Source organism: Hyla sarda, chromosome 8 (assembly GCF_029499605.1).
Source record: "Hyla sarda isolate aHylSar1 chromosome 8, aHylSar1.hap1, whole genome shotgun sequence".
Classification (NCBI taxonomy): Eukaryota; Metazoa; Chordata; class Amphibia; order Anura; family Hylidae; genus Hyla; species Hyla sarda.
This window is the reverse complement of record NC_079196.1, coordinates 59928264-60216621: the sequence shown is the minus strand read 5'-3', so window position 1 is coordinate 60216621 and position 288358 is coordinate 59928264. Positions and strand designations below refer to the sequence as shown.

Below are 288358 nucleotides of genomic sequence, written 5' to 3'. Positions count from 1 at the left end.
ACAAGGACCGGGAGAAAAAGGGGTAAGGAGATGCTCGGAACTCGTATGCGGGCGCATCCCGCACAGCGAGTCCCGGAGCCACCGCTGGTAGGGAAAGGGGTGCTCTCACGGCCGGACTGAACGGATGCAGGAGCGTTCCGCACCGCGAGTCCCGGGGTTGCACATGCTTGGGAAGAGGGAGTTCTCATGGACAGAATGAATGGCTGGAGAGCTGCCTTTAACACTTATTAAAGTTCAACATGGAACCAGAAGCAGTGGCGCAGAGGGTAGGTGCACTTTGTGCTTTGATTAGCTGATCCCATAAGGTTCTGGGTTCAATCCCCAGAAAGGACAGGTGATCATAGAATTACTCACTGTGCCTGAACAGGTGGAACTTTTAGGAGAATTGTGAGGAAAATTTTCTGTAATGTTCACGAGCACCAAATTCATCAAGAGGTTTCATCAAGACTTTTCATGAATTTGGCATAGGGAGTTAAAAAACAAGATGGCTTTTCATGACTAAAATAGTAAAAAAAAGTAGACAAGTATTGATGAAGTATTGATTTCAGGGCATGTTTTTGTCCCTGCACACACAACAACATGTGAGAAAATCAGCTCTTCAAAAATTAAAGCGCCTCAAAGGATATCCTTGGTGACAAGCAGACTAGTAAACAGAATGAGCAAGTCTTTGAGCTTTGGGGTATTCCTGTAAGTGTTTCCTTACATGTTTTTAATGTTTCTGTGTGACTTTTATACATTTAAATATAGTAAAGTGTTCTTATGACATTTTTTAATCCTTACTCAGGGAATTGCGTGCGGATACACATTAAATTGAGACAGTGATGATTGCCTAATGTCATCCATCACTCAAAAACATATATAGGATCTGTTTAAGGAATACACTGGGAGGGTTTTCATGACAGTTCAACTTATGTTAACCTGTTAATCTCAGGTTTATTAGATCCACTACCCATGGGCTATACTAACACCCTTAAAACATGTCAGATACTTGTATAATGGATACTTGTGTATAGATATGTCAGATACTTGTATATAGCACCACATTTTGAACGTTCTTTATTACAGCCTATGATCTGTGCAGCATCCCAAAGGACTCGACCTGTCTTTACAAATTTTTTTGTGGTACATTCTGGCTTTAACTTTTCATAGGGTCATTACATTTGACAACTATGGGTGATACTGTATATCCTTGTAACTGCTATTAATAACCCACCCCATTTATTGACATCAGAGCTGGAATTACATTATATTGTTGTATTGTGTTTTCTGGCACTGTGTACTGTTTGTTTAAATATTTATATAGACAAACTCATATTTGTCATGCAGCAACTAATCACAGCTCAGCTTTCAGTGACGTATTTGAACTGTGATTGTTATCTATGGGAGATAATAGTCAGATTTTTTTATGTGTTATGCACTTCAATGATTGAATGACTTTTTTCAAATTTTTCTGTGATTTCTAAATTTAGAAAAAACCTTGACTTATTATAATTGTCCTATTTTATCATTAACTGTTTGTGGTATATTGTGCAACATTTTGTAAGACTGCGGTGTTGGTAACTACTTTTACCAACAATATAATTAAAGGGGTTATCCTTAGGATAATACATCAATTTAAGAACCTATTTATTAGCTGATTTAAGCTGATAAGTCAAATTTATGACCACTGGGGCCCCTCCACGATCTCCTGTACAGGGCCCATGCTTTGGCCCCCACCTTCCTGGATGTGGTTAACTGATGGCCTGCTCAGCCAGTCACCGGCAGCAGCTAAGTCCTGTCAGTAATTGGCTGAGTGGGCCATCACTTTCCCCCAGAAAGGTGGGGCCCAGAGTGCGCTAAGGGCCTAAACGGTTTAATCCCCTGCGATTAGACACTTATCCCCTCTCCACAGGTGTCTAATAAGTACAGTTCCATGGAGTACCCCTTTAACAAATAATGCTGTACCACAACTTATATAAATCAGCATTTATAACTAGCATTGTTACACATGATAGCTATATCTTTACAGCCTTGACTTCATGGTGACTTTCAGACTTTCAGTTGCTTGACCGTTCTGGTAAAATTTGTACTGTCACAGAACCTCAGTATTACTATATAGATAAGAAAAGTTCAGTCACAATCACAACTATTGACCAATTCTAAAATTGTTCAGCAAGAACACCATGACAGAACCCCGATGGACACCATTAAAATAAAAGGGGTACTCCGCCCCTAGACATCTTATCCCCTATCCAAAGGGGATAAGATGTCTGATTGCGGGGGTCCCGCTGCTAGGAACCTGCGCGATCTCTCCTGCAGCACCCTGTATCATCTGCTGCAAGGAGCAAACTTTGCTCCGTGCCTGATGATGGGCGATACAGGGGCTGGAGTATCGTGACATCATGGCCCCGTCCCCTCGTGACGCCACTCCTATAGACTTGTATTGAGGGGTGTGAAGTCATGGTGGGCGGGGCCGTGACATCATGATACCCTGGCCCCTGTATCACCCATAATCAGGCACGGAGCGAAGTTTGCTCAATGCACCAGATGACACAGGGTGCTGCAGGAGAGATCGCGAGGGTTCCTAGCAGCGGGACCCCCACAATCAGACATCTTATCCCTTATCCCTTGGATAGGGTATAAGATGTCTAGGGGCTGAGTACCCCTTTAATGGGGTTTATCAGTTGCACTTTGGGATCAGGCACTACTTCCATTTTGTTTTTTATATTCCTATGATAGAGCAGAAAAAATGGAAATGCTTACACTGAACATATGTGAACAGTGCCTGAAGAGGAATAAAACCACATGAACTGTATACCATGATGTGAGGGGATCACGTCTGTAAATTAAAGATTAAAAAGTGTTAGATGCATTGACATTTTAGTCCTCCTCAATGCATGATCTAGCAGATTACAAACTGCATTGTATGTAGAGAACTATAAATGAGTTTCTTCTTAAGACTACTGCTTCACTGTTCCTTTCACACCCCCTGCCAGCTAAAAGCTGGGAACCAGATGCTTTAAGAAGGTCAACATACTCCACAACTCTATAAAAAGAAAATGTCCTACTGTGAATGTTACATGCTATTTTTCACTGATAGTTTCCTCCAGTGTCAACAGTATCCAGGTTGTTTCAAGATGAAGCTAAGGGACTGGAGGAAATCAGACTAATGATGATCATGTGCATGTCCTCCCATAGATAGTAATTGTGTCATTTTTAATGTATGCAAGTTACCAGCTTTTAGCTGGCCTATGCTTGTCTTTTTTCACTTTTTATTTGCACTTATCATCAATATATATATATATATATATATATATATATATATATATACAATTTTTAATCAACAATATTTAGGATGGTAAAAAAAAAGATTTTACGACTGTATAGCAACTGTGAAATACCAAATGGAAAAAATAAAATACTATGATATATACATTAACTGGTATGAAGGAACAACTAGAAGATTCAAATTTACCTTTCCCCTTCATCTCTTGTACACCAGTTGTTTTATAGGACTCGCGAAGAAAGAAGAGACACAACTTCTTCAGGAGCACTTTATCTAGAAATACTATTGCCCTTGTTTTATGACAGCTAACAGCCTTTTCTGGATAATTCTGTGAGAGTTTTCACCCTTCCTCTGCTCTAATACTTGATTCTCAGTAAGACAGCAAGACTTCAGCTGATACTAAAAAGAAGATCCTTGTTTCCCTAAATAATCAGCCAGCCCCTTCCCTGCTGGGACCTGGCTATTTAAACTGCAACAGTTCAGTCATTCCCTGCCCTTGCATGTTTTCTGATCTCCAAGCGCATTTCTGTGTTCCTGTTTGTTATTCCATGTTTAGCCCTGGCCTGGCTGATATCCACTTTGGTTCCTTATCCTGGTTCTGACTACGTTGCTTTCTGTTATCCTGCTCCGGCTCCTGACCCCGGGCTGTGTGTAACCAAGTCCCTAGACATGGCTATTGTTTGTAATTTTTGTATATTTAATAGTTTAATAAAGGTGGGATTTAGTTTTGTGGTTCCAGACAAATTCTTAAACAAACAGTCTTGAAGAAATCTAGCAAGGACCACAGTTGTTTGATATTTGTTTGATATTTATAAATGATACTTTTTTTCCCCTTGTTTCCCATCAGTTGTTTAGTAGGGACTTTAGTAAGGACTTACAGCCAGATGTACAAATGCAATTAGATCAAGATAGATAGTAAGACAAATCAACACATTAAAAAAAACCTGCAGCACTCCAGAAGTTGTGAGAAGTTTGCAGTGATTAGATTTATTCCTTCAAGTGCCAAAAACAACAGCAACATTTCTGCTCCCTCTTAGAGCCTTTTTCAATAAATATGTAGTTAATTGACACATAAATCTCCATTGGAGTAATATCTCTTGATAAAGCCTATTAATGTACCGGTAAATCAGTTTTCACTATAGTTGGTTAAGGCATCATCTAATATATACCCACGAAGTGCGCAGTGAGGTGGATTGTACAAGACAAATACATTGATTGTAAAAGAAAAATACATAGATAGAATGTGGTGTATACTAATGATGCCATACTTACATGAACAGTTTAGGATGCTACATTGTGTATTTCTGTATCCGATCTTTGTCCGAATTCACAGATTGCCCAGTAAATCCTGCAGGACATTACTTCTGATGATTTAGTCATTAGCCACAGGCCAGTCCACACTGACTCAGACCCAGGAAGAAATGACTGTCTGAGTACAGCCATAAAGTTTGTTGCAGTAGGCTGGGAGGCAGAACCACAAGACAAGGGCAGTTGAACTTTAATTTATTTCCTTAATGTGATTCCTGTGAACTAGCAAGTGTTCCCAGGCTACAATAAAACCGACTCCTTGGTGCAATATTTGAATTCATTCTTTTCCTTGTAACCCTGACCTTGCTACAGGCCCAGGGTACAAATATCGTCCTGATAGGTAGTAAAGTGATCTTAAGTTGGAGAATAATGACATAAGCTCTAGACATAGGACCGTTCTTGATAGCCGCTGAAGGAAGGTTATATCCGAGTCATTGGAAGTGCTCTCACTGACCTAATTCTATGAAATAACTTCAGTTTGTGAATTGCACAAATTAATGTCTCTATATTTTAAGATAAATCAAAGTAATAGATACGAGTATAGATTCTGCAAGTATGAACAGTACAAACTGTATTTGTGAGAAAGTAAAGTTGTCTTCTAACAGCGCTTTGTACTACACTGTTTGGGAAGGATGTATCACTATAACAAAAATAAGATTTTGTTTATCTATATGATATACAAAAGATATTAAATATGTACAGCCATAGGCAAATGTAAGGGTCTATTCACATGGCAGAATTTCCACTTGCGGAATTCCACCTCAAACTAAAGCCCACTCCGCTAGCAGAATTCTGCAAGCGGAAATTCAGAAGTGTGAATGGGAGTGCAGAATCCCATAGAAGTCTATGGGCTTTAGTTTGAGGCAGAATTCCGCAAGTGGATATTCTGCCGTGGGAATAGTCCCTAAGGCTAGGTTTACACTACGGAGTTTCCGCCCGCAATTCCGCTTTGAAATTACAGGCAGAAATTCCACTTGGGTTTCCGTTCACAAATTCACACTTTGGAATTTGTGAAGCGGAATTTGTGAACGGAAAATCCGCTTTAAAATTTTCCCCTGAAGAATGGCGTTGCTCATTCTTCAGGCGGAAATACTCGCGGAACACATTGCAGTCTATTGGAGACTGCAGTGTCTGCACGGTCTTAGCACTGACTGATTCACTCGGAATCTCCAGCGGAAATTTTCTGCCCAGAGATTCCACAGTGTGAACCTAGCCTAAGTGTTGCTAATGGAAAGAGCTGTTGAGCGCTCATCCAATATGCTGTATATAAAAATACATAAAGGGAACCCCATTGTAACGCATACCCTTTTGTAAGTGTGCAAAAAAAGTATTTGTACGTTTGCTTTTGTAAGTGTATAAGGAGAGCAAATACTGTATAAAAATTGGACCCAATACCCACCCAATCCTGGGGCAAATGTGCTTTGTGCACTTATGTTCCTTCTCCTATCATTGAAAGCAGTGGTGTCCAAACTGTAGCCCTCCAGATGTTGCAAAACTACAACTTTCAGCATGCCTGGAAAATCGACTGTCATGGCCAGCTGGGAGTTGTAGTTTTGCAACATTTGGAGGGCCACGGTTTGGAGACCACTCATTTAAAGGAACAAAAGGCAGTAGTGGCAGAAGGGTAGTTTCCCATTCCTCATGATGATAAAGGGGAACACTTCAGGTTCACAATACCAAAAAAAGATAATGTTACTTAACCCCTTATGGACCAAGCGTTTTTCTGTTTTTGCACTTTCGTTCTTTCTTCTTACCTTTTAAAAATCATAACCCTTTCAATTTTGCACCTAAAAAAACATATAAGGGCATTTTTTTTGCACCGATAATTCTACTTTGTAATGACATTAGTCATTTTACCCAAAAATCTACAGAGAAACGGAAAAAAAATCATTCTATGACAAAATTGAAGAAAAAACACCATTTTGTAAATTTTGGGGGCTTCCTTTTCTATGCAGTAAATTTTTCGGTGAAAATTACACTTTATGTTTATTCTGTAGGTCCACACGATTAAAATGATACCCTACCTATATAGGTTTGATTTTGTCGTACTTCTGGAAAAAATCATAACTACATGCACAAAAATTAATACATTTAAAATTGTCCTATTCTGACCCCTATAATTTTTTTATTTTTTCATGTACGGAGCTGTATGAGGGCTCATATTTTGTGCCATGATCTGAAGGTACCATTTTTGTTTTGATCTGACTTTTTGATCGCTTTTTATACATTTTTCTATGGTATAAAAAGTGGAATTTGGTATTTTTGCGTCTACACCATTGTCTGTGCAGTTAAATTAACGATACATTTTTATAGTTTGGACATTTACACACGCGGCGACACCACATATGTTTATTTTAATTATGTTAATATATTTTTATATGGAATTTGGGAAAAGGGGGACACTTTTAGTCCCCTTGGGGGACTTTTAGGAGGAATAATTTGATTCCTCATTCAAATCAATATATTTTCATAGAACCACATTCATATGTGTGCTCTGCTCAAGCACAAATCCTGCCTAGAAGCACTGATAGGGAAGGTAGTGAGATTCAGAAAGTGCAATTTTGGCTGTAGTACACAGCGACTGTGTGCTGCAGCACTGGTGTCTACTGCTTGTGTTGTGTACAAAAACTTTTTTAATGCCCTCATAAGTGCATACCACACACGTTCATCTAAGTGTTGTACCATTATGTTCCTGATAAAGTCTTAAGGGCCTAGATACTGTAAAAGGACAGCCAAAAGTACTCACCGGCTGGTTTTGTAGACATGCATTTTTAAGCGTACTGTAGCGCATTATTCTTCCCTCATCAGTGCATACCACATACGTACATTTAAGTGTTGTACCATTTTGTTCCTGATAAAGACTTAAGGGCCTAGATACTGTGAAAGGACATCCAAAAGTACTCACCGGCTGGTGTTGTACACAAAAACTTTTTTAAGCGTACTGTAGCTCATTTTTCTTCCCTCATAAGTGCATACCACATATGCACATTGAAGTGTTAACCCCATTTTGCTCCTGATAAAGTCTTAAGGGCCTATATACTGTGAAAGGACAGCCAAAAGTACTAACCGTCAGGTGTTGTACACAAAAACTTTTTTAAGCGTACTGTAGCGCATATTTCTGCCCTCATAAGTGCATACCACATACGTACATCTAAGTGTTGTACCATTTTTCTCCTGATAAAATCTTAAGGGCCTAGATACTGTAAAAGGGCATCCAAAAGTACTCACCGGCAGTTCTTGTACATGTACTTTTTTAAGCGTACTGTGCCGCATTTTTCTTCCCTCATAAGTGCATACCACATATGTACATCGAAGTGTTAACCCCATTTTGCTCCTGATAAAGTCTTAAGGGCCTAGATTCTGTGAAAGGACAGCCAAAAGTACTAACCGGTTGGTGTTGTACACAAAAACTTTTTTAAGCGTACAGTAGCGCATATTTCTGCCCTCATAAGTGCATACCACATACATGCATCCAAGTGTTGTACCATTTTGTTCCTGATAAAGTCTTAAGGGCCGAGATACTGTAAAAGGGCATCCAAAAGTACTCACCGGCAGTTCTTGTACATGTACTTTTTTAAGCGTACTATACCGCATTTTTCTTCCCTCATAAGTGTCTACCACATACGGACATCTAAGTATTGTACCATTTTGTTACTGATAAAGTCTTAAGGGCTTAGATACTGTGAAAGGACAGCCAAAAGTTTTCAACAGCTGGTGTTTTACACAAAAACATTTTTAAGCGTACTGTAGCACATTTTTCTGCCCTCATAAGTGCATATGACATATGTACATCTAAGTATTGTACCATTTTGTTCCTGATAAAGTCTTAAGTGCCTAGTTACTGTAAAAGACCAGCTAAAAGTACACAACTGCTGCTGTTTTAGACAAAAAACGTTTTAAGCGTAGTGAAGCGTATTGTACTCCCTTTATATACGCACTAAGTATGTCAGGCAGAGGAGTGTCAGGACGTGCACAGAGAAGTGGCCTAAATTCATTCAGAGGCCTAAATTCATCAGGCGCAGGCAGAAATCACAGCAGACTAGGGGCGAGTGGCAGGAGGAGTCGAGGCGAAAGGCCTGATCTCCCGGTATCAGCTAGCGGTCATGTCTCGACCAGCAACCCATCCGCCGTCATCAATTGGTTAACATGCTCATCCACTTCAACACAAGTGACATCTGATACTCCCAGTCAACAGTCGGTGGGTTCCTCAGACACAACCCTTAGTTAGCATGGCCTGGGAGCAGTCCCTGTCCTCCCATTGCCTATGTCCAATGCTGTTCCCTCCCCTACATAAGTATCTTATGCTGTGGGCTCAGCTCCACAATTCACTGAGGATGATCTAAAAGAGGACAGTCAGCAGCTACTGCCCAGCCAAGAAGTGGAAGAGACATCGGCCACTTCCTCCACTAGGCGGGCAAATAGTGATGAGGAGAGTGACGTGGGAGGTAGTGTTGCCAGCGCCTCTGCACCTTTCAGAGAATTGATAGCTTGTGCCGAGCCAAGGTGGAGAGTCCCAAGCCGTCATTTCTTCAAAGAAGACAGTACCAGCATTGCACAATTTTGTGGAAGAAAAGGTGGGCCAGTCCTTGAGCCTGTCGGTGTGTACCAAAGTGCATGGCAGCACCGATATCTGGAGCTGTAACTATGGTCAAGGACAATACATGTTCTTTACAGCCCACTGGGTGAATGTGGTTCCTGCACAGCCACAACACCAACTTGGACAGGTCACGCCGCTTCTTCCCCCATGCTCTCAGGCCATTCGTCCTGTGAAAGTGTGCGATTCCGCCACCTCATCCTCCACCGTGTCCTCAGCCTCCACTGCACGGACAAGTCTCAGTGGCCCTTCAGCATGCCATGTGTGCAGGGCACGGCGGTGTCACGCTGTTCTTCACATGGTTTGCCTTGGCGAACGGAGTCACACAGGGAAGAACTGCTAAAAGTAATTCATAAAGAAAGCGGAAAATGGCTTACTCCACGAAACTGGAAATGGGAACCATGGTGACCGACAATGGGAAGAACATCTTGTCTGCGCTGCGAAAAGGAAGGGTGAGCAATGTGCCCTGCATGGCACACATGTTCAATCTGGTTGTCAAGTGGTTCATGAAGTGTTCCCCCGATTTGCAAGACATCCTAACAATGAGAAGGAAACTTTGCATGCACTTCAGCCACTCGTACACCGCAAAGCACACCCTCCTTGAGCTGCAGCGTCAGAACGGCATCCCCAAACATAGTATGATTTGGGATGTTGTCACGCGCTGGAATTCCCCCTTCCATATGTTGGACCGACTATACGAACAGAGAAAAGCCATCATCGATTTCTTGATGATCCAAGCGCATAGGGGTATTCCCCTGTGTAACTTCAATGTCAACCAGTGGCAGCTCATACGTGACACCTACTGTTTGCTCAGGCCCTTTGAGGAAGCCACATTATTAGTAAGTGGCAAGGATTACGGGATGAACTCCGTCATTCCACTGCTTCATTTCCTACAACATGTGTTGGAAAAGATGGCTGGTCAGGGCACTGGAGACGTGGAGCCTACATCTCATGGCCACATGAGCCCTGTGGGGGCTGAACTGGAGGAGGAGGAGGAGGAGGAGGGGGAGGGGCACAGCGGAGTACAGTTTAGGTTTCGTGAAATGGGTGTTTTTTATAGTCAGACAGATCTGACAGGAGATGAGGAACAGGAGCAGCCAGGGGAGCTAGAGGGTTATGAGGAAGGCGAGACAGAGGACCCAGATACACCGTGGCAGTATACAGTGCCGATGGAGGCAGGGAGTCCCTCCGAGTCACTTGCACAAATGGCACAATGCATGCTCAGTTGCTTGCGTAGTGACTGCCAAATTTTCACTATTCGGCAAGTGGGATGACTTCTGGCTCTCCACCTAATTGGACCCTCGCTTCCGGCACAAAAGGGGGGCCTTTTTTACACCCACTGAGAGGGAGGACAAACTGACCTACTACAGAGACATCCTATGTAGTCAGTTGTCCGATGCCTGTAGCGCCATCGTCTATCCTCTTGCAGGTCTGACTCGGGGGGCCCTCTGCACTCACTTTCATCTGCCATGGCTGCTGGGGAGGGGTGGGGTGGCAAGAGCAGAACCAGCTCCATCAGCAGCAGCCTGATTCTACAGTCGCTGATGGGTACCTTTCTTCACCTGCATAGTGAAGCAACTCACCAGCAGCAGGTAGACCTGGAGCAGGACCTGAACCAGCAGGTTGTGGCATACTTTGACATGCCCATGCCAGCACACCTTGAAGATCCGCTGGACTTCCCTGGAAAAGCCCTGGAAAAGCTGTCCTGCCCGGCCAGTGGTGTGCCATCAGAGTGGATGTTTAGTGCGGCGGGGGCCATAGTCACCCCATGGAGAACTCGTCTGTCCACGAAAAATGTGGGGAGACTGACCTTTGTGAAGATGAATCAGGCATTGATCAGCCAGGATTTCCACCCACCAATCCTTATTCAGCAGAGTAAATTGACCATGGTGCCACACCAACACGTAAAAAATTTGGATAGTGCCAAACCGATTTAAGGTGCTGCTCCCCAGTTACAAACATTCCTCCGCATGAGAACTTTTTTCACCCACGTTCGTTACCGGGTACTGGCATTGCCATCCACTGCACCACTCTGTCACCGGGTCACTTTCAGGACTCCTGATGCTGCTGCCACCTCCAGGCTGTCTCATTCTGCCACCATATGTTCTCCTCATGCTGCCTCCACCTCCAGGCTGTGCCATTCAGCCACTATATGGTCTCCTTATGCTGCCACCACCTCCAGGCTGTGTCATTCAGCCTCTATATGGTCTCCTCATGCTGCTGTAAACTCCAGGTTGTGTCATTCAGCCAATATATGATCTCCTCATGTTTCCACCACCTCCAGGCTGTGTCATTCAGCCACTATATGGTCTGCTCTTGCTGCCACAAATTCGAGGCTGTGTCATTAAGCCACTATATGTTCTCCTCATGCTGCTGCCAACTCCACGCTGTGTCATTCAGCCACTATATGGTCTCCTCATGCTTCCGCAACCTCCTGGCTGTGTTATTCAGCCACTATATGGTCTCCTCTTGCTGTGGCAAACTCCAGGCTGTGTCAGTCACTATATGTTCTCATCATGTTGCTGCCAACTACAGGCTGTGCCATTCAGCCACTATATGGTCTCCTCATGCTTCCGCCACCTCCAGGCTGTGTCATTCAGCCACTATATGGTTTACTCATGCTGCTGGGCCTAGGACATTACTTAAAAAAATTTATGGCAGCACTAGCTACCATAAATCTTCAATTTAAATTTGAAAATTCATCTTTTAATCTTAGGCAACTCAGCAAATTTTCCTTATGGACAGGTTTTGATAAATCTCCCGTCTTGTCTTTTTAGGGTCCTACTGAGAGAATGCTTGTGAGGTATTATAAGTTAATGCATATCCCAAGCTATCTATAAGTTTACAAGCAGAGAGCTTCAAAGTTAGAAAAATGCTACATTTTCAAATTTTTCATGAAATTTGGGAATTTTTTTTACCAAGAAATGATGCAAGTATCAATGAAAATTTACTACTATGTTAAAGTAGAATATGTCATGAAAAATAATTTTCGGAATCAAATTCATAAGTAAAAGCATCCCAGAATTATTAATGCTTAAAGTGACAGTGGTCAGATGTGCAAAAAATGCTCTTGTCCTTAAGGTGAAAATGGGCTTGGTCCTTAAAGGGGTACTCCGCCCCTAGACATCTTATCCCCTATCCAAAGGATAGGGGATAAGATGTCAGATCGCCGCGGTCCTCGCTCTGCACGTAATGATGGGCAGTACAGGGGCCGGAGCATCGTTATGCCACGGCTCTGCCCCTCGTGACGTCACGGCCCGCCCTTTTCTATACGTCATCACGCCCCCTCCCATAGACTTGCATTAAGGGGACGGGCCGTGATGTCACGAGGGGCAGAGCCATGACGTCACGCTGCTCCGTCCCCCGTATCGCCCGTCATTACGCACAGAGCGAACTCGCTCTGTGCAGTAATGATGGCGGGGTGCCGCAGCGGGGATCCCAGGGGTACACGGCATGCGGGACCGTGGCGATCTGACAACTTATCCCCTATCCTTTGGATAGGGGATAAGATGTCTAGGGGCGGAGTACCCCTTTAAGGGGTTAAAAAAATTATATGTAAACAAAAATAAACATATGTGGTATCACTGCATGCGTAAATGTCCAAACTATAAAAATATTATGTTACTTCAACTGCACGGTCAATGGCGTACACGTAGAAAAATTCCAAAGTCTACAATTGTGTATTTTTGGCCACCTTGTATACCCTAACATTTTTTTTTTTTTTAAAGCAATCAAGAAGTCCCATCAAAACAATTATGGTACCGATAAAAACTTGAGCCTTCATATCGCCCTGATACGGAAAAATTAAATAGTTATAAGGGTCAGAAAATGACAATTTTAAACATATTAATTTTGTTGCATGTACCGTATATACTCGAGTATTCGTGCTGAAAACACCCCCCTCGGCTTATACTCGAGTGAACTCTCCACCCGCAGTGGTCTTCAACTTGCGGACCTCCAGAGGTTTTAAAACTACAACTCCCAGCAAGCCCGGGCAGCCATCGGCTGTCCGGGCTTGCTGGGAGTTGTAGTTTTGAAACCTCCGGAGGTCCGCAGGTTGAAGACCCCTGCGGCCTTCGACATCATCCAGCCCCCTCTCACCCCCCTTTAGTTCTGTACAGTACTCAACTCCGCTCGGCGCTGGTCCGATGCTGCAGGACTGTACGGAGAGGAGGTGGTCCGGTGGGATAGTGGTTCCGGGCTGCTATCTTCACCGGGGAGGCCTCTTCTAAGCGCTTCGGGCCCGGCCCCAGAATAGTCATGTTGCCTTGACAACGACGCAGAGGTACGTTCATTGCCAACGTACTTCTGCGTCATTGTCAAGGCAACGCCTCTATTCCGGGCCGGAAGTGCGGAGAAGAGGCGCCCCCGGTGAAGATAGCAGCCCGGAACCACTATCCCACCGGACCACCTCCTCTCCGGACAGCCCTGCAGCACCGGACCAGCGCCGAGCAGAGTTGAGTACTGTACAGAACTAAAGGGGGTGAGAGGGGGCTGGATGATGTCGAAGGCCGCAGTGGTCTTCAACCTGCGGACCTCCGGAGGTTTCAAAACTACAACTCCCAGCAAGCCCGGACAGCCGATCGCTGCCCGGGCTTGCTGGGAGTTATAGTTTTGAAACCTCTGGAGGTCCGCAGGTTGAAGACCACTGAGGGCGGATGATGAGAAGAGGATGATGAAGGGGGGGTGTGGGATGATGACAAGAGGATGATGAAGGGGGGTGTGGGATGATGAAGGGGGGTGGGGATGATGACAAGGGGATGATGAAGGGGGGGTGTGGGATGATGACAAGTGGATGATGAAGGGGGGTGGGGATGATGACAAGGGGATGATGAAGGGGGTGGGGATGATGACAAGGGGATGATGAAGGGGGGATGTGTGGGATGATGACAAGGGGATGATGACAGGTGATGATGATGAGGTTCTGGATGATGACAGGCGGTGATGATGATGAGGATGTTAATGACGGGTCTGGATGATGACAGGGGGGGGATGATGTATTTCCCACCCTAGGCTTATACTCGAGTCAATAACTTTTCCTGGGATTTTGGGTTGAAATTAGGGGTCTCGGCTTATACTCGGGTCGGCTTATACTCGAGTATATACGGTAGTTATAATTTTTTAAAGTGTTAAAATAAAATAAAAAACAATATAAATTGTGTATCATTGTAACCATATGGACCTACAGAATAAATACATGGTGTCAGTCTTACCAAAAAGTTCACTGCGTAGAATTGTATGCTCCCTAAAGTTACAAAATAGCGTTTTTTCCCCACAAATAATTTTTTTCTGGTTTTGCCATTAAATTTTGGGGTGCATTGATTGATGTCATTACAAAGTACAATTGGTGGCTCAACAAAGAAGCCCTCATATGGGATTGTTGGTGCAAAATTGAAAGCGTTCTGACTTTTAGAAGGTGAGGTGGAAAATATGAATGCAAAAACAAAAAATGAAAAAACCTGTGTCCTTAAGGGGTTAAAGCACAATTTTTGTCAGAGCATATTATACAGTAAATTATCATTTGTAGGAAGGTCAATCATTGTGAATATACTTGTTTTACCAATGAAATTCTATGCAATATTGTTCACGACTAATTAAATATCACAACAGCATAATTTTGATAAACATTCTGTGCCAATTGTCTGACAAATTCTTTTATATCTGTTTTATTTTTTTTTTTAAATTAAATTCCATTTTTTTTGTAATTCCATAGTCTTGTGAATACCACAAAAACCTCGTCAAAGCGGTAAAACAAGACTATTATCTTATGTTTTTTATGCTCTTAGACTCAACAATGGCAAAAAAATAAATAAAAAAATAATAAAGATTCTATAACATATGGTTGTGTAGTGAGACTGTGATATTTTGTGTTTTCATTCTGCCTAGTTATATTTTTCAAATAAATGGGAATGAATATGTTGTTGTTACTCGGCCTCTGTGATGGATTGTAGCATTCAAACAGTGTGAAATGAACTTAGGTGACATTTAAGTTTCTCCTGTGGTAGGCTGCACTTTAAAGAAAGTAATAAAAAAAAACATAAGAGCAAAAATATAAATATAATTGAATGGGAATAAAAGTTTCACTTCCTTTTCCTGTTAATGTATGCTGTGCTTTGCTGTACAGTTCTATAAAACTCCACATGTTAGGGGGATGTCTCAAAGGCCTAGTTCTCTCTATAATGAGCCCTATTTCCAAAACCTTTGAAGTGTGACATTTTATAAGGAATTATATTTTTTCTATATTAGCAAACAAAATAAAGTGGTTTTATGCCCCAATATGTGTACAAATTTCATGAGCAATTAACGTAACCTAGTAGTGACTGGAGGACTAAACCAAGGATTTGTGAAATCTGCTATGAAATGACTTTTTGTAATTATTTAGTCCTGTGCTTTAGTCCAAAGCTTTATAGCAACATACTTTATAACCAAATATCTAAGATAAAGCTTTAAAATGAATAAATATAGATTATGAATTATTCAGATGTAGAAAATTATTTTTAGTTTTTTTAATCTTTTTTCTATTTCCATTTTTTTCAATATTTTTTTTATCTTTATATATATGAAACTCTATGTATGTGTGTGGATGTATGTGTGTATGTATGTATGTGTGTATGTGTGTGTATGCGTGTGTGTGTATGTTCCAGCACATGTTACTTATATGTTAACAACAAACATAGGATAGGTAATTTAACCCTTACTCACCCCCATTTGCCAGGGTCTGGGTTTTTGTTTAAAGTGTACCCGTCAGATCTAACAATTTTTTTTTTTTTAATATATCACTTAGTACCTAATCCTGACCATGAACATCTAATGTTTATGTGTTTAGCACCTTTATTTATTTTTTTATTACACTTTTAATTTAGCTCACTAGTCTGAATTCCTTTAAAAGGGAGTGGGCGTGGCCTCACTGTGCAGGTCTCCGCCCCCTCCATCAGTATGCTCTCTCCCCTAGCATTAGCAAAACTACAACTCAAAGCTTGTCCTCACTTACAGTAGCGGGACACAAGCTGACAGTGGGAGGATTTTTCCTCCAGTTGTGAGCCCTGTGCTTACAGCTGTCAATCAAGGAAGTATGTCAATGATGACGCATGGACACAGCAGGACTGGTATGTGTCCAAGCAGGTGGGGGGGGGGGGGCAGTTGTTTGACTGTCTTTTTCAGTATGAAATACTGAAAATGTTCTAATGAAAGCAATTGCAAAACCTATTGGTTATACATGCTTTACAACATATCAAAAGTTTTTGTATCTGACATTTAAAGTCCCATACAAGTCTACGGGAAATATATGTCACTGCATAACTTCCAAACGGCTGGAGATATTTCGATAATACTTGGTCACATGTTACGTATATGTCCACTTAAAATATAGGATAGTTATTTTAACCCTTAACTACCTCCATTTGTGAGGGTCAGGTTTTTTTTTTTTTTTAAGTCCCATGCAAATCAATGGGAAATGTATGTTCCCACATAACTTCCGTACGGCTGGAGATATTTCAATACCTGGTACACATATTACAGGTTGGGATATGAGGACGGGATATGAGGTTGGGATAGGAGGTCGGGATAGGAGGTCGAGATAGGAGGTCGGGATAGGAGGTCAAGATAGGAGGACGGGATATGAGTATGGGATATGAGTATGGGATAGGCGGTCAGGATAGGAGGTCAGGATAGGAGGTCGAGATAGGAGGTCAAGATAGGAGGTCAAGATAGGAGGTCATGATAGGAGGTCATGATATGAGGATGGGAAAGGAGGACGGGATAAGAGGTCGAGATAGGAGGTCGATATAGGAAGACAGGATATGAGGACGGGATATGAGGATGGGATATGAGGACGGGATAGGAGGTCGAGATAGGAGGTCGGGATAGGAGGTCGGGATAGGAGGTCAGGATAGGAGGTCGAGATAGGAGGTTGAGATAGGAGGACGGGATATGAGGACGGGATAGGAGGTCGAGGTAGGAGGACAGGATAGGAGGACGGGATAGGAGGACGGGATAGGAGGTCGAGATAGGAGGTCAAGATAGGAGGACGGGATAGGAGGACAGGATAGGAGGATGGGATAGGAGGTCAGGATAGGAGGTCGGGATAGGAGGTCGGGATATGAGGTCGGGATATGAGGAAGGGATATGGGGTTGGGATATGACAACAATATATGAGGACGGGATATGAAGTCAAAAGCTTCCTCTGTTGATTTTCCTCCACAACAAGGATTAGGAAGGAAAAACCTGGCAACACCGGGTACTCAGCTAGTAAAAAAAAGTAAAAACTTGCTTCAGTGCTGAAAGTCCAGTTATCCTCCTCTGTCAGAATTTATATACACCGAATGACCACTAAATTAGGAACAGATGGCATCAGATGTGTTTGCTGCATCATTATTGGCTCTCAGATAATGTGTTGAGCTCTCCTCTGCACAAGACAATATTTGTGGGTAATTATGGTGACTTCAGGCAGATTTTTGGGACCTGAAGGTTTCTGAAAGTGCAGTGCTTGTTGACTGTTCCAAAACCACTGTATCAAGGGTGTACCAAGACAGATATCCAAAATGTCCAACGCGTTTCTACTGCGTAAAGTAGTTTCCTCAGGAGGATAGCATTGGCACAATCAATTATCACCTGTGTATTAGGTTAGATAACCAGATAATAAAATACATTTATGGGGTCTTGAACCACTGTTTGAAAATCACCTACCTACAAAGAATGATGAATATAGACCAAAGTGTTAGTCTAACATAGTGCAGTGAAGATGATGTGAATAGTATAGAAACAGTACAAGATTCCGGACTGGCTTGTTTCTTGATGGCAACCTAAAAGAAACAAATAGAAAAGAAGGCCGCATTTACATACGGCACAGTCAGTGTTTAAAATGGCATAATGTTCATAGTGTGTATGCTCAATACCTTCCGTCACCTAGGAAACCTAAACTGCAAAAGAAAAAATCCCCATTAGGGGTGTATCCTTGGTAGCACAGTACCTGAAAGAGAAAGGCTTTGCCAGAGACTGGCTACTTACAGTTTAGAAGTCTGGGACTTGAATATGGGCATGAGCGCAACCTACAGTGGTAACCTCATAGCCAGAACACCGCTGTCAGGTGATGCGCGTCATTTGACACGCATCCTAGTGCCGTAGATCGCTGTGCCGCGATCTTGCGATAGTTCCCACGTAATCAGGTCTGATCACATGGTACTGCATCCGCTCTGCAATGCTTGATGCCGTGGGTATAGTCCCACCCTTCGGCACATACCAATCAAGCAGATTGTTTGATAATGTATGTAGCACAGACGTGTATAAACGTGATTTTGGCTGGTAAATGTTAAACTTTATCAATGTACAGAAGATGTAAGTGCTTCTCATATACATTACAATGCATGTGCAAGTTGATTCAAACAGATAGCTGCCATCTCGGATTGAAAAGGGGCGGGTCAACTGTCACAACAGTGCTATTGATGGATTGGTGAATTCAACATTCTAACATGCTTAATTCATAAATTAGAAAGGATTATAACGTACCACAAAGGGGTAAGAAACGGGAACCACAACCCAGTAATTTAATGGCTCCTCCCACCTCAACAAGGGGGTTCCCTAGGTACAAGAGGGAAGGGGTATTCAAACAGGGACCTAAGGATCCTGACTAAGTCCCCAATGTACCCTAAGATGGAACCCTAACACATAGGTAGGGTGCTGGCCTAAAAAGGGCGGTCCCGCTCCGGAACCTCCTATCCACCCCTTCTCTATTCTGCCTAAGTAATGACACTAGTCTCAGAGCACCTACTAAGGGTTACACTAGCTGCCTAGCATGTCATTACTGGGGTTGGAGGGAGCCATCGACACTCCTTCGGCAATAATATCCGATAAATGTCACCGGCACGGGGGGAGGGTTTAATCTATGCCATGGCTATAAAGAAAAGTCCCTCTAAGCGACCTCCATGTATCTCATAATAATAATAATTTATTTATATAGCGCCTACAGATTTCGCAGAGCTTACAATTATGGGGTACACACAAAGACAAGTATCAGACATAATATTACACAATAACTATTCAAACAAGAGGTGTGGGGATATGTTGAGGATATGTTGAGGCCAATTAAAGAATGTTATAGGCCTGTCTGAAGAGATGTGTTTTCAGGCCACGTTTGAAACTATGGATGTTGTTGTTGAATCTGAGGGATAGCATTCCAGAGAATCGGTGCAGCACGAGTGAAGTCTTGGAGACGGGAGTGAGAAGTTCGGATTATAGAAGATGTTGGTGTGAGATCATTAGCAGATCGTAGAGAACATGTAGGATGGTAGACAGAGATGAGAGAGGAGATATAGGGAGGTGCAGCATTGTGGAGGGCTTTGTGTACCGACAGGGAAGCATGTGTACCGACAGGGAAGTTTCCCTGTTGTTCCAGATGTCGCCTAGATGCTCCAGGACCCTTCGCTTTAAAGCTTTTTTGGTTTTACCCACATAGTTCATGTTGCACGGGCAGGTGGCTACATAGATAATCCCACTGGACACACAGTTAGACACGTGTTAGATTTGTTGTCAATAAACATCAGAGTTTTCTTGATGAAGGGACAGGCTTTACACTTGCCACATTTGAAGCAGCCTTTAAGTTTAGTGACATTAACCAACCATGTATCTCTTGATCGTGTATCAGGGGCCAAATGGCTCTGAGTAAGGATGTCTCCCAAACTTTTACCTCTTCTATAGGTGATCTGTGGCCGTTCACCTATAACGTCACCTAGATCCTGGTCCATTTGCAAGATCCCCCAATGCTTTTCAAGTATCATTCTTATCGGATCAGATGCTTCATTAAATGTGCCAATCACTCTCACTGGACTATTCGATTCCTCTTTTCTGCACGGGATAAGTAATTCGTCTCTAGGGGTCCATCGGGCATATTAGAAGGCCTCCCTAAGAATATGGTCTTTAGCCTGTGCTATAAAATCCTCAGTCTGGGAGCAGTTCCTCCTGAAGGTGAGGTACTGGCCCCTCGGTGTCCCTCTTTTTAGGCTGGCCAGGTGCCAGCTCTCCCACCTCCAGAGGCTATTAGTTGCTGTCTTTTAATGATGCACGGTTGTACGCAGCATTCCCCCCTCATCCTTTTTCAATGTTCAAATCGAGAAAAGCTAATTTGGTACTGCTAATCTCAAAGGTAAAGAATAAACCAATAGAGTTAGTTTTGAGAGATTTTATAAATGTCTTGAATTCATCCTCTGAGCCCTGCCATAATATAAAAATATCGTCAATAAATCTTGCCCATAATAGGGTGAGATCCCTTAACTTAAGTTCCTCTTCTAATTCTCTCCATATACGCTCTCTACCCTTCTCGAGATTACAAATGTAGTTGTTAGCGTGGGGGTCAGGTGGTATTTATCATTGGCCCCCTCCCTTGGGAATGGGCTGGAGTCCTCCATGAATTCTGACCAACCAGCTATATCATCTACCCACGGATTCACTAAGTTCCATCCTGTAAGGCTAACTCAGGCCACATAATCCTTACATGCTTCCCCAGGAAGGGGAGGAGGATATGACTTAGATGATTTGGAACCCATGTTCTTTAACCCCTTAAGGACCAATGACGTACCGGTACGTCATTGGTCCTGCTCTTCTGATATAACGCGGGGTTACACAGTAACCCCGCGTCATATCATGGCGGGCCCGGCGTCATAGTGAAGCCGGGACCCGCCTCTAATAGCGCGCAGCGCCGATCGCGGCGCCGCGCGCTATTAACCCTTTAGCCGCGCGCTCAAAGCTGAGCCGCGCGGCTAAAAGTGAAAGTGAAAGTTTCCGGCTAGCTCAGTCGGGCTGTTCGGGATAGCCGCGGCTAATCGCGGCATCCCGAACAGCTGACAGGACAGCGGGAGGGCCCCTACCTGCCTCCTCGCTGTCCGATCGCCGAATGACTGCTCAGTGCCTGAGATCCAGGCATGAGCAGTCATGCGGCAGAATCGTTGATCACTGGTTTCTTATGAGAAACCAGTGATCAACATAGAAGATCAGTGTGTGCAGTGTTATAGGTCCCTATGGGACCTATAACACTGCAAAAAAAAAGTGAAAAAAAAAGTGAATAAAGATCATTTAACTCCTCCCCTATTAAAAGTTTGAATCACCCCCCTTTTCCAATAAAAAAAAAAACACAGTGTAAATAAAAATAAAAATAAACATATGTGGTATCACCGCGTGCGGAAATGTCCGAATTATAAAAATATATCATTAATTAAACCGCTCGGTCAATGGCGTGCGCGCAAAAAAATTCCAAAGTCCAAAATAGTGCATTTTTGGTCACTTTTTATATCATTTAAAAATGAATAAAAAGTGATCAATAAGTCCTATCAATGCAAAAATGGTACCGTTAAAAACTTCAGATCACGGCGCAAAAAATGAGCCCTCATACCGCCCCATACACGGAAAAATAAAAAAGTTATAGGGGTCAGAAGATGACAATTTTAAACGTATTAATTTTCCTGCATGTAGTTATGATTTTTTCCAGAAGTACGACAAAATCAAACCTATATAAGTAGGGTATCATTTTAATCGTATGGACCTACAGAATACATATCAGGTGTCATTTTTACCGAAAAATGTACTACGTAGAAACGGAAGCCCCCAAAAGTTACAAAACAGCGTTTTTTTTTTTCAATTTTGTCGCACAATGATTTTTTTTCCCGCTTCACCATAGATTTTTGGGCAAAATGACTGATGTCATTACAAAGTAGAATTGGTGGCGCAAAAAATAAGCCATCATATGGATTTTTAGGTGTAAATTTGAAAGAGTTATGATTTTTTAAAGGCAAGGAGCAAAAAACGAAAATGCAAAAACGAAAAAACCTCCGGTCCTTAAGGGGTTAATTGGTGCAAAACCACAGTCTCGGGATTGGCTGTACTGAACCGTGAAGGCTCCGACAATTCCTCTCAACAGAGTAGGGATTCTCTGATTTAATTGCACCAATCATTGAGCATGCACGGTATCTCTGAACAAACTGTCACTTGCTTTCACCACATCCCGGGTCAACAAGTTACCTCTAGCCAGGAGGGTGGGGCATCTTACAGATGTTCTGAGAACCAGCAGATTATTATTATTATTATAACAGTTATCTGCATACTTAATGTATATGTATACTCTATACATTAAGGCAATGGCTAGTATACTCACGTTTCCTCTTAAGTTTATGGGAAAGAAAGGAAGTTACAAGAGAATTTCTTACAACACTAAACAGAAATGCAAGAAGTTCCTTAAGCGTTAAGCCAAATTAGGACATAACAATCTCCCTGGATTTTCAGATTAGTCTTAGTTCCTCATTTCCTTTGTTCCCTGAACAGAAGTCAATACTGTGTCTCAGACACGATATGAAAGTAAGTAATTGTTATACTTACTGGGATCGAGACATGACCAGTGCCCCCTGGGTCGACAATACCACACAAGGATATGGTTCTTACAGGTCCGGAGGATGACCCTCTCGATCCCGGACGAGCCCCCAGCTGAAAGGTTCTGTCTACTCAGTACCCCTGGCTTAAGTCTTGTACTGGCGCCAGGAGAGCGTCTTGTCGGGTGTGGAAAGAATACAAGCACACAGGATACCGTATAAGATCGCTCTGTTTTACTATTACCAATATTCCTGTATATATATCTTGCAAACATCATAGTTGTACAATAGTTACACGTCAGCATTTAAGCAAAAGCAGAATAACAGGACGTACGTGACTTAAGGTCTGTACCCTTATATGGATTGGTGTAACTTATGCCTTGCGGTTACTAGAAAGCAGAACTATGATATGTCATACAAGAATAACAATCTGTATATAAAATAATACTAATTTATCAGGATCCTTGCATCCTTCACTATCCCATCCTCATATCTCGACCTCATATCCCAACCTCCTATCTCGACCTAAAATCCCATCCTCATATCCTGACCTCCTATCCCATCCTCCTATCTTGACCACATATCTTGTCCTCATATCCCGACCTCCTATCCCGACCTCCCATACCGACCTCCTATCCCGTCCTCATATCCCTACCTCATCTCCCATTATCATATCCCGTCCTCATATCCTGACCTCCTATCCCATCCTCCTATCTTGACCTCATATCTTGTCCTCATATCCCGACCTCCTATCCCGACCTCCCATACTGACCTCCTATCCCGACCTCCTATCCCGTCCTCATATCCTGACCTCATATCCCATCCTCATATCCCGTCCTCATATCCTGACCTCCTATCCTGTCCTCCTATCTCGACCTCATATCTTTTCCTCATATCCCGACCTCCTATCCCGACCTCCCATACTGACCTCCCATTCCGACCTACTATCCCACCCTCATATCCCGACCTCATATCCCATCCTCATATCTCGACCTCCTATCCTGACCTCCTATCCCATCCTCATATTCTGTCCTCATATCTCGACCTCATATCCTATTATAATATCTCGTCCTCATATCCCGACCTCCTATCTCAACCTCATTTCCAGTCCTCCTATCTCAACCTCATATCCCGTCCTAATATCCCGACCTCATATCCCGTCCTCATATCCCGTCCTCATATACCGACCTCATATCCCGTCCTCATATCCTGACCTCATATCCCGTCCTCATATCCCGACCTCATATCCCATCCTTATGTCTCTTCCTCATATCCTGTCCTCATATCCCATCCTCCTATTCTGTCCTCATATCCCAATCTCATATCCCGTCCTCATATCCTGACCTCCTATCCCGTCCTCATATCCCAACCTCATATCCCATCCTTGTGTCTCATCTTCATATCCTGTCCTCATATCTCGACCTCTTATCCCGTCTTCATATGCCGATCTCATATCCCATCCTCATATCCCGTCTTTTTGTCCCACACACATATCCTGTCCTCAGGTGGGACTGATTTGTAATGAAGATATTGTAAGCTGAAAATAGAAGGGGACGTGGCATTGTGGGACTGGGCGTGATTTGCAAGCCAGACCGATGCACAAAAAAGGGTAGATAATAAAAGGGGTGGGGCTTAAAATATGGTCGTATCTTTGTGAGATGGGGTGTGGCTTGCAAGCCGAATTGACACATTCACCAGGAGATGCAGAGCGGAGCTTGTGGAGTAAGGTACTGGAAGTCCCATATACTCGCATGGGACTTGAAACAAAAACCCATCTTTTATGTAAGGGTGTAGGTAATGGTTAATTTAACTATCATATTTTTATTTGACATATAAGTAATATGTGTACCAGGTATTATTGAAATATCTCCAGCCGTACGGAAGTTATGTGGGAACATACATTTCCCATTGATTTGCCTGGGACTTTAAACAAAACCCCCATCCCTCACAAATGGGGGTAGTTAAGGGTTCAATTAACTATCCTATATTTTAAGCTGACATATAAGTAACGTATGACCAAGTATTATCGAAATATCCCCAGCCATTTGGAAGTTATGCAGTAACATATATTTCCCATAGACTTTTATAGGACTTTAAACAAAAACCCTGACCCTGGCAAATGGGGGTGAGTAAGGGTTACATTTCCTATGCTATTTTTGTTGTTGACATATCTCTACAACATGTGGGATTATCTCTACAACAAGTGGTCGAGGAACCAACCCGGACTGAAGCCATTTTTGATTTGGTATTCACAAATTGGGATGTGGTATATGATGTTATTGTAGGCGAAAGCTTGGGATCTAGTGATCACCAGTCAGTGGGGTTTAATATAAGAACAGTGAAGGAGTCACATCACACAAAAACGAAAGTTTTAGATTTTAGAAAAACAGACTTTTCAAAAATGAGATTAGTCATAAATTAATCCCTATCAGACTCGGACGGATTACATGGGGTCCAGGAGAAATGGGACGACTTAAAAGACGCATTATTGAAGGCAACAGAAAACTGCATTAGACTTGTCAGTAAAAGCAGAAAAAAGAAGAGACCACTGTGGTACTCAGTAGAAGTGGCCACAATCATAAAAAACTAAAAGCTAGCATTTAGTAATTATAAAACAACCCAGAGCAATGAAGATTAAGCAGAAAGAGGCCAAGCAAGTCATAAGAACTTCTAAAGCGAAGGCAGAAGAAAAACTAGCTCAGTCTGAAAAAAGGTGATAAGACATTCTTCACATATATAAATGAAAAAAGGAAATTAAAACAAGGAATAACTAAATTAAAAACAAAGGAAGAAAGGTATGTAGAAGAGAATAAAGGGCTAGCCAACTGCCTTAATGAATACTTCTGTTCAGTTTTTACAGAAGACAAAGAAGGAAAAGGACCTCAATTAGGGAGAAAGACTAATGAATCGTTTGGTGCATGTGTCTTTACAGAGGAAGAGGTTCTACGCTTGCTGTCTAAAGTGAAGGCAAATAAGTCACAGGGGCCTGATGGGATACAACCAAAATTATTAAAAGAGCTTAGCGGTGAGCTAGCAAAACCTGTAACAGATTTATTTAACCAATCACTGGTAACAGGAGTCGTCATGGAATATTGGAAATTAGCAAATGTTGTGCCCATTCACAAGAAAGGTAGTATGGAGAAATCAAGCAACTATAGGCCAGTAAGTCTGACATCAATAGTGGGGAAATTTATGGAAACCCTACTAAAGGATAGGATTGTAGAACATCTAAAACCCCATGGATTGCAAGAGGAAAAACTACATGGGTTTACTTCAGGGAGATCATGTCAAACAAATCTTATTGATTTTTTTGACTGGGTGACAAAAATAATAGATGGCGGAGGGGCAGTAGACATTGCATATCTGAATTTTAGTGAGGCTTTTGACACTGTCCCACATAGAAGACTTATCAATAAACTACAGTCATAGAGCTTGGACTCCCATATTGTTGAGTGGATTAGGCAGTGGCTGAGTAACAGACAACAGAGGGTTGTAGTCAATGGAGAATATTCAGAGCAAGGTCTTGTTACCAGTGGCGTACCTCAGGGATCTGTACTGGGACCAATTTTGTTTAATATCTTCATTAGTGATATTGCAAAAGGTCTTGATGGTAAGGTCTGTCTTTTTGCTGATGACACAGATATGTAACAGGATTGATGTTCCAAATGAATGAATGGATATGCCAAATGGAAAAGGATTTAGGCAAACTAGAAGAATGGTCAGAACAAGGTAGGAAGACAATGTAATAGAGCAGCAGGCAATGCTAGCAGAATGCTTGGATGTATAGGTAGAGGTATAAGCAGTAGAATAAGAGAAGTGCTCATGCCGCTGTACAGAACACTGGTGAGACCTCACTTGGATTATTGTATTACAGTACTGGAGGCCGTATCTCCAGAAGGATATACATACTCTAGAGAGAGTTCAGAGGTAGTGTTGAGCGGCATAGGCCATATTCGAATTTGCAATATTTTGTGAATATATGGATGAATATTCATCATATATTCGCTAAATTCGCATATTCTTAATATTCGCATTTTATTTTCGCATATGCAAAAATTCGCATATGCGAACATTACCATATACAAAAATTTGCATATGCGAAAATGTGCATATACAAAAATTTGCATATGCAAAAATTCGAATATGTGAAAATTTGCACGCCAGTCTCACACAGTAGTATTAGAGCCTTCTTTACACCACACAAGCTGGAAGCAGAGAGGAATGATCACTGTGATGTGTACTGTGAAAAAAAAAAACGAATATTTGTAATTGCGAATATATATTGCTATATTCGCGAATATTCGTGAATTTGCAAATATGCGATATTCGCAGATAAAATTCGCATTGCGAATATTTGCAAGCAACACTATTCAGAAGTACATGGATTGCAGGATAAAACTTACCAGAAAAGGTTAAAGGACCTTAACATGTATAGAAGAAAGAAGAGACAGAGGGGATATGATAGAGACTTTTAAATACATAAAGGGAATCAACACGGTAAAGGAGGAGAGTATATATAAAAGAAGAAAAACTACCACAAGAGGATATAGTTTTAAATTAGAGGGGCAAAGGTTTATGCAGTAATATCAGAAAGTATTACTTTACTGAGAGAGTAGTGGATGCATGGAATAGCCTTCCTGCAGAAGTGGTCGCTGCAAATACAGTGAAGGAGTTAAAACATGCATGGGATAAGCATAAGACTATTCTTCATATAAGATAGGGCCAGAGACTATTGATAGGATTCAGATTATTGGGCAGACTAGATGGGCTAAATGGTTCTTATCTGCCGACACAGTCTATGTTTCTATGTGTGCCAAGTTTCATGTTAATATCTTTAGCTGTTTTGGATGTGATGCTGGAACATACACACACACACACACACACACACAATGGCCCCGATTTACTAAGAGTGTTGTGTAGGTTTCTTTGTGGGTTTTAATTCCCTACAATTTATTTTCCATGGTATTTACTAAGGTTTCCCTTTATTTTCCACTTTCCCTACACGCTTTTTTTTTTTACACATGCTCTGATCTGTCGGTTTTCCTCAGCTCAAATCCACCACATTTTATGTGGAAACCTTAGTAAATATGTTGTCGGGAACACGCCCCTTTTTGGAGACCACGCCCATTTCCCAGGCAGCCACGCCCCCTTTTCGGTGTTTTCTAAGCAAAAAAGGAGAGTTAGTCAGGGTTTTTTCAATTCTGCCGCACAATCTGGCTCAGACAGAATTTCTGGCTCAATTTCTGGCGCACAACCCAACAAAACATGTGACGGCCATTGAATTTTATATATAAAGATTACCAGGTTTCCATAGAGTTATGGTCTCATCATACAATGGTCATCCTGGACCCAATTAATATTGTAACTTGAGGGACCACTGTATTGTGGAAAACCCCTACAGTCCTGTTCCACAACTGATGTACTAGAGGATCTTAAACTGTTGCATATTTGCTTTATGCACAATCTTGAGTGGTTTTATGTACCAAAAAAATGGGGAAATAATCAATATATATATGTAGTCTAAGGCCGGGGCGACGCAACACCCCATGCCAGCAAGGGCAACAAATTTGGTGGATTTTTAATGAAACCCCTTCTTAAAAAGCCTTGCCCCTTTCTTTATAATCAGGCCCTTATCATATCAATACCATATCAATACCAAACTTTATTTCTGAATAAGTCCCTTGTTGGGAAAACATTTTTCAGACTATTGGAAGTTAAAAAAAGGTAATCACAATGCAAGGGCATGGGACTTTTTTTTTTTAGACCTCCACAGGGTACCTCCACGTTCTCCATTATAGACAATTCCAGATCATTGGGCAATTCCAGATTCAAAGAAAGAGTTATGAACATTTACTGTTGTAACATCTTCTTTGGCCATTTCTTGCATATCTCCTGAGTTAACTTCTAATAGTCCACTTTGCTTAACTTTTCTTGAGTAATCCTATCACAATACAGACACTTTATCCTTTATTGTGACCCCTAGTTGTACATCTATATATGTATTGTTTTCTTTTGCTGAATTGCTTGGCTGCTAGCCAAAGAAAATATCGAGAGATAGATGAAGTCAACAATCACAGTATGTGATGAGTAAACACTCCTTTATGATATGACCTGTTTTACATTAGACATTAAATAATTCCAGGAATATTATTGTATTTAAACCAAAGCTGAGCTGAGTGTAATACGCCACATCAAGGCAGAAGAGGAGCAATGATGAGGACAGCACCGGCTTTTCATCATGTCTCCCACCAACCTTTAGTTGATAAATTCCATATGATCCTCTTTATCTGCTTCAATAATTTGTTTTATTGGCTGGCATCCCTTCAAACATATATCGGAATAGAAAGACATTGACACACACATCAAGAATATTGCAATACACAGAGGTCATTTATTTTTATGGCTTAGTAAAGTTTCAGTGTCTTGTTCAGTAATGCAATACCTCAATGAAATAGCTTGATGCCGGTGTTTAGGTTTTAGTTGCATGAAGCTTAGAAAACCCAGAGAGAAAGAAGCAACAAGAGCAGATTATTCACCTGCTTGAAGACTTCAGTCTTGACAAATAATTTTTATTTTATGCTGCCAAAATATAAACATTACGGCATAGCAGTGATCAGTGTATGCAATCAGAAGACTATATGGTATATATGGGGCTAAAAAAAATATAAAAAAGTAAAAAGTGTTAGAAAAAAAGAGAATACATGTGAATATGCCCCCCCCCCAATAAAAGTTTGAATCATCAACCTTTTACTATTTTATAAATAAAATAATGTAATAAAAAAAATCATATGTGGAACCGCCTCGTGCGTAAATGTCCGAACTATAAAATATAAGGTTAGCTAAACTGCGTGGTCGATGGCGTACACGTAAAAAAATACCAAAGTCCAAATTGCACATTTTTGGTCACTTTATATACCATAAACATATTAATAAAAAGCTATCAAAAAGTCCCATCAAACAATTATACCAATAAAAACTTGAGCCCCCATAATGCCACGATACGGAAAAATAAAATAGTTATAGGGGTCAGAAGATGACAATTTTAAACATACTAATTTTGGTGCATGTAGTTATAATTTTTTTAAAGTAGTAAAATAAAAATAAATCCTATATAAATTGGGTATCATTGTAACTTTATGGACCTACAGAATAAATATATGGTGTCATTTTTACCGAAAAGTTCACTGTGTAGAATCGTTAGCTCCCTAAAGTTACAAAATAGCGTTTTTTCTCCCAATTTTTCACCACAAATTTTTTTTTTCTGGTTTTGCCATTACATTTTTGGGTGAAATGATTGATGTTATTACAAAGTAAAATTGGTTGCGCAACAAACAAGATTTTTAGAAGGTGAGGTGGAAAATACGAAACTGATAAAAACTACAGACAATGGCACAACAAAATGAGCCCCATATAGCCCCGTACGTGGAAAAATAAAAAAGTTATAGGGGTCAGAAGATGACAATTTTAAACATACTAACTTTGGTGCATGTAGTTTATTAACCCCTTAAGCACCCGGGGTTTTTCCCTTTTTGCATTTTTGTCCTTACCTTTAAAAAAATCATAACTCTTTTAATTTTGCACCTAAAAATCCATATGATGGCTTATTTTTTGCGTCACAAATTCTACTTCGTAATGACGTCAGTCATTTTACCCAAAAATCTATGGCGAAATGAAAAAAAAAATCCTTGTGAGACAAAATAAAAAAAAAGCCATTTTGTATCTTTTGGGGGCTTCCGTTTCTACACAGTACATTTTTTGGTAAGAATGACACCTTCTCTTTATTCTCTAGGTCCATACAATTAAAATGATACCCTATTTTGTCGGACTTCTGGAAAAAATCAAAACTACATGCAGGAAAATTTATACGTTTTTAACTGTCATCTTCTGACCCCTATAACTTTTACATTTTTCCGCTTATGGGGCGGTATGAGGGAAATTTTTTTGTGCCGTGATCTGAAGTTTAAAGCGGAACCTTGTATTGATTGGACATTTTCTTCGCTTTTTCTTCATTTTTTCATGATATAAAAAGTGACCAAAAATACACTATTTTGTACTTTGGAATTTTTTTTGCGCGTACGCCATTAACCGTGCAGTTTAATGAATGACATATTTTTATTATTCGGACATTTCCGCACGCGGCGATACCACATATGTTTATTTTTATTTACACAGTTTTTTTTTATGGGAAAAAGGGGGGTGATTCAAACTTTTATTAGCGAAGGGGTTAAAGCGCAACTGTCATGGAAATTATACCCCCCAGACTAATAACATGATAGTATAGATGATGATACGTGTAATGCAGCTGTACTTTTGGCTGCTGTTTATCACTCTTTATCAGCAGGAAAATAGTTTTATCGTGCGGTCAGCAACAGTCATTTGGCGTGGCTGGGGATCGTAATGCCCCGCCTCCGCCACGCCTATCCCCTGTAAGTGAACGCTGGGACCACTGTGTGATTGACACACAGGTCCCCACCCCCCCAATGTCCATGATGTGCGGGCCGGCGTGACTCCACTGAGCCTATACATATAGTGTGCACCTTTATATATACACTGCCCGTACTCCTCTTCTTTCTTCTCATGGTGCCGGAGAAGCGCTGCTTCTGCTTTCACTATAGGCAGTGAGCTCGCTCCCTGCCTCTAGCACTGCGCAGGCGCACTGAGCTGGCGGCAGACAACGGGAGCGAGCTCACTGCCTGTAGTGAAAGCAGAAGCAGTGCGTTTCCGGCACAATGAGAAGAAAGAAGAGGAGTACGGGCACTGTATTTCAGATAACATAAAGGTGCACATTATATGTAAATGCTCAATGGAGTCACGCCGCCCCGCACATCATGGACATCAGGGGGTGGGGACCTGTGTGTCAATCACACAGTGGTCCAGCGTTCACTTACAGGGGATAGGTGGGGCGGAGGCGGGGCATTACGATCCCCAGCCACGCCTATCCGACTGTTGCTGACCGCACGATAAAACTATTTTCCTGCTGATAAAGAGTGATAAACAGCAACCAAAAGTACAGCTGCATTACACGTATCATCATCTATACTATCATGGTATTAGTCTGGGGGGTATAATTTCCATGACAGTTGCGCTTTAAATGCTCTTTATTCACTTTTTTTTTTAGCACTTTTTTTTGCAGTGTTATAGCTGCCATAGGGAGCTATAAGGCTAGGTTCAGACTACGGAATTTCCGTCTGTATGCCTGCAAAATTTTCCTCTACTATTTTCCGCCTCCAAAGGCGTTTTTCAGTTTCATGTGTAATTTTGTCATCTATTCCAAACGGAAATGACGCCACCAAATCCGCCTTAAATTTCCGCTTAAATTCGATGCCGAAAACAGTGGGAGTGCACTGAGAGCCAAGTTCAGCCCCTTTTGGACCATGTGATCACATGACCCGACCTATGTGTAAGGAAGAATGTGGGATAGTCCAAGAACCAGTGGGCTGATCATATTTAAATTTCTGACTCAAATCCGTACGGATTTTCCGCATGGAATTCTCTTGCAATCTGCCTACGTTCCGCATTCAGAAAAAAATCTGCCAGGCAATGAGAGTCCCATTGAAGTCAATGGGATTCTGCAGCAGAAATCCGTCTGAAGAAAGAGCACCTCCTTTCTTCGTGCTGAAATTTTCTAGCGGAAATTAGGCACGCAAATTCCGAGAGAAAAAATCCGAAGTATGAACAGGTGCACGGAAATCCCATTGACTCGCATGTACTTTTTAGCAAGCGGAATTTCAAACGGAAATTTAAAAACGGAATTTCTGTCGGAAATTCCATAGTCTGAACCTAGCCTAACACTGCACACACTGATCTTTTACATCTTTCAATGGTTTCTCATAGGAAACCATTGATCGATGATTCTGCCGCTTGACTGCTCATGCCTGGATCTCAAGCAGTCATTCGGCGATCGGACAGCAAGGAGGCAGGTCGGGACCCTCCGGCTGTCCTGTAAGCTGTTCGGGATGCTGCGATTTCGCCGCGGCGATCCCGAACAGCTCCCTGAGCTAGCCGGCAATGTTTTAGTTTCACTTTAGACGCGGCGATCAACTTTGAACGCGTGTCTAAAGGGTTAATAGCGCTATTAGCCATGGGTCCCGGCCTCTAACAACCCGACCCGCCGTGGCCCCGCGTTATAGAACAGGAGCGGACTCATGACGTACCAATACGTCATGGGTCCTTAACAGGTTAAATACATTTTTTTTAAGTAGTAAAAAAAATAAAACCTACATAAATTGGGTATCCCTGTAACCATATGGACCTACAGAATAAAGATAAGGTGTCATTTTTACCAAAAAATTTACTGCGTTGAAACGAGAGCACTAAAAATTAGCAAAATGGAGTTTTTTTTTTTCATTTATCCCCACAAATAATTTTTTTTGGTTTTGCTGCAGATTATGTTTTAAAATAAGTAATGTCATTACATAGTACAATTGGTGATGCAAAAAACAAGCCCTTATATGGGTCTGTAGGTGCAAAATTGAACGCATTATGATTTTTAGAAGGTGAGGAGGAAAAAACGAAAGTGAAAAAACAAAGATTGTTTTGAGCCCTTAAAGGGGTACTCCAGTGAAAACCTTTTTTCTTTTAAATCAACTGGTGGCAGAAAGTTAAACATATTTGTAAATTACTTCTATTAAAAAATCTTAATCCTTCCAGTACTTATTAGCTGCTGAATGCTGCAGAGGAAATTCCTTTCTTTTGGAACACTGATGACATCATGAACACAGTACTCTCGGCTGACATCTCTGTCCATTTTAGCAACCATGCATAGCAGGTGTCTGCTGAGGGTAGCATGGTGGCTCAGTGGTTAGCACTAAGCACAACAATAAATAAAGCGTTATTATTATTATAATGACATCAGCAGAGAGAACTGTGGTCGTGGTGTCATCAGAGAGCATTCCAAAAAGAAAAGAATTTCCTCTGTAGTATTCAGCAGCTAATAAGTACAGGAAGGATTAAGATTTTTTTAATAGAAGTAATTTACAAATATGTTTAACTTTCTGCCACCAGTTGATTTAAAAGAAAAAAGATTTTCTCCGGAGTACCCCTTTAAGGTGAAAATGGGCTGAGTCCTTAACCTCTTCAGGACACAGGGCGTATGGATACACCCTGCATTCCGAGTCCTTAAGGACACAGGGCGTATCCATACGCCCGTGGGAAATCCGGTCCCCACCGCTAGCCGGTTGGGGACCGGAGCCGGATGCCTGCTGAAATCGTTCAGCAGGCATCGCGGCATATCGCCCAGGGGGGTCATGATGACCCCCCATGTCGCCGATGGCCGCAGATCGCTGGACAATTCAGCTCAGCGATCTGCGGCGGATTGCGGGTCAGTCGGGTCTCCAGTGACCTGGAATTACAGGCTGTTCGGGGCTGTCTCTGACGGCCCCGAACAGCCATAGCCAGCAGCGGTGAGGTGGCACTGGTGCCACCTCACGATCGCCCTGATTCGTCGGCCGGTTTACCGGCCGACCAATCAAGGCACCTGCTGCGGGTGTCACTCCCGCAACCCGCTCCGCCCCTCTTCCGGAGGATGTGATCGGGTGCGGGAAGAGGACCCCGGCAGCTGGGGACCCCGATCCCCAGCGTCCCTGTTGGGATCGGGGCCCCAGGAGTTGCGGCGGCGGCGAGGGACTGACCTGCAGCGGCGGCGTGGATCAGCAGTTGGTGCTGAGTGACAGCCTCCTGCTGTTGCTTAGGGCATGCTGGGAGCTGTAGTTTTGCAACAGCTGGAGGCAAAAAGGGCATGCTGGGAGCTGTAGTTTTGCAACAGCTGGAGGCACATTTTTTCTATGTAAAATTGTACCTTCAGCTGTTGTATAACTACAACTCCCAGCTTGCACAAACAGCTAAAGTGCATGCTGGGAGTTGTAGTGGTGCATCTGCTGGTTGCATAACTACAACTCCCAGCATGCCCGTTGGCTGTCGGTGACTGCTGAGAGTTGTAGTTTTGCAACAGCTGAAGGCACACTGGTTGTGAAACTCAGAGTTTTTTTTTACCTAACTCAGTGTTTCACGACCGGTGTGCCTCCAGCTGTTGCAAACTACAACTCTCAGCAGTCACCGTACACCATGCACCGTACATGCTGGGAGTTGTAGTTTTGCAACAGCTGGAGGCACACTGGTTGTGAAACACTGAGTTAGGTCACAAACTCAGTGATACATAACCAGTGGGCCTACAGCTGTTGCAAAACTAAAACTCTCAGCATGTACAGTCTGTCACCGCATGCTGGGAGTTGTAGTTTTGCAACAGCTGGATGTCCCCCCCCCCCCCCACCACCACGCCAATGTGAATGTACAGGGTACACTCACATGGGCGGAATTTTTCTGCCGCAGCTCAAACTGCCAGCGAGAAACTACTGTGAACCCCTGCCCGTGTGACTGTACCCTAAAAACACTACACTACACTAACACAAAATCACTACATATACACATACCCCTACACAGCCCCCCTCCCCTCCCCAATAAAAATGAAAAACGTCTGGTACGCCACGGTTTCCAAAACGGAGCCTCCAGCTGTTGCAAAATAACTACTCCCAGTATTACCAGACAGCCACTGACTGTCCAGGAATGCTGGGAGTTTTACAACAGCTGGAGGCCCCCTGTTTGGGAATCACTGGCGTAAAATACCCCTATGTCCAACCCTATGCAAGTCCCTAATTTAGGCCTCAAATGGGCATGGCGCTCTCACTTTGGATCCCTGTCGTATTTCAAGGCAACAGTTTAGGGTCACATATGGGGTATCGCCGTACTCGGTGTCGCCGAAATTGTGTTACAAATTTCGCCGTACTCGGTATCGCCGAAATTGTGTTACAAATTGTGTTACATTTTTGCATTTTTGTCCTTACCTTTAAAAAAATCATAACTCTTTTAATTTTGCACCTAAAAATCCATATGATGGCTTATTTTTTGCGTCACAAATTCTACTTCGTAATGACGTCAGTCATTTTACCCAAAAATCTATGGCGAAATGAAAAAAAAAATCCTTGTGAGACAAAATAAAAAAAAAGCCATTTTGTATCTTTTGGGGGCTTCCGTTTCTACACAGTACATTTTTTGGTAAGAATGACACCTTCTCTTTATTCTCTAGGTCCATACAATTAAAATGATACCCTATTTTGTCGGACTTCTGGAAAAAATCAAAACTACATGCAGGAAAATTTATACGTTTTTAACTGTCATCTTCTGACCCCTATAACTTTTACATTTTTCCGCTTATGGGGCGGTATGAGGGAAATTTTTTTGTGCCGTGATCTGAAGTTTAAAGCGGAACCTTGTATTGATTGGACATTTTCTTCGCTTTTTCTTCATTTTTTCATGATATAAAAAGTGACCAAAAATACACTATTTTGTACTTTGGAATTTTTTTTGCGCGTACGCCATTAACCGTGCAGTTTAATGAATGACATATTTTTATTATTCGGACATTTCCGCACGCGGCGATACCACATATGTTTATTTTTATTTACACAGTTTTTTTTTATGGGAAAAAGGGGGGTGATTCAAACTTTTATTAGCGAAGGGGTTAAAGCGCAACTGTCATGGAAATTATACCCCCCAGACTAATAACATGATAGTATAGATGATGATACGTGTAATGCAGCTGTACTTTTGGCTGCTGTTTATCACTCTTTATCAGCAGGAAAATAGTTTTATCGTGCGGTCAGCAACAGTCATTTGGCGTGGCTGGGGATCGTAATGCCCCGCCTCCGCCACGCCTATCCCCTGTAAGTGAACGCTGGGACCACTGTGTGATTGACACACAGGTCCCCACCCCCCCAATGTCCATGATGTGCGGGCCGGCGTGACTCCACTGAGCCTATACATATAATGTGCACCTTTATATATACACTGCCCGTACTCCTCTTCTTTCTTCTCATGGTGCCGGAGAAGCGCTGCTTCTGCTTTCACTATAGGCAGTGAGCTCGCTCCCTGCCTCTAGCACTGCGCAGGCGCACTGAGCTGGCGGCAGACAACGGGAGCGAGCTCACTGCCTGTAGTGAAAGCAGAAGCAGTGCGTTTCCGGCACAATGAGAAGAAAGAAGAGGAGTACGGGCACTGTATTTCAGATAACATAAAGGTGCACATTATATGTAAATGCTCAATGGAGTCACGCCGCCCCGCACATCATGGACATCAGGGGGTGGGGACCTGTGTGTCAATCACACAGTGGTCCAGCGTTCACTTACAGGGGATAGGTGGGGCGGAGGCGGGGCATTACGATCCCCAGCCACGCCTATCCGACTGTTGCTGACCGCACGATAAAACTATTTTCCTGCTGATAAAGAGTGATAAACAGCAACCAAAAGTACAGCTGCATTACACGTATCATCATCTATACTATCATGGTATTAGTCTGGGGGGTATAATTTCCATGACAGTTGCGCTTTAAATGCTCTTTATTCACTTTTTTTTTTAGCACTTTTTTTTGCAGTGTTATAGCTGCCATAGGGAGCTATAAGGCTAGGTTCAGACTACGGAATTTCCGTCTGTATGCCTGCAAAATTTTCCTCTACTATTTTCCGCCTCCAAAGGCGTTTTTCAGTTTCATGTGTAATTTTGTCATCTATTCCAAACGGAAATGACGCCACCAAATCCGCCTTAAATTTCCGCTTAAATTCGATGCCGAAAACAGTGGGAGTGCACTGAGAGCCAAGTTCAGCCCCTTTTGGACCATGTGATCACATGACCCGACCTATGTGTAAGGAAGAATGTGGGATAGTCCAAGAACCAGTGGGCTGATCATATTTAAATTTCTGACTCAAATCCGTACGGATTTTCCGCATGGAATTCTCTTGCAATCTGCCTACGTTCCGCATTCAGAAAAAAATCTGCCAGGCAATGAGAGTCCCATTGAAGTCAATGGGATTCTGCAGCAGAAATCCGTCTGAAGAAAGAGCACCTCCTTTCTTCGTGCTGAAATTTTCTAGCGGAAATTAGGCACACAAATTCCGAGAGAAAAAATCCGAAGTATGAACAGGTGCACGGAAATCCCATTGACTCGCATGTACTTTTTAGCAAGCGGAATTTCAAACGGAAATTTAAAAACGGAATTTCTGTCGGAAATTCCATAGTCTGAACCTAGCCTAACACTGCACACACTGATCTTTTACATCTTTCAATGGTTTCTCATAGGAAACCATTGATCGATGATTCTGCCGCTTGACTGCTCATGCCTGGATCTCAAGCAGTCATTCGGCGATCGGACAGCAAGGAGGCAGGTCGGGACCCTCCGGCTGTCCTGTAAGCTGTTCGGGATGCTGCGATTTCGCCGCGGCGATCCCGAACAGCTCCCTGAGCTAGCCGGCAATGTTTTAGTTTCACTTTAGACGCGGCGATCAACTTTGAACGCGTGTCTAAAGGGTTAATAGCGCTATTAGCCATGGGTCCCGGCCTCTAACAACCCGACCCGCCGTGGCCCCGCGTTATAGAACAGGAGCGGACTCATGACGTACCAATACGTCATGGGTCCTTAACAGGTTAAATACATTTTTTTTAAGTAGTAAAAAAAATAAAACCTACATAAATTGGGTATCCCTGTAACCATATGGACCTACAGAATAAAGATAAGGTGTCATTTTTACCAAAAAATTTACTGCGTTGAAACGAGAGCACTAAAAATTAGCAAAATGGAGTTTTTTTTTTTCATTTATCCCCACAAATAATTTTTTTTGGTTTTGCTGCAGATTATGTTTTAAAATAAGTAATGTCATTACATAGTACAATTGGTGATGCAAAAAACAAGCCCTTATATGGGTCTGTAGGTGCAAAATTGAACGCATTATGATTTTTAGAAGGTGAGGAGGAAAAAACGAAAGTGAAAAAACAAAGATTGTTTTGAGCCCTTAAAGGGGTACTCCAGTGAAAACCTTTTTTCTTTTAAATCAACTGGTGGCAGAAAGTTAAACATATTTGTAAATTACTTCTATTAAAAAATCTTAATCCTTCCAGTACTTATTAGCTGCTGAATGCTGCAGAGGAAATTCCTTTCTTTTGGAACACTGATGACATCATGAACACAGTACTCTCGGCTGACATCTCTGTCCATTTTAGCAACCATGCATAGCAGGTGTCTGCTGAGGGTAGCATGGTGGCTCAGTGGTTAGCACTAAGCACAACAATAAATAAAGCGTTATTATTATTATAATGACATCAGCAGAGAGAACTGTGGTCGTGGTGTCATCAGAGAGCATTCCAAAAAGAAAAGAATTTCCTCTGTAGTATTCAGCAGCTAATAAGTACAGGAAGGATTAAGATTTTTTTAATAGAAGTAATTTACAAATATGTTTAACTTTCTGCCACCAGTTGATTTAAAAGAAAAAAGATTTTCTCCGGAGTACCCCTTTAAGGTGAAAATGGGCTGAGTCCTTAACCTCTTCAGGACACAGGGCGTATGGATACACCCTGCATTCCGAGTCCTTAAGGACACAGGGCGTATCCATACGCCCGTGGGAAATCCGGTCCCCACCGCTAGCCGGTTGGGGACCGGAGCCGGATGCCTGCTGAAATCGTTCAGCAGGCATCGCGGCATATCGCCCAGGGGGGTCATGATGACCCCCCATGTCGCCGATGGCCGCAGATCGCTGGACAATTCAGCTCAGCGATCTGCGGCGGATTGCGGGTCAGTCGGGTCTCCAGTGACCTGGAATTACAGGCTGTTCGGGGCTGTCTCTGACGGCCCCGAACAGCCATAGCCAGCAGCGGTGAGGTGGCACTGGTGCCACCTCACGATCGCCCTGATTCGTCGGCCGGTTTACCGGCCGACCAATCAAGGCACCTGCTGCGGGTGTCACTCCCGCAACCCGCTCCGCCCCTCTTCCGGAGGATGTGATCGGGTGCGGGAAGAGGACCCCGGCAGCTGGGGACCCCGATCCCCAGCGTCCCTGTTGGGATCGGGGCCCCAGGAGTTGCGGCGGCGGCGAGGGACTGACCTGCAGCGGCGGCGTGGATCAGCAGTTGGTGCTGAGTGACAGCCTCCTGCTGTTGCTTAGCAACAGCTCCCAGCATGCAAAAAGGGCATGCTGGGAGCTGTAGTTTTGCAACAGCTGGAGGCACATTTTTTCTATGTAAAATTGTACCTTCAGCTGTTGTATAACTACAACTCCCAGCTTGCACAAACAGCTAAAGTGCATGCTGGGAGTTGTAGTGGTGCATCTGCTGGTTGCATAACTACAACTCCCAGCATGCCCGTTGGCTGTCGGTGACTGCTGAGAGTTGTAGTTTTGCAACAGCTGAAGGCACACTGGTTGTGAAACTCAGAGTTTTTTTTTACCTAACTCAGTGTTTCACGACCGGTGTGCCTCCAGCTGTTGCAAACTACAACTCTCAGCAGTCACCGTACACCATGCACCGTACATGCTGGGAGTTGTAGTTTTGCAACAGCTGGAGGCACACTGGTTGTGAAACACTGAGTTAGGTCACAAACTCAGTGATACATAACCAGTGGGCCTACAGCTGTTGCAAAACTAAAACTCTCAGCATGTACAGTCTGTCACCGCATGCTGGGAGTTGTAGTTTTGCAACAGCTGGATGTCCCCCCCCCCCCCCACCACCACGCCAATGTGAATGTACAGGGTACACTCACATGGGCGGAATTTTTCTGCCGCAGCTCAAACTGCCAGCGAGAAACTACTGTGAACCCCTGCCCGTGTGACTGTACCCTAAAAACACTACACTACACTAACACAAAATCACTACATATACACATACCCCTACACAGCCCCCCTCCCCTCCCCAATAAAAATGAAAAACGTCTGGTACGCCACGGTTTCCAAAACGGAGCCTCCAGCTGTTGCAAAATAACTACTCCCAGTATTACCAGACAGCCACTGACTGTCCAGGAATGCTGGGAGTTTTACAACAGCTGGAGGCCCCCTGTTTGGGAATCACTGGCGTAAAATACCCCTATGTCCAACCCTATGCAAGTCCCTAATTTAGGCCTCAAATGGGCATGGCGCTCTCACTTTGGATCCCTGTCGTATTTCAAGGCAACAGTTTAGGGTCACATATGGGGTATCGCCGTACTCGGTGTCGCCGAAATTGTGTTACAAATTTCGCCGTACTCGGTATCGCCGAAATTGTGTTACAAATTGTGTTACATTTTTGCATTTTTGTCCTTACCTTTAAAAAAATCATAACTCTTTTAATTTTGCACCTAAAAATCCATATGATGGCTTATTTTTTGCGTCACAAATTCTACTTCGTAATGACGTCAGTCATTTTACCCAAAAATCTATGGCGAAATGAAAAAAAAAATCCTTGTGAGACAAAATAAAAAAAAAGCCATTTTGTATCTTTTGGGGGCTTCCGTTTCTACACAGTACATTTTTTGGTAAGAATGACACCTTCTCTTTATTCTCTAGGTCCATACAATTAAAATGATACCCTATTTTGTCGGACTTCTGGAAAAAATCAAAACTACATGCAGGAAAATTTATACGTTTTTAACTGTCATCTTCTGACCCCTATAACTTTTACATTTTTCCGCTTATGGGGCGGTATGAGGGAAATTTTTTTGTGCCGTGATCTGAAGTTTAAAGCGGAACCTTGTATTGATTGGACATTTTCTTCGCTTTTTCTTCATTTTTTCATGATATAAAAAGTGACCAAAAATACACTATTTTGTACTTTGGAATTTTTTTTGCGCGTACGCCATTAACCGTGCAGTTTAATGAATGACATATTTTTATTATTCGGACATTTCCGCACGCGGCGATACCACATATGTTTATTTTTATTTACACAGTTTTTTTTTATGGGAAAAAGGGGGGTGATTCAAACTTTTATTAGCGAAGGGGTTAAAGCGCAACTGTCATGGAAATTATACCCCCCAGACTAATAACATGATAGTATAGATGATGATACGTGTAATGCAGCTGTACTTTTGGCTGCTGTTTATCACTCTTTATCAGCAGGAAAATAGTTTTATCGTGCGGTCAGCAACAGTCATTTGGCGTGGCTGGGGATCGTAATGCCCCGCCTCCGCCACGCCTATCCCCTGTAAGTGAACGCTGGGACCACTGTGTGATTGACACACAGGTCCCCACCCCCCCAATGTCCATGATGTGCGGGCCGGCGTGACTCCACTGAGCCTATACATATAGTGTGCACCTTTATATATACACTGCCCGTACTCCTCTTCTTTCTTCTCATGGTGCCGGAGAAGCGCTGCTTCTGCTTTCACTATAGGCAGTGAGCTCGCTCCCTGCCTCTAGCACTGCGCAGGCGCACTGAGCTGGCGGCAGACAACGGGAGCGAGCTCACTGCCTGTAGTGAAAGCAGAAGCAGTGCGTTTCCGGCACAATGAGAAGAAAGAAGAGGAGTACGGGCACTGTATTTCAGATAACATAAAGGTGCACATTATATGTAAATGCTCAATGGAGTCACGCCGCCCCGCACATCATGGACATCAGGGGGTGGGGACCTGTGTGTCAATCACACAGTGGTCCAGCGTTCACTTACAGGGGATAGGTGGGGCGGAGGCGGGGCATTACGATCCCCAGCCACGCCTATCCGACTGTTGCTGACTGCACGATAAAACTATTTTCCTGCTGATAAAGAGTGATAAACAGCAACCAAAAGTACAGCTGCATTACACGTATCATCATCTATACTATCATGGTATTAGTCTGGGGGGTATAATTTCCATGACAGTTGCGCTTTAAATGCTCTTTATTCACTTTTTTTTTTAGCACTTTTTTTTGCAGTGTTATAGCTGCCATAGGGAGCTATAAGGCTAGGTTCAGACTACGGAATTTCCGTCTGTATGCCTGCAAAATTTTCCTCTACTATTTTCCGCCTCCAAAGGCGTTTTTCAGTTTCATGTGTAATTTTGTCATCTATTCCAAACGGAAATGACGCCACCAAATCCGCCTTAAATTTCCGCTTAAATTCGATGCCGAAAACAGTGGGAGTGCACTGAGAGCCAAGTTCAGCCCCTTTTGGACCATGTGATCACATGACCCGACCTATGTGTAAGGAAGAATGTGGGATAGTCCAAGAACCAGTGGGCTGATCATATTTAAATTTCTGACTCAAATCCGTACGGATTTTCCGCATGGAATTCTCTTGCAATCTGCCTACGTTCCGCATTCAGAAAAAAATCTGCCAGGCAATGAGAGTCCCATTGAAGTCAATGGGATTCTGCAGCAGAAATCCGTCTGAAGAAAGAGCACCTCCTTTCTTCGTGCTGAAATTTTCTAGCGGAAATTAGGCACACAAATTCCGAGAGAAAAAATCCGAAGTATGAACAGGTGCACGGAAATCCCATTGACTCGCATGTACTTTTTAGCAAGCGGAATTTCAAACGGAAATTTAAAAACGGAATTTCTGTCGGAAATTCCATAGTCTGAACCTAGCCTAACACTGCACACACTGATCTTTTACATCTTTCAATGGTTTCTCATAGGAAACCATTGATCGATGATTCTGCCGCTTGACTGCTCATGCCTGGATCTCAAGCAGTCATTCGGCGATCGGACAGCAAGGAGGCAGGTCGGGACCCTCCGGCTGTCCTGTAAGCTGTTCGGGATGCTGCGATTTCGCCGCGGCGATCCCGAACAGCTCCCTGAGCTAGCCGGCAATGTTTTAGTTTCACTTTAGACGCGGCGATCAACTTTGAACGCGTGTCTAAAGGGTTAATAGCGCTATTAGCCATGGGTCCCGGCCTCTAACAACCCGACCCGCCGTGGCCCCGCGTTATAGAACAGGAGCGGACTCATGACGTACCAATACGTCATGGGTCCTTAACAGGTTAAATACATTTTTTTTAAGTAGTAAAAAAAATAAAACCTACATAAATTGGGTATCCCTGTAACCATATGGACCTACAGAATAAAGATAAGGTGTCATTTTTACCAAAAAATTTACTGCGTTGAAACGAGAGCACTAAAAATTAGCAAAATTGAGTTTTTTTTTTTCATTTATCCCCACAAATAATTTTTTTTGGTTTTGCTGCAGATTATGTTTTAAAATAAGTAATGTCATTACATAGTACAATTGGTGATGCAAAAAACAAGCCCTTATATGGGTCTGTAGGTGCAAAATTGAACGCATTATGATTTTTAGAAGGTGAGGAGGAAAAAACGAAAGTGAAAAAACAAAGATTGTTTTGAGCCCTTAAAGGGGTACTCCAGTGAAAACCTTTTTTCTTTTAAATCAACTGGTGGCAGAAAGTTAAACATATTTGTAAATTACTTCTATTAAAAAATCTTAATCCTTCCAGTACTTATTAGCTGCTGAATGCTGCAGAGGAAATTCCTTTCTTTTGGAACACTGATGACATCATGAACACAGTACTCTCGGCTGACATCTCTGTCCATTTTAGCAACCATGCATAGCAGGTGTCTGCTGAGGGTAGCATGGTGGCTCAGTGGTTAGCACTAAGCACAACAATAAATAAAGCGTTATTATTATTATAATGACATCAGCAGAGAGAACTGTGGTCGTGGTGTCATCAGAGAGCATTCCAAAAAGAAAAGAATTTCCTCTGTAGTATTCAGCAGCTAATAAGTACAGGAAGGATTAAGATTTTTTTAATAGAAGTAATTTACAAATATGTTTAACTTTCTGCCACCAGTTGATTTAAAAGAAAAAAGATTTTCTCCGGAGTACCCCTTTAAGGTGAAAATGGGCTGAGTCCTTAACCTCTTCAGGACACAGGGCGTATGGATACACCCTGCATTCCGAGTCCTTAAGGACACAGGGCGTATCCATACGCCCGTGGGAAATCCGGTCCCCACCGCTAGCCGGTTGGGGACCGGAGCCGGATGCCTGCTGAAATCGTTCAGCAGGCATCGCGGCATATCGCCCAGGGGGGTCATGATGACCCCCCATGTCGCCGATGGCCGCAGATCGCTGGACAATTCAGCTCAGCGATCTGCGGCGGATTGCGGGTCAGTCGGGTCTCCAGTGACCTGGAATTACAGGCTGTTCGGGGCTGTCTCTGACGGCCCCGAACAGCCATAGCCAGCAGCGGTGAGGTGGCACTGGTGCCACCTCACGATCGCCCTGATTCGTCGGCCGGTTTACCGGCCGACCAATCAAGGCACCTGCTGCGGGTGTCACTCCCGCAACCCGCTCCGCCCCTCTTCCGGAGGATGTGATCGGGTGCGGGAAGAGGACCCCGGCAGCTGGGGACCCCGATCCCCAGCGTCCCTGTTGGGATCGGGGCCCCAGGAGTTGCGGCGGCGGCGAGGGACTGACCTGCAGCGGCGGCGTGGATCAGCAGTTGGTGCTGAGTGACAGCCTCCTGCTGTTGCTTAGCAACAGCTCCCAGCATGCAAAAAGGGCATGCTGGGAGCTGTAGTTTTGCAACAGCTGGAGGCACATTTTTTCTATGTAAAATTGTACCTTCAGCTGTTGTATAACTACAACTCCCAGCTTGCACAAACAGCTAAAGTGCATGCTGGGAGTTGTAGTGGTGCATCTGCTGGTTGCATAACTACAACTCCCAGCATGCCCGTTGGCTGTCGGTGACTGCTGAGAGTTGTAGTTTTGCAACAGCTGAAGGCACACTGGTTGTGAAACTCAGAGTTTTTTTTTACCTAACTCAGTGTTTCACGACCGGTGTGCCTCCAGCTGTTGCAAACTACAACTCTCAGCAGTCACCGTACACCATGCACCGTACATGCTGGGAGTTGTAGTTTTGCAACAGCTGGAGGCACACTGGTTGTGAAACACTGAGTTAGGTCACAAACTCAGTGATACATAACCAGTGGGCCTACAGCTGTTGCAAAACTAAAACTCTCAGCATGTACAGTCTGTCACCGCATGCTGGGAGTTGTAGTTTTGCAACAGCTGGATGTCCCCCCCCCCCCCCCACCACCACGCCAATGTGAATGTACAGGGTACACTCACATGGGCGGAATTTTTCTGCCGCAGCTCAAACTGCCAGCGAGAAACTACTGTGAACCCCTGCCCGTGTGACTGTACCCTAAAAACACTACACTACACTAACACAAAATCACTACATATACACATACCCCTACACAGCCCCCCTCCCCTCCCCAATAAAAATGAAAAACGTCTGGTACGCCACGGTTTCCAAAACGGAGCCTCCAGCTGTTGCAAAATAACTACTCCCAGTATTACCAGACAGCCACTGACTGTCCAGGAATGCTGGGAGTTTTACAACAGCTGGAGGCCCCCTGTTTGGGAATCACTGGCGTAAAATACCCCTATGTCCAACCCTATGCAAGTCCCTAATTTAGGCCTCAAATGGGCATGGCGCTCTCACTTTGGATCCCTGTCGTATTTCAAGGCAACAGTTTAGGGTCACATATGGGGTATCGCCGTACTCGGTGTCGCCGAAATTGTGTTACAAATTTCGCCGTACTCGGTATCGCCGAAATTGTGTTACAAATTTTGGGGGCTATTTTCTGCTTTTAACCTTTTTAAAAATGTAAATTTTTTGGGAAAACAAGCATTTTAGGTAAAAAAAAAATAATTTTTTTTACATATGCAAAAGTCGTGAAACACATGTGGGGTATAAAGGTTCACTTAACCCCCTGTTACATTCCCCGTGGGGTCTAGTTTCCAAAATAGTATGCCATGTGTTTTTTTTTTTGCTTCTCTGGCACCATAGGGGCTTCCTAAATGCGGCATGCCCCCAGAGCAAAATTTGCTTCCAAAAAGCCAAATGTGACTACTCCTCTTCTGAAACCTGTAGTGCGCCAGCAGAGCACTTTTCACCCCCATATGGGGTGTTTTCTGAATTGGGAGAAATTGGGCTTCAAATTTTGGGGGTATTTTCTGCTATTACGCTTTTTAAAAATGTAAAATGTTTGGGAAAACAAGCATTTTAGGTAAATATATATATATATTTTTTTACATTTGCAAAAGTCATGAAACACCTGTGGGGTATTAAGGCTCACTTTATCCCATGTTACATTCCCCGAGGGGTCTAGTTTCCAAAATGGTATGCCATGTGTTTTTTTTTTTTTTTTTTGCTGTTTTGACACCCTAGGGGCTTCCTAAAGGTGACATGCCCCCCAAAAACCATTTCAGAAAAATGTTCTCTCCAAAATCCCCTTGTCGCTCCTTCCCTTCTGAGCCCTCTACTGCGCCCGCCGAACACTTCACATAGACATATGAGGTATGTGCTTACTCGAGAGAAATTGGGCTACAAAAACAAGTAAAAATTTTCTCCTTTTACCACTTGCAAAAATTGGGTCTACAAGAACATGTGAGTGTAAAAAAATTTAGATTTTGAATTTTCTCCTTCATTTTGCTGCTATTCCTGTGAAACATATAAAGGGTTAAAACACTGACTGAATGTCATTTTGAATACTTTGGGGGTGTAGTTTTTATAATGGGGTATTTCTAATATGAAGACCCTTTAAATACACTTTAAAACTGAAAACTGAGTTTGAAAATTTTGTGAAAAATTGGAAAATTGCTGCTGAACTTTGAAGCCCTCTGATGTCTTCCAAAAGTAAAAACTCATAAATTTTATAATGCAAACATAAAGTAGACATATTGTATATGTGAATAAACAAAATGTATTTTGAATATCCATTTTCCTTACAAGCAGAGAGCTTCAAAGTTAGAAAAATGCAAAAGTTTCATTTTTTTCATCAAATTTGGGGATTTTTCACTAAGAAAGGATGCAAGTTACCATAAAATGTTACCACTATGTTAAAGTAAAATATGTCGCAAAAAAACTATCTCGGAATCAGAATGATAAGTAAAATCATTCCAGAGTTAGTAATGTTTAAAGTGACAGTGGTCAGAATTGCAAAAAAAGGGCTTCGTCCTAGAGGTGAAAATGGGCTGCGTCCTTAAGGGGTTAAGGTAAAATGGGGGTGTCCCAAAAAAACAAACAAAAAAAAAAAAACACATTTTTAAAAGAAACCTACAAATTAACTAATGTTTACACATGAAATGTAGTGGATTTGAGCTCTGGAAAACCCGACAGCTCAGTGAATGTGTTAAAAAAGCACAATGTAGGGAAAATCACCAAATGCAAGATACAATAGTAAATACAGTGCAAAAATACCTGTTGGAAACAAAAATCCATGAAGAAAACTGCACTCTACTTTTAGTAAATGAGGTCCAATGTTTTCACAAAGTATTGTTTGTTGATTTGCCTTCTAGAAAGGTATTTTCATACCAGGCACGCTACTGTGATCTTATTTATTAAAAATTCTCTATCACCTTTAAAATCACCCAAAACTACAGTGATCAGTAAATACCCTTAAAGTTGCTGATACAAAATCTGTAATTTTATCTTTCTACTTGGATTCGCCCTCTGTATGTCTTCAAAATTAGGAGTCTTAATAATCCTCTATTTATTGCCAAGCATAAGTGTCTATGTATCATCATGCAGTGCACCCCCAATTGCAGGCTTACAGACTGTTTACTGATTACTGTAGTTTAGAGGGGTTTTGGAGGTGACATAGTCCCTTTAAACACTAATGTTCAGCATTGCAGGGGCTTGGCCTGCTAGAAATATCACTTTTAACAAATCTTCGCAGCAGTATCTAGGTGCACAGAAATGTGTACAATGTGAACCCTACATGGCCTGTTGTTGGCTTTCATTTATTTGTGTTTTATTTCATGTGTATTTAAAATGTCAATAATGTTTTATACTGTTTTAGCATGGTTTGCACTGAAATTGTATTTGTCTCTGATATGGCTGGAAGTTGAAAGGTTAAAGTGTACCTGTCGTCAACAAAAACTTTTTATATAATGTAGCTAATACCATTATTTATATATTTGTATAATACATTGATAAAAAATGTGTATATTTTATTTCCATGCAGCTCCTGCATGTGTGTCTCTATGAGGAGTCCAAATACAGGAAGTGAGGTTGGACAAGCAGGACAGTGTGCACTGAGGCTCTGTGACATGCTGCCAGCTCACACATAAGGATGATTGACAAGCCAGGAGCCTGCACAGAGCCCCGCTTGTCCTACCCTCACTTCCTGTATTTGGACTCCTCTTAGACACATACACAGGCAATAGCTTCCAGGACAGTATTTTTTTTGCCCCAAAATATACACAATTTTAACATCTATATATATATATATATATATATATATATACTGGTGTGGTGCTGTGCAGCGTCCGTCGCTGCCGTGGTGCCGTGTCTGCGGGGAGGTGCGGCCCATAGACTGCTTTGAGTGGCATTGGGGCCGCTCTGCCAGTGGGTCGTTCCACCTGTGGGCACTGGTGTCGCTGCGGTGGTGGTCGCCGCCCGGTGCTGCGCCATTTTATGCTAGGGACGTTAGGGACCCACTCTAAATAGGTGGCCTTGACGTGGCGAGTGGGCTTGTACTTTTTGATCAAAAATGTATACTAACAACCTGTTAGTCTTTGATATTATGCTGAAAAGCAATCAGATCATTATACAAGATTGTAGATGTGCACCATGTCTGTTTTTCTACCCGAATTCCCACTGTGTTTTCTATCCCCTCCTTTTTTTGTTTGAACATGTGCTGCACTCTTCCCCACCCCCTCAGCCCAACCCTATATAAGTAGTAGTTAGCTACACATGGGCCATTTCTTTCCTAGCAGCCTTCCAGTCTGACTGGGAGAGCATGGTAAGTGTGCTGTTACACCTTGTTCACACTGGTGTGATGCTGTGCGGCGTCCGTAGCTGCCGTGGCGCCGTGTCTGCGGGGAAGTGCGGCCCATAGACTGCTTTGAGTGGCATTGGGGCCGCTCTGCCAGTGGGTCGTTCCCCCCTGTGGGCACTGGTGTCGCGGCGGTGGTGGTCACTGCCCGGTGCTGCGCCATTTTATGCTAGGGACGTTAGGGACCCACTCTAAATAGGTGGCCTTGACGTGGCGAGTGGGCTTGTACTTTTTGATCAAAAATTTATACTAACAACCTGTTAGTCTTTCATATTATGCTGAGAAGCAATCAGATCATTATACAAGATTGTAGATGTGCACCATGTCTGTTTTTCTACCCGAATTCACACACATATATATATATATTAAAATATACATAGAATGGTATTATCTACATTGTATAAAAAGTTTTTGTTGATGACAGGTACACTTTAATGCGCACAAACATGCATAGACATAGTCAGGGAACTTTCCAAAGAGAAAGGTGAAGCTTGCTCAAAGCCTGTCCATCTTGTGAGGGGAAGAAAGTTCATTCAGTTTAGAGTTAGTCTCATTAATGAGAGGAAGTGAGAGGACTGCCTTTTGAAGGGAACCAATCAGCAGATTCTAGCTTATATAACGCTTGACAATGTATTATATATGCAAAAATCATTATTCTCACCAACTTCGGGGGACGTTTATGCCCCCAGGAATGGTGAAGATATTAAGTTGTAAAGTCCCAATTCCCCCCCCCCCCCCCCCCCCCGCTGCCCAGCAAGTAGTCCCCTGGGCAGGGACTTACACTTACAAGCTACGTTAGCTGCGGCCGTGACTCCGCCACGATGACTTGAATGACGGCTCCTGTCCCTGCTCTGCTTTGTCTGCTTAGGGAGCAGAGCGATGACGCGAGCCGTCATTCAAGCCGTCAGAGCGGGGCCACAGCCGCAGCTAACGGGTGCTGGTAAGTTTTTGTAGGTTGATTTATGTATGGTATTTGCTTACCTATCAATTTTTTATTTAATCTTTTCCCTTAAAATAATTTTTTTATTGATTTATTCTTATTGATGTAGGTGATATTTAATTATCAAGAGGTTGTAAGGGTTAGTACATGACCCCCTAGGTTTCAGGAAGGGCATATCCTATACAGGCAAAGCTTGGTGAAATATTGTGAATTCAGAGGTCTTTCATTCTGTTTCCTGGGTCACCCTAGTGTTGCCGATCAGCCCAGATCAGCACAGGTGCTGCAGACAACTGGATACTGGCTGCTAAAACTAGCTTGAAATTACTCTGCTAGAGAGGCTGAGATGACCCTGACCCTCTGATGGGAGTTGTACTCTAGAAGGCTGCAACCTCTAAAAACCGACTTTTTGACAAGTGCCAGTGGGGTGAGGTAACACCTTTTAAAGTTTGTTTTGCTAAGTGGCCTGTAGTAAGCCACTTATATAGTGACGTGTTTAATTGAAGTTGAAGTGTTTAATTAGAGCTGGAAGTTGAAGTGTTTAACTAGAGCTGGACTAGCGGGTTTTGATTTGTTTTGATGCCAATGTGAATACAGCTATATTTTGTTTTTGGATAATAATATCCACAAAAAGCCCTGCATTTGAACTGTGTCACTGTCTCAGACTGGTGTTTTATGCTATTTGCCTATGTCTCAGAGCTAAACTCCCACACTACATATATAAACTAAAGAGGTCCAAAGATGAACTTAAGTTTTTATTCTTGCTGGCTTGACCCTTTAAAGGGGAATTCCCTCTTAACCTCTTCAGGACATAGGGCGTATGGATACGCCCTGCATCCCGAGTCCTTAAGGACCGAGGGCGTATCCATACGCCCGTGGGAATTCCGGCCCCCACCGCTAGCCAGTTGGGGACCGGAGCCGGATGCCTGCTGAAATCGTTCAGCAGGCATCCCGGCATATCGCCCAGGGGGGTCATTATGCCCCCCCATGTCGTCGATCGCCGCAGATCGCTGGACAATTCAGTCCAGCGATCTGCGGCGATTCCGGGTCAATCGGGTCTCCAGTGACCCGATGACCCGGAATTACTGGCTGTTCGGGGCTGTCTCTGATGGCCCCGAACAGCCAGAGCCTGCAGGGGTGAGGTGGCACTGGTGCCACCTCACGATCGCCCTGATTGGTCGGCCGACCAATCAGGGCGCCTGCTGCGGGTATCACTCCCGCACCCGCTCCGCCCCTCTTCTGGAGGACGTGAGCGGGTGCGGGACGTGCACCCCGGGTGCTGGGGACCCCGATCCCCGGCGTTAATGTTGGGATCGGGGCCCCAGGAGCAGCGGCGGCGACGGGACTGACCTGCAGCGTCTGGATCGTTGGAGGTGAGTGACAGCCTCCTGCTGTTGCTTAGCAACAGCTCCCAGCATGCAAAAAGGGCATGCTGGGAGCTGTAGTTATGCAACAGCAGGAGGCAGACCACCACAACTCCCAGCATTCCCTTATGGGCATGCTGGGACTTATGGTTTTGCAACAGCTGGAGGCACATTCTTTCTATGGAAAAGTGTACCTTCAGCTGTTGTATAACTACAACTCCCAGCTTGCACAAACAGCTAAAGTGCATGCTGGGAGTTGTAGTGGTGCATCTGCTGGTTGCATAACTACAACTCCCAGCATGCCCGTTGGCTGTCGGTGACTGCTGAGAGTTGTAGTTTTGCAACAGCTGAATGCACACTGATTGTGAAACTCAGAGTTTTTTTTTACCTAACTCAGTGTTTCACGACCGGTGTGCCTCCAGCTGTTGCAAACTACAACTCTCAGCAGTCACCGTACACCATGCACTGTACATGCTGGGAGTTGTAGTTTTGCAATAGCTGGAGGCACACTGGTTGTGAAACACTGAGTTAGGTCACAAACTCAGTGATACATAACCAGTGTGCCTACAGTTGTTGCAAAACTACAACTCTCAGCAGTCACCGACAGCCAACGGGCATTCTGGGAGTTGTAGTTATGCAACAGCTGGATGTCCCCCCCAATGTGAACGTACAGGGTACACTCACATGGGCGGAGGATTACAGTAAGTATCTGGCTGCAAATTTGAGCTGCCGCAAACTTTCTGCTGCAGCTCAAATTGCCAGCGAGAAACTACTGTGAACCCCCGCCCGTGCGACTGTACCCTAAAAACACTACACTACACGAATACAAAAAATTAAATAAAAAGTAAAAAACACTACGTATACACATACCCCTACACAGCCCCCCTCCCCTCCCCAATAAAAATGAAAAACGTCTGGTACGCCACTGTTTCCAGAACGGAGCCTCCAGCTGTTGCAAAACAACTCTCAGTATTGTCGGACAGCCGTTGACTGTCCAGGCATGCTGGGAGTTTTGCAACAGCTGGAGGCACCCTGTTTGGGAATCACTGGCGTAGAATACCCCTATGTCCACCCCTATGCAAGTCCCTAATGTAGGCCTCAAATGCGCATGGCGCTCTCAATTTGGAGCCCTGTCGTATTTCAAGGCAACAGTTTAGGGACACATATGGGGTATCTCCGTACTCGGGAGAAATTGGGTTACAAATTTTGGGGGGTATTTTCTGCTTTTACACTTTTTAAAAATGTAAAATTTTTGGGAAAACAAGCATTTTAGGTAAAAAAAAAATTTTTTTTTTACATATGCAAAAGTCGTGAAACACCTGTGGGGTATAAAGGTTCACTTAACCCCTTGTTACGTTCCCCGAGGGGTCTAGTTTCCAAAATGGTATGCCATGTGGTTTTTTTTTTGCTGTCCTGGCACCATAGGGGCTTCCTAAATGCGGCATGCCCCCAGAGCAAAATTTGCTTTCAAAAAGCCAAATGTGACTCCTTCTCTTCCGAGACCTGTAGTGCGCCAGCAGAGCACTTTTCACCCCCATATGGGGTGTTTTCTGAATCGGGAGAAATTGGGCTTCAAATTTTTAGGGGTATTTTCTGCTATTACCCTTTTTAAAAATAAAAATTTTTTGGGAAAACAAGCATTTTAGGTAAAAATTATTATTTTTTTTTTACATTTGCAAAAGTCGTGAAACACCTGTGGGGTATTAAGGTTCACTTTATCCCCCGAGGGGTCTAGTTTCCAAAATGGTATGCCATGTGTTTTTTTTTTGCTGTTCTGGCACCATAAGGGCTTCCTAAAGGTAACATGCCCCCCAAAAACAATTTCAGAAAAACTTACTCTCCAAAATCCCCTTGTCACTCCTTCCCTTCTGAGCCCTCTACTGCGCCCGCCGAACAATTTACATAGACATATGAGGTATGTGCTTACTCGAGAGAAATTGGGCTACAAATACAAGTAAAAATTTTGTCCTTTTACCCCTTGTAAAAATTCAAAAATTGGGTCTACAAGAACATGTAAGTGTAAAAAATTAAGATTGTGAATTTTCTCCTTCACTTTGCTGCTATTCATGTGAAACACCTAAAGGGTTAAAACGCTGACTGAATGTCATTTTGAATACTTTGGGGGGTGTAGTTTTTATAATGGGGTCATTTATGGGGTATTTCTAATATGAAGACCCTTCAAATCCACTTCAAACCTGAACTGGTCCCTGAAAAATACAGAGTTTGAAAATTTTGTGAAAAATCGGAAAATTGCTGCTGACCGTTGAAGCCCTCTGGTGTCTTCCAAAAGTAAAAACACGTCAATTTTATGATGCAAACATAAAGTAGACATATTGTATATGTGAACCAAAAAAAAATTCATTCGTAATATCCATTTTCCTTACAAGCAGAGAGCTTCAAAGTTAGAAAAATGCAAAATTTTCACATTTTTCATCAAATTTACGGATTTTTCACCAAGAAAGGATGCAAGTATCGACAAAAATTTACCACTATGTTAAAGTAGAATATGTCACGAAAAAACAATCTCGGAATCAGAATGATAACTAAAAGCATTCCAGAGTTATTAATGTTTAAAGTGACAGTGGTCAGATGTGCAAAAAATGCTCCGGTCCTTAAGGCCAAAATGGGCTCGGTCCTGAAGGGGTTAAAACATCAGTTTCCAAAACCCCTTCAACCTGTTTGCAACTGCTGGAGGTGGTCAGGAAGTCGAAGCTGGAAAGTTTAGCAATTTACATAAATCTGGTTGACTTAAATGGGCACTGTCAGATATTAAAAACTTTTTATATGTTGCACATTCTGGCAAAACAAGAGTTTTAATAATATATATTTAAATATAAAATATGTATTTTATTAAAGAAAACTGCCTTTGGAAATCCCACCACTAGGGGTCTCCATACCTCCTGGGACACTGATGAGTCAAACAGCAGCATAAGCATGTCCAAGGGTCATGGACACGAGATGGCTGATTGACAAGGCTGCAGGAGGAACACAGCCTGCAGCAATACTGCTGTAACACAGAGTTTTACCAAACATGTGCCTCCAGCTGTTGCAAAACTACAACTCCAGTTATCCAAGCACTGTACCCCCTACTATTCCAAAACTACAAGTTCCAGCATTACAGGACTGTCTAAGGATGATACATATGAATGACATAGGAAGATGTAAGTTATACACTCACCATATTGTCTTTGGTAGAGTACAGGCAATCCCCAATAATCACTGTGTGTATGTATACAGCATGAAACCAGAGAAGAAAGAGTTACAGAGCAGGGTGCTTGGCTCCCTAGAGCAGTGAGTCAACAGACTGAGGGAGGGGGAGGAGTCATCACAGTGCAGGCAAGAGAAGGATACGCCCCCTCCCTTTAACAAGATGGAAAAGACAGCGAGCACCTGTAATATGCTATTGTTTAGTGAAATATTGGTGATAGATAGATAGATAGATACATGTACAATATCAGGATGAGATACTGAGTAACATATAACAGTTTTTTGTTTTTTTTTGCGGGATCTGACAGGCACACTTTAAATGGGAGTTGCGTATATGGCGTAGCCCTGTGATCTCCGCTGTTTATGTAACTCCCGTTTACAAATTAATTTCATCTTTCTCATGATAGATGCACTGTAGAAATAAAATGATTCCAGACTGACAGCACAACTAATTCCTTTAGTCTTTCATGGAATATTCTGTAAGCTCACCACCACAGTAAGCAATGCTTTCTTCATGTAGGCTGACCATTAATCACACCTTCTGTGCATTTATCTTGCCAAATAATGTGCAGAACAGATGCAATCTCCGTGTACACGGCTTTTATAGCCTTTACCTTCTCTGAGATTTCTGTAGACAATATCTACATTATAAATGTAAAATTGCTAGGTGAATGCCCAGCATGATGTACAGTTATTGAAAGTACAAAGCATATGTATACCTGCCACCTGCTATTTTTATTTTGCCTTTGTGTCATTACTAAAAGAAAATATACTTTTTGTCTGCTGTTGGGCATAAATAAAAACTTACAAACATAATGCATAAATCTAATCATGTCCAAGGGCAAATATATAAAATAAGCGTCAGAAAGAAATGTATATCCCAATTAATGAATCATTCAGAAAAAACTCATAAAATCTTAATGTAATTATTATGCTTAAGGGAAAAACATATTGGAAAACCTTATAACAAAGGGTTTTCTTAGTGTAAACAAGGATCATTAATGTGTGTGGACTAATAGTAATTTCTATCTTCTGGAGATGTAAGCTGGTGAAGGTAGTGTAACAGCGGTGCTTCTCTGTGCCAGCCTCCCTCTGCAAAAATATCACTGTAGCAACAGTATTAAAAACTTAACTTTTAATATGTCAACAATGTAAAGTGTCACTCCATTTCAAATAATAAAGTTATAACCCAATGTGACCTTAGTGCACTGACCACCAACAGTTTCTCACTCACACACCATTCTAACAAGAAAGCAAAATTACATGGACAACAGGGCAAACCCCATTTGTTAAGGAGTACCCAAAAGCCTGGTGTCAACAACAAGATAATGAAACATTTAACAGTAAAAGAAAAACAAATTGGATCCATAGTAAAGTAACTGAGTCCAAGAAAATAACAAGTGTACAACCGTCCCAACGCGTTTCCCCCGGAGAGTACCGGGATCTTCAGGGGACATCTGGGGAAAAAAGTTCAGTATGCTACAATGATGTCATTTATTTTGTACAGTATACAATCAACTATCCAGAAACATTAATAAAAAACCAATGGTATACAGCAGTGAAACATACAGATAGACCTCACCCAACCAATGCCACAACAGATAATTAATTTTAGTTAATTAAAAATGCATATCCCAGTTCTCAATGGAGTCACTCAAGGTTTCATACATCCATGATGCAGACCGAGAAAGGCCTACCTAGCTGCAAAGCAGAAGAACGGACAATGAAAATAATAAAATGTGCTGTATTTCATAAGAGTTAAAACCTCCCGTCCTTGGGTCCATTTGACCCTCTTAAAACATGTTGTCTCATTTGCAAATAAAGATACATTTTATTATTTTTCATTATCCAGCCTCAGTCTCCTGCTTCGTGGTGTGGTAGCTGACACAAAAAATCTCTTCCGTTACACTGTCTTCACCAGGAGTTTCTCTCAACATCTTACATTACTGTATCTTCAACTGAAGCCTGACTGGGCATTGGTCCAGGTAAATGCTGCATCCCTAATATTTAATAGGCTGTCATCAGTGTCACCATAAGGTGACCGTCCTTAACCACATTTCCACAGTCTCTATTGGGGAAATGGCACATGCTTTCTTTTTGCCCAATGGGAGTTTGAATGGACAACTGTTTTATTCAAGCTAACTTCTATCCATACATTATTAGCCCTTAGTTTAGTTATGTAATCCTCAGTCTAACAACTAACAGTTTAGATGCTCTATTGCAGTGATGGGCAACCTTTTGAGCTTGGAGTGTCAAAATTCGCCAAAAAAACAAACATAAATCGGTTGATGTGTCACTTCGAGAAAAAAAAAACATAATTTTGTGATATTTACAGGTTAAATAACAAAAATGTGTAATTGTAATATATAACTGTATTTAATAAACCAAAAACTAATTATTTAACTTACCTGCTTAGTGACTTCTTTGTTCATCTTTGTTGTCGGTTTCTTTTGTTGGTCTTGATATTATTTTACGTGAACTAAGATAAGTGAAGGGGAATTATTTATCTAACCTGCCTATTAGTGACTTTTTTGTTGCTGAATTTCATTGGCTAAATATTCTAAATATTCAATTGAAGGTTGGTATTTTGTTGATAAACTTCAAGCCCAAGCAAGCGCTACTAACTTCATCTGTCAATCTGTTTCTATTGTTGGTTTTGATATTATTTAACGCTGAGAATAAAGTCTCAAAAAAGTACGTAGAGGGAAAAATTGGGAGCAAAGCCATTGCTATATTTTTCAGGGTGATAAAAGTGTCTGGTAGTCAATTCCAGGCACTCCAAATGTCCTGTTCGTAGTAGCACTCTTCTTGATTCTCCAAGTGGCATCTTTCCAGATTCTCAAGCTTTGAACTCAAGTCGACAAACACCTGAGCCCAGATGCTGTCTTGAAAATCTGTTGCATCTCCAAATCATCAATTTGCATCCATTGGAAACCATTTAATTTCAAACTACTGTAGACTACTACATCAGGATACTTAATTATTTTCATGGTCTGTTCTAGGCTTCTAAATTGACTAAATCTATCACTAAACTGGTCAAGTAACGAGTCTAAGACATGCTATACTTCATATGCAAGAGTTCCATTTAATTTTGTACAGCTGCACTGGCCTTCTCAAAATACTTTGTTACTCAAGGAAAATACTTTTAAGTTTTGGTTTCCACATCTTGCTTGAAAATTTTAACTTTACTTTCAAAAGCTTTTATGTATCCAAACATAACGTCAATACTTTTGCCAAAACCTTGTAACTTTAAGTTCAGTTCATTAATATGAACAGAGAGATCTGTAAAAAACATCAGGGTGTTGACCCACTTATCATCATTGAGCTGAGAAAAGTTTCTCAGATCCTTATCGTCAAGAAATACCTTAATTTCTTCAAAGCGATCCACAAATCGCTCAAGAACTTTGCCTCGGCTCAGCCATCTTACATTATTGTACATCAGCAGTCCACTGTAGTGCAGAAATTTCTCACTTGTGAAGGGGGCGAGCAGCTATTAAATTTACAATTTTTGTAACAACTGACATTAAGTTGTTTAACCTCTTAACGACACAGGACGTAAATGTACATCCTGGTGCGGTGGTACTTAACACACCAGGATGTACATTTACATCCTATACTTGACCGTGAGCATAGGAACAATGCTCGGGTCATGCGCAGGATCTGTATTGATCCCGGCATCTGAGTGGTTGATGGCGATCGTGGATGTTGGTCATTAACCCCTCAGATGCCGTGATCAATACAGACCACGGCATCTGCAGCACTGCGGTCACTAAAATGGATGATCGGATCGCCCGCAGTGCTGCCGCGGAGATCTGATCATCCAGAACGGCAGACGGAGGTCCCCTCACTTGCCTCCGCTGCCTTCCACGGGGTCTTCTGCTCTGGTTTGAGATCAAGCAGACAGAGCAGAAGATCACAGATAACACTGATCAGTGCTATTCCCTATGCATCGCACTGAACAGTATTAGCAATTGAATGATTGCTATAAATAGTCCCCTATGGGGACTATTCAAGTGTAAAATGAAAAGTAAAAAAAACTTGTAAAATTCCCTCCCTCAACAAAAATTTTAATTGTCTCATTTTCCCAATTTCACCCCCAAAAAGTGTAAACATTTTTTAATAAACCTATTTGGTATCGCCACGTGCATAAATATCTGATCTATTAAATGTATATAATGTTAATGATACCATACGGTGAACAAAAAGTCCAAAATTGCAGCTTTTTTTAATAACATTTTATTTAAAAAAAATTGATAAAAAATGTATTTGTTACGCCTAGCGCTCCGGGTCCCCGCTCCTCCCCGGAGCGCTCACGGCGTCTCTCTCCCTGCAGCACCCCGGTCAGTCCCGCTGACCGGGAGCGCTGCACTGTCATGGCCGTCGGGGATGCGATTCGCACAGTGGGACGCGCCCGCTTGCGAATCGCATCCCAGGTCACTTACCCGTCCCGGTCCCCTGCTGTCATGTGCTGGCGCGCGCGGCTCCGCTCTCTAGGGCGCGCGCGCCAGCTCTCTGAGACTTAAAGGGCCAGTGCACCAATGATTGGTGCCTGGCCCAATTAGCTTAATTGGCTTCCACCTGCTCCCTGGCTATATCTGATCTCCTCCCTTGCACTCCCTTGCCGGATCTTGTTGCCTTGTGCCAGTGAAAGCGTTTAGTGTGTCCAAAGCCTGTGTTACCTGAACTTCTGCTATCCATCCTGACTACGAACCTTGCCGCCTGCCCCCGACCTTCTGCTACGTCTGACCTTGCCTCTGCCTAGTCCTTCTGTCCCACGCCTTCTCAGCAGTCAGCGAGGTTGAGCCGTTGCTAGTGGATACGACCTGGTTGCTACTGCCGCAGCAAGACCATCCCGCTTTGCGGCGGGCTCTGGTGAAAACCAGTAGCCTCTTAGAACCGGTCCACTAGCACGGTCCACGCCAATCCCTCGCTGACACAGCGGATCCACAACCCGTAAGCCGAATCGTGACAGTAGATCCGGCCATGGATCCCGCTGAGGTGTCGCTGCCAAGTCTCGCTGACCTTACCACGGTGGTCGCTCAGCAATCGCAGCAAATTGCCCAACAAGGACAGCAGCTGTCGCAGTTGACCGCCACGTTACAGCAACTTCTGCCTCTGCTACAGCAGCAACCATCTCCTCCGCCAGCTCCTGCACCTCCTCCGCAGCGAGTGGCCGCTCCTAGCCTCCGCTTGTCCCTGCCGGACAAATTTGATGGGGACTCTAAACTTTGCCGTGGATTTTTGTCTCAGTGTTCCCTGCATATGGAGATGTTGTCGGACTTGTTTCCTACAGAACGGTCTAAGGTGGCGTTCGTAGTGAGTCTTCTTTCAGGAAAGGCCTTGTCTTGGGCCACACCGCTCTGGGACCGCAATGATCCTGCCACAGCCACAGTCCAGTCCTTCTTCGCTGAAGTCCGGAGTGTCTTCGAGGAGCCAGCCCGAGCTTCTTCTGCCGAGACTGCCCTGTTGAACCTGGTCCAGGGTAATTCTTCAGTGGGCGAGTACGCCATCCAATTTCGTACTCTTGCTTCCGAGTTATCATGGAATAACGAGGCTCTCTGCGCGACCTTTAAAAAAGGCCTATCCAGTCGCATCAAGGATGTGCTGGCCGCACGAGAGATTCCTGCCAACTTCCAAGAACTCATCCATTTGGCTACCCGCATTGACATGCGTTTTTCTGAGCGACACCAAGAGCTCCGCCAGGAAAAAGACTTAGATCTCTGGGCACCTCTCCCACAGCATCCTTTGCAGTCTACGCCTGGGCCTCCCGCCGAGGAGGCCATGCAAGTGGATCGGTCTCGCCTGACCCAGGAAGAGAGGAATCGCCGTAGGGAAGAAAATCTCTGTCTGTACTGTGCCAGTACCGAGCATTTCTTGGTGGATTGCCCTATCCGCCCTCCACGTCTGGGAAACGCACGCACGCACCCAGATCACGTGGGTGTGGCGTCTCTTGGTTCTAAGTCTGCTTCTCCACGTCTCACGGTGCCCGTGCGGATTTCTCCTTCAGCCAACTCCTCCCTCTCAGCCGTGGCCTGCTTGGACTCTGGTGCCTCTGGGAATTTTATTTTGGAGTCGTTTGTGAATAAATTCCGCATCCCGGTGACCCGTCTCGTCAAGCCGCTCTACATTTCCGCGGTCAACGGAGTCAGATTGGATTGCCCCGTGCGTTACCGCACAGAACCCCTCCTGATGTGCATTGGACCCCACCACGAAAGGATTGAGCTCTTCGTTCTCCCCAACTGTACCTCTGAGGTCCTCCTCGGTCTGCCATGGCTCCGGCTTCATTCTCCCACCCTTGATTGGACCACCGGGGAGATCAAGAACTGGGACTCTGCCTGCCATAGGAAGTGCCTCTCCCCCCCTCCCAGTCCCGTCAGGCAAGCCTCTGTGCCTCCTCATGGCTCCCGTCCTTGTGTCACCCTGCCCCGTGCCAAGCTTCACCCTCTGCCCTCCCTCCCCATTCCAACTCCTGCTGTACTGCCTGCCGTTGAGGAAACCCTCCATTCTTTCCCGGTGTCCTCATCCCAGGGGAGGCAGTTACCGGACAAAAAAAAGGGGAGATCTAAGGGGGGGGGGTACTGTTACGCCTAGCGCTCCGGGTCCCCGCTCCTCCCCGGAGCGCTCACGGCGTCTCTCTCCCTGCAGCACCCCGGTCAGTCCGCTGACCGGGAGCGCTGCACTGTCATGGCCGTCGGGGATGCGATTCGCACAGCGGGACGCGCCCGCTCGCGAATCGCATCCCAGGTCACTTACCCGTCCCGGTCCCCTGCTGTCATGTGCTGGCGCGCGCGGCTCCGCTCTCTAGGGCGCGCGCGCGCCAGCTCTCTGAGACTTAAAGGGCCAGTGCACCAATGATTGGTGCCTGGCCCAATTAGCTTAATTGGCTTCCACCTGCTCCCTGGCTATATCTGATCTCCTCCCTTGCACTCCCTTGCCGGATCTTGTTGCCTTGTGCCAGTGAAAGCGTTTAGTGTGTCCAAAGCCTGTGTTACCTGAACTTCTGCTATCCATCCTGACTACGAACCTTGCCGCCTGCCCCCGACCTTCTGCTACGTCTGACCTTGCCTCTGCCTAGTCCTTCTGTCCCACGCCTTCTCAGCAGTCAGCGAGGTTGAGCCGTTGCTAGTGGATACGACCTGGTTGCTACTGCCGCAGCAAGACCATCCCGCTTTGCGGCGGGCTCTGGTGAAAACCAGTAGCCTCTTAGAACCGGTCCACTAGCACGGTCCACGCCAATCCCTCGCTGACACAGCGGATCCACAACCCGTAAGCCGAATCGTGACAGTATTAAAAGTTTTATATATGCAAATATGGTGTCAATAAAAAGTACAGATCATGGCACAAAAGTTGAGCCCTCATACTGCCGCTTATATAGAAAAATTAAAAAGTTATAGGTCTTTTTAATAGGCGTACTAATTTGGTTAAAAAGTTTTCGATTTTTTTTAAGCGCAACAGTAATAGAAAAGTATTTAATTGAAAAGTATGTAATCTTTTAATCGTATTGACCCAATCATATTGACCCAAAGAATAAAGAACACGTCATTTTTACCATAAAGTGTACGGCGTGAAAACGAAAGCTTCCAAATTTAGCAAAATTGCGGTTTTCTTTTAAATTTTATGATAAAGTGAGTCATGACATTAAAACGGATAACTGGTCGTGCAAAAAACAAGCCCTCATACTAGTCTGTGGATAAAAATATAAAAGAGTTATGATTTTTGGAAGGCGAGAATGAAAAAGCCAAAAACGTAAAAATCTAATTGTCTGAGTCCTTAAGGCCAAAATGAGCTGAGTCCTTAAAGGGGTTCTCCACCATAAGGGGATTTTAGTACGTACCTGACAGACAGTAATGGACATGCTTAGGAAGGATCTGCGCTTGTCTTGGGGCTAAATGGCTATGTTGTGAGAATACCATAGCACTGTGTCTAGCTTTTTGTGAACTGGTATTTCCTGTTTGAGTCTTCTTTTGCCTACAAATCCCATAATTAAATTTTTCTCCCTCCCACACATCAGCCACCCCACCCATTGAAACATACATGAGCTGCATCCATTCAAAAGACCTGTGGTTTTCAATCAGGGTGCCTACAGCTGTTGCATTAGTTGCAGATTGATCTCTCTCCCACCAAGCGATTGCTCCACACATTGAAGCAGACAGGCTCCCTGTCATCAGCTGACTAGTGAGTCAGGTCTCGGCCGCATTGCAAACTGGGAAAAATCTGAGACAAGAGTCATTTTGTATGCTGTTAAAAGAAATATTGGAGTGAAAATCACATAAGAATTGTGAGAAAACCATCACACACAGGTACAGACACTATATTATGAACAACACTAACTTTACAGCCCCTGTAGCATAGTCAAAAAAATTAAATAAATCCTGGAATACCCCTTTAACCCCTTAAGGACGCAGGACGTAAATGTACGTCCTGGTGAGGTGGTACTTAACGCACCAGGACGTACATTTACGTCCTAAGCATAACCGCGGGCATCGGAGCGATGCCCGTGTCATGCGCGGCTGATCCCGGCTGCTGATCGCAGCCAGGGACCCGCCGGCAATGGCCGACGCCCGCGATCTCGCGGGCGTCCGCCATTAACCCCTCAGGTGCCGGGATCAATACAGATCCCGGCATCTGCGGGAGTTCGCGATTTAAATGAACGATCGGATCGCCCGCAGCGCTGCTGCGGGGATCCGATCATTCAGAACGCCGCACGGAGGTCCCCTCTCCTTCCTCCGTGCGGCTCCCGGCGTCTCCTGCTCTGGTCTGTGATCGAGCAGACCAGAGCAGGAGATGACCGATAATACTGATCTGTTCTATGTCCTATACATAGAACAGATCAGTATTAGCAATCATGATATTGCTATGAATAGTCCCCTATGGGGACTATTCAAGTGTAAAAAAAAATGTAAAAAATGTAAAAGTAAAAGTAAAAAAAAAGTGAAAAATCCCCTCCCCCAATAAAAAAGTAAAACGTCCGTTTTTTCCTATTTTACCCCCAAAAAGCGTAAAAAACATTTTTTATAGACAAATTTGGTATCGCCGCGTGCGTAAATGTCTGAACTATTAAAATAAAATGTTAATGATCCCGTACGGGGAACGGCGTGAACGAAAAAAAATAAAAAATGTCCAAAATTCCTACTTTTTTAATACATTTTATTTAAAAAAAAATTATAAAAAGTGTATTAAAATTTTTTTATATGCAAATGTGGTATCAAAAAAAAGTACAGATCATGGCGCAAAAAATGAGCCCCCATACCGCCACTTATACGGAAAAATAAAAAAGTTAGAGGTCATCAAAATAAAGGGATTATAAACGTACTAATTTGGTTAAAAAGTTTGTGATTTTTTTTAAGCGCAACAATAATATAAAAGTATATAATAATGGGTATCATTTTAATCGTATTGACCCTCAGAATAAAGAACACATGTCATTTTTACCATAAATTGTACAGCGTGAAAACAAAACCTTCCAAAATTAGCAAAATTGCGTTTTTCGTTTTAATTTCCCCACAAAAATAGTGTTGTTTGGTTGCGCCATACATTTTATGATATAATGAGTGATGTCATTACAAAGGACAACTGGTCACACAAAAAATAAGCCCTCATACTAGTCTGTGGATGAAAATATAAAAGAGTTATGATTTTTAGAAGGCGAGGAGGAAAAAATTTAAACGTAAAAATTAAATTGTCTGAGTCCTTAAGGCCAAAATGGGCTGAGTCCTTAAGGGGTTAAGAGGTTAAGTCCTGCCTTAGCACATAACGCTTCCTGAAGGATAATACAATGAAAAGGCACAATCAGATGTCCAATAGCTTCCTTAAAAATAATTTGACAAATCCAACTTTTTCCCCCACCATGTTTGGTGCCCAATCTGTCGTCACTTGCATATGACATAGAGATATCAATGATTAGGTCAGGGAATGTTTGTATAACAACCTTAGATATTTCGCTTTCTGATGTACTTGTTGGCACTGATACTAACTTTATCAACTCTTCTCTCATTGTGAGACCATCAGAATATTGACCAATAATGGCCAACTGAGCATGTGATGTGACATCAGTAGTTTCATCAAGAGAGATGGAAAATATTTACAATTCCTTATGTCTCTCTTTAATTGATGTTATACGTTTGTGTTTAGTCTCATTATTCGGTCTTTTATGATATTTCTACTGAGTGGTAACTCAGATATTCTTTTAATAATTGTATCTTTATTCTGCATATCGTGAAATAGAACTGGTGCACATCTTAGCAGAGTTTCTTTAATAAATTCTCCCTCACTGAGCGCTTTCCCATGCTTAGCTATGGAGTGAGCAATGCTCAAACTTGCAGATGTTAAATTTGTAGAGCCTTTTATAAATTTAAGGATGGAATTAGTTTGGCTCTTATAAAGGTGTAGCTGCCTGGAAATGTATTCCTTCCTTTCATCCTCATTTTTTTTTCCAAGAGCTGCGAATGATTAGTTTAAAAATGTCTATTTATAGCACGTTCTGCTTACTACCGTTTCAGTACATAGAATGCAAAATGATCTGCCATTTTTTTCTATAATGCCATATGTCTCGGTCCATGTCTCTTGAAAGGGCCAGCCATTGCTACTACAACTTCCTTTACTGACAGTAGATAGAATTATAGATAGATTGTTAGCCCTGCAGACAATTAGGGGTTAACTAGCCTAACTAACCACAAGATGGTGCATGTAACTGTCTTTTAAGAAAGGGCAGGGTTAATAAGCAGAAATAGGGGTTAATAAGGATGCACAACAGTAATAGTGGTGAAATGGAGAAAGATGGCATTCCTTATGTAAATTGAGATGGCTGCTGCTGTTTCTAAAAGCGGGAAACGGCACCCATAGCCCAGGCCCTAGCCTTTCCCAGCCTCACTTATATCTGTAATGATGCTCAATTAGAAATCAACAACACCCCAGAACAGTAGATTGGATAATGGTTGCTGTGGTTATGTGGTTGCTGGTAATGGCGATCACAGGGCCCCCAAAGATGTATCCCCCGCTGCATTCTGCTGCTCCCTGCTCTGCAGGCTGAAGTGAGGTCAAAGATCACCTAACGACTTAACTGGAAGTCCCAGAACTAGGCGCTCTGTGCCGCAGTTCTGTTGTTTTGGCCTACAGACCTCCGTCACAGAGTGTCTGCACTACACTACAGCAAATGTTTCATCCTCGTGCAGGAGCAGAGGATGAAACTTCCTTTTCGGCATGGGGCCGTGTGTCATCGAAAATGGCTACGTGTGTCATAGGTTTGCCATCACTGCTCATCATTGTGTAGATAGGATGTCAATCTCTTTGTAGCTGACTTCCTGTGAACTACAGGATTATATAATCACCTATCAGATTTCCCCCCCCCCCCAACCAGGCCCAGACCTCCATGTTCTTCTTTACAGTCCTCCATACACAGAGTGGTACAGAATATAATTTCCTCCCTCTCTAAAGAGACCAGGAGAGCAGTAATATTGTAAGTGAGTCTTTACAGTGATTAGCTGTAGCATTTTAAAAAATCACTTTACTCACACTGTCTGCCAAAACACATTGGATAAATGTAAAGTGTTACTGTCAGGCTGCAAAGGCTTTCTATAGAATTCTTAGCTGAGAGCTTCTCCCTGCTCATTCCATTGATCAGTGAGAGCCTCAGCACCCAGACTCCGACCAATGAAAACTTTTAAAAGGTCTCTATGACATGTCAAAGATTTTTCTAAGGGACATCAACACTTTTATTATAACATTTTCCAGTGGCAATTTGCATCTCAGTCCAATTCTCTGCCACTGCCAACCTACAGCCACTAGGTTTTGTGTTAGGGAACAATTCCCACTGAGCCAGTGGCAGTGTGGGGGCTAGGACCCAATTGGGTGTCCCCCTAAGCCACAGGGAGAGCAGGAATATGAGCTGGAGCACCAAGAGCTTTGATGATAATCCTCGCCTGAATATTCCATGTGCGTTCTGACTAGTGATTTGTAAAGTGCTTTAACTATATTCAGGTAATGACATACCCCATTAACTAAAGGGACAGCACTTTCAGATTTAACCTTTTGTACTATTTATATAAATGAAGAACCTATTAGGGTTTTTCTTGCTTTAGCAATGAGTCTTTCTGTTCTTAGCTTTATCTGTTTTTTTTTTCTTTTTTTTTACTGATAGCTTTTTAGTGCTTCTTCTCAGCCTGATGTTTAAGTAACTTAAAAGGTTTGTTATTTATTGCCCTCTTTACGTTATTTATACACCTTGGCTTTCTTCTGTTACTATCTCTTATATTCCTATAAGGTACGTACTTCTAACGATGAAAATATAAGATGCTTTGAAAAATACCCCATTTAGTATTTGTTTTTCTATTTTTGAGGACAGTGGAGCAAATAAATAAAATCTGTCTAAATATTTAACAAAGTAAGCCTGAATGCACACTGTGTAAAGCAGTGTCAAGCTAGCTCCAACCCTAATCTCTACTTTCAACACTCTGCTAACCTAGTTATCTTATATACAAACACTCATGCATACTCCCTATTAAGGGGCAACCTGAAATGTGTAGGCCTTTGAAAGGCAGGATGGTTAGCCCTGTTTTCAATTCCAAACCCAGGTAATGTTAACCACTGCATAGGATCCCACCTAGTTTGTGTCTAGACATTTGTCTATTAAGCCCAGTGGCTCAATGGGTCTCTGTAGGGCTGTGACCTGTATTCAAGACTATGGATCATGGTTGCAGCAGGTGTCTTGAATCCAGCTGACAGTGGACATGCAAAGCAGACTGCTTAGTAATCCTTCCAGGAACAGGCTTGGAACCAACTCACACCAAATATAGCACGGAGTAGAAGGCTAGCAGTAGCACAAAGTCTCTAACAGTCAATTTGGCAACAGTTCTCAGTAGCTCTGTCATGGTCATAGACAGCAGATTTGGCAGCAGTTCACAGTTCCAATGTGACAGTCTGAAGCAGCAGGGGCCTAAGATGTTGCCAAAAGTTACCTAACGCAGCCAATAAAGCAGCACCTCCTTTGTCTCGCTGCTTGATCTGAAAAGTGTGCTAACAAGACAAATCCTGCCACAAAGTATGCCTCTTGACTGAACAGAAGGTCTAGTTTGGAGTGCACCCGTGCAAAGTTTTCAGTTCAGTGGACACTTCACCAGGCCCTGACCACTGAATCCCACAGTGTTGGGATGCCCCCTAATGTTTCTGGGGCCTTGTCCCTTGGGGGTCTGCAGACTATCTCATGCATCTCTTAAAGGCGCTAGAAGGCTTCAATTATCCCACTGGTCTCTCCTATACTTTCTCACACTCTCAATTCTAGATCCTTTTTACTGCAGTCTTTTCAACCGCTCATCTAAGTTAGTTCTTCAATGTCGCCTTCTGTATTCTGCACTCTTTTGCATGCACTTTCAGCAACCTGCAATACCCAAGCAACATGCCCATCCTTATTAAAAAGTCTGTAGCCAACACAGAGGTCAGCCCATTGTTTTTCTTATTTCTGAAAAATATTAGAGGGGCTCCTTCTAGTACAATAACATACGTGTTCCTATTCCAGCAAAGGACAACAAAAAGGCCAATAACCTTTTAGATCTGTGCTATAAATACAACAATACTGAAGCTTGAATATCAGTCTTTGCTGCTGCACCATGCCAGGTTGTCTCAGAATCCACAAGATAGGTTATGGTTTGAAAAATCATATCCAAGAACAATAAAGTCAGCCTTCTCACCATGGCGGCTGTGGTGTATAAAATTCTGGTTGCCAAATAGCAATCTCTCAATCAGCTGGGTGCAAGCAAAATATATGGGGTGTCTGATTGAGAGATCACTACTTGGCACTCAGCGCATTATACATCACAGCACTCATGGTGAAAAGGCTGACTTTCCAGTTATTGTCCTGACTGAAACTTGGGCACAAGCCCAGTTTTGTAAGAACCAATACCTCTCCTTTCAATACCAGTTTTATTCCACTTATTCACCCCCCCCCCTCCCCCCATGTCCTGCTTACTTTACGGTGTGGCATGCAGTACAAATATTATTTAAGAAAATACTACTCGGTTAGGCTGGGTTCACATATGTCCGGCATCCGGCATAGGTGAACTCAGCCTAAATCTCGACGCAACTGATGCCACAACTGATGACAACTTGTCGTCAGTTGTATGGCATGCGGCGTCCATTTTTTCTGGGCAACAGACCGGGGAACGCAGCAAGCTGCGTTCCCCTGTCCGGTGCCCTCCGGCATGTCCAACCATCCAGCGTCAAAATTGAGACGCTGGATGATTGTGAATAGAGATGAGCGAACTTACAGTAAATTCGATTCGTCACGAACTTCTCGGCTCGGCAGTTGATGACTTATCCTGCATAAATTAGTTCAGCTTTCAGGTGCTTCGGTGGGCTGGAAAAGGTGGATACAGTCCTAGGAAAGAGTCTCCTAGGACTGTATCCACCTTTTCCAGCCCACGGGAGCACCTGAAAGCTGAACTAATTTATGCAGGATAAGTCATCAACTGCTGAGCCGAGAAGTTCGTGACAAATCGAATTTACTGTAAGTTCGCTCATCTCTAATTGTGAACTGTACCATTCAAATGAATGGGATCAGTTCTAGCATCAGTTTCCCTCCGGTGCATGCTGGAAGGAAACTGTGCCGGATGACTGATATATATGAACCCAGCCTTATCACCTGCTCTTCTGTGTAACCTACTAAACTGATTTGTGATACGTCAAACTTGAGGTCTATGCTACTCTCTTCAGCAATCCTGATCTTTGCTACGAATCGCCCTATCGCCTAATAATCCCCCAATACCAGCACCTTCCTGGTCTGCTCCTTACGGCTATTGTTCTATCAGAAATTCCCCTGACTTTTATGGGATGTCTTGTTGCAGCAATGCTTTCTCTAAACCACCATCTATCAACTCTATCATCTAGCCCCCCTGGCACTGTTCCTGCTTCCCCAGTCTTACACATTAGATTAAAGTTGACCAAAATGGATGATTTCAACAATAATGAACAATTATTGGGGGAAATTTAGGCCAAATAATTGAATATTTTAGCCGAATAATTGACATTATTTAGAAAGAAGTCGGCCATGATTTGAATTTTTGTCCAATAGCTGGTTGTAAGATCTTTCATCTACCAACAATCTTTTCCTGAAATAAGATTTTCAAAACATACTCTGAAAGATCCTTCATTCCGTATCATTGATCATGTACAGTATGGCCAGTTTTAACAACAGCAATGGTCAATATGCTCTAAAATGTGTTTGGCTGCTATGGCTAAACAATTGTTCACCAGTTGATTGTTTATTCAGTGGTTGTTCAACCACCATATTATGCAGTGGTTTCAAACTGTGGCCCTCCAGATGTTGCAAAACTTCAACACCCAGCATGCCCGGACAGCTGTTAGCTGCAGCCAACAGCTGTCCAGGCATGCTGGCAGTTGAAATTTTGCAACATCTGGAGGGCCACAGTTTGAGACCACTGATCTAACATGTATGGCAGTTTTTTGTTGTATGCAGTCTGCCCCCAGTGGGCTTAAATGGGCGCTCTCATTAACTATTTTTTGCTATTGCACTCCTTATGGTAAATGAAAAATCTTTCAAATGTACTTTGTTTAAAAAATCTGCCACTAGGTTTCTTCCTACTTGTCCAGAGCACATTTCCCCACCAACTTTGGATTCCTGCTGGCCTGGCAGAAGTCCAAAATCAGGAAATGCAGCCTAGAGTGCTGAGGGGTGTGTGTTCAGCCTTAGCCAATCATAGCTCATCTCACACTGAACTGCTCTGGGCTGTGTGTAGCAGAGTGAGGGAGGAAGTTCTCCCCTGTATGGCTTCAGATGATGTCACGCCTGCTGGGGAACACCCCTTCCCAGTCTGTAAATCTGACAGACTGAGAAGAAAATACAGAGCAAAATCAAGGTAGAAAACAAAAAATAATAATAAAAATAAAGGCAGGCAGTGGTTTATCATGATGGGGGCAGTAAACCATGAGGATTATGAAATTTAATAAGATCATGGGAGGTACTCTTTAAACAAATCAACTTGTTTATCCCTATTCTCTGTTAAAGACTCGCAAAACACTCACAAGCAATACAATTGCAGGAATACATAGAAAAAAAATCGCATCTGGAATACCTCAAATCAAAATGAAATAATGTCAGCCTGACTTGTTTTGATCCTACAGCAGTTGATGTGTTTGCTAATGATGCAGAAGTACTTGTTAAGTTCAGGAAACAGGATATAAGAATAAGTCAATTTAAAGAATTTATGGGCATACTAAAAACATACTATTACCTTCAACATGTGAGGGAATACTGAGTGAAACACAATGCTGTAGAGATATTATGACAAAATAATTCTGAATTTCCCTTAAAATGAAGTTTAGAAGTATAGCTTACATTCTTGAAGCAGCATTTCAGGTATTTTATGAGTGGCAATTAATTCTTGTAGACTCCAGTTTATCCAATAATATTGTGTTTCTAGACAACTTATCCAAAGCCAAGCATTTCTGCTCTTAAATCATAATAATTTTTTTGGGCTTCCCGAAGCTTCCTCAAAGCCTGTGTAATGTCTACCTTTAACCTTCTAGAGATGGTGCAAACAGCTGAAGTATTTCGGCCTTTGTGACATAATTAAAAACAAATTTACTAAGAGAACAGAACTTTTGTAAGTAGGAAGCCTGCTACTGGCAATGAAGGTGAGCATACTTCTACCTATGAGGTTTATAAAAATGTTGTATAGAAGACACTGACACTGCTTAAAGGGGTACTCCGCCCCTTGACATCTTATCCCCTATCCCCCTGATCTCGGCTGCGGCACCCCGCTGTCATCACTGCACAAAACATCCTCACTCTGTGCATAATGACGGGCGATACAGGGGCCGGAACATCGTGATGTCATGGCTCCGCCCCCTTGTGGTGTCATGGCCCACCTCCTTAATTCAAGTCTATGGAGGGGGTGTGACGGCTGCCACGCCCCCTCCCATAGACTTGTATTGAGGGGGCAGAACGTGACACCCCTCTTGGTGTAATGGCCAGCCTCCTTAATGTAAGTCTATGGGAAGGGGTGTGAGGGGGCAGAACGTGACACCCCTCATGGTGTCATGGCCCGCCTCCTTAATGCAAGTCTATGGGAAGGGGTGTGAGGGGGCAGAACGTGACACCCCTCATGGTGTCATGGCCTGCCTCCTTAATGTAAGTCTATGGGAGGGGGTGTGACCGCTGTCACGCCCCCTCCCATAGATTTGTATTGAGTATTGATGCTCCGACCCCTGTATCACCCGTCATTATGCACAGAGCGAGTTTGCTTTGTGCTGTGATTAAAGCGGCAGTCGAGATCAGCAGCGGGATCCCCACGATCGGCCATCTTATCCCCTATACTTTGGATAGGGGATAAGATTTCTAGGGGCGAAGTACCCCTTTAAATGGGCAGTCAGATCCAAAAACTTTTTATATGTTGTAACTGATGAAAATCAAAGACCTTTTTAATATGGTTGTTTAAAATGTTTTGAATATTTAATAAAGAAAATGTCTCCTGAAAATCCCACTAGTAGGGGTTCCAATACCTACTGGGACACTAATCAGTCCTGCAGAAGCATTAGCTTGTCCTTGAGTCATGGACAAGAGATGACTCATAGACAAGGCTGCATGAGCAGACACACCAATCACCTCCCACCACCACTAGGGAGGGGCATGTCCCCTTCCCCTGAGAGAATTTCTAACACTGTGAGCTAATAAAAAATAGGTATTTTTATAATAAAGGTGATAGACGCATTAAAATAATATGTACATGGTCAGGATTAGGTACTGAGTAATATTTTTTTTTTGTGGGGTCTGACAGGTACGCTTTAAGTAGATGGAGATTGTACAAGTCATTCCTAAGAAGAACATTTTTTGCTATTAAAACTTAATTTATAAATAGGTTACATTTTGTTATTTGAAATGCAAAATCAGTTTTAGAAAAAACAGTCCATAGGAAGAAAACAGAATAGTTTCTCTTTTGTATTTGGTTTTCTTCTAGGACTATGGACCCATTACTTCACAAGTAAACTGAAATATTGATGGCATATTCCTTGAATATGCTTATAATTCCCAGTTAGTGGGAAAGTGCCTTTTTTTGGGAAGCCACATGGTAGGTTATTGACTATAATGGACCAACTCTGTGGCTACTGCAAAAAGCAGAGCAAAACCAAAATTCTTTTAGCAATTTTCTAAGGTTATTGCTATGTAGTTCTAGGAAAAAGGTCACTGCCACACCAGGTGAATACAACTAATTGTACTGGGCCATTTCACCCTTAGTGTATGCTTTAAATAATGATATGTATATTATATGGCTTCATATATTCACTTCTACGGTAGGATTATGTGATACCTTTCTTACATACTTTCCATGATGCTCTACATTACTTACATCTGCAACCTGTGAAAAAAAATAAAGGTTACTGGGGTATGCCACATAGACTTTATTGGACTGACATGGTAAACTAGAGAATACGTTTGGTCCATTTTGCAACTGAATACATTACTGTATACATTATACTGTATACATTACTTTTGCAGGACTCAATAGCATAGCGGTGTACACCAGCAACCTTTTTTGACAAGTTGCTGACGTGTACTGCGGGCGTAGGCCGAAAATGAGATAGGAATGTAGCCTGATTTGTTTAAGAAGACTTTTGAAAGAAGATATGCGCACCTATGTAAAGCTGCTGTCATCAAAATGTGTACACAGATGTCATTTAGGGGCTGTTCACCTCATGTCTGTGATATACATTTAGCATTGACTTCTTTTGCCCTCCATTTGGCCAATTTAAAGGGGTATTCTGGGCAAAAACATTTTATTGCCTATCCAATGGGTAGGGGATAAGATGTCTGATCGCAGGGACCCGCTGCTGAGACCCCCGCAATCTCCCTGCAGCACCCGCTTTCTATGCGGGTGCTGAATCTCCAGTTTCGGAAACCTCAGGGTTTCCGGGACTGTGGACGTGAAGTCACGCCACGCCTCCTCCATTAATGTCTATGGGAGGGGGCGTGATGGCTGTCACGCCCCCTCCCATAGACATGAATGGAGGGGGCGTGACGTCACGTCCCCAGTCCAGGACACCCGGAGGTTTCCGAAACTGGAGATTCAGCACCCGCATAGAAAGCTGGTGCTGCAGGGAGATTGCGGGGGGTCTCAGCAGCGGGTCCCTGCGATCAGACATCTTATCCCCTATCCTTTGGATAGGGGATAAAATGTTTTTGCCCGGAATACCCCTTTAAGTGAGTACACTGCAAAAAAGGAATGAAATAGCATACTGTAGCAGTCAGAGGGCTTTCATTTTTCAGAGGCCTTTTTAAAAGTTAAAGAAGCAATCCGATTGGTATGGGCAACTGCTCCACTTTTCCTTTGCATAGGTCTTGATAAATTTCCCCCCAACTTTTATTAACCATTGGCCCATATGGTTGACAGATACTACTGTGTGGAAGGCATCTTGGCCTCAGTTAAATTCATGTCATAGACTCTTACTAATTTCTTCCTTTAATTATTAGTGAGTACCAGCATGGCACATGACTAAATAAAAAAAATCTGGAACCACAATATTTTCATTTAACTTACTGAACAATAAATGTTTCTTACCGAGTTGCTGTATTTTAGCCATGCATGTTAATAATTGTTAATTCTTGCTGATATTTTATGATTTTTTTTTGTAAATGTAATCTGACAATGAAACATCAACCGTTTTAATTGTCCCCATGTGGCCTTTTTTTCTCTTTTTTTCTATTAAAACCCCTTCATTTTGCTGCGGTTTATTGAGGAGAGACGAACAATTATCTATAGAACTAAATTTTAATGCATAGTCATAAAAACAAACGACAGAACGCTGTGGCAGTTCACCTAAATATACCTCCCTTGTGGTCTCTTGATATTAAGTATTCTTCTGCCTTCTCAAAACATTTCTAATGTCAAAAAACAGCAGGTAAAGTCATGAATTTATTAGTCAGTTTTATAGTTTCCAATATATAGGTAAAGCATGTCCATAGGGCTCCAGTCACCCGACTGATGCTAAAAAAAATGTCCTTTGGCAGCTGTTGGGGTGGTATGCTTTGGTTACCCTGTATAGAATAGTATAGTAGACTACCCTGTTCTATGCAAAGGCATCCCATAAATATGTATATTGCATACATAACATGGAAGCCTATGAATGACATATACATATATATACCTATACAATGGCATACATTGGAGTATTTGATCAAAAGTATTGTTTGGGAAAGGCTCCTGACATAAAACCTCCTTTTTTAAACTTTTAAGTGTTTTTTTTTAAATATTTGTATGTAACTATCCACAATTTTTCCCCCCGACATATTCTAGTTTTCAAACTTGCCCTAGAGCAGCCACTGATATTTCTTGCAGCAGCAGATCTCTGCAGCTCGCAGCTCAGCTTTGCTGTGTAGCATGGGACACAATTGGGAAAATCTAATTTTTTAGGGAGTGGAGGGATTCACGACAGCTCTCTTATACGGCTGAGGGCCTAAGTAAGGTACAATATTAAAGGGGTACTCCAGTGGAATTTTAAACAGATTAAACAGTTAAAACAGATTTGTAAATTAGTAAGTAATGGAAGAAAGAATGGGCGGCACTCACTGTAATAAATTCCAGCATTGCTTTATTATTCGGAGCGGCAGGTCACAAGCAGTTGCAAATGAAGTAAGCGACAATTGTTCTCTGAGTGAGCCGAGAAGAAGCGCGTGGAGCGGGAAACAATTGTCACTTACTTCATTTGCAACTGCTTGTGACTTGCCACTCCGAATAATAAAGCTTTTGGTGGAATTTATTACAGTGAGTGCCGCCCGTTCTTCCTTCCATTACTTACAAGTTGGACATCTACTATATAGGACTGAGCGCCGCTGTTGATATACGCTGGGAGTGTAAGTGGCTGTATCATCATTTAGGAACCTGTGAGCCGTTTTCCGGAGGAAGGGGGTGAACAAGGGAGTGCAGTGCCAGCTTGTGTTCTATATGTACAGATTTGTAAATTACTTCTATTAAAAAATCTTAATACCTCCAGTACTTATCAGCTGCTGTATGCTGCAGAGGAAGTTGAGTAGTTCTTTTCTGTCTTACCACAGTGCTCTCTGCTGACACCTCTGTCCATGTCAGGAACTGTCTAGAATTGGAGAAAATTCCCATAGCAAACCTCTCCTGCTCCAGACAGTTCCTGACATGATCAGAGGTGTCAGCAGAGAGCACTGTAGTCAGACTGAAAATAACTACACAACTTCCTCTGTAGTATACACCAGCTGATAAGTACTGGAAGGATTAAGATTTTTAAATAAAAGTAATTTATAAATCTGTTTAACTTTTCGGCACCAGTTGATTTGAAAAAAATTGCTTTACACCGGAGTACCCCTTTAAAGCTGGCCAGACATGTTTGATGAATGTAAGTCAAACCTAATGATGTTGGAAGGATTGGCCAACCAACTAATGTTGATGGAGCCTCCTAAATCTCCCCTAATGGCACATTTCAGGGTTAAGTAGGATTAGGGAGTTGGAATACAAATGTTTGATTAGTTGCTCCCAAGACATAAGCTGCCACTAGAGGAGGCTGCAGGAGACAGAGGGGGCTGCGAAAATTGTAGAGGGCCAAGGAGTCTGGAAGAGACAGAGGGTTCTTGAGGAAACAGTGAGGGATCGAGCAGCAGCTTATTCCCTTTACAGCTTATTGAGAACACATGAATGCTTTGCTTGGGATGATGGGGGCGATGGGGGGTGGTAACAGCTTTATGGCTATCCTAACACTATTCATTATATGCGCTGCTAAAGTTTTATATACATTTGCGTTGATCTATAACTATAAAAATCTTTGAGACAATTGGCTCCCAAAAAACATCACGTCATGTTGAAGTTTAGAGGTTGTTTACCTCTAATTTCATAAGAAGGAGAAATAGGGAATTATCTAGCATCAGAAGTACTGTATATGCCCATCAATGAGCTCCAAATGCTGCCACAAAATTTACTTTGAGGTATGTTCTTTCATCTAACACCATGTAGGCCATATGGCTATGGTCACACGTGCATTGGAAGCTCTATTACGAGAAAATCATGCAGGATGTTGTGCTGTTTTCTTTTCTAGTATCTATCTACCTACTGTATATAAAGGTGAACTTCCTATTTACCCAATACATTGTACAGTATTATAGAAAGCTGATCAATCTGGATTCACCTTTAGCTGTGCTAGAGTAAAATTATTTGAAGAAATTCCATCTGCTGACTTAGAGAATATCCACAATGAGGTCACATTCTAATGTTATTAGGATCTCCTGTTACAATGAAGTTCCACACGTCCACTCCTAGACTCTTGCTTTCCTGTGTTGCACTAGTTATCCAGAATCCACGTAAGAAATGATCACATGGCAATTATTTAACGTAATTATAGCCATTATGTTAAATTAAACTTAATAATAGGAAAAAATACATTGTTACATGAATCATTGTTTGTTCTAGATGACTTAAAAGAGTCAATTATCTTTAGTGTTACTATTGTAATATTGTCAACTTAAAAGGAACATCTTCCCATTTTGGGTGCGTCAATATAGGCCGGATCATTTTCCCTCTGGTGATGTAGAAATGTGCTGGAGGGAACCTGCTGATCGAACTCATCTCATTCATTTGAATGGGACTGTTTAGATTTATCTATCCGCCACCTCAATCGGGGAGCCAAACTGTGGGACACATCTTGCAGGGTTCTCCTGTTTGGGCCTGCAAAAATAACTGGGTGCTGTGCCCATAAGCAACTGATGCATCTTGCCATGAATTGCTGCATCGGGTATGGACAGTTTTTGAGCTGGATCACCGGATATTCGTGATGGCGCCCTTACATTGCAAGACCCTGGAGTTACATCTGATTGTACAGGGCTTTGATAATAGATCCACCTATAAAAACGAATTGTGGATACTTAACCCCTTAAGGACTCAGCCCATTTTGGCCTTAAGGACTCAGACAATTTAATTTTTACGTTTTCATTTTTTCCTCCTCGCCTTCTAAAAATCATAACTCTTTTATATTTTCATTCACAGACTAGTATGAGGGCTTGTTTTTTGCGCGACCAGTTGTCCTTTGTAATGACATCACTCATTATATCATAAAATGTATGGCGCAACCAAAAAACACTATTTTTGTGGGGAAATTAAAACGGAAAACGCAATTTTGCTAATTTTGAAAGGTTTTGTTTTCACGCGGTAAAATTTATGGTAAAAATGACGTGTGTTCTTTATTCTGAGGGTCAATACAATTAAAATGATACCCATTATTACATACTTTTCTATTATTGTTGCGCTTAAAAAAAATCACAAACTTTTTAACCAAATTAGTACGTTTATAATCCCTTTATTTTGATGACCTCTAACTTTTTTATTTTTCCGTATAAGCGGCGGTATGGGGGCTCATTTTTTGCGCCATGATCTGTACTTGTTTTTGATACTACATTTGCATATGAAAAACTTTTAATTAATTTTTTATAATTTTTTTTTTAATAAAATGCATTACAAAAGTAGGAATTTAGGACTTTTTTTTCTTTTCGTTCACGCCATTCACCGTACAGGATCATCAACATTTTATTTTAATAGTTCGGACATTTCCGCACGCGGCGATACCAAATATGTCTATAAAAAAAAATTTTTACGCTTTTTGGGGGTAAAATAGGAAAAAACGGACGTTTTACTTTTTTATTGGGGGAGGGGATTTTTCACTTTTTTTTTACTTTTACTTTTACATTTTTTTACATTTTTTTTTACACTTGAATAGTCCCCATAGGGGACTATTCATAGCAATACCATGATTGCTAATACTGATCTGTTCTATGTATAGGACATAGAACAGATCAGTATTATCGGTCATCTTCTGCTCTGGTCTGCTCGATCACAGACCAGAGCAGGAGACGCCGGGAGCCGCACGGAGGAAGGAGAGGGGACCTCCGTGCGGCGTTATGAATGATCGGATCCCCGCAGCAGCGCTGCGGGCGATCCGATCATTCATTCAAATCGCAAACTGCCGCAGATGCCGGGATCTGTATTGATCCCGGCACCTGAGGGGTTAATGGCAGACGCCCGCGAGATCGCGGGCGTCGGCCATTGCCGGCGGGTCCCTGGCTGCGATCAGCAGCCGGGATCAGCCGCGCATGACACGGGCATCGCTCCGATGCCCGCGGTTATGCATAGGATGTAAATGTACGTCCTGGTGCGTTAAGTACCACCTCACCAGGACGTACATTTACGTCCTGCGTCCTTAAGGGGTTAAAGGGGTACTCCGCCCTTAGACATCTTATTCATTATCCAAAGGATAGGGGATAAGATGTCTGATTGTGGGGGAGGTCCAGCAGCTTGGACCCCATGTCATCTCCAGCGTGGCACCCCAGTCATCTGGTGCCCGGAGCATACTTCACACTGTGCCAGATGACGGTCAACCACAGCCATCACGCCCCCTCCATTGATGTCTATAAAGATAGCTCCAAGCTTCCATGTTCAGAACACTGCAGAGCCGGCCAGGAGATCGGAGGGGGTCCCAGCGGCCGGACCCCTTCAATGAGACATCTTATCTCCTATCCTTTAGATAGGGGATAAGATGTCTAGGGGCTGAGTACCCCCTTAATTTTCCATCCCATATGACCCAGTTATAAAAAATCTATCCATTGATTTTAATTATCCCACAAAGAAGAGAACTCTACATGTCCTGGCTACTGGCTTTGACTTGGAGAGATATCAATTGAGCATCCATCCTATTACTTTAACATGCTATAATATTTTATTTAAAAAATAGAATGTGACCAGGAACAACCGCCTAAATTATAAACGGGCTTCAGCGTTGCTCTGACTGCTGGAGATCACTGTGAGAAGTATTGTTTTATACCAATAGAGCAAGAAAACTATTAACAAATTAATGTTTTCCAGTAGAGTGGTGTAAAATAAACGTGCCGTTGAGCCTGATCTGGTGCCGCCTAATTTAGAACATATGTTTTGGGGGATGTAAAGAATGTTTCCAACTGAGACTTGTGCAACCACTAAGAATTATGGGTCGTCACCAAACTGAAACACATTCTTGCTTTTATGACAAATGCTTTTCTCTCCTTGCAAAATTCTGCTTAATCCCTTCTGATTTTCTTGGATTTTCAGGAGTTTAAAGGTAACGCGGAGAGACTTTTGTTGAAGGACTCCCAATTACGCAATAATCCCCTGTTATAAAGCATGTTCCACGGTAACATTACATGAACATTTCTATTTTATGTAGGATGCAGCTGGCGTAATTGTTCAGGAAACACAGTCATAAAACAGCGCTTAATAATTTATTTCCCATTGACCAATATGCTGTCTATTATAGTTTTTATTGTCATTCACACAACCACTTCCACATGAATTGTAGAAATGGCCAAATGGATTTATGACCTTACTAACTAATAACATGCCACTTAAGCCAGAAAAAAGAGACAATCATACGGTAAAGCCATTTAAATCCATAAATATCATTTTATGTTTAATGTGAGAGAATGTATAATGAAGGCATGAGAAGTCAAGGTAGAGCTGAACCGAGCCGCATTATATCATGTACACTCGATACTGGAACCAGAACCTGATACTGCTTGACACTGGAAAAAATGAAACAGAGCTGAAAAACAGCATTAAAAACTTTTTTTTTTAGGGGGCAACATGAGTTTGTGGTTAAAGATGCGAAAACCATCTGAAGTTTTTTAGAAACTATCATGGAAAATGGATTTCGACAGGACACATCAATATGACAAACTCAACAGTGATGTTTGCTATTGCAGGTAAGAGACTGGTTTGTTGCATGTGTAAATCACTTCATTACGGTTGTTCTTGCCTTTTGAAACTGTTTACTCTAACACACACATATATACACATAGGGGGAGATTTATCAAAACCTGTCCAGAGGAAAAGTTGCTGAGTTGCCCATAGCAACCAATCAGATCGCTTCTTTCATTTTTAAAAAGGCCTCTGCAAAATGAAAGAAGCGATCTGATTGGTTGCTATGGGCAACTCAGCAATTTTTCCTCTGCACATACAGTAATACACACACAGATGTATGTATTTACAGTGATACACACACACACATATATATATATATATATATACAAATATACTGCACATACATATTACACACGCATATACATATATATGCACATACAGTAATACACATACACACACACATATAAATGCACTTACAGTGATACAAGCACACAAACATATATACACATGAGTTGCCCATAGCAACCAATCAGATTGCTTCTTTCATTTCTGAAAAGGCCTATGAAAAAGGAAAGGCAATCTGATTGGTTGCTATGGGCAATGTTTTCATAAATCTCCCCCATACTGTCCAAACATATACACACATATACATATAAACATATATATATATATAGACACACATATGTATTTACAATATTTTCAGCTTTCTGGACCATTGTAACTAAAACCCATCCTTAACATACAATGCCAGAAAAAGTCCAGATCTGCAAAACGTGCCAATGGCTAGAAGATCTGACCAATCAGAATGGGCATTTTATTGTAAAACAGCTGTGTTAATGAAGGTCATGCAGTAATTGGGTGTCTAGTAGCGCCTCTCTAGAGTACAGTGCGGTACTACATGTTTTTTATTGCTCTCTATCTGTGCCAGGATAAGGGCTCTTTAAGGCCACCAGGTGAGGCAGCCCCTATAAGAAAGCTGACAAAACCTACCGTATTTTTCACCATGTAAAACGCTCCTGCATATAAGACGCACCCAATTTTAAAGGGTGAAAATCTAGAAAAAAAGATTCTGAACCTTCAACCTGCGGACCTCCAGATGTTGCAAAACTACAACTCCCAGCAAGCCCGGACAGCCGTTGGCCACTGGATTGAAGACCACTGGATAGGAGGTAGTACTCACGTGTCCCCGCTGCTCCGGACCCGTCACCACTGCCCTGGATGTCGCCCTCCATCGCTGTCGCCGCGTCCCCGGGGTGTCCCCATCGCTCCGGAACGTCTTTGCTGCCGGGTATCTTTGCTCTCCGTCGCCGCCATCACGTCGCAATGCACGCCGCTATGCACGCCGCTCCTATTGGATGACGGGACGGCGTGCGCGACGACGTGATGACGATGAAGGAGAGTGCCGGCTTTGCAGGGGATCCCGGCGCGGATCAGACACCAAGGAGGCAGGTAAGGTCCCTCCCGTTGTCCTATAAGCTGTTTAAGCGCGGCGGTCCCGAACAGCCCGACTGAGCAGCCGGGTTAGTGTCACTTTCGCTTCAGACACGGCGGTCAGCTTTGATCGCCGCGTCTGAAGAGTTAATACAGGGCATCACCGCGATCGTTGATGGCCGCAGGAACCGCAGAGATAGGACAGGTTTTAATGTGTATTTGCCGTATAAGACGCAACAACTTTTCCCCCCCAGTTTTGGGGAAGAAAAAGTGTGTCTTATATGGCAAAAAATGCGGTAATATACAGTAAGTCAATAAAATACATTAATATGGGTAATATAGGATAACTAAGAAAAGACCCGTATAGCTGCAGTTCCATTATGAACAGAAGCCATGACAATTTTGGGAATAAAATGTTTAAATTAGTGTGCAATTGTTTATCTAGAATTATAATGGAGCACACGTATGTAAGTCATGGCACCTGTTGCCATATTGCTTGTGCCAGATTAGGTAGAGTACTTTGCCGTGTTTTGATGACTTCGTAGCATTTACAAAGTGTGTGTGACAGATGATGGTGGTGACCATGCTGCATATATTGCACCTAATTTGTCCAAGTAACATCTTGCAGCTGATGCAATATTCACTGTATGCTTGCATGCATTTAATCCATGTGAACTATTATTTCTGCATACCCTAATGGAATCATTGCTGTTTAGTAATAAGGTGTCTTCTGCAGTCACGGTGAGGAACAATGGAGTATAAATTGTGTCATGGATAAGAAAAGTCCAGGAAAGGGGAAAATAATTTCTGTGTAGCTCAACTTTTCTGTTGTTATTAATTATTCATATCAATTACTGAACAAAATGATATACCATATTTTTCGCCCTATAGGACGCTCCGGCATATAAGACGCACCCAATTTCCCAATTTTAAATGAGGAAAATCTAGAATACATTGTAAAGTATAGGTCACAGTGATCTTCAACCAGCGGACCTCCAGATGTTGCAAAACTACAACTCCCAGCACGCTGCTGTCTGGGCATGCCAGGAGTTGTAGTTTTGCAACATCTGGAGGACCGCAGGTTGAAGACCACTGGTATAGGAGGTAATACTCACGTATCCCCGCTGCTCCGGACATGTCACCGCTGCCCTGGATGTCGCCCTCCATCACTGTCGCCTCGTCCCCGGGGTGTCCCTGTCGCTCCGGAACGTCTCTGCTGCCCAGTATCCTCGCTCTCCGTTGCCGCCATCACGTCGCTACATACGCCGCTATGCACACCGCTCCTATTGGATGATGGGGTGGCGTGCGTGACGACGTGATGACGACGAAGGAGAGTGCCCGCCATGCAGGGGATCCCGGCACGGAGCAGACACCGAGGAGGCAGGTAAGGTCCCTCCCGGTGCAGCTGGGTTAGTGTTACTTTCGCTTAAGACGTGGCGGTCAGCGTTGATCGCCACGTCTGAAGGGTTAATACAGGGCATCACCGCGATCGGTGATGTCCTGTATTAGCCGCAGGTCCCGGCCATTGTTATCCGCAGGGACCGCCGCGATAGGGGTGTATTCGCCGTATAAGACGCACCAACTTCCCCCCCCAGTTTTGGGGAAGAAAAAGTGCGTCTTATATGGCGAAAAATACGGTAATAATATAAATAAAGGGGGAGATTTATCAGTGTGTATTTAGCTGCACATGTTTTTAAAGCTAACTTACCAGGCACAAGTTATGTGTATGTGCGCTTAATTTATCAAAAGTTGCACCAGTTTTCCCACACAACGTTTTTTCAGCGAAAAAACCCCGTGTCCAGATGATAGCTGCAAGTAAAATGTAAACTGCAAAATGCCAGATTCACTTGGCATTTTTCAGTTTGGCGTTTTTTTAATCCTTTTGGCGTTTTTCAGCAATTTCGGCTCAGAGGTTGCCTTTTCAAAACGCCCGACAAAACCTAGTTTGGCGTTTTTGCCCTGAAATCGTGGCATTTCCTCCCATAGAAGTCTATGGGAGAGCAAAAACACCAAGAAAAACTCCATGTTGGTTTTAAATTTAGCGTTTTTGCAGGCGGTTTTTATTCTTTTTTGGGCTTTAGCGATCCAAAAAAGTGATGGAGATAGCTTTTTAATTAAAATTTTGTAGGTTACCATAAAAAAAAAAAATTGTATCTAACGAAATGTATCTTTTTTTATTACGAAATGTTCATTAATTTTTAAACAGGGATCAAGTTATGTGGGCGGGTAAAGCACTAAAAATGTAGACGACAATAATAAAAATGTAGTGTGTGTGTGTGTTTTTAACTTTATTTTTTTTACATATTTTAGGTAGTACTACTACTCCCAGCATGGAACACACTGTTCCATGATGGGAGTAGTAGTACCTGTACTAATAGACAGATCGCCTTTTGCGATCCTCCTGTATAATGTATTGATGCGGCCGGCCGCTCTTCTATGGTTCCCTGCACTGACGTATATATACACATGTTCATATTTCCCACAGAGCAGTGATTGGCCAGATGGTTCCAGCCAATCACAGCTCTCTGTGGGATATAGGAACATGTGTATATATACGTCAGTGCAGGGGACCATAGAAGAGCCGCCGCATCTATAAATTATACAGGAGGATCACAGCGGGTGTCAGTAGTGACATCCTCTGTGATCTTTCCTTAAAGGGGTTATCCAGAAAAAAGCTTTTTTTTTTATATATCAACTGGCTCCAGAAAGTTAAACAGATTTGTAAATTACTTCTATTAAAAAATCTTAATCCTTTCAGTACTTGAGCTGCTGAAGTTGAATTGTTCTTTTCTGTCTAAGTGTTCTCTGATGACATGTGTCTCAGGAGCTGTCCAGAGTAGAAGCAAATTCCCATAGGAACTGCACAGAGCAGGTTTGCTATGGGAATTTGCTTCTACTCTGGACAGCTCCCGAGACATGTGTCATCAGAGAGCACTTAGACAGAAAAGAACAACTCAACTTCAGCAGCTGATAATTATTGGAAGGATTACGATTTTTTAATAGAAGTAATTTAAAAATATGTTTAACTTTCTGAAGCCAGTTGATCTAAAAAAAAAAGTTTTTTCCTGGAATACCCCTTTAACTACAAGTACTACTACTCCCAACATGGAGCACACTCTGCTCAATGCCGGGAGATGTAGTACCTGCATTAATAGACAGATCGCATCCATGTTGGGAGTTGTAGTACTTGCAGGTAAGAACAGATCACAGCGGGTATCACTACTGACATCCGCTGTGGTCGTCCTGTCTATAGCAGAGATGGAGAGGCTCTATACAGCGCTCGCATCTCTGCACTATACTCCGGCCACTCACTCATTCATATTTTCCTCAGAGCTGTGATTGGCTGCAACCATCCGGCCAATCACAGCTCTGGGCGGAGAATATGAATGATGTTCTATTCACATCACTGGCCGGAGTACAGAGCAGAGATGTGAGCGCTGCATAGAGCGGCTCCATCTCTGCTATATAATGGACACCCGGAGCGATATGTCTATAGTACAGGTACTACTACTCCCATCATGAACAGTGTGTTCCATGCTGGGAGTAATAGTACTACATAAATGTAGAAAAAAAAAGAGAAAAAAAAGTTAAACACACACACTTTATAAAAAAAATTATTAAAATGTTGTTATAAAAAATAAACATTTAGTTAAATACATTTTTTTACATTTACTGCATCCTTTTATTTATTTTTTGTTGCCCAACTATTTTGTAAAAAAAAGCCAAAGGGGCCAAAAAAGGCAAATTCCACACAAAGGAAAAAATGCCAGAAAAACCGCCAAAACGCAGGGAAAAACTGTGGCAGTTTTTCTGGCGTTTTTAAGCCAATAAAATCGCAGGGCAAAAATCTCAGTGGAATTCTAGCCTTAAAGTGGTATATGAAACATTACAATAATAAGCAGTAAAAAGTATGTAAAAAAGGCAAAAATATAACTAAATTGTGTTCTATTTATCTATCTATCTATATATATATTTTATTAATTTATTGCCAGGTGTTTATGTGTGAGTATGCAAGTAGATCCAGTAATGTATGAGTTAAGATATGCAATGACTCTGAGGGACAAAGGAAAAAAAGGAATATATTTAATTTATGTGTCGTATTTATGAATGCTGTAATATTAAAGAGCTAGTAAAGCCAGTATTTGACATGAATATATTTCACGTGTTATGTATTACTGAGCTGAATAATTTACATGAAATAACTGGAGGGTTTTTGCTTTCCTTTATGTGCCAATCATAGCCTCTTTTACTTTAGAGCAGCAGGCTCACCATAGACCTAGATCACCATGGACTCTGGCATTTGCCACCATAATATGAATATAAAAATTCTGCTGAATAATCTGAATTGGTGAAGAGTATTTAAAAAGGGGTACTCCGGCGCTTAGACATCTTATCCCCTATCCAAAGGATAGGGGATAAGATGCCTGTTCGCGGGGGTCCCGCCGCTGGAGACCCCCATGATCTTGCATGCCGCACCCCGTTGAAATCAGACCCCGGAGCGTGTGACATCGAACATTGTGACATCACGGCTCTGCCCCCGTGGTCCTGCTGTGGTCCTCTTCTTCTTTCTCCTAATTTTGTTTTGTGCGGGCAGCAACTGGATGCTCAGTCTAGTGATTGGCACTAGGCATCATGGAAAAGAGAAAGAGGAGGACCATAGTGGAGATCAGGAGACTGGGCAGTCATGGGGATTGGTGTAGATGAGTATGCAGGCTTTTTTATCCTAGGTGCATAGAGGAAGGCATATACCGAAAAATTTTTTTGCTCTACAAAAAAACATTCATATTAAACCCCTTTAATATTACATTTTTATGTTGTTTCTATGAAAACTAGATGAAGACTAATATGACTATTACTGCAGATTCCTTTTGGATTGTCACTCAGCTTGCCACTAAGTGGCTAACTTATTTAGCTATGCTATGTGCAAAAGGTTGTCCAATTCTACAGTGGGGCAAAAAAGTATTTAGTCAGCCACCAATTGTGCAAGTTCCCCCACTTAAAAAGAGAGGCCTGTAATTTTCATCATAGGTATACCTCAACTATGAGAGACATAATGAGAAAAAAAAATCCATAAAATCACATTGTCTGATTTTTTAAGAATTTATTTGCAAATTATGGTGGAAAATAAGTGTTTGGTTACCTACAAACAAGCAAGATTTCTGGCTCTCACAGACCTGTAACTTCTTTTTTAAGAGTCTCCTCTGTCCTCCACTCGTGTGTCGTGTTTTTTTATAATTAAATTATGAGGGTTAGTAGTGGAAGCTGTCTAATAGACGGAATCCATTACTAAGCCGGGAATTAGCGTTAGCCCCAAAATAGCTTGCGCTGACCTTCAATTATTACCCCAGTACCCACTGCCCCAGGGGTGCCGGGAAGAGCCGGTACCAGCAGGCCCAGAGTGTCAAATATGGCACTCTTTGGCCTAGGCAGTAACAGGCTGGCATTATTTAGGCTGGGGAGGGCCACTAACAATGGTCCTTGCCCACCCTGGTAATGTCAGGCTGTTGCTGCCTGGTTGATATCTGGCTAATACTGAAAATAGGGGGAACCACACAGGTTTTTTGTTTATTTATATTACAAAAAAAAACGCAAAGGGTTCCCCTTATTTTCAGTATCAGCCAGATACCAACCAAGCAGCAACAGCCTGATGTTAACAGGGTGGGCAAGGAGCATTGTTACTGGCCCTCCCCAGCCTAAAAAACAACAGCCTGTTACCGCCTAGACCCAAAAGCTCCATATTTGAAGCTCCGGGCCTGTTGATACTGGTTCTTCGGGGCACCCCTGGGGCAATGGGTAAGGGGTAATAATAGGAGGATAGCGCTAGCTGTTTTTGGGGCTAACGCTAAGCCCCAGCTTAGTTATGGATTCCGTCTATTAGACAGCTTCCACTACTAAGCCTAATAATTCCATTATAAAAAACAAGACACATTGAAAAAAAAAATTTTATTAAAAAAAACACTCCCCCACAGCCCTCATTAACTCTTTTATTGAAAAAAAAATTGCTGGTCATCATCGCAATCCACCGAATCTGATGTAGTCTTCAGCATTCACGTATCTGAAATGAGAAGAAGAGACAAAAAAAGGTTAGTACATTTTTGGAGAGCGCACATAATACTGTGTGTTCCTAAACAGGGAGCCTCCAATTTTTGCTAAACTACAACTCCTATCATGGGGGGCTGTAGTTAAACAACAACTGGAGCCTCCCTGTTTGGGAACACACTGGCAGAAAGGCTCTGTACCCATTATGCAAAACGCATAATGAGAACATAGTCAGGTCTGAACTGTGTAGCCCCACCCCTTAATTACATCATTACTAGGGGGCAGAGCAGTAAAGGTTGCAGGAGTGAGCCCCCTTTCAATCCACCCCTCAGCTCCTGGACTATAACTCCCATCATGAACAGAGTCTGCCCCATGATGGGAGTAGTAGTCAAAGGGCAGAGGGACATATCGAAAGGGGGTCACTCCTGAGACCCCCCTGTGACCTTTACTGCTCAGCCTCCTAGTGATGACTTCATCAGGGGGCAGAGCTACACAGTCCAGGCTTGACTATGTTCTCATTATGTGTTTTGCATAATGGATCACAGCAGTTCATTCTCCAGAGACCTGCTGTGATCCACATTTATTAACTTTAAAAGCCAGCGGCACATGCGGCTCCACTGCGCGGCCCGACGGCTCCAGGCCACTGTATACATCTTTTATTGGCGGATAACACACACCCTCATATTCACAGGAAAATATGAGGAAAAAAAATGTATGCAAAATTAATTACTTGGAAGCTCTGAACTATATGCCTCATCATTCCCCCAACTTCGATTCCCCCTGCTCCTCAGTTTGCCCACCCCCCTCTTCCCCGTGCCACATCATTCCTCCCCTTTTATCAGCCCCTGTGCCACATTTACCCCCCCTCTGATCCTCTGTGTGCCTCCTTTCCCCTGTGATTCCCCTTGCTCATCATTTCCCTCAGCGCATCACCCCCCCCTCTGATTCATCATTCCCGCTGCTCATAATCCCCCTGCACATTATTTCCCCCCCTTGCTCATAATCCCCCCTGCTCATCATTACCCCCCTCTGCCTCATCATCCTCCCCCTGCTCATTTTCGCCCCCTTCTTCATAATCCCCACCGGGAGACAGGAGCTCTGATTGGTGAATAGATTTTCACCAATCAGAGTTCTCGTCTCCCGGGCGGGGATTATGAAATGTTATACAGTATACAGGAGCCAGTGGGCAGCGCAGTGGAGCCGCATGTACTGCCGGCTTTTACTGTTAATAAATGCGTATCGCAGTGGGTATCTGGAGAATGGCCCTGTGCGATCTGAAACCTCAGCCCCTGGACAACAACTCCCATCATGGGCAGAGTCTGTCCATGATGGGAATAGTAGTCCTAACTGTCCCAAAATAGTTAATATAATTCTCAGATGCCTTAGAACACTTTGGTACGTGTCCTCCGTGGTGGTATATATGTTACGCCGAGCGCTCCGGGTCCCCGCTCCTCCTTTACCTTGTCACAGCGTCCCGTTCAGACCTACTGACCGGGAGCGCTGCGCTAGTGTCTCTGGCAGTCCCAGCCTGCTTACCCGACCTGTTCCCCGTTTGTCCAGTCCCGGCGTGCGTGGCCCCGCTCCCCAGGGTGCGCTTGCCGGCTCTCTGCGATTTAAAGGGCCAGTGCGCCGCTGATTGGCGCCTGGCCCAATTAGTAACTTCACCTGTGCCCTAGCCTATATTACCTCACTTCCCCTTCCCAGTATTGCCGGATCTTGTTGCCATTGTGCCAGTGAAAGCGTTCCTTGTGTGTCCCAAGCCAGTGTTCCAGACCTTCTGCCGTTGCCCCTGACTGCGATCCTTGCTGCCTGCCCTGACCTTCTGCTACTTCCGACCTTGCTCTTGCCTAATCCTTTGTACCGCGCCTATCTCAGCCGTCAGTCGGGGTTGAGTCGCTATCAGGTGGAACGACCTGGGGGTTACCTGCCACAGCAAGTCCATCCCGCTTTGCGGCGGGCTCTGGTGAATACCAATAACCCCTTAGAGTCCCTTCCCCTGGTACGGCCCACGTCATCACCCCACTGACACAGAGGATCCACCACCAGTATCCTCACAGTACCCGGATCCTGACAGTAGATCCGGCCATGGATCCCGCTGAGGTTCCGCTGCCAGTTGTCGCTGACCTTACCACGGTGGTCGCCCAGCAGTCTCAACAGATAGCGCAACAAGGACATCAGCTGTCTCAACTGACTGTTATGCTGCAACAACTTTTACCACAGCTTCAGCAACCATCTCCTCCGCCAGCTCCTGCACCTCCTCCGCAGCGAGTGGCTGCTTCCAGCCTCCGCTTGTCCCTGCCGGACAAATTTGATGGGGACTCTAAACAATGCCGTGGTTTTCTCTCGCAATGTTCCCTGCATTTGGAGATGATGTCGGACCAATTTCCCACAGAACGGTCAAAGGTGGCTTTCGTGGTTAGTCTCCTGTCTGGGAAGGCCTTGTCATGGGCCACACCGCTCTGGGACCGCAAGGATCCTGTCACTGCCACTGTTCAGTCCTTCTTCGCTGAGGTTCGTAGTGTCTTCGGGGAACCAGCCCGAGCCTCTTCTGCCGAAACTGCCTTGTTGAACCTTGTCCAAGGAAATTCTTCAGTGGGCGAATACGCCATCCAATTTCGTACCCTCGCCTCTGAATTATCTTGGAACAATGAGGCCCTCTGCGCGACCTTCAAAAAAGGCCTATCCAGTAACATCAAAGATGTGCTGGCCGCACGAGAAATTCCTGCCAACCTGCATGAACTTATCCATTTGGCCCCCCGCATTGACATGCGTTTTTCCGAAAGACGCCAGGAGCTCCGTCAGGATATGGACTTTGTTCGCACCAGGCAATTTCTCTCCCCGGATCCTCTCTTCTCAAGTCCACTGCAATCTGTTCCTGTGCCTTCTGCCGTGGAGGCTATGCAAGTAGACCGGTCTCGCCTGACCCTACAAGAGAGGACACGCCGCAATGAGAATCTATGCCTGTACTGTGCCAGTACCGAACACTTCCTGAAGGATTGTTCTATCCGTCCTCCGCGTCAGGAAAGACGCACTCCGATTCCGCACAAAGGTGAGACAGCTCTAGGTGTGAACTCTGCTTCTCCACGTCTTACTGTGCCTGTGTGGATTTCTTCTTCTGCTAACTCCTCCTTAGTTGCAGACATAAACAGACCAGAGTTACAAAAGCAGCTACAATAGTATATACCAGTGGGTACAAAACATCCATATGCAGTGATCACATAACTATCCAATATAGCTCAGAGACTAGGCAATGTGAAAAGGCACCACGTGGTATATTCCTATCCCCAAATAGGGGTCACTGTCACCCTTATTGTCCCGGTACTTTACTGTTAAGATCAGTGGCCACTCACCCATGTCAGTAGCTGGATTTGCGTCTGGACCCCGAGCGGGCTTTCGCTCCAGATGTCACTTGTGATGAAGTGGATGACCTTGTTAACCAATCGATGAAGGCAGATGGGTTGCCGGTCGATACACGACCACTAGCTGATAACGGGAGCTCAGGCCTCTCGCTGTAACTCCTGCTGCCACTCGCCCTTGTTGCCTGGACTTTGACAGTATCTAGGCCCTTGACAGATTAACAGGTACAAAAGAGTACACTACTTAGATGTACGTATGTGGTATGCACTTAAGAGGGCAGAAAAATGTGGTACAGTATGCTTAAAAAACATATTTTAGTAAAACACCAGCCCGTGATTACTTTTGCCTGGACTTTCACAGTATCTAGGCCCTTGACAGATTAACAGGTACAAAATAGTTCACTACTTAGATGTAGGTATTTTTTTATACTATATAATAAACCAAGTTGACTCTCACTTGAATCATAAAAAAATAACTTTTATTAAAGTACACTTTAAAAAACAGTATCAATGATTATGAGGATGTAAGCCAAAGTTGCAGACATAAACATACCAGAGTTACAAAAGCAGCTACAATAGTATATACCAGTGGGTACAAAACATCCATATGCAGTGACCACATAACTATCCAATATAGCTCAGAGACTAGGCAACGTGAAAAGGCACCACGTGGTATATTCCTATCCCCAAATAGGGGTCACTGTCACCCTTATTGTCCCGGTAGTTTACTGTTAAGATCAGTGGTCACTCACCCATGTCAGTAGCTGGATTTGCGTCTGGACCCCGAGCGCGGTTTCGCTCCTTCTTGAGGAAGGAGCGAAACCGCGCTCGGGGTCCAGACGCAAATCCAGCTACTGACATGGGTGAGTGACCGTTGATCTTAACAGTAAACTACCTGTGACTGGCTGCTGATAGGCTGCATCCTGCATGTGATTCCCAGCATTCCTTGCCCCATGTACTGACATTTTAGATGCCCTGGAGCCTGGACTGAAGTAAATGGAGTTTAATGAAGCGACGATTTCATGAAATTCGTAATGAATTCAGGTTTGTCAGCTTCGATTCGCTCATCTCTAATATTTTTGCTAATAAGTCAGAGTAACTTAATTGTGGTAAGGAGAGCTACTGCCTAATGTTTTCGTATGTGTATATAGCTCTATGCTAAAATGATGGAAACATATCAGGGTACTGCTACAGTGTGCCGGGATTCTGCGCCTTTAAATGTGCATGCACAGCTGAGATTCTCCAATTTCTGCCACTGAATCAGTATAATTGGGAATGTCATACATAAGATTGTGAACTGTATATGACCTTCGGCTGCTGAGGTAGAAGAGTAGGGATGTGGCATAGCTACACAGACATGCTTTATATGTTTTGTGCCAGCTTCTCAACAAATGATTCATTCCTTGCCCTGGTGCCTGGCAGACAGGCCAGCATACTCCATAAATTAAATGATGTGCTGCATTCAGCTCGGCATATTCATTGCAGGCAAATTTAATGAACAACTTTTGCTTAAACATAGTGACTAGGCAAATTACTTTCAATGTGCATTTGAATTTATACATTGTTAATTATTAGAATTTACTAGTTTCCAGTGCGAGAACGGTAGCGATGATGATCATTATTATAGGCGACTATAACTTCTTCACTGTTTGTATTAATTAATTGGAGAACGACTATAAACATGTCTTCTGGTTTGAGACAAAAGTTTTACAGTGTTAGAAATGTTTATGTTCCTCTGTTTTTCTTTCAATGTAGTAGAACTGGATATTATCATGTGGTCATTTAGTGTTGATGCTATTCCGGGCAACGTGTCACGCTATATGGAGGGAGGGTGAGGTATTCACAGTTTTTAAAAATAGAGCTTTTGTCTGTATTAAAATAAAGAATATAAAACTAATTAACATAAGCGGACGAGGTAAGCAACCCTCTGATCACTGACTGGCTGAGTAGGCCAGCAGTGGAGGGAGCGGGGAAGGTGAGTATAGGTTTTTATCTATTTTACAGCAATCTGAGCTAAATTATTAAATAAACACAACCGGAATACGTGTGTTTTTCCCCACTATGTTAAACAGAAATTATTTGCCTTAGTAGGTGCTCTCAGCTATTGAGCATTATAGTGTATAGTTCATGTTGAAGTAATGTTTGGTTCCATTATTCTGATTGGGGACCTTTAACCCAACTTTAAAAGGAACCTGTTACCAGATTTTACCCTGTATAACTGGTGGCATGTGGGATGTGCATCGTTCTGAAATAGTCTTGGAGCTTTGGGTTGTTATCACCCATACTCATGATTAATCTAAAAGAGAAAGGAGGAACGCTCCATAGTGTATAAAAATACCCGAGGTCGGGGTAAAGATATATGAATCACGGCTGCTTACCTAGTGTGGTTGTGTAGATCCTACACAACAATGATGAGCGTATGTTAAAATATCAGGTAGGGAACTGTCTGCAGCCCTCAAGCTTTTCAATTCAGCAATCGAATAGTGTAGGCTTCTATGTAGTTAGCAGCAAGATTTGAGTGGCGCTGACAGACCCAGATCAGACACAACGGGAAACATACAAAGGATTTATTTACCAAGATGCAATGAGTTTCGCTGCGCATGGCAGCTTCCTCAGTCATGGTTCCTGTTGTGCCTGATCTGGGTTCGTCAGCACCACCCGAATCTTCATGCATGATTGACAGCCTGGGCACAGTTGGCGTCACCACTCTGCTCCCTCAGGCCCAGAAGTTGCTTCATGCCCAGATATATCACTGCTTTTGGAGCTGTGTGAGATTTCTGTAAAGAGAGGGAGCAGAGCAATGGCTTCGGCCTTGCATGACCGTCAATCATGCATGAGTAGGAGTGATTACAGTCCAGAGCTGTGTGATGACTACTGATGCAGTACACCCCGATGACTACTTGTGCCTCATTACCATATGACGTGAGACATTTAAAACTACATTTTTCACTCTTGCAGACCTCAGCCTGTTTCCTGACTATGTGTCCTTTCAACTATTTTGTACCTACCTTGCCTTTCCAGAGTATAACCCAAACTTTGTACATTGAACATGTGTTGCCATGGATCTGTTGCCATGGATATGTCCCCTGCCCTCGGTGTCCCCTGATGTCTCTCGGTTCACTGTACTGACCGCTACCTAACTTGGACCTGGAAGCCTCCTACAGCAAAGTTTAGATCCCTGTATATGGGTTACAAGGCGAAAACCATGGGGCTGCTTAGACAGTGCCTTTGGATATGTCTCACAGTCAAACCAGTAAGGTGGCATAGAAGGGCCACAAGTGTAGCCCATTACAGTACCTGGTACGCATCTGATTTTACCAACTTTATAGAAAGCACCATAGTGGAATTGCCATCTGAAAGTTCCTATCCACACAAGTACAGCGAATGGCTGTCTCCCCAGTTTCCATTGAGAATGAATAGAGTGGTGGTTCACCTTGTAGGACCAGCTGCAACATTCTAACAGGAGACTGGAGTCCTTGTTCTTGAAATCACAGTGGTTCTGACTGCTGGAGCCCTGTGCACGGGGGATAACTTTGCCAAATGGGAAAACCCCTTTTAATATACAGTGGTTCCTCAACATACGATGGTAATCCGTTCCAAACCGACCATCGTTTGTTGAAACCATCGTATGTTGAGGGATCCGTGCAATGTAAAGTATAGGACAGTGGTCTACAACCTGTGGACCTCCAAATGTTGCAAAACTGCAACACCCAGCATGCCCGGACAGCCGTTGACTGTCGGGGCATGCTGGGAGTTGTAGTTTTGCAACATCTGGAGTTCCGCAGGTTGAAGACCACTGGTATTGGAAGCTGTACTCACCTGTCCCCGCCGCTACGGACCGTCACCGCTGCCCTGGATGTCGCCTTCCATTGCTGTTGCCGCGTCCCCGGGGTGTCCCTGATGCTCCGGCAAGGCCTCTGCTTCTCCGGCATCCTCACTCTCTGTCGCCGCCATCACGCCGCTCCTATTGGATGATGGGACGGCATGCGCAGCGACGTTATGACGACGATGGAGAGCACTGACGATGCAGGGGATCCCGAAGAGGACGCGCCGGAGCCCCGAGGACAGGTAAGTGATCATCAGCGGACCACATGGGGCACCGTAAACGGCTATCCGGTGGCAGCTGAAGCAGTCTGCGCTGCCGGGTAGCCGTTTACAGGATGGCCCCGACATACAAAAGCATCGTATGTTGATGCTGCCTTCAACATGCGATGGCCTCTGAGAGGCCATCACATGTTGAAATTATCGTATGTCGGGGCCATCGTAGGTCGGGGGGTCACTGTACTGTCAAGGAGGCTGACTGTGAAACTTGATTATAGTAAGATTTACCTTTAAGAAACAAAGTGGCTGAATGCAGGATTTTTATGAAACATTGTTTTTTTTATGTATCCTAAGACCACCAGTTCCGTCCATTTAAAATCATTAATTTAAGCAGCACATTATTAACTGAAAAATTGTATCATATTTAAATATGATATGTGTCCATTTATATAAAACAATCCAATATATTTTACAAAAAAAAATAAGACTCAGGAAAGTCATCATCCAATTCTGTGTGAATTGTTCCTCTAGCAACAGACGGATGTCACGTACTTTGTTTTGTTGCTATTGTCTTCCTTGTAGACAAACTATCATGTTAATTGCTGGCGGAGGATACTGGGGCTATAAGTGACCTTGGAATGCAATTAAGTGTAATGCAAAATAGGAAGACAGAGTAATTGGATGGAACTCTGAGCAAAGTCAACAGAAAGTCATAAAATGGTAATCAGGATTGTCGAGGCTTATTTCATATTCAAAAAAGGCTCCGACATTCCAGTCTGTAAAACTATTACAAAGTCACATGGAAGGGATGACCACAGTAATTGTATTTGCTAGTTCATATCTTGTTTTCATCAATGAACTCTAGCCCTTGAACCCAGGGTGAAATGTTTTTCTTTCCCCCCCCCCCCTCTTTTTATTAACATATTACAAATGTTACGAGGAGCCAACAAATGATTTAGGGTTCAGCAAGAAAGGGAAAGTAATTTTGAACCTTTGGAGGATTTATATTTATTTAAAAGGTCATCTAGCATTTTCTAATGTAGCTGATCTATTACATATAATGATTAGCATTATGGTTATTGCACACATAAGTCTCCGTGATTGATTTCTGAGATTGAGTCGCAATAGAAGTGTATACCGTGTATTATGGATGTGCTTCTGCAAGCAGCCTTATTGCATACTGTTAAATAGCTATTTTTGTGGCAGTAGACTAAATCCATTTTTGAAAGTTATTCCATCATGATGATTTACTTATATGAGGTACACAGCTGTGCATTGACTTTGCAGTCAAGATGGATCTTTGTACTAAGCAAACTGGTATGTTCATTGGTGTGATGTATAGAGGTATAGAGGATACCTTCCACAACTGTCAGGTATTGCTGGGTTTTCCCTCAATACTATAGTGACTGTACTTTAGCATAAACCAATGGTCTCTGAACCTTTCTCTCTCCATCTGTTACGACTCCCGGGATGCCTTTCCAACCTTGGACTGTTAAAAAGCCACAGGTTGGACACCACTTGTGTAGGCTGCTGAACTGTGGGTGCATACTATTGTAGGAGATGAATTAACTAAAAATGTCTAATTCTAAGCCAATGTAAACTTAAGGTGGCCATACATTTTCAATAACGTACGTTTGTCTGATTGGGTGGTCAGGAGGTTAGGGCACTGCTGAACGTTTTTGTTTTCTCTATGGGAAGTTGAGGAATAAGCAGCAGACACCTCTGGCTTATCCCTTTTGAAAAAATTGGGTTGGGTAGTAAAAATCCAACGTGCTCAACCCTTATCTACACCAATGTCATCTGCCATACACCTTAGAAAGTTGGGCAAAGCCACCAAAGTATAAGGTTTAGGGCACCTTAAAGGTACATTCACATTTACCCACTGTGGATTCCAAGCAAAGAATATAGTCAGTTTTCATACATGAAATCATACTCACACTCATACACTGCCTACAGACCAAATTTCAAGCACAAAGCTCAATAACTTCATGCTATGAAATTACCTGTGGATTTTTGTGAAATTTGCAGTAAGTTAGGTAAGTGTGAACATACCCTAACACACAAGATTTATCGTAGTGGCTAAGGCTGATTGATAAATCAATATGTACCAAAAAAAAAAAGAAATTTGACTGAAAAGGGAACCTTAAAATTAAACTTTATTCAACCAGATAAAAATTATTAGATATAGAAAATATTAATACAAAAAAACACCATAAGGCCGCAAAAGACACAGATGCAAATATCACAAAGTATGAATTGCCATACTGTAGCGCATAAGCAATCCCCTATCCCTTTATTACTGTACGCATGTGGGATAGTAATGATTTTTTACACTACAATCTATATGTTCAGATGAGGGCTAATCACCATGTGTTAATGATTACTTGTCACATACGTGATATTCCCTCATTGAGCCAATATTGAAAAATGTAGAAAAATATTCCTACTGCACAGCCACCCAATCACGTCATTGACAAAAGGGCATCTATAGATCTATTGCAAAAAGCAGCACATCAACCAAACGTCAGATACACACTGCACGTATCTGTTGCGTTTTGCTTGTATCAAGAACAACTATACAGGCAACATATTATGAGTCATTCACAATGGATAACAGTCACGCACTATATGTATCTGATACGTATCAATTGCGTTTGGTATTTATAGACAACAGCAGCATATTAACAGTCCATCAATGTGGATGTCAACCAAACACTGTGCATATCTGTTGTGTTTGTTTAGCAGAGGTAGAACAGTCACAAAGTTCCGCTCAGAAGTTGTGGGCCCACATCTGTTCCAACTTAAGTATTAGCGGTACCAGAGTTCTTGCATGACAGTACATACTATGTGTTATTCCTTACAGATCGCACACAGTTTTGACTAGACTCAGAGCAGATTTTTTTGTAGCCTCAGAAGTTCTCCATATATATGCATGCAGCTATATGCCCAATTTATGCGTCTTGGATTAAAGGCTTCAAAATGTCCATGTGAATACACCTCTGCAATATCACTGTAACCCAATTTCTCTCGAGTAAGGAAATACCTCATATGTGTATGTAAAGTGTTTGGCGGGTGCAGTAGAGGGCTCAGAAGGGAAGGAACGACAATGGGATTTTGGAGAGTGAGTTTTTCTGAAATGGTTTTTGGGGGCATGTCACATTTAGGAAGCCCCTATGGTACCAGAACATAAAAAAATAAATAAATACGTGGCATACTATTTTGGATACTACACCCCTCAAGGAACGTAACAAGGAGTATAGTGAGCCTTAACACCCCACAGGTGTTGACAAATTTTTTTTCCCACTAAAATGCAGTTTTTTTCCCAAACTTACCATTTTTACAAGAGGTAATAGGAGAAAGTGCCTGCCAAAATTTGTAACCCCGTTTCTTCTGAGCATGGAAATACCCCATACATGGATGTAAAGTGATCTGCGGGTGCACTACAATGCTCAGAAGAGAAGGAGCACCATTGGGCTTTTGGAGAGAGAATTTGTTTGGAATGGAGGTCGGGGGTCATGTGCATTTACAAAGCCCCCACGCTACCAGAACAATGTACCCCCCCACATCTGACCTTATTTTGGAAAGTACACCCCTCACGGAATTTAATAAAGGGTGCAGTGAGCATTTACACCCCACTGGCCTTTGACAGATCTTTGTAACAGTGGGCTTTGCAAATAAAAAATAGAATTTTTCATTTTTACAGACGACTGTTCAAAAAATCTGTCAGACACCTGTGGGGCGTAAATGCTCACTGCACCCCTTATTCAATTCCTTGAGGGGTGTTGTTTCCAAAATGGGGTCACATGTGGGGGGGGGGGGGGAGAGCATTGTTCTGGCACCATGAGGGCTTTGTAAACACATATGGCCTTCAATACCAGACACATTCTCTCTCCAAAAGCCCAATGGCGCTCCTTCTCTTTTAAGCATTGTAGTTAACCCGCAGAGCACTTTATATCCAGATATGGGGTATTTATATACTCAGGAAAAAAGCCCCCCAAAATTTGTAACATAATTTCTTCTATTACCCCTTGTGAAAATGAAAAATTTGGGATAACACCAGCATTTTAGTGAAAAAAGTTTAATGAAAATTCGTCAAACACCTGCGGGGTGTTTAGGCTCACTGTACCCCTTGTTACGTTCCGTGAGGGGTGTAGTTACCAAAATGGGGTCACATGTGGGTGGTTTTTTTTGTGTTTATGTCAGAACCGCTGTAACGATCAGCCACCCCTTTGCAAATCACCTCAAATGTTCATGGCGATCTCTCACTCCTGAGCCCTGTTGTGTGCCCGCAGAGCATTTTATGTCCACATATGGGATATTTCCGCACTCAGGAGAAATTGCCTTACAAATGTTGGGGGTCTTTTTTTCCTTTTACCTCTTGTGAAAATGAAAAGTATGGGGCAACACCAGCATGTTAGTGAATTTTTTTTCACACAGGCTGGTGTAGACCCCAACTTTACCTTTTCATAAGGGGTAAAAGGAGAAAAAAAAAAAACTAATTTGTTAGGCAATTTCTCCCAACTACAGAAATACCCCATATGTGAAACTGTTGCCTTGAAATACGACAGGGCTCTGAAGTGAGAGAGTGCCATGCGCATTTGAGGACTAAATTAGGGATTTGCATAGGGACGGACCTGGATGCAAGAATTAGACTTGCCTCCGATACCAAAAATACCCTACGGCAGTGTTTCCCAAACAGGGTGCCTCCAGCTGTTGCAAAACTTCCAGCATGCCTGGACAGTCAATGGCTGTCCGTCAATACTGGTATATACGAGACACTTTTTTTTTTTTATTGGGGGGGGGGGGGAACGGACGGACGGACTGTGTAGGGGTATGTGTATATGTAGTGTTTTACCAATTATTATGTGTGAATGTACCCTTTACCTTCACATGGGGGGGGGGGGGGGGGGAGGTGCAAACCTCCAGCTGTTGCAAAGCTATTACTACCAGTATGCCCTTTGGCTGTCCATGCATGCTGGGGGTTGTAGTTAAGCAACAGCGCGAGGCACACTGGTTGCAAAACACAGAGTTTGCTACTTAACTCAGTGTTTCGCAACCAGTGTGCCTCCAGCTGTTGCAAAACTACAACTCCCAGCATGTATAGTCTATCAGTGCATGCTGGGAGTTGTAGTTTGCCACAGCAGGAGGCACACTGGTTGCGAAACACTGATTTAGGTAACAAACTTTCAGTGTTTCGCAACCAGTGTGCCTTCAGCCATTGCAAAAACTACAACTTTCAGTATGCAGTGACAGCTGAAGGGAATGCTGGGACTTGTAATTATGCAACAGCTGTTGGCATACTACTAACACTCCCAGCATGCCTTTTGGCTGTCCGTGCATGCTGGGGGTTGTAGTTATGCAACAGCTGGAGGAACACTGGTTGCAAAACACTGAGTGTTTGTTACTTAACTTAGTGTTTCCCAACCAGGGTGCCTCCAGTTGTTGTAAAACTACACCTCCCAACATGCCCAGACAGCCGAAGGACATGTTGGGAGTTGTAGTTATGCAACAACTGGAGGAGAACAGTTTGGAGACTACTGTGCAGTGGTGTCCAAACTGTAGCCCTCCAGCATGCCCAGACTGTCCAGGCATGCTGGGAGTTGTATTTCTGCAACATCTGAAGGGCTACAGTTTGGACACCACTGCACAGTGGTCTCCAAACTGTGGCCCTCCAGATATTGCACAACTACAACTCCCAGCATGCCCAGACAGCCATTGGCAACTCCTGGAAGGCAGCAGTGAAGATCAATTACCGCTGATCTTTACTGCTGCCTCCTCCGCTTTCTGGTGCCGATCCCGCCACTGCCAGCCGCTGGTCTCGCCGCGATCGCCGGTGCCGGCACCACTGACATCTTCCCCCTGCTCTGCCCCGACATCCAGGGGCGGGCAGAGCAGGGATTTCAACTTTAACCCCCCCCCAACTGCCATTGTGTCGGTTAGTCCTAACCGACCAATGGCAGGGGATAGGATGAGGTGGCCGCTGCCACCTCGCTCTTATCCCTCAGGATGATTGGGGCTTTCTCTGACAGCTCAGATCATCCCTATTCACCAGAGACCCGATCAGCCCAGAACCGTCTTGAATCCCGCAAGTCCCTTATCATTGGTCTGTAACTCACTGACTGGCCAATGACAACGATCAGCACGATCATTCTGATTGGTCCCCAGCTGCATAATGGCATCAGTCAGCTGTTCAGAACAGCTGCGATTACATGTCCGGTGGCATGGTGATAGAAAATGTATGGGACGTTTATAAACGTCCATTTGCGTTAAGTGATAGGAAAAATGGACGTTCATAAACATCCATTTGCTGCAAGGGGTTAAAGGGAAAATTCTGGAGCTGAGTTTTATTTCTTTCTGCTCTCACTTGATCAGCCATCATATCCCTGCATACCCTACCACTTCTCAGAACACAAATTCACATTTTGCCAAGTTGCACAAATCGGAAATATTTCATTATAGTTTTCCTCCACTAAAATTTGTATATACGTACAGGCTTACAAAATTGTTTATACATACAAATATTTTCCCTTCTTTTGGTGGAACCCTACAATTGTGTTAAAAATGTAGCAGTTTAAAAAAAATGAGATAATTTTGCAGTAGTGCGACCGCAACATGTGAACAAGACCTTAGAAAAACAAATAGACAATATTTGAGTAGTGTTGAGCGGCATAGGCCATATTCGAATTTGCGATATTTTGCGAATATATGGACGAATATTCGTCATATATTATCTAAATTAGCATATTCGTAATATTCGCATTTTATTTTTGCATATGCGAAACTTCGCGTATGCGAAAATTAGCATCTGCGAAAATGTGCATATATAAAAATTAGCATAAGCGAAAATTCACACGCCAGTCTCACACAGTAGTATTAGAGCCTTCTTTACACCACACAAGCTGGAAGCAGAGAGGGATGATCAGTGTGATGTGTACTGTGATAAGAAAAAAAACAAATATTCGTAATTACGAATATATAGTGCTATATTCGTGAATATTTGCAAATTCGCGAATATGCGATATTCACGAATAAAATTCGCATTGCGAATATTGGCGAGCAACACTATATTTGAGGTCTTGACTACATTTTCCTATTAAAATCTATTTTGAGGATCTTGGTAATGGGAATACCCCTTTAGGCCACTCCAGTGATTTTATTAATGCACATAACTAAATACATGTAATATAGATGGTTCTTTCATGTCTGTGCACCAACGCTGGTCTCAGGATTATGTCTCCAGTTTATGACCAAAGCTAAATATTGTTTATTTCACATTATTGCTTTATGGCTATATATATTCTGTACATGTAATAGAATCATCCCATAAATCTGTGACATTTTCCAGTGTCTCGTTTCTATTTCCTTACTTCTTTGTCTCCAAACTGTCTGGGTTTTTCTAATGTTAGTTTAAAAATGCTATTTTAACCTCCTGTGCTGATTTCACACTAACCTATATGTATGCGACTTGTCAGACTATATCATCCTTGGCTTTTTTTGTGCTTGTAACTATATACTTTAACTATAATTCACTGTCTTGGTCCAATGTTTAACAATCTTTGTTTCCATGTAGATTGTACCATTCGCATTAAGCTAAAAACACACTTAAAGGGGTTTTTAAATCAACAGGTGCCAGAAAGTTAACAGATTTGTAAATTACTTCTATCTTAATCCTTCCAGTACTTACTAGCTGTTGAAAACTACAGAGGAAATCCTTTCCTTTTTGGGACACAGTGCTCTCTGCTGACATCACAAGCACAGTGCTCTCTGTTCACATCTCTGTCCATTTTAGTAACTGTCCAGAGAAGCATATGTTTGCTATGGGGATTTTCTCCTACTCTGGACAGTTCTTAAAATGGACAGAGGTGTCAGCAGAGAGCACTGTGCTTGTGATGTCAGCAGAGAGTTCTGTGTTCCAAAAAGAAAGGAATTTCCATGTAGTATTCAGCAGCTAATAAGTACTGGAAGGATTAAGATTATTTAATAGAAGTAATTTACAAATCTGTAAAAATTAGTGTAGCTCACTCAGTAGAATAAATACCTGAGGTTAACTGGTGTTACCTTCACCCAAAGGTCTATTAAATTGATTATGGATAAAGCTGATAAAACAGCTAAAATGCCAGTCCTCAAGGTATAAATAAAGAAGAAAGAGATAGACAGTAATAGATGATCCAGGTATTAGTAATAAAAGTATTTATTTGGTACTATGTGTGTTAATAGCTACTGTTCGCTTTCCCTGCAGGGCCCTTGCATGGGACATAGAACAAAGCAAAATGTAGCGATTGTATGAATAATAGGTAAAACAAATAAAATGATAAAATCAGCAACTTGCATCTATAATGGTGAATAAATAGTTGGAATAGATAGTCCTTATTAAAATAAAAAGTCCTTGATATTAAATGTCTCTCAATAGCATTCAGATAGCTAAATACGATGTTAGCTTCTCTGTATAGTCAGAATGGATAGTGACGGTTGTAGAATATGATGTGATCAGCACTTCAATATACTGTCAATCTTAATTAAGATTGACAGTATATTGAAGTGCTGATCATGTTATAAAATAAGCAATGCCAGCGGGTCGTTTCCCCCCCGTGGGCACTGGTGTCGCGGCGGTGGTGGTCGCTGCCCAGTGCTACGCCATTTTATGCTAGGGACGTTAGGGACCCACTCTGAATAGGTGGCCTTGACGTGGCGAGTGGGCTTGTAATTTTTGATCAAAAATGTATACTAACAACCTGTTAGTTTTTGATATTATGCTGAGAAGCAATCAGATCATTATACAAGATTGTAGATGTGCACCATGTCTGTTTTCTACCCAAATTCAATTCTGTTACAAAGTACAATTGGTGACGCAAAAAAAAAAGCCCTTATATGGGTCTGTAGGTGCAAAATTGAATGCATTATGATTTTTCGAAGGTGGGGAGGAAAAAACGAAAGTGAAAAAAGGAAAATGTTTTGAGTCCTTAAGGTGAAAATGGGCTGAGTCCTTAAGGGGTTAAACAAAAATAGAAAAACAGAGCTAATTTCTTCCAAAAAAACACACCACTCCTATCTTCAGGTTGTGTGTGGTATTACAATGTGGCTCCATTCACTTCAAAGGAACTGAGCTGTAATACCATACACAACCTACAAACAGATGTTGCTCTGTCTTTTGAAGAAATTGGCTCAGTTTTTCTAACTCTGGATAACCCCTTTAAATTGTAAAACACCAGAGGCAGGAGGTATGCTACTACAACATCAGTACAACTGCTGCATGACTATTCTGAAAACAGCAACCTGGGGATCCTTCTGCATCCTTCTAAATTTACATCTCTTTGTGGGCATTAAGGGTGAAGAAAAGAGGTTCCTTTAGCCCCAGTTTAGCCAGCAAAAATGGAGTACAGCTTAGAGAATTCACATGTAAAGTACAAATGGCTGTTTATGAAGGACTGTCCCCCACATCAAGGATCAATTGATAGGCTGCTCCATGCACCCCATCTGGTTGGAAAACTCCAAGACCTAGGTGAGAGTGGGGAAGTCATCTAAGATCCAATATTTTCTTTCCTTGATTACATATTTTTGTTTCAAGTATCTCCATGTATTTTGCTTTGCCTTCAGGAGCTGTGGAAAAATTTCAGAGACCACTCACTTTCCAAGAAACTCTGGATTCCTCTTCTACCACTTCCCTTAGTCAACTGCTCACAAATTATTCAAGGTCACATCAGCGTATAGTCCTAGTTCTTTTTCAAGTAAGAGTTCTTCATACTGAAGGGATTACCTTCTGATCATTCAGTGTTCCAGTAGTCCCCTGCTCTTAGGGTTGCCCTGGCTGCCATTGCCCCCCTTGGTATTGGTACACCACACATTATTAATTCTCCTGAGTTGTAGGGACAGAAGATGACCCCTATCTGCTGCCATCAGGACTCCACTGCCTACTCTAACTATTTTCCCTATACAGCCATTGACCATTCCACCTCTAGTGACTGTTGCCCTTGTTTGTATGATTTTTACTCGGGGGTCTGACCTTTGGCTCCATTTCTAAATATGTCTTATCTTGTAGTCCAGGGGTAGGCAACCTTTTGGTAGTGCTGTGCCCAAATTTTTTTCCGAAGTTGCTTGGTGTGCCGGCAACATGGGTGTGGCATGCTGTGGGTGTGGCTTGCTGTGGGTGGTGTTTGTAGGGGTGTGGCTTGTCACAAGGTGTTTTTTTTTTACAGAATTGTCCCTATATATTGTTCTCGCTGCAAGGACCTTACAGTGAGAACAACCATTTTAACTCAGACCTGTATAATACAAACCCCAGAATCAATCCAGACCATAATACAGACCCCTGAATCACCACCCACCATAATACAGACCCCAATATCACCACCCACCATAATAAAGACCCCAGAATCACCACCCACCATAATACAGACCCCAGAATCACCACCCACCATAATACAGACCCTCGAATCACCACCCACCATAATACAGACCACAGAATCAGACCCCCCAACATAATACAGACCCCAGAATCACCACCCACCATAATACGGATCCCAGAATCACCACCCACCAAAATACAGACCCCAGAATCACCACCCACCATAATACAGACCCCAGAATCACCACCCACCATAATACAGACCCCATAATCACCACCCACCATAATACAGACCCCATAATCAACACCCACCATAAAACAGACCCCAGAATCACCACCCACCATAATACAGACCCCAGAATCACCACCCACCATCATACAGACCCCAGAAACAGTCCATACCATAATACAGACCCCAGAAACAGTCCCCACCATAATACAGACCCCAGAATCAGACCCCACCATAATACAGACCATAGAATCAGACCCCAACATAATACAGACCCCAGAATCACCACCCACCATAATACGGATCCCAGAATCAACACCCACCAAAATACAAACCCCAGAATAACCACCCACCATAATACAGACCCCAGAACCACCACCCACCATAATACAGACCCCTGAATCACCACCCACCATAATACAGACCCCATAATCAACACCCACCATAATACAGACCCCAGAATCACCACCCACCATAATACAGACCCCAAAAACAGTCCCCACCATAATACAGACCCCAGAATCAGACCCCACCATAATACAGACCTCAGAATCAGTCCCCACCATAATACAGACCCCAGAATCACCACCCAACATAATACAGACCCCAGAATCAGACCCCACCATAATACAGACCCCAGAATCACCACCCACCATAATACAGACCCCATAATCAACACCCACCATAATACAGACCCCAGAATCACCACTCAGCATAATACAGACCTCAGAATCCCCTCCCACCATTAAACAGACCCCAGAATCACCATCCACCATAATACAGACCCCAGAATCACCACCCACCATAATACAGACCCCAGAAACAGTCCCCACCATAATACAGACCCCAGAATCAGACCCTACCATAATACAGACCTCAGAATCCGTCCCCACCATAATACAGACCCCAGAACACCCACCCAACATAATACAGACCCCAGAATCATACCCCACCATAATACAGACCCCAGAATCACCACCCACCATAATACGGATCCCAGAATCACCACCCACCAAAATACAGACCCCAGAATAACCACCCACCATAATACAGACCCCAGAACCGCCACCCACCATAATACAGACCCCATAATCACCACCCACCATAATACAGACCCCATAATCAACACCCACCATAATACTAACCCCAGAATCACCACCCACCATAATACAGACCCCAGAATCACCACCCACCATAATACAGACCCCATAATCAACACCCACCATAATACAGACCCCAGAATCACCACCCACCATAATACAGACCCCAGAATCACCACCCACCATCATACAGACCCCAGAATCCCCCCCACCATAATACAGACCCCAGAAACAGTCCCCACCATAATACAGACCCCAGAAACAGTCCCCACCATAATACAGACCCCAGAATCAGACCCCGCAATAATACAGACCATAGAATCAGACCCCACCATAATACAGACCCCAGAATCACCACCCACCATAATACGGATCCCAGAATCACCACCCACCAAAATACAGACCCCAGAATCACCACCCACCATAATACAGACCCCAGAACCACCACCCACCATAATACAGACCCCAGAATCACCACCCACCATAATACAGACCCCATAATCACCACCCACCATAATACAGACCCCAGAATAACCACCCACCATAATACAGACCCCAGAATCACCACCCACCATAATACAGACCCCAGAAACAGTCCCCACCATAATACAGACCCCAGAATCAGACCCCACCATAATACAGACCTCAGAATCACCACCCAACATAATACAGACTCCAGAATCCGTCCCCACCATAATACAGACCCCAGAATCACCACCCAACATAATACAGACTCCAGAATCCGACCCCACCATAATAGAGACCCCAGAATCACCACCCACCATAATACAGACCCCATAATCAACACCCACCATGATACAGACCCGAGAATCACCACTCACCATAATACGGATCCCAGAATCACCACCCACCAAAATACAGACCCCAGAATCACCACCCACCATAATACAGACCCCAGAACCATCACCCACCATAATACAGACCCCAGAAACAGTCCCCACCATAATACAGACCCCATAATCACCACCCACCATAATACAGACCCCATAATCAACATCCACCATAATACAGACCCCAGAATCACCACCCACCATAATAGAGACCCCAGAATCACCACCCACCATAATACAGACCCCATAATCAACACCCACCATAATACAGACCCCAGAATCACCACCCACCATCATACAGACCCCAGAATCACCACCCACCATAATACAGACCCCAGAAACAGTCCCCACCATAATACAGACCCCAGAAACAGTCCCCACCATAATACAGACCCCAGAATCAGACCCCACCATAATACAGACCATAGAATCAGACCCCACCATAATACAGACCCCAGAATCACGACCCACCATAATACGGATCCCAGAATCACCACCCACCAAAATACAGACCCCAGAATCACCACCCACCATAATACAGACCCCAGAATCACCACCCACCATAATACAGACCCCAGAAACAGTCCCCACCATAATACAGACACCAGAATCAGACCCCACCATAATACAGACCTCAGAATCAGTCCCCACCATAATACAGACCCCATAATCACCACCCACCATAATACAGACCCCATAATCAACATCCACCATAATACAGACCCCAGAATCACCACCCACCATAATACAGACCCCAGAATCACCACCCACCATAATACAGACCCCATAATCAACACCCACCATAATACAGACCCCAGAATCACCACCCACCATCATACAGACCCCAGAATCGCCACCCACCATAATACAGACCCCAGAAACAGTCCCCACCATAATACAGACCCCAGAAACAGTCCCCACCATAATACAGACCCCAGAATCAGACCCCACCATAATACAGACCATAGAATCAGACCCCACCATAATACAGACCCCAGAATCACGACCCACCATAATACGGATCCCAGAATCACCACCCACCAAAATACAGACCCCAGAATCACCACCCACCATAATACAGACCCCAGAACCATCACCCACCATAATACAGACCCCAGAACCACCACCCACCATAATACAGACCCCAGAATCACCACCCACCATAATACAGACCCCATAATCACCACCCACCATAATACAGACCCCAGAATAACCACCCACCATAATACAGACCCCAGAATCACCACCCACCATAATACAGACCCCAGAAACAGTCCCCACCATAATACAGACCCCAGAATCAGACCCCACCATAATACAGACCTCAGAATCACCACCCAACATAATACAGACTCCAGAATCCGTCCCCACCATAATACAGACCCCAGAATCACCACCCAACATAATACAGACTCCAGAATCCGACCCCACCATAATAGAGACCCCAGAATCACCACCCACCATAATACAGACCCCATAATCAACACCCACCATGATACAGACCCGAGAATCACCACTCACCATAATACGGATCCCAGAATCACCACCCACCAAAATACAGACCCCAGAATCACCACCCACCATAATACAGACCCCAGAACCATCACCCACCATAATACAGACCCCAGAAACAGTCCCCACCATAATACAGACCCCATAATCACCACCCACCATAATACAGACCCCATAATCAACATCCACCATAATACAGACCCCAGAATCACCACCCACCATAATAGAGACCCCAGAATCACCACCCACCATAATACAGACCCCATAATCAACACCCACCATAATACAGACCCCAGAATCACCACCCACCATCATACAGACCCCAGAATCACCACCCACCATAATACAGACCCCAGAAACAGTCCCCACCATAATACAGACCCCAGAAACAGTCCCCACCATAATACAGACCCCAGAATCAGACCCCACCATAATACAGACCATAGAATCAGACCCCACCATAATACAGACCCCAGAATCACGACCCACCATAATACGGATCCCAGAATCACCACCCACCAAAATACAGACCCCAGAATCACCACCCACCATAATACAGACCCCAGAATCACCACCCACCATAATACAGACCCCAGAAACAGTCCCCACCATAATACAGACACCAGAATCAGACCCCACCATAATACAGACCTCAGAATCAGTCCCCACCATAATACAGACCCCATAATCACCACCCACCATAATACAGACCCCATAATCAACATCCACCATAATACAGACCCCAGAATCACCACCCACCATAATACAGACCCCAGAATCACCACCCACCATAATACAGACCCCATAATCAACACCCACCATAATACAGACCCCAGAATCACCACCCACCATCATACAGACCCCAGAATCGCCACCCACCATAATACAGACCCCAGAAACAGTCCCCACCATAATACAGACCCCAGAAACAGTCCCCACCATAATACAGACCCCAGAATCAGACCCCACCATAATACAGACCATAGAATCAGACCCCACCATAATACAGACCCCAGAATCACGACCCACCATAATACGGATCCCAGAATCACCACCCACCAAAATACAGACCCCAGAATCACCACCCACCATAATACAGACCCCAGAACCATCACCCACCATAATACAGACCCCAGAATCACCACCCACCATAATACAGACCCCATAATCAACACCCACCATAATACAGACCCCAGAAACAGTCCCCACCATAATACAGACCCCAGAATCAGACCCCACCATAATACAGACCTCAGAATCACCACCCAACATAATACAGACTCCAGAATCCGACCCCACCATAATACAGACCCCAGAATCACCACCCACCATAATACAGACCCGATAATCAACACCCACCATAATACAGACCCCAGAATCACCACTCACCATAATATAGACCTCAGAATCCCCTCCCACCATCATACAGACCCCAGAATCACCATCCACCATAATACAGACTCCAGAATCACCACCCACCATAATACAGACCCCAGAAACAGTCCCCACCATAATACTGACCCCAGAATCAGACCCCACCATAAAACAGACCTCAGAATCTGTCCCCACCATAATACAGACACCAGAATACCCACCCAACATAATACAGACCCCAGAATCAGACCCCACCATAATACAGACCTCAGAATCAGTCCCCACCATAATACAGACCCCATAATCACCACCCACCATAATTCAGACCCCATAATCAACACCCACCATAATACAGACCCCAGAATCACCACCCACCATAATACAGACCCCAGAATCACCACCCACCATAATACAGACCCCATAATCAACACCCACCATAATACAGACCCCAGAATCACCACCCACCATAATACAGACCCCAGAATCACCACCCACCATCATACAGAACCCAGAATCACCACCCACCATAATACAGACCCCAGAAACAGTCCCCACCATAATACAGACCCCAGAAACAGTCCCCACCATAATGCATACCCCAGAATCAGACCCCGCCATAATACAGACCCCAGAATCACCACCAACCATAATACGGATCCCAGAATCACCACCCACCAAAATACAGCCCCCAGAATAACCACCCACCATAATACAGACCCCAGAACCGCCACCCACCATAATACAGACCCCATAATCACCACCCACCATAATACAGACCCCATAATCAACACCCACCATAATACAGACCCCAGAATCACCACCCACCATAATACAGACCCCAGAATCACCACCCACCATAATACAGACCCCAGAAACAGTCCCCACCATAATACAGACCCCATAATCACCACCCACCATAATACAGACCCCAGAATCACCACCCACCATCATACAGACCCCAGAATCACCACCCACCATAATACAGACCCCAGAAACAGTCCCCACCATAATACAGACCCCAGAATCAGACCCCACCATAATACAGACCCCAGAATCAGTCCCCACCATAATACAGACCCCAGAATCACCACCCAACATAATACAGACCCCAGAATTAGACCCCGCCATAATACAGACCCCAGAATCACCACCCACCATAATACGGATCCCAGAATCACCACCCACCAAAATACAGACCCCAGAATCACCACCCACCATAATACAGACCCCAGAACCACCACCCACCATAATACAGACCCCATAATCACCACCCACCATAATACAGATCCCATAATCAACACCCACCATAATACAGACCCTAGAATCACCACCCACCATAATACAGACCCCAGAATCACCACCCACCATCATACAGACCCCAGAATCACCACCCACCATAATACAGACCCCAGAAACAGTCCCCATCATAATACAAACCCCAGAATCAGACCCCATCATAATACAGACCTCAGAATCAGTCCCCACCATATTACAGACCCCAGAATCATCACCCAACATAATACAGACCCCAGAATCCGACCCCACCATAATACAGACCCCAGAATCACCACCCACCATAATACAGACCCCATAATCAACACCCACCATAATACAGACCCCAAAATCCCCACCCACCATAATACAGACACAGGAATCACCACCCACCATCATACAGATACCAGAATCACCATCCACCATAATACAGACCCCAGAATCACCACCCACCATAATACAGACCCCAGAATCACCACCCATAATAATACAGACCCCAGAATCACCACCCACCATAATACAGACACCAGAATCAGACCCCACCACAATACAGACCCCGGAATCACCACCCACCATAATACAGACCACAGAATCAGACCCCACCATAATACAGACCACAGAATAAGATCCCACCATAATACAGACCCCCAGAATCAGACCCACCATAATACAGACCGCAGAATCAGTCCCTACCATAATACAGACCCCAGAATCACCACCCACCATAATACAGACCCCAGAATCACCACCCACAATAATACAGACCCCAGAATCACCACACACTATAATACAGACCCCAGAATTAGTCCCCACTATAATACAGACCCCAGAATAACCACCCACCATAATACATACCCCCGAATCAGACCCCACCATAATACAGACCCCATACTCAGACCCCACTATAACACAGACCCCAGAATCACCACCCACCATAATACAGACCCCATAATCAACACCCACCATAATACAGACCCCAGAATCCCCACCCACCATAATACAGACACAGGAATCACCACCCACCATCATACAGATCCCAGAATCACCATCCACCATAATACAGACCCCAGAATCACCACCCACCATAATACAGACCCCACAATCACCACCCATAATAATACAGACCCCAGAATCACCACCCACCATAATACAGACACCAGAATCAGACCCCACCACAATACAGACCCTCCCCCTATACATAATACAGACCCCAGAATCACCACCCACCATAATACAGACCCCGGAATCACCACCCACCATAATACAGACCACAGAATCAGACCCCACCATAATACAGACCACAGAATAAGATCCCACCATAATACAGACCCCCAGAATCAGACCCACCATAATACAGACCGCAGAATCAGTCCCTACCATAATACAGACCCCAGAATCACCACCCACCATAATACAGACCCCAGAATCACCACCCACAATAATACAGACCCCAGAATCACCACACACTATAATACAGACCCCAGAATTAGTCCCCACTATAATACAGACCCCAGAATAACCACCCACCATATTACATACCCCAGAATCAGACCCCACCATAATACAGACCCCATACTCAGACCCCACTATAACACAGACCCCAGAATCACCACCCACCATAATACAGACCCCAGAATTAGTCCCCACTATAATACAGACCCCAGAATAACCACCCACCATAATACAGACCCCAGAATCAGACCCCACCATAATACAGACCCCATAATCAGACCCCACTATAATACAGACCCCAGAATCACCACCCACCATAATGCAGACCCCAGAATCACCACCCACCATAATACAGACCCCAGAATCACCACCCACCATAATACAGACCCCAGAATCACCACCCACCATAATACAGACCCCATAATCAGACCCCACTATAAAACAGACTCCAGAATCACCACCCACCATAATACAGACCCCAGAATTAGTCCCCACTATAATACAGACCCCAGAATAACCACCCACCATAATACAGACCCCAGAATCAGACTCCTCCATAATACAGACCCCATAATTAGACCCCACTATAATACAGACCCCAGAATCACCACCCACCATAATGCAGACCCCAGAATCACCACCCACCATAATACAGACCCCAGAATCACCACCCACCATAATGCAGACCCCAGAATCACCACCCACCATAATATAGACCCCAGAATCACCACTCACCATAATACAGACTCCAGAATCAGACCCCCCCCCACAATACAGACCCTCCCCCCTTTACATAATACAGACCCCAGGGTCAGACCCCAGTCGTGTTGTGCAATAATATACATACAGTTGCATTAACTAACTCACAATTTACATCTTTTACGGTCTGCGTCGTCCTCTTTCCTTCTGTTCTCCTTCTGGCTCAGACCACCATGATAACTTCTTCCAGCCAAAACCCATCACTGCAGCATCTGCAAGACAAACATCTTAGTTTCTGCATTTTTCCAGTGTAGTTTCCAGAGGTGCCGAATTCGATGGAGTTTATTCCATTCAAAACAGCGTTATAGAGCAAACTACGTTTCAGCAACCTGTCTTCGCCTTTGTCTAGAATGAGAGGTGACGAAACGTAGCCTGCTCTGTAACACTGCTTGAAATGGAATAAACTGCACTGAATTCTGCACTTTATACTTTGGTGAGCTATGATTTTCCTTTGATATAAGTAGATAGGTAGCTATGCAGGTAGGTAAGTAGATATGGAGGTAAGTTCATAGGTAGGCAGCAAGGTAGGTAAATGGGTAGCTATGTATGTATGTAGGTAGGTACCTGGGTAGATAGGTAGGTAGTTAGGTAGCAATTAAGTAGTTGGGTAATTAGGTTGCTATGTAGATAAGTAGCTATGTAGGTAGGTAGCAAGGTGGCTAAGTTGGTGGGTATGTAGCCAGGAAATTAATAATGTAGGTAGCCAGGCAGGTTATTGTTTAGGTAGCTAGGTAAGTAAGTAGCCAGTGCTCCTTCATATCCAAATCATCAGTCCCCTCCCTGTCACCCTCTCCCCGTCACATGCACCCTCCTTCCCCCCATCACTTGCACCCCCCATCACTTGCAATCCCCATCATCACTTGCATCCCTCTTTCCCCTCATCATCACTTGCACCCCCCTTTCCCCCCATCATCACTTGCACCCCCCTTTCCCCCATCATTACTTGCACCCCCCTTCCCCCTCATCATCACTTTCACCCCCTTCCCCCTCATCATCACTTGCACCCCTATCATTGTGTAGGTAGCGAGGTAGAGAAGTAGCCAGTTCTCCTTCACATTTAAATCATCATCCCCCTCCCTGTCACTTGCGCCCCCTCCCCTGCACCCCCTTGTCACCTTCACCCCCTTTCCCCCATCACTTGCACCCCATCATCATCACTTGCACCCCTCATCATCACTTGCACCCCATCATCATCACTTGCACCCCCCCATCATCACTTGCACCCCATCATCATCACTTGCACCCCATCATCATCACTTGCACCCCCATCCCATCATCACTTGCACCCCCATCCCATCATCACTTGCACCCCCCCCCCATCCCATAAAAAAAAAAAAAAAAAAAAGCTTTTACTCACCTTTACGCAGGCAGGGATCTCCTGGGCAGCACAGGCTGGCTGCGTTTTTCTCCCACTACAGTGCAGGTGCCGATGAGTGACATAATCTGCGCCTTTGCTGCGTGGGGGAAGAGGTCACATGTCTCCTCTCAGTGAAGCTGCAGGTCCTGCAGCTCACACTGAGAGGACACTTAAGCTGTGTGTGCGCACACAGCTTAAAGCGGCACTTGCTTGCTTGGGGATCATGGACAAGTGTCTTGGATCCCCATTAGCGGAGTGAGCGCATCTCGAGCCGGAGCCCCGCGTGCCACCCAAAAGCACTCATGGCACGCGTGCCGGGGGTTGCTGACCCCTGTTCTAGTCTTTTGTAACCTGACTTCACTATTGGCAATTACCCTTTTGCCATTTTTTGACTAAGGTACTATTGCATTAACACTATTGCTGCTAAACCATAAATATTCTTACAACCAAGACCTGGAGATCCTCCTGCAGTCCACACCCCTAATGTCACACCAGGGTCTAACCAGTGCCAAAAGGATGATCACTCATCTCCAGTATATGACTGTAATCTCATATACTGCTAAAGATCATTTCCTTATCTAGAATGGGTATATGTAAGGACACAAATGACTGTACCAGAGATTGCAGAATGGCTACTACTTCTTCTAAAAGTAATTTCAGGTCCAATAACAACTTGTATTTAAATCCAATATTATTTACTGGTTAGATTCTTAATATATTAAGATACCAGCTAAAGCTTGATTTTGCTTAAAGCGGAAGTCCAAAGTTGTAAGAGTGCACGATCTTATTAACTTCAATGGGTTTCCGCAGTCCCATTCACATTGCAGAATTTCGCTGTGGACATTCACAAGGAAATTCCACATTGATGCAAAAAGCTGCAGAATTCCACAGCCACATTAATTTGTACGGAATTCTGCATCTTTCTGCAGAATTTCTGCCGTGTGCACATACACTAAATGTTCTGAATTGTTTTCATAAACACAGAGTAAAATCATAAAAATCTATCTGCATGCAGCCACGACAAGGGGAAAAATTAGGCACTTACTGTATACATTTTTATTATAGAGTTCAGTATATAAATATATACAGTAAGCTTCCTCTAGTGATAGCTGCAAACAGACAAAACTTTATCTTTGACTCTATGTGGTATTATCCTTGATCCATTATTGATCTCCTACTTGTGGCTAGGGTATTCTGCTTGAAATAGCAGTCAGATTTAAAAGGTATTTCAGCAATGGGCCAGTTGCCTAAGAAATATAATTACCATTTTGCCATTAGCCTTGCTTTCCTCTGGTTCCATCACATGGTACTAGTTGGCTGTCTTCATTCTTATTAATCTCTGACCCATCTACTGGTTACATCTCAGCTTACCCCTATGGTTTCTTGCACCACTGATCTTACAGCCGTTATTGACTTCTGACCTTGATTCCTTATTGTGTTCCTCTATCTGCTCCAAACATTCTTATTGGTACATTTGCTGGAAATTTGTGGGGACTTTGTGGGAACTCTGGGGACTTCTAACTGAGAATCTAAGTAGGAAATACAATATTCTCTTGCAGGTGTTGAAGGGTGGAAAACTGGAAGATTTCTTGGATTTCTTGGTATCAAGTGCCTCTTTTCTGGAAAGAGCTGTAATGCTCCCCTTTCCCCATAATTATAGGCAGAGTTACCCCCCTCTTTCCAATAGGTATAAGCAGGGACACCCCCCTTCTTTCCCATAGGTATATGCAGAGTTACATCCCCCCTTTCCCATAGGTATATGCAGAGTTACACTCCCCTCTTTCCCATAGGTATATGCAGAGTTACACCCGCCTTTCCCATAGGTATATGCAGAGTAACACCCCCTTTCCCATAGGTATATGCAGAGTTACACCCCCCCCCCCTTTCCCATCGGTATATGTAGAGTTACACCCCCCCCCCACTCTTTCCCATAGGTATATGCAGAGTTAAAAAATAAAAAATAAATTATGCTCACCTGATATCCCACGCAGCAATCTCCTCAGCGGCAGGGGCCCGCATATTCTCCCCTCCACAGTACAGGCGTCGATGAGTGACGTCATCGGAGCCGGTACTGTGTGCTGCGTAGGAGCGGAGGTCACGTCTCCTCTGTGTAAGCTGCAGATGCGGCTCACACAGAGGGGATGCCTTTTCCTGTATGTGCATGTATCACACATAGGGGAGAAGGCAGCACTGTCTGCTGGGGATCTGGGACGAGTGTCCTGGATCCTCAGTAGCGGCGGCGGGCCCTTAACCCGGCCGAGCCCTCAGACGACGTCCGATCGGACCGGCCGGTCAGTCCACCCCTGATTGCATGTTAACAAAAATAGTTATTCAGCCCCATGGCAGAAACTCAATGAATTTAGGAATGTTGAAGTGGTCAAGACAACTTGCTGAAGTTCAAACCGAGCATCAGAATGGGGAAGAAAGGTGATCTAAGTGACATTGAACGTGGCATAGTTGATGGCTCCAGATGGACTGGTCTGAGTATTTCAGAAACTACTGATCTACTGGAATTTTCACTCACAGCCATCTCTAGAGTTCGAAAGAGAGAGAATGGTTCGAAAAACAGACAGTATCCAGTTAGCTGCATTGTGTAGACAAAAATGCCTTGTTGATGAGAGGAGAATTGGCAGTTTGGTTCGGGATGACAGAAAGTTAATACTAACTAAAATAACCACTTGCTACAACCAAGATATGCAGAATTCCATCTTTGAATGTACAACATGTCAAATCTTGAAACATATGGGGTTAAGTCAGTAAAATTCACACAGGCTTACCAATGATGCATTCCAGAAGACTGGAGGAACGTTGCCTGGTCTTGATTCCAGATGTGAAATTCGGATGGCAGGATCAGAATTTGGTGTAAACAACTTCAAAGCAAGGATCCTTCCTGCCTTATATCAACAGTTAAGGCTGGTAGTGGTAGTGCAATGGTGTGGGGGAGATTTTGGCACACTTTGGGCCCCGTAGTACCAATTGAGTATAATTTTAATGTGACATACTACCTGAGCATTGTTGCTGACCTTGTCCATAGTGGACCTATCTTCTGATGACTACTTCCAGCAGGATAATGCACCATGTAACAAAGTTCACATTATCTCATACATGACAATGAGTTCATTGTTGTCCAATGGCCTCCATAGTCACCAGATCTCATTTCAGGATGGTACCTATGGATTTGAACTCCTGGTGAATGTAGGGGGGGGGGAAATGTGGGAAGGGGGAGGGTGGTGTGGTGGTGTTATTGGGGAGGAGGGATGGTTTTTGTGTGTATGTTGTTTGTCAAAAAGGTAATAAAAAGGACACATGACACATTACATGACACTGCCGCTCAACCTATTACCGGCCGAAGCGGGTTATCGCTGTGGCTGGCAATTAGGGATGAGCAAATCGAATCTGACCAATCCGAATTCATTACAAATTTCAGGAGCAATTCGATTTGCTCCGAATGCGAATATCGCCACGATTCGATCGTGCGAATCGATTAATTTAACTCCATTTAGTGCAGTCCAGGCTCCAGGGCATCTAAAGTGGCGGATACACATGTGAGGACATGGGGCAAGGAATCCTAGGAAGGGGGGAAGGTGGGATGACCCTTAATCACATGCAGCATGCAGCCTATCAGCAGCCAGCCACCCCTGTGATGTCACTGCCCTATATAATCGGCAGCCATCTCGCGGCCAGTCACTTCAGCCTTTTAATGCAGAGAGAGAGAGAGGGACAAATAGTAGTGTGTGTTGAACAGAAAAGCATTTTTACAGGAGTGATTCCCCTCGCTGTAACTCCTGCTGCCACTCGTCCCTAGTCTGCTGCGACCTCTGCCTGATGAATTTAGGCCTCTGCCACTCCTTTGTGCACGTCCTGGCACTTCTCTGCCTGACATACTTAGTGCGTATATGAGGGGAGTACAATTCGCTCCACTACGCTTAAAACAGTATTTGTCTACAACACCAGCAGGTGTGTACTTTTGGCTGTTTTTTCACAGTATCCAGGCCCTTAACACTTTAACAGGAACAAAATAGTACACCACTTAGATTTACGTATGAAGTATGCACTTATGAGGGGAGGACAATGCACTCCAGTACTCTTAAAACAGTATTTGTCTACAACACTAGCAGGTGTGTACTTTTGGCTGGCCTTTCACAGCATCTAGGCCCTAAAGACTTTAACAGGAACAAAATAGTACACCACTTAGATGTACGCAGAGGTTACACTTAATAGAGAACAATATGCTTTTAGTGCTCTGCTCATCCTAACTGGCTAGTTACTATTAGTTTTTCAGTTGTTGTACACACCAGTGCTGCAGCACACAGTCACTGTGTACTACACCCAAAATTGCAGTTTCTCTCTCAATCTTACTCCTAAAGTGAATATTCGCAATTTCGAATATATAGCGAATATATTTGCAATATTCGCGAATTTGCGATATTCGCGATAAAAATACAAAATGCGAATATTTGCGACCAACACTATTGAGGTGAATCGCTGCTGTAAAAGCTTTTCTGTGCAACACACTGCTCTCTTCTGCAAGTGACGGCGAGAGGCCTGAGCTCCCGTTATAAGCTAGCGGTCATGTCTCGACCAGCAACCCATCTGCCATCATCAATTGGTTAACATGGTCATCCACTTCTTCACAAGTGACATCTGACACCCACAGTCAACAGTCGGTGGGTTCCTCAGACACAACCCTCAGTTGGCATAGCCCAGGAGCAGTCCCTGTCCTCCCATTGCCTCTGTCCTATGCTGTTCCAACCCCCACAGAAGTATCTTTTTCTGTGGGTTCAGCTCCACTATTTAGTGAGGACGATCTACTAGAGAGCAGTCAGCAGCTGCTACCCAGCCAAGAAGTGGAGGAGACATCCGCCGCTTCCTCCGCTAGGGGGGCAAGTAGTGATGAGGAGAGTGGCGTGAGAGCTGGTGTTGCGAGCATTCAGGCTCCTGAAGCAGACACTTTTGAGGAACCTGAGGAGGACATCAGTGACTTGCAAACACAACTCAATGATGATAAAGCCGATTACACTTTGGAGCTGGGTGCAGAAGGGGCTTCATCATCATCAGGAGAAGAGGGTTGCAGGTTGCCCTTGAGGCAGCAGCTGAGGCAGAAGTGGAAAGTTTAGAGCCAAACGTGCCCGGGGTAGACTACCTGCTTCGCTGCAGCCTACCTTCCCGGGAGGTAGTGGAACAGGGGTGCGGACTGTTGGTGGGAAAATCAGCTACTCAGCGGTGTGGCAGTTTTTCATCATGCATCCAGAGCATGTTAACCTGGTCACATGCAAAGTGTCGGCAGAAGGTGAAGCATGGTCAGGGTCCCAATGTTGGGACCACGGCCTTGCATCAACATATGCAGCATCCCCATAAAGAGGCCTGTGAGAATCGTGGCTCCGATGTGGTGGTCCAGCCTGCTGCATCACCCAGTGGCACACAGCTCCCTGTTTCTGCCAGCCAAAGCTCCACCACCTCAGCTGAAAGGGAGCTGTGTGTCATACCCATCTTCTGTCACTCCAGATGCTCCTGCTCCTCCTACTTCAAATCAGTCATTAAGCCAGCAATCCATCGGCGAAGCCATGTCCAAGACACAACAACAGTATGTGCCAACTCATGCAATGATGCCGAAGCTGAATGTGCTCCTGTCCAAGTTGCTGGTGCTGCAGTCTCTCCCTTTTCAAGTGGTGGACTCTGCACCTTTCAGAGAATTGATGACTTCTTTGCGAAGAAGGTTGTACCAGTCCAGCCTGTCGATGTGTGCACGGCAGCACCGACATGGGAAGCTGTAACTGCCACAACAGCAACTTGGACAGATCACGCCGTTTCCGCCTCCACGCTCTCAGGCCATTGGTCCTGCAACAGTGTGAACCTCCGCCTACTCATCCTCCACCATGTCTTCAGCCTCCACTGCACAGACAAGTCTCAATGCCCCTCCAGCATAACATGTTTGCAGGGCATGGCGGTGTCACGCTGTTCTTCACATAGTTTGCCTTGGCGAACTGAGTCATACAGGGGAGGAACTGCTAAAAGTAATTCATCAAGAAATCAAATCATGGCTTACTCCACGAAAACTGGAAATGGCAACCATGGTGACCGACAACGGGAAGAACATCTTGTCTGCGCTGCGACAAGGAAGCCTGAGACATGCGTCCTGCATGGCACATGTGTTCAATCTGGTTGTCAAGTGGTTCCTGAAGTGTTACTCCCATCTGCAAGACATCCTAACAATGGGAAGGAAACTTTGCATGCAATTTAGCCACTCATAGCAAAGCACACCCTCCTTGAGCTGCAACATCAGAACCGCATCCCCCAACATAGTCTGATTTGCGAAATTTCCACATGTATGAATTCCACCCTCCATATGTTGGAACGACTATACGAACAGAGAAAAGCCATTGCCGATTTCTTATTGATCCAAGCAGATAGGGGGACTCCCCTGTGAAACTTCAATGTCAACCAGTGGCAGCTCATACGTGACACCTGCCGTTTGCTCAGGCCCTTTGAGGAAGCCACATTATTAGTCAGTCGCCAGGGTTACGGTATGAACAACGTCATTCCACTGCTTCATCTACTACAACATGTGTTGGAAATGAAGGCTGATCAGGGCACTGGAAACATGGCGCCTACATCTCACGGCCACATGAGCCCAGTGGGGGCTGAACTGGAGTAGGAGGGGGAGGGGCACAGTGGAGCACAGTTTAGGTTTCGCGAGATGGGCAGTTTTTCTAGTCATTTGACTGGACAGAGGAAGCAGGAGCAGCAAGAGGAGGAGCTAGAGAATTATGAGGAAGGCAAGACAGAGGACCCAGACACACCGTGGCAGTATGCAGTGGAGATGGAAGCAGGCAGTCTCTCCGAGTCACTTGCACAAATTGCATGATGCATGCTCACTTGCTTGTGTAGTGACTGCTGAATTGTTACCATTCAGCAGCGGGATGATTTCTGGCTCTCCACCCTACTAGACCCTCGCTATCGGCACAAAATGGGGGCCTTTTTTACACCCACTAAGAGGGAGGACAAACTCACCTACTACAGAGACATCCTATGTAGTAAGTTGGCCGATGCCTATCTGCGCCATCGTCCATCCTCTCGCAGGTCTGACTCAGGGGGCCCTCTGCGCTCACCTTCCACTGCCATGGCTGCTGGGGTGGGGTGGCAGTAGCAGTACCAGCTCCATCAGCAGCAGCCTGAGTCTACAGTCACTGATGAGTAGCTTTCTTTACCCTCATAGTAAAGCAACTCATCATCAGCAGGTAGACCTGGAGCAGGACCTGAACCAGCAGGTGGTGGCAAACCTTGACATGACCATGCCAACACACCTTGAAGATCTGCTGGACTTCTGGGCAGCCAAACTTGATTTGTGGCCGCAACTAGCAGAGTTGCCCGGCCAGTAATGTGCCATCAGAGCGGGTGTTAATTCAGTGGGGCCATAGTCACCCCAAGGAGAACCTTTCTGTCCCCGAAAAATGTGGAGAGACTGACCTTTATGAAGATGAATGGATCAGCCAGGATTTCCACCCACCAATGCCTGATGCATCAAAGTAGATTGACCCTGGTGCCACACCAACACTTCACAAATATGGATAGTGCAAAACATATTTAAGGCGCTGCTCCCCAGTTACAGACATTCCTCCGCATCAGACCACAAGTACTTATTGAGGATATGCATTACATAAAACTTAACTTTTAATAATATTCTTAGGATAAAATATATGTACCCAAAATTTTGGGGAAATCTAACAAAAGGAATGGTGTGCAAAAAACACCATGTGCCACCTACACCACCAAGTACTGATGTGATGCAAAGACCTCTAAAAGGTGGAAGGGAACAACGTATGGTCTAATGTAACTGGTGGGGGTAAAAACTTCCCCTGTAAGGCCCTCCTTATTAATTCCCTTCTTGGCAAGTGTTATTTGCCCTAAAAAGGGCAGCCCCACTCAGGAACCTCTCCCTATTTCCCCCTACAAACACTGCCATTTCCCAGGATTTTTAGGTGGAAATAGAGAGTTTCTTGTGTGGGGCCGCCCTTTTTAGGGTGAATAACACTTGCCAAGAAAGGAATTAATAATGCGAGTGTAGGGCATTACAGAGGAAGTTTTTACCCCCACTGGTTACAATGGACCGTACGTTGTTCCCTTTTGCACACCTTTCCTTTTGTTTGATTTAGAAAAAAATTTGGGTCCATGTATTTTATCCTAAGAATATTATTAAAAGTTTAGTTTTACGTAATGCATATAATCAATACTTACTTGTGCACACTGACACTTTGACTCCGGGTCACTTTCAGGACTCCTGATACTGTTGCTGCCACCTCGGGGCTGTCTCATTCTGCCACCATATGGTCTCCTCATGCTGAGGCCTTCTCCAGGGTGTCTCATTCTGCCACCATATGTTCTCCCAATGCTGACGCCAGCTCCAAGCTGTCTCATACTGCGACCATATGTTCTCCTCATGCTGCTGCCACCTCCAGGCTGTGTCATTCAGCCACTATATGTTCTCCTCATGCTGCCGCAAACTCCAGGCTGTGTCATTCAGCCACTATATGCTACCGCCAATTCCAGGCTGTGTCATACTGCCACTATGTGATCTCCTCATGCTGCCACCAACTCCAGGCTGTGTCATACTGCCACTATGTGGTCTCCTCATGCTGCCGCCAACTCCAGGTTGTGTCATTCAGCCACTATATTGTCTCCTCATGCTACCGCCACCTCCAGGCTGTGTTATACTGACACTATATGGTCTCCTCATGCTGCCGCCACCTCCATGCTGTGTCATTAAGGCACTATATGGTCTCCTCATGCTGCCGTCACCACCTTGCTTTGTCATTCCGTGACTATATGGTCTCCTTATGCTGCCGCCACCTCCAGGCTGTGTCATTTACCCACTATAAGGTCTCCTCATGCTGCCGCCACCTCCACACTGTGTCATTCAGCCACTACATGGTCTCCTCATGCTGCCACCAACTCCACGATGTGTCATTCAGCCACTATATGGTCTCCTCATGCTTCCGCCACCTCCAGGCTGTCATTCAGCCCCTATATGGTCTCCTCATGCTGCCGGCACCTCCACTCTATGTCATTCAGCCACTATATCATCTCCTAATACTGCCGCCACCTCCACGCTGTGTTATTCAGCCATTATATGGTCTTCACATATTGATGCCACCTTCAAGCTCTGTCATTGTGCCTCTCTGCGACAGTGATTCTAATAGTGACGCCTCTGATCTGCATGTCATACTGAATAACAGTATTATTTCACTAACCCAGCACACACCCTATGCATGTTACAGCAAGACAAAGTGTTCTACACCCGTATTGAGGCTCTCTGTAGGCCAGAAATTGCCGTTTTCAATAACGATTCGCCTTGAATGAATTCAGACCGAAACAATTTTTGGGGGAAAATTGGGCGAATCGGCCGAATCCTATTTAAAAAAAAAATTCACAGTCTGATGTGTTGGGCCACAGAATGCAGAAGAAGACTGGTGCCCAGAAAACAGGTGACCGATATTGCCGCATCTGGGGAGCCACAGAACGTTAAGAGTTAAAGTTTGGAAAGAATGGCAGAATGGAAAGATAAATTAAATGAATGGATAACCCCTTTAAGGGTTATAGGCTTTCATTTTACAAAACTAGTGTATAGAAGAGATTGGATCACTGAAATCTTTCTGGCTGCCATTATAAATGTAACTTGCAAAACACAGAGGAATTCTATTCTGGTTGACCTGTTTGAAAATTCACAGGACCTACAAATCTCTATGTGATACAGATATTTTTGGTTAACATAGATCACTCTGCTTTTTCACTCCTATCCACTTAATATATAGTGGCACTACAATGGGAGACACAACTTGGTCTCTGATGTAAAATTTGTAGCAGATCCCCCAACTAACATGTACAGTGGGGCAAAAAAGTATTTGGTCAGCCAAGTTCTCCCACTTAAAAAGATGAGAGAGGCCTGTAATTTTCATCATAGGTATACCTCAACTATGAGAGACAGAATGAGACAAAAAATCCATAAAATCACATTGTCTGATTTTTAAAGAATTTTTTTGCAAATTATGGTGGAAAATAAGTATTTGGTCAATAACAAAAGTTAATCTCATTACTTTGGTATATACCCTTTGTTGGCAATGACAAGAGCAGTGATGTTTTGGCGCAGTCGCTGGGCAACACAGACTTTCAACTCCCTCCAAAGGTTTTTTATGGGGTTGAGATCTGGAGACTGGCTAGGCCACTCCAGGACCTTGAAATGCTTCTTACAAAGCCACTTCATTATTGCCTGGGCAGTGTGTTTGGGATCATTGTCATGCTGAAAGACCCAGCCACGTTTCATCTTCAATGCCCTTGCTGATGGAAGGAGGTTTTCACTCAAAATCTCACGATACATGGCCCCATTCATTCTTTCCTTTAAACGGATCAGTCGTCCTAGTCCCTTAGTAGAAAAACAGACCCAAAGCATGATGTTTCCACTCCCTCTACTTTGGTTTCATCTGACCCTATGACATTCTACCAATCCTCTTCTGGTGCTCTGTAGCAAACTTCAGACAGATTTGGACATGTACTGGCTTAAGCAGGGGGAAACATCTGACACTGCATGATTTGAGTCCCTGGTAGCGTAGTGTGTTACTCATGGTAGCCTTTGTTACTTTGGTCCCAGCTCTCTGCAGGTCCTTCACTAGGTCCCCCCGAGTGGTTCTAGCATTTTTGCTTACTGTTCTTTTGATCATTTTGACACCACAGGGTGAGATCTTGCATAGAACCCCAGATCGAGGGAGATTATCAGTGGTCTTGTATGTCTTCCATTTTTAAATAATTACTCCCACAGTTGATTTCTTCACACCAAGCTGCCTGCCTATTGCAGATTCAGTCTTCCCAGCCTTGTGCAGGTCTACAATTTTGTTTCTGGTGTCCTCCGACAGCTCGTTGGTCTTGGCCATAGTGGAGCTTGGAGTGTTACTGTTTGAGATTGTGGACAGGTGTCTTTTATACTGATAACAAGTTCAAGCATGTGCCATTAATACAGGTTAGGAGTGGAGGACAGAGGAGACTCTTAAACAAGAAATTACAGGTCTGTGAGAGCCAGAAATCTTGCTTGTTTGTAGGTGACCAAATACTTATTTTCCACCATAATTTGTAAAAAATTTTCTCATTATGACTCTCATAGTTGAGATGTACCTATGATGAAAATTACAGGCCTCTCTCCTCTTTTTAAGTGGGAGAACTTGAACAATTGGTGGCTGACTAAATCATTTTTTGTCCCACTCTATAAGTTAAAGTACTGGTGTAATCTGTGACAGTGTGGCAGAGGGGCTTGCATTAGGTGTGACTGCTCTCTTTGTACTCTTTAGAGCTACACCGCTGTGCTACATTATGGGACAAATAGTTGGGGTCATTTCTGGCCACCTAATTGTATGTAACTACCTTAACTTGTATATCAACTTGCAACCATTTAACTTGATTATTGCTATAACCCAATTGCAATAGGAAGGCATATTTGTTAATCTGTAAGGCAATATAGAGCCAAGAGACATTGAAGAATGAATTGTTCATTAGTCTCAGTCTAAACAAATTGGGTATTGATTCCAAAACAATGTGTTCATATTAAAAATGTGTCGATTCACTGGTAAAAAAGCAAGAGGCAGGGTGACAAAGGGTTCAGACTGAGGAGAGAGACAGGGAAAAGGAAACACAGAGACAGAGACAAATAGCAGCTTGCAGAAGAGTGAGAGTTGTCTCCCAACCCACAAACATGAGATTAATTAAATTATAAAGTCAATGGAGAACTGGGAATTAAGACATAGTGGAATCCTCGGACATGGCAGCTAGCAGCAAAGCTCTTTAATATTTGACCATTTGACCCTCATAATTTTATTATAATAAAAATGTTGTACATTACAAATAAGACATAAGAGACTGCAGGAGATAATATATGTTAGTGTTTATGGTAATGTATTGTTTTAGTCCTTTGATGTTGGGTCACCCCTCTAAGTTGCGCCTTAGTAAATTATTTATTAAGACATGTAATATTTTGCTTGTTACTAAATGTCAAATATATTCAAAACTAATACCTATATTATAGTTCAGAATTATATTCACAATTTTGCTATCTTCAGTGCTCAGATCTCTCACAATTTCTTGCTGGTTCAATGTCTGCTTGTTGACTGTTTCCAATATAAACCAGCAAAACAATAAATAAAGTAAAAATAAAATAATGCAGTGTATTCACAAATTCACTAGAGATAAGTTAATTTATTGTAATAGATTCAAATTTATTCAGAATTTGGATTTGTCTAAATTAAAATTTTTGGAGCATGTACAGGAGCAGGGACTCCTTTCATAGTCAGGAGTGCCTCACTGCTCAGTTAACTTTCACTGGAATGACCACTTGAAGGTAAGCTGTGATGCTGTATGCAATGCAACTTACATTTGCTATATTGGCTGGGCCAGGCGCTCTGCACCTGGACCAGCTAATGTTGCCTATTGCCATTTCACAGGAGTCCCTGACCCTGTACATTGACAGGAGAGGCATATGCCTTATGCCTTGCTACTCAAATAAATTCTATGGGCTTGCCACCCAGAGATAAGGTGGGATGCTGTATGCATTGCACTTACATATGCTACATTTGCTGGGACAGGTGTGCTGTACCTGGCCCAGCAAATTTGACCTGTTGCCTTTTGACAGGAGTCCCTGCTTCTGATCGAATCCAAATTGGATGTTAAACCAGAACTAAATCTGCCGGATAATTTGAGTAAATCTTTCCTGAAACAAATTTCAGCCAACTTTTTTTTTAATCCCTATTACTCATTACTTTTTTATGTGAATGATTTATATATCATACTAAAATGGTGCTCAATGTGAAAATACCCTTTAAAAAGAAATAAACAATGAGATCAATGGCACATTCTGCCTTATTCAGTATTATCATAATTCTGTATGTGAATATTGGGTAGGAGGACATGCAGGACAATATTGGGCTGAAATTGTGTTTTCATTTCTCTCAGGTAATAGTCGGTGGGTAATCTAGAGAGGAATGGCCAGCAGTTGCCTTTTCCTTGTAGCCCATTCATATACACAGTTAGAAATATATTTGTTCTCTTGTGGTTTCTGGTTCTAAAGGCATAAACATATTATTTTATAACTTCAGTGAATGAGTAATGTTATAAAAAGTTACTTTCTATTTTTTAGAGCAAATATTCGATAGAATAGCTAATAATCCTGAAACCTTATTTTTTTTCTATGATCCATGTACCAAAACATTTCTGCTCGCTGCCAGAACATAGGACGCTCTGCAGATGACACTAAAATCAGAACTGTGAAATTATTGCAAGAATATTTTGTATGGTTTGAGATTTCGGCATCCGTTTTGCAAAAAGTTCATGTCCTGGAAAATCAATGCATTTTACAATTTCCATGCTTCCTAATCTTTTTATCACAGAAAAGCTTGCAAAAGTTTGTAAGACAACCCACAGGGCACTGAGAGCTATAAGACTATTTACAGCTTCTTCTCAGACCTTTTACATTGAAGTATTTTCTCTTACAGTTTCTTATTATTTCACAATATCTGAAATCAGCAGCTCAAGCAAGTTGTGGTTCATAGGAATCAATTTCATTATTTTTATACCTTAGATCCTTTTTTTTTTTTTTTTTATAAAACTTTATACTGTAATTACATTTTGCTGGATGAAGCAGTAAGCAATGCGATTTAACACTATAGCCTGAACTAAGGAAATACTTTTGTAATGAAGAAGTATATGAAGTCTTTGGTCAGCATTTAGTTTTAAATGGTGAAAGCAAGGACCAGACCTGAAAATTCAAGGTTTATTTGTAAATAGTGCATGGTATTTGGCTATGACATAGTGACTGCCATCAATAGGTGATGATAGGAACTTGCCCCTTGGCTACCTACTATGCAACCACATTTATGTGTGCCACAATGCCCAGTGAAGTAGCTGATATAGTTCTGGCCCTTAATTTTTGGTATAGACAAGTGTCTCAGTAATCAGATCAATATAATTTGATGGGAAAGATATTTGATGCCTAAAATACCGTTTGTCTTTCCAATACCCCCAAAAGGACATAGGTTCAGTTTTCCTTCAGAACTCCATGTCTCATGAAACAGGGAGAAATGTGGCAACATATCCTTAAGGATAATGGTTGATGATGTTCTTCTGAGTGTAACACCCCACTGGTGTGGACCCACTGTGCACAAGTGGCAGCCGGCCAAGCAGGCAGAATGGGGCAAACTGACACTAAAGATAGTATCAGACGCAGCAGAGCTGAACAGGTGAATATTAGCTGAGCAGATGTAGTAAGAACAGCTGGCCAAGTTCAGTATGCATGCAGGATCAGGAACACAGGTACAGCAGACAGACAGGATCAGTAACTCAGGTTCAGAAGACAGGGTTGAGGGACCTTAGCAATACAGAAAACACAACCTTTGAGGCATCAGGCGACAGGAAGAGCAGGTTTATATAGAAAGTGCCTGGCAGGGATAGGAGAAGGATCCATTAGTGAGTGCACACTGTTTCTATAAGATTCAACCAGTGCTTGCATGTAGACCCTAGAGGACAGAGCAGGAACTGCAGCGGGAGACACTTCACAGTAGCAAGACCAGGAAGCACGGCAGATATATGGCACAGAGGATGTTGTCTGATGCTAGTAATGACCAGGACACATGGTATGCTGGTGGTGGTTACACTAACCAACAATCAAAAATGTCCTATCTTTTCAGTCTCTCAAATCTGTCTTTCATTATTTAATGGTTTATTGTTTAGAACTGCAACTTAAGTCCTCATGTACCTTCAATAGGTCATGATTTTAGGATAACTTATTAAGAGAATACTGCTGCCAATTCTGGATTCACTGTAACAGTTATATCATTGATCGCAATACTAAAGAAATTCTAAATGTATGTCAGGTTGAGGAATTTAAGTTGGGGAACATTTTGAGCTATTGCTTAAGGTAGTTCTGTATTTATACAAGAATATGTTATTCTACTGCACTCGAAGCAGTCCTGTCAAGAAAGCACTGACTTTCCATGGTTCCTCTTCCAGAATATAAATTTACTTAATGTTTACACAAGATACTTTTTTGTCTGAAGGCTGTAGTCTTGGTGCGGCTTTAATAATGGGAGGAACATATTGCACTAGGTGTATGATTCCTACAGACTCCTGACAAATATATATGTTACTGATTCAAACAGTTTATGTCTAGTAACTATAATGCCTATATCTACAGTCAATACTGTAATTCACATACATACATCCCCAGCACATACTGTTGGTTCTACTGTACGAGGATAATCTATTTACTATAACTTATTCTTGCACTTGGCTTGTAAACTGAGCATAAACCACACTCCAAAGACCCTTGAAACTCACTACCACCACTTGTCAAATGCATGTGTTAAAGTTGTACTCCATCATTTTACATCTGATCTTATCATTTTACATCTTAGTGTCTGATCACGGGCATATGACATTTTTCATGGTCTTAATAAGTTCCCCCTTTTGTGTCTTTAAAAGATAACCTGTGAGATTTTGGTCATCTACACAAACCATGTAATAGAAATTTATGACCATGTAGAAAGGGTTTATTGCATTTGCGCCAGAAATTAACTACAGACATGTAGACATGTTACCTTTTTCATTATACTGTACATATAGACAGAAAACAGAAAATTTCCACCAAAGATGAAGCAGGCCACTAATTAAAGGGGTACTCTGGTGCTAAGACATCTTATCCTCTATCCAAAGGATAGGGGATAAGATGCCTGATCGCGGGGGTCCCGCCGCTGGGGACCCCCGTGATCTTCCACGCCGCACCCCATTAGAATCAGTCCCCAGAGCGTGCTCGCTCCAGGTCTGATTACTAGCGATCACGGGGACGGAGCATAGTGATGTCACGGCTCCGCCCCGTGTGACATCACGCTCCGCCCCCTCAATGCAAGCCTATGTAGGGGGCGTGACAGCTGTCATGCCCCCTCCATAGGCTTGCATTGAGGGGGAGGAGTGTGACGTCACATGGGGGCGGAGCCGTGATGTCACTATGCTGATTCTAACGTCACTATGCAGACGTCACGGGGGCTGATTCTAACGGGGTGGAAGATCACGGGGGTCCCCAGCGGCGAGACCCCTGCGATCAGGCATCTTATCCCCTATCCTTTGGATAGGGGATAAGATGTCTTAGCGCCGGAGTACCCCTTTAACTAAAATGGTTGAAGATGACATAAGTAAAAATGCTCCAGTATGAGTTGTCTAAATGTATGTATATTGCATTGCTAATGGTATTCTGTTATTCTATTACTGAGAAGCAACTTGTCCTGATATACAACTATACAGTCCTCATCGCCATCGTAGAACATTGTGTTGGATAAAGAGAAAATGCCACAAGCCTTTCAAAATGACAAAACAACGAAAACACCAGTGTCCTACTGATGGATGAATGTGGACCTGAAATTTAAATTTAAAATAAAACAAAACATCAGTAAACTAAACTATTTCAAATAAGCTACTTGTTCCATTTAAAAAGACTGATGGCTGCATGGTTTCAAACTGCAGCCATGTAGATGGCAGGTAGTGAATCAAGGCTTGTGATGAATGAAAACCGTAGCCAGAAATTGTAAATTACTGAATGCCTCATAGCTCCTTCTTGCTAATCTCCTCTGGTGCTGGACGGATAGGAATTTGTTCACATGTGCAAGAAGCTAAAGCAATAGTCCAAGTGAACGTTCTTCCTACATTTTCATTTATATCTTTCAGTCTCTGTGTCAATGAAATATTAGCTTATGGTATCTGTGATACTAGTATTTCTATTAATCACAGTGGAAGAACTAAGTGTGAAGCAGTAATGAATACCCTAACTAATGTCACTTCAGGAGCCCACATGGCTACTAATTTGGATAAATAGTAAATAAACAAATGGTCAATTATTTCCTCCCTTGTTATTTATGAGACCAGTTCATTTGTATTTTTTTAATATATATTGTATTTAAACAATTTTGGTAAATGTTGTATAGGTTTATTTTTTATTTTATTTCCTTCCTTAGTCAGAAGTCAATATCTAAACCAGACATCAAAACTCATTCCAAACCATATATTGTGCAATGTTGGGGACTGTGACCCACAAATATAATTTTCCCAAGCTTATATTTTACCCTAAGTTTCTCTCTACCTCTCAAATACACAGCTTAACGTCAAATTCAGACAACTATAACATGCAACAATCAGATTTCATTTGATTCTGCTGAACCAAACCTTTTTCCCTTAGACAGCAGTGACACTTTATTAACCGGTTGCTGTCTAAGGACGGCAACCATCGTATTGTCATACTGGCCGGCCCCCAGCTGACATGCCGCAATCGCAACGGACGACTATTAACCCTTTAGATCGCCACTGTTTGACAGCGGCGTATAAAGGGACATTTAAACCATCCCTGGTGGTCCAGAGGGGTGGATCGACCCCCCGCAGCCAATCGCGGGGGAGGGGGGGGATAGGCAATCCACTGCTGAGGTAGCCAGGGGGCTTACCTCACGTCGTATACTGGCTGCGGCGCTGTGAATGATAAAGCCTGGCAGGACCAAGCTTTATCAATTGAGCGCTGAGCACACAGATCAATGTGGTTCTACGAAACCTCATTGATCTGTATGAGGAATCTAATGATTCCTCCTTAAAGTCCCCTAAGGGGACTAAAAGTGTAAAAAAAAAAAAAAAAGTTGAATAAAAAGTTTAAAGAAACACCCATTAACCCCTTATTAAAAGTTTAATTCACCCCCCTTTTCCCAAATTCCATATACAAATATGTAACCATAATAAAAATAAACGTGGTATCGCTGCATGAGTAAATGTCCGAACTATAAAAATATATCATTAACTAAACCGCATGGTAAATGGCGTACACGAAAAAAAAAATCCAAAATAGTGTGAAATATCATGGAAAAAAAATGAATAAAAAGCGATCAAAAAGTCCGATCAATACAAAAACGGTACCACTAAAAACTTCAGATCTCAGCACAAAAAATGAGCCCTCATACCGCCCCGTACGTGGAAAAATTATAGGGGTCAGAAAATAACAATTTTAAACATATTAATTTTTCTGCCTGTAGTTATGTTTTTTTTTTCCAGAAGACAAAATCAAACCTATCTAAGTAGGGTATCATTTTAATCATATGGACCTACAGAGTAAAGAGAATGTGTAATTTTTACCGAAAAATGTACTGCGTAGAAACGGAAGTATCCAAAATGTACAAAAGTGTGTTTTTTCTTCAATTTTGTCTCATAATTATTATTTTTTGGTTTCGATGTAGATTTTTGGGTAAAAAAGAATGATGTCATTACAAAGTAGAATTGGCGCAAAAAATAAGCCATCATATGGATTTTTAGGTGCAAAATTGAAAGGGTTATGATTTTTAAAAGGTAAGGAGGAAAAAACTAAAGTGCAAAAGTGGAAAAACGCTTGGTCCTTAACCCCTTAACCTCCTGAGCGGTTATCCCGGGGTTAATTTTCCCTGCCAGGATCGGTAACCCCGAGTCACGCTCGGGGTAGAACTGCAGAGTTGCCGGCCGGGCTGCACGATATATCGCAAAAGCAATGCGATATAGCGATGCGGCCCCCGGGAAAACATGCGATTATCTGCTCTGGTCGGCTCCCGTGGCGGGGGCCGGCCAGAGCAGGTAAAGAAAAATACTAAAAGTCAGTGTTTCCCTACCAGGGGGCCTCCAGCTGTTGCAAAACTACAACTCTCAGCATGCCCGAACAGCCAAAGGCTGTCCGGGCATGCTGGGAGTAGTAGTTTCACAACAGCTGGAGGCACCCTGTTAGAAAAACACTGAGCTAAGTGTAAAAGGAAAAAGGAGTAACATTAAAAAAAACTTTTGCTTACCTAATCCCGGTCCCTGAAGATGTCGTTCCCCTCCGTGCGCTCTGGTCCCTGCTCTCTTCACTATTCATCTTCTAGGACCTTTCCCTTTTCAGCCAATCACAGGCCGCAGTGGTGTAAAGCCAGTGATTGGCTGAAGGGGAAAGGACTTGTTCTGCAGCAAATACGCTAGGTTTGAAATCTGCCCGGCAAACCTAGTGTATGCTGCTGCAGGACAAGGTGAGAAGGGGGGGGGGGGGGGGGGAGAATGTGACAAAGGGGGGAATATGACAAGGGGGGGAATGTGACAAGGGGGGGATGTGACAGGGGGGAGGGGAATGTGACATGAAGGGGGGAGGATGTGACAAGGGGGGAAGAATGTAACAAGGGGGGGGGGGATGTGACAGGGGGGGGAGGGGAATGTAACATAGAGGGGGGAGAAAGTGACAAGGGGGGGGGAATGGGACAAGAGGGGAAGAATGTGACAAGGAGGGGGGAGAATGTGACAAGGGGGGAAGAATGTGATAAGGAGGGGGGAGAATGTGACAAGGGGGGATGTGACAAGGGTTAGGAGAATGTGATATGGGGGGGGGGATGTGACAAGGGAGGGGGAATGTGAAATTCAATGCAAAAAATTGTACCGCTTTTGGTACAAATTTCCAGACAGAATCATACCGCCAGGAAGGTTAAGGGCCCAGCCCATTTTCACCTTAAGGACCCGGCCATTTTTTGCACATCTGACCACTGTCATTTTAAGCATTAATAACTCCGGGAAGCTTTTACCTTTCATTCTGATTCCGAGATAATTTTTTCGTGACATATTCTACTTTATGTTAGTGGTAAAATTTTGTTGACACTTGCATAATTTCTTGGTGAAAATTCCAAAATTTGATGAAAAAATTTAAAATTTTTAATTTTTTTTAAACTTTGAAGCTCTCTGCTTATAAGGAAAATGGATATTCGAAATAAATTATATATTGATTCACATATACAATATGTCTTCTTTATCTTTGCATCATAAAGTTGACATGTTTTCACTTTTGGAAGACATCAGAGGGCTTCAAAGTTCAGCAGCAATTTTCCAATTTTTCACAAAATTTTCAAAATCTAAATTTTTCAGGGACCAGTTCAGTTTTGAAGTGGATTTGAAGGGCCTTCTTTTTAGAAATACCCCATAAATAACCCCATTATAAAAACTGCACCCCTCAAAGTATTCAAAATGACATTCAAAAAGTTTGTTAACCCTTTAGGTGTTTCACAGAAATAGCAGCAAATTAAAGAAGAAATTTCAAAATCTTCATTTTTTACACTCGCATGCTTGTAGAGCCAGGCTTGTAGAAATCTTCCTAAAACTTGTAACCCAATTTCTCTTAAGTAAGGAAATACCTCATATGTGTATGTCAAGTGCTCTGTGGGTGCACTAAAGGGCTCAGAAGGGAAGGAGCGACAGTGGGATTTGGAGAGTGAGTTTTTCTGAAATGGTTTTTGGGGGCAATGTCACATTTAAGAAGCCCCTATGGTGCCAGAACAGCAAAAAAAAAAAAAAAAAAAAAAGCCACATGGCCTACTATTTTGAAAACTACACTCCTCAAGGAACGTAACAAGGGGTCCAGTCGCCAAAAAACTCAGGAACCTGTGGCCGATAACCCTCTGGGGGTCTCCAGACAGGTTCACCTGAAGGGAGCTCCGGTAAAATTGCCTGGGGGGTTGGGCTCGTAATAGTGCCGGCCACTGGGTCACTTTCATGGGGGGTGCGTGGCCTCGCCTGGCGGCATCTCCGCCTCCGCACAGGGGACTCATCATCAGTACTAGATGATGAGGAGGACAAGGAAGAACACAGAAAAGATGGATCTTCCTCGTCCTCACTGACAGATTCGGAGTCGGAGGCAAGCAAAGTGCATGCCTCCGCCGCCGAAAATGCCCGGCGAGCCATTGCCTTTTTTCTACGGTGGAGCGGGGGGGGGGTCAACGGGGCCCGGGTCACACTGAAAAAACTGCGGTGGACCCATTTAGGACTTATTAGGGGGCGGGGGGGTATTTTTATTTTTTTTACCTCCTACCTGTCCCTTCACTGTAAACTCACCCTGACTAATGGTCACTTCTCCAGCCCTGAGGGGTACAGATCTCGGCTGAGGGGGGTCCCTGGCTCCTTCTCGCAGCTCTGCCCACTGACTGAACTCAGTGGGCTAGCAGAGCTGCGAGAAGGGGACATGACCCCTCCTCTGCTGACTGCCATTGGTCGGATGATCAGTCCGGCCTATAGCAGCGCTCTTGGGGGGGTGACGAAATCGCCACCTCCCCATAGATACAGGAGGTGATTTTGGGTGTATTCTACACTCCTGATCATATGTATCTCTGGGTCATATGATCAGGCTCTCGGGACCCCCCTGGGCATTGGCACGGGATGCCTGCTGAATGATTTCAGCAGGCATCCCGGTCCAGTCCCCGCCTGGCCTGCAGCGGGGACCAGAATTCCCACGGGTATACAGGTACGCCCTGGGTCCTTAACTACCAGGAAGCCAGGGCATACCCATATGCCCTCGGTCCTTAAGGGGTTAAGGGGTTAAAGGCATACTCCGGTGGAAAACATTTTTTTTAAATCAACTGGTGCCAGAAAGTTAAACAGATTTGTAATTTACTTCTATTAAAAATTCTTTACCCTTCCAGTGCTTTTTAGCAGCTGTATGCTACAAAGGAAATTATTTTCTTTTTGAACTTCTTTTTTGTCTTGTCTACAGTGCTCTCTGCTAACACCTGATCCCCGTATCAGGAACTGTCCAGAGCAGGAGAAAATCCCCATTGCAATCCTATTCTGCTCTGGACAGTTCCTGACATGGACAGAGGGGTTAGCAGAGAGCACTGTGGACAATGAAATTCAAAAAGAAAATAATTTCCTCTGTAGCATACAGCTGTTAATAAGTACTGGAAGGGTGAAGATTTTTTTTATAGAAGTAATTTACAAATCTGTTTAACTTTCTGGCACCAGTTGATTTAAAGAAAAATGTTTTCCACCGGAGTACCCCTTTAACGTTATACATTTACATAATGCTTTAATGCTTTACATTTACATAATGCTTTAATGCTTTACATTTACATAATGCTGGGAAAGGTGGAGAGGGGAAAATGTTAAAACCATATAAGGCTGCATGGGCCACCTTGAAATAAGTCTCCCGCCATCTCTCTTTAATAAAATTTTCCAAACTGCGTCCCACCCTCGGAGGGCTACGTCCGTGATGTCAGTATCTCCTGTCCACCGCTCCCATGTGGGGAACACATTTTTGGGGTTGATCTTTAGAAAGCAGTTACAGAATGCTACATACAAATTGGAAATTGATCGTCTCTGGGGTTCACTACCTATGATGTCATCTAAAATGTGAGTCGGGGCTTCCTTCGATAGATCCCGCAATCTAGAGGAGTAGAAGGCGTGAACCTGGTTGGCATATAGAGTATGAGACCGGGGAAGGTCTAACATATTGAGCATTTCCCCTGGGGAGAGCCATGTACGGTCAACACTATGGATCAGTCACCCCACCGTCCGAGCCCCTTTAGAGAGCCAGAGTCTAAGCCATGGGGAAGATCTACCCTGCGGGAATTCCAGATGGTCATGCAAGGGCATCCATTTAGTCAGCAGAAACAGGAGGCCAAAAACCTTCCATACGTCCTTCCAGGTCACTATTGTATCACGCAGTAGCATTGAGCTCTTGACCCCCACCGGGGGTTTAGTGTAAGAGGTGTGAGGTAAAGCCGACAAAAACCAGGGGGCAGCAAGCGCCTCTTCCAACGCTAGGTTGGAGAAGTAATTAGAGGTATGCAGCCAATCAAGCGCATGGCGGAACAAACAAGCTAAATTATAGCCCATAACATTAGGGAAATTGACCCCCTCCGCTTTAAAAAGCATGAGCTTTTGCTGAGCTATAAACGGGGGGTGTTTGCCCTGCCATAGGAAGCATTGAAAGGCCGAGTCGAGTCATCTAACATCAGCATGCTTGAGTAGGAGCTGGTGGGAAGCTAATAATTTTAACTAGATGGCATCTACCCAGAAAAGATAGAGACAGATTCTCCTTCGCTTTAGATAAGCCAAAATACGCTGGAAAAGCGGAGGATAGTTGAGTGAATAAAGCATATCATGTGAGAGAACACAGTGCGGGAATGATTTACTAATCAACCTTAAAACTCCAGATTTGCCTTCCACTGTTGGGCTGCCTAGTACCTTGCCTACCCAGAACTTCTGCATCCTCTAGAAATCCTGCTCCGTCAGATGAGTCTCCTGAAGCAAGACTACGTCCAGACACAGGCGTTTCAGAAAACGCAGTATTTTCATGCACTTTTGAGTTGAGCGCAAGCCCTTGCCATTCCACGTAACTATCTTACAAATGGCTAACTAACAGCCCCCTGGGGGCAACAAAGAGGTGTGGAAAACTAGACCAGACAATGGACGAACAAAAGGTGCCAGAGATAGGGGTGCAGAGCGGACACCAGTGGAACATGGGGAGAAGGAGAGGAGGGGACAATGGAGGGAGCCATCAATGTATTGAAGATAGAGACTAAAGTGGACTAAGCATCTCAGTAAACACACAAAGGTGGGGAAGGGAGATCAGAACAGAAAAACAAAGAAAAGCTACCAGCAGAAGGAGAGCAATAACGGGGAAACAAAAACACCCAGGTAGACCAGTCCCCAGAATGGAATGAGGATGGCCATAAATTGGATAAGGGACTTCACTTTTTTAAGACATGTGGGCAACCAGAACTCCCACCTCGTACCCCCTCACTAAATGGACCCAATAGAGCCAAGGCCCAGGATAACTGAAAAGGAAAGAGGGGCAGAAGAGGTACAGTGTACGCATAAGAGCAGCGAATGTCAACACATATATAATAGATAACATCAAAAGGCAATAACTACATAAGGCACTACAAAACACTATCCCCATCAATCATGAGAAAAGGGACCCTGTGGACCCAGGTCAACTGAAGCCACCTAAGAGTGGTTCATCTCCCGTGCTGCGGACAAGGGAAGAGACAGGTACAAATATAATACTCAGTCTGGAGAGGAAGATTGGCTGCTTCTACTCCTACTACGCCTCCCCACCGACTTGCAGTGCTTTCTGGTTTTGCCCGGAGATCTCGTGCAGCTGGATCGGCGTCGAGAGGGATGATGAGATCTGCATTCTGGTCTCTGGGAGATGGTAAGGGGTGAGAAGGAGAGCGGGCGGGCGGGGCGGGCAGATTCCCTCAATAAGTCCTGTAGAGCGGCCTCTGCTGCGGCTGGAGTTGAATAGGTGGAAAAGGAGCCATCTGAGAGGAATGCCTTTAAAACAGCTGGATACTGGAGTTGGAAACGTCTTTTTGCCTTGAACAGTTCAGTGCAAATTTTACTGTAGGCCCTCCGGCGTTTGGCAACTTCAGTAGAGAAGTCCTCAAAGAACATTATCTTTTTATTGAGGAAAGTGAGCGGAGAGGAGGGTTTTTTGTAAGCCCTCAGGAGCTCCATTTTTCGTTATAGTCCAGCAGTTTGAATATGATCTGCCGTGGGCGGGAATCTTTCACCTGCCGAGATAGGGCCAGGGACTGTTGATAGGATTCAGATTATTGGGCAGACTAGATGGGCCAAATGGTTCTTATCTGCCGACACATTCTATGTTTCTATGTTTCTGTGAGGGGGTTGACTATGGCCATCCTACTCAATGAGCCCGCTCAGCGATGCATCCAAACCAAGAGCTTTGGGTAAATCACTTTCACAGAAGTCCTGAAGATCAGAAGGGGGAAGAGATGCACTGACCCCCACAATGTGTAAATTGTTACAGCGTAATCTGTTTTCCAGGTCTTCTAGTTTCTCACTGACTTAACAGAGATTTGTTTTAGTTTTTGCATCTAGTTGCTAGACCACTGTTTTCATCCTCCAGAGTGATAATACGCTTTTCTGCCTCATCCAGATGGCCTGTCTGAACACCTAGATCCCCCTGTAGTTGAGTTAACGTGGAGCGCATGGTGTTTTCAAGGGTCAGCTGTATAGTAGGGGTAATTAGCTTTACCAGGGTAGCTGCCAGGGTCTGTAGATCCATTGGAGAGGCAAAGGAAACCTCTATGGCTCCCACCGAGTGAGGAAGTTGACGGGGTGCGGGTGGTACTGGGGCCCTCACATCAGGGGTTAACAGCGGCTGGCTGTCAGGGATATCCATTCCCACAGGGAGTGGCTGTGAACCCATAGAAGGCGCTTTGTGAGGATCTGGATCTATGTTAGGTGCTGGTGCGGTGGGATTTGCTGCAGCTGGAGAACCCACCCGCTGAGATCCTTTACTGAGACAGCGGTCCATGAGGACTAGAACAAAAGGGGTAAATGGCAGTCTCTGGCAGCAGTAGGGTTAAATGAAGGAGTCCCTGCTCACTCACAGCAGCTGTGGGGGACTGTGTAGCCTTAGGGGATCTGCACCAGTGCAGTGATGGCAGTGGGAGCAGGGGTGCCATGTGGCCCTTTCCTGCAGAGATGTCCTGCCCTCTGTGTAGCGTGGCCGGAGCTGAGCCAGGTGGGAGAGCAGCCCCTTATATGTCTGGCACCGTGTGATGGGGGACTTGTCACTTCTGTCCCTTGTTTATTTCCCCACTTGATACCTGGTGGTGAGGAGAGCCGTGGGCACCTCCGTCATGCGCTACAGAGCTGGAGAAGATGGTGACTCCTGCAGGGAGGCAGTGCAGGCCCGCCGGAGTATGGCAGTTGCTGCTGCCTGCTGGCTGAAAGCTGCAGGTCTCCTGTGCTCCCCTGGTGCTCCGGTAACTCTGGCTGTGCGATGGGCAGGTAAGGACCCCTGTAACACCTCCAAACCTTACTGCACACACAGGGCTTTGGTTGTGTAGCCCTGTTTGTCTGCTCATACCAGAATCCAAAGCATATTTCCTGCCTTGAAGCGGATTTCCTGCATTGTGAAATACGCTGTGGATATGCTTTGTGTGAACCTAAATACACTAGGAAGGGAAACAGAGGAAGGGGCAAAAACATGGGCAAAATCATCAGGAAAGAGAGAAGTACAAATGGATTTAGAAGTAAAAATTTTGTTGATGACACATTGGGTTGTGGTGACAACCTGGGAACAACCGATGTGAGCCAAATTCCCATAGCCAGACAATCATTAAATAGAACTTATACGGGTACTCCGGTGGAAAACAATTTTTTTTAAAATCAACTGGTGCCAAAAAGTTAAACAAATTTGTAAATTACTTCTATTCTCTGCAGACACCTCTGTCCATGTCAGTTTTGTCCAGAGCAGGAAAAAATCCCCATAGCAAACCTCTCCAGAGGTGTCAGCAGAGAATAGTGTGGTCAGACAGAAAATAACTATATAACTTCCTCTGTAGTAAATAGCAGCTGATAAGTACTGGAAGGATTAAGATTTTTAAATAGAAGTCATTTACAAATCTGTTTAACTTTCTGGCATCAGTTGATTAGAAAAAAAAATAGCTTTCCACTGGAGTACCCCTTTAAGGCCACCATGTATCTATTTCTAAGCCTATCGGATGTATAATGTTTGTCAGAGCCTCCATGTTTATTATGGAATTTACAGCTTCCATGCTCAGAGGTTTAATGGGGGGGGGGGGGGGGATAAATGACATTCAGAGACACCAGATGATCCGCAAAAGTTGCTATCAAAAAGAAGCCAAGTATCAAGGTTATTTACTGTGAATTTGTAGCTTTTTTAATATAGGAGTTTATTTACAACACAAACATAACAGACAGGACAAGCTCCTACGGCTGACCCATACATATGTACATGTCATTACCTATGCATGTAAGGGCAACTGTCGCATGGGGCAGGAGCTCACTTGTTGCATTAGGTTGCCCCAGGTGCAGTACGATTTGCCTGTCATCGCCATGGTGCATTGAGGCATTGCGACATACCCATGTGCGGAAAAAAATTAAGGTTATGCTACTTTGGGGAGGCAGTGATGGTCTATGCCAACCCCCTTCTCAGTGGGTGACAGATATTTAGACTGGGCTTATAAGATAAAATGAATTTATATTTGTCAGGGGTTCATTTTAAATATATACCTCCCAGAAGCAAAATGGTTTTATCCTTTAGTGATTGCTACTGTAAATATACTAAAAAGTAGATCATTTTAGTTTTTAATTTTATCTCCTTGTATTGTCTTGGTACCTTAATCTAAACTAGCCATATGTTTAGTATTAATACTTAGTTCTCCCTATGTAATACTTTTCAAATGCCATACCTCTTCACGCATCCCTTGTGTCTAGGACCATCTAATGTTTCAAACATATAATAAAAGTGGAAAATGTTACATTTGACTAATATTGGATTTTACCCCTCCAGTAAATGCCATGCGGCTCATTATATTGCTTGCCAGCACTTATGGTGTTAAGTTAATATACAGTGCATTGTAGGAACAGTTTTCTGATTTTATATCTATGGGAATAACCTTTCAACAAAATGTGCCTTTACAGCTCTTCAATGACGATATCCTTTCATGATTCTATCATTGACTGTATAATAAAGGCAGACTGCTGACTTTTATATACACTTTTATTTTCATATAACACATTCATGAATACACAAATAGTAAAACTATAAAAAAGAAAATACAAAAGGACCAAAGTGGGAATTATAAAAAAGCACATAATGTAAAAAATGGAGAATGAATACTGAGTGGATTGTAAATATTTAGTGCTTTTGTACCAACTGTACTTATTTCAGAATAATTTTTATCACGTTACCCAACATGTTGTAACTAAACTATATTGTGTAATATGTAGGTGTGCTATGCCCATTAAATATACAATAAAATGCAGGCATAGATGCATGTTGTGAATTGATTATTTTAAAAGAACCAGAACTTGTTTGTTATGCAAAACGGGAAATTTCTGTATTTGCAACTGTTTCCTGTAATTGAGCAACATAATGTCCCAAAATGGGGTTTACACATAAACACAAAACATAAAAAATATCCAGCCACTTAATGTGTTTGAGAACTTCTCTAGTTAGATTATGCCAGTATTCCCATAGTATAGCAAAAGTTAGGGGTTGCCAATTCAGGCACAAACTAGGAAGCCCAAAGCTATATGTCCATTTGGTACATCGTGAGTTAAGGTAGGTGCAGGCCCTTGTACCCTTTGTTGCAGCTTACAGTGAACTGGATTACTATTTGCTCCAATGGCAGCAATGAGCAGTCATCAGTTTTCTTTACTGATGATTTACCAACCACAATGGAACTAACAGGAAGCACATTGAGATAAGGTAAATGTGTTGTTACTTCCCTTTCCTAGAACACTGGCATATATTCTCTTTCCTTTGGATACCAGGTCAAACACCTTTCCCAATGGACAGTAAATGAAACCTCTGTCTTTGTTACACCAGAATAAACACTCCTCGTCCTACTGAGGTAGCAGATCATATTGCCTTTAGATTTTTCAAAATGAGGCAACTTTCTTAACAGTCTGTATTAGAAACAGAGCTTACTTAGCAAATTACAGGGGCTGTAGAAGAGAAACAAAGCATAAAAGTGTTTTATGCAAAATAATATGTACAAAGCAATAATAAAAATGCTTTTTAAAGGTGTCCATCTCCCATAAAATCGTGCATTCATGGACACTGCGTTGGACCCATGTTTCAAAGATAAAACCTCTCTTTTCTTCATTGACCATTTACCACAAAAATCCTCCACCCTTCTTAAAACACTACATTCTGTTCTACCCTAAATATAAGGTTAAAGGTAGAAATGAGTGAATTTTTTTTAAATATTCGATTCAGTCGTTTCGCCGAATTTTCCCCTAAAATTTGTTTCGGTCTGAATTTATTCAGTATTAAAAATGGCTATTTCTGGCCTACAGAGAGCTTCAATAGGGGTGTAGAACACTATCTTTTCTGTAACACCCATAGGGTGTGTGCTGGGTTAGTGAAATAATACTGTCATTCAGTATGACATGCAGATCATTTTTGCAGAGTGGCACAATGACAGAGCCTATAGGTGGCATCAGTATGAGGAGACCATATAGTGGCTGAATGACACATGGTGGAGGTGTTGGCAGCATGAGGAGAATATATAGTGGCTGAATGACACAGGCTGGAGTTGGCAGCAGCATGAGGAGACCATATAGTGGCTTAGTGACACAGCCTTTAGTTGGCGGCAGCATGAGGAGAACATATAGGAGGACATTTATCAAAGCATTTAGTAGTTTTTTTTTGCTTAAAATTGTAGTAAAATTGTCGCACGTGCGACTTTTTTCTGCAACTTTTTGCTTGTTCAGTGTCCTAAGCAAAAAAATAAAAATCTTGCTTACCAAAGCAAAAAGTGATTTTTGGCTTGCAGTGGTCAGAGATTTATCAAGTGCGAAAGTGGCAAAAAAAAAAGTCGCATCACATGAAAAAAGCTACTAAATTTACTCAAGCTCAGACATGGAGCAGAAAAAGCCACTACCAAAGCAAAAAAATAAAAATTGCTTACGTGAAAGAAATTTATCAACAGGTTGAAAGCAGTTGATAAATAAGTCGCACATGAGCAAAAACATTGTAAGAAAAAATAACTAAAAAAAGGAATACATAGGCAAACATTGATAAATGTCCCCCATAGTGGCTGAATTACACAGCCTGGAGTTGGCGGCAGCATCAGGAGACCATATAGTGGCTGAATGACACAGCCTGGAGTTGGCGGCAGAATGAGGAGACTATATATTGGCTAAATGACACCGCGTGGAGTTGGTGGCAGCATGAGGACAACATATAGTGCCTGAATGACACAGCCAGAAGGCAGCAGCATGAGGAGAACATATGGTGGCAGAATGAGGCAGCCTGGAGGTGGCAGCAGCATCATCAAGAGTCCTGAATGTGACCCTGTGACACGGTGGGTGGCAATACCAGTACCCGGTGATGAAGGTGGGTGAAAAAAGGAGAACTTGGCATCAGATGTGTGGCGTCAGGCGGGTGGCAGGATCAGAATAGCAGCTAAGGCAGGTAGGCAGAAGAAAACTGTCTCTTTTGTAAAAGTGTTAGTGTGCACAAGTAAGTATTGAGGATATGCATTACATAAAACTTATCTTTTAATAATATGCTTAGGATAAAATATATGGACCCCAATTTTTTTTTTTTTAATCGAACAAAAGGAAAGATGTAAAAAAAAACACCATGTTCCATCTACACTACCAAGTATTGACATGATGAAAAGACCTCTAAAAGGTGGAAGGGAACAACACATGCCCATTGTAACCGGTGGGGGGGTAAAAACTTCCTCTGTAAGGCCCTACTCTCGCATTATTAATTCCCTTCTTGGCAAGTGTTACTCGCCCTAAAAAGGGTGGCCGCCACACAGGAACCTCTCCCTATTTCCACCTTCACTGCCATTTCCCAGGGTATTTAGGTGGAAATAGGGATTGTTTCCGGTGTGGGGCCGCACTTTTTAAGACACTTTCCTCAAAAAGGTGGAAGGGAACAATGTATTGTCCATTGTAGCAGGTGGGGGTAAAAACTTCCCCTGTAAGGCCTTACTCTCGCCCTATTAATTCCCTTCTTGGCAATTGTTACTTTCCCTAAAATGGGTGGCCCCACACAGGAAACTCTATTTCCATCTAAAAACCCTGGGAAATGGCAGTGTTTGTAGGGGGAAATAGGGGGAGGTTCCTGTGTGGGGCCGCCCTTTTTAGGGCGAGTAACACTTGCCAAGAAGGGATTTAATAATATGAGAGTAGGGTCTTTCAGGGGATCTTTTTACCCCCACCGGTTACAATGGACCAGACGTTGTTCCCTTCCACCTTTTAGAAGTCTTTGCATCACATCAATTCTTGGTGGTGTAGGTGCCACATGGTGGTTTTTTGCACACCATTCCTTTTGAAATTTTTTTGGGTCCATATATTTTATCCTAAAAAAAGTTATGTTTTAGTTAATGCATATCCTCAATACTTGCTTGTGGTCTGATGCGGAGGAATGTCTGTAAATGGGGAGCAGCGCCTTAAATATGTTTAGCACTATATGTGTGGCACCATGGTCAATCTACTCTGATGCATCTGGCATTGGTGGGTGGAAATCCTGGCTGAAGAAAGATACTCATCAGCGGCTGTAGACTCAGGCTGCTGCTGATGGAGCTGGTACTGCTCCTGCAAACCCCCCCCCCTGCCCCCCAGCAGCTATGGCAATGGAAGGTGAGCGCAGAGGGCCCCCCAAGTCAGACCTGCGAGAGGATGGACGATGGCGCAGATAGGCATCAGCCAACCGACTACATACGATGTCTCTGTAGTAGGTCAGTTTGTTAGGTCAGTTTGTTAGGTCAGTGGGTGTAAAAAAGGCCCCCATTTTGTGCCGGAAGCGAGCGTCCAATAAGGTGGAGAGACAGAAGTCATCCCGCTGCCGAATGGTAACAATTTGGCGGTCACTACGCAAGCAAGTGATCATGAATTGTGCCATTTGTGCAAGTGACTCGGAGGGACTCCCTGACTCCATCTCCGCTGCATACTGCCACGGTTTGTCTGGGTCCTGTGTCTTGCCTTTAGCATAACCCTCTAGCTCTTCTAGATGCTCCTGCTCTCCTATCAGATGACTAGAAAACCACCTTGCGAAACCTAAACTGTGCCCCTCCCCTCCTCCAGTTCAGCCCCCACAAGGCTCATGTGGCCATGAGATTTAGGCACTATGTCTCCAGTGCCCTGACCAGCCATCGTTTCTAACACGTGTTGTAGTAGATGAAGCAGTGGAATGATGTTGTTTATCCCGTAATCCTGGCAACTGACTAATAATGTGGCTCCCTCAATAGGCCTGAGCAGGTGTCACGTATGAGCGGCCTCTGGTTGACATTGAAGTTATACAGGGGAGTCCCCCTATCCACATGGATCATCAAGAAATTGATGATGGCTTTTCTCAGTTTGTATAGTCGGTCCAACATATGGAAATGACGGAATTCCAACATGTTGAAATGACGCAATTCAGACTATGTTGGGGGATACCGTTCTGATGCTGCAGCTCAAGGAGGGTTGCTTTGCGGCGTAAGAGTGGCTGAAGTGCATGCAAAGTTTCCTTTCCATTGTTAGGATGTCTTACAGATGGGGGAACACTTCATGAACCGCTTGACAACCAGATTGAAAACGTGTGCCATGCAGGGCGCATGTCTCAGGCTTCCTTGTCGAAGCACAGACAAGATGTTCTTCCTGATGTCGGTCACCATGGTTCCCATTTCCAGTTTTCGTGGAGTAAGCCATGATTCAATTTCTTCATAAATGACTTTTAGCAGTTCCTCCCCTGTGTGACTCAGTTTGCCAAGGCAAACCATGTGAAGAACAGCGTAACACCGCCGTGCCCTGCACTCATGGTATGCTGGAGAGGCACTGAGACTTGTCCGTACAGTGGAGGCTGAGGACACAGTGGAGGATGAGGAGGTGGGGTCGCACACTGTCACAGGACCAATGGCCTGAGAGCATGGAGGTGGAAGCGGGGTGACCTGTCCAAGTTGCTGTTGTGGTTGTGCAGGAACCACATTCACCCAGTGGGCCATAAAGGATTGTCCCTGACTGTAGTTACAGCTCCACATGTCGGAGCTGCCATGCACTTTGGTACACACCAACAGGTTCAAGGACTGGCCCACTTTCTGTTCCACAAAATTGTGCAGGGCTCTTACTGCCTTCTTTGCAAAGAAATGACGGCTTGGCACTCTTCACCTCGCCTCGGCACAAGCCATCAGTTCTCTGCAAAGGTGCAGAGTCCACCACTTGAAAAGGGAGGGACTGCAGCACCAGCAACTTGGACAGGAGCACATTCAGCTTCTGCGCCGTTGGATAAGTGGGCGCATGCTGTTGTCTCTTGGACATGGCTTCTCCAATGGATTGCTGGTGGAATGACTGACTCGAAGTAGGAGGAGCAGGAGCATCTGGAGCGACAGAAGATGGGTATGACACACAGCTCCCTTTGGCTGAGTTGGATGAGCCTTGGCTAGCTGAAACAGGGAGCGGCGTGCCATTGGGTGATGCAGCAGGCTGGACCACCACATCGGAGCCACGATTCTCCCAGGCCACTTTATGGTGATGCTGCATATGTTGATTCAGGGCCATGGTGCCAACATTGGGACCCTGGCCATTCTTCACTTTCTGCCAACACATCTTGCATGTGGCCATGTTAACCTCCTCCGGATGGTTGATGAAGAACTGCCACACCGCCAAGTAGCTGATTTCCCACCAACAGTCTGCACTGTTTGACTGCTACTACTGCCGACTCCAGGAATCATTGTTTCACTACCTAACAGGAAGGTAGGCTGCCGCGAAGCAGGTGGTCTACCCCGGGCACGTTTGGCTCCAGACTTTCCCCTTCTGCCACCATACTGACTGCCAACCATGCTACCACCTTGCTGGCTCAGCTGCTGCCTCACAGGAAACTAGACATGTGCAATTCGTTTCGGAACGAATACTAAACTTAACTAAACTTAACTAAACTTAACTTAACAATCCGAATGCACGAAAAAAAAAAAATGAATATTTCCGAAAAAGAATACGAATATACAGTTAACGAATGCATTCGTTAAGTAACGCATAATGAATAATGCATGGTAACGAATAACGAATGCATTCGTTATCAGTTAACCGAATGTAAGGAATTAATTTGATTTTTTTCATTGGGTTTACCTGAGGAAAACTTGCCTACCTACACAGAGAAAACTGCAAAAAAAGGTGAAAACAACAAGAATCCTAAGGTAACACCTGCTATTTATTACAAAAGAGGATCAGCAAGTGAAACTAATGTGCATTTCGTTTAGTAACGAATGCTAAATTTAACGAATTTTACAGATATAATCAAAGATCCGAATTAACGAATGCATTCAATGTTATTAACAAATGCATCCGAAAACGAAATAAATTTTCGTGGATGCATCCGAAAACCGAATATGAAGAATGCACAGCATTCCGAATATTCATGGAACCAAAAATTTTTAAGAAACGAAAACGAACAAAACAAAATTTTGGGTTCTGCACATGCCTACAGGAAACCTGCAACCCTCTTCTGATGACAAGGAAGTCCCTTCTGCACCCGGCTCCCAAGTATGATCAGCTTCATCATCATCAAGTTATGTCTGCACGTCACTGATGTCCTCCTCTGGTTCCTCAACAGGGTCTGCTTCAGGAGCCTGAACATTTGCAACACCACCCCCAACGCCACTCTCCTCATCACTAATTGCCCGCCTAGCGGAGGAGGGGAGGGTGTCTCCTCCACTTATTGGCTGGGCAGAAGCTGGTGACTGTCCTCTAGATCTTCCTCACTTAATAGTGTAGCTGAACCCACAGCATAAGATACTTCTGTGGTGTAGGGAACAGCAAAGGACAGAGGCAATCTAAGGGTTGTGTCTGAGGAACCCACCAAATGTTTACTGGTGGTGTCAGATATCACTTGTGATGAAGTGGGTGACCGTGTTAACCAGTCGATGACGGCAGATGGGTTTCTGGTTGATACACTACCGCTAGCTGATAACGGGAGCTCAGACATCTCACTGCGACTCCTGCTGCCACTCACCCCTAGTCTGCTGTGACCTCTGCCTGATGAATATAGGCCTCTGCCATTCCTCTGTGCACACCCTGGCACTTCTCTGACTGACATACATAGTGTGTATATGAGGGGAGTACAATATGCTCCACTACGCTTAAAACAGTGTACAACACCAGCCGGTATGTATTTTTGGCTGGCCTTTCACAGTATCTAGACCCTTAAGACTTTAACAGGAACAAAATAGTAGACCACTTAGAAGTACATATGTGGTATGCACTTATGAGGGGAGGACAATGCTTCAAACAGTAATTGTGTACAACATCAGCCAGTGTGTACTTTTGGCTGGCCTTTCAAAGTATCTAGGCAATAAAGACTTTAACAGGAAAAAAAATAGTACATTACTTAGATGTACGTATTTGGTATGCACTTGGTATGAGAGGAGGACAATGCGCTCAAGTACGTTTATTACAGTATTTGTGTACAAGACCAGCCGGTGTGTACTTTTGGCTGGCCTTTCACAGTATCTAGGCCCTTAAGACTTTAAGAGGAACAAAATAATACACCACTTAGATGTACAATGTCGTATGCACTTATGAGGGGAGGACAAAATGCGCTCAGTACACTTAAAAAAAGTATTTGTGTACAACACAAGCAGTACACACCAGTGCTGCAGCACACAGTCATTGTGTACTACTCCCAAAATTGCACTCTCTCAATCTCACTCCCTTCCCTATCAGTGTTTTTAGGCAGGATATGGTTTTGAGGTAAATCGCTGCTGTTCTGTGCAACACACTGCTCTCTGTCCCCTCTCTATGTGTAGAACGTTGTAGTGACTGTGAGGTGAATTGTGAATTGCTCTCTGTCCCCTCTCTATGTGCAAGAGAACGCTGATATGACTGGGAGGTGAATCGCTGCTGGAAAAATGCTTTTCAGTGCAACACACATCGCTGTCTGTCCCTCTCTATCTCTCTGCAATAAAAGGCTGATGTGACTGGCCGCAAGATGGCTGCCGATTATATAGGGCTGTGACATCACTGGGGTAGCTGGCTGCTGATAGCCTGCATGTGATTCAGGGTCATCCCACCTACCCTTGTTCCCGCCTTCCCAGGATTCTTTGCCCCATGTCCTCACATGTGGATCCACCATTTTAGATTCCGTGGATGGCACTTAATGGAGTTTAAAGGGGTACTTTTTTTTTTTTAATCAACTGGTGCCAGAAAGTTAAACAGATTTTTAAATTACTTCTATTAAAAAATCTTAATCTTTCCAGTACTTTTTAGGGTCTGTATACTACAGAGGAAATGGTTTTCTTTTTGGAACACAGAGCTCTCTGCTGACATCATGATCACAGTGCTCTCTGCTGACATCTCTGTCCATTTTAGGAACTGTCCAGAGCAGCATATGTTTGCTATGGGAATTTTCTCCTGCTCTGGAAAGTGCCTAAAATGGACAGAGATGTCAGCAGAGAGCACTGTAGTCATGATATCAGCAGAGAGCTCTGTGTTCCAAAAAGAAAACCATTTCCTTTGTAGTATTCAGCAGCTAATAAGTACTGGAAGGATTAAGATTTTTCAATAGAAGTAATTTACAAATCTGTTTAACTTTCTGGCACCAGTTGATTTAAAAAAAAAAATGTTTCCACGGGAGTACCCCTTTAATTAAGTGATTTGTGCAATCGAATTGCGGCAATATTCGCATTCGTTGCAAATGTAATTGTTCCTGAAATTTCGGAACGAATTCGGATTCATCAGATTCAATTAGCTCTTTCCTAGTTAAAGGGATTACCAGGTCTGAATTGTTTTTTTACCATTTGGCCTGGTCTGTAGAGAACATAACAAATAGCTATACATACTTGGCCTGTTCCCCTGCAGCTGCCGATCACTCAGTTTCCACCACAGTGCTCTTCTTCACTGCTTCCGCTGACGTGCTCTGTGAACAGTATATACCCGCTCAGCATGTGATCTCTATGTTGTCTATGCTGAGTGGCATGTCAGCAAAAACAGTGAACAAGAGAACCGTGATGAAGATCCGGCGATCGGGAAACCAGCATCGGCAGAGGAGTTGGCCAGGTAAATATAGTTGTTTGTTATATTCTCTGCCGTTCATGCAGAATGTTAATGTTCCAGGCCAGTGAATCATTTTAAACAACCACAATGTTCCCACCTACCTCAGGATTGTGAGGTTAAACAATCAACTCTCCATCGCTACAACAGAAAAAAATAATCTTTTAATTGAAGTTAGAATTCCCATTTACAGTACATGATACTCACAAAATAGGGCCCAGAGATAAAACATTATGAAACTAACAAAACAGTATTGTGTATTATTTTTCATATATGGGTGCAACTTTATGATCAACTGTTAAGCACATGTGATATGCACCCATCTGCCATATTTAACAATGGCTGCTAAAAAATGATTTAAAGGGGTACTCCACTCCCCAGCATTTGGAGCATTTAGTTCTGAACGCTGTTATGGGCTTGGGTGGTCACCACGCCCCCTTGTGACATTACGCTTTGCCTCTGGTGATGTCACGCCCGCCCCCTCAATGCAGGTCTATGGGAGTGGGTGTGACAGCCGTCACACCCCCTCCCATAGACTTGCATTGAGGGGCCGGGCGTGACGTCAAGAGGGGGCGTGGCGACCGCCCAAGCCTGCACCAGCATTCGTAACTAAATCTTCCAAACGCTGGGGAGTGGAGTACCCCTTTAAATGGTTATCATGAGAAATTTAATTTTTTTTTGGAACACAGTGATAGTTAATGAAATTTAATAGTCATCATTGAGGAGCGAGGTGAGAATTGAGTCATCAGAAGTGAGGTGGGTGGCCATATTATTGCTTCTGGAAACTTACAAGTTCTATTTTACAGGGCTATATTTAGGGATAGAAAAACAGTTTTATATTTCATAATTAGTCTTCCAAATCTGCCAAAAAAAAGTTTTTGACTTGAGGGATAATCAGCACCTGCAATGGTCATTAAACTTTAAAATGGCTTACACCAGACCTAACTGTGAGATAGCTTCATGGAAAAAAGACCCTTTGGACATCAGCTCTTTTTTTTAAGGAACATGTTTCTTCCCACTATACCATGTGTGAAGTTTGCTCATATTTATTTCTCATCACCATTAATATGTGATCTCATAGCTATATGGCTGGTCTTCTGTTAAATATCAATAAATAAGGTTCATTGTTACAGAAATGATAAAGTATATCATTGTCAGTTAATTTTCTGTACAGGGGCATATGGAAAAAAATCTTTGGACCTCATATCAAAACTAGGAACATGTCACGCCTCTGAGAGCGCCAGCCTGTGCCCTCCTTTTCTAAAGTAAAAAATAAAGTCCACCCTCAACCTCCACTGTGAGGATTTTTCTGGATTTACAGCTAGTATTGAACTTAATGGGAGCTACAAAAATTTGTGAGCACCCCTAGTGGAAATTGCTGGAAGTAGGAGGAGTTGCATAGTAATGCCCTATCCCCACCACTCCACAGGCCCAGGGTCTGCCTCTGCTAAAGGTATCCTACAGTTTCTGTGCTTTTGTGTTTAATGTAGCTTTAGGACAAGCATTATATTATAAAACAATAAGGTTACAGTATTATTCTAAAAACACAATTCATTCTTTTCAGTGTTAAAAAGAACTTGGCATATTTAAAGTTCACACACAAGTTGTCTTGGCTTCCACATTCAGATCAAAAAAAGAATACCAATTGTTTGCACAGTAGTTTTGGTAAACGTAAAGTATCAGCATTAAACTCTCTGACATCACCATTTTTATGTTGAGCCCAATGGACCATACCAAGATCACTTTATCAAACTGAAGGGAGCGAAGGGATGTCCTTTTATTAAATGTGACCACAGAGCATAGCAAAGTCACTTCCACAAATTGAATGGGCCATTGCAATATTGTTTTAACAAATGTAGCCAGTAGTGCACAGCAGTATCTCTTCGGGAGACCTGTACACACTACAATCATTTATTATGTCATGTGATCTGTTTGATGGTAAAGTTACTAAAATTAAATATGTACCGAAAGGAGGAAATAAATGTGGAAAGGCCTAACTATTCTGCTGCTTTTAAAAAAATATTTCCAAAATCTATTTCTAGTACTGCATTTGCATAGCGTAGACTACTTCTCATACATCCTCATACATACTAACATCTAAATTGCCCAAATTGGGACATTTAAGCCCCGTACAAGGAAAAGTCCAGTAGTGTGCCCCAAACTCCCACTTTGGCTGGGTTTGGCACAAACCGCTCCCTCTTCCTCTGGCCTGTGGGATTGTCCTGCCAAAATCTGTTGACAAGTATGCCAGGTTGTAATCATAATGGGGGAGATTTATCAAAATCTGTGTAGAGGAAAAATTTCCCAGTTTCCCATGGCAACCAATCAGATTGCTTCTTTAATTTTTGAGAGGGTAATATTAGTATATATAGAAAAAAGTAAGTTCAGCACTGCCACGTAAAGGATCCCAGGGAGGTAGTGTGAACTAGTGCTCGATCCCCCAGGAAAACAGCAAATGGACACTCTTAGGAAGGATAGACGGGGAGGCACTTGTAGTTCAGCCAATATTTTATTCCGATGTAGTCACGGATAACAACTCAGGCCAACGGGACATTTCACACTCACATGCGCTTACTCATGGCCATTAGTATGCGCATGTGAGTGTGAAACGGCCCATTGGCCTGAGTTGTTATCCGTGACTATATCAGAATAAAATATTGTCTGAACTACAAGTGCCTCCCCGTCTATCCTTCCTAAGAGGGTAAAATTAATAGCAATGACTTATTCAGGTGACAAGAAGTTAACAGCTGGGTGGACAAGAAGGTAATAAGTACCCATTTTTGAAGAACTATTGGGTGCAGACAGTAATTTAGACAGTAATTGGGTACAGACAGTAATTTATATTTGGTAAGTTAGCAAACAGAAGCTGAATATTCTCTTCTAAAAACAAGTTAGATGTTGTATAGACATGGCATATATATCGGCTATAACAACTCAACTCAAAAGCTTGTTTCTTTTTAAAAAGGGTTTGTCTTGGTTATACAACTCCTTTAAAGGGGTGTTCCAGTCTTCTAAATGGATGGCATATCTCTAGGATGTGCCATCATTTATGATTAGTCGGGGGTCTGACCTCTGAGAATATTGGGAATGCAACGCTCATTCAGCAATGTGGTCCCACTCATAAAAATAGAATTGTACTGCAGTCCCCTGCACAGTGGGTGGCCAGTTTCTTCTATGCAGTGAAAAATAGTGAAGAGGCCACATCACCTGGATAAGGGGCACCTCGAGATGAATGCCACAACTTTATAAAATGGGAAAACCTCTTTAAATGGCTAAATTTCTAATTAACCTCAAAGATGAAATTTTAGTATGCCATGCTTCCATTTACTTAACCCCTTAAGGACTCAGCCCATTTGGACCTTAAGGACTCTTTTTCCTCCTCCCCTTCAAAAAATCATAATATTTTCATCCACAGACTAGTATGAGGGCTTGTTTTTTGCGCAACCAGTTGTCCGTTGTAATGCCATCACTCCCTTTATCATAAAATGTATGGCACAACCAAAAAAATACTATTTGTGTGGGGAAATGAAAAAAGAAAACCACAATTTTGCAAATTTTGGAAGGTTTTGTTTTCACGCCGTACAATTTATGGTAAAAATGACATGTGTTTTTTATTCTCTGGATCAATACTATTAAAATGATACCCATGATTATACACTTTTCCATTACTGTTGCGCTTAAAAAAAATCGCAAACTTTTTAACCAAATTAGTACGTTTAAAATCCCCCTATTTTGAAAACCTATAACTTTTTCATTTTTCTGTACAAGCGGTGTTATGAGGGCTCATTTTTTGCACCGTGATCTGTACTTTTTATTAATACCATATTTGCTTATACAAAACTTTTATTACATTTTTTTTAAACATTTTTTGGGAATAAAATGTTATAAAAAAAAAGCAGCTATTTTGGACTTTTTTTTTTTTTACGTTCACGCCATTCACCGTACGGGATCATTTACATTTTATTTTAATAGTTCAGATATTTACGCATGTGGTGATACCAAATATGTATATAAAATAATTTTTTTACACTTTTTGGGGGTAAAATAGGGAAAATGGGACAATTTACATTTTTATTGGGGGAGGGTTTTTTCCCATTTTTTTTACTTTTTTTTTTTTACTTTTTTTACTTTTTTTTTTTACACTTTAATAGTCCCCATAGGGGACTATTTAAAGCAATCACTCGATTGCTAATCCTGTTCAGTGCTATGTATAGGACATAGTACTGATCAGGGTTATCGGTGATCTTCTGCTCTGGTCTGCAGGAAGGCAGATCAGAGCAGAAGACTACCAGAAGGCAGCGGAGCCAGGTGAGGGGACCTCCGTCTGCTGTGCAGGATGATCGGATCGCCGCGGCAGCGCTGCAGGTGATCCGATCATACTGTTAAGTGACCGCGATCCTGCAGATGCCATGATCGGTATTGATCACTCCATCTGAGGGGTTAATGGCGGACATCCACGGGATCGCAGGTGTCCGCCATTACCGGCGAGTCCCTGGCTGCGATGCACAGCCGGGACCTGCCGCGCATGATCCAGGCATCGCTCCGATGCCCGCGGTTATGCTCAGGGCGTAAATGTACGTCCTGGTGCATTAAGTACCACGTCACCAGGACGTTCATTTACGTCCTGCGTCGTTAAGGGGTTAATACCTCTTCTGTTGCTTCTGTTCTGAGATTACGCTGTTCGCAGTTTTCTATCCCATAATACCCTTGTTTCAATTCCAGAGTTCTAACAGAACATAATGGGCATTAAAGCATAGTAACACAAATTAATGTATCAAAACACCAAATTTTATTGCTCATAAATGATTCATTGAAAAACTAATGTGAAATGCCCAAAAGAGCCGGCATGAAATGGTTTCCTACTTAATATTTCATACTTGTAAACGTTAAAATACATAACACATTTGTTTAACTCCTGGAAACGAAACGGCTTTGTTGTACAACCCAGTGTAAGCTATGTCTATTCCAATCATCTATTATATAAAAAATTATGTATTTTCTTTGCTGAGAAATAATTTCGTGGCTTTAGGTTTATTCGCTGTCTTGTTAATTCAAGTAATAATTGTAATACTTAATTTAATGGCTTCCTTTATTTATTACTAACTACAACATTGACCTTATTAAGGCCTCATAGGATTGGCTTTAATGTGTCAGGACAAGCAAAGGGAAAAGTTTCTTCTATGTATCAATATTTTCTTGCACTCGAATAAAAGCAGACATACATACATGCATATCCTGTTATTATTGACTAACTCTACCCCTCATCACACTATTAATGTCTACTATTGTCCTTATTATGATAGTTTGTAAGAAATCACATTATGCTGGAAAAACGGCTATCAGCAAGGGTGGGACAGCTTCACAAAGAAGTGGGCACTGCAGGTGCTATTAAAGTAATTGGAAAGTATATGTGTACACTGGAGCAATAACGCATTTTGGAGGGTTATCGCCCCTTCTTCAGATTGGCAATGATGCATGAAACTTGTTATTGCTCCTGAGCACCTGTATCCAAGGTACAGTAATTTTATACTACAGGGTGGGCCATTTATATGGATACACCTTAATAAAATGGGAATGGTTGGTGATATTAACTTCCTGTTTGTGGCACATTAGTATATGTGAGGGGGGAAACTTTTCAAGATGGGTGGTGACAATGTCGGCCATTTTGAAGTCGGCCATTTTTAATCTAACTTTTGTTTTTTCAATAGGGAGAGGGTCATGTGACACATCAAACTTATTGGGAATTTCACAAGAAAAACAATGATGTGCTTGGTTTTAACGTAACTTTATTCTTTCATGAGTTATGTACAGGTTTCTGACCACTTATAAAATGTGTTCAATGTGCTGCCCATTGTGTTGGATTGACAATGCAACCCTCTTCTCCCACTCTTCTCTAGTGTTGCTCACGAATATTCGCAATGCGAATTTTATTTTATTGCAATTATGAATATTTTTTTATTTTTTTTTTCACAGTACACATCACAGTGATCCCCCCTCTCTGCTTCCAGCTTGTGGGGTGTAAAGAAGGCTCTAATACTATTGTGTGAAATAGGCGTGCGAATTTTCGCATATGCAAAAATTAGCATATGCTAATTTTCGCATATGCTAATTTTTTCTATGCTTATTTTCGCATATGCAAATTTTCGCATATGCAAAAATAAAACGCAAATATTACGAATATGCCAAATATCGCGAATTCGAATATGGCCTATGCCGCTCAACTATACTCTTCACACACACTGATAGCAACACCGCAGGAGAAATGCTAACACAGGCTTCCAGTATCTGTAGTTTCAGGTGCTGCACATCTCGTATCTTCACAGCATAGACAATTGCCTTCAGATGACCCCAAAGATAAAAGTCTAAGGGGGTCAGATCGGGAGACCTTGGGGGCCATTCAACTGGCCCACGACGACCAATCCACTTTCTAGGAAACTGTTCATCTAGGAATGCTCAGACCTGACACCCATAATGTGGTGGTCACCATCTTGCTGGAAAAACTCAGGGAATGTGCCAGCTTCAGTGCATAAAGAGGGAAACACATCATCATGTAGCAGTTTTGCATATCCAGTTGAATGGCCCCCAAGGTCTCCCGATCTGACCCCCTTAAACTTTTATCTTTGGGGTCATCTGAAGGCAATTGTCTATGCTGTGAAGATACGAGATGTGCAGCACCTGAAACTACAGATACTGGAAGCCTGTGCTAGCATTTCTCCTGCGGTGTTGCTATCAGTGTGTGAAGAGTGGGAGAAGAGGGTTGCATTGACAATCCAACACAAAGGGCAGCACATTGAACACATTTTATAAGTGGTCAGAAACTTGTAAATAACTCCTGAAATAATAAAGTTACGTTAAAACCAAGCACATCATTGTTTTTCTTGTGAAATTCCCAATAAGTTTGATGTGTCACATGACCCTCATCCTATTGAAAAAACTAAAGTTGGATTCAAAATGGCCGACTTCAAAATGTCCGACTTCAAAATGGCCACCATGATCACCACCCATCTTGAAAAGTTTCCCCCCTCACATATACTAATGTGCCAGAAACAGGAAGTTAATATCACCAACCATTCCCATTTTATTAATGTGTATCCATATAAATGGCCCACCCAGTACTTTCCAGTCACCATACAGGACTACCGGCAGTTGTTCTTTTTGGGACCTATGGGTCAGCACAGGATTTTTCTCCTGTTCATACTTTATTTGGGGTGATATGCGCACTCCCTGTACGCTCAAGGTGAGTGGCAAATTTATAGAACCTGCTAAACCCGTCCTCTGGGGTTCCTTAACATATTAGGATCAATTAATGTAATAGCATTCTCTGAATCTTCATGAACAATGCACATAAAGGCCCCTTTCATGCTATGGAGATTCTGCACAGAAGTTACACAAGGGAATTTAGAGAAGATTCTGCCTCGTAGTGATCTTAATATATCTCAATACCCAAAGACTTGCTGGACCACAGGCTGGAAGCAAAATGCTTGGTATGATGAAAATCCAGCACCCAAGAACTATTCTTTTTTTCATGGTGTTAAAGGAGTTCTGTAGTGAAAAATAACTTATCCCCTATCCAAATGATAGGACATAAGTTATAGATCGCGGGGTTGTCGGAACGCTGGGACCTCCTGTGATCTCCTGAACGGGGCCCTGGCAGTCTGCTGGAAGGGGGCGTGCCGACCCCGCACGGAGTGTCGGACGACACGCCTCCTCCATGTATGCCATAAAGATATATAGAAGAGGTGTGTCGGCTGTTGCTTCCTGTGGGGGTCGGAACGGCCACCTCCAGCAGACTGTCGGGGCCCCTTTCTGGAGATCGCGGGGGTCCCAACGTTCGGACCCCCCGATCTATAACTTATCTCCTATCCTTTGGATAGGGGATATGTTATTTTTCGCCACACTACTCCTTTAACACATACTGAATCAGTCATTTCACTGTTCCCACATAGAGCTGGATTTCCTTTCCATTGTTTATTTAGTGTTGAGCGGCATAGGCCATATTTGAATTCGCGAATATTCGCCAATATATGGACGAATATTCGTCATATATTCGCTAAATTCGCATATTCGTAATATTCTCATTTTATTTTAGCATATTTGTGAAAATTCGCGTATGCGAAAATTATCATATACAAATAGCATATGCGAAAATTAGCACACCAGTCTCACACAGTAGTATTAGAGCCTTCTTTACACCACACAAGCTGGAAGCAGAGAGGGGGGATCACTGTGATGTTTACTGTGTAAAATAAAAATGTTAAAAAAAAATAAATAAAAAAAAAATGAATATTCGTAATTACGAATATATAGTGCTATATTCGCGAATATTCACGAATTCGTGAATATACGATATTCACGAATAAAATTCGCATTGTGAATATTCGCGAGCAACACTGTGTTTATTATATTAAATGTCATTTAGCACTACCCATATCTAGTGTTGCTCGCGAATATTCGCAATGCAAATTTTGTCGCGAATATCGCATATTCGCGAATTCACGAATATTCGCGAATATAGCACTATATATTCGTAATTACGAATATTTGTTTTTGTTTTTTTTCACAGTACACATCACAGTGATCACCCCTCTCTGCTTCCAGCTTGTGTGGTGTAAAGAAGGCTCTCATACTACTGTGTGAGACTGGCGTGCGAATTTGCGCATATGCGAAAATTTGCATATGCTAATTTCCGCATATGCGAATTTTCGCGTATGCTAAATTTTGTATATGCTAATTTCCGCATAAGCAAAGTTTCGCATGCGCGAATTTTTCGCATTTGCGAAAATAAAACGCGAATATTACGAATATGTGAATTTAGCAAATATATAACGAATATTCGTCCATATATTCGCGAAATATTGCAAATTCGAATGCCGCTCAACACTACCCATATCCCCTCCACACACATCCATTTCTCTAAGCAAAACCAACTGGCCGTTGTACCATGTACCTGTAGTAGAGTCCACCAATTCTTTTAGCTCCTCTATTGGCTCAGCTATAGCTGTTCACTCTTTTAAGTCTGGTACTTTGTTTACTTGGAAAGCACCTTTTCAAGGGACTGACTTATCCATAAATTGTGCTCCTTCATTGATACTTCCCAATGGTTTTCTATGTGACTACCTACTAGTTCTACCTTTTCTCAATTATTTGTGTTTTATGATTGCAAATTGTGCAAGAGTGTGCAATTTTATTCTTAAAGGCGTATCCCGGGGTATTTGTTCTTTTAATTGGGCTCAGACAGGTGCTAAAATGAAGAAAATATCAATTACCTTCCTTGCTACCCCATTGTTATCACAGAGCTCTGGTTTTGAAGTCAGCGAGTGGAATTGCCTGCTCAGCCAATCAGTGACCGCAGTGGTGTCCCACCGTAGCTACGTATAGGCTCAGCAGGCAATTCAATGTGCTGACCCTAGCACTAGAAGTATTGTGAAGCGGGACTGAAGATCTGTGATAACCGTGGCTGTAAAAGAGCAAGGACGGTAAGTATAGAATTTTTTTTATTTTTAGACCCTGTCTGTAAAAATACTCACCAGAACATCGCTTTAAAAAACATATACCATAGGATATTGTTGTTTTATGAGATTATAAAAAAGGACAAGTGAATGGCACTTATTTACAGTACCAGACATGGTGCACAGACAAGGGTGACACAGTTTTTCCAAGACCATTTTGCTGTTCTAATAATAACCACTTTATAATCCTTTATATTAGCAATAATGGTTTGGGACCAAAATGTTTTAGGCATTGTTAGGCATAGATATATTTATAATGATTGAAAATTACAATAGACATACAAAGTTGTTGGACCAAAGAACCATTACTAATTTTAACAGCCAAATTGTGTCTCCATAGCCAGATGACTCACCTGGTCACAGAAGTAATGCGCATATCACCCCAATGGGGTACCAATAGTCTTGTGGAATCGAGAAAACTAATGACGCGCTTCAGAGGTACAGTCCTCCTTCCTCAGATTGGCAACAAGATTGGATTGCCAATCTGAGGAAGGAGGACTGTACCTCCGAAACGCATCATTGGTTTTTATTTATTAATAAACGTAATGCTATATAGCACTTTAACCATCCTTCAATCCTCCTGTCAATTTCGGATGGTGGATAAGCAGCCCCAAACAGGTTCCAAAGATATTCAGGCTGTCCTGCAGGCTCAGGGAGCATCAGTAAATATAGAAAAAAGACTAAAAATAGGCAATGGCGGCTAACTCACAATTGTCGCTGAGTGCTAACTCCCAGTACCACCTTAAAATACCGATATTTATGTAAAAACAGAAAAAAGTAGGGTTAGCCCCTCTAGGCTACACAGTCAGACTTGACTGCTGAGACACAATTAGCTCCTAGCAGGCTATAACTACCCCTCCCCCTTACTACAATAAATACTTAAATAATAACTGACACAACAACAATTTAACTTTTCCGTGGGTGGGGATCGGCCACAGCTTTATTTATAAAATTACTTATATAAATAACAATTTAACTGTAACAAAGACACCGATTGGCTTCTTACCAACCCGAGAGGTGCTGCCACACCGTCCTGTGTGGAGGTCTACCCCGGGTTGACCCCGCATTCACCGTCTTCTTACCGCCAAGCTGTGACTTACAATAAACAAAGATACAAAAAGGGAGGGAGGGAGGGCAAAACTCCGGGTCCTGGGCAGATTGAGGGGGAAGGGAGGCACCACAGCTATAAATACCCAGGGGAGGGCCCCTGAAAGCCCGGGAAACTATTAAACCCCTGATTGGTGCACTCCTTCCCCCCCCACCCATGGGACATACCACTGTAGCCATTTGCAAGTTTTACAGGCGGGGGAGGGGGCTAAAAACCTTGCCTGTATATTTCTTAACCTCTTACTGCTCACCAGTCAGGGGGCAAGCTAGTTATGCACAGCTTGCCCCTCCAGTCTAGAGATGTTTGATTATATCTTTATTGGTATATATTACTATTTTATGCGTATGTGCGCAATATCTTTATGGCATTGCCAAATTATGTGGTAAAATAATAAAATGCTGCAGTATATAATATTTGCCCCTATTGCAATAGAGCTATATCCTCTTTATGGTGAATATTTATATATTTCACATACACTTGTGTTAATAAAATATGTTTATTTACTCACAGTAAATTTACAGTTTAAAAGTATACTTGTTGCATAAGAGAGATAGGACAGATATATTGAAAGTAAGAAAAAAATAAAATAATAAATGTGCCAAAAATAAATAAATAAAAGTAACAAGGCCCTCTTGTAATTAAACCTTGTTTAGAAATGCAGCTGGTAATAGTTTTTCAGAGAAAGCCTATGGTGAAAGCCAATGTTTCTCTGGCTATTTAGGTTTTTATACAGTTCATACAATGCAGGGTGCAGCATTTACCTTTATCAGCACTGCACTCTTAAAGAGGTACTACGGTAGAAAACTTTTTTTTTTTTTTTTATGAACTGGTGCCAGAAAGTTAAACTGATTTGTAAATATGTTCTATTTAAAAATCTTAATCCTTCCAGTACTAATTAGCAGCTGTATGCTACAGAGGAAATTCTTTTCTCTTTGAATTACTTTTTTGTCTTATCCACAGTGCTCTCTGCTGACACCTCTGTCCGTGTCAGGAACTGTCCAGAGCAGCATAGGTTTGCTATGGGGGTTTTCTTCTGCTCTGGACAGTTCCTGATACGGGCATCAGGTGTCAGCAGAGAGCACTGTGGACAAGACAAAAAAAAGAAATGAACTCTTTAACCCCTTAAGGACCAAGGACGTACCGGTACGTCCTTGGTCCTGCACTTCTGATATAACGCGGGGTTACACAGTAACCCCGCGTCATATCATGGCGGGCCCGGCGTCATAGTGAAGCCGGGACCCGCCTCTAATAGCGCGCAGCGCCGATCGCGGCGCCGCGCGCTATTAACCCTTTAGCCGCGCGCTCAGAGCTTAGCCGCACGGCTAAAAGTGAAAGTTCCCGACTAGCTCAGTCGGGCTGTTCGGGATAGCCGCGGCTAATCGCGGCATCCCGAACAGCTGACAGGACAGCGGGAGGGCCCCTTCCTGCCTCCTCGCTGTCCGATCGCCGAATGACTGCTCAGTGCCTGAGATCCAGGCATGAGCAGTCATGCGGCAGAATCGTTGATCACTGGTTTCTTATGAGAAACCAGTGATCAACATAGAAGATCAGTGTGTGCAGTGTTATAGGTCCCTATGGGACCTATAACACTGCAAAAAAAAAGTGAAAAAAAAAAGTGAATAAAGATCATTTAACTCCTCCCCTATTAAAAGTTTGAATCACCCCCCTTTTCCAATAAAAAAAAAAAACACAGTGTAAATAAAAATAAACATATGTGGTATCACCGCGTGCGGAAATGTCTGAATTATAAAAATATATCATTAATTAAACTGCTCGGTCAATTGCGTGCGCGCAAAAAAATTCCAAAGTCCAAAATAGTGCATTTTTGGTCACTTTTTATATCATTTATCAATCATTTATCAATAAGTCCTATCAATGCAAAAATGGTACCGTTAAAAACTTCAGATCACGGCGCAAAAAATGAGCCCTCATAACGCCCCATACATGGAAAAATAAAAAAGTTATAGGGGTCAGAAGATGACAATTTTAAACGTATAAATTTTCCTGCATGTAGTTATGATTTTTTACAGAAGTCCGACAAAATCAAACCTATATAAGTAGGGTATCATTTTAATCGTATGGACCTACAGAATACATATCAGGTGTCATTTTTACCGAAAAATTTACTACGTAGAAACGGAAGCCCCCAAAAGTTACAAAACAGCGTTTTTTTTTCAATTTTGTCGCACAATGATTTTTTTTCCCGCTTCACCATAGATTTTTGGGCAAAATGACTGACGTCATTACAAAGTAGAATTGGTGGCGCAAAAAATAAGCCATCATATGGATTTTTAGGTGTAAATTTGAAAGAGTTATGATTTTTTAAAGGCAAGGAGCAAAAAACGAAAATGCAAAAACGGAAAAACCTCCGGTCCTTAAGGGGTTAAGGACACATGACGTACTGGAAAGTCATGTGTCCGCTCCCGATCTATAACGCGGGGCCACGTCATAGCGGGTCGGGCCCGGCCTCTAACAACGGCCGGGACCTGTGGCATTGATCGCCGTGCCCCACGCTATTAACCCTTTAGACGCAGCGTTCAAAGTGAAAGTGAAAGTATGCCGGTTAGCTCAGTGGGCTGTTCGGGATAGCCGCGGCGAAATCGCGGCATTCCCGAACAGCTTACAGGACAGCAGGAAGATCCCTACCTGCCTCCTCGCTGTCCGATCGCCGAATGACTGCTCAGTGCCTGAGATCCAGGCATGAGCAGTCAAGCGGCAGAATCATCAATCACTGGTTTCCTATGAGAAACCAGTGATCAATGTAATAGATCAGTGTGTGCAGTGTTATAGGTCCCTATGGGAGCTATAACATTGCAAAAAAAAAGTGAAAAAAAAAGTCAATAAAGATCATTTAATCCCTTCCCTATTAAAAGTTTGAATCACCCCCCTTTTCCCATAAAAAAAAACAGTGTAAATAAAAATAAAAATAAACATATATGGTATCGCCGCGTGCGGAAATGTCCGAATTATAACAATATATCGAGTCCAAAATAGTGCATTTTTGGTCACTTTTTATATCATGAAAAAATGAATAAAAAGCGATCAATAAGTCCTATCAATGCAAAAATGGTACCGCTAAAAACTTCAGATCACGGCGCAAAAAATTAGCCCTCATACCGCTGAAATGAGCCCTCATATGCTGAAAAATAAAAAAGTTATAGGGGTCAGAAGATGACAATTTTAAACATTTTAATTTTCCTGCATGTAGTTAGGATTTTTTCCAGAAGTACGGCAAAATCAAACCTATATAAATAGGGTATCATTTTAATCGTATGGACCTATAGAATAAAGATAAGGTGTCATTTTTACTGAAAAATTTACTACGTAGAAATGGAAGCCCACAAAACAGTGTTTTTAAAAATTTTTTGTCTCACAATGATTTTTTTTCAGTTTCACCGTAGATTTTTGGGCAAAATGACTGACGTCATTACAAAGTAGAATTGGTGGTGCAAAAAATAAGCCATCATATGGATTTTTAGGTGCAAAATTGAAAGAGTTATGATTTTTTAAAGGCAAGGAGGAAAAAACGAAAATGCAAAAACTGAAAAACCCTCGGTCTTTAAGGGGTTAAAAAGAAAGGGGTTAAGAAAATAATTTCCTCTGTAGAAATCAGCTGCTAATAAGTATTTTAAGTGATACTGTACTCACCGCTTCTACCGCTCAGGGGCGGTGTCCCACTCCTTCTGTGTATGGGCTCCAATGTTCTTGTGCGGCTGTCTGCATCGCTTCTCCTATGCACATGCGCCATTGAGCAGGTGATCCTTAGACTTGTAGTTTCCAACGCCGTCTGTTTGCTGGTCTCCGTTCGGCATATCTTTGTAGCAGTTGCCCTGCAGACACTAGGCAAATGTGCTGCGTTGGGGGATGGTAGTTATTTTAATGTTACAGAAAATATCTGTGTTTGTAGCGATGTGCGATCACGGTCCTCTAACCTTGTAACCAACGGCGACTTAGAGTTGATGGCTGGAAACTTTTCGGAGTCTAGCTTACCCCTTTTTCAACAACCTACTGATAAGGCCCTGTGCTGGGCTTTTTATAGGGCTAACTCCACACACATAAAACCCGGTTAGTGGATTTTGGCCAGATACTGGAATAAGGGTCCCATACAAAACATGGTATGGAACCTAAAAATATAATACTTTGGATAGGGGATAAGATGTCTAAGCACCGGAGTACCCCTTTAATGGTTGAACTGGTGAAGTATAGATGTTATCTGAGAAATGTCTCAACTTTAGACATGTGCAGAACCCAAAATGTTGTTTTTTTCGTTTTGTTCGTTTTCGTTTCTTAAAATTTTTCGGTTCCGTGAATATTCGGAATGCTGTGCATTCATCATATTCGGTTTTCGGATGCATCCGCTTAAATTTCTTTTGTTTTCAGATGCATTCGTTAATAACATTGAATACATTCGTTAATTCGGATCTTTCGTTATATCTGTAAAATTCGTTAAATTGAGCATTCGTTACTAAACGAAATGCACATTAGTTTCACTTGCTGATCCTCTTTTGTAATAAATAGCAGGTGTTACCTTAGGATTTTTGTTGTTTTCACCTTTTTTTTGCAGTTTTCTCTGTGTAGGAAGGCAAGTTTTCCTCAGGTAAACCCAATGAAAAAAATCTAATTAATTCCTTACATTCGGTTTACTGATAACGAATGCATTCGTTATTCATTAACATGCATTATTCGTTATGCGTTACTTAACGAATGCATTCGTTAACTGTATATTCGTATTCTTTTTCGGAAATAATCGATTTTTTTTTCGTGCATTCGGATTGTAACGAAAACCCGAAAATTCGTAAAGTTTAGTATTCGTTCCGAAACGAATTGCACATGTCTACTCAACTCTATAAAAACCCAAAAATCTCCAAATCGGCTTTTAATCCTTTCAGAAGAAGCATGTCCATTTTGAAAATCATTTTCGATTCTGCACTGGACATTTTGGCAATATGGTCTCCTCCCCTCCAATTTTTATTCACCATGTAGCGCGGTGAATGTCATGCCAGTGCAGTCTTAATTATGTGCGTTATTGAAATGGCTTGACAATGTGTGCTTCTCAAAGCCCGAATTAATGTTGTACAAGTGTTCCGTGATACGTTTAAAGAGTGGTCTTGATGTTCTTCCAATGTACTGACGGGGACACGGACAGGTTATGATGTACACCACTGATGTGCTCCTACACATTAGACATTCTTCAATTTTGTATGGATGTTTGTTTGAGGTGGAAATGTTCTCAACAGTATTTTTCTGGAACTTAGTACATTTGCACCCTCTACGTGTTCCACATCTGTGGAAACCTTTCATCTCAAGACAGATTTTTTGTTTTTCTTCTGCATTGTTGATATTCCTAATCATGGGGGCTACCTGTATGTTCAGATTTGGTGCCCTCATATAAGGGATGGCTTCTTTAAAAAAGTAATCTCTGTTTAATTCCCTTGCTTTCCTAAGGGAATCCTCCAGCAGTTTCGAGGGATATTCTCTGACTAAATTTGTAGCTTCTTCTTCAAATTTCCCCATATCTGTACAATTCCTCCTAATCCGGCAGAACTGTCCATATGGGATGTTTAGTAGCCATCTAGGTAGGTGACAGCTTGAATTTAGGATGTATGAGTTCCTTGATGTAGGTTTCCGAAAAGTACAGCATTTGAGCTTCTCTTCCTCCACACTAATCTTTAAGTCTAAAAATTCAACATATCCTTCTATACACGGAGTGAGTTTCAGATATAAGGAGTTCTGGTTCAATTCTGTAATGAAGTTTTCTAGGCTGGTTCTGTCTCCATTCCACACCATGATGTACCATCGATATACCTCTGCCATAGCACCAGGTCCATGCCCAGTCTTGGGAGGACATGCAGTTCCTCCCAATACGTCATAAATAAATTGGCATAACTGGGCACGAATCTAGTGCCCATGGCGGTACCATTGCGTTGTCTTAAGAAACGGTGGTCAAACCAGAACTAGTTGTGGCATAATATAAAGTTCATACCATTTATCAAGAAATTGATCTGTTCTGTGGGGATTTTTCCTTTCTTCGTTAGGAAGTGTTCTACTGCTTGAAGGCCAAGTTTGTGCCTAATGCACATATATAGGGAGGTAATGTCTAAGATGCACAGGATCCAGTTAGGCCGCCAGTCCAGGGTATTATTTTATTTTAGGTTCCATACCATGTTTTGTATGGAATCCATATGCCAGTATCCGGCCAAAATCCACTAACTGGGTTTTATGTGGGTGGAATTATCCTTATAGAAAGCCCAGCACAGGGCCTTATCAGTTGGTTGTTGAAAAAGGTGTAAGCTAGACTCCGAAACGCATCCAGCTATCAACTCTGAGTCCCCATTGGTTACATCAGGCATACCCAGCAGAGGACCTTGACCGCACATCGCTACAAACACAGATATTTTCTGTAACTTTGAAATGATTACCATCCCCCAACGCAGCACTTTTGCCTAGTGTCTGCAGGACAACTGCTACAAAGATACACCAAATGGAGACCAGCAAACAAGCGGCATTGGAAAGGATCACCTGTTCAAGGGCGTATGGGCATAGGAGAAGCGATACAGACAGCCGCACGGTAACATCGGAGCCAATACACAGAAGGAGCAGGACGCCGCCCCTGGGCATAAGAAGCAATGAGTAAAGTATAACTTAAGAGCACAGCGCTGAGAAAGGTAAATACTGCACCCTGCATTGTATGAACTATATTGAAGCCTAAATGGCCAGAGGAACATTGGCTTTCACCATAGACACTCTAAAAAAACTATTACCAGCTGCTTACCTAAACAAGGTTTAATTGCAAGAGGGCCTCGTTACTTTATTTATTTTTGGCACCTTTATTATTTTATTTTTTCTTACTTTCTATATATCTGTCCTTTCTCTCTTATGCAACAAGTATACTTTTAAACTGTAAAAAAAAAAAAGTTTATAAGTAATAAATAAACATACTTAATTAACACAAGTGTATGTGAAATATATAAATACGCACCATAAAGAGGATATAGCTCTATTGCAATAGGGGCAAATATTATATACTGCAGCATTTTATTATTTTACCACATAATTTGGCAATGCCATAAAGATATTGCGCACATACGCATACAATAGTAGTATATACCACTATAGATAAAACCAAACATCTCTGGACAAGCCTGACTGTCAGGGAGCATCAGTGTCAGCGCGAACTATCCATCGACATTTAAATTAAATGGAATGCTATGGCAGGAGACCCAGGAGGACCCCACTGCTAACACAGAGACATAAAAAAGCAAGACTCCATTTTGCCAAAGTGAACTTGAGTAAGCCGTAAACCAAAATCCTTCTGGGAAAACAACTTGGTGACAGATGAGACCAAGATAGAGCTTTTTGGTAAAGCACATCATTCTACTTTACCAAATGTGGCCTACAAAGAAAAGAACACCGTACCTACAGTGAAATATGGGTGAGGTTCAATGATGTTTTGGGGTTGTTTTGCTGATTCTGCCACTGGGTGCCTTGAATGTGTGCAAGGCTTCATGAAATCTGAGGATTACCAACGTATTTTGGGTCGCACTGTACAGCTCAGTGTCAGAAAGCTGGGTTTGCGTCCGAGATCTTCCAGCAGGACAATGACCCCAAACATATGTCAAAAAGCACCCAGAAATGGATGGCAAGAAAGCGCTGGAGAGTTCTGAAGTGGCCAGCAATTAGTCCAGATCTAAATCCCATTGAACACCTGTGGAGAGATATTAAAATTGCTGTTGGAAAAACGTGCCCTTCCAATAAGAGAGACCTGGAACAGTTTGCAAAGGAAGAGTGGTCCAACATTCCGGCTGAGAGGTATAACAAGTTTATTGATGGTTATATGAAGCGATTGATTTCAGTTATTTTTTCCAAAGGGTGTGCAGCCAGATATTAAGTTAAGGGTGCCAATAATTTTGTTCAGCCCATTTTTTGGAGTTTGGTGTGACATTATGTCCAATTTGCTTTTTTTCCTCCCATTTTTTGTTTAGTGCCAATACACACAAAGGGAATAAACATGTGTATAGCAAAACATGTGTTACTGCAATCCTTTTCTTTGAGAAATACTTCAGGGGTACAGGGTATGGCCATGACTGTATGTAATTTGTATGTGGTATTTTTAGCAGAATTATGCTTTGCATGGTTTATGTGTAATTTGCAGTTCTCTCAGAGCTGGTGGATGAAGCCTAACATCCATATACTGCACACACAGAGGAGGGAGCATACACATCTATTTCTCCATACATAGGCTTGGCAAGGCAAGAAAAACTGGCAGTAAGCAGTCTAAATAATGTATAAATGGGGTGAGATTGTTTACTGAGCTGTCTGCACTATCTGTCTCTGTCCACAGGCCCCTTTCACACTACCTTCAGCAGCAGACAACATTTTGGTGACTTCACGCCACTATTCTCAAGTGTGAGGTCGCCAAAACATTGTCTGCTGCATCATGGAATAAACCACACATTTTTCCACATATATTGGTTTGCTGCATCTATTCATTCTATTGTGGAAAACTGGAGAGCCGAGGTTCTAGTGTTCCTGCACCCATCGCTAATGTGTATCATTACTGGAGGTGCTGCTTCTATTTAGACTGTAGATGGATAGAAAGAAAGATGTGAGATAGACAGATATGAGATAGATAGATGAATAAATAAATATGAGATAGATAGATAATAGATAGATAGATAAATATGAGATAAATAGATAGATTGATATGAGATAGATAGATACAGACTGCAAGCAGTCCTGGCGTATGGTGAGTATAGGCCCTAAATAAATAAATATAAAAGTGTTTCCCAAATAGGATGTCTCCAGCTGTTGCAAAACTACAACTCCCAACATGCCCACACAGTTTAAGGCATGCTGGGAGATAAAGTTTTGCAACAGCTGGAGGCACCCTGGAATCAGATTAAACACTATCTCATTGTTTTTCAACCAGGAGGCAGCTGTTGCATGAGATACATATATACCTCCCACTGATCCTCAACCCCCCCCCCCCCAGAAAGTGACTTACTTTGATGAGCAGGACCCAGCTGTGTGCATGGGAATTTGTCCTCTACCCAGTGGCTACGGGTGTCCTGTGCTCAGTGCAGCATCACAACCAGGAAGTCAAAAATGGGGGAAAATTAGGACAATAATGGATCATAACAGATAAAATAACGAATCATAACAGATGGCCAATGTCTGTTATTTTAACAGAATGTCCGTTAAAATAACAGACATTGGCAATCTGTTATGATCTGTTATGATCAGTTATTTGATCCGTTAATTCATGATGCGTTATTGCCGAATAATAATGGGTGTCCAAAGGTAACATGATGGCATTGTGAAAGTAGCCTGCGATGCTGCTGTATTCACAGGGACCTCCCCTCCCATCCTCAGGCTATCATTTGATGCCTAAGTGAACTCAGAGGATGGGGAATGTTTTATCTGATTTTCAGAGAGGAATACATTCTTACAGGAGAGAGGAGAGAAGGAAGAAAGTGCTTCACCGGAAATAAATCCCAAAAATTGGTGTTTGGAAGATTCAAAATTTTAAAGTGAAATTTATTTTGAGCAAACTGATTCCCTCATCTTTAATAGTGGTTTATAGACAGCTAATTTCTGTTACATAAATTAAAGGCAGAACAAGTCTGTAGCATATATAGCTGAGCTTTCAAAAAAAAAAAAAAATAGTAAAAATTTTATAATTTCAGAAAGGTAACAAATCTTTTACAAAGTTTTAGTTTCCTTTCCTAGTCATATGTCACAGCTGAGATAATGATTGCCATTGATATTTTGGGGTGCCCTTGATGGTTGTGTGCAATGCCAGATAATGTGGTAACTTGTTACAATTCATAGGTTTCTTTATTGAAGATCAGCCACGTGTTCAATGTGGAAGCACAGCTTTAAGGGTGCGTTCCCACTTGGCGTACACACAGCGTATTTCACGCAGCACAAAATTTGCGTCAGCAGTGGGAAATATACTGCTTATTTCTCACTCACTATACACACAGGGCTTTCCGGTGGCAGCCTTCTGCACGTAGTGAGTTTTGGAGGCGGGGCCGTGTGCCGGCATGACTTTGCTGTGCGGCTCCACCTCCAAAACTCACTACACACATAGGGCGCCGATGGAAAGCCCTGTGTGTATAGTGAGCAAACAATACGCAGCGTATTTCATGCTGCTGCCGCAAATTTTTCACAGCATGAAATTCGCTGCGTATATGCCAGGTGGGAACGCACCCTTGACCATCAAAACAAGCAGGCAATAGACTGGGGCAGGGCAACCTAATGTGTTAGAGTCTCTAGGGTTCCTGGAGCTGGTTCTCTTTATTATAGCTAGTTGCTAGTCCTGGTCTTTCTCCAGAAGCGGGCAGTAAATGAGCACAGTAAATAGAGTAAGGAAAGAAAATGCATCAACTTGTCTCTTAACTGCAAGTCCTATCACTGGGGTGTAAAACTGAATGCTCACTTTTCTCAAGCCCACTCACAGATCAGGACTAGAAGACGCCTCAGATGGAAGTTCTTTGCTGGAAAAAGCATCAACCACAAGCTGGAGTTTTCATTGTCCCAAGCTCTCCTTTCTCCTCTGACAAACTCTCAAAATTCCTATCCTCAGAGAGGCTAACTTTCTATAAACAAATCCTCTCACCAGGAGAGGCTAGACTACGCCCCTTACATGCTCATCTTCTTCCAGTAGAGAGGCTGAACCAGCGCAAGCTCCTCCCTTCCATCCGGAGGGTTCCTAGCAGTGTGTGTAAACACTTTACTGCTCACAGCCATGCCTGATACAGTTTCAACAATGCAGACAGTATAAAACAGCATACAATATTGCAAATAGGTAGAAAACACCATTATTATCAAAAAAACATCTAAAACATAGCACTTATCAGGTGATACCCAACCACAGGTACTTCAGGGATTCCAACAGCGATGGCCGTCACGCCCCCTTCCCATAGACTTTCGTTGAGGGGCCGGGCGTGATGTCACGAAGGGGGCGGGCGTGACGTGACGAGGGGCAGCCCTGAACACGGAAGCCCGCACACAGCGTCCGTAACAATAAACTTCCGGACGCCGGGGAGCGGAGCTTCCGACACAGGGCAGCAGAGTACCCCTTTAAACATCAGTAAAGATCAAGGCAGAGGGGATGCCTCTTGACCTGTCACTCAAAATCCAGGATCAGGAGTTACCAGGATGAGCTTTGCCTCTACCTTCTAACAATAGAAAATATTGATATTGCAGAATGTTTTTTAAAATGTTGAAAAATAAGTACAGGAGAGGGGGGATCTCTGTCAATGAATGTGTAGATTTCTTACTGACCACTCTATGGCAGTCTAACAAAAAATTGTTATTTCTTTGTTTATTTGGAATCCTGTGTTGTAGAGAAAAACACACTTCCAATCTGATCAATTATATATAAAGCAGGAGGCTTTCTTTCCTGGTTCCCTGTTATCTCGTATCTTCTCATGGGGTCCAATTAAGCAGCTTTCTTAACCCGGGGCATCTCTCTGATTAGATCCCAGTGGACAGAAAAAGCTAAGATGATGAAGGAAAGGGTAAAACTACTTTATTGTTGCAAAATACGTAACCGGCCATCGTGTTCATGAGATTCTGAACCTCTAAGTTACACAAGGAATACATGATCAGAAAATTCCAGAATTAGAATTTAGAGATTTCCCCCCCCCCCAAAAAAAAACTATTTGTATTTACAAATAATCCTAGTAGAGTAATGGATGTAAAATGATAGATTGAGATATAATAAATCAATCAAGGCTCTTGGATGACAGAGCTATACTCTAGTGGCTTGTTATATAATCACAATGTGGTGGATTTCCTAAGTAATCAATTCCGTATGACTATTGTTTATCACAGCTTTAGAAAGTGCCAGTGTTCGTCTACTAAAGGCAGTGGGAATAATTATCTCCTGTAATTAATAATAATTAGGTCATACAGCCCAGATTCTGTCAAGCTTTATACTGATATCTGTTTCAGTTCTTATTAACGCAGCAGATGTACATCTTGTCTTAGTATCGGAAAATGCAAATTATAAAAAAGAAATATTGACTCTAATCTTGGAGGAAAATCAGTTTGTTTTGGTCAGGGGTGTACCCGGGGGTGGGGGGGGGGTTGGTTTGGCGTGCTCTCTATAGTCTCTGGGTGCTTGGTGTGGTGGCTGTAAAGGGGGGGGGGGTGGCACCAATAAACCACTTGCAGGGTGTTGCAGGGTGTTAAATCTGAAAAGTGTGGAGGCCAGTGCAACATTTGTGAAACGTTGTTTCCTGTGCGGCCGATCCAATGTTCCGGTAGAGTTAAATTTAGGTATCGGCAAACATCTAAATGGAAATGTGGAGGTGTACCATACTTCTGATATACATCATTCTATTTGTGGCATAAGCCATTCATTTCTTTAACATGTCCAGGTGGACCCCAATCGCGCAAATTCCAACATACAACAATCTCTTACTTGCTTCAATGTTGCCATCTTATATTACACTAGCCATTTTCGCTTTGATCTTTAGTCACTGGCCATTTACCACTGATGTTACTTTAACTACAGCCCTTTACTTTTGCAACATCCTTTTTTAAATCATCCTGTATTATTGATACTGACATTGACATGTATGATTTCCTCACAAGTCTGATTACTGGTCACCCTCTTCTGCTCCACCCTAAATCCTAGGGGTATCTGAGTACTGGAAGCCATTGCTAAGACCATAGAAAAGTGACTATTGAAGGTAGAATTTGGTTTGGCAGTGTAGCAACTCATCAAAATACAATGCCTTTCTGCTCAGCCGCCAAGAGATGTATCACATAAGGGAGGGAATAGTGTGGCCCTGAGCTCACCCAGAACCCCTTTTCCTGTCAACTTGCATATCCGCGCTAAACAGTGGATCCACAACTGGATGGCAGTTCCTGTGCTATGTAAGGTGCAGGGGCGACACAAGTCAAAATAATTAACAGAACTGTACGCAGGTCAGAGAAACGGGTCAGGGTACGAATGTTAAACAAGCAAGGAAAAAGAAAAAGGAAACCAGGATAAAATATAATGGCAGGTATGTAAAGTAGTAACCAATAGGTATCAGGAAGATACAGCGGAAGGTATTTAAAGTACCAACTAAACGAGTTAAACGCCGAGTTAACACAGGTATAAGAGCAATGACAAAGAGGCTACCAGGAAGATATAGCAGCAGGATTACCAGGAATGAAGGTGAGTTTACAGGTAACTGAAGTCAGGACACTATACAGATCAGGATACAGAGATACAAGATCACACAAGACTAAACACAGAAACACACCAGACATAGGGCAAAGCAAAAATCTACATACCGTAGAAGGCAGCGCTCTTTGCTGGGGATCTGGGACGAGTGTCCCGGATCCTCAGTAGTGGGGGCAGCAGGCCTTTAACCCGGCCGGGCCCTCGGACAACGTCTGATCGGATCGGCCGGTCAGTTCGCCCCTGTTTCTATGGTGATATCTCAATGGGCTGTCACTTCTAAAAAGCAAGCTTTTTTTGCCTTTTCCCTGGATTTATATAAATTCTTTGAACTGGGATTACCTTTTTTATCCTGGAGAGACTGGGTTTTGGGCCTTAATTTTTCACTATTTTTAGAAAGTTTTATTCAATGCTGCTTGCTCTGGATCCTATCCGTATTGTTTGGGACACTTGGCAGGGATATTCCTTGTCTTCCTTGCTTTTTGTTAGAGTTATAGAGCTGTTGGTACAGCAGGTTATGGTGAATGAAAACATAGAAAAGAGATTAAGGAGTTATGTGAACATTACAGTATAGATATGCATTATATGTAAATTATAACTATCTTTTTCTCTGACATCACTACTAGAGATGGGCGGAACAAAGCTGCCGAAGTTGAATTTCATGAAAAATTCCATTTGGAACGAATCTGAATTTCTTTGCGCTTCGTGGTAACAAATCGCTTCATTCACTACAATTTTAGCAGGCCGGAGGACTAAAATGGTGGCTACACGTGTGAGGACATGGGGCAAGGAAGTCTAGGAAGGCGGGTAGGCGGGATCACCCTGAATCACATGGTGGCATGCCGCCTATCAGCAACACCAGTAATCTGCATGTCACACTGAATAATAGTATTATTTCACTACCCCAGCACACTCCCTATGCGTGTTATGGCAAGGCAAAGTGTCCTACACCCCTATTGAGGCTCTCTGTAGCCTGGAAATAGCCGTTTTTAATAGTGATTTACCTCAAAAATATTCAAATGAAGCCGATTTATTTTGGAAAATTCGTCAAATCGGCCGAATCAAATTTTTGAAAAATTTGCCCATCTCTAATCACTACCTAACCAGTATTGAGCACTTGAGAAAGTACTTTTCATATATTTCTGGCCTTCAGGTTAAGCACAATAAATTATAAGCTCTTAATAGTTCAGTCCCTCACTCTATGAATTTTGAGATGCGATGGAAGGAAGACAAGAGCCAAGATATGAGCATTACTTCAACTTCTTGGTCTACTTCTTTTTTTTGTAGGTGAACTTTGTTCCCTTGAGAATCAAATTAAAAAGGGATTGGGCTTTTGGGCTGCTCTGAACATTTCCTGGTTGAGACTGAATGTGGCCAATAAAATGGTCTTGATATTACAACGTTGGTTCCCTTATTATTCTTGAAACAATTACAGAGGGATATTTTACAATTTGTTGGGCTCCAAGGGATGGTGTGTGACACAGTCTAGTTTACATGCTGCTAAGGTGGATGGTGTTTTGGCTCCCTCTAATATGCTCAAATATTATTCTGCGGCTTGTTTTGTTTTTGCCATTGGTACACCTCTGTAGGAAGTCTTCTATTTCTTAGTGGGAGGCAGTGGAAACTTTGGCATCCCTCTCTATTCTGATCTAGCTCTTGGTCTGGGCTCACTAGGAATCACTCCACTATGTTATCCACTATCCCTCTCTTCTCTTCTTATCTGTCTCTCTAAGATAGGCTGAAAATATCTATTAAATGGTTTCACCTCATCTCCCTGCTGCTAGACTGCTTCAGGACTCAACTTTTGTCCCTGGCCTACATCCGCAGTTGTTCTTATGCTGGATTAATAAGGGTTTACATCGGAATGAAACTATATATTACGACATGATTATTCTTTAAAGGGTTTACAATCTATTATGCTAATATTTTCATATACAGTAGTCCCTAAAGTTACAATACTAATTGGTTCCTGGACAACCATTATATGTTGAAACCATTGTATGTTGAGACCATAACTCTATGGAAACCTAGTAATTGGTTCTGTGGCCACTAAATGACATCCAAAATTAGGAAAAAGTGAGGATTAAAGAAAAATAAGGCGATAACTAATATAAATAAAGTCCTTACATATAAAAGTAAGAAAGAGCTGTTACGTTCTCCTCTCTGCAGCGCCCCCGTCAGACCCGCTGACCGGGAGCGCTGCACTGTCACTTCCGGCTCTCTAAGATTTAAAGGGCCAGTGCACCACTAATTGGTGCATGGCCCAATCAGTGTAATTAGCTCCCATCTGCTCAGGCCTATTTAAACCCACTTCCCCTTCCTGTCCTTGCCGGATCTTGTTGCCTTGTGCCAGTGAAAGCGTTTTGTGTATGTTCCTAGCCTGTGTTCCTGACCTTCTGCTGTTGCCTCTGACTACGACCCTTGCTGCGTGCCCTGACCTTCTGCTACTTCCGACCTTGCTCTTGCCTTGTCCTTCTGTACCACGCCAGTCTCAGCAATCAGTGAGGTTGAGCCGCTACTGGTGGACACGACCTGGTTGCTACCGCCGCAGCAAGACCATCCCGCTTTGCGGCGGGCTCTGGTGAATACCAGTAGCAACTTAGAACCGGTCCACCGGTACAGTCCATGCCAATCCCTCACTGACACAGAGGATCCACCACCAGCTTGCCGAATCCTGACAAGAGCTTCTGGGAGCTGTAAAAGCAATGTCTATGTTCAGTACACGCAATATCCTAAAAAAGTTAAATGGAAACGCCCATATCTGGGGTCCAAAGGAGCAGCTAACTGTTGCACAGGTAAAGAGTAGTACAGAACATGTAATACCTGTAGGGAGGCACTAGCAGACAAGAATTCAGTGCCTACACTTCAGTAACACAGGAGTTTTACCAGTGAATGCCCATTCTGATTGGTCGGTATTTCCAGCCATTGACATGTTTCGCAGATCTGGACTGTCCGTAGCATTCTATGTTGAGTATGGTTTCAAGTTACAATGGTCCAGAAAAGACCATAGTATGTTGAAATTATTGTATGTTGAGGCCATTGTAAGTTGAGGGATCACTGTAAACTGAACTAAGAAAAAGAGCGAATGGCAGGATATGGTTGTCCGTACTACCTCTACAGACAAAAAAGGACAAAAAAAAATGGTAACCCCTTAATGACGCAAGATGTATATTTATGTTGTGTCGGCTCCCGATATGTGAAGCACGCTCATGGGCTGAGTGTGCTTCATACCCTGTAGGTCCCCGTTGCAGTTAGCAGACTGATGTCCAGTATCGGGCTGATGTCCAGTATTAACCCTTTAAACGCCACGATCAAAGTTGATTGCGGCATCTAAAACGGGAGAAAACTGTTGCCGGTTAGCTCAGCAGGCTGATCAGGACCATTGTGGTGAAATCCCGGCATCCTGAACAGCTGAGAAGACAGCGGAAGGCTTCTTACCTTGCTTCCCGCCATCTAATCGTCGCTCTGCTGCTCCATGTCTGAGATCCAGGCTGGAGCAGCAGAGCACCGATAACACTGATCACTGCTATGCTATGCCATAGCATTGATCAGTGTCTGAAATCAATGTACGCCATGTTATAGTCCCCTATAACATTGCAAAAAAAGTGTAAAAAAATTGTTAATAAATGTGATTTAACCCCTTCCCTAATAAAAGTTTGAATCACCCCCCTTATATACCACATACGTGGTATTGCCGCATGCGTAAATGTCCAAACCATAAAAATGTATAGTTAATTAAACGGCACAGCCAATGGCGTACAACCGTACACATAAAACATTTCAAAATCTAAAATTGCGTATTTTTGGTCACTTTGTATACCCTAAAAAAAAAATGTATATAAAGCTATCAAAAAGTCCCATCAAAACAAAAATGGTATTAATAAAAACTTCAGTTGAGGGTGCAAAAGAGCCGTCAAACATCTCCGTATGCGGATAAATAAAAAGTTATAGGGGTCAGAAGATGACAATTTTACAGATACTAATTTTGGTGCATGTAGTCATAATTTCTTTTAAGTAGTAAAATAAAATAAAACCTACATAAATGAGGTATCCTTGTAACCATATGGACCTACAGAATAAAGATGTGGTGTCATTTTTACCAAAAAGTGCACTGTATAGAATCGGAAGCCCCCAAAAGTTACAAAATGGCATTTTTTTTCTAATTTTTATCCACAAATATTTGTTTTTATGGTTTCTCATTATAAAGTACAATTGGGGTTGCAAAAAATAAGCCCACATATGGGTCTGTAGGTGCAAAATTGAAAGGATTATGATTTTTAGAAGGTGATGAGGAAAAACGAAAATGCAAAAACGGAAAAACTGTTTCCTTGGTTGTTTTCCCTTTTGGTCAAGTGTAGTTACTACAGTATTATCAATTTAATTTACCACACAAAATAATCCTAAGTATAATTATATCAAAGAAGTACAGGCTACTAGTCTCCTAACAGAAAGTAGACCAAAGCCATTAATTTTTTTGTCTAACGTGTTTAGGACCTACTAACTCTTTCCCCGACAGAGGGAAAGGAAGAATCAGGCATATTGGATTTCAATTGTCTGATTCCTGGGAAGATAAGGCTACATTCACACTATCATTGCGCCCCATCAAAAATTGTCGTCATTTTGAGGCAACAGCGGGTCAAAAGACAGTGCAAGCTGTATTTTTTCTCCCGCTATTTTCCCCAGCGGCAGTCACACTATCGTGTGATAACAGTAGTGTAAAAAGGGCCTAAACCACCGCCAACGAAGCAGTAAATACAGTGGTCCCTCAACATACGATGGTAATCCGTTCCAAACGGACCATTGTTTGTTGAAGCCATCGTATGTTGAGGGATCCGTGCAATGTAAAGTATAGGACAGTGGTCTACAACCTGCGGACCTCCAGATGTTGCAAAACTACAACACCCAGCATGCCCGGACAGCCAACGGCCCCGACCGTCACCGCTGCCCTGGATGTCGCCCTCCTTCGCTGTCACCGCGTCCCCGGGGTGTCCCCGACGCTTCGGCAAGTCCTCTGCTTCCCCGGCATCTTCTCTCTCTGTTGCCGCCATCACGTCGTTACGCACGCCGCTCCTATTGGATGACGGGAAGGTGTGCGCGCGACGTGATGCAGTGATGGAGAGCGCCGATGATACAGAGGATCCCGAAGAAGACGCGCCGGAGCCCCCAGGACAGGCAGGAGACCATCACCGGAGCACACGAGGCACCGTAAACGGCTATTCAGATAGCCGTTTATGCAATGGCCCCGACATAGAAAAGCATTGTATGTTGATGCTGCCTTCAACATGCGATGGCCTCTGAGAGGCCATCGTAGGTCGGGGGTCACTATACAATTATTTGGGCTCTTTTGACAGTAGTATCAATTTGTCACAATGATAACCCAGTCCAGAGAATCAAACAAACCATCTGCTGTGAATTGCTGTCCATTTTCTATACATGTCTTCAAATGTATCACAGAAAGAAAACGTGAATATTTGTCTCTCTGTAGCTGAATAAATTGTTCTTATTGTGACATTGTATAATTGTCTTAGGTCAAAGCTTTTCCTTACAACAAGTAAATCTGAATTTATGATTAAAACCAATATATTTACTATGTTTTTACAAGATAAATTATTTTCATAATTTAAGCATGGTTTCGTTTTAATGAGAATTTCTGGTTCAGCTCGTGTGAAACCGTAAGACTGCTGAGTTGGTCAAGAGCGCTGTCAAGCAGAGAATTGAGATAGATGACCTCAATACCTAATCTTTTCTCTTTTTTTCTTATGTCCTATGCTACTTAGTTTTTTAATAAGTCCAGGGAATGAATAAACAAAATTGCTTGTTGAGATTCAGGGCAAAGTGCAAGACAAAAAAATGAACTGCAGGAGAGACAATGTGGAATTCAGCAAAGTGCCTGTATACAGCATTCCATGTATAGAGGACGGCATAGTTTAGTTACAGTAAAATGCATACTGTCAAAGGAAGAATGTCATATGTGAAACCCTCAAGGCAGTAGGCATGTGACTGGGAATCTCAAGGTAACCAAGAGTTTAGCCTGGCCTATATATTAATTTCATCCGGCACTGCAGGCTAAACTCATTTGTCTTGGCTGATGTTCTGCATTACAAATACCTACATACTATAACTAGTACTTTCATTCTAAAGTGTTCATACGGTGACAACTGTGCATCTGGCACTGATCAGATGTAGCCCATTTATTGTATAATAGATAAGAAGAGAAGTCATATTAGACTTTCATGAACCTTGTGTCAGGATCCGGACTGGCATGCGGAGAGGACACAGGTGGTGGATCCTCTGTGTCAGTGAGGTGATGGCGTGGGCCGTACCAGGGGAACGGAATCTAAGGGGTTACTGGTTTTCACCAGAGCCCGCCGCAAAGCGGGATGGACTTGCAGCGGCAGGTAACCCCCAGGTCGTTCCACCCGATAGCGACTCAACCTCACTGACAGCTGAGACAGGCGCGGTACACAGAGACAAGGCAAGAGCAAGGTCGGACATAGCAGAAGGTCAGGGCAGGCAGCAATGGTTCGTAGTCAGGGGAAACGGCAAGGGTCTGGATACACAGGCTTGGGATTCACAAATCGCTTTCTCAGGGCACTAGGGCAACAAGATCCGGCAAGGACAGGAAGGGGAAGTGGGTTTTTATATGTTTTGAACTGATTGGGCCAGGCACCAATTAGTGGCGCACTGGCCCTTAAAACTTCATAGAGCCGGCGCGCGCACCCTAGAGAGGGCAGTGAAGGAGGACATGGCGGGTAAGAGACCTGGGACGCGGTCCGTGAGCGGGCATATCCCGTCCCACGAATCGCGTCCCCACCGGTGGGAGTGGAGCAGCGCCCGCGGTCAGCGGCCCTGACCGGAGCGCTGGAAGCAGGGAGACGCCGTGAGCGCTCCGGGGATGCAGCGGGACCCGGAGCGCTCAGTGTTACAGTACCCCCCCCTTAGGTCTCTCCCTCTTTTTGGAACCCAAAAATTTATAAATGAGCTCCTTGACATAATAGACATCCGAGAAGCCAGAGACAGGAGCAGGAACAGTGACCTTGGGAGAAAAGCGGTTAAGCACAAGAGGTTTGAGAAGAGACACATGGAAAGAGTTAGGAATGTGAAGAGAAGAAGGAAGATGAAATTTGTAAGAGACAGAATTAATTTGATTCTTGATTTTAAAAGGACCGAGGTGGCTAGGACCCAAATTGTAGCTAGGGACACGAAAGCGTATGTATTTGGCCGAGAGCCACACTTTGTCCCCAGGGAGAAAGACAGGAGGAGTTCTTGTCTTTTTATCTGCATGTCTCTTCATTCGAGACAAGGCCAGTATGAGCGACTTTTGAGTCTCCTTCCAGATAGCGGAAAAGTCCTGGGTTACTTCATCTACGGCAGGAACTCCAGAAGAAGTAGGAATGGGGAGGGGGGGCAGAGGGTGACGGCCATACACCACAAAGAATAAGGATTTGGCGGAGGATTCAGAATTTTTGAAATTGTACGAGAATTCAGCTCAGGGCAGAAGGTCGACCCAATCATCTTGGCGGCAGGAGACAAAATGTCGCAAGTAGTCACCAAGAATCTGGTTTACTCTTTCCACTTGTCCGTTGGATTGGGGGTGATAGGAGGACGAGAAATGTAATTTGATCTTTAATTGATTACAGAGAGCTCTCCAAAATTTTGACACAAATTGAACGCCTCTATCCGAGACGATATGCGTGGGAAGCCCGTGAAGACGAAAAATCTGCAGAAAAAATTGCTTCGCCAACTGTGGCGCAGAAGGAAGGCCTGGAAGAGGAATGAAGTGAGCCATTTTGGAAAAACGAGCAACGACCACCCAGATGACGGTGTTGCCATGGGATATGGAAAGATCTGTAATGAAATCCATGCAATTTGGGACCATGGTTGCTCAGGGACGGGCAAAGGATGGAGGAGTCCAGCAGGCTTCTGGCGAGGAGTTTTATCCCAGGTACAAACAGTACAAGCCCGAACGAAATCAGTGACGTCACCCTCCAGTGTAGGCCACCAATACAGACGGGAGATTAGCTGAATGGACTTTTTAATGCGAGCATGACCAGCCAGGTGAGAAGAATGCCCCCATTTGAGGATCCTGAGGCGAAGGCGTGGAGGAACAAAAGTCTTTCCATGGGGGGTTTGCCCCAGTGAGGCTGGAGCAGAGGAGACCAGGCACTCAGGTGGTATAATATGCTGCAGAGGGGCTTCAGACTCGGAGGCATGAGAGGAACGAGAAAGGGCGTCAGCTCTGACATTATTGTCAGCGGGATGGAAGTGTATCTCGAAGTTGAAGCGGGCAAAAAACAACGACCATCTAACCTGGCGAGGATTCAGACGCTGAGCGGACTGGAGGTAAGACAAATTCTTGTGGTCAGTGTAAATGACAATGAGGTGTTTGGAACCCTACAAAAGATGTCTCCACTCCTCGAGTGCTAACTTGATGGCCAGGAGTTCACGATCTCCAATAGAGTAGTTCTTTTCTGCCGGAGAGAAAGTCTTTGAGAAAAAAACCACAAGTAATGTTACATCCGGTAGCGTTTTTTTGCAGAAGTATGGCTCCGGCTCCAACTGAGGAAGCATCTACTTCCAGGAAGAATGGCTTCAACGGATCAGGTCTGGTCAAAACTGGTGCAGAGGCGAAGGCAGCTTTGAGACGTTTGAAGGCCTCATCCGCTTGTGGAGGCCGCGACTTTGGATTAGCATTCTTCCTAGTCAGAGCCACAATAGGGGCCACAATGGTGGAGAAGTGGGGAATAAACTGTCGATAATAGTTGGCGAATCCCAGGAAGCGTTGGATAGCACGGAGTCCAGAAGGGCGTGGCCAATCCAAAACCGCCGCCAGTTAATCTGGATCCATTTGAAGCCCTTGGCCAGAGACTAGGTAACCTAGGAAAGCAAGACAGTTGCATTCAAAGAGACATTTTTCAAATTTAGCATTTCAGGTGGTTTTCACAGAGTCTTTGGAGAACTTGACGGACATGACGACGGTGTTCCTCTAAGTTAGAGGAAAAAATCAAGATGTCATCCAAGTAGACCCCAACACAGGTATACAATAAGTCCCGAAAGATCTCATTTACAAAGTCCTGGAAGACTGCAGGGGCATTGCAGAGCCCAAAGGGCATAACTAAATATTCAAAATGTCCATCTCTGGTATTGAAAGCGGTTTTCCACTCATCACCTTTACGGATGCGAATAAGATTACACGCGCCCCTTACGTCCAGTTTGGTGAAGATACTTGCTCCGCGTAGACGGTCAAAGAGTTCAGAGATCAAAGGCAGGGGATAGCGGTTTTTGATGGTAATCTTGTTTAAACCGCGGTAGTCAATACATGGGCGTAAGGATCCATCCTTTTTAGAAACAAAGAAGATCCCCGCTCCAGCAGGGGATGAGGATTTCCAAATAAAACCTCTCTTTAGGTTCTCCTGGATATACTCCGTCATGACTTGAGTCTCTGGGGCTGACAGAGGGTAAATCCTGCCACGGGGCGGAGTGGTACCAGGAAGAAGGTCAATGGGACAATCATAAGGTCTATGTGGAGGTAAGACCTCTGCTTGCTTTTTGCAGAATACATCTGAATAGTCCTGGTAAGCCTTGGGAAGGTCGGTAAAGAAGAAGCCTCAGGGGTTTGACTAGTGGAAGCAGGTGTGAGACATCGCTTGTGACAAGCAGGACCCCAACTTTTGATCTCCCCGGTGGTCCAGTCGAGGGTAGGAGCATGACGCTGGAGCCACGGCAAGCTGAGAAGAACTTCAGAGGTGCAGTTAGGCAGAGCGAAAAATTAAATTTTTTCATGGTGAAGTCCAATGCTCATGGGCAGGGGTTCAATTCGGTAGCGCACAATGCAGTCCAATTTCTCTCCGTTTACTGAAGAGATAAAGAGCGGCTTGACGAGACGGGTTACTGGAATACTGAACCTATTAACGAAAGAGGCCAAGATAAAGTTTCCTGCAGAACCTGAGTCCAAGAAGGCCACTGCTGAGAAGGAGGAGTTGGCGGAAGGAGAAATCCGAACAGGTACAGTCAGACGTGGAGAGGCAGAATTCACACCAAGTGTCGTTTCACCCTTGTGAACTAGGTGCATGCGTTTCTCCAGACACGGAGGGCGGATAGGACAGTCTTTTAGGAAATGTTCGGTACTAGCACAGTACAGGCGCAAATTCTCGTTTCGGCGGTGAGTCCTCTCTTGTAGGGTCAGGCGAGACCGATCCACTTGCATAGCCTCCTCGGTGGAAGGCACAGGAACAGGTTGCAAAGGATATTGGAAGAGAGGAGCCTGGGAGAAAAACCGCCTGGTGCGAACAAGATCCTTTTCCTGACGAAGTTCCTGGCATCTTTCCGAGAAACGCATGTCGATGCGGGTGGCCAAATGGATGAGTTCTGATAAATTTCTCGTGCGGCCAGGACATCTTTGATGTTACTGGATAAGCCATTCTTGAAGGTCGCGCAGAGGGCCTCATTATTCCAGGATAGCTCTGAGGCGAGGGTACGGAACTGGATGGTGTATTCACCGACAGAAGAACTCCCTTGGACAAGCTTCAGCAAAGCAGTCTCGGCTGAGGAAGAAGGACTGGATAGTAGCGGTGGCGGGATCGTTGCGGTGGCGGGATTGTTGCGGTCCCAAAGCGGTGTGGCCCATGACAAGGCCTTTCCAGACAGGAGACTGACCACGAAAGCCACCTTAGACCGTTCAATAGGGAATTGGTCCGACATTATCTCCAGATGTAGGGAACACTGGGACAAGAATCCACGGCACAGTTTAGAGTCCCCATCAAACTTGTCTGGAAGAGACAGGCGGAAACTGGGAGCAGCCACTCGCTGCGGAGGAGATGCAGGAGCTGGCGGAGGAGATGGTTGCTGTAGTTGCGGCAGAAGCTGTTGCAGCATAACGGTCAGTTGAGTCAGCTGCTGTCCTTGTTGGGCGACCACGGTGGTTAGGTCAGCGACACTAGGCAGCGGGACCTCAGCGGGATCCATGGCCGGATCTACTGTCAGGATCCGGACTGGTATCTGGAGAGGACACAGGTGGTGGATCCTCTGTGTCAGTGAGGTGATGGCGTGGGCCGTACCAGGGGAACGGAATCTAAGGGGTTACTGGTTTTCACCAGAGCCCGCCGCAAAGCGGGATGGACTTGCAGCGGCAGGTAACCCCCAGGTCGTTCCACCCGATAGCGACTCAACCTCACTGACAGCTGAGACAGGCGAGGTACACAGGGACAAGGCAAGAGCAAGGTCGGACGTAGCAGAAGGTCAGGGCAGGCAGCAATGGTTCGTAGTCAGGGGAAATGGTAAGGGTCTGGATACACAGGCTTGGGATTCACAAAACGCTTTCTCAGGGCACTAGGGCAACAAGATCCGGCAAGGACAGGAAGGGGAAGTGGGTTTTTATATGTTTTGAACTGATTGTGCCAGGCACCAATTAGTGGTGCACTGGCCCTTAAAACTTCATAGAGCCGGCGCGCACGCGCTCTAGAGAGCGGGGCCGCGTGCGCCGGGAGGGCAGTGAAGGAGGACATGGTGGGTAAGAGACCTGGGACGCGGTCCATGAGCGGGCATATCCCGTCCCACGGATCGCGTCCCCACCGGTGGGAGTGGAGCAGCGCCCGCGGTCAGTGGCGCTGACCGGAGCGCTGGAAGCAGGGAGATGCCATGAGCGCTCCGGGGATGCAGCGGGACCCGGAGTGCTCGGCGTTACACCTTGTGTACGTGACCATATAAAATGGGTTATCCCAAGATCAAAAGCTGTCACCTATCTACAAAAGAGGTAATAAGTGGCTTATCAGTGAGGTCTCTTGTCCCCCGAGTACATGGACTGGCTGATTGCATGCTTGGCTGTGTCAATAGGACTTTCAAATGTAGCTTGATGAAGGATGCATGCTGCTTCTCCATTTAATCAGGTGATATGGAACCTCTGTTATTTTTAGGTTTTAGGACATTTTAAGTCCCAAGAAAAACAAAAGCACATATAAAGAACATACCATAGTAATATTGGAGTAAGCAAATAATAAATGCCCTTCACAGAGAGGTAAACCCCACATGCAATATACAAAATACATAGAAATAACAAATATAGTATTCCCAAGGTAAAAAAAAAAAGCATCACTATTGAAGATATCTGATTGCGGTGGTCCTGCTGCTGGAACCCCCGCGATCTTCGTACAGCACCTGCGTTTTGAACGAACCCCGGGTTCTGGCGGCAGTGGTCGTGATGTCACGCCATGCCATCTCGTGATGTCACGCCACGCCAACTCCATGCATGTCTATGGGAGGGGGCGTGATGCCGGGTGCCGCACGGAGATCTAGGTGATCCCAGCGGCGGGACCCTCCCGCGATCAGACATCTTATCCCCTATCCTTTGGATAAGGGATAACATTCCCAGCAGCAAAGTACCCCTTTGAGGATCCATGCTGCATACATCTGTATTATGGTGTCCATAGAAATCTATATGGCCATACTGTACCTCCATCAGCCTCCAAATCCATTAAGTATACCATATTAATATATAAGAAAAAATATTGTGCTATGCTCTTTTGTATGCCATACTATAAAGGCAACTTATGGAGGCAATATAATGCAGGACAGATGATGCCAAGTTCCTTGTTAATGGGAATGTATGGATAAAAAAATGTTGCCATCCAGGTTGCATTCACACTCACAAAACAGCTATAATGAGCATCTCTCACCCTGGAGGACCTAAGGAGTGGTTCCCTCTGACTTAAAGCACCATGCCACATATTTATGGCATGGGGTGTATTCTGTCTGTGAAGCAATTGCAGAATCTGGGTTCTCTTCATAGACTGTGAGCAATGGCTGCTATCATTAGTCCGCACTGACAGTCAATGATTAACATTAATAATTGCGCTGATGTCCATCATTTAACCCCTTAAGTGCCCTGATCAATAATGATCACAGCACCTGAGAGCCTGAATGGCATATTTGCCTCAGGAAGACTTTACTAGCAGAGTGCAGATCTCACTGATCATTGCTATGCACTAGCATAGCAACAAACAGTAAACGTAATGCCAGCAGTGCTTACAAAAGAAAAGTCCCCTAAATAGACTTAAAAAGGGTAATATATATATACATATACGGTGGGGCCAAAAAGTATTTAGTCAGCCACCAATAGTGCACGTTCTCCCACAAAAAGATGAGAGAGGCCTGTAATGTTCATCATAGGTATACCTCAACTATGAGAGACTTGAAAGAGAAATAAAAATCCATGACATCACAGTCTGAATTTTAAAGAATTTATTTGCAAATTATGGTGGAAAATAAGTATTTGGTCAATAACAAAAGTTCATCTCTATACTTTGTTATACACCCTTTGTTGGCAATGACAGAGGTCAAATGTTTTCTGTAAGTCTTCACAAGATTTTCACACACTGTTGCTGGTATTTTGGACCATTCCTCCATGCAGATCTCTTCTAGAGCAGTGATGTTTTGGAGCTGTCGCTGGGCAACACTGACTTTCAACTCCCTCCAAAGGTTTTCAATGGGGTTGAGATCTGGAGACTGGCTAGGCCACTCCAGGACCTTGAAATGCTTCATAAGAAACCACTCCTTCGTTGCCCGGGTGGTGTGTTTGGGATCATTGTCATGCTGAAAGACCCAGCCACGTTTCATCTTCAATGCCCTTGCTGATGCAAAGAGGTTTTTACTCAAAATCTCACAATTCATGGCCCAATTCATTCTTTCCTTTACACTGATTCGTCATTCTGGTCCCTTTGCAGAAAAACAGCCCCAAAGCATGATGTTTCCACCCCCATGCTTCACAGTAGGTATGGTATTCTTTGGATGCAACTAAGCATTCTTTCTCCTCCAAACAAGAAGAGTTGAGTTTTTACCAAAAAGTTCTACTTTGGTTTCATCTGACCACATGACATTCTCCCAATGCTCTTCTGGATCATCCAAATGCTCTCTAGCAAACTTCAGATGGGCCCGGACATGTACTGGCTTAGGCATGGGGACACATGCTTATTTGCATGATTTGAGTCCCTGGTAGCATAGTGTGTTACTGATTGTAGCCTTTGTTACTTTGGTCCCAGCTCTCTGGAGGTCATTCACTAGGTCCCCCCGTGTAGTTTGGTTATTTTGTTCACCGTTCTTGTGATCATTTTGACACCATGGGGTGAGATCTTGTGTGGAGCTCCAAATTGAGGGAGATTATCAGTGGTCTTGTATGTCTTCCATTATGTAATAATTGCTCCCACAGTTGGTTTCTTCACACCAAGCTGCTTGCCTATTGCAGATTCAGTCTTCCCAGCCTGGTGCAGGTCTATGATTTTGTTTCTGGTGTCCTTCGACAGCTCTTTGGTCTTGGCCATAGTGGAGTTTGGAGTGTGACTGTTTGAGGTTGTGGACAGGTGTCTTTTATACTGATAACAAGTTCAAACAGGTGCCATTAATACGGGTAACAAGTGGAGGACAGAGGAGACTCTTAAAGAAAAAGTTGCAGGTCTGTGAGAGCCAGAAATCTTGCTTGTTTATAGGTGACCAAATAGTTATTTTCCACCATAATTTGCAAATAAATTCTTTAAAAATCAGACAATGTGATTTTATGAATTTTTTTTTTTGCATTATGTCTCTCATAGTTAAGGTATACCTATGATGAAAATGACAGGCCTCTCTCATCTTTTTAAGTGGGAGACTTGAAGAATTGGTGCTGACTAAATACTTTTTTGTCCCACTGTACATATATATATACATATATATATATATACATATATATATATATATATATGGATAATATATATTATGTAAAGCCCCTACACCCAATAAAAGTAAAAAAAAATAAAAAAATAAACATATTCAGTATTGCTGTGTGCTGAAGTGTCCAACAACAAAACAAAACTGAAGTTTCAAATTATTATTTTTTTTTGGTCACGTTACATACACGATAAATTATATTGACTAACCGAATAAAGGTACTGCATCAGTTTTTTTTTTTAGTAGTTAAATTTTTTATTCAATTTACCAAATTACAAAACTCAAGGACAAAAACAAAAAAAATTATTGCATTAATCACCCTTACCCTCCCCTTTCCCCTTCCTACAATACATAATCGACATAGGTGGCAGGGAGCCAGGAGGCCGAAATCAGCAATATTTTATCATTCATTTGCCTAAAAGCCCCCAAAGTTTTATCTTTTAATCATTAATCCTTTAACCCTTTAATTATCTACTATTCATGACCCCCTAAATTCCTGCCCCTTCACATCACTCTAAAAAAAGGGAAAATTTAAATTTTCCTTTTCTCTCTCTTCTTCTGTTCTTAACCTTCTAATCTTAAAGGGGTACATTATGGGGAGAGATGAGGAGAGAGAGAGAAAGAGGTATAGAATTTAAAGGGGTTATCCAGGTAAAAACTTTTTTTTATATATATCAACTAGCTCCAGAAAGTTAAACAGATTTGTAAATGACTTCTATTAAAAAATCTTAATCCTTTCAGTACTTATGAGCTTCTGAAGTTAAGGTTGTTCTTTTCTGTCTAAGTGCTCTCTGATTACACGTGTCTCGGGAACCGCCCAGTTTAGAAGAAGTTTACTATGGGGATTTGCTTCTAAACTGTGCGGTTCCCGAGACACGTGTCATCAGAGAGCCCTTAGACAGAAAAGAACAACCTTAACTTCAGAAGCTCATAAGTACTGAAAGGATTAAGATTTTTCAATAGAAGTAATTTACAAATCTGTTTAACTTTCTGGAGCCAGTTGATATATAAAAAAAAGTTTTTTCCTGGATAACCCCTTTAAATTCTATACCTCTTTCTCTCTCTCTCCTCATCTCTCCCCATAATGTATCCTTCCATTCTCCACATATTATTATACCATTTGATACTACTAGGACAAGTAGGGGATATCCAATTTTTTTTTTTTACTGTTTATTTATCATTTTATTTTTCAATAAAACATTCATTTTAACAAGAAACAAAAAGAGTTATAGAAAGAAGAAAAAAAAAAAGAAGAATTCTTGCGGCGGCAAGAGTGTGGAATAACACAAAATATCCAGGCAAAACTGTCAGAATATAATAAGAATCCCATATCTATGTAGCTTTAAGTGTTTACCGTGTCTCTATAAGTTTAGAGTAACGGTATCCAATTTTTAACGATCAACAAACGGGCGTAGAATAGCATTCTCAGACGTCTTACCGTATATACTCGAGTATAAGCCGAGTTTTTCAGCACGATTTCTCGTGCTGAAAACACCCCCCTCGGCTTATACTCGAGTGAACCCTCTGCCCTCAGTGGTCTTCAACCTGCGGACCTCCAGATGTTTCAAAACTACAACTCCCAGCAAGCCCGGACAGCCATCGGCTGTCCGGGCATGCTGGGAGTTGCAGTTTTGAAACATCTGGAGGTCCGCAGGTTGAAGACCACTGCCCGGGCCTTCGTCATCATCCAGCCCCCCCTTTAGTTTTGTACTTACCTCCACTCGGCGGGGCGTTCAGGTGAGCTGGTCCGGGCCATCTGTGCTGCAGGACTGTCCGGCGGATAGTTGTTCCGGGCTGTCCATCTTCACCGGGTAGGCCACTTCTTCGTGCTTCGCGCCCGGCCCCGGAATAATGACGTTGCCTTGACGACGACGCACAGAGACGTTGCTCATGAACGTCCCTGTGCGTCGTCGTCAAGGCAACGTCATTACTCCGGGGCCGGGCGCGGAGAAGAGGCCCACCCGGTGAAAATGGACAGCCCGGAACGACTATCCCTCCCCACCGGACGGTCCTGTAGCACAGATGGCCCGGACCAGCTCACCCGAACGTCCCGCCGATCGGAGGTGAGTACAAAACTAAAGGGGGGAGGGGGGGCTGGATGATGACGAAGGCCCGGGCAGTGGTCTTCAACCTGCGGACATCCAGATGTTTCAAAACTACAACTCCCAGCATGCCTGGACAGCCGATGGCTGCCAGGGCATGCTGGGAGTTGTAGTTTTGGAACATCTGGAGGTCCGCAGGTTGAAGACCACTGTTAAATCAGACATTGACAAGTGGCGATGATGAAGGGGTGGTGTGGGATGATGACAGGGTAATGATGAGGGGGGGGGTGATGACAGGGTAATGATGAAGGGGGGATGGTGACAGTGTAATGATGAAGGGGGGATGATGACAGGGTAATGATGAAGGGGGGATGATGACAGGTAATGATGATGATGAGGGTGTTAATGACGGGGGTCTGGATGATGACAGGGGGGATGATGTATTTCCCACCCTAGGCTTATAGTCGAGTCAATAACTTTTCCTGGGTTTTTGGGGTGAAATTAGGGGCCTCGGCTTATATTCGGGTCGGCTTATACTCGAGTATATACAGTATTTTAATTTTTTACTAGTTTGTATCCTCAAATCGTCTCCCAAAATTGCCATCCTAGGGGAGAATTCCATACATACACTAGTTATTTCTCTAATTTTACTAAATATAACTTTCCAATATTCAACCATCTCTGAACAGCTCCATTATATATGAAGATGTCCTGCTTTTTCTTTTTTACACCTATTACATCTACTATTCTTCCTTAATTCTATTTTCTCTAAAAAAAAAGACGGTGTGTAGTAAAGTCTGACCCAATCCTTAAGGCCAAATTGGCCCAATCCTTAAGGCCAAAATGGCCCTGAAGGGGTTAATTTGTACAATTAAAAAAAATATATATAAAAAAAAAAAAAATATATATATATATATATATATATATATATATATATATAAATATAATTTTTTTTTACCAGAAATGTAATTCTCACCAATATCTGTGTGGACAGTAGTGTGGACATTTCAGATGTTGTCTATTCTGTATTTCGGCACAGTGTATCAGCAGATTGTTCACCACCATACTCTTCTTTCATGCCAAGAGAAACGGGCATCAATAAGATTTTTTGTGATGTGACATGACAGATCCACAACGTGGTAACCAGAAACCTTGCAGCTTTCTAGAATAGGAGGAGACAGGAGTTACCAATAAATCAGGATAATTAATCTTGCAATAAAAATAATTGTTTACTGTTAAAAGAAATGTATCATGCATTCCTCAGCAGACAATAAATTATGGACTTTCTCATTAGCACATGAATTGATTTCCTCTAATTTCTGAGAAGCACACAGGCATGGGACTCGATTAGGTTTAAAATGAACCATCCTCTTGGCCGATCTATATATGCAAAGGTGACTACACTGCTCATTTCTTCCAGCTTTCTGGATGTGCTGGAGTAAGGTGAACAAGACAATGGGAGGTCAATTCAGATATTTTCTACATGAATACATGTATAACTTTTCAGTCTGGGCTCCACAGCAAATTTAAAGTGTATTTTTTTTGCTCATTCCAATGTATATATATATATTTTTTACAATGTGGTGCTTTTCACTTTATTAGGGTGCGTTCACACTGTGGAATCTCCGCTCACTGAATTCAGTGAGCGGAGATTACGTCTGGCAGACGCCGCCGAAAATACTTCGGCGCTAGGGCCGCGGGGCACTATTGATGGCTATGCAGTGCTCGCGGAATCCGCGCAAAGAATGAACATGTTCTTTCGTTGCACCGAACAAGTTCACACCGCGGAATTCTGCAGGAATTCCGTAGTGTGAACGTACCTTTAGTCTGGTATTTTGTGTCTTTTTTTCTCCTATTACTTAGAAATAGAAGAAAACACAAAGGAGTTGTACATCTTTTGTAGTCTTCCATCGTGCACTTAAAAGGAGCACATGTGTCTTAAAGGGTCATTTCACACTTAAAACACTTATCCCCTAGCCATAGGTAAGGCCTCTTACACACTACCGTTGTCACAAGTAGTGTGACAGCCGCCGGGGAAAATAGCATGAGAAAAAATACAGCTTGTATTGTCTTTTTCTCCCGCTAGTCCTGCTGAAAAACAGTGGCACCCGATGGACCACACTGACTATAATAACCCGCTGTTGCCCATTGCGCCCTGTAAAAATGATGAATGAAGCAACAGTGCACGACTCACCTGCTCCATTCCAAAACGTGACATTGGTTCCTGTTCTTGAGATTGTGGGGGGTCCCTGTGGTCAGGCCCTCTTGTGATCTGACATTTATTCCCTATCCTGTGAATAGAGTATAGGTGTTTTAGTTTGAAATATCCCTTTAATGGTCTATTCACACAGCAGAATTTACGTTTGCGGAATTCCGCCTCATATTAAAGCCCAAGCTGAAGAATTTCAGAAGGTTGAATGGGAGTGTGGAATCCCGTAGAAGTCTATGGGCTTTAATTTGGGGCGGAAATTCTGCCGTGTGAATAGACTCTCAAGCTATCCCTACAAACTAGATAGCTGTTAGCTTGTTAGCTAAATCTCCTAATCCCCTAATATACATGCACACTTGGCTAGGCTAAATGCACGTTTTTAAGGTAAACTGTTGCCACACTCCACTGATGGCTTATTGTCTCTAGTGTTGAGCGGCATAGGCCATATTCGAATTCGCGAATATTCGCGAATATATGGACGAATATTCGTCATATATTCGCGAATATTCGCATATTCGTTATATTCTCGTTTTATTTTCGCATATGCGCATTTTCGCGTATGCGAAAATTAACATATGTGAAAATTAGCATATAGGAAATTCGCATACCTGAAAATTCGCATATTCGAAAATTAGCATACACTAATTTTCGCAGATGCGAATTTTCGCACGCCAGTCTCACACAGTAGTATTAGAGCCTTCTTTACACCACACAAGCTGGAAGCAGAGAGGGGTGATCACTGTGATGTGTACTGTGAAAAAAAAAAAAAAATAAATAAAAAAAAAAATGAAAATTCGTAATTACGAATATATAGCGCTATATTCGCGAAATTCGCGAATTCGCGAATATGCGATATTCGCGAATAATATTCGAATTGCGAATATTCGCGAGCAACACTAATTGTCTCTACTGAGAACAATAAGATCAAGAAGGGGAAATTCAACATGCCTTATCTTTCAGGAGGCCACCATACACCTTTGATGGCCAACTGATCCTACTGTATTTGGTAGGTTCTCCTGACAGTATCTATGTATGGCAAACCTAAAGGGTTGTGGACTCACAAGCCCATCCCCTTTGGTCACAGTATGTAGACAATGTTAAGGAAATATACCTTGCTTTTATGTATGGATCTAGTGTTGAGTAAATTTACAGTTCAGCTAAATCCAAACAAAGGATTTGGGTGGTTTGCTTCAGTCTGTCAGGTCAGGTTCGGGCTCTGAAAGCTATTGTTAATGAGAGTGTTTCACCTGACCACGTGTAGATGTCCTAAAAGCAAAATGCTATTGGCATCTACTGACAGGTTCTACTAAACCACAAATGGAGGCTTGGACTCCTACCAAATATCAGCTGGCATCCATAATAAAAAAATATTTAAGCACCTGTGAAGTTTTTAAAGCCAGGACAGCTTGTTCAGTAATATGCATACTGCCAATGTGATCGTAATTGCATTGTATTTGTATTGTACAGTATAGACAAACATCAAAACCTGTGTAGAGGAAAGGTTGACCAGTTGCCCATAGCAACCAATTAGATCGCTTCTTTCATTTTTCACAGGCCTCTATAAAAATCAAAGAAGCAATCTGATTGGTTGCTATGGGCAACTGCATCACTCTTCTTCTGCACAGGTTTTTTTTTTTTTTAATAAATCTTCCCCATAGTACTTATTATCTTTATGATTTAGTTTGTTTTTCCAGTTTACACATGAAAGTAAAAAAAACTTATTGACAACCCTGAATAGCTTTTAATTAATATTCATTTTTCCTTTTTGGACCCAAAGTATATGGTATAAATTGGCTTGGTATTGGCTTTTGAGACAGCCTAAATATCATATTATTCTTGTCCACTATAAAATTCGTGGGTCAGTGAGAAAATTACAACAGTTGTCTTAGTTGCCCAACAGATATATTCAATACTAGCTCGACCTCATATTCTGACCTCCTATCCCATCCTCATATCCCAACCTCCTATCTCGTCCTCCTATATCGGCCTCGTATCTTGTCCTCATATCCTGACCTCATATCCCATCCTCATATCCTAACCTCCTATCCCGTCCTCTTATCAGATCCTCATATCTCGACCTCCTATCCTGACCTCCTATCCCAACCTCCTATCCCGTCCTCATATTCCGTCCTCCTATTCCGTCATCATATTCTGTCCTATTCCGTCCTCCTATTCCGTCCTCATATCCGGTCCTCATATGCCATCCTCATTTCTCTGTGCAGACAGGAAAAGAAAAAAGAAAGCAATACGCGCCCCTGGTGAAGTACGTCACAATGGTGTGGAATAGGTAGGTGAAAAGCCACTTACTAGATAGTGTTGCGCTAAGAGCACAACACATAAGAATACATATAGATAGGCATATGGAAACTGCAGCCTAAGCTCATCTGGTCTTAGCTCCGCTGATCTGGTAGGAAATCAATATCGTAAAACTTGAGCTTTTCATGGCGCTGGTTCTCCAGGATAAGCAGTAGGACATGATATAAAGTCCAAAGGATATTTTTATTGCACTAAAACAACATGTTTCTGGTCCAAAAAGGACCCTTCCTCAGGTAAGGTGCTTACCTGAGGAAGGGTCCTTTTTGGACCAGAAACATGATGTTTTAGTGCAATAAAAATATCCTTTGGACTTTATATTGTGACCTACTGCTTATCTTGGAGAACCAGCACCAAGAAAAGCTCAAGTTTTTAATCCTCATTTCTCGACCTCTTATCCCGACCTCCTATCCCGTCCTCATATTCCATCCTCCTATTCCGTCCTCATATCTTGACCTCATATCCCATCCTCATATCCCGTCTTCCTATCCCGACCTCCTATCATGACCTAATATCCCGTCCTCATATCCCGACCTCCTGTCCTCCTATCTCAACCTCATATCCCGTCCTCATATCCCGTCCTCATATCCCGACCTCATATCCCGTCCTCATAACCCGACCACATATCCGGTCCTCATAGCTCGTCCTCATAACCCGACCCCATATCCCGTCCCCATATCCTGACCACAAATCCCATCCTCATATCCCGCCCTCATATCTCACCCTCATATCCTGTCCTTATGTCCCATCCTCATATCCTGTCCTCAGGTGCTACTGATTTGTGATGAAGATATTGTAAGCTGAAAATAGAAGGGGATGTGGGCAAATGGGGTTGGGTAAGGGTTAAATTAATTATCCTTTGTTTGTTGTTGACATATAAGTAACATGTTTACCAAGTTTCATGTTAATATCTTTAGTGGTTTTGACGTGAAGCTGGAACATACACACACACATACATACACAAACACATTAGCCCTAATTTACTAAGAGTGAAGTGTTTATTCTGTAGTGATTTCAATATCACTCATCTTTTTCTTCAAGCTTATTTACTATTCTGTTGCACATTTCGTTTTTTTTCTGTTGCAAGTTTTTTTTGTGTCGCAATAGTCAATTGTGTCGCACAAACTCTGAGCTAAAGAAATTAGTTGTGTGAGTCAAAATGGTTTAGAGTCAAAATTGTTTTCATGAATCAAAAGTATTCATGTGTTATGATTTTTCAAACATTACCACAATTATCCTTGTTTATCAGCTTGGGTGTTAAATTGATTTAAACCTAATATTGAAAATGTGTTAAAAAATTTTTTAACATTAACCCCTTAAAGACCAATACAAATAAACCTGTATGCCCCTGAAAGGCCAGGCCTGTTTTTTCACATCGGGGATGTCTGTCTTTATTAGAGAATAACTCTGGTAATGTTTTGCCAATCACAATAATTCTGACATTGTCACAAGTTGTCCTTCATGTACATAGCAAAAGTAAGCCGATATCATTTGTAGTTTTTTTTTTTACAATGCTATGATTTTTTGCTATTTTAACACTAATAGGTTGCATATATTTATTCTTCCTGACCAAATAGTTTATGAAACTTATACTTTCAGATGTCTACTTTATTTTGACAGCATTTTTTTTGTTTTTAATTAACATTTTAAATTAAATAGAAGCCTAACAATTTAGCTTGAAATTTTGAAAATTTTGAAAATTTGAAAAGTAAATTTTTTTTTTATGTGCTATGCAAGGTTTGCAGAAATTTGAAGGTGGTAGAACATAGGTACACCCCCCCCTCCAAATGACCCCATTTTAAAAACTAGACCCCTCAAGGTATTCGCTAGGGGGTACAGTGAGTATTTTAACACCATAGTTTTTTGGCAGGAATTACAAGTCAGTGTTAAAAATTCAAAATTTGCAATTTTTCACAAATGCATCATTTGTGGGGCATATTTTTTGTACATCACTTCTGATATTGCAAGAAATGCACCCTATATTTTATTAAGCTGCTCGGCTCGTGTTTGGAAATACCCCCGCTTAGGCCATATTTGGTTCCTTGGCCGCGTGGTAGGACCCCAAAGGAGAGGAGCCCCCTTTGGATTTCAGGGCATCATTATATGAATAGTCCCCATTCATACTGCGTTTCTGCAGTACAGGTGTCCGTTGTCATGTTAAAAAAGGGATGCCAATGTATATTGTAGCAGTCTCATTCAGAAATGAATGGAGCTACTACAGTATACATCAGCATCACTCTTTTTGACATGATGCCGATGGATACCTCTAACACTGCGGAAACGTAGTATGAATGGGACGCAGTGTAGGGTCACATAGAGCGCATCCGCAGCATATTTCACACCGTGGATGCCCCTCAGCAGTCACAAGGGCAAGATCACTGATGTGGCTGGGTAGCTCAGTGTGTCCGCTCATGACTTCCGGCGGGAAATCCGACGCTTTTAGTGGACACACAAAGCTACCAAGCCGCAGCAGGGAGCTCATTATTGTGACTGTTGGCGGGCATCAGCAGCACATAATATGCTGCGGATTGTAAGGGTTAAACTGCCGGGACCGAAGTTTGCTTCATTCCCAGCAGTGCTGCAGGGTCCCGGCTGTGTGTTACAGCCGAGTCCCCGACCCGTGATCTCGTGAGTGCACTGCGCAGCACCCACGAGAAGCATGGACGAGTATAGATGTCCAGGTGCCGGAACGGCCGCCAAACAGGACGTCTATACTCGTCCTTGGTCGTTATCAGGTTAACTATCACAAAAGCATTCAATATTTTATTCATAAAAGTGTACTGAATGTTTTCTGGTTAAAAACAAGTTACTTTCACAAAAAACACAATGGCAAACAGTCCCTTGTTAGAAATCACTCCATTTCACTCGGCCTCTTGGCTGTCAGTTATTGCGTTAGGCAAACTCACACTTTTTCTCGAGTGATTTTGGAAGTACTCCGAGTATTTTTTCTTTTTTGTCGGTAAAACGCCCATTTTTGCATAAAACACACCCAGTGAAAAAACTCTGAGTGTTTTCTAAATTTGGTCGCATAAATAGTTGCACAGACTTTGCGACTAAAATTTTGGCGCAATAACTGAGAAAAAGAGTCACTTGGACTTTAGTAAATCAGGGTTATTGAGTTTTATATATATAGATAGTACAAGATTTTGGTATTTCTGGTGGTCCTCACTGTGCGGGCTGACAGGAAGTGTGTGCTGTGTGAAAAACTTCTATGATATTGATATACTGACTACTTTACGAGACAATTTAGAATTTCTAAATTACTAGAATGTCCCAGGTTATTGATTTATGTGCTAATTCCTCATAGGCAAGGTTGGTAAATAAACAAACTTGCTTAGAACCCTTAGCGTTCAGGTGTCTATGAATTAGGTGATTCTCGCAGGTTTATATGTTTATGTAAGTCGTGAAAAAGACTGAACTAAAAATACATTGAATGGAAATATAATGTGCATCAAAACTAAAACAGTAACATGTTTCTTCTCCTGGTCATTAATGTTATGTTCGTAAGTAAACAGGGGTTGAATTTATTAACAAGAAGCATTTGTTTGGGTTGGAAATAGTGCCGCAGGTTAATTTAAAGTAAACACATTAACATATCCCAGTAACGTTGGTCATGCTCACTGAAATAACTGTATTGATATTAGGACACCAGGCAAGTATTTCTGGCTGTGCAGCCTTAACACAATCTTTATGTCTGACTTAAATGGTCTTTCAAAATTCAAATAATTGTTGTTGTAGGTGTAGGTGAATGTGCTGAATGTGACTACTGATGTAGTTGATAGGCAGTGGTCTTCTTTTGAAGGGAAGAGATATTGACAGATGTGAGTGGGCCACTTGTCCAACCTGTCCAAATCGAGTCTTCTTAAATATATGTTTGTAATCAGTAAATCAGGTTTTTAAGTAATAGAGATTTTCAAGGTTTAACACTCACGTTTCAGAAGAAAGGAACACCCATGGATGTGGATCTGCTGGACCTGTGTGGCAGGTGACTCGGACCGTACCAGGGAGCAGAGACTAAGGTGCCGCTGGTTTTCACCAGAGCCCACCGCAAAACATTATGGACTTGCTGCGGCGCGTTATGGACTCGCTACCCCTAGCACAGCTCGACCATACAGGTGGCTGAGGAGATGCAAGGCACAGGAGGGATAAGGCCGCTCGTAGTCAGGATAGCAGGAGGTCAGTATGCAGGCGGCAGAGGAGCAAGGTCAGGTCACAGAGCAAAGGATCAGATACACAGCAAGGCAACTCTCAGTAGTGCTTTCTCTCAGGCCCAAGGCAACAAAGATCCATCAGGGAAGTGTGGGAGGAATGTATCAATGAGCCATTAAATCTTAATGCTCCGGCACGCGCGCGTTCCCTAGGGGATGGGGACACAATGCGGGAGCAGAGAGGTGGGGCAGGAGAAGCACCCGGTGAGTGACGGACTGGGATTCGCATGCGGGCATGTTCTGCGATGCGAATCCCAGCCCAGCCGGCAGCAGCAGGTAACGGAAACATGCGCTCATGGCCAGCGTGTGCGTTCGGAGCGCATAGCGTAACAGTACCCCCACCCCTTTGGTCTCCCCCTCCTTTTACGACTCAGAAAACTCCTGAGAAGGTCACGGTACAGGATATTCTCCTCAGGCTCCCAAGATCTCTCCTCAGTACTGTAACCCTCCCAATCGACCTGAATTTTTTTTTACCTCTCACGGTTTTAGAAGCAAGAATCTGTTCAACTTTGTAGTCGTGAGGAGAGCCAGAGACAGGTGTGGGGACAAGATTCTTTTGAGAACGGATCTTACTGTAACACTCACGTTTCAGAAGACAGGAACACCGGTGGATGTGGATCCGCTGGACCTGTGTGGCAGATGACTCGGACTGTACCAGGGAGCAGAGTCTAAGGTGCCGCTGGTTTTCACCAGAACCCGCCGCAAAGCGGGATGGGCACCCAGGTCGCTACCCCTGGCACGGCTCAACCATACAGGCAGCTGAGATGCGGGGACCAGGAGGGATAAGGCAGCTCGTTGTCAGGATAGCAGAAAGTGAGGGCAGGTGGCACAGTAGCTTAGTCAGGATGTAGCAGGAGGTCAGTAGGCAGGTGGCAGAGGAGCAAGGTCAGGTCACAGAGCAAAGGATCAGATACAGGGCAAGGCAACTCTCAGTAATGCTTTCTCACAGGCACAAGGCAACAAAGATCCGGCAGGGAAGTGTGGAAGGAGGAGGAATTTATCAATGAGCCACAGGTGTACTACTCTAACGGGCGCACTGGCTCTTTAAATCTTAAAGCTCCAGCCTGAGCAGAGAGGCAGAGGTGGGAGCAGTAGAAGCACCCGGTTTGTGATGGACTGGTATTCGCATGCGGGTGCATCCTGCGGGAATGCGTATCCCAGCCCCACCGGCGGCAGCAGGTAATGGAGCCATGCGCTCACGGCCAGCGTGTGCGGCCAGAGCGCATAATGTAACAAAAGGTCTAAATCAACATCCTATGTGCATCATCCAATATACTGGCAACAAGCACTTTTATTTCTTCACTGTGCCAGGCACTAAGCTTAGTTAAAATGAAAAAATAGAAATATGGAACACACTGTAGTGATTAAAATAAAAGCAAAGGATAAAGAGTTCTATTTATAAAGTAATTCTATCTGGAAAAGGACCTACAATTTCCTACATTTCTATAAAAAAATATAACATATAAATATTGCAATTTTGTTTATTGGCCACCAAGATCCCACAATGGGCTACCATATGCTGTCAGTTTTTGAGTGTATACCTGGATTTAAATGGGTACTGTCAGATTCAAAAACTTTTTATCAGTTGTACCTCTTGGCAAAACATTAACCTTTCTAATATACCTCATAAGAAAATGTTATTTACTTTTCATAGAAATCATGGCTTAAAAAAAGACCACTCGGGGTCCCCATACCATCCAGAACATAATCCTATCTGGCTGCAGCATAATCTTTGTCCCAGCTGAAGTACACAAGGGGTCCACAACCTAGGTACGTGCAGGACCTGAGCAGAAATTATAATATAAATACAGTCAGAGTCGGGGAACAGCTGGAAGCACACGAAACTAACAGAAATAAATCTAGACAAACACACATAAAAGTGAGGTCAGACTAGCCAGGTCAGCAACTTGAGATAGTGAGGTACCAATACACAAGAGCAGAAGAGAGGTCAAAAGCCGAGCCAATATTAATATCCAGATAACAGAGAACAAACAACGCTGGTTACTCAAAACTAAGTTCTCTCACTGGCGAGGACTAGAAGCACACTGCAGGTATAAATATCCTAGCGATCCTTGCATGGCCAGCTGACGAGCCCAGATAGATAGGCGTAACCACAGCAACCAAGCTAAACAAAAGCTCAAGAAAGTTCAACCCTTCTGGTCAAACACGGACAAGTCATTACGACAGCATACTCAGGGATGCAGAGTGAGGATATTCCCCCCCAAGCACAAAATGACAAACCAAGTGGTTCCATCCATGTCTGTCAGTTTTGCGCATGTAATAAGCAATCTGATTGGTTGCTATGGGCAACTGGGCAACTTTTCCTCTTCACAGGTTTTGATAAATCTCCCCCATGGATGGCTATGACTGCCACAGGACTGGCCTCATACACACTGGGGGCTACTAAAGGTTTAATTCCAGTTGCTGCAGCCCTTCATTCTATTGTTTCTAGTGATCTCTTGGGATCCAGCCACTGGGATCAGCAGGTTCTTATAAATAAGTGTAGTGGAAAAAACTAATTTAGCGTAGTAAAAAAAATTAAAGGAGGTGAAGCAATGTAGCACCTATTATTTAAGCCTCATGCCATTCAAATGTATCAACATGATAAATCCTTTGAGTGCTTCTGGTGAAATTAATCTATTCTTCTTAAAGGCTAACCCTCTTTACTTGGTAAAATGTCATTTATCCCTTCAAGTATTCTGTTTTACATCCTAATTGGAAAACCATTGATTTTACATGCAGTTATTTACTATTAAAGATAGATCAGAGAATAGCAGTGGAACATTAACAATTAAATGCCAATATATTACAAAACTATATGTTCACATTGTGTTTAGTCTATATAGTTCTTCATTTATATAGTGTTGAGCGGCATAGGCCATATTCGAATTCGCGAATATTCGCGAATATATGGACGAATATTTGTCATATTCGCGAATATTCGCATATTCGTAATGTTCTCGTTTTATTTTCGCATATGCGAATATTCGCGTGTACGAAAATTAACATATGCGAAAATTTGCATATACAAAAATTAACATAAGCTAAAATTCGTATATGCGAAAATTATCATATGCAAATTTTCGCATATGCGATTCGCACACCAGTCTCACACAGTAGTATTAGAGCCTTCTTTACACCGCACAAGCTGGAAGCAGAGAGGGGTGATCACTGTGATGTGTACTGTGAAAAAAAAAAAAAAAAAACGAATATTCGTAATTACGAATATATAGCGCTATATTCGCGAATATTCGCGAATTCGCGAATATGCGATATTCGCGAATAAAATTCGAATTGCGAATATTCGCGAGCAACACTACATTTATATTTTAAATAGCATTAAGTTGCAAAGCTGTCTGTATAATATTAACGTTCTGTTTGACAAGAGACAGTCTGTACACGGAGCCACACACAAAGTCCCTACAGTTCTGCACTATAAAGCCATGGGTTCTTGGTATGCTGCCCTATGGTGCTTTTGTATAGCTACATATTACTGAGCATTGTCTTTCTAGGAGAATATCTTGATAAGATGGCATCCACTGTAATATGGCACAATATTTTTTTGGTCGGGGATTTCCTATGAAGCCAACATATGTGCTGACCGCATTTCTTTCATCGAGTTCTTCCTACTGTAGTTTAAAAAAATATATATGTACAAATAAGATTTCAGTGCAGTGCTGTATATATAAATATCATGTTTATTTAATGGATCCATATTAAATTATTATACTGATGGTGCCCACAACAACCACTTTTCTTATTTGGCATTTAGTCTAAGTGTTTTCTTCTAAAATGGACATAAATTTCAGAAAATCTGCATCTACATAACAACACAAAAATAATGATATTTAAATGCCACTTAACCTTGGATGCTTTCAGCATAGTCAATAACCGCCATCAATACAGACAGTATGAGACATCGGTTATCTAGCATTGTTATTTTTATCATTCACCTTATGTGGTGAAGGATGTCATTGCCACATTGATTCCAATAAACCAAATTGATTTTGTCTTTCTCCTGCCTGATTATAGCCTATTGCATTTTATTCCATACACCCATGAGGTTAACCATGTACATTTTAGAGAACATTGATTAGTAAATAACTATGCATATGTATCCATATAAAGGAAGTCTGAGCAGTGTTTAATATGAAAGAGGGCCCTGGCAGTAGTCTGCTTCCTCTGGATCCAAATCCCCTCAATGTCCTATTAGAGTGGTGTCATTACTCACTTATTCTGTATAAGAGGAAGAACATGTTCTGGAGAAATCAAACCAAGAGAATTGTGAAGTCCTGAAACACTGCAAAATTATGTTTCATTTTGACAGATTTTGAAATAATTTTTAAAGGAGTTGTCCCACCATAAACATATTCCCTATTTACTCAGCTGATTTGACAGTCCCATACACAGTAAATGGAGCAGTACTGTGCATTAGGGATGAGTGAATCGAATCTGACAGTCTGAATTCATTTCGAATTTCAGGAAAAATTTGATTTGCAACGAATGCGAATATTGTCGGGATTCGATCACACAAATCGCTTCATTAAACTCCATTTAGTGCAGTCCAGGCTCCAGGGGATCTAAAATGGCGGATCCACATGTGAGAACATGGGGCAAGGAACTGAATCACATGCAGCATGCAGCCTATCAGCAGCCGGCCAGCCCTGTGATGTCAGAGCTCTATATAATCGGCAGCCATCTTGCGGCCAGTCACATCAGCGTTCTATTGCAGAGAGAGAGGGACAAAGAGCAGTGTGTTGCACAGAAAAGCATTTTTACAGCAGCGATTCACCTGAAGCCTAGAAGCACTGATAGGGAAAGGAAAAAGAATGAGAGAGAAAGTGCAATTGTGGGTGTACTACATCAGCGATTCACCTCAAGCCCAAATCCAGTCTAGATGCACTGATAGGGAAGGGAGAGAGATTGAGAAAGAAAGTGCAATTGGGGGTGTATTACACAGCGACTGTGTGCTGCAGCACTGGTGTGTACAACTGTTACGCCGAGCGCTCCGGGTCCCCGCTCCTCCCCGGAGCGCTCGCAACATTCTCGCAATTGCAGCGCCCCGGTCAGACCTGCTGACCCAGTGCGCTGCGATACCTCTCTCAGCCGGGATGCGATTCGCGATGCGGCAGGCGCCCGCTCGCGATGCGCATCCCGGCTCCCGTACCTGACTCGCTCTCCGTCGGTCTTGTCCCGGCGTGCAAGGCCCCGCTCCCTAGGGCGCGCGCGCGCCGGGTCTCTGCAATTTAAAGGGCCACTGCGCCACTGATTGGGGCAGTTAGCTTAATTAGTGTGTTCACCTGTGCACTCCCTATTTGTACCTCACTTCCCCTGCACTCCCTCGCCGGATCTTGTTGCCATTGTGCCAGTGAAAGCGTTTCTTTGTGTGTTCCTAGCCTGTGTTCCAGACCTCCTGCCATTGCCCCTGACTACGATCCTTGCTGCCTGCCCCGACCTTCTGCTACGTCCGACCTTGCTCTTGTCTACTCCCTTGTACCGCGCCTATCTTCAGCAGTCAGAGAGGTTGAGCCGTTGCTGGTGGATACGACCTGGTTGCTACCGCCGCTGCAAGACCATCCTGCTTTGCGGCGGGCTCTGGTGAATACCAGTAGCAACTTAGAACCGGTCCACCAGCACGGTCCACGCCAATCCCTCTCTGGCACAGAGGATCCACCACCTGCCAGCCGAATCGTGACAGTAGATCCGGCCATGGATCCCGCTGAAGTCCCACTGCCAGTTGTCGCCGACCTCACCACGGTGGTAGCCCAGCAGTCGCAACAGATAGCGCAACAAGGCCACCAGCTGTCTCAACTGACCGTGATGCTACAGCAGCTACTACCACAGCTTCAGCAATCATCTCCTCCGCCAGCTCCTGCACCTCCTCCGCAGCGAGTGGCCGCTTCCGGCCTACGATTATCCTTGCCGGATAAATTTGATGGGGACTCTAAGTTTTGCCGTGGCTTTCTTTCGCAATGTTCCCTGCACTTGGAGATGATGTCGGACCAGTTTCCTACTGAAAGGTCAAAGGTGGCTTTCGTAGTCAGCCTTCTGTCTGGGAAAGCTCTGTCATGGGCCACACCGCTCTGGGACCACAATGACCCCGTCACTGCCTCTGTACACTCCTTCTTCACGGAGATTCGAAGTGTCTTTGAGGAACCTGCCCGAGCCTCTTCTGCTGAGACTGCCCTGCTGAACCTGGTCCAGGGTAATTCTTCTGTTGGCGAGTACGCCATCCAATTCCGTACTCTTGCCTCCGAATTATCTTGGAATAATGAGGCCCTCTGCGCGACCTTTAAAAAAGGCCTATCCAGCAACATTAAAGATGTTCTGGCCGCACGAGAAATTCCTGCTAACCTGCATGAACTTATTCATCTGGCCACCCGCATTGACATGCGTTTTTCCGAAAGGCGTCAGGAGCTCCGCCAGGATATGGACTTTGTTCGCTCAAGGCGTTTTTTCTCCCCGGCTCCTCTCTCCTCTGGTCCTCTGCAATCCGTTCCTGTGCCTCCCGCCGTGGAGGCTATGCAAGTTGACCGGTCTCGCTTGACACCTCAAGAGAGGACACGACGCCGCATGGAGAATCTGTGCCTGTACTGTGCCGGTACCGAACACTTCCTGAAGGATTGTCCTATCCGTCCTCCCCGCCTGGAAAGACGTACGCTGACTCCGCACAAAGGTGAGGCAGTTCTTGATGTCAACTCTGCTTCTCCACGCCTTACTGTGCCTGTGCGAATATCTTCCTCTACCTTCTCCTTCTCTGCTATGGCCTTCTTGGATTCCGGATCTGCAGGAAATTTTATTTTGGCCTCTCTCATCAACAGGTTCAACATCCCAGTGACCAGTCTCGCCAGACCCCTCTACATCAATTGTGTTAACAATGAAAGATTGGACTGTACCGTACGTTACCGCACGGAACCTCTCCTAATGTGCATCGGACCTCATCACGAAAAAATTGAGTTTTTGGTCCTCTCCAACTGCACTTCCGAAATTCTTCTTGGATTACCGTGGCTTCAACGCCATTCCCCAACCCTTGATTGGTCCACAGGAGAAATCAAGAGCTGGGGTACCTCTTGTTTCAAGGACTGTCTTAAACCGGTTCCCTGTACTCCCTGCCGTGACCCTGTGGTTCCCCCTGTAACAGGTCTTCCTAAGGCTTATATGGACTATGCTGACGTGTTTTGCAAAAAGCAAGCTGAGACTTTACCTCCTCACAGGCCTTATGACTGTCCTATTGACCTCCTCCCGGGTACTACTCCACCCCGGGGCAGAATTTATCCTCTGTCTGCTCCAGAGACTCTTGCTATGTCTGAATACATCCAGGAAAATTTTAAAAAGGGGTTTATCCGCAAATCCTCCTCTCCTGCCGGAGCTGGATTTTTCTTTGTGTCCAAAAAAGATGGCTCCCTACGTCCTTGCATTGATTACCGCGGACTTAATAAAATCACGGTAAAGAACCGCTACCCCCTACCTCTTATCTCAGAACTCTTTGATCGCCTTCAAGGTGCCCACGTCTTTACCAAACTGGACTTAAGAGGTGCTTATAATCTCATCCGCATCAGGGAGGGGGATGAATGGAAGACTGCATTCAACACCAGAGATGGACACTTTGAGTATCTGGTCATGCCCTTTGGCCTGTGCAACGCCCCTGCCGTCTTCCAAGACTTTGTTAATGAAATTTTTCATGATCTCTTATATTCCTGTGTTTTGGTTTATCTGGACGATATTCTGATTTTTTCTGCCAACTTAGAAGAACACCGCCAGCATGTCCGCATGGTTCTTCAGAGACTTCGAGACAATCAACTTTATGCCAAAATGGAGAAATGTCTGTTTGAATGCCAATCTCTTCCTTTCCTAGGATACTTGGTCTCTGGCCAGGGATTACAAATGGACCCAGACAAACTCTCTGCCGTCTTAGATTGGCCACGCCCCTCCGGACTCCGTGCTATCCAACGTTTTTTGGGGTTCGCCAATTATTACAGACAATTCATTCCACACTTTTCCACTATTGTGGCTCCTATCGTGGCTTTAACCAAGAAAAATGCCAATCCCAAGTCCTGGTCTCCCCAAGCGGAAGACGCATTTAAACGTCTCAAGTCTGCCTTTTCTTCTGCTCCCGTGCTCTCCAGACCTGACCCATCTAAACCCTTCCTATTGGAGGTAGATGCCTCCTCAGTGGGAGCTGGAGCTGTCCTTCTACAAAAAAATTCTTCCGGGCATGCTGTTACTTGTGGGTTTTTTTCTAGGACCTTCTCTCCGGCGGAGAGGAACTACTCCATCGGGGATCGAGAATTACTGGCCATTAAATTGGCGCTTGAGGAATGGAGGCATCTGCTGGAGGGATCAAAATTTCCTGTTATCATATACACCGATCACAAGAATCTCTCCTATCTCCAGTCTGCCCAACGGCTGAACCCTCGCCAGGCCAGGTGGCCGTTGTTCTTTGCCCGTTTTAACTTTGAAATTCACTTTCGCCCTGCCGACAAGAACATTAGGGCCGATGCCCTCTTTCGTTCCTCGGATGCCTCGGAAGTAGAGGTCTCTCCGCAACACATCATTCCTCCTGACTGTCTGATCTCCACTTCTCCAGTCTCCATCAGGCAAACTCCTCCAGGGAAGACCTTCGTTTCTCCACGCCAACGTCTCGGGATTCTCAAATGGGGACACTCCTCCCACCTCGCAGGCCATGCGGGCATCAAAAAATCCTTGCAACTCATCTCTCGTTTCTATTGGTGGCCGACTCTGGAGACGGATGTTGTTGATTTTGTGCGGGCCTGTACTGTCTGTGCCCGGGATAAGACTCCTCGCCAGAAACCTGCTGGTCTCCTTCATCCTCTGCCTGTCCCCGAACAGCCTTGGTCACTGATTGGTATGGACTTTATTACAGACTTACCCCCATCCCGTGGCAACACCGTTGTTTGGGTGGTCGTTGATCGATTTTCCAAGATGGCACATTTTATTCCTCTTCCTGGTCTTCCTTCAGCGCCTCAGTTGGCAAAAAATTTTTTGTACACATTTTTCGTCTTCACGGTTTGCCCACGCAGATCGTCTCGGATAGAGGCGTCCAATTCGTGTCTAAATTCTGGAGGGCCCTCTGTAAACAGCTCAAGATTAAATTAAACTTCTCTTCTTCTTATCATCCCCAATCCAATGGGCAAGTAGAAAGAATTAACCAGGTCCTGGGTGACTATTTACGGCATTTTGTTTCCTCCCGCCAGGATGACTGGGCAGATCTTCTACCATGGGCCGAATTCTCATACAACTTCAGAGTCTCAGAATCTTCTGCTAAGTCCCCATTTTTCGTGGTGTACGGCCGTCACCCTCTTCCCCCCCTCCCTACTCCCTTGCCCTCTGGTTTGCCCGCTGTGGATGAAGTGACTCGTGATCTTTCCACCATATGGAAAGAGACCCAAAATTCTCTTTTACAGGCTTCATCCCGCATGAAAAGGTTTGCCGATAAGAAAAGAAGAACTCCCCCCATTTTTGCGCCCGGAGACAAGGTATGGCTCTCCGCTAAATATGTCCACTTTCGTGTCCCCAGTTACAAACTGGGACCATGCTGTCTTGGTCCTTTCAAAGTCTTGTGCCAGATTAATCCTGTCTCTTACAAACTCCTTCTTCCTCCTTCTCTCTGTATTCCCAATGCCTTCCATGTCTCTCTCCTTAAACCACTCATCATTAACCGCTTCTCTCCCAAACTTGTTTCTCCCACTCCTGTTTCCGGCTCTTCTGACGTCTTCTCCGTGAAGGAGATTCTGGCCTCCAAGACGGTCAGAGGAAAAAAAAAATTTCTTGGTGGATTGGGAAGGCTGTGGTCCAGAAGAGAGATCCTGGGAACCTGAGGACAACATCCTAGACAAAAGTCTTGTCCTCAGGTTCTCAGGCTCCAAGAAGAGGGGGAGACCCAAGGGGGGGGGGTACTGTTACGCCGAGCGCTCCGGGTCCCCGCTCCTCCCCGGAGCGCTCGCAACATTCTCGCAATTGCAGCGCCCCGGTCAGACCTGCTGACCGGGTGCGCTGCGATACCTCTCTCAGCCGGGATGCGATTCGCGATGCGGCAGGCGCCCGCTCGCGATGCGCATCCCGGCTTCCGTACCTGACTCGCTCTCCGTCGGTCTTGTCCCGGCGCGCGCGGCCCCGCTCCCTAGGGCGCGCGCGCGCCGGGTCTCTGCAATTTAAAGGGCCACTGCGCCACTGATTGGCGCAGTTAGCTTAATTAGTGTGTTCACCTGTGCACTCCCTATTTGTACCTCACTTCCCCTGCACTCCCTCGCCGGATCTTGTTGCCATTGTGCCAGTGAAAGCGTTTCCTTGTGTGTTCCTAGCCTGTGTTCCAGACCTCCTGCCGTTGCCCCTGACTACGATCCTTGCTGCCTGCCCCGACCTTCTGCTACGTCCGACCTTTCTCTTGTCTACTCCCTTGTACCGCGCCTATCTTCAGCAGTCAGAGAGGTTGAGCCGTTGCTGGTGGATGCGACCTGGTTGCTACCGCCGCTGCAAGACCATCCCGCTTTGCGACGGGCTCTGGTGAATACCAGTAGCAACTTAGAACCGGTCCACCAGCACGGTCCACGCCAATCCCTCTCTGGCACAGAGGATCCACCACCTGCCAGCCGAATCGTGACAACAACAACTGAAAAGCTAATAGTAGCCAGACAGGGTGAGCAGAGCACTAAAAGCGTATTGTCCTCTATTAAGTGTAACCTGTGCGTACATCTAAGGGGTGTACCATTTTGTTCCTGTTAAAGTCTAAAGGGCCTAGTTACTGAGAAAGGCAAGCCAAACGTACTCACCTGCTGGTGTTGTAGACAAATACTGTATTGAGCGTACTGGAGCACATTGTCCTCCCCTCATAAGTGCATGCCACATACATACATCTACGTGGTGTACCATTTTGTTCCTGTTAAAGTCTTAAGGGTCTAGTTACTGTGAAAGGCCAGCCAAAAGTACACACCTGCTGTTGTTGTAGACAAATACTGTTTTAAGCGTACTGGAGCGCATTGCACTCCCCTCATAAGTGCATACCACATATGTACATCTAGGTGGTGTACCATTTTGTTCCTGTTATAGTCCTAAGGGCCTAGTTACTGTGAAAGGCCAGCTAAAAGTACACACCTGCTGGTATTGTAGACAAATACTGTTTTAAGTGTAGTGGAGCGTATTGTCCTCCCCTCATATACGCATTAAGTATGTCAGGCAGAGAATTGCCAGGACGTGCACAGAGGAGTGGCAGAGGCCTAAATTCATCAGGCAGAGGTTGCAGCGGACTAGGAGTGAGTTGCAGCGAGAGGCCTGAGCTCCCGATATCAGCTAGCGGTCATGTCTTGACCAGCAACCCATCTGCTGTTATCGATTGGTTAACACAGTAATCCACTTCTTCATAAGGGACATCTGACATCTGACATCCAGTCAACATTCGGTGGGTTCCTCAGACACAACCCTCAGTTTACATGGCCTGGGAGAAGTCCCTGTCTTCCCATTGCCGCTGTCCTATGCTGTTCTCTCCCCACAGAAGTATCTTATGCAGTGGGTTCAGCTTCACTATTTAGTGAGGATGATATACTAGAGGATAGACAGGAGACATCCGCCGCTTTCTCCGCTAGGTGGGCTAATAGTTATGAGGAGAGTGGATTGGGAGGTGGTGTTGCGAGAGCTCAGGCTCCTGAGGCACACACTGTTGAGGAACATGAGGAGGACATCAGTAACATGCAGATATAACTTGATAATGATGAAACCGATCCCACTTAGGAGCCGGGTGCAGAAGGGGCTTCATCATCTTCAGGAGAAGAGAGTTGCAGGTTGCCTGTGAGGCAGCAGCTGAGCCAGCAAGGTGGTAGCATTGTTGGCAGTCAGCATGGTGGCAGAAGTTGAAAGTCTGGAGCCAAACATGCCCGGGGTAGACCACAAACGTGCCAGGGGTTCCTGGAGTCAGCAGCAGTATTAATCAATCAGTGTGGACTGTTGGTGGGAAAATCAGCTACTCAGCAGTGTGGCAGTTTTTCATCAAGCATCTGGAGGAGGTTAACAGGTGAAGCGTGGCCAGGGTCCCAATGTTGGCACCACGGCCCTGCATCAACATGTGCAGCATCACCATAAAGCGGCCTGCCGCATCACCCAGTGGCACGCCGCTGTCCACAAAGACACCTGTCCACAAACTCAAACAGTCGTACTCCAAACTTCACTATGGCCAAGACCAAAGAGCTGTCGAAGGACACCAGAAACAAAATTGTAGACCTACACCAGGTTGGGAAGACTGAATCTGCAATAGACAAGCAGCTTGATATGAAGAAATCAACTGTGGGAGCAATTATTAGAAAATGGAAGACATACAAGACCACTGATAATCTCCCTCGATCTGGGGCTCCACGCAAAAAACTTACCCCGTGGTGTCAAAATGATCACAAGAATGGTGAGCAAAAATCCCAAAACCACATGGGGGGACCTAGTAAATGACCTGCAGAGAGCTGGGACCAAAGTATCAAAGGCTACCATCAGTAACACACTATGCCGCCAGGGACTCAAATCATGCAGTGCCAGACATGTCCCCCTGCTTAAGCCCGTACATGTCCGGACCCATCTGAAGTTTGCTAGAGAGCATTTGAATGATCCAGGAGAGAATTTGCAGAATGTCATATGGTCAGATGAAACCAAAGTAGAACTTTTTGGTAAAAACTCAACTCGTCATGTTTGGAGGAGAAAGAATGCTGAGTTGCATCCAAAGAACACCATACCTACTGTGAAGCATAGAAGCATGAAAACATCATGTTTTGGGGTTGTTTTTCTGCTAAGAGACCAGGACAACTGATCCATGTAAAGGAAAGAATGAATGGGGCCATGTATCGTGAGATTTTGTGTGAAAACCTCCTTCCATCAGCAAGGGCATTAAAGATGAAATGAGGCTGGGTCTTTCATTCAATAATCCCAAACACACCGCCCAGGCAACGAAGGAGTGGCTTCGTAAGAAGCATTTCAAGGTCCTGCAGTGACCTGGGCCAGTCTCCAGATCTCAACCCCATAGAAAACCTATGGAGGGAGTTCGGCAACACGGTCTTTTGGAGGAAAGTCCGTGTTGCCCAGCGACAGCCCCAAAACATCACTGCTCTAGAGGAGATCTGCATGGAGGAATGGGCCAAAATTCCAGTAACAGTGTGTGAAGGACTTGTGAAGACTTACAGAAAACATTTGACCTCTGTCATTGCCAACAAAGGGTATATAGCAAAGTATTGAGATGAACTTTTGTTATTGACCAAATACTCATTTTCCATCATAATTTGCAAATAAATTCTTTAAAAATCACACAATGGGATTTTATGGAATTTTTTTCTCATTATGTCTCTCATAGTTGAGGTATACCTATGATGAAAATTACAGGTCTCTCTCATCTTTTTAAGTGGAAGAACTTTTGGTGGCTGACTAATTACTTTTTTGCCCCACTGTAATGCAAACATGGTCAGAGTAACAGTTGTAATTACCAGACCAGAGCAGCACCTAAAGAGGCATTATATATCCTCCCAGTACTGAAGGGTTAACTCTTCCCAAACCAGGGAGAATAAACAAAGAATCTGTTCAGACACAAACCTAATGTTTGAACAGGACCCAAAGCAGAAAAATGCAAAACGCAGACAAACTGACATTACACTCACCTTGTAGTTACTAATCAGCTGAGCAGGCAGTGCATGTGCCGACCTCAAACACAGCAAGCACTGTGCTACGGAATTAGCTCCGGCAGAATGGCAGAAACTAAGCTAAAAAATGTTTTTTTTATGTTTCCCCCCAGGATAAGCATAATAAATAAATAAATAAAAATGATAACTTTAAATACCCCAGATAAAATTGAGAACAAACAGGGCATCATGTCTCAGGAACTATGATTCTCCTTTTTTCCCCTTTTCATAGTGAATTTTAATTCCCTTTTCTATCATATGCAAAATATGGGTTTCATGTGATCTGAAATGCACCAAAATACGCCAAAGTGCAACTAAAATTTTTAACCTCTCTCTAGAAAGTGAAAAATCACAGCCTGAAAAGACTCCAAAAACAAGGTGAAAATGTCATAAATTACCTAGATTGTGCAAAAAAGAACCTTAACCACACTCACATTTCGGGAAAACACCCCCATATATAATAGAATGATCGGAAAATTATCAAACAATGGCACATGTTTGGTCTGTGACGTTACTAAATGTAGTAAAATGCATTTCCCCTGAGGTTTTTCTTAAAAAGTTTACAGGGAAATCCAATAGTAAATGAGGACCAAATTGTGTTAAAATATAATCTTCAATTAAACTAGACCAACGTCTTGCATGAAGGGCTACAAATTAAGAAGGCGACCTTTGGCAAGTCTTTGCCTATCACATTCCCAGTTCATGCTAAATCCTTCAATGTTTCCAGTGGAATTTAATAAATACTTTGCCACCCAAAGCAACAAGTACATTTAACCTCATGTTAGTTCACTTTAAGGTACCATTTCCATGTGCCAAATCCAATCCTCTAAAACTCCCCAGAGCACTAAGCAGTGATATTAAAAAGAGCATATCCATAATTTCCACCATATAAAGTGTTATGTTATTTTAAAACTGTCTTTTCACCTCATTATAGCTCTTCAAATGGGAGAGTGATGTCATGCTTGACCCGGCACCAGCATAAATGATACTGAATGTTTCCCTCTTAAGTTCCTGGCTCATGCAGTGAAAAGGAGCTTAATATAAAATTCATGTTCTGATGACAGATTTAGAACTTGTTATGGGGTGTTACAGACTGCAACTGTGCTCTGTAGGCTCACACACAGGACACATACCGCTCTCTTGTACTCTAAAGTCGGTGATGACATAGCTGCTTTCTAGAGTTAAACCTACGTTACATATTACCTTTGTCTGTCTACGAAATTAGTCAAGAGGGAAGCCATAAATCTGACAAAGAGTTTTACTGAGTGAATAAGCCCAATATTAATCGGTGACTGCGGGGCTGACCACTAATTTCTAATCATACTGTATTTCTTGTGTTTCTGGGGAGTTGAGCATGTAGACACGGCTGTTGCACTTAACTAGTAAAATGTGCCCTTTACACTTCAAGCACTTAAATTCTGAAAGTAAAAAAAAAATGGCGCTAAACTGTAAATCTCTAAGCAGGAAAGTCGCAGGATTCCAAACAGGCAGACACCTTTGTGAGGGTTTTTGTTTCCGAGCAATTAAGTAAATAGCAATCGTAGATTATCTTCGAAGCCATAAAACATGACAATGGATAATATTTACAGTTGTGGGGGAGTTGGATTTATTTCATGCTTGAGTTTGTATGTTCCAGCTGGGACTCTCTGCTTGCAAAATTGATGTGTACTATTGTCAATGTAAAACATGTAACATGTACAAAAGTGAACTACTTAAATGGCTTATTTACTTTGCATTATCGTTATTATATTAAAATTTGCCTCTAGAAATCAGGTGACATGGATGGAATAAATCTATTGTATTAAAAAATTATGTTTTATTTTATTTTAATTTTTACCTTAAAAATTTTTCACATTATTTTCTGGTATGGCACTACAAAAGGTAGCATCACCATGAAATTACATATTACTTAAATCAGGTATATATATATTTTTATGCATTTTCATGTGACTGGTCAATAAAGCAGTCAGTAAGATATCACTTTCCATTATGTGTGGCTCACTTGTTTGCTTTGTTGTATAGGCTAGGACAGAATGAGTAGAGGGAAAGGGGTTTTCCTGCCACTGAATCTTATCCTTATAGAATAAGGGATAACTTGCTGATCGGTGGGGGTCCAACTGACAAGACCCTCACAGTTTACTGATCTTTTCACCATGGTTCTTGTGATCGGTCTTGATCCCAACCATTCAGCCATACAGCTAGTGGTTTCTTAACATACAGAAAAGAGATAACCTTTGAATGTAGGATACCACCTTTAATGGCAGTTCTATTGTACTTCTAGGGGGTCTAGATTTAGGCATGATTGTAATACTATACATTCAGAAAAGAGACATTCCCTTTAAAGGGGTATTCCGGCTTTATGCATCTTATCCCCTATCACGGCCCCTCCCACAGACATGAATGGATGGAAGAGGCGTGGCTTGATGTCACTAGAGGGCATGGCCGTGACGTCACATCCCCGTCTCGGAGGCAGCGCCCGGCACAGAATGCCAGGGACGGCACCGAGATTGCAGGGGGTTCCCAGCGGCAGGACCCCTGCGATCATACATCATATCCCCTAACCTTTGGATAGGGGATAAGATGTATAAAGCCGGAATACCCCTTTAAACATTGCAGTATATCATCTTGAGTTCTTGACTTTTACATTGCTGTACCTATAGTTATATACATTAATTTTGTTCTTAGGACTTTTTGAACTTGGAGAACTCCCATTAATTTTGAGAGGGGATTATCATTTGCATGAACATTTGGGCATTATTTATTTTCATTTGCACAGTTTTTCTCATGGAGTTTTTGTGTGTAAGTTAAGAAACATACAGTGTGCAGATAGTTAAAAGGATGTACAACAGGGGAAAAGACACACCACCTAGGGAGTATACTACTACAACAGTTCTACCTGCACACACTTAGCCACACCCTCTTCAAATAAAAAAAATACTAAAATTTAAAAGAAAGCGCAAAAACAATGGTGAAAAAGGTGAACATCAAACATATGCCAATAAAATTGTGCAATAGCAAAGATAAAAGCCCCCATTAACTTTTTCTTTTTGTTATCCATATCTTAAGCCCATTAAATGTTATCTCAAGATGTTCAGATATCAGCAAATACATTACTGAGTAACATAGACATGAGACAACTGAGACTAGAGAGACATGGGGTAGAATATTGAACCTCATAAAAAGCCAAATCCTGCTTTTAACTAAGGCGTTGTTCAGTTGATATTGCTAGTTTTTTTTTTTTTACAACTTTTTTGTATTTATTTTATACATTATTATTGATACAAAATGTAAATATATCACTTTCTATTAGAAACCAGGAGAAACTTGTGCACCCAAATTGCTATACAAACCAGATAAAATGTACAATGTACAAAACGCATATCCAGCACGGACGGCCCGGAGTAGGGTCTTCAATGAATGAACAGCAGCAAACAGGAATATTCCAGCAGATAGGTCCCGTAAAAATGTTACTTTTATTAGAAGTAGTACCTCTTTTTACTTTTGTACCACTGACTGAAATGTCAGAGTCACCTGACTGACACTTTAAAGGGGGCTGACGATACATGCCATCATGCTCTATGACTAAGGTCAGCTGTGACCAACACCCATCATATTCATGGCTGTCTGTTTTGTGTGGACCTTATTTTTAATAATCCAATAGATGTATAATTCTTACTCGGCCTATGCACTGGAATATTCCTGTTTATTGCTGTGTTTATCCAAAATGCTATATATACTATAACTCTGCAGAGCTAAAGATAAAAGGTTTATGGTATCAAAACTGCTGTCTGTTAAATGACTCTTTTTATTGACAGTACTGAGCAGTCCATTTTCTTTCTTGGCATAGAGCTAGTGAAAATAAAACCCTAATGTGAATTCATACACTTACATGTCAGTTTTTTCCACTTAACTATTGCTACTATTTTAATTTATAGTAACCTCTATGTGGTTGTGGACCTCTATGTGGCCTTCCAAATGTAAGGTTGCAGCACTTAGTCACAGTATTATTTTAGAGGATACATTATATAAAAATGTTTATTGTTTTATACTAAACTTCCCTGATGTCCCCCAGTGCCAGGAGCTGCACATGGCATGGTGCTTGGATTCAGATAATAAAGAACAGTCCCAAGAGGGGCACCACCATCTATATCCTTAACACGATCTAGTAAAGTATGTGTGAAGGTGCCTAAAAGCCAATAACAGTATAAAATGAAGCTGCATGCAAAACTCTAGGTCATTTTTTAATCTACTATACATAATCCACCACTAGGGAAAGCTTAAGGTCTACCATTTACATATTGAACTCAAAAGGGGTAATTTATCATGCATTTACCCCTTACGCCAGTGTTTTGGCTTAAAAGGGTACTCCGCTGCTCAGCATTTGGAACAAACTGTTTTTGCATTGAGGCGGCGGGGTGTGACATCATGAGGGGGTGGGGCTATGACATCACAAACACCCGGTGCCGGCTCCAAGTTTGTTCCAAATGTTGAGCAGCGGAGTACCCCTTTAAAAAAGTTTTTGCCTCTTTTTGTCCTTTTATGATAGCAGGGTAAGTAATTTATTTATTTAAAGAAAAAAAAGCAGACAGGGTTTAACACAAAAAGGGACATAGCTTAAGCGCCCACCAGACTTCCTTACGCCAAAGAGCTAGAATAAAAAGTGCATACAGTGTCACTGACGAGCTAGAAGATGTAATGTACCACTTAGTGAATCTGATGTGCTAAATGGAGGGATTTTACTTTAGTCTGGCATGGGATACCCCAGTCTTGGTAATTTATTCCCAATGCAGTTTGCAGTAAGCTTGTAAACCCTACCTGGTGATGGTTCCCTATTCATGTTACATATAACAGTCACCTGTTCTTCTTACAAAGAGACATTATACTCTATGGGTCAAGTATTGCTGGGACTGGACTCTGGCCCATGAGTTTTTGATATTTGACCACTTTACCGTATTGGTGAAGTACTGTACTACCCAATGATCTGAACACCAGCACGATGATAACTTTTGGCTGTCATTTCACAGTATGTCGGCCCTTGACAGATTAACAGGCACAAAATAGTACACAACTTAGATGCAGGTATGTGGTATGCACTTATGACGGCAGAAAAATGCAGTACAGTATGCTTAAAAAAACGTATTTTAGTAAAACACCAGCTGGTGATTACTTTTGGCTGCTCTTTCACAGTATGTAGGCCCTTGACAGATTATTAGGTACAAAATAGTACACTACTTAGATGTACGTATGTGGTAAGCACTTATGAGGGCAGAAAAATGCGGTACACAACAGTGATGCAGCACAAAGAAGCTGTGTACTAAACACAAAATTTTCCTCTGTCAAAGACTATTAGGAATGGACTGCTGGGTATTATCCCGTCTACAGACCAGTATAACCAGCAGATGAGTTGTTGTGGAACAAAGACATAGAATTGCGCTGAAAAATTCTTCCTGCCTCCTCTGCTAAGGTTTATTAAGTTGAGGCAGCTTGTTGAAATGTATGAGGCAACACACAGCTATCTGCCCCTCTCTGTAATACAGTGCTGAAGAAAGTAACTGGGAGGTTAATGGCTGCAGTAAAAATCATTTTCAGTGAAAAAAAAACTGCTCTCTGTCCTCCAGAATGCTGATGTGACTAGGATGTGAAACGCTGCTGGAATGAGCTTTTCTGTGTAACACACACACAGCGATGTCTGTCCTATCTGTATGCAGTGTAATGAATTATATGCCGAGCCGCAAAATGGCTCTCCATTATATAGGGCTGTGACATCACAGGGGTGATTGGCTGCTGATAGGCTGCTGATTGGCTGTGATTCATGATCATCCTGCCTACTTCCCTTCCCGCCTTGCCTTCCCACCTTCCCAGCGTTCCTTGCTCCATGTACTGACATGTGGATCCGCCATTTTAGATGCCCTGGAGCCTGGACCGCAGGAAATGGAGTTTAATGAAACGATTTGCGTGATAGAATCGCAGTGATATTCGCATTTGTTGCAAATCGGATATTTAATGAAATTCGTAACAAATTCAGGTTCTTCAGCTTCGATTCGCTCATCTCTACGTATTACATAACAGTAGAATTCAACAAAAAGAATACATAAATAAACCCTTGGTGACAAATGTATTAACCCCTTAAGGACCAGGCCATTTTACACCTTAGGACCAGAGCGTTTTTTGCACATCTGACCACTGTCACTTTAAACATTAATAACTCTGGAATGCTTTTAGTTATCAATCTGATTCCGAAATTGTTTTTTCGTGACATATTCTACTTTAACATAGTGGTAAAATTTTGTGGTAACTTGCATCCTTTCTTGGTGAAAAATCCCCAAATTTGATGAAAAATTTGAAAATTTAGCATTTTTCTAACTTTGAAGCTCTCTGCTTGTAAGGAAAATGGATATTCAAAATATTTTTTTATTTTATTCACATTTCCAATATGTCTACTTTATGTTTGCATCATAAAATTGACGTGTTTTTACTTTTGGAAGACACCAGAGGGCTTCAAAGTTCAGCAGCAATTTTCCAATTTTTCACAAAATTTTGAACCTCGCTTTTTTTCAGAGACCAGTTCAGGTTTGAAGTGAATTTGAAGGGTCTTCCCATTAGAAATACCCCACAAATGACCCCATTATAAAAACTACACCCCCCAAAGTATTCAAAATGACAATCAGTAAGTGTTTTAACCCTTTAGGTGTTTCACAGGAATAGCAGCAAAGTGAAGGAGAAAATTCACAATCTTTATTTTTTACACTCACATGTTCTTGTAAACCCAATTTTTGAATTTTTACAAGGGGTAAAAGGAGAAAATGTATACTTAAATTTGTAGCCCAATTTCTCTCGAGTAAGCACATACCTCATATGTCTATGTAAATTGTTCGGCGGGCGCAGTAGAGGGTCAGAAGCGAAGGAGCGACAAGGGGATTTTGGAGAGTACGTTTTTCAGAAATGGTTTTTGGGGGGCATGTTGCATTTAGGAAGCCCCTATGGTGCCAGAACAGCAAAAATAACCCACATGGCATACCATTTTGGAAACTAGACCCCTTGGGGAACGTAACAAGGAATAAAGTGAGCCTTAATACCCCACAGGTGTTTCACGACTTTTGCATATGTAAAAAAAATATTTTTTTTTTCCACTAAAATGTGTGTTTCCCCCCAAATTTCACATTTTTGCAAGGGTTAATAGCAGAAAATACCCCCCAAAATTTGTAACCCCATCTCTTCTGAGTATGGAGGTACCCCATAAGTTGTCATGAAGTGCATTACGGGCGAACTACAATGCTCCGAAGAGAAGGAGTGATATTTGACTTTTTGAGAGCAAATTTTGCTCAGGGGGCATGTCGCATTTAGGAAGCCCCTATGGTGCCAGAACAGCAAAAAAAAAAACACATGGCATACCATTTTGGAAACTAGACCCCTTGAGGAACGTAACAAGGAATAAAGTGAGCCTTAATACCCCACACGGGTTTCACGACTTTTGCATATGTAAAAAAATATATATATTTTTTTCACTAAAATATGTGTTTCCCCCCAAATTTCAAATTTTTGCAAGGGTTAATAGCAGAAAATACCCCCCAAAATTTGTAACCCCATCTCTTCTGAGTATGGAGGTACCCCATAAGTGGACCTGAAGTGCACTACGTGCGAACTACAATGCTCAGAAGAGGAGGAGCACCATTGAGCTTTTGGAAAGAGAATTCGTTTGGAATGGTAGTCAGGGGCCATGTGCATTTACAAAGCCCCCCATGGTGCCAGAACAGTGGACCCCCCCCCACATGTGACCCCATTTTGGAAACTACACCCCTCACAGAATTTAATAAGTGGTGCAGTGAGCATTTACACCCCACTGGCGTTTGACAGATCTTTGGGACAGTGGGCTGTGCAAATGGAAAATTACATTTTTCATTTTCACGGATCACTGTTCCAAAAATCTGTCAGACACCTGTGGGGCGTAAATGCTCACTGCACCCCTTATTACATTACATGAGGGGTGTAGTTTCCAAAATGGGGTCACATATGGGGGGGTCCATTGTTCTGGTACCATGGGGGCTTTGTAAACACAAGTGGCCTTCAATTCCGGACAAATTTTCTCTTCAAAATCCCAATGGCGCTCCTTCTCTTCTGAGCATTGTAGTGCACCCGCAGAGCACTTTACATCCACATATGGGGTATGCTCTTACTCAGAAGAAATTGGGTTACAAATTTTGGGGGGCTTTTTTTTATTTTCCCTTGTGAAAATGAAAAATTTAGGGTGACACCAGCATTTTAGTGAAAAAATTTTTTTTTTCACTTTCCCATCCAACTTTAATGAAAATTTGTGGGGTGTTCAGGCTCACTATACCCCTTGTTACGTTCCGTGAGGGGTGTCGTTTCCAAAATGGGGTCACATGTCTGTATTTATTGTTTTGTGTTTATGTCAGAACCACTGTAAAATCAGCCACCCCTGTGCAAATCACCAATTTAGGCCTCAAATGTACATGGTGCGCTCTCACTCCTGAGCCTTGTTGTGCGTCCGCAGAGCATTTTACGCCCACATATGGGGTATCTCCGTACTCAGGAGAAATTGCGTTACAAATTTTGGTGGTCTTTTTTTCCTTTTACCTCCCGTGAAAATAAAAAGTAAAGGACAACACCAGCATGTTAGTGTAAAAAAAAATTTTTTTTTACACTAACAGGCTGGTGTAGACCCCAACTTTTCTTTTTCATAAGGGGTAAAAGGAAAAAAAGCCCCCAAAATTAGTAACGCAATTTCTCCCGAGTACGGAGATACCCCATATGTGGCACTAAACTGTTTCCTTGAAATACGACAGGGCTCCAAAGTGAGAGAGCGCCATGCGCATTTGAGGACTAAATTAGGGATTGCACAGGGGTGGACATAGGGGTATTCTACGCCAGTGATTCCCAAACAGGGTGCCTCCAGCTGTTGCTAAACTCCCAGCATGCCTGGACAGTCAGTGGCTGTCCGGAAATGCTGGGAGTTGTTGTTTTGCAACAGCTGGAGGCTCTGTTTTGGAAACACTGCCGTACAATATGTTTTTTAGTTTTTATTAGGGGGACAGTGTAAGGGGGTGTATGTGTAGTGTTTTACCCTTTATTATGTGTAAGTGTAGTGTTTTTAGGGTACATTCACACTGGCGGGCGTTTACAGTGAATTTACGGCTAGGAGTTTGCGCTGCAGTGAAAAATTTGCCACAGCCCAAACTTGAAGCAGAAAACTTACTGTAAACCCGCCAGTGTGAATGTACCCTGTACGTTCACATGGGGGGGGGGGGGGCAAACCTCCAGCTGTTTCAAAACTACAACTCCCAGCATGTACTGACAGACCGTGCATGCTGGGAGTTGAAGTTTTGCAACAGCTGGAGGCACACTGGTTGGAAAATACTGAGTTAGGTAACAGAACTACAACTCCCAGCATGCAGAGACAGCTGTTTGCTGTTTAGGCTTGCTGGGAGTTGCAGTTTTGCAACATCTGTAGAGCTATAGTTTAGAGACCACTGCATAGTGGTCTCCAAACTGTGGACCTCCAGATGTTGCAAAACTACAACTCCCAGCATGCCCAGACAGCAAACTGCTGTCTGGGCATGCTGGGAGTTGTAGTTTTGCAAGATCTGGAGGTGCACAGTATAGAGATCACTTTGCAGTGGTCTCAGACTGTAGACCTCCAGCTGTTGCAAAACTGCAACTCCCAGCAAGCCTAAACAGCTCTCTGGGCATGCTGGGAGTTGTAGTTTTGCCACATCTGGAGGGTTACAGTTTAGAGACCACTATAGTGGTCTCAGACTGTAGCCCTCCAGATGTTGCTAAGTAACTCACCGGCTTCCGTTGGATCCAGGGAGCTGCGTCGCGGTCCTCTTCTTCCGCCGATCGTCGCCCGCTGCCGCCGCTGATCGTCGCCGCTGCCGTCGCCGATGGGTAAGTGGATCTTCGGCGCCGGTCCCTGTCGGTTTCCCCGTTCTGCCCCGCCTATTGTGGGAGGGCAGGACGGGGAAACCGAAAGTAAATTCCTCCGCCCCCGATCTGCTATTGGTGGTCGCGTCTAGACCACCAATAGCAGAGATAGGAGGGGTGGCAACCCTGCCACCTCACTCCTATCGCTACAGGGGGATCGTGGGTGTCTAGGACACCCGCGATCCCCCTTCTATTCCGGGTCACCGGGTCACCATAGACCCGTATGACCCGGAATCGGCGCAAATCGCAAGTGTGAATTCACTTGCGATTTGCGCCGATCGCCGACATGGGGGGGTCTAATAACCCCCCTGGGCATTTGCGCGGGGTGCCTGCTGATAGATATCAGCAGTCACCCCGGCGCGATCCCCGCCCGGCGCGCGGCGGGGACCGAAATTCCCACGGGCGTACAGGTACGCCCTTGGTCCTTAAGTACCAGGGAGCAAAGGCGTACCTGTACGCCCTTGGTCCTTAAGGGGTCATTTTCCTTAATGGGCACTAATTGAGAAGATCACCATGTGCATTGGCTGTAATGTATAAATCTGTGATTTCAGTTGTGATCTTGGGGCATTCTATGGGTTAAATAAAAAAGAAAGAAATATAAGAATATGCCGCACCTCCCACAGAGTACATACATAGGGAAATGATGGTTAATATGCAAATTTATCCTTTGGCTGCTGCTGGATTAATGTGTAAGTATGACTTTCCTTGTTTCCCATAGATATTTACATCAGTTGACAACAAATGACTTCCCTTGTTTTTCCTTAATACTCCCTGTGATGCACATTATTATGGTAATTTAAAAATGGAATCTATGGTGAAAAGAAGAATTTGATAAATGCATAGCTTCTTGTGGCTTGCAGTGCTTGTAAATTCAGTACCTGAGGGTGAGCTGGATTAGACTTCTTATTCAACAATCATCTTAGAAATGTATCAGTCATAGGCATTGCTTTTTTCATTATATCTTTGCCTAGAGGATGCCAGGATCTCCGCATATGCAATAATTTACTTTTTAAAAAGTACACTGTGTTTGGCAATTTAATATAATTTAATCTGTATCATATGGGGCCTCAAATCTGACATGAAAATAATGAGTCATACAGATTATATTTTAAAGCAAAAGCTTTTGCTGCTAATTTATGTGTTAAATAGAGGACATTCTATTAATTCTCACCAATGAATGTTCATTTATTCCTTCATTCAGACTCTGGGGCATGGAGTTCTTAGAGGTTGTTAGAGGTATGAGAAGGGTTATGTGATGTCACCACCTCCAATGTGGCCTTGAGGAAGATGCAGGTAGGGTTGGGTTTTTCTTGACTATGTTTGTATTTTGTACAGTGGCTCGTGTGACATGATGGATGACGGATATTCTACAAGTCATCTGATGTAGTTATCTTCTAATTGGAACGTTCTGTGGATTTTTGGGAACTTAAAAAAGATAACTATATAATATTTATCTGTTTTCAAATATTATAAAATTGTAAATATATGTATATCTATATCAAAATGTTTAGGTTTTGCTGACACATTACAATGTATGTTTAAAGCAAATAATGGTATATTTATTCATCTGGGGTGAAATATACTTTACGATCTTGAACATTTTTATGCCACCATCAGAGTCAACAGCAGTTTATTACAACAAAAAGTATAGAGGTTACAGATACAAAGACTAAAAGAAGAATATAAAGGGTAATTGTAATTAACCCCTGCCCAACCTATGAGGTACCGGTACGTCATGGGTCAGGTGCGGGGGAAGAAGATGCGGGCCCGCGTCATAACCGGCAGATCCCCGCTGCTATCAGCAGCTGACATCTGCCGGTAATGAGGGACATCGGAGGTGGCTCCGATGTCCTTCATTGAAATGGTTGAATGCTGTGATCAATAGCTGTTAATAGCTGTTAATTCTGTTAATTCCTGGGGTCTAGGGGACCCATCGGCAGCTCCGCAATGTAATCACAGGCTGAAGAATGTTTGCTGGGGAAGATCGAGGACTTGCCCGTCCTTCCTCGTGTTCTGTGGATCGACAATTGCTTAAGGCTGCCTTTGGCTGCCCTAAGCAATTGAGCAGCGAAAACATAGATCAATGTAATGCAACAGCTTTATATTGATCTATAAAAAAAAAAGGAAAAAAAAAGTTTTTAAAAATATTTAAAAAAATTTCCCCTGAGAAAAGTCCAAATCACCCCCTTCCCATTGTCCAAATAAAACACTGTAAAAAAATAATAAACATATTTTGTATCGCCACATGCTTAATTGTCTGAATTATTAAATTACAATGTTCCTGCTGCATGTAAAGGGCATAAACACAAAAAAAATTCCAGAATAAACATCCCCGAATAAGCATAATGAAAAGTGATCAAAAAGTCATATGTACGCACACATCAGCCACCCCACCCATCTAAAACACACGTGTGATCCCTTCAATGCAATAAACCAAAGTCTTCTCACCAGGGCACCTCCAGCTGTTGTAAAACTAGAATTCTTACAAAATTATCTCCCTCCTACCCTGCGGTTGCTCCACCGTGGAAGAAAAGACAGACTCCTTTCATCACCTGACTAGTGATGTAATGTCTCTGAGCACACTGCAACCTGGAAACACCTGAGACGACACTTATTTTGTATGCTGTTAAAAATCATTGGGGCAAAAATCACAGAAGAATTGCAAGACCACCATGAAACATGGGTACAGACACTATATTATGAACTACACTAACTTTACAGCCCCTAGAGCAAAGTCAAATAAAAAAATAATATTTTGGAATCCTTACAGTCCAGTTGTTTTTTTAAAAAAAAATTTCTACATAAAAACCTGTAGCAATTAAAAAAATAAGTACAAACTAAAGAGCACTCTGTTCTATACATCAATCATATGTCGCAGGAGCAATGTCCAAAAGAGAAACAGATACCAAAAGAGAAAGGGAGAACCTCATTCCTCTTATCCTTAAAATGAGGCCACCTGAGATGAAATGTTCAGCTCCTCTCGAGGGAGGAAGAGCCTTAATTTCAGCTAAGCCTCAGAGGTTATAAAAATGGATTAAACTAGGACAGGTGAACATTATTAGAGACAAGGGTCGGCTCTAAAAGTTGGATCATAAAGGAAGCTCATCAGAAATGCAGATTGGTGCAAATGTTGGTATCAATGACTCTGATATCTGTGGGATATTGTGATGCTTAGTTTCACAGAGCCAAGTCATTACTAAAAACTCATAGGGCTCGTTCACACGAGCGGATTTATTTGTAAGTTTACCGTTGCGTGTTTTAAACAGGGCGGGCTCTCCCCAGCAGATTTTTGGCTGCGGAATTTTTGCTGCAGAAAATCTGCCACAGAACCTATTGACTTTAATGGGGCTTGCAGCAGATTTTCCGTAGCGGAAATTACGCAGCCGAAAATCTGCTGTGGAGAGCTGTGGAGAGCCCGCCCCCTTTCAAACACGCAGCAGGAAACCTGCAAAGAAATCCGCTCATATAAACGAACCCATATAGTTCCTGCTCTACATTCACCCTTGTGATAACTCAATGGATTGCCAGCCTCCCACTCTATCTATGCCAGTGGTCTCAAACTGTGGCCCTCCAGATGTTGCAAGACTTAAACTCCCAGCATGCTCGGACAGCCAACAGCTTTGGAGCCTTCATTGAAATCCATAATTCTGATGTATCACTATGCCATGTCAATGGAGGTACACTTTAATTTAATACATCCATAAAACTTTCTTACATAAAAACAGAACCTCCACCGTTCTCTCTACTTTAGGACAGCCCCTTTATCATGACCTGCCCCCTCCAAACTTGGCTAGGGGGGGAAATAAAAAAAGAGATCTTTAACAAGTTATTCCTTGCGTTCTCTGCAGGTTTTTGAAAACTGCCAAATAGAATGAGCAAGTATATCTCCTACTCACAAATCATGCGCTCCTGCCTCTCTGTCTATACACATACATGTTCCTGTGATACTTTATCATATGATATGGAATAAAGTTAGTTGGCTGGACTATTTACAAGCAGCACAAAGGTCAGAACAGTGCCAGGACGCAAACACACACACACACACACACACACACACACACATATTCAGATCTCCTACTTACTTTTAGCATTGATTTCTAGGTTAGTGTTATTGGGTTAAAAGGGTACTTTGCCCCTAAACATCTTATCCCCTGTAGCCCCGCGATCAGACATCTTATCCCCTTATCCTTTGCATAGTAGATAAGATGTTTAGGTGCTGAGTAACTTTTTAATGCATCTTAAAAAAAAAAAAATTTAAATGGTCTTGTTTTAAAATACTTCCCTATCTTATACACCCTGTTGCAAATTATTATGCAAATTATATTTAAGTGTCACAAAGATTAAATATTTTGTTTTTCAGTTTAACTCATGGAGGGCATTGTGTCTCAGGGCTCTTTTGATCACTGAAAACAATCTCAGACACCTGTGATAATTAGATTGCCAGGTGAGCCCAATTTAAGGAAAAACTACTAAAGTTGGGTGCTCCACATTATTAAGCAGATCACCATTTTCAAAATGGTGAAAAAGGATCTCTCTGCTGCCGAAAAGAGTGAAATAGTTCAGTGCCTTGGACGAAGTATGAAAACATGAGATATTTCACGAAAACTTAAGCGTGATCATTTCACTATTAAGCGATTTGTGGCTGATTCAGAGCACAGACAGGTTTGTGCAGGCAAAGGCACATTGAGGAAGATTTCTGCCAGATCCATGCATCGGATCAAGAGAACAGCTGCTAAAATTCCATTACATAGCAGAAAACTGATATTTGAAGCTGCTGGTGCATCTGGAGTCCCACGGACATCAAGGTGTAGAGTCCTCCAGAGTCTTGCAACAGTGCATAAACCTTCCGGTCACCACTAACCAATGCTCACAAGCAGAGACGACTGCATTGGGCAGAAAAATACATGAAGACTAATTTTCAAACAGTCCTGTTCACTGATGAGGGCCGTGCAACCCTGGATCGTCCATATGGATGGAGGAGTGGATGGTTGGTGGATGGCCACCCTGTTCCAAAAAGGCTGCGACATCAGCAAGACGGTGGAGAAGTCATATTTTGGTCCGGAATCATAGGAAGAGAGCTGGTCGGCCCCTTTAGGGTCCCCGAAGATGTAAAAATGACCTCTGCAAAATATGTGGAGTTTCTGACTGACCACTTTCTTCCCTGGTAAAGAAGGTAGAACTATGCATTCTGTAATAAAATCATCTTAATGCACGACAATGCACCATCTCATGCTGCAAAGAATACCTCTGCATCAATGGCTGCTATGGGGATAAAAGGAGAGAAAGTCATGGTGTGGCCTCCATCCTCTCCTGACTTCAATATTATTGAGAACCTTTGGAGTATCTTCAATCAAAGGATCTATGAGGGTGGAAGGCAGTTTACATCCAAACAGCAGCTCTGGAAGGCTATTCTGACATATCTTGCAAACAAATTCAAACAGAAACTGTCCAAAAACTCACAAATTCAATGGATGCAAGACTTGTGAAGCTGCTATCAAATAAGGGGTCCTATGTTAAAATGTAACGTGACCTGTTAAAATGTTTAAAAAGTTAAAATGTTGTTAAACATTTCATTGAAATCGCTTTTGATTTCAGTAAATATGCTGCGAACACAACAAATGACAATTTTCAGTTCTTTACACCCTACAAAGTGTTTTGAAACTCACTGTACGCAATAATTTGGAACAGTGCATTGTAAATTTTTTATGTTTAAAAAAAAATACTGTTATCATTAGGAGGTTTGTTCAATAAAATTTGAATTGTACTCTTAATAGTTGATTGAAAATATAATTTGTATAATAATTTGGAACACCTTAATAATGTTAAGAAAGTCTATAAAGGAGAAGGGGGGGGGGCAGGGTTGGGGTTGAAGCCGGATATTGGCATCAGTTGATGGTTGAAGCAAAGTGCAATACTGAAATGAGTTTGATGTGCTAAAAAAAATCCTTTAGGCAAAAGACAAACATACTTAAAGCAATGTTGTGAGGAGGTACTATCATTTTTGGCATAGCTATGCCTATAGCTATGATAACGCGGCTGCCATCAGTGGTCCTGAGAAGCAGGCAATGTGGTGCATCTGGCTTGTCATTTAGGAAACATCAAAGCCATTTTGTAAACACTGCGTAGGAGTAAAAACAACCAGCAAGGCGGTGAACGGATTACACAAAGGGTACATCATTTAAGCCTCCGCAGGAGTGCAGAGCGCAGCATCGCTGCCTAAGCACTATAAGCAAAATCACTCCCCTCAAAGGTGAAATGATTTAGAAGCTCGAAGAAACTTCATTTTTCTTGATCACCGTGTGGAACCTGGATTTTTAACGGCAGGCGTAATTAATTCTTCTGATGTTAATCATCAGGGCTGGGCTGCGCAATTATCAGCCTGGTGCAGCTGGGGCAGGGATCAGACATGAAAAATTAGCAAAATGAATCAGCAATAGGGTGGCAGATTTAATCTGCATCACGAAAACAAAGTTAAAAAAAGGAAAAACCCAGAAGGATCTCAGTCGAAGCTTTTGTGCCAATGTGCGGTGACAGAACTGAAAAATGTTGCCGATGTCCAAAGTGATTGGTAATTACCAGCCCATTGAATTTTTTATTGTCAATTTATCACCGCGGTGGAGGTTAAATTTAACATCTTCTTTTAAAGCCATCAGTCTGAGGAAGAAAAAAAAAAAGCATGCTCGTGGTCACGTGACCCAACGGAGTCAGCGAAAGGTTAATCAGGTGCCTCTCAGTTCTATGTGCTCTCTGCAGCGTTTTCCTATATATGTATATATTCATATACCACAGTTCATTGTGATTATTGTATTTCTTTTTGATTCACATATGTTGCTTTCCGTTAGCACTTGTTATTTTAAGGAGTAAAAGGAACGCCATATAGCGATTACATGTTTTTTTACTTAATACTATAGGAAGAATTTTTGCAGCTGCGTATGCCTTCTCGACCGCTGCATGTTCTCCTTATGATAAGATTGTACCATTTGCAGGAAGAGAGGGTCTTGGAGGGAGAATATGTTGGAAGCAAGAATCAATGTATACATAGATTGCTGCAATTCGTTATCTGCCTCTCCCCCGCTTTAAAAAATTCATGAATCAACCTTTCGCTTGTAACAAACATAGGGGCAGAAGACAAAGCCGTGTGACTCTGGCCATGTTAATCTGTAGATCACAGAATGTGTGCGTCCACTCTGGAAGAAGCTTCCTCTAGGGGATATCTTGGCTGCAGGCAGTGAGTTATTGCCTCGGAATACAAAAGCTGATCACATGACTTGGCTGTCACCAGCAGCGGGGCTGTTTTTTTTCTCCTGAAATCCTTCACACCTATTGTAAAGCATAATTAAACTTGATATATGAAAAATTAGCTGCAATGTGACCTCTGATTGTTTTATAAACATAGTACGTCCTTCCTTTATGACAAATTGTGATTTATAAGTGCACCATTTTTTAAGTATTACAGTACGGGGACTGGAAAGATCAATTAAAAATAACATTTATTTATCACAGCCTGCGATGTGGGGCTGGGGAAGAATATAGAATTTATAGTATAGAAAAATGCATAACATTATGCAATGATGACATTGCATGGAAAGAATCTAGAATCTAGAATGTAAGATTATATCACCAATATGGGACTAGTCTGAAAATAGATGATAAAGCCAACAGTGCATTAAAGGGGTTATCCAGGAATAGAAAAGCAGAGCTAATGTCTTCCAAAAACAGCGCCATATCTGTCTCCAGATTGTGTGTGCTATTATGACTGGACTCTATTAACTTCAATGGAACTAAGCTGTAATACCACACACAACCTGTGGACAGATGTGGCGCTGTTTTTGGAAGAAATCAGCTCTGGTTTTCTAATCCTGGATAACCCCTTTAACCACTTAGGGACCACGGGAGTACAGGTATGCCCTGACACCCTGGTACTTAAAGACCAACGACGTACCTGTAAGCCTCGTGGAAACTCCGGTCCCCACCACTCACTGGGACCCCTCCCCCATGTCGGCAATCGGGCCCCCAGTGACCCGGAAAAAGAGGGTGATAGGTGCCATCCAACATGGCACCTATCACCCTATAGCCGACGAATCAGGACTCCTGCTGTGGGGGTGTCCCTAATGGCACCCGCTCCGCCCCTATTCTGGAGGGCGAGAGCGGGTGCCAGAAGTGTGTACCTAGACTGGGGCCCCCGATCCCCGGCATCGGTGGCAGGATTGGGGTCCCCGGAGTGGAGACAGTAATGGTGTTGGCAGGAGCATCCGGCGTGTGCGCAGCAGCAGGAGGTAAGGCTGGCCTCCTGCTGTTGCTTAGTAACAACTCCAGCATGTGCAAAAGGGAATGCTGGGAGTTGTTGTTATGCAATCGCACAAGGCACTACTACAACTCCCAGCATACCCTTTGGTAGTTTGTGCATGCTGGGGGTTGTAGTTATGCAACAGCTGGAAGCAATTTTTTTCTATAAAAAAGTGTGCCTCCAGCAATTGTACAACTACAACCTCCAGCATGCACAAACTACCAAAGGACATGCTGGGAGTTGCAGTAGTGTGCTTCCAGCTGTTGCATAACTACAAGTCCCAGCATGATCTACGGCTGTAAGTGCATGCTGAGAGTTGTAGTTTTGCAACATCTGAAGGCACACTGGTTGAGAAACACTGAGATTGTTACCTAACTCCCAGCATGCACTGATAGACTGTACATGCTGGGAGTTGTAGTTTTGCAACAGCTGGAGCCACACTGGCTGTGAAACACTGAATTAAGCAACAAACTCTGTGTTTTGCAACCAATGTGCCTCCAGCTGCTGCAAAACTTCAACTCCCAGCATGTATGGTCTGTCAGTGTATGCTGGGAATTGTAGTTTTGCAACAACGGAAGGTTTGCCCAACCCCCCCCCCCCCCACCCCCCCATGAGAATGTACAGGGTACATTCACACGGGTGGGGCTTTACAGTTAGTTTTCTGCTGCAAGTTTGAGATGCGGCAAATTGTCCGCCGCAGGTCAAACTCCCAGCGGAGAACTCCCTGTAAACCCCCGCCCATGTGAATGTACCCTAAAAAGACTACACTACACAAAATAAAAAGTAAAACACTACATATACACATACCCCCCATGCTCTGTGGGCGCACAACAAGGCTCAGGAGTGAAAGTGCACCATGTACATGAGGTCTAAATTGGTGATTTGCACCGTTGGGACTAATTTTACAGCGGTTCTGACATAAACGCAAAACAATAAATACCCACATGTGATCCCATTTTGGAAACTGCACCCCTCATGGAATGTAACAAGGGATATAGTGAGCCTTAACACCACACAGGTGTTTGATGAATTTTCATTAAAGTTGAATGTGAACATCATTTTTTTTAAATTACACAAAAATGCTGGTGTCACCCTACATTTTCTCAAGGGAAAATAGGAAAAAAGCCCCCCAAAATATGTAGCCCCATATCTTCTGGGTAAGAACATACCCCATATGTGGATATAAAGTGATCTGCAGGCAAACTACAATGCTAAGAAGAGAAGGAGCGCCATTGGGCTTTTGGAGAGAGAATGTATCCGAAATTGAAGGCCACGTGTGTTTACAAAGCCCCATGTTGCCAGAACAATGGACCCCCCCCCCCCCCCACATGTGACCCCGTTTTGGAAATTACGTCCCTCACGGAATGTAATAAGAGGTACAGTGCGCATTTACGTATTTCCATACAGAAGAAATGGGGTTAGAAATTTTGGGAGGCTTTTTCTCCTATTACCCCTTAGGAAAAGGAAAAATTTAGGGTAAAACCAGCATTTTAGTGCAAAAAAATCGAATTTTTCATTTTCACGTCCAACTGTAGCAGAAATTTGTCAAACACCTTTGGGGCGTTTAGGCTCACTGTACCCCTTGTTACATTCCTTGAGGGATGTAATTACCAAAATAGTATGCCATGTGTTTTTTTTTGTTTGTTTGTTTTTTTGCTGTCCTGGCACCATAGGGGCTTCCTAAATGTGACATGCCCCCCAAAAACCATTTCAGCAAAATTTGCTTTCCAAAAGCCAAATGTTACTCCTTCTCTTTTGAGCATTGTAGTGCGCCCGCAGTGCACTTGACGTCCACACATGGGGTATTTCCATACTCAGAAGAGATGGGGTTACAAATTATGGGGAGCATTTTCTCCTATTACCCCTTGTAAAAATGTTGAATTTGGGGAAAAAGCTGCATTTTAGTGAAAAAAGAATTCATTTACACATCCACAGTGTTAAGGCTCACTTGACCCCTTGTTACGTTCCTTGAGGGGTGTAGTCTCCAAAATAGTATGCCATTTTATTTTTTTGTTTGCTGTCCTGGCACCATGGGAGCTTCCTAAATGTGACATGCTGTGAAAAACATTTTAGAAAAACTCACTCTCCCACTGTCACTCCTTCCCTTCTGAGCCCTTTAGTGCACCCACAGAGCACTTGACATACACATATGAGGTATTTCCTTACTCGAGAGAAATTGGGTTACACTTGCTGTGGGGCTTTTTCTCCTATTACCCCTTGTAAAAATTAACCTGATAACGACCAAGGACGAGTATAGACGTCATGTTTGGTGGCCGTTCCGGCACCAGGACATCTATACTCGTCCTTGGTTCCCTTGGGTGCAGCACAGTGCACCCACTAGATCACGGCAGGGACTCGGCTGTGACACACAGCTGGGACCCTGCCGCACTGCCGGGAGCAAAGTAAACGTCGCTCCGGGCAGTTTAACCCTTACAGCCTGGCTGTAAGTGTTATGACAGAGGGAGGGAGCTCCCTCTGTCACCCCTGCAGCACCCCGCAGCGCGATTGCGGGGTGCTGTGTGTAATCCCTGGCGGGCGGGGACCTGTCACACTGCCGGGACCGAAGAAAACTTCGGTCCCGGCAGTTTAACCCTTACAGCCGCGGTCGGAAGCGACCGCGAGCTGTAAGGAGTTTTGACAGAGGGAGGGGGCTCCCTCTGTGTCTCCTGTAGCACCCCACAATGATCGCGGGGTGCTGCTGCTTACCTGGGCAGCCGGGGGTCTTTACAAGGACCCCCAGGTCTGCCCTGGTTATTGCCTGACAGGACGTGCCTGAGGCACAATAATGAGCTCCCTGCTGCGGCTTGGTAGCTTTGTGTGTCCACTCTGCCGCCGGCAGTCATGAGCGGACACACTGAGCTACCCAGCCACAGCAGTGATGTCGCCCTTGTGACTGCTGGAGGGCATCCACAGTGTGAAATATGCTGCGGATGCGCTCTATGTGACCCTACACTGCGTTCCGTTCACACTGCGTTTCTGCAGTGTTAGAGGTATCCGTCAGCATCAGGTCTAAAAAAGTGATGCTGACATATACTGTAGCAGCTCCATTCATTTCTGAATGAGACTGCTACAATATACATTGGATCCCTTTTTTGACATGACAACGGACACCTATACTGCAGAAACGCAGCATGAATGGGGACTATTCATATAATGATGCCCTGAAAGCCAAAGGAGGCTCCTCTCCTTCTGGGTCCTACCACGCGGCCAAGGAACCAAATATGGCCTAATTGGGGGAATTTCCAAACACTGGCCGAGCAGCTTAATAAAATATAGGGTGCATTTCTTGCAATATCAGAAGTGATGTACAAAAAATATGCCCCCTAAATGATGCATTTGTGAAAAAGTGCAAATTTCGAATTTTTAACACTGACTTTGTAATAATTCCTGCCAAAAAAATGATGCTGTTAAAATACTCACTGTACCCCCTAGCGAATACCTTGAGGGGTCTAGTTTTTAAAATGGGGTCATTTGGGGGGGGGGGGGGGGGGGGGGTGTTCCTATGTTCTACCACCTTCAAATTTCTGCAAACCTTGCATAGCACATAAAAAAAGATGTACTTTTCAAATTGTCAAAATTTTCAAAATTTCAAGTTAAATTGTTAGGCTTCTAACTAATTTAAAATGTTAATTAAAAACAAAAAAATTATGTCAAAATAAAGTAGACATCTGAAAGTATAAGTTTCATAAACTATTTGGTCAGTAAGTATAAATATATGAAACCTATTAGTGTTAAAATAGCAAAAAATCGCAATTTTTTGTAAAAATGTCATGATTTATTGCATTGTAAAAAAAAACTACAAATGATATAGGCTTACTTTTACTATGTACATGAAGGACAACTTGTGACAAAAAAACAATGTCAGAATTATTGATTGGCAAAACATTACCAGAGTTATTCTCTAATAAAGATAGACATCCCCAATTTTAAAAAACAGGCCTGGTCTTTCAGGGGCGTACAGGTTTATTTGCATTGATCCTTAAGGGGTTAAAAAACTGGGTCTACAAGAACATGTTAGTGTAAAAAATGGAGATTTTGAATTTTCTCCTTCACTTTGCTGCTATTCCTGTGAAACACCTAAAGGGTTAACAAACTTTCTGTATGTAATTTTGTATACTTTGAGGGGTACAGTTTTTATAATGCATTTATTGGGTATTTCTCATATAAAGGCCCCTCAAATCCACTTCAAAACTGAACTGGTCCCTGAAAAATTCAGATTTTTTTTATTTTTTGAAAAATTGGAAAATGACTTCTGAACTTTGAAGCCCTCTGATGTCTTCCAAAAGTAAAAAGATGTCCACTTTATATTGCAAACATAAAGTAGACATATTGTATATGTGAATCAATATATCATTTATTTGGGATGTCTATTTTCCTTACAAGCAGAGAGCTTCAAAGTTAGAAAAATGCAAAATTTTCAAATTTTTCATGAAATGTTTAAATTTTTCACCAAGAAATGATACAAGTATCGACGAAAATTTACCACTGCCATAAAGTAGAATATGTCATGAAAAAACAATCTCGGAATCAAATTCATAAGTTAAAGCATCCCAGAGTTATTAATGCTTAAAGTGATAGTGGTCAGATGTGCAAAAAATGCTCTGGTCCTTAAAGTGAAAATGGGCTTGGTCCTTAAGGGGTTAAAGGGATATTCCAGGGAAAAAAAATATTTTTATATATCAACTGGCTCCAGAAAGTTATACCAATTTGTAAATTACTTCTATTAAAAAATCCTTCTAATAATTATCATCTGGTGAAATTGAGTTGTTCTTTTCTGTCTGACAACAGTGCTCTCTGCTGACATGTCTGTCTGTCTCGGGAACTGCACAGTTCCCAAGACTGGTGTCATCAGAGAGCACTTAGACAGAAAAAAGCAACTCAACTTCAGCAGCTCATAAGTTCTGAAAGGATTAAGATTTTTTAATAGAAGTAATTTACAAATCTGTTTAACTTTCTGGAGCCAGTTGATATATATAAAAAAGTTTTTTCCTGGATAACGGCTTTAAGGGTGGGAGGGAGGGTGCGGAATTTTTCCAGTTTTTCCGATGAGAAACAAATACTAAGTAAATGTTAACTTTTTTCTTATCTGTTTCTATTTTCTGATTGTCTGATTTTTTTTCATTAAAGTTTTATTACATTATTATGGGAGCACCCATGCTGCCTGAGCTTTCTGCACAGCATTTAGAGGTATGCTTTACAGTGGCCTCATTGACATTGGAAACAATAGGCTGAAGGAGCCCCTATTAACTTTTATGTTTTATGGAAGCATTTTATAGGCCCGTTTTTGTGATTTGTTGAAATTTTTGCACAGGAAGAGGCAGATGGTGAGTTTTATCACCTATTGGGAATAGCCTGATCCCATCTTATCTATGCAATTGTGCCACTTTTTAAAGTATAATCCTGTTTGTACAGAACTGGAAGTATCAGCTTATTGTTTAAGGTTAGTTGCCAGAATGAAAATTTCAAGTCTTCAGGATTATTTTCAACTGTAGATAGAAAAATGGAAAATTAGAAAATAAAAAATCATAAAACATATATTTAACATAATACATAATATATTTAACTTAATTTAAACAATAGATAATTTTCTTATGGCACCTTAGTCTTAGCATCTAGAAGCTTCATCAAATTTTCTGGAGTGTGTAAGCAGTTCCTGCAAGAGGAAGGCATTGATGCTATGGACTGGCCCGCCAGTTCCCCAGACCTGAATCCGATTGAGCACATATGGGACATCATGTCTTGCTCCATTCACCAACGCTGTTGTCACGCCGAGCGCTCCGGGTCCCGCTGCCTCCCCGAAGCGCTCGCGGCATGCCTCTGCATGCAGCGCTCCAGTCAGCACCGCTGACCGCGAGCGCTGCTGCCGTGTCACCGGAGGGGACGGGATCCGAGGCAAGGGATGTGCCCACTCTCGGCTCGCGTCCCATGTCACTCACCTGCCCCGTCCTCCTTCTGTCCCGTCCCAGCGCCGGCTCTATGAAATTTAAAGGGCCAGTGCACCACTAATTGGTGCCTGGCCCAATCAGTGCAATCACCTCCCTACACTATATTATCCCACTTCCCCTTCCTGTCCCTGCCGGATCTTGTTGCCTTGTGCCAGTGAAAGTGTTCCCGTGTGTCCTTTGCCTGTGTTTCCAGACCCTTGCCATTGCCCTTGACTACGAACCGTTGCTGCCTTCCCTGACCTTCTGCTACGTCTGACCTTGCCTTTTGCCTAGTCCTTCTGTATCGCGCCTGACTCAGCAGTAAGTGAGGTTGAGTCGCTATTGGGTGGAACGACCTGGGAGTTACCTGCCGCAGCAAGTCCATCCCGCTTTGCGGCGGGCTCTGGTGAAAAACAGTAACCCCTTAGACTCCGTTCCCCTGGTACGGCCCATGCCATCACCTCACTGACATAGAGGATCCACTACCTGTGTCTGTCCTGCATACCACTCCGGATCCTGACAGCCGTGTTGCACCAAAGACTGTCCTGGAGTTGGGGGATGCTCTAGTCCAGGTCTGGGAGGACATCCCTCAGGAGACCATCTGCCACTTTATTGTCAGGACCGACTCGGGGAGAACAGGAGAGTGAGGCAAACTGATCAGGAACATAAGACACTGTTCACAAACACGTACAAGTACAAAATACAAAGATCAGATAAACTAAACAGGATATGAATATAGGACACTGTTCACACTGGAACACAGAACAAACAAACTGGACACCCCACTCCACAAAAGGATAAGCCATTAATAATAAAGCCAAATAGGCTACTGGCCAGTGAACACACTCCACCGTGTGGACAAGATGCTGATCCAGTAGGAAACAGAAATATAATACATGAAACACCAGACTAGAACTGGATGAGTCTGAATAGACTCCAGGATAAAAAAAAAACAGGAATCATAACATACTGAGCACAGGTAACAAGCAAGACTCAGGCATAGTGTGAACAGATACATAACAGAAAGGATATACAAATCCTAAAACCAACTAAACAAACACAGATTAAAATCTACTATAAGCATGCTAAATAACCATGGCTAAAACCAGAACATACAAAGTGCATGCTAAAGCAAAAATAGTAGATTAAAACTCAAACAATGAGTGTTTAACCAAGAGCTCCATAGCAGCATGTCAAGCATGAGAGGATGTCTATCGACAGCTCAGAAGCTGGACAGAGCTGGCCTTATCTAGACACACCCAAAGAGCAATTGGATAAAAGGATAAAAGATTCAACTATTCCCTTGGCCGGGGAACATAAAACTGTTCAGACCACCAAAATCTAACGGCAGTCTTAACGTAACCCAAGACAGACATTACACTCATCAGGAGCATGCCCAGGCATTGTAGGGAGGTCATATGGGCACGTGGAGGCCACACACACTACTGAGCCTCATTTTGACTTGTTTTAGGAACATTACGTCACAGTTGGATCAGCCTGTAATGTGGTTTACCACTTTGATTTTGAGTGTGACTCCATATCAAGATCTCCATGGGTTGATAAATTTGATTTCCATTGATAATTTTTGTGTGAATTTGTTGTCAGCACATTCAACAACAGTCATGGCCGTAAATGTTGGCACCCCTAAAATTTTTCTAGAAAATTAAGTATTTATCACAGAAAAAGATTGCAGAAACACATGTTTTACTATACACATGTTTATTCCCTTTGTGTGTATTGGCACTAAACCAAAAAAGGGAAGAAAAAAAGCAAATTGGACATAATGTCACACCAAACTCCAGGCTGGACAAAATTATTGACACCCTTGCAAAATTGTGGAAAAATAAGATTGTTTCAAGCATGTGATGCTCCTTTAAACTTACCCGGGGCAAGTAACAGGTGTTTGTAATATAAAAATCACACCTGAAATCAGGTAAAAAGGAGATACATTCACTTAGTCTTTGCATTGTGTGTCTGTGTGTGCCACACTAAGCATGGTCAACAGAAAGAGGAGAAGAGAACTGTCTGAGGACTTGAGAACCAAAATTGTGGAAAAATATCAACAATCTTAAGGTTACAAGTCCATCTCCAGAGATTTAGATTAGCCTTTGTCCACAGTGCGCAATCTCCCTGGGCGTGGACGGAAGAGAAAAATTTATGAAAGGTGTCAACGCAGGATAGTCCGGATGGTTGATAAGCAGCCCCAAACAAGTTCCAAAGATATTCCAGCTGTCCTGCAGGCTCAGGGAGCATCAGTTTCAGTGCAAAATATCCGTCATTTGTAACATGTAACATTTTAATTAAATGAAACGCTATGGCAGGAGACCCAGGAGGACCCCACTGCTGACACAGAGACATAAAAAAAACAAGACTACATTTTGCCAAAATGAACTTGAGTAAGCCAAAATCCTTCTGGGAGACCAAGATAGAGCTTTATGGTAAAGCACATCCTTCTACTGTTTACCGACAACGGAATGAGGCCTACAAAGAAAAGAACACAGCACCTACAGTGAAATATGGTGGAGGTTCAAATATGTTTTGGGGTTGTTTTGCTGCCTCTGGCGCTGGATCTCTTGAATGTGTGAAAGGCATCATGAAATCTGAGGATTACCAATGGATTTTGGGTCGCACTGTACAGCCCAGTGTCAGAAAGCTGGGTTTGCGTCCGAGATCTTGGGTCTTCCAGCAGGACAATGACCCAAAAAATACGTCAAAAAGCACCCAGAAATGGATGGCAACTAAGTGCTGGAGAGTTCTGAAGTGGCCGCAATGAGTTCAGATCTAAATCCCATTGAACACCTGTGGAGAGATCTTAAAATTGCTGTTGGGAAAAGGCGCCCTTCCAATAAGAGAAACCTGGAGCATTTTGCAAGGGAAGAGTGGTCCGACATTCCTGCTGAGAGGTGTAAGAAGCTTATTGATGGTTATATGAAGCGACTGATTTCAGTTTTCTTTTCCAAAGGGTGTGCAACCAAATATTAAGTTAAGGGTGCCAATGATTTTTTCCAGACCATTTTTGGAGTTTGGTGCGACATTATGTCCAGTTGGCTTTTTTTCCTCCCTTTTTTGGTTTAGTTCCAGTACACACAAAGGGAATACACATGTGTATAGCAAAACATGTGTTACTGCAATCCTTTTCTGTGGGAAATACTTCATTTTCTTGAAAAATTTCAGGGGTGCCAACATTTACATCCATGACAGTATGTAAAGACGAAAGTATTTCATACGATTAGTTCATTCATTCAGATCTAGGATGTTTTATCTTAGTGTTCCCTTTATTTTTTTGAGCAGTCTATAATTCATAGTGTAATGAATGAAGTGTCACTCACCCGGTCATTTGTAATATATACTTTGTTTATTTCATATGCATTACACTGGGAAGCAGGCACGGTACTCGTGTTGCACTTTCAGCCTCCACCCATTTCATGTCCCTCCTACCCTTTCTCAAGGTTATAGTACATATGCAATTGTGACCAATCTTTAAAAGGGTTCTCTGGTGGAAAACTAATGTTTTCAAATCAACTGGCTCCAGAAAGTCATACAGATTTGTAAATTACTTCTATTAAAAAATCTTAATCTTTCCAGTACTTATCAGCTACTGTGTGCTCCAGTGTAAGTTGTGAAGTTCTTTTCACTTGACCACAGTGCTCTCTGCTGACACCTCTGTTCATGTCAGGAACTGTCTAGAGCAGAAACAAATCCCCATAGCAAACCTCTCCTGCTTTGCACAGTTCCTGACACTGACAGCGATGTCCGCAGAGAGCACTATGGTCAGACTGGAGAGAACTACACAAGTTTCTCTTTCTATGTTAAATGTCTCCATAGACAGCAATGCATTTCCAAGCAGATTCCATAGAAACATTTAATCTGTCAATACTTTCTGTGGAGGCTGGAATTGGAAATTCTGCAGCAGATGTTTCTGCCGCAACAACTCTGCTGTGTGCACTGCACAGCAGAATGCCATTGAAAACAATAGGACTCTGCTGCAACTGAATTTCCAAATGGAAGTGTGAACACAGCCTAACTGCTGGCATAAAAAAAAAAAGCTTACACTATAGTTCACACTATAAAGAATCCAACTTGTACGACACCCATTTTTCTTCAGTGGATTTTGCTGTTCTCAGTTCAGTGTCATATCTTTCTACGATGATTGAGATTCCTGCAATAGATGTATTTTTCTGGCAGAATCCATCGAGAAACTCCAGTTTCTCAATGGGACAGTGCTTATGTCTGCAGCCATGCCAGAAGTGCCCCATGAACTTCTTTCATGCAGAAGAATGCTGATTTTCTGCCAGTATTTTCTGATCTTGCCTTCAATTTTCACAAGATTCCCCTTGGCTTTAGAACTAACCCCCCCCCCCCCCACCCCCACTAAAAATGATCAGTCATCACACCATGCTTCACAGTGGGGATGATATCCTTTTTCCTATAAGCCTTGTTGACCCTTTTCCATACGTAATGCTTTTGGTTGTGACCATAAAGCTTTATTTTGGTCTCGTCATTCTAAATAAGTGTGTCAGAAGCTGTGAGAGGTGTCATTGTGTTGTCAGGTATATTGCAAATGGGTTTTGTATGTGGCGCTATAAAGGCTTCTTTCTGCCAACTTGACCATACAGCTAATTTTTTTTCAAGTATGGTCGCATTCTGCTCTTTAAGACAACCAAAAGGTCTTTTTCCAGAGTAGCCTGTATTTCTGCTGAGGTTACCTGTGGGGTTTTTCTTTGTATGCAAAACAATTCTTTTGGGAGTTGTGGCTGAAATATTTCTTGGTCTACCTAACCCTGTTTGGAATTAAGAGATCCCTGAATTCGCTCCTTCTCTGCTTTGTATATCTTTTTACATCCTTTTACATCTTTCTAAAGTTCCTTTGCTTTGTTACTCAGGTCTTTTGACAGTTCTTTTCTGCTCCCCATGGCTTAGTATCTAGCTGCTCAGTACATCCACATGAGAGCTAACAAACATATTGACTAACAATGTTATAATAAATGGCTTCATAATCACTATCCTTAAAGGGGTACTCCGGTGCTTAAATATCTTATGCCCTATCCAAAGGATAGGGGATAAGATGCCTGATCGCGGGAGTCCCTCCGCTGGGGAGCCCCGGGATCATGCACGCGGCAACCCATTTGTAATCAGTGCCTGGAGCATGTTCGCTCCGGGACTGATTACTGGCGACCGCAGGGCCGGCGGCGTGTGACATTACGCCTCCGCCCCCGTGTGATGTCACGCTCCGCCCCTCAATGCAAGCCTACGGGAGGGGGCATGATAGCTATCACGCCCCCTCCCGTAGGCTTGCATTGAGGGGCGGAGCGTGACATCACACGGGGGGCGGAGGCGTGACGTCATACGCCGCCCGCCCTGCGGTCGACTATAATCAGACCCGGAGCGAACACGCTCCGGGTCTGATTACAAACGGGGTGCCGTGTGCATGATCCCGGGGGTCCTCAGCTGCGGGACTCCCGCGATCAAGCATCTTATCCCTTATCCTTTGGATAGGGGATAAGATGTTTAAGCACCAGAGTACCCCTTTAAATAAAAGACAATTTTTTTGCATTATCAGTCATATTTTCAAATTTGATTCCAAAATGTAACAATTTCCACCAAGATATACAAACCTTTTTTCACAATTGTAAAATAGATAATAATAGATCAAAGGCATGCTAGGCCTAGAGTTCCTCGTGTCAATTATCCCTTTATATGTACTTGCACTTAAAATCTAAAATAAAGTCTAGATGAAAAGTTCTATTGTGAGTGCCGTGAAAATCTTTTCCACTATTTGAAATGTTGTGTGCGCAATATATTTAACACTGAGCACCACCAGGAGGGAAGGTTAACTCCTTAACGATGCAGGACGTATATTTACGTCCTTCGCCGGCTCCCGCGATATGTTGCGGGGTCACGCGGTGTCCACGCGTCATATCGGGTCAGTCCCGGCAGCTATCAACGGCCGGGACCCGCGGCTAATACAGGACATCACCGATCGCGGTGATGCCCTGTATTAAAGGAGTATTCCAGGCAAAAACTTTTTTTTTATATATCAAGTGGCTCTGGAAAGTTAAACAGGTTTGTAAATTACTTCTATTAAGAAATCTTAATCCTTTCAATAGTTATTAGCTTCTGACTTAACTGCTCAATGATGATGTCACGTCACGGGAGCTGTGCATGATGGGAGAATATCCCTTGCATGATGGGAGAGTATCCCCATAGGAGCTAGACAGCTCCCGGGACGTGAGTCATCAGAAAGCAGTTAGACAGAAAACAGCACCTCAACTTCAGAAGCTAATAACTATTGAAAGGATTAAGATTTTTTAATAGAAGTAATTTACAAATCTGTTTAACTTTCCGGAGCCAGTTGATATATAAAAAAAAGTTTTTGCCTGGAATGCCCCTTTAACCCTTCAGACGCGGCGATCAAAGCTGACCGCTGCGTCTGAAGTGAAAGTGAAAGTATCCCGGCTGCTCAGTCGGGCTGTTCGGGAGTGCCGCGGTGAAATCGCGGCATCCCGAACAGCTTACAGGTCACCGGGAGGGTCTCCTCGGTGTCCGATCGACGAATGACTGCTCCGTGCCTGAGATCCAGGCAGGAGCAGTCAAGCGCCGATAACACTGATCACAGGCGTGTTAATGCACACCAGTGATCAGCATGAGAGATCAGTGTGTGCAATGTTATAGGTCCCTATGGGACCTATAACACTGCAAAAAAAAAAGTAAAAAAAAAGTGTTAATAAAGGTCATTTAACCCCTTTTCCTAATAAAAGTTTGAATCACCACCCTTTTCCCATAAAAAAAAATAAAACAGTGTAAATTAAAAAAAACATATGTGGTATCGCCGCGTGCGTAAATGTCCGAACTATAAAAATATATAATTAATTAAACCGCACGGTCAATGGCGTATGCGCAAAAAAATTCCAAAGTCCAAAAAAGCGTATTTTTGGTCACTTTTTATACTATTAAAAAATGAATAAAAAGTGATCAAAAAGTCAGATCAAAACATGCAAAATATGCACTGCGTAGAAACGGAAGCCCCCAAAAGTTACAAAATTGCGTTTTGTCTTCAATTTTGTCGCACAATGATTTTTTTTTCCGTTTCGCTGTGAATTTTTGGGTAAAATGACTAATGTCACTGCAAAGTAGAATTGGTGACACAAAAAATAAGCCATAATATGGATTTTTAGGTGAAAAATTGAAAGGGTTATGATTTTTAAAAAGTAAGGAGGAAAAAACGAAAGTGCAAAAACTGAAAAACCCTGAGTCCTTAAGGGGTTAAAAACTGGGATCATCTGAACAGTGTGATGCTATATTTAAAAAAAAAAAAATTGACTTTTCTTTTCTCCTTACCTCAGGATTAAAATTATAAATCATATGTGATAATTCTGTATATATATATATATATATATATATATATAAAGGGTGAAATGCCACCATATGACCATGTATAAGGCCTTATAGTGCATACTGAAGTTCAGGAAGCTCATTCCCTTTGTACATCATTATTTTTTTTGACAGAAACGGTGGCTTACCGCCAATGGAGACAGATCATGCAGCTGCTATATTGCCCCTGGGCTAGCAGTAATACATGGGTAGGTCTGCATTTGTACCTTTGAAAATTAAAATGTCTCCTAAAAATAGAGTTTATACTATTTAATAGAGTTTATACTATTTAATTGTATTCACCTAATTCTAAATCTTCTACTGTGTACTTTATTACTATTGAAATTAAGAGGACAGAGTGTTTAATGCTTTCCCCATAATGTTGCAATTTCTTTTCCTCGCTCGAAATTCTTTTGTTTTTTTTCCCCTTTACCACTGGATTGTATCCAAAACTGCAACTAATTAAGAATCAATTCAGGACCATTAGTAATGGGTATTAGCAAAGCTCGGTTCCATATTTCACAAGAGTTTACCTTAATGAAAGTAGTTCTAGAATTGGAAAAGTCAAGCAGATTGCAGATAGTGGACAGGCACTTTTTAGCTACAGAAAATAAGTGATTGTACACGTAAAGATGCTGAACTTGTAGCCTCGCTAATTGATGTACTTACAGGGAGAGTTAAAAATGAGTGTAAGTATTTACTGTGCATTAACCGTTCAATAGTCATTTATACATAATAGGTATTACATGACTTTAAGGTACTCCTACAAATGCATACAAGGCTGTGGGCATAACTATATTATATGTTTGATATTGTTATAGATTTTATAATTATAATTATATCTTAAATTTTTTTAAAAAATTATCAGCAAGAAATAGTGTTATGGCATATCTATCTATCTATCTATCTATCTATCTATCTATCTATCTATCTATCCATCTATGATCTCTGTATTACAAATCCATTTATCTGACATCTGTTTGTTACTCTTCTGTCTGTCTATCTATCTATCTATCTGTCAAAAGCCACAAAAATTCCAGCAGCACTCTGATATAAAGTGAAAGCAAACATACTTTAATTGACTCATGTTCACAAAATGGATGTTCAAAAAGTGACGGCCACCACGCCCTTTACCATAGACATGAATAGAGAGGGCGTGGTGTGATGTCACTATGGGGTGTGGCATGACGTAACGTCTCCATTCCCGGAAACAAAGAGCAGCAGAGAATGCTGGGTGCTGCACTGCACGGAGATCGCAGGGGGATCCCAGCGGCATAGGATAGGGGATAAGATGTCTGATGGCTGTCTATGGCTAGAATGCCCCTTTTAAAGGGGTATTCCGGTGAAAAACCTTTTTTTTAAATCAACTGGTGCCAGAAAGTTAAACAGATTTGTAAATTACTTCTATTAAAAAATCTTAATCCTTCCTGTACTTATTAGCTGCTGAATACTACAGTGGAAATTATTTTCCGTTTGAAACACAGAGCTGTCTGCTGACATCATGAGCACAGTGTTCTCTGCTGACATCTCTGTCCATTTTAGGAACTGTCCAGGGTTAAAGGAAATCCCCGTAGCAAACATATGCTGTTCTGGACAGTTCATAAAATGGACAGAGAACAGGGGTAAACATTGAAATGACTGTGGGAGTGTGGTGAGCACTATGGGGGAGATTTATCAAAAACTGGGCAGAGGAAGAGTGGTGCAGTTGCCAATGGCAACTAATCAGATTGCTTCTTTCATTTTTAAAGAGACCTGTGAAAATTGAAACAAGCAATCTGACTGGTTGTCATGGGCAACTGCACCACTCTTCCTCTACACAGGTTTTAATGAATCTTCCTCTATTTACTTTAACATAGTCTGCACCTTTTCCTAAAAATTGTGTACCCTGGGCAACCCTAATCTCAGAATATTGTAGCATTTTGGGGCAAAATCTGTTCCCCATTGCACGACCCTTAATTTGTTTAAAAGTTCTTTCCTCTCTACCCTTTAAAAAGGCTCTAAGGGTCGAATTTTGTTTAGTGTACCTCTCATCGACAGCTATACATGTCTCTGCAATGCAATTAAAGATATGTTTCCCTGTTGACAGACATTTAGAGCGGACACATCATTCCAATGAGAGAAGTTCAATGATAGCCTGCCATCTAGGTTGTTCTAACCAAGCTGAGCTGTTGGGAGAAGTGGTAACGTGAGGGCAGACACTCATGAAGAACATACTCCAGACTGCCCATACAAACCACTAGTAGAGAGGATTGCTTGATCTGCCACAAGTAACTCCCACAAGGGACATATTCATTACATACCTCTGTCTTTACCCAGACAATTTCTAGGCCATAGAAAAAGAAAACATGTGTCACAATGTCCATTTGGTATACTGTAATTGAGAGCTGTTGCTGTTTGCTGTGGTGTCATGAACAAGAAACCTGGACTGCTACAGACTGGAACCATATCATCTTTAGCAACAAAGCCAAGTTCAGCATCGGATCCAGCGACAATTGGGTTTGAGCATGGAGGCCTTGTGGTAAGCACTTCAATCATGCCCTTACTGAGTATCAACACACTGCCTCCAACTGCTGGTGTGATGATCTGGGCCATCAAATATGACAGACTATTAGTAGTGATTCGAAGGACAATGTTCAGTCACGTGTGTTGCCTCTTATGACTGGGCCAGCTTTGGCAACCTATGAGTCTGCAGGATCTTTAGGCCTGGCTTCAACATCTTTGGGCAAATGGGCTGAATGATATCATACAGAACCTGTATGCCTCCATGCCCAGCCATATCTCAACTTGTATCCAGGCTAGAAGAGCCCAACAGTATACTAAAGCCTCCTTTCAATTGTACAATTTTCTCAAATGTATTTTTTTGCTCTAATATTGCAATCACTAACATATATTACAATTACATACACACATATCATAATGTTTCATTCAATTCCAACTGTTCTTTCTTAATGTGTTACTGTAAATACTGTAAAATACAAAAAGTTTTGATACATCTGACTAGTAAAATACAAACAGTTGGATACATAGACTAGATCAGTTCTACATTTTTCCAGTCATTTATATAAATGACAGGTACGTTGTTAAATGGTCGCTGTAATTTCAGTCACCTTTCACCATTTGATAGCCATTGTGATTTCTATCATAATTGTAAATCACTTAATTAACAAAAAATTACTCCCTACCTCCCCCAAAACAACCCTAAACCAATTGACCACTAGCTGTCTCACTTCTCTGCAAACTGCTGTCCATTGCCTGTTGTTAGGGGAATTCTGTCTGTAGTAACATCAGGACAAATGACAGGAAGTGGATGTGAGGTTTACTCATTTGCCTTGTGCAGGAGTGCCTGGCTGTGTGCCGGCAAGCTGAGACAGTCTGCCTGCTGAACATGATCCACACTGTTCCGAATAGATAAATCAAGGCTTCTTTCTCATCTCTGACTATCAACAAAGCTCAGGGCGGTTCTCCCACATGTGAATACCAGTGTACCTATTGCTGTATATCCACAGTGCTGCCGTATAAACCCCCACCCCTCTAGCTTCTCAGTAGTAGCATCAGTTCAGTGGTTAGCAAGACCGTTTCCTTGCTGTGATCTTTATGCTCATTAGTCTTTCCTTTCTGCTCACATAGCACCTTGCAAACCCAGTGCATTAGTAACCTATTAAATCATCAGAACAGTCCAGTGCTAGCCAGTTCAGTCCAGTGCACTTTATCCATGACTATGTCATGGCATAGCATAGAGGAGAGGAAGTCCATGTATGTGTACTACTGGCAAACATCTCAGCTCTGGTCCTGCCCTCTGAAATGGATAGAATGAGAAGTAGCTATGCACCATGAAAGGGACTCTCAATGCCTCAATAACAGCAGTTAGAGCACTAAAATTGTTAATTTAACAAAACCATGCAGGTCTATAAAATTCTTTTAAAGCAACAGGTGCCCTTTAAGCTTTACATTCAAGAGCGCTGATATATATAGTAAAAATCTAGAATGGAAGGCACCGCTAAATCAGCACTGCAGTCCCCTTATTCTCAGGATCAGTAGGGATCCCAAGGGTCAGATTCCCATGATCATAAAAGGAAAATAATATTGTAATTTACAAATATTATATAATTAGGATTACAGCATATCCAGCAGTAGGTAAATCATTTTGTATATATTTTGTGTTTTGTATTTTATTGCAGCTAATTAAAACAAAATCAAAAACCCAAAGTAAGGGATCACCTTTTTTGTTTTACTAGAGTTTGTTTTTTGTGATTTACAACCATATCTTCCTTATTGTTACCCAGAATGTGCCAATACACATTCTTAATTAGAAATCTTAATCCCCAAGTCGTTAACAACCAGGGCTTAAATTATTTTTGTTTATGGACTGTAAAGTAAGAGGAAAATACAAATTATAGCAAACAAACAAACATTACACATGTCCCTTTTCACCCCAGCTATACTTATAGGATCTGAACATATGGTTGCTGTTACACCCTGCTGTCATTTCTTAATAAAAAGTGTGTTGTAGAATAAGCATTCAATGTGTTACATAATAAGGCGCTCTTAAAAATAGTGAAAACTTTACACTCTGATTAACTGATCCGTGGGGAAAATAAGTAAAACATTAAATGGCAATAAAATTACACAGAGGGTTTATTTTGTGAAAGCAAAAATTCTAGCTGCTTCCTTTGTCCTTCATCAAAATATATTATGTGTGTATTCCTAGTTAAAGTAGTGGTGGTGGTGGTGGGGGTTGGGGGGGTGGGTGGGAAGAAGTGTACAACCAATTTTTAACAGTTTATATTTAGATTTCTTTTATATCAGCAAGTGATATGGAGGTTGTATGTCAATGTCAAAAGATACGTACGAGTTATTTAGCAAAATAGTTTTTTGAATGTGTATTTATTTTTATGTTTTTTAAATGTTAGTTCTGTCACTGTGTAAACTTGTGCAGATTTTCTACATTAGTTTCAGGAACTTTACCAAACTGCATAAAGGGGCAGATGACTTATACTAAATCAGAAAGTAATTTAAAGTGTATCTGTCATGTCATAAAAAAAAAGGAATTCTTGTATATATTACTCACTAGGTCATGCAGATGTTTTGCATGTCTTTTTAATGTCTCTAGCTTCTGTATTTGGCTCTCAAATCCCTCTGTTCTGCTGCTCACTCATTCTGACATCCACTGCTCAGGAAGGGGCGTGTCCAAGGAAAGCACTGAGCATGCCTTCACTCGCCAGGCATTCATTTTCTTCCTGAGTCTGCTGTTTTGTGCTGGGTATAATTATCCAATCACTTTAGGCTGCTCTGTAACTCCCCCTCCCTATTTTCACACTGCAGTCTGATAGGACAGAAGTGAGAACAGAGGAGTGCTGGTCCCACCATCACTTACTGAACTTTGTCCCAGCTTCTGCTTTAGCGGGTACAAAGATGATGCTGCAACTGGACAGAATTATGTTCTGGATTGTTCCCATTTAACGTTATCTAAAAAAAAACCTAAAACAAGGGATAGATTACAAGAACTGATATTTATATAGTTAGTCAAATGGTAGCAGGAAAAAGGACCATGTGGAGAAGGCACTGCTGTTCTAGTATAAGAGGAGAGAGATTCCAGTCCAAACAATGTGGATATTGATAAACCAAAAGGTTTTATTAAAATAAAAAATATATATTTATAATGAAAAAAGATATATGCAGGGATAACGTGTTACGGAGGAAAACCTTCTTCTTCAGATCATCTGACTACTTACTTGACTACTTACTACAGAACTGTTTCTTCGCCTTCTCCTGGGACCCTAGGCTTGCAGCAGTTGTCTTCAGTGTACCCCCCATTTTTTAGTGAGGTGAACTGTGAGTTTGCCACTCGCTTCAGGTGAGCGGCCATTACCTTCGGGCATTTTTTGCCCCCTTCTCTCTTTTTGAAAACCATCTATTGCCCCTTGGATGGGTTATGGTCCATTGAGATAACACACTAGGTGCTTTTACCGCTTCTTCCGCTTTTTTCTTTTACTATAATTTATATAGTTAGGATCTTCATAGAGTGCCAAACAGTAACTCAAAGCTCTCCTGTCATATCTATTTCAGTAAATATCTATATCCCCATAAATAGCAACGCTGGAGCATCATTCCTGAGAACTTTGAATTGTGCTGTTCCTCTGTTATTAATAAATACAAAAAATCAAGAAATACATTGACTAAAAGCAACTGTCACAATGTTTATGGTTATGTCCCTTTGGGAAGTTGACTTTTAAAATGTATCCCAAATACAGTACAAATTTGTTACTGATTGGTGTCTTTAAAATTGTTACTGTCCTTTAACCCCTTTCTGCTATAGGGAGTGTGCTCCCCCTGTTCACCAACGGCACCGACGTGATACGATCGCAGGTCGCCGTTGGTTGCTATGGCAGCAGGAGGTCAGATGATGACCTCCTGTCTGCATGCTATGGAAGCCTGTGAAATCCAGCCACAGGCTGGATCGCGCAGGCTGTACTGTGTGCAGCTGTTTGGGTCATACTGTGCTGCAGTACAAATGTATTGCAGCATAGTATAACCTGTAAAAAGTGAAAAATGTAATAAAAAGTTCTTCTATAAAAGTATGAAGTGTAAAAATAAAATAAAAAAATGCCCCTTTCCCAATAAATACCCTGTATTATCATCAAAAAAGATCAAAAACACAAATCATATACATAATAGGTATTGCCATGTCCGTAATGACGTGTACTATAAAACTATAATGTAAATTACCCCACACGGTGAATGCCATAAAAAAAAAACTACAAAAAAACACTAAATTTGCCAATTTTGGTACAAATAGCAGAATAAAAAAGATCAAAAGGTAGCACTTATTGCAAAACTTACACCAATAAAAAGTACAGTTCATCCCGCAAAAAATAAGCTCTTACTCAATGGTGTCGGCCGAGAAATAAAAAGTTACGGCTTTTGGAAAATGAATGGAAGAAAAAGAATTTTGCTCAGAAAAGGAAACATAGAAAGCTATATAAAATGGGTGTCGCCATAATCTTACTGACCCACAGAATAAATGTAACATCACTTTACCACACAGTGTACACCGTAAAAATGCCAGAAATGTTCCAGTTTTTCACAATATTTTGGAGTTTTTCACAAAAATGCTGCATGTGTCAACAAAAATGCACCACTTATATAAAGTAAAATATGTTACGAAAAAACAATCTCAGAATTGCTCCGCTCAGAAAAAGCAATCTAAAGTTATTACCATTTAAAGAGACCCAGTCAATTTTTTTTTAAAAAGAGCCTGGTCATTAAGGTAAAAAATGGGTCCGTCATTAAGGGATTTAGAGTAATAAACCTGATAAACAAATCTAAGGTTTAGGGGGAAGTGCTATATAAAACATTACTTTTAATGTTTCTAATAAAATAACACCCAAAATGTGATTCCATCACCAATACTAAAAAATGCGACACAGGATCCGTTTGGATCACCACCCATCCGATGGATTTATCAAATGTCTAATAAATATCTCATATTTATGTCAGATATTCTCATCAAATATCACAAAATATCTCAGAACTATATCAATTGTTCTTTATATCAATTGTTCTCAACGTGTTTCTACTCCCATTCGGAGCGTCCTCAGGAGAAACTTTGAATATACAGATACCACATAAATGAAGCTGAGTATCATATAAAACAAAAGATGTCATATGCTCATGGAGATAGCATTGTTTAAATGATGGGTGAATGGCATATTAGTTCTACATGCAATCCCTCGGGTGTGATCATAGACAGCAGTCCAGTGGAGATATGCAGGTGTTGCCTAGGAGAAAAAGCGACAATGGGGTAAGCCCCAGCTCACAATACAGTGCTGTAAATTCTTTTAAACAAAAAGATTTTTTGTTGGGAGTTTCACACTCACAATATTCTCCGTTGTTGCAGACACCTGTGAAATAAACACAATGCAATCCTGTAAATAGAAAAGCTCCGTTGTACCTGCAAAAAAAAGGGGAGGCTAGCTATAAGGCCACCAATCAGCTACTCACGGTTTGCTGAACGTGATGCCGATCACAGGATCACGGGGCGTGCGCAACCCGCAGTGGCGAGGAGCCGGAATAAGTCTAACCGGCTTCTGTGCGCTCACCTACCGGGTCTGTCGGCGTCTGGTGTCATATCCTGGCACCCTGGTGTGATGTCACCTATCTCCGCCCTACTCAGACGCCCACAGGGGGCGGGTTCAAGTCCCGGACATCACGCTTTGGTGTGGAGCCAGGTTGTAACAGAGGTGATTCCTGGCTGAGTTCTAGTTATTGTCACGATGCCGGCTGGCAGGTAGTGGATCCTCTGTGCCAGAGAGGGATTGGCGTGGACCGTGCTAGTGGACCGGTTCTAAGCCACTACTGGTTTTCACCAGAGCCCGCCGCAAAGCGGGATGGTCTTGCTGCGGCGGTAGTGACCAGGTCGTATCCACTAGCAACGGCTCACCTCTCTGGCTGCTGAAGATAGGCGCGGTACAAGGGAGTAGGCAAAAGCAAGGTCGGACGTAGCAGAAGGTCGGGGTAGGCAGCAAGGATCGTAGTCAGGGGCAACGGCAGAAGGTCTGGAAACACAGGCAAGGAACACACAAGGAACGCTTTCACTGGCACTAAGGCAACAAGATCCGGCAAGGGAGTGCAGGGGAAGTGAGGTGATATAGGGAAGTGCACAGGTGAACACACTAATAGGAACCACTGCGCCAATCAGCGGCGCAGTGGCCCTTTAAATCGCAGAGACCCGGCGCGCGCGCGCCCTAGGGAGCGGGGCCGCGCGCGCCGGGACAGAACAGACGGAGAGCGAGTCAGGTAGGGGAGCCGGGGTGCGCATCGCGAGCGGGCGCTACCCGCATCGCGAATCGCATCCCGGCTGGCAGCGGAATCGCAGCGCCCCGGGTCAGAGGACGTGACCGGGGCGCTGCCGCGGGGAGAGTGAAGCGAGCGCTCCGGGGAGGAGCGGGGACCCGGAGCGCTCGGCGTAACAGTTATATTAACTCATTGATGACTGGTATAGTAAGGAGGTACAAGTAAATAATGTAGAAATCATAGTATGCATGGAGCAAAGGACCATAAGAGTCCAGCCCCATGCAAAGGTTATATCATTTAGCAGGAATCAATTGTGGAGCAAATTCATAGCAAGTGAACACGCGACAGAGTCAAGGTGCCCCATGCTTATTTAAACAGGCACTAGGTCCCTCATTCTTAGGGACCGCATTGCCGCATGTTCACCACTACGTTTGCCACCACTTAATTATGAGAGTGTTTTAGACAAACACTCTCATAATTAAGTGGTGGCAAACGTGTTCACTTGCTATGAATTTGCTCCACAATTGATTCCTGCTAAATGATATAACCTTTGCATGGGGCTGGACTCTTATGGTCCTTTGCTCCATGCATACCATGATTTCTACATTATTTACTTGTACCTCCTTACTATACCAGTCATCAATGAATTAATATAACTAGAACTCAGCCAGGAATCACCTCTGTTACAACCTGTCTCCACACTAAAGCGTGACGTCCGGGACTTGAACCCACCCCCTGTGGGCGTCAGAGTAGGGCGGAGATAGGTGACATCACACCAGGGTGCCGGGATATGATGCCAGACACCGACAGACCCGGTAGGTGAGCGCACAGAAGCCGGTTAGACTTATTCCGGCTCCTCGCCACTGCGGGTTGCGCACGCCCCGTGATCCTGTGATCGGCATCACGTTCAGCAAACCGTGAGTAGCTGATTAGTGGCCTTATAGCTAGCCTCCCCTTTTTTTTGCAGGTACAACGGAGCTTTTCTATTTACAGGATTGCATTGTGTTTATTTCACAGGTGTCTGCAACAACGGAGAATATTGTGAGTGTGAAACTCCCAACAAAAAATCTTTTTGTTTAAAAGAATTTACAGCACTGTATTGTGAGCTGGGGCTTACCCCATTGTCGCTTTTTTTCCTAGGCAACACCTGCATATCTCCACTGGACTGCTGTCTATGATCACACCCGAGGGATTGCATGTAGAACTAATATGCCATTCACCCATCATTTAAACAATGCTATCTCCATGAGCATATGACATCTTTTGTTTTATATGATACTCAGCTTCATTTATGTGGTATCTGTATATTCAAAGTTTCTCCTGAGGACGCTCCGAATGGGAGTAGAAACGCGTTGAGAACAATTGATATAAAGAACAATTGATATAGTTCTGAGATATTTTTGTGATATTTGATGAGAATATCTGACATACATATGAGATATTTATTAGACATTTGATAAATCCATCGGATGGGTGGTGATCCAAACGGATCCTGTGTCGCATTTTTTAGTATTGGTGATGGAATCACATTTTGGGTGTTATTTTATTAGAAACATTAAAAGTTATGTTTTATATAGCACTTCCCCCTAAACCTTAGATTTGTTTATCATGTTTATTACTCTAAATTCTTTGATACTGGGAGATTATTGGACCCCTTGTAGGTCTTGTTTGAACAACAATTCTACATATGCCTCTATTGAATTCCGCCATTAAGGGGTTAACAAAATTTTGACATGTCATGAAGACAGGCCAAAAGTTTTGACTGGTTGGGGTCTGGGTGTTTAGACCCTCGCTCTAGAATGAGCCTGGAGAAGTGTTCAGATGAGTTCTTCTCATACCAGCCCTCTGCTGTCCCATCTTGCTGCAGGAGATGGATTTCACAGTAAGTCTCTGGAGCCCATCTTCTGCAACAACACTGTATTTGAATGGCAGAGACCTGGGGAGAGAAGAGCTTAGCTGGGCGCCTCTCCTTGCACATTCTAATGATCATTGGGGTTCTGAATACCTAGTCCTACTCTAGGAATTATGCAACTTTGTGGATATATCTGTAGAACTCTTTGGTATATTTTAAGTATCAATGGGGGAGATTTAGCAAAACCTGTGTAGAGGAAAAGTTGACCAGTTGGCCATAGCAACCAATCAGATTGCTTCTTTTAATTTTTTTAGAGGCCCTTCTATGGATTTTGATAAATCTCTACCAATATGTTTAATGACGCATGTAAAATAATTTTAAGAAGTACACACAACAGGCAATGACACGTTTCGGACGTCTTTTTCCCTTTCTCAGACACAATTACAATTTAAGGAAGGGATATAGACCTCCAAAAATGCCTCGTTGCCTGTTGTGTGTACCATTTTATTATTTTAAATGTGTTAATAAACACATTGATACAATAATAATATCAAAGAGTACTGAGGATATAGCCACAAAGCAGCGCCATTTACAGTGCATGTTTTTCTTCCTTCTATATCAATACTACTTATTACAGGACCGCCAAACCATTTTGGATAAATATTATAGAGGTCTGGAAAGTCAGTGCATTTATCTATTAGATAGATGAAGCATTTAGCAAATAGTGTTAATTATTATTCACAGGGTAAAGCCGGACTAAATCATTATTTGTCTGAACTGTGTTTACATATACAATCACACGTGAAAGGTAATAATTGCTATAAAATAATTCAGACAGGATTCTCCAAACAACAATCATCTAGTGTTCACTAGGGACACCAAAGTTGCATGCATCTACATATATTTAAAAAGTGAGTCTCCCATTAAAAAAATATAACTTTATTAACTCTTGCAGAGGAGGCAATGATATTGACAGCCATGCAAACATATATGCAAATTAGCTCGAATTGCTCATTTGCATATTAATTGGAGTCATAATTTAAACCAGGAATGGTAATTTCTATGTAAATGGACACTTAGACGCTCATTACATAGTCAGATGGGACTTCCAATGCTCTGCTAGGGTGCATTAGGTTCTCAAAGGAAATATCTCCAAATATGTATCGTTTGATAAGGGGGCCCGAGGTCTCCTACCGCTCCCTTGGTAACATATTTCATGCCAAAAGGAGGTTTGAGGTATTTATCATTAAATAAAGTCTCAACCAATTATCATTTATACCTGTGTCTATAACACATTAGAACTGTACACAAAACTTACTGTGATATTTACAATAGTAATACTGAAAATAAAATGACTAAAATTAAATGTAAATGTAAAAATGTAAAAGACAGTGATTATCAGGAAGAATATAAATTGAATATAAAGGGTATTTATTTTAATCACTGGGCTCCCTTATATCATCTCCCATAAATCCCTGACAGCACTCAGTACAGGTATTAGACAGCAGTACAGTGGGGCAGATGCTCAACTCAACCAGTCAGAATCCATATTTCATTTTTCAGAGACCTTTTAAAAATGGAATCTGGAATCTTAGTGGCTGCTATGGACAAAGTTCAGGAAGTGAGGGTAGAACTAACACTCTTCTGTGCTCACTCCTGTCCTGTCTATCAGACTCCTGTCTGAAAACAGAGAGGAGCCTGCAGTGATTGGATGGAGAGTCCCAGCACAGCACAGCATATTCAGGGGGGAAGTGAATGCATGGTGAATGAGGGAAAGCTCAGTGAGAGCAGTGGAAAAAAAAAAAACATCAACATGATACAGAGGCCAGGATACCAACATGCAGCTATGATGCAGATTAAAACTGCTTGGACGTGCTATTATGAGGGGTTTATCTTAATCTGCAGCCATTGGTTCTATTCATTATTGGTTGCTATTATTATTTGTTATTCATTTGCCCAGTTTGTATGTGCACCACAGCCACATCATGGCCGTCCAGCTTTTGCACCATAAATCCTAACCCTAAACATACAAAAAAAAACAACAAAGCAGAGTCCTGTTGTGCTCAAGTCCAGCTCACCTATGCAAGTCCACATGCAAAGCCCGGAGAAGACTCCATCGCTATGCAGACTGGCTGGGAATTCCTTAGATGTGTGGGATGGGCTCTTCTACCTCTATCTATTTCAGTCCTGTTTTCCATCAACTGGAGGCCCCCTGGTTGGAAAACACTGCTCTTGTGAGTCTATGTTTCTCTTTGCACAACAAAAGAAAATGTCCAGTTAGAGCTGCATGAAGGGGGCATGTCGGCCAGCGGTCGGATTCCCACCCGATCTGACATTTATCTCCTATCCTTAGGATAGGGGATACATTTATATATGCTGGAATACCCCTTTAAGTTGTGTTCACACAGTGTAAAATTTGCTGCATATTTTATTTTACGCGTGGATATGCAGCAAGAATTTGGCCGTAATTTGCAAAATGCTATAATACACATTGAAATGTTTACTCTGTGGGAATCCAGCCGTAGGCTATGTTCACACACCGTAAATGAATAGTAAAATAGGAATAAAATATGTCCATATTTTTAATCTAATGATGTACAGAATGAAAGTCTATGGAAAAATGGCTGTTAACCACTGTTTGAAAAAGCTGCCTGAATTTCAATGTTAAAATAATAAACAAACAAAACAACAAACAAAAAAGCAAACAAAAAAAAAAATGTGTGCTCTGACAGCCAATTTTCCATAGGCTTTCATTGTGCACATTATTAAAAAAAAATATACAGACATATTTTATTTCTCTTTTACAGATATACGGTAATTTCCTATTCACTTTACAATGTGTGAACAAAATCCTACTCTATGAGTTCCTGGTGCCCAACACATCCTGACAGAGCCAGTTATTTAACTCATATGTTATTTGAAAATTAAATACTCACAGCAAGTTTCCTTTCTTGATTTGTGTTTAACTGGTGATACATTACAAAAACACATTTTTTCTACTACTTATCGAAATGACATAGCTTCTCCCCCTGTGAATTCTACATTACATGCCCAGTCATGCCATCCCTCACATAATCAAAAACCTCCCAATAGGAGAAGCCATTAGGACAAAAAGAAAGTGTACAACTGTACAAGATTTTTCCAATGAAATGGACAGGCTGTCACTTTGCCTATGTCACAGAGGGTATCTCCGATGGTCTTTGGACCATGCTAGGAGGATTGCTTTGTCCAAAGACAGAAAGGATTTACTAAAAACCAATCATTCTAAAAGCACTAGTAAGAAATTGGAACAACCAATAGTCTTTTCCACTCAGTATAATGTACAATATTCCAAAATCTGTGACCTATTAAAAAATACATACCTATCATTTCATCCGATCCGCAATATCATTCTGCCATGTGTTCAGGTTTCAGATGTGTAGTTAAACGAGCCCCTACACTAGGCCAGACAATTTTACCTTCCTTATTTACCTCTCAAGTTTCATCTTCTCCTACCTGGCTCAAACATGTGGGTTCCTTTAAATGTGGTCATACCCATGGTGCTTGTTGTCGCATTATGTCCCCTGCTGCTGTCTTCACATTGTACACGACAGGAGCCACCTATAGCATCAAACAATATATCAACTGTAACTCCAAATTTGTGGTTTACCTCCTGTTGAGTACGACCTGTAGACTGCAGTAGTACAAATAGTCTGAAGACACGTATCAGAAAACATCTGTCTGATATTCCCATTTCAATTCCAGAAATGTTTCTGCTGTGTCGTTACATTGCGCCGAACATCATAATGGGGATTTCTCGTCGATAACATTGTCTGCGATTGAGAAAGTAATTTTACCAGTTGTGGTAACAGAAACTGTTCAACCGCGAAGTGTTCTGTATAATGAAATTAGCTACACGAACACCGCAAGGTCTAAAGAGACGTCAAGATTTCATTCTGCACTACTAATCATAGTTTTCCTTTCCTGTCTTCCCTTTCTTATTGCCGATTATTTTTATATATTTTATTTTTGTTCCTTTCCTTTCCTCCTTTTTGTTTTCTCATACATGGCAGCATTCCATCATGTGACTCACTTCTAATTTTGTTTCTATATGTTATTGTGGTAGTTCTCTACTATTTATTGCACTAGTTCAACGATTTACTCTGAGATAGAACACCGCAATTGACATACCTTTACTAGTCTATGGCCGGCATTTATCATTGTAGGTGTAAGTGGAGCGTTTTTCTACACTTTTTTTGTGTGCTGTAATGTGTAGGAACACCAAATTTATTACATGGTCACGGAACATTTGATAAATTTTGTGCAGGTCACATTTTCTGAAATTTCTCTCTTCACATTCACCAAAAAGCTAAGCTAAGTCTGGGCTGGTGTAGTTTTAGAGACTTTCCAGTGTCTTTGGACCTTTTTTGTGCCTTTTCACAAAAAGGCGCATATCATGTGTATCGCTAAAATCTGTGGATTGCAACTCAAAATCTGCAGAAATGTGTAAACCAAAAGGCGTAAAAAATAAACCCTGCTGGCACCTTTTTTGCACATTTTCTAGACACAAAACACTGTCTAAAGTCAATGATAAATGTTGGCCTATATTTGTTACTGTCATATGCATGGGCTTAACAACATTGGAATATTTACCCATATCGTATATCAACATACATTTCTCATGCACTTGTTCAGATTAACTTTTTTGATACGTGCGACTTCAATTGACTTTCTATGCATATTTTCCTCTTGTGGCAATAGATGCTATCTACATGACAAACTTACAATATATTTATACAAGCCCAATGAGATTTGGAGATGTTGCATTACAGATTTTTCTTTGTTCCACTGATTTGTGTGAACAGGTTTTTATATACCATGATTGATTTTGTGATATTAAGGGTTAACACGGCCCGGTGAGATCACTAATTTGTACTTTTCACCTGTGAATCACGTGGTTCTCCCTATAAGAGAATGTCTGTCTTTTGATCATACTCATGTACGACTAGGGGCGCCCCTAACGCACCTGAAACACGTCACTTTGTACTCCTGTTATGGCTTTTAACCTCCTGAGCGGTATTCCCGAGCGTGACTCGGGGTTAATTTTCCCTGCCAGGATCGGTAACCCCGAGTCACGCTCGGGGTAGAATTGCAGAGTTCCCGGCCGGGCTGCACGATATATCGCAAAAGCAATGCGATATAGCGATGCGGCCCCCCGGGAAAACATGCGATTATCTGCTCTGGTCGGCTCCCGTTGCGGGGGTCGGCCAGAGCAGGTAAAGAAAAATACTAAAAATCAGTGTTTCCCTACCAGGGGGCCTCCAGCTGTTGCAAAACTACAACTCTCAGCATGCCCGAACAGCCAAAGGCTGTCCGGGCATGCTGGGAGTAGTAGTTTCACAACAGTTGGAGGCCCCCTGTTAGAAAAACACTGAGCTAAGTGTAAAAGGAAGAAGTAGTAAAATAAAAAAAACTTTTGCTCACCTAGTCCCGGTCCCTGCAGATGCCGTTCCCCTCCGTGCAGTCCGGGGTGTCCTCTCTTCACTATTCATCTTCTAGGACCTTTCACTTTTCAGCCAATCACAGGCCGCAGTGGTGTAAAGCCTGTGATTGGCTGAAGGGGAAAGGGCTTGTTCTGCAGGAAATACACTAGGTTTGAAATCTGCCGGCAAACCCAGTGTATGCTGCTGCAGGACAAGGTGACAAGGGGGGGGGGGGGGGAAGGATGTGACAAAGGGGGGAATGTGACAGAGGGGGGGATGTGACAAGGGGGGAATGTGACAGGGGGGGGGAATGTGACAGGGGGGGGGAATGTGTCAGGGGGGGGGAATGTGACAAGGGGGGGAATGTGTCAGGGGGGGGAATGTGACAGGGGGGGGAATGTGACAAGGGGGGGAATGTGACAGGGGGAAGAATGTGACAAGGAGGGGGGAGAATGTGACGGGGGATGTGACAAGGGAGAGGGGGAATGTGACAGGGGAGATGTGAAATGGGCGGAGGGAGATGTGAAATTCAGTTAAAAAAATTGTACCGCTTTTGGTACAAATTTCCAGACAGAATCATACCGCCAGGGAGGTTAATCTTCAATAAAAGAATACCTTTTGCATGAGATCTGCACTGGACAATCCCTGCTTCTTTGCTCTTCAAGTTGTGCTGCCTTGCACAGTCCGAGCGCTGCCAGGCCGCTGGGGGGGGGGACCTGAAGTGGCTATTCATTGCTCTGTTATGTGAAAATGAAATACTCTATACTCTATACTTTTTTTATGTTCCATTATGTTCCACTTTTTCAAAAAAAATTTCAGTTCCAGTCTGAAAAAAAGTTATTTTTGTTTTCTAATAATATAATTACTCCTGGAGCTTTGAGACCACCCGAAAGAAAAAGCAGAGTCCTATAAATTATTTAAGTGCTTCTATACCCTACAGAAACAGACAGCCAAGTCATTGGCTCTTAGATTGCAATGCATGTTGTCAAAGAGAGGTGTCCTAAGGCATGAGCATTTCAGAGAGTCTGCTCTTGTGTTAAGAGCTAAAGAAGTTTAGTTTTTTCCCTCTGTTGCCATTTTCTATTGTGTTGTGGTAATTTTATTAATGAATGAATGTAAGATAAACGATTCCTGGTTCATTGGTGACGCTGTCACATTTACGAGTATCATCTGCCAAAACAAAAGAAAACCACTGAGTTCAAGTTGTTTAGTTTTTATTTGTTTGTCACCTTGTTAACTGTTCCACAGGCCTAATTGTTTTTTCAAAAGAGATGGATGAGGCCATCATGGTCAACAGTACAGATGTCACTGGTTGTCACTTCCCAGGTCCTATATCAATTCACAACTAGGAAGATTTCAATCTTCAGTTATTTATTAACAGAAAATATGACAAAGACAACTCTATTTAATATTTAAAGTGAACCTGTCATTTGCAAAAACTTTTTAAAATAATGTAGATAATAATCTGGTAGGGCCTTGGGGGTGTAGTGTAGTTGGGGTGTTGCTTCGGTATATGAGGGGTTAACTTAACCCCTGTCACTCGTGACGCCAGGGTGAGGGTTAATACGCTAAGGTAAATCTTCAGCCTATCGCCACCCTTCCCAGAAACGATAGGTGCGTGCTTAAATGAATGAAGGTCCACAATAGGGATGAACTTGAACTTGTCTACACTTTACTGAGGTACTTGCGGTACATCCAATTAACAGCAACAGTCTTAGCAATACAGTCTCTATGTAGTACGGCAGTGATTGACAGATGCTGCAGACCATTGACTTATCCAAAGGACTAATAGAATTAGGATTGATGCAGAGATCCGTCCGGATTTAGGGGTCTGTTTTGGTCTGGTGATCTTGCAGACTTAACAGGGATTGAGTTAACTCACAGTTTTGTAAGATGGCCGTTGCCGCAAGGCTTGGGCCTAGTCACTGCTGATGACAGCTGCGCAGATCCTCCTCTATCAGCAGCCCACGAGGAAAGAGAAAAAGTAATAGCCGCCGCTCCCTTATATGGGCAGGGGCAGGGCCGTTTTGGATTGGTCCGTGTCAGCTGTCACTCACCGTTACAATGCATGGAGGAGATCACCTGACTTCCTTCAAAGGTCCTTGAACCATAGAGCTTTGGAACGCATCACGTGACCCGCAGGTCCTGCGACACTACAACAAGGTAATTACACATTATTTACATATGTACACATTGAATCTGAATAAGTTTAACTATTAAAGGGGTGACAAGGGGCTAACTATTGATGAGGACCCCACCGGTAGCTAGGGACTCTAACTTTGGGGACCTCACCACAAGGTAACGGATGCAATCCGGTACCAGGACACCACAATAACATTATATGTATATTTGTGTTTGTAAAAATGTGTATATTTTTTGGGGTAAAAAACAGTGTTTGTTTCTGCAGCTGTTGCCTGTGTGTCTTGCTGGGACAAAATACAGGAGGGCAGGCAAAGCTGCAGGGCTCTGTGCAGGCTCCTGGCTTGTCAATCAGTCTGCTGTGTGAGCCAGGAGTATGTCACAGTGCCCCAGTGCACAGAGCCCTGCTTGTCCTCAGTGCACAGATACCTGCTTGTTCTCAGTGTACAGAACCCTGCTTGTCCAAAGTGAATGGAGCCCTGCTTGTCCTGAGTGTACAGAAACCTGCTTGTCCTCAGTGGACAGATCCCTGCTTGTTCTCAGTGTACAGAACCCTGCTTGTCCAAAGTGAATGGAGCCCTGCTTGTCCTCAGTGTACAGAGACCTGCTAGTCCTCAGTGTACAGAGCCCTGCTTGTCCTTAGTGAATGGAGCCCTGCTTGTCCTCAGTGCACAGGGCCCTGCTTGTCCTCAGCGTACAGAGCCCGGCTTGTCCTCAGTGTACAGAGTCCTGCTTGTCCTCAGTGCACAGAGCCCTGCTTTTCCTCAGTGCACAGGGCCCTGCTTGTCCTCAGCATACAGAGCCCTGCTTGTCCTCAGTGTACAGAGCCCTGCTTGTCCTCAGCATACAGAGCCCTGCTTGTCCTCAGTGTACAGAGCCCTGCTTGTCCTCAGTGTACAGAGCCCTGCTTGTCCTCAGTGTACAGAGCGCTGCTTGTCCTCAGTGCACAGAGCCCTGCTTGTCCTCAGTGTACAGAATCCTGCTTATCCTCAGTGTACAGGGCCCTGCTTGTCCTCAGTGCACAGGGCCCTGCTTGTCCTCAGCGTAAAGAGCCCTGCTTGTCCTCAGTGTACAGAGCCCTGCTTGTCCTCAGTGCACAGAGCCCTGCTTGTCCTCAGGGCACAGAGCCCTGCTTGTCCTCAGGGCACAGAGCCCTGCTTGTCCTCAGCGTACAGAGCCCTGCTTGTCCTCAGCGTACAGAGCCCTGCTTGTCCTCAGCGTACAGAGCCCTGCTTGTCCTCAGTGTACAGAGCCCTGCTTGTCCTCAGTGCACAGAGCCCTGCTTGTCCTCAGTGCACAGAGTTGTTGCATTGTATATTTCACTTACACAAATGAAGGTAGCCCCACTGAGGCTAGGTGAAAGGAGTTGTCTTATGAAGGCAAGCCCCATCCTATGGCATATTAGTGCACAGAGCCCTGCTTGTCTTCAGTGTACAGAATCCTGCTTATCCTCAGTGTACAGAGCCCTGCTTGTCCTCAGTGTACAGAACCCTGCTTGTCCTCAGTGTACACAGTCCTGCTTGTCCTCAGTGAATGGAGCCCTGCTTGTCCTCAGTGCACAGGGCCCTGCTTGTCCTCAGCGTACAGAGCCCTGCTTGTCCTCAGCGTACAGAGCCCTGCTTGTCCTCAGTGCACAGAGCCCTGCTTGTCCTCAGTGCACAGAGCCCTGCTTGTCCACAGTGCACAGAGCCCTGCTTGTCCTCAGCGTACAGAGCCCTGCTTGTCCTCAGTGTACAGAGCCCTGCTTGTCCTCAGTGTACAGAGCCCTGCTTGTCCTCAGTGCACAGAGCCCTGCTTGTCCTCAGTGCACAGAGTTGTTGCATTGTATATTTCACTTACACAAATGAAGGTAGCCCCACTGAGGCTAGGTGAAAGGAGTTGTCTTATGAAGGCAAGCCCCATCCTATGGCATATTAGTGCACAGAGCCCTGCTTGTCTTCAGTGTACAGAATCCTGCTTATCCTCAGTGTACAGAGCCCTGCTTGTCCTCAGTGTACAGAACCCTGCTTGTCCTCAGTGTACACAGTCCTGCTTGTCCTCAGTGAATGGAGCCCTGCTTGTCCTCAGTGCACAGGGCCCTGCTTGTCCTCAGCGTACAGAGCCCTGCTTGTCCTCAGCGTACAGAGCCCTGCTTGTCCTCAGTGCACAGAGCCCTGCTTGTCCTCAGTGCACAGAGCCCTGCTTGTCCTCAGTGCACAGAGCCCTGCTTGTCCTCAGTGTACAGAATCCTGCTTATCCTCAGTGTACAGGGCCCTGCTTGTCCTCAGTGCACAGGGCCCTGCTTGTCCTCAGCGTAAAGAGCCCTGCTTGTCCTCAGTGTACAGAGCCCTGCTTGTCCTCAGTGCACAGAGCCCTGCTTGTCCTCAGGGCACAGAGCCCTGCTTGTCCTCAGGGCACAGAGCCCTGCTTGTCCTCAGCGTACAGAGCCCTGCTTGTCCTCAGCGTACAGAGCCCTGCTTGTCCTCAGCGTACAGAGCCCTGCTTGTCCTCAGTGTACAGAGCCCTGCTTGTCCTCAGTGCACAGAGCCCTGCTTGTCCTCAGTGCACAGAGTTGTTGCATTGTATATTTCACTTACACAAATGAAGGTAGCCCCACTGAGGCTAGGTGAAAGGAGTTGTCTTATGAAGGCAAGCCCCATCCTATGGCATATTAGTGCACATGGGCTTCATAGAGGGGTCCCATAAAAGTAGAGTAGTTATCTAAAATTAAACTTGTTATGGCTGACCTGCCCAATTCATATTTTATATAGAGGGTTATTCATTTGTATGGTTAGATTTATTTTTATTTCAAATAATTATTTTTGCAGAGGCAGGAATTGGAATTTCTGCAACAGTTGTTTTGGCCGTGGAAATTCCGCCGTGGGATTCCAATTGGAAAAAGTCTACTGTGTGAATGAGGCCTTACAATAATACACAAGATAATGAACAAGATTTTGGCTCAATAGGCATTATTACAGACATGGTGACTACTTCTTAAAGGTGCCTGCCCATATTGCAGCAATTTATATATAGCACTTACAAATTCTAAAAGTTATTGGGGGAGATTTATCAAAACCTGTGCAGAGGAAAACTTGGCCAGTTGCCCATAGCAACCAATCAGATTTCTTCTTTCATTTTTCACAGGCCTTCATAAAAATGAAAGCAGCAAGCTGATTGGTTGCTATGGGCAACTGGGCAAGTTTTCCTCTGCACAGGTTTTGATAAATCTCCGCCATTTTCTTTATATTCATGGATAGGACTACAGGAATCCAAATACGGTAGGAAATGTTATATTATGATACATTACATGTTGCCATTCATTTCATAGAGCAAATCTAAGGGACAGGTGTACAGACCAGCTGTTCAGGGTTAGTCTTGTGCGGTGGTAATGAATTTATCAACTGCGACTTTTGCAAAAAAGTCGCAATTCTACACCAGCCCCGATCTAGCATAGCTATTCACGCAAAAGAAAAATGAACTAAATGCCCCCCAGGTTCCCTTTAAAGAGTTGCTTTACGTAAGAGACAATCCCTTTAACCCCTTAATGACGCAGGACGACCCCGCATCACATCGCGTCGGTCCAGGCGCTCATCAACGGCTGGGACCCACGGCTAACACCACACATCGCCGTTCGCGGCAATGTGCGGTATTAACCCTTTAGAAGCGGCGGTCAAAGCTGACCGCCGCTTCTAAAGCGAAAGTGAAAGTATCCCGGCTAGTCAGTCGGGCTGTTCGGGACCGCGGCGTCCCGAACAGCTTACAGGACACCGGGAGGGCCCTTACCTGCCTCCTCGGTGTCCGATCGACGAATGACTGCTGCGTGCCTGAGATCCAGGCAGGAGCAGTCAAGCGCCGATAACACTGATCACAGGCGTTTTAATACACGAAAGTGATCAGCATAGGAGATCAGTGTGTGCAGTGTTATAGGTCCCTATGGGACCTATAACACTGCAAAAAAAAGTTTAAAAAAAGTGTTAATAAAGGTAATTTAACCCCTTCCCTAATAAAAGTTTGAATCACCCCCCTTTTCCCATAAAAAAAATAAAACAGTGTAAAAAAAAATAAAATAAACATATGTGGTATCGCCGCGTGCGTAAATGTCCGAACTATAAAAATATATAATTAATTAAACCGCACGGTCAATGGCGTATGCGCAAAAAAATTCCAAACTCCAAAAAAGCGTATTTTTGGTCACTTTTTATACCATTAAAAAATGAATAAAAAGTGATCAAAAAGTCCGATCAAAACAAAAATCATACCGTTAAAAACTTCAGATCACGGCGTAAAAAAATGAGCCCTCATACCGCCCTGTAGGTGGAAAAATAAAAAGTTATAGGGGCCAGAAGATGACATTTTTAAACGTATAAATTTTCCTGCATGTAGTTATGATTTTTCCCGAAGTACGACAATATCCAACCTATATAAGTAGGTTATCATTTTAACCGTATGGACCTACAGAATAATGATAAGGTGTCATTTCTACAGAAATATGCACTGCGTAGAAACAGAAGCCCCTAAAAGTTACAAAATGGCGTTTTTTCTTCGATTTTGTCGCACAATGATTTTTTTTTCCGTTTTGCTGTGAATTTTTGGGTAAAATGACTAATGTCACTGGAAAGTAGAATTAGTGATGCAAAAATAAGCCATAATATGGATTTTTAGGTGGAAAATTGAGAGGGTTATGATTTTTATAAATGTAAGGAGGAAAAAACGAAAGTGCAAAAACGCAAAAACCCTGAGTCCTTAAGGGGTTAAAGTGCACAATCCCCTTTGAACCCCATAAAATAAAAATAAAAAAAAGAGTTTCCAAAATTTTTTTACTGTAAAATGTAAATATATAGCGCACTGCATTATGTGTTATAATCCGGAGCTGCATTTAGAATTCTGCTGGATGCCCTTAGAATCAGTCAGGAAACCTGTAGAAAAGTGTTTCCCAACCAGTGTGCCTCCAGCTGTTGCAAAACTACAACTCCCAGCATGCCCCGACAGCCAAAGGCTGTGGGTGCATGCTGGGAGTTGTAGTTTTGCAACAGCTGAAGGCACACTGGTTGGAAAACACTGCTGTAACAGTCTTATTTCTAACATCTTAGCTGAGTTCCCAAAATGCAATTTGGCACTTTTATACTTTTGTTATGTTACTGAAGAGTTCTTAATGTAATGATACTGCTACTCAGAGTCCAGAACTCTGCAGCTGCACAAAGAATGCTGGGAAATATCTGTTCTGCTGCTTGCAGAGTTGATTGCAGCTTTTGACAGTTTAAAACTTTTTTTATTTAATTATTAATTTTTTAAATTTAATTTAAGGTTTTTTTTACTATTTATTTATATATTTATCTGATTAATTAATAAATTATGTAATTGACTATTTATTTAATGAAATAAATAAATATTTATTTATTCGACATTCTGTGCAACAATCTTTGAGCAAAAGGCTAATAAATTGCGTTAAAAGGTTATTAAACATTGTGGAAAACAAACATAATATATACATCAATATATATATATATATATATATATATTTATATATACACTGTATCTCATATGGTAGAAAGGCATTGTAATATGAATGTAGTGTAAAACAATTTGTTAAAAAAGAGGAAAACTTGATCAGTTGCTGTAACATGCTGCGCTCCGGCCGCTGACTCCAGCCGTGAGCGCAGCTTCCCCGTCTCTTAGGGCGTGCGCGCGCCGGGGCTTTGAAATTTAAAGGGCCAGTGTGCCCATAATTAGTGAATTCCCCTGCCCCTATGTTATAAATTGTTTGCACCTCCCACAAGAGAAAGTGTTTCCAGACCTTCCTGCTAGGTTTTTTGACTCCGAACCTTTGCCGCCTGCCTAGACATTCTGCTACGTTGACTATGCCTCTGTCTCATCCTCCTGTACTTCGCTTTGCCCAGTTACCTGTGTGGACGAGCCGTATTGGGTGCAGCGACCTGGGTGTCACCTGCCGCAGCAAATACATCCTGCTTTGCGGCGGCTCTGGTGAAGACCGCTCCCTCATACGGTCTGAGTCATCAGCCACACAGGTAGAGGATCCACATCCAGCTCCGTGACAGCCCGCATTCAGGTGCGTGACAGTTGCAAATTTTTATCGCGAATATCGTCACCTCGCGATTTCGCGAATATTTAGAATATAGTGCTATATATTCGTAATGACAGATATTCAGATTTTTTTTCACATGCAAATTTGTATGCTAATTTTCCATGCAAATTTTCATTTTTTTCCCATGCAAAGTTTTTATGTGAATTTTTATGTGAATTTTTGCATGGGGAAAAAAAGTGAATGAACAAAGAAAATATGCGAATTTCGCAAACATAGGACGAATCATCGTCAATGTATTCCCGAAATATTGCGAATTCGAATAAGGCCCATTCTGCTCATCACTACTGATGCACATCAGGACTTAACCCTGGATCAAGCCTGTGCATTAAGGTACAATCCATCAATAAAGATTATTACTCCACAAGATGCGTTTTCTGCTCACTTTCATCTTTGTATTAAAGCACCAATAGATTTGTAGCAATTCATATCAACTGAAAAAAAACTCTTATAATATGAAAAATATATTTTGTTTTATAGCCGGGGCTATAGTTTTATGAGCCATAAAAGACCATATGTCTCTATTTATTTTTTATTAAATTTTTTTTTTTTTTTTTTACTATTTATGTATTTAGTTATTTAATTAATTAATTATTTATTTGACTATTTATTTAAATAAATATATAATTATTTATTCAACATTCTGTGCAACAATCTTTGTGCAAAAGGCTAATAAATCGTGTTAAAAGGTTATTAAACATTGTGCATTGTGGAAAACAAACATAATACATACGTCAATATAAATAAGTAAAAAAAAAAAAAAAATATATATATATATATATATATATATAGATATAGATATAGAGAGAAAGAGAGAGATCCACAAAAACGGTCCAGCAGCACACCAAACGTAATAATCAAGCTGTGTCTTTTATTCAGCCCATGTGTGTTCCAGAGATACCTGAATTTCGGTACCCACCACTCATGTCGTATCGCAGACCATCTAATTTGCGAGACAAATTAGTCAAGACAGACGTCACAGACGTTCATGAACTAATTCTTCCGTTACTATCTTCCGTCACAAAATAACAGCCGTTATTAATAAGGGGCTATAACGGGTTAAAACGGCTATTAGAAAAATCCCATAGACTATAATGGGATTTTCTAACGCCCGTATAGGATTTTGTAACTGACGTTTTCAGCTTATTTTCAAACAGAACTTCGTACGGATGTTGAAAAACTGAGAATTTTGTAATGTGAAAGGGGCCTAAACCAAAATATTTAATGCCCAACAAGAAGGGCTCTTTCCCATGTAGGGCTTGTATCAGTTGCCCGTGCATGGTAAAGGGTTCCATATTTCGCCATCCCCAAACCCAGAAAGAATGCAACATTAGATTCTTTTCGACCTGTATTTCTAGTTTTGTCGTGTATGTTTTGATTTTTCCCTGCCAAAAATTGTACATGGGAGAGACCACGTTGAAATTCAGGACCCACCTCAACCAGCACAGGTACTCCATACATAAAAAAAAGTATGTATTTACCTGTGTCCAAGCACTTTGTTGAGGCGGGTCACACGGAAGATGACTTACGGTTCATGCTGTTGGACCACGTTCCGACCCCAAAACGTGGTGGCAACAGAATTAACCTGCTGAAAAAACGAGAACTGTTTTGGATCTTTGAGCTCATCACACTACGGCCACTGGGCCTTAATGTTGATTTTATTGTTACTCCATCTATCTATAGAGCTTAATGTATATGGTAATCGGTATGAATATTTATTAATGATGTGTTGCTTATATAGTATTATGTCTGTGTCCCCTCGACAGTATGTTGAATTGCGAAGTGATCTAGGAAATCTTCTGTAGTTGTCTTTATTGTATATTACTATGTACATTAATATTTTTATATTCTATCTGTTTTAGATTCTGGAGCTTATGATGTACAGGGGCAAGGAACAGAAAACCGAGCCAGCCTTTTCTATTATTATGACATTACTTACTGCAAGCCCTATTAAGATACTTACATGGATTGAAAAACATTTCTGTAATGCAAATGTTTTATTGGTATAAAAAGAAAAATGTTAATTTTTTTTAGAATATGTAGATTTTTTCACTCACTTTTACTTTTCACCATCACACATCACATAGTCTAATACACACACTCTATTTATTATTTGTCATTTTCATCATATATTATTTATTTATATTTTTATTTATTATTTATTATTTCTATTATCTTATAATTTTGTATTATTATTATTTATTTTTTAATCATTTGTAATATTTTTTAATCTTAATTTTTTTCTATTTTTTCAGTTTTTTCTATTTTTTTTATCACTATATTATTTATTAATTTTTTTATCATAAAAAATTCTATCACTTTATTTCATGCGCCTTGATTTTTTACACTTATTTCATTGATTTTCACATTGGCCACTATTCACGCTCAGTTGTTTCACCATACTCTTCACATATGGCCATACTCTTCACATATGGCACTTTAACACTAGTTCACACACTGTTTATATCACAACTCATTAGTCTATCTCTACACACCCTTCACACACTTTCCACTTTCACACAACACTCCATTATCCCATTATTTGATCATATCTTATTCATTTCATTTATTCGCTAATACATCTAATATATGCCACACTGGTTCCCCGCAGCAATCGCGCACATTTGTTTGCTCGATAGCTGCGATGTGAACCAGTATCACATGACCTCATTTCCATGGAGAAGCGTGTTATACGTGACCTACAAATCACATGACACACTGCCCAAGATGGCGCCGGCACTTAATACATGCTGGCTTGGTAAGCTGAACTTAACCCCTTACTTATTGTTTTTAAATGTTTTTTACTTGCGCACAGCTGCACTCAAGTGGCACTTTATAATTAGGATGTCATATTGCGTTGGTACTTGCAAATTAATGTAATACCATGTCTTTTGGGAATTGTATATTTTTGCACTTACATCTTGTCATTTTAGATTTTTTACACTTTATACTTTATTATTTTATATTTTACTTAAATAGTCTGAATTGATTTGTCTATTGTTCACCTGTTAAAGGGGTTCTCCACCATAAGGTGATTTTAGTACATACCTGGCAGGCAGTAATGGACATGCTTAGGAAGGATCTGCGCTTGTCTTGGGACTAAATGGCTATGTGAGATTACCATAACACTGGCTAGCTTTTTGTGAACTTGTATTTCCTGTTTGACTTTTCTTTTTTTTTACTACAAATCCCACAATTCCATTTTCCTCCCTCCCACACATCAGCCACCCCACCCATTGAAACAAAAGACCTGTGGTTTTCAATCAGGGTGCCCACAGCTGTTGCATTAGTTGCAGATTGATCCCTCCACCCATTGAAGCAGACAGGCTCCCTGTCATCAGCTGACTAGTGAGTCAGGTCTCGGCTGCATTGCAACCTGGGAAAAATCTGAGACAACAGTTATTTTGTATGCTGTTAAAAATAAATAGTGGGGTGAAAATCACAGAAGAATTGTGAGAAAACCGTCACACACAGGTACAGACACTATATTATGAACTACACTAACTTTACAGCCCCTGTAGCATAGTCAAATAAAAAAAATTCCTGGAATACCCCTTTAAATACTCTGTATCATGATTACTTTGCTATGCTTGAGAAAGATGGCGTGAGGCCATTGAAGCGTTGCACTGTTTTTTGCACATGGGCCGAATAAAAGACACAGCTTGATTATTACGTTTGGTGTGCTGCTGGACCGTTTTTGTGGATCTCTACAAACCTTCTAATCTGTGACTGGGACTAGTATATGGTCTGCTTGCACCCACCTGCACCTGCTGTACTTTGGAACCGAGGTTGTGCTTCTCCCCCTGTGGTTTTGCTATATATATATATATATATATATATATATATATATATATATATATATATATATATATATTTATACTGTATCTCATATGGTAGAAAGGTATTGTAATGTGATTGTAGTAAAAAAAACTATTTGCTCAAAAAGAGGAAAACTTAACAAGTTGCAAAAAAAAAAAAATAATATATATATATATATATATATATATATATATATATATATATATATATAGAACACTAAAAACCCCACAGTATCGAAATTGACCCATCAACAATATTTCCTTTCTAAAAAGTAGCTGAGTGCTAAGAATTATAATCCCACGGTGTCATCGGGTTGACTTTTTCTATATTTAGAATTTGATCTGATGCACATCAGGAATCAACCCAGGATCAAGCCTGTGCATTTAGGTACAATCCATCAATAAAGATTATTACTCCACAAGATGCGTTTTTCTGCTCACTTTCATCCATGTATTAAAGCACCAATAGATTTGTAGCAATTCATATCAACTGAGAAAAACTCTTATAATATGACAAATATATTTTATTTTATAGCCGGGGCTATAGTTTTATGAGCCATAAAAGACCATATGTCTCCTGTCACATTTCATAGTCTTATTCTTTACTTCGCAAAAAAGGCATCAAGCCAAAACTATGAGTCTGTGTAGGCTCGACTCTAAATAACTATAAATTGATTGTTTCTTTTATGTAGATTAGAATCTTAGCTAGAGGTAAAAAGGTTAGCAAAGTTTCAACTTAGTAAAAATATGACTCAGTAGATTGGAAATCGCTCTGCCAGTAGAATCACATAGGGTCTACGTAACATTATACAAACGTAAGGTCATTACAGGGTTAACATAATTAGAATGATCTTCGTCTCCACCAGTGTCTGTGCTGGTATATGGAAGGAATATAAAGTGTGTTTGATTTTGCTGAATACAACATACTTTAAAGGGGTATTGCAGGATTTTTTATTTTTTTTTTATTTGACTATGCTACAGGGGCTGTAAAGTTATTGTAGTGTCATAATGTAGTGTCTGTACCTGTGTGTGATGGTTTCTCACAATTCTTCTGTGATTTGCATCCCAATATTTATTTTTAACAGAATACAAAATTACCTTTGTCTCAGGATTTCCCAGGTTGCAGTGCATCAAGACCTGACATCACTAGTCAGGTGATCAGAGGGAGCCTGTCTGCTTCAATGGGTGGAGCGACAGAGAGAGATAATGTTGCAACAGCTGCAGGCACCCTGATTGGAAAACACTGATCTTTTGAGCTTATTTGTGCTGCAATGGGTGGAGTGGCTGATGTGTGAGAGGAAGGAATGTAACTTCACACTTACAAGCATGGAACAATGGCATGTGAAGTTTAAGAGACCAAACTCCAATAGGAAATACCCAGATAGCCTGGCAGTTATGTGCAAAAATCACCTTATGGTGGATAACCCCTTTAACAATTCTAAGTATATTGTGTGCAAATGGAATGGCGGTGTGACGGGGGCATTAGTGCCCATGCCCCTCCCCCCCCCCACCTTTCCATTCAGGTTAGGTAAGGGGAATTGCAGGGTACCGGACCCTTTAAGAAGGGCTTTTAATAAATAGCCGTGGAGAGGAGACAATAGTCAAAAGTTTAGGGGGGAGGAGTTAAGGGGGGTACTTTAGGGCCGGGGGAGGAGGTGGGAGCTTCTCTCCGGTGGAAGAAGAGACACCCACCTGCCCCTCTTTGTTGGTTTTTCATTTGGGGCAGTGTGGAGGTATGTTGTTAGGTCAAAAAGGGTCCTTGGAGGTAGTAATTAGCTGAGTAATTCGGAGTATGGTGAGGTAATGGAGGAACGGTGTTGCCAGCAGGAATCAGCCTCCTGGTGGTGATGAGGGGCCCCAAGAGTTGTTGGGGGCAGGCACTAATGCATATGGGTGCCCTTGGGTTAGATGCATTCGGCCAAGGGTAAATAAATTTTAGTGCATGAGTTTACTAGTAAAATTTATGTGGTTTAGTCCTCCAAAAACCCTTCTTGTCACATGGGATTGTATGTTCATGTAAATCTGTTTATAGTGTTTTATAATGTTAATAATTTTATTTACATATTTATTATATTATGTTTAATAAACAGGCCAAACTGACCATTTTCACCACAGCAGGTGTTATTTTTTTTGTGGGTAAAGAAGGGTGGGGGTATTTCTAGATGAGCTTTAGCTCAAGAGGGGGGTATGTATCTAGCATCCCATCAGTCATGCAAAACATATGAGATACTCATAGGTAGCAGTATTTGCTGCTGTAAAAAACTTCTATATTACTGCCTAAGCCCTGTTAGATGCCCTGGAATATGAACTCAGAGACTCTGTTTCCAGGAGTAGCTTATCGCATTGCTAGGTGCTAGTATGGACTATTTCCTAGAGATCGCATGGTTGGGGCTATCTAGGAGGTCTGGCGCCTTATGACCTTATATATTGTGGTTTGCCAAGAAACAACTAATTGTAAACTAGGGTGGCAGCCCAGGACTGCTGCAGGTTGGTCTGCAGCCGGCTCTGAAACTATTCCATTAGGGACAATCCGGACCTTAAGGAAGAAAAGGACTAGGATTCCTTTCTGTTCCCTCTCCCATGTGTGTTATGTCTCTCAATAAAGCATCAGACCTGTGATCTCCCCTCCCTACCCCTTTCCTTCCTTACCCCCATACCCCTTTCTTTAAAAGCTGTGTATCATACCTTACCCCTTGCTCACATTGTGTGAGCTCCCGGCAGCAGAAAGTGGGCTTTCCCCAACGCAACGTCATTGAAGCCTGCAAGAGCTGTGCCTTGCCATACCTTGCACACACCTACTGAGTTTGGTCTCTTGCCAGCCAGGGAGGAGACCAAACTAACTGTTTGACTTGTGCAGGAAACAGAACAGAGCCACCTAGTGTCTGTTTTTTTATCACATTAAAAGCATATAAAGGTTGAAAATTTTAACAGCAAGTAAATAGCAAAGTGGCTGATAATTATATGAGGAACAATACATTAAAAGTTTAGTTTGGGCACAGGAACTCTTTAATGATCAAGTTTATCAACTTTAAAGGAAGCCTGTCATCAGTGTCACTGGCACTAACCGGTACAGACATGTAGTGCAGGAGACACTGATGACAACGATACTTACCCTTATCCTGGTCCATGCTGTGGTTCTCCTGCAATCTTTCCCTGTATCTTCCATTACGGGGCCAACTTGGAGCATAGGTGGAGCTTAGTGATGTCACTGATGCTGTTTGCTAGCAGCGGGACAAAGCAGAGATCAACAATGGTGACATCACTAAGCTCTGCCCAAGTCGGCCCCGAAATGGAAGATACGGCGGAAGATAATGGAAGAACCACAGCACAGAATGGGACCAGGTAACTATGGTTGTCATCCCTACTGTAACCAACAGGTTAGTGCAGGTGACACTGATGATATATTTCCTTTAAAGAGTACCTATGACCATCTAAACTTTCCCTAATCCTCCTCCCGATCTGTCCCTGACTCTGACTAAGTCTATCCCTGCATTTATATTGCTTTAAAACCTCCTAAAAATACCTTTTTTATATGCTCTTCAGTAGCTCAATTGAAGGCACAATGCAGGGGAGGTTGTCATAGTAACGGCAATTCCAGAACAGATAAGGAACAGAGAATAAGAGAAGAGGGAATGTATCCTCTCTGTTCACTCCCTGCTTGTGTACAAGCTCAGTGCTACCTCCTTCCTGCCTGTCTGACTGCTCTTATGAGATTTCAGACTCACTCAAGAGTCCAAAATTCTTGCTGACAAGGTTTCTAGGGAGAGGTTTTTAAAGTAAAAAAAAAACATGAAAGGAGGGAAATTTTTTTTAATAAAAGCAATTGAAAAGTTGTTCAGCAGGGCTTTATCTTTAATATATAAAACGTTTGTTTCATGAGAGGTTTCATTTTAAGGCTAGGTTCACATAATGTTTTTTTTAGGCATATTTCATTTGTAAAAATGCGTCCGCAAAATCACAGACAAATTGCGTCCGCATTTTTAACACTAATATGCTCTATGTAAGTCTATAGGAAAGTGGTTGTCTGTGCACACAGGCCCACATTTATCATTGGATTTTTTTACACCTTTTTTTGTGTGCTGATAACGTGTAGAAGCACCAAATTTATTAAAAGGTAAAAGAGCTTTGATAATTTTTGTGCATTTCACATTTTCTGAAATTTCTGTCTACACATACACCAAAAAGCTACACTATGTCTGGGCTGGTGTAGTTTTAGAGACTTTTCAGTGGCTTTGCGCCTTTTTTTGCTCCTTTTTACAAAAAGGCGCAATGATAAATCCCTTCCATATCATGTTTATTGCCAAAATCAGTGGATTGCAACTCAAAATCAGTGGATTGCAACTCAAAATCAGTGGATTGCAACTCAAAATCAGCAGAAATGTGGAAACAAAAAGGGGCAGAAAAAGGCGCAAAAAACCCTGCTTGCGCCTTTTTTGCCCCTTTTTTAGACACAAAAAACTGTCTAAAGACAATGATAAATGTGGGCCACAATGTGTAAAAATATAGCCAAATTTTTGCAGCTGTGTAAATAAGTGACAGGAGAATGCAAGTACTTACTAAAACAGACAGGTCATAAGAGCTGACTACTACTTTTCAGTGGAAAAAGCTTAGACAATACATTAACTTGTAAGTACTGTATATAGTATCTATGTAAATATTGTTCCATCATAATTATAAAGAAAAGCCATAGTCAGCTGCATCAGTTTTACAGATACAGGTAGGCCGTGAAAAATATAATGGGGCATATGAGAGCTGCTCTGTTAATAAATGCAGCTTCTCTAATATATGTAAATTGGCAAATTGATATATATGTAAATTAGATCTGTATTATAAATGAGATACTGGTGTACCTTCACAGCTATTGTGAGATATTGTATGTCTGCTATAAAAATCCATAGACACTTTACAATTTAATAACTAAGGTGCAGCTAGTGTACTAGAATTCCCCAAAATAGAAGATCACTGAATAATATGAAAGAAGTGAAAATATGAAATATACAAATGAAAATATGAATATACATCTCAAAACACATAGGGGGAGATTTATCAAAACCTGTGTAGGTGAAGAGCGGTGCAGTTTCCCATAGCAACCAATCAGATCGCATCTTTAATTTTTAAAAAGGCCTCTTGCAAATGCAAGGTGAAATCTGATTGGTTGCTATAGGCAACTGAACCCCTCTTCATCTACACAGATTTTGAGAAATCCCCCATCAGGTCTTTTACAGCTTCTGTCAATTCCAACAGAACCATGATCTGAGATTTTTATGGAATTGGACCTACATGAACATACTACCCAGGGCTAATTTTTGTTTATTGCCAGATCAGCTTATAGCTTCTCATTTGGCCAAAGTATTTGGGCCAAATAAAGTATTTCATCTCCATAGTCTCCCTACTCAAACTGGAAAACCATAGTTAAGAGCTAACTCTGTTAAAGTTGATGGTGAACAGTTGGAATTATAGAACAATAATGAAATTTATAAACTATGTTTAAGACACATGGATTTATTTAAAAAAGAAAATCTTTCTCCAATCCCTTTTGCTCCACAGTAGTCATAGCAATTTGAATACATTTATAGTGGCATTAAACTTTGCCTCCAATTATAAATAACTTTCCAGGAAACAATAGTGTAAGTGAAGAAACTGCATAACACATCCTATTATAGAAAAATACCTTAATAATAATTTAGAATTAGCTAATACAATCTGTAGAGCAGGGATGGATTTTGGCTTTACTGAGGGATCATGTTACAGCTGCCTATAAATGTTTATGGAGAGGGGACACACATAAAAGCACCAGCATGGAGGACATTTAGTAGCATAAAGGAGCAGTGTAGCTGTGAAATCTCTAGTATAAAAACAGTAAAATGCCTAGCAACAGAGCCTGCACACCACCCCTGTGTGTCTCTCTACTGCAGCTTCTTCCCCATTTCCCTCTCCATACACTTCCATCCACAGATATTGTCTGACATAACCTTTCTTAAATCTTTTTTATTTTTTACTTTTATAATTTTTTTAATCAGATAATTCTGAATCAGTTAACTTTTCAGGGGGCCTTAATATGAAGGGGGGGGGGGTTAGGAGTAAAGGAGTCTAATAAGTATAGACATTTTTATTTAATGTGATATAGTGCAAGATTTATCATACTTTACCATTCCTCTATTATCAGTAGTTTATAATTGAAGATTTTCTTTAAGGCCCTATTCATATGACATTTTGGAGCTTTGTCGATTGTATATGTCAGGAAAGAAGTAGAAAGGCATTCTGACATAAACTGTGGTGTGGTCATAGACTTAATTAAGCTAAACACAGTTTGCATTCTGTCCTTTACAGCTCTGTTCACACCTCGGAATTCCTGTGCGGAATTCCGCTTGGAATGGAGTCCAGTTAAAATTGTGCTAGAGGAGAAAAGGAAATCTGGAGCACTCACCCGATTCCTAATTGTAGGTATTTTGATGATGCATATCCATAAGAATAAAATCTTAAAAATTACATGCAGGAGAGTGGAGGCATTGGCGTGCTCCGGGCTCTTCTGCATGTACTTTTTAAGATTTTATTCTTATGGATATGCATCAATAAAGTACTAACAATCAAGAATCGGGTGAGTGCTCCAGATTTCCTTTTCTCCTGTACCACAATTTATGCAAGAAGTTTTTCATTTAATCTGTGAAGCACCACGCTGTCTTATATACCGCTTAGTCAAGTGACTCACCTGCCAGTGATTGATAGCTCACTCCACAACCAGTGACAGCTGTTTCCTGTTGGACTTTAGAGTCCAGTTAAATTCAACGTGATTCTGCTGCATTGTATACACGGCACAATTTACGCACCAGATGTTTCTGGCACGTAAATTCCGAATTCTGTGTCTGCAGAAAGAATGAACATGTCCCTCTTATGCCAGCACCCGTACAGAGATTTTATGTGAACATAGCCCAAAACGTATACATCCCTGGAGCAAACCAAACATAGCCTGTAGTAGACTAGGTTTGTACTATTAAAGGCTATAATGGCTACATGGGTACTCTGCTTTACATATTAGAATACTTTTGGAAGGTAACCCAATATAACCGAACAACAGGAAAGTCATGTCACTTGGACCAAACAATATAATCCCAACTAACTTTGGCACTACATCTTTTTTTATTTTTATTTTTTTAAAGTCTAAAGCTAAATTATGGTATACTAAAAGTCTTTATTACATTGTATTCCAGGATATTCTGCTTTCCATGAATTTTATTGAAATAGCTGTGATGAGATGAAAATCTTCAGTAATAAACACGTATGTTACAGTAGATTATACTGCTGTCCCCTGCTAGCTATCTTATCGTCTCTGTTGTGTCAGCTCTTATTACAAAGTAACCTGTGTAGTAAGAAATGCAAACTTACGGTTCGACGAGTCATAGCTAGAAATATTTTTGTCATTTTTGCATATGCAAGTCCCTTGTATACATGAAGTGACCTTGCATGTAGCAGGGCATTCATATCTATTTCTATACTGACAACAAACTAGTGGTTAATGGCCATGCCTTTGTGGTAAACCATTGTATCCAATAGTTTATAGCTCGCTGTCAGTAACACTGTGATACAATCCTTCAGTTCGGCTTTTGTACAAATCTTATCAGTTCACCCAATGGAATCATTAATTGAAGCGGTGTGAAGAGTACATTGTAAGATTGTCCCTCCTTAATCAATACTTATTTATTTCACACGCCGGACTTTACAGACACACCGAGCAGTTTTATTATCAAACTATCTGTGTCAAATAAAGTTCACGAATTAAAAAAAGAAAAAGAGGGCGCTTGAAATGGGATTTTTATTTTTATTTTGACTTAATTGTGGTTAGGTATCGTAGTGTCTTAGCCGGTGTTATACAGCAGAGGCATTAAGTAGTTGTCTAAGGATAATAATCAGACTTACATTATTGACCCCTTATAATATGCTATTGTAACTGTCTGCAAAATTGGTTCCTTGGGGCCTAAAATATATACAGTGATGTTATGGGTTCCTATCGTAAATTGCAACACAGTAAAGTAGCAAGTCTGAAATACTGTTTCTGCTACTTTGATCAATACTTAATTCTAAAGAGGGAAGAAATATCTGTTGCCATAGAAACATTGATGTCACTGAGGTTGAACAGTGGCTGATCCTACAAATCATTCCTTCTGAGCCCTTGTAATTGACTCTATGTAGTCCTCTCTGTCATTCAACTCTATTTAAATTGCATCCGAATAACAGAAGGGTTATTCTTCAAACAAAAGCTGAATATTCCTGCTCTCGGATGTTCTTCCACCTCCTAAAGAATGGTAAACACGACATTGAGAAGAAAACAAGAAGTCTTTTTGAAAATGTGTCATGTAAATGACATCAAGTTGCACGATGAATTATTTATTTATAAGTTTATTTATGACAAGAGGCTTAATTAAAGCGAGACGTCTCGTCCTGTTCTGAATGGGTAATGGTTAACCCTTTGCTTTTTCCTAAGGTTAACCTTCAAATCGCGAATGGTAAGACATTGGGAATGTTGCAGAGCTATAAAACGCCATGCAGTAAATAACAATTCCAGGAAAAAATATAAATACTAGATGTAATGATTTTACCAGTCATCTACTGCAAAATGTCCATCAATCTGATAGAGTTGAAGGATAGACTGGCAGCTTGATTTAGATATAATAAAATATATTTACAGCCAGACAATAAACATGACTTGTTCTCTTCATCATTTTCTTTTGAAGTGAACATGATGTTCTGGTTCACATGACCAGTTAATCTGTCTACTGCACGATGAGCCTGGTTCTAGATATGTATGATATTCGAGATGACCTGGTAGGTGGGAAAATATTGTAATATTGAAATAATTACAAATTTTTGTAGGCCATTGTTTCTTGGTAGCTACATTAGAAAAAAATGAGCTGTCATTCTAATGATTCTATTTAAAGGGGTATTCCACTGCCCCAGCATTCGGAACATTTTGTTCCATACGCTGGGTGCGGGCTGCAGGGGTCGTGACGCCACAACCCCCACAGCCCACACCCAGCGTTCAGAACTAAATGTTCCAAATGCTGAGGCAGTGGAGTACCCCTTTAATAGTTCCTTAGTTATGTTTATTTCTCTGAAAATGGTGTTGGCCAACCGAACAGCAGTTACAAGGGTTGTATTACTACATAGCTGAAAATAAAGAAGTGTGCTCCTAAGTGCTTCCTTATACATAAATAGTTATATTTATAACCAAAGGACCGTGATATTTCTTAAAGGGGTTATCCCAATATTAAAAGTTATCACCTATCAATTAACTCCTTCTTTATGGCCTTCAACGGTAATAACACTCAGCTACTGATGTAGCCAGTACCAGCTTTATAGTTGGTACACTAAATTTAAAGGGGTACTCCAGCACTAAGACATCTCCAAAGGATAGGGGATAAGATGCCTGATGGTGGGGGTCCCGCCGCTGGGGACCCCCGTGATCTTCCATGCCGCACCCGTTAGAATCAGCCCCCAGAACGTGCTCGCTCCGGGTCTGATTACTGGCGATCATGGGGACGGAGCATAGTGATGTCACGGCTCCGACTCATCTGATGTCATGCTCCGCCCCCTCATGCCCCCTGTCACGCCCCCTCCATAGGCTTGCATTAAGGGGCGGAGCGTGACATCACACAGGGGCGGGGCTGTGATGTCACTATGCTCCGTCCCCATGATCGCCACTAATCAGACCCTTTGGATAGGGGATAGGATGTCTTAGCGCCGTAATACCCCTTTAATGAAAAGCATGCTACACTATCAGAGTGTGTTTTGCAAGGACGTGTGTCTTTGACAGATGCCCCTGCCTCCTTGCATACAATCCAGTCCATCATGCTGTATGCAGTTTAGGAAGGTTACTGTTGAAAAAGCAGCAGTGGCACTATTTGTAACTGTTCCATTTACTGTAAAGTATGCTTCCCTGGCTTACTGTGAAAAGATTCACTAGGCAGGCATTCTATGCTGACCCAGGTACTCTGTATCCCACTCAAAAGTAGGCCAGTGAAGCTTTACATACCACTGTTTTACTGTATCTGCCATTACTGCCATGAGGTTTCCTGGGTAAGAGCAGAAGGTGCAACAGACTTTGGTTCCATATCTATGTGAATGGGGATGTGCCATAAACTGGTTGGGTGTGGGGGAGTTTTTGTTTTAATGAAGTTGTTTTTTTATGTGACTTTTTTTTGTTACTTACTACTTAATAGTGGAGCTGTCTGATAGATGGTTTTCTATTACTAAGTAACCCCTAATATAGCTAACACTAACCCCTTACTATTACTCTGGTACCCACTACCACCAGTGATGGTACTTCAGGCCTGGAGCATTATTTTGGGCCCTTGTCACCCTAACAATACCAGCCTGTGGTATTAGATGCTCTGGTCCTGACAATACCTGGCTTTTCCTAGTATCAATGATGGCAGTGGGTACTAAGGTAATACTAAGCAAAGTAATAATAAGCTCTTGCTTAGTAAGGGAATATTGCTTATTATACTGTTCCCCTACTAAACCAAAAATACTTGAAAAAAAAATACTAAAAATTACTTTATGAAATATGAACTCTTACACACCCCTCTTTAACCAACTTATGTAAACTTTATTGGTAGGCATATGAATTTAATGCTGAAACTAATACATTTTACATCCTGCTCTTGTATTTTACTTACTGGGCCTCCCTCCTTCTCTTACAAAGTATTCACTAACACAGAATTGCTGATACGATAATCAGGCAGGTGATTTCTTCCACCAAAGTGAACCATTTTACATTAGGGAACATTGCAGTTTCCATGCTGCCCTCAAAGGTACTGTATTAAAATTTGGATCTATTCACTTTAATGGAACTGAGCTGCATTGCCACACCCAAACTGAGGACAGGTGAAACATTGAACTGCAGTTTCCATAGTTTTGAACATTTATCCACTAAAGCTACAGAAATAATTTTCCATGTTACAATAAGCAATAGAGCCCACAATAGATCCCTGTGCCATGTTATTTGTACCAAAGTATGTAAAGAAAAGTATGTCACATATTTCTATTGTTCTCTTATAGACTAAAGAGGTATTCCAGCTTTATACATCTTATCCCCTATCCAAGACATGAATGGAGGGGAGTGGCTGTGACACCACATCCCCGTCTCAGAGGCAGCGCCTGGTACAGAATACCGGGGGCTGCAACGAAATCACGGGGGTCCCCAGCGGCGGGACCCCTGCGATCATACATCTCATCCCCTATCCTTTGGATAGGGGATAAGATCTATAAAGCTGTAATACCACTTTAATTCACTCACTATATCCCAGAACAATCTACTTAAAATGTAAGGGGTATGCTCACAATCTGTAAAGACCAGTGACAAATAGAAAACTTGGAACTTGCTTTGATACATTTCCCTTAAAGTGTCACAGCACCTTAAGCTTCTATTAAATCAACTGTAAAATCAACAGAAAAGGGAAAGCGGGAAAGGAGCTGGCAAAGCAATTTTAAATGAACTGGCTTCATATAAGGCAGTGCATTAACTTGCAAGCCATGAAAAAAATCACTTTGTGGGCACATATTAAGCACTTGCATTGCTGGCAATGTGCCCATTATAGTGCTTATCACATAGACACTTAAAAAAAGAAAGTGTCGAAGTCTGTTGGCATATTAATTAAGATATAGGAAGTCCTTGTCCGAGTGCATCATATCCATAAGACGTTAAATTGTCACAGAAGGAAGATTTTAATGCTCACAGGCTCATAATCATCTATTTATCTTGTCTGTCTTTTTGCACGGTGCACACATAATATTCGAACATCAGGTTTTGGATTTGTGTATTTTAAAATAGAAGCGGGACATATTTTGTAGAAATGCCATAAATATCTCACAGGTGCTGTTCCCACTTCTGAAACTCACACATTTTTTGAGATAAAAGGTCACCCGGCTACTCTGTCTCTACTTGCGATCGTTGGAGGTGGTCGGGAAGCCAAAAACAGCTGAACAGGTTGTATTGCACAGTTCACATAAAGGCCTTATTACACAGGCTGACGCTGCCCTGAAAATGAGTGCGATCTTAGTGAACGGCGCTTGTTTACAGAGATTTCACAAGGCTCGATCAACCATGTGGCCAGGTCACATGAATGATCACTGGATCATAATAAGGCCCTTTAAATGTATAACTCAATCACATCAACTGTACATTCCCTGTTTACACAGGGTGTTGTGCGGTTATAAGCAATAAATTAAATGGCTGCAAAAAATATGCAATATCCAAACAAGTTTGCTGGTATTTTGGCTGATCACTGGCCTTTTTACATGGGCCAAGTATCAGGAACAGGCATGGAATCCACATTCACAGGATATTGTCTGGCTGAGGGGGAGGGTGGGGGTGTTGGATGCTGGGGAATAGGCATCATCCAGGACTTGGGGTGGGGTGCAGGCAATTTTTTGCACCCAGGCTCTGTGGTTTACAGCTACACCCCTGCTCAGGAAACCCAATTTACACCCTTCATACTGTCAACTGGGCCAAGACCTCTTTTTTTAGGACTAACTAAACCAGATGTATTACCCAGACACAATGTAGATCACACTTACAGGCCTTACTTTCCAAGACTCTTTACAGGCCTGCAGGCTCTCCAATTCCCACTGCAACTATTCACTGGCCCGCCAACACAAGAAAGTTCCTTTTAGCTCCCAAAACAGACCTAACTATACTCTCCCCCAACAAGTGACCCTTACCAGGCTTCCATTATCTCACAGCCCCAAGACATCCCAAAACTTGTCACATTACTGGTCAACCATCTGCTCCTTGACATCCAAGCCCACCTTATCAAGCAGCACTATTGCGAATAATCACCGTCACTAAAGAAGCAAACGTTCTGTTTAGTTTCACACAAGCCTGCACCACATGTCCTTACCTCTAGTGCACCAACACCTTCTCAGTTCTCTAGCCTCTCCTACAGAATGACAAGCCATTCTTATGATAAACACTTACATTGATGTGATCTAAGGTGATACAAAGTGCTCAAATCCAAGTGCAGTTGTGCACCTACGCTGGAGTGGAGGACCTGCACCTATGGATCACAATTTGGTTTCACAACTGTGGTTAATGTAAACAATGACATTAGCTAACCCTCAAAACTGATGTAAAATTGAGACATTAGCCAGTATATCCTTATATGAAGGACACACTTGAGCCCCCACACCAACGCCAAGGTTTCTCAAATGGTGCGGGTCCTATCAACTAACCAATCTTATGATATCCAAGCCCAGGATTACTTCTCACCCAAGCCTATGACAATACCCTCTCCTGAGGCTGATAATCTAGGAGACTCCCATCCTTGTTGATGACCACTGCAACCCAACAAAGCAGCATCTCTTATTCTGTATTCATAGCTTTATCCATTTAATTGCCCACCACTGCAATTCAACATGGCATATTTTATGTAGTGTTGCTCACGAATATTCGCAATTCGAATTTTAATCGCGAATATCGCATATTCGCGAATTCACGAATATTGCGATTATAGCACAATATATTCAAAATTACAAATATTCACTTTTTCCCCGCATATGCGCATATTCGCATATGTGAATATTCGCATATGCGCATATTCGAATATGCGAATATTCGCATATTCCTTCTTTTCACTTGTGGGCCAATTAGAATGATGCAAATACACTTGTCAGAGGTTACCAACAACATCCCTAGCAACCAATAGTAAAGTTTCCCACCCCCTCACTGTTTTCTTCCTTGAATACGTGAATATTCGCATATGCGAATATTCACATATGCGAATACAATGAAAACGCAAAATTCGCGAACATAGGACGAATATTCGTCTATATATTCGTGAAATATCGCGAATTCGAATATGGGCAATGCTGCTCATCACTAATTTTATGTGCACTGTGGCCAACCATCTTGTAGCACCTGTAATAAAGCAGAACCGAACACATACAGTGCAACAAAATAAATTACATAAGTATATGATGTACACATCTAAAGATACAAAAATATATGCACCCTATAGTTTA

General features: G+C 42.7%; 1 long non-coding RNA gene across 1 annotated transcript; it reads right to left on the bottom strand.

Annotated features, from left to right (window-relative positions):
• Positions 1–87657: 87657 nt before the first annotated feature.
• On the bottom strand, positions 87658–194535 carry LOC130284675 (uncharacterized). Its single transcript, XR_008847116.1, has 3 exons — positions 194479–194535; positions 193261–193446; positions 87658–87762 (listed from the first exon to the last, which is right to left on the bottom strand). It is a non-coding gene; the product is annotated as an uncharacterized LOC130284675 (long non-coding RNA).
• Positions 194536–288358: the final 93823 nt, after the last annotated feature.